We start from the raw sequence: 288,358 nt of genomic DNA on the forward strand, positions 1-288,358 counted from the left end.
ATCTTCCATTTTTCTTAGCCAAAAACAAAGGTTCTTGTACAGACTGGAAGTACAAGAAGTATTACACTAAACATCATTTACACATTTCTTGAGCTTAGGGCAGTAGAAGGCTATTCATCAGTCTTTATATATCACAGACTCTGTATTTTCAGCAAATCTAAGATGATTCAGGAGCAACAAAATTATACATCCTTGATACCATTTTAACACAAAAAGATCTTGTGGATCTTGATAAAAATTAAAATGATTATTCAAATCCAATGATATTCTTTGATGCAATAATATACAATTTAATACTCAATAATATTTTATGAAATGGCCACTTTCATAGGAAAGAAAAACTGTGCCAGAGTGCTTTACAACTCTCTTTACAACTTGGTAAACAGAGGCAAAAAAGGTGTTAAGAAATTTGCTCCAAATCACACAACAACAAATCATAATCAAGTCATTTAAAAAACTCAAAAACTAATTTATATGGGATGTGCACAGCCTTAAAAATCAGAGTAGTCTCCTTCACTTGTGCTAGAAGTAGCTTCTCATGGTGACTTGTGAGTGATGAAGACACACTTTGTGCTGAGGACATGTGAATGCTTTACTGTCTCTAAATGTTTCTTATGTCCTAGAGACCAAGTCGTACCGACCACTCAGTCCCTCATAAAACATTGCTTCTACTTAAAGTCCACACACCTGTCTACTCTTCCACAAATGTCAGAATGATTCTATATAAAGTAGTGTATTTATGTAGACTACAGGAGAAATGAGCATGGTCCTAAAGGATACCTTAAGGAATTAATTTGAATGCCTTAGATGCTTGATTTTTTTTTCTACTGGGACTTCAGACCTAGCTGTGAGTAAGGGTGTTCCTTTCATTCTTTGGGTTCTGTGATTCTCATTTACTGAGGCTTCAGTTGAGACTTGCCTTAAAACTTAGTTAAAGTTGCATGACCTGTGAGATGTCTGAGTTGTAGATTCCTTGTTATGTATTTTTTGCAATTCATTATCAATGTATAATATAATATGACAGAAAAAAAACACTCTTGAGTTTATTTGAAAAAAAAAAAAAAGAAAAAAAACAAATTAACAACAACAACAACAAAAATCTGTGTGGATTCCCTGCTGGCTAAGGCTCAGGAAATCCTATGAGTTTGACTCCTTTTTCTGCCACAGAATTCACACCAGATGTTGTGAATTCATCTGTGGGCACATTCAAAATATGAATGAGGACTTTTTTTCACTGTGATACAAATCACACTCTTTACATAAGAGGCACACAGAAAAGTTACCCAGAAATGTAAGGGCTTGCAACCCACCTTTTAAGAACTTCTGCAGCTAAAAAATGAGGACAAGCTAGCAAGGACAATACAGTTATCTGGAAGATATGAGATGATATGAGAGGGGCACTGCGAAGGGCTTTAATCAGGATGGTTCTGGTCACTATACAGTCTGCAGGGAAAAGACTTGAATGCAATGGCTCATTTTCCTGCCAGGGAAGACAGCTGGCTCACTCAGGAGTAGAATCTGAACATCAGCTGACATATCAGAATATGGGCGACTGGGGCTTGGGTCTGAAGGAAAACTGGAACCCACGTTAGTATAAACATGTAGCAGCTGTGCAATCAGCTCTAGCGTAGGTTAAATTCTCCATAAAATTTGCAATTGTGTAAGTTTCTGCAGTTGAATCGTTTTGACTGTGAATTTCTTCTCACTCCTTTTCATTCTGAAAGAAGAGAAGGTCTGAAGATTGCACAAAATGTGAACTCCTAAAGCAATTGCCTAAAGCAATTCACTGGGTAAAAAATGCAAATAATTTGGCTATGTGACTAGAGCTTTTAACACAAATTACAGAGACTTTCATTGAAGAGAAAAAAACCTAAAAGAACAATATTGAAATAACATTAATGAGAGTAAGTGCCTGAAACAACAAAGGCATTCACAATGATATCGAATAAAAGTTTAGCTGTGATCAATGAGAGAAAAAGATCTTATATTTCTACACCTTGGAGCAGGCTCTATTTAATTGAGTAAATTAGAAAGTATGTCTTTTTGCCTTAGAAACAAAGCAGAAATTTGGGGAGAGTGTGCAAAACCAGATTACCTTTGGTTACTTAATCGAAAAAATACTTAAAAACAATCATTCTTCAAACTTCACATAAGCACTTCAAACACATGCACAAACATTCCTAAATACTAAAGATAGTGAAAATGACACAGAAAAAGCTCTCTTATGCTCTCAGTTCAACAATATTTTTGGGAAGCTATCAGGAAATTAACCTATTAAAGGCTAAAACATTATTCATAGAGCCTCATCAGAAAAAGATATTTCTGTCATCTCCCTAGTCACAAGCCCTGTTACATGGCAAATTTCATGCTAGGAGTATCAATTCCCTCAGAACTTAGTTTCTTACATTCACAAGATTTCCCTGCTTTAAATGTAGGTAAAGTATCGGTGCGTTACATATGAAATGTTATTTATGGATTAGGATGTTGGACAATGTAATGAAAACTGCATTATTGAGACCAATCATACCATGGCAGAGGTGTGGTATGGAAATATTGCAGTAGTACTGAATGGCTCTTTTCCATAGCTGAAATTTTGCAGATGTGAAGAATAAATTTACAGGCAGAAATGCAGAGAGAAAACACACATACTCTTCTAATGTAAATGAATATTGTTGACAGCTCACTTGAAATTGTTACCAGTTAAAGAGTTTCCACCATAAAGGAGTCATTCTCTAGAGAGGTGTCAGTTCAGAAGAGAAAGAAAGAAAGAAATAGTAAATGGATTATAATGGGATGCTCTGGCAAGGTAATTCCTTATACTTTGTGAGCTGCAAGCCAAATGAAATTATTTAGCACCATTCAGTATTAGTAGCTGTGATAACCTCACTCTAAATTTGTCAGTGGTGAAATAAACCTTTTTGCATCCTAATCTTCCTCCTCTGTTTTTTTTTTTTTTTTGTTTGGTTTCGGTGGTTATGTTTTTGGGGTTTTTGTCTAATACTAATACTAATGTTTAATCCTCCACCTCTAACAAAAGGATATCTCTACAAACAAAGCACAAGCTCTGACTAAGCCTAGTAAGACTGTCAGTGAAAGTGGCTCATCTCTAAAATTGGCTTCAAAAAAGAGCAATAGGACTCTTTAAAACTCAAAGTAATATGATTATATTGCAACAGATTAGAGTAAATGCATGGTTGACTATTCTCTGACATCATTACTAGCTGTTCCAGGGAAGACTGTGGTCCATGCTCACTGTGTTAGTATTGACAATTCCTTAGTATTTCTTCCCTCCAGACTGACTAGAGTTGCTCTTGTAAGTAGCAATTCACTGCTATGAAGCCATAGCCCCTTTTAAAATAATTTAACACTATTGAAAAATACTACCATCCATCACAAATGGAATAATTACTGTTCTTAAGTTTCTTTCTCTTTTACAGTGTTGTAAAATAACACCTTAATATTTTCTTATCTTTGTCTGCCAGGAGAGGTGTGTTTACTATGAACTGACTTCACAGTAGTTATTTACCAAACTCAACCTTCATTCCAGAAAGCTGGAAGATCCACTTCATACACTGAGAATTAATGCAATGCAAGGGTGTGAAAGTTCAGTACTTTACCTATAAAGAACAACAGAAAATATTTTACAGGTGCTTTGTCTTTCAGTCTGTGGTAACTGAAGGGCCAAAAGGAAACGTAGCACTGTGGATCTCAGATTCTTGCAAAGGTTTCCAAACATCATCTGCTGACACTGATGAATGACAGCACAACTGCTGCCTTTTAGGTGTGGTTCAGTAGACTTCTTGAGTTCACTGACATGGTCCAGCTGCATAAATATGTGTACAGTTCACTTATAGTATGGCACTCCACCACATTAAAACTTGCCTCCATTTGCATTGCTCCCAAAGCACCATCATTTGAAAGGATGGATACAGCTCCAAAGGATGGATAAAGCTGCTGGATACAGATCATGTACTGTTTGAAGGTACAGGTGTTGTTTCTGACTCTGACATATGGGATGATAAAGGACAGGTCACTACATTGCAACTGCACTTCCCATCTCCAAATATACAGAAAGACAATAGCTTCCTCTCTAAATGAGCAAACAATGGCGAGTGTAATGACTTTGAGAAACTGTCTTGAGTTATGTCCACAAGATCAGAACATCCAAAACAAATTAAAACTCTGCTCTAATAGGGAGCTATAAGGATTGCACTGTCAGGTTTAGGAGATTTTGATCTTTTTCTTGTTGTAGTAGTAAAGCCCAAGAAAGTATTTTGCCTTCAAAAATCGCTACAGTCTCACTGCCTGCTGTTGGCTAGAAAACAACATTTCTGTCCCTAGAGAAGACCCTACCTGCAGTGTTATATATTGCAGAGTGCAGAGCGCACTGTTGGAAATGAGCAATCATAATAAAGGCATTTGACTTCTGAATGTGGCAGCTAAATGTGTAAAAGACTGACTCTAGTGGGAAAAGGAGAATAGGCAATTTCCAAAATGTTCTGTTCCTGATGCATGTTAAGCTTTCTGGCTGCGTAGGTTGAGTGGACCAGAGCCCCCACATAGACTTGTGCCTGAAGCACTGATGAATGAAATTTTGGGAGCAAACTTCAGGGAAAAAGAATGATGCGTTTGCAAAAGTATTCCAGATGACTGAGGATCTACATGACAACTCCTTTTGAAAGTTACGGCGGTAGTCAGCTGAAAACACCCCACAAACTTAAAACTGCTGGAGATATAGATATACATGCATATATACACAGTCACTCCATCTTGAGCATTGCTGCTAATTGTTCTCATTGAAAAGCATATTTTTTCTTAGTTTTATGCATATTCACAGATTGAAACAAAGCTATGTTAAAGGGTGAATTTTGATTTAAAAACTGACAGCTGTGCTTTTCTGAGACAATGCAAATTCTAGAGTCAAGAGAAAAAGATATGATGTCAGGATGAAAAAAAAGAAAGGTGCCAAAAAACTGGAGAGCAGATTGCAGTCTGATTCACTTTATATGCACCTTTCTAGGAATTTCTAGCCATAGGCAGAACAATATTTGCAACACTGATACCTCACCCCTCCTCTTCAAGTTACCTGCAAGACAAATTTTAAAATTATAAATAAAATTAAATGCTAAAAAACAAATAAAATTATAGGTGAAATCCATGACACTCAAGCATCTTAAAGATGGATATAAGGGAATAGGATGTCTTGATTTCCGTGATAATTTGAAGTGGGAGTTAGATAACAGTAGATAATAGAATTACATGCCTTTTCTTAAAATAAAATTAATGAAATGTGCAGCAATATAGTGTAATGCTGTGTAGGTAGTTGTTTTTTTGAATTGCTGATAAAAAGAGTCTGTAGAACCAACCAAGACATCCATCTCAGTCTGGGGCAGCCAAACACGGTAAGATGAATCCCACCACTCATCTTTAAAATCATGTGAAGAAAAAGACCTCAGTTTACTGAAGCAGCAGTGAGCAAAAAAGCTGAAAGCCTTTGAACATGAAGCAAAGCAGAAGGCATAAACTGGAATGAAATAGATAGTATGGGGAGTATGCAAACAAGAAATCAGTGAATGTCAAGAAAATTATTTGAAACATGGAAAATTTAGGTTTAATGTATAGTTAGTTGTATTTCTTGCTGTTGCATATAGAAGTTTCTCTTAGTGCTTTTGAATTTTTTGTTTTCACATTTGAGACATGTGTTAACCGAATTTTTGTGTCCAGGTTTGAAATGAGGTGAAGTTTTGCCATTTTCTGTGCTAACTTCCCTGCTTTTTCTGAGATACTACCACTATTCAATCTCAGTTCTGCAGAGGACCTCCCTACGGTCCTGAAGTGGAAGGAAAGATCACAGGTGGATAAAACCAAATAAGTGTAAGGAAAAGAATAGATAACCTTCAAATGTAAGAATAAGCATAACAAAAATCTATTCATAATCAAAGCATCATAGGAAAGGGATTTTAGCAATGCATTTTAAAGAAATTATTCATTTGAGATGAAATTAAATCAACTGAGAGATATGGCAAGGCAACTATTTACACGGAAATTTAAATTTTATTTTTATTTGATACGCTGTTATTGTGATATTTCCATGGAGGGACTATTTTTCAAAGGTTAAATTGAAAAGTGCACAACAGAAAGCAGAACAGTGCTTGGGAGAAAACTGCATTAGCTCAGAAAGCTCTCTACCTCAGCTGGAGAGCAGAGACAAGAGCATTAACAGGCACATGTTTGTAAGAGTTGGTTTATGTAAAAGTTTGAAAGGGAAGTATAATCCAGGAGTGGATATGCCCTACTAAATCCCATATTCAATTTCTCAGGTATACCAAACTTAATATTTTACATGAGCATTTACCTCTTCAGATTCATGCAGAGAAACAGGCTCTCCTGTGACCCATCACCTGTTTTAATCCCTGTCCATGTGATGATAAATTGCTCTCACCAAAAGGGCCTCTATTGTTGATTAAATATGTGATGTGCATATTCCAGCAGTTTGTATTATTTAAAGGCTGAAGTTTTTTATGTTTTCTTCCCTCATTCTCTTTAGAAATACTTAAAATGTTTTGAGGTAACTCTTTTTACCTTCATTTTGAATCCTCAAAGATACTGTGCCAGCTTTTCTAGTCAGCTGCCTTATAGTATCAAATTGAGGTTGCTGTCACAGTGACACAGAGAACAGAAATCTTGTAAAGAGTAGGAACCTATCTTTCAAAAGTCAGAAGGTCCTGTGATTTGTAGCAATATGAGATATGCCCTTACAAAAACTAACTTTGCTTTTCAGGTACCTTTTTATAAAAAGATGAGGCTAAAAAATGTAAAGGTGAAAATGAGTTAAAAATGAATTCTTTATGCAAATATCACATTTTACTTTCAAATTTCTAAGTACAATTATCCATCATGTTCCAGAAAGATGGTGATAACTAAAAAAAGAAGATAACGGTTAAGTACTGTGGCAGACCAGTTATAGTGAATGCTAAAAATTACTTCTTTACAAATTCATTCTCAACCCCTTCTGTTCTTTTGATTTATGTGTCATATGACTTCTTAATCTCTAGATTTTATCTGGTTTTTTTGAGATACCCCACTAAGCAGCTTACATTTAAGGGAGAGTGGGAAATAAAATTGGCTTTATTTCTGTACAAGGCAGATTGTATCTTCCCCAAAGACTTTTTATGGTAGTTCTTTGCAAAAGATATTACTTTTTCTCTGTGTATACCTGCAGTGTTCATCCAAATTAGTCTTCATGTTATACAAGAAGTTTCTCATTAAAGGTATAGGCAATAACTGTTCACTTTTTCCTCCAAAGATTATTTCAGCAACACAACAAATTAAAATTATCTAGCAGAATTGTGAAATGAGAAGGAAAGAGATGAAGGAAAGTTGAGAGCATGAATACTATCTCTCAAATCTTTCTGGAAAAAACAAACAACTTATTTTAGCACAGAAACATATCAGGTTATCACTGCATACAAAGATCCAATACTGAGATCACAAGGCTGTGCTACAAACAAATTTGAAAGAGATGACCATATAAAACACAAAAACCACACATCTTTGCAAATTTCTATATCCATAGTACTTGTAAAAACATCTTAAAAAGTTCTAAAATATTTATTTTTCTCTAAGATACATGGATAGATAGATGATAAATAGATTTTTTTAAAAATAGAAATAGCACTTACAGCATAGACATTTAATTTGATTCCTATTGAAAAGCAAAAAACTCACCATTAAGTAATGGGTAAAAGGATTTTCATCATATAACTTAATCAGCATTTGTAAGAATTTCTTTGCATGTCTATACTTTACAACTACCTGTAACACTTCCTAAGTGTAGAGAACTTAAAAAGAGCAGGCTTCACATTAAGGTTTTCTGGGTTATTTGTCAATTCCTTATAATTGCAGACAGATACCAGTTTCTCAAGATCTCATTCCTGTGAGTGCACCAGCGCTTATAACTGAAGCAGCCATTAGAGCTTGCTTAATTCATGAAGCTACCAGATTCACTATGTGAGGATTCACCATGAGGATTCACCAAGAGATGTTTCACATGAAAAAAATTGAAAAACTGTAACTATCTCCTGTGACAATGTTTTCATTGTGATCATCAGCAAAGGCTACTATATGAACAAAAAAAAAAAACCAAAAACCAAAAAAAAAAAAACCCCAAGAATTATTTTATTGATTCTGCCTTTCCATTCATGAATGGAAACCACATAACCAAAAATATCAAAACATTTTCATCAAGAAAAACAAAACCAGTACATTTCAGTGATTACAGCTTTGGTGAGAATTGAAACAACTGCAGTTTTCACCAGTCAAAATTTAAGACAAATATTTGCTAGCAACTCAGGAGTCTTAAAAAACACCAAAACAATCCTCCCATAATATCTTGACTAAGCAGGATTAATTTGTGACTAAGTGATGATGAGGAACGCTGGCTTGTTGACATTCCAGATGTACAAAGCAAAGTGAAGCAGTCCCCAGGCAGGTGTAAAGGAAAGCCTTCTACTGCAAAACCCAGGCCTTTTTAAGCAGTTAGCCCATTATCAGTTACATTCCATTTAAGTATAACAAATACAATTCAACCAACCACCACACACCACGATGTGAGCACATAATGGTTACATAACTTGTTTTTCTACCTCCAATCAGCGGAGTCACTTTCCCATAGCCCTTCTTTGCTCAGCCAAAGTAGCAGGCCTGAGCCATGAATTTACAAGGGTAACAAGGCCCTTATTTTATAAGGTTCTACCTATATGCAACATCCAGTGAGAACTTTCTAATTATCCAAAAGAAGGATATTATCTAGGCCAAGTCCAAATCACACAATTGGCATGATATCACTATAGCACTCAGCCTTTCTGTCATAGTACCATCTCTCCATTTCTTGAAATTATCTTCTTTCCCTTCACTATTTCTCATGAAATATTATGCAGATACAGATGGCACCTGAAATAAATAAATAAATAAATAAATAAATAAATAAATAAATAAATAAATTGTCAGTGCTATTTCAGCTGTATTTTTAGTAGTGGTTTTAAACGGACAATTTGTAATCCAGAGAAAAAAAATATAAGTCAAACCCAGAACAGGAAAGCCGTAGCTAGAGAGAAAACATACCACATACTCATTTGCTGCAATATTGTGCATATTCAGTGCAATATTTATGCATATTTTCAGTGTAGAAAAGTATTATCCTCACTGCTAGAGTTTCTCCTTCATATAATATGGGAGGACAGTACATACTGAGAAAACTTGGTGCAAAGAAACCCATTTGCTTTATAGCTAAAATATTTTGAATGCTGGACAACAGTACCATAAGAACAGGGATATCAGTAATTATACTATAACTACCTTTTTTCTTCTTAGGTATTACTCTGATCAGTTCTTTCATATTTAAATAATTTACGGAAGCCAACAACAAAATTATGCAACTATTTTTTAAAATCGTGCAGAAATCTATATTATGTCATCTAAAAATTTGATTTTCAGCACAGGTAGTCCTTCTTATCTTGCTTTTTCTCCATTTTATTACTGAAATTGTAATGAGAAAGGGTGAGGAAGGAAAAATTAAAATCAATAAAGCAGATATTAATACATGACTCTTTCACTCTTCTGTTTCTTAGTGAGATAAGATTTCAGAATTAAGAACATTTATATAATTTAATTGGTTCATTAAATGTCTTCTACAGCTCTGTTACTTAAATAACACTGTATCCTGCTTTCCAGAAATATAAATAGGACAGGTCCTTTGGTCAAAAAGCTCAAATTCAGGCAGATATTGAATGTACAGCAGCTGTTTCACCTGCACAAGATTCCACTAACTAGGAAGACAAGACGTAAGGCTGCAATGATGTTGGGAGAAGTCAGAAATAATCTCTGCCATCTGACTTGATTAGAAACTCCATTACAATTCTCCCACTGGGAATCACACTTACCTACACCTGGGTCTCTGTTGTGGATATGCATGAAGAGTGGCTCTGTGAAGCTGTAGGGGCTTGGCTGAGTCAGGACTCCCTGGGAGACCCACCAGGGATCTATTAAACCACAAACTAACCCAGAAGGAGTTGTGAGGAAAATGCAGGTAAATTAATTTTTTTCCCCATTTTTTTTAGTTTTGCTTTTTAGCCCTCAACATATTTATTTCAGAAGTCTTTTCAGGTAATGCCATCTTGTATATACTATATTGAAGCAGAACAAAAGAAAGGGAGAAATAAAGCTTCAGAGAAGTGGATTCTGATCTCTTCCCATCATTTAGTGCTGCTGCAAATAAAAAGGTCAAAAGAGAGAAAGAAATGCATCCTACTGTTCTCTTATACTAAAGCATTTTTTTTTTCAAAGAATCAACAAGGAACTGAACTCAAATTATTCTTTTTTTCAGTAAGTATCAAAAGCCCTGTAAGAAAGAGGTGCAGTGTGGAGATGGATCACTTGTCAATCACTGTCTGAATAGCAGCCATTGAGTAAACCTGTTACCTTGGTTGCTAACGGTTGATAAGTCAATTCCATGGACCTTGCAAAAGACAAATAGAAAGCGGCTATATCACTTCTGACCCCACCCTTTTTATCTTAGCTCATGAAAAGAAGGCTGAGTTTTAAAGACAAATTTTGAAGGTTTGCTTGTTTGTTCTGTCAGATACAGTACAAAAGGAGGGGGGGGCGGGGAGAGGAAACATGCAAAAAATCTAAATTAAGGAATCCGCCCTTCTAAAACTGTGTTCTTTGGAGCATTGTGTCTTGAAGCATTGATTGGCAAAGGCTGGCATGAATTTATACATGTGTTTTGTTGTAGGCTAAACTGTCATCCTCTTTGTAATATAGATTATGCTTGGATGCTATCAAAGAGTCTTAGAGTTTCCCCTATTTAATATTGAGAACTGCCCCTACATCCTTTTACTTGGCCTGTCCCTCCTAAAGTTATGTTTATAGCACTGGGATTTATGGGGATATTTTTCACATTATTTATATGTAAATAGTTCTGCATTTTCTTCCATCTTTGTAAGCTGTGCAGGTCTAGACTAATATTAATTTGCAATGTGATTCTGAAAACAGAGGTTGATTTGGTTTAAGTAGTCTGAACCCTCTTGCCAATCACACTGAGTGATACTCAGCTTAAACTCCAATGCCTTGTTTCTACAAATAGCTACAAACAGCTACAAACATTTATACCAACTAACTTTCAAAATAATATATAAACACACAGTACTTAGCTTTCACACTGTGAAAAATGTGCTTCACTCAAACTCAGGTAGATAGAGAGCCAAATGTAAAATGCCAACCAGCTTGGTTCTACCACCCAGATTACCCAGAGAATGATGATCTGGGCAATTACAGCCAAACACCAGCCTCACCCCAGGGCAGTGCCTGAGCTGGGGCTGTCTGCCCTTCAGGGCTGCTGGGGAAATCCCCCATCCACTTTCCCTTATTACATCTTTAATCTGCTTCCTAAGTAGGACAAGCATAAATATGCTTCCCTAAGAACTGATAAGAAATTCACCTCAATTAACATTTATCACTGCTTCAAATGGCAGTGCAGGGGGAGGGAAAGATTATGCATCTTAAAGCTCACAGCTCTTAGTTTTGAGGATAACAGTGATAAACACCTAACAGAAAAGTTGGCTGCAAGTTTATCCCCAGCAAAAAATGCATGATTATGTTAGCTATCATAAAATTTTTTGAGTATTTATTAGTGATTGTAAACAGACAAGTTCACAAACAAGTAAGAACTTGTAAAACATGCATTATAGCATTATTATGTCACTGTAAAGAGTTGGACTTCAGGGTTTTTATGTACCTCTATGTCACATAGCCCTGACCCCAAATGGACTTCAACCAAACCTCTGCTTCACTCTATAACAGATTCTGAATTACGATGCTAAAATTTCTCTTCTTTGAGCAAGGTTCAGCCTGTACTTATGTTGCAAGGTTCCATGTTGTGTCCCCGAGGGCAGCCTGGACTGTCCCGGACCCCTCGGGGGCTCCGCACAGCCCTGCCCTGCCTCGGTCCTGCTGAGCCAGGAGCACTCCCAGGACACAGCCCAGCCCGTCCCTGTGCCCATTGTGGTGCCTGGCGCCCGGTGACATGAACACGGGCAGGAGAGCTTTCTCCTTCTTTAAGCCTTTATTAAAAGCGATCAGTTCGGGGGGAGAACTAACGGGTCCGCGCTCACACCACGGCCGCTCCCAGGAAGGGCTCGGAGGAGGAGGAAGAGCGCAGCTTTGTCCACTCGTCTGTGGGCAGAGCTGGAGCTTCCGTCCTCATAAAAGCATGGGAAGATTCCCCCATTCCCCTTCATCATTCGCGGTCCCCTGTCTAGCCGGCATTCTTTAGGTTAGGGTGAGGGATAAAAAGGGTCTTAGCAGATACTAGATTCTGTTCCTCACATCTAGACATCAGTTTGACTTGTCCATTTCATGTTGGCACTCATATTGGCTCCATTTCATGTTGTTTTTAGGGGTTTTTGGCTCGGTTTGGTGAGGGGCTTCTCCCATTGCATGCTAGTTCCGAGGTCTCCTCCCCTTCGTCTGGGTGCCATCCTCCGGGAAGCAGCAGGGTGCCACTGGACAAAAGGGGGAATTCTTAACCATCAACAACAGGTAGTTAACAAAAACGACAGGTGATTACAATAACAAACAGTTAGAATTCCACCCCGGCAGCAACTGGCCCAACCTGTTAGCTCTGCAACCTTTTAAAAAATGGGCAGCTTTTCTACTCCTAACACCTGGGGCTGCCCCGGTGTCCCCATGCTCTACCCTGACTCACAGGGAACCCCAGGGAGCCCCTGGGGGCTGCTGGCAGAGAAGTGTGGCTATTTTGGGTATGTCCAGTACACAGGATGAATCACCTGAAATTAGCAGAAAATTTCAGAGCTACTTTCTGCATGATTCAAAGAAAAGAGGTAATTTTCTTCCATTTGCTAGCAACCTTCCCAAATGAATAGATAAAGACATTTTTTTTCAGTGTTTTTTTAAAGAATACTGTGACCTCCAGGAAAACTTCCATCCCTCTGAATAGCCACATGCCCAAGTAAGGCACAAGTGTAAGTTTCCTTAGTTTTTAATTCTGCCCCTAGCAGATTCCATAAGCTTATTGTTTGATTCTAGTTGACATTTTTTGCTGCAATCACACTTTTTTTTAAACATAACTATACAGATCACTTGGACCATGCAAATTATTGTGCATAATCCAAGAGAAGTCCATATTTGAGAAAAGATATTCACCATATTCATCACTTTGAAAGACCAGGACTTTACAGTAAATCAAGTCTCCCACCCTAAAACAACCAAAAAAATCAAGAGCCAATGAAAGGATTTATAGGAGAACAATTATTTCACTTCAGTCTTCTTTTGCTTTATTTCACTCCAGTCTTCTTTTTCTTTTAACATAATTAATTTCTCATTCCTTAAAACTGTCTCCTGAATGAATTACTTCATAGACGCAGTGGTACTTGAAAAGTCCCCTATTATTTCCAACATTCCTAATGAGCAGAATTTTCTGCATTAACCTTCCCCGTCACTGGCTGAAAAATCTAAACAAAACTAGGCCAGGGCAAGACATATAGAGGTTGGCAGTCTTCAAATCTCTGGTGAACTGTCTCTGGGAGTGCTAATTACGATGCAATAGTGAGAGCAGGAGCTGCTGAAGCACAAGTCAGCATTTGTAAATGGTTCACCCTGACAGCTGTCTGCTATCTGCACTCCAAAGAGTCCCTTTTAATGTACTCAAACTATCCAATAGGAAATCTTTTTCCCTTTTCCCACCTTAACACTTAAATGCATTAGTCTTGCCTGCTCTGCCCACACAACTAGTTAATATGGTACTTACACTTCCCAAAACTGCGTGGATGTTTAACTCATTCATCAACAAACAAGGGAAATACAAAAACAAATGTTCCAACAGGCACCTAGGAATCCATCCTTACAGCATCCTTAACCATATTGTTGGACTGGTTCATATTGCTGTTTCCTTTCTTTCTGTTCCATGATTTTTATCTCTCTCACATATATTGTGGATACATGTTAAAAGAAAAATTAAAATTCTTTTTCTAATATATATTATGTACCCTCAGGAAAGAAAAATACTTTTTTTTTTTTAGCTAGATTAAAAACTTAGCAGCAGAGTCACAGTTGAATCAAGTTTAGTTAAAAAGACAACTGACTATTGAAGACAACAGTAAATAGTGATAATATGAAAGGTGTCACTCTAGAGGAGTTGCAAAAGAAAAAAATACGCTGATCTTAAGCAGTTTCAGTCAATGACTGAGTGGTATTTGATATTCATTAAAGAGGGAGGTAGCTCATAGTATTTAACTGATGAATGATTAAACTAACAATGAAGTGTTAGATTGAAATTTCTGTGATTGGAAAAACTTTTAACTGGAGGCAAACCAATTTACTATACAGTAAATTGAATGTTCTAAGGGGAAAATTAATTTCTTCAGCGGTCATTATATAAGGGATTTCATTAATCTTTTTGTTCTTGTTTTTTTTCTGAATAAATAGCTTATTTTTCTGACAAAGTCTGATATACCGAATAAGAGACTGTCCTGCCATCTGTAAAATAAATATTATGAAAAATAAGCAGGAATTTCAAGTTTATTCTACCATTGCCTTTGCAGAGTCACAGTCACTATTAAACAGAAATGAACAATGTCTGTTGTCTTGAAAATCATTGGCCACTGCAGATACTAAAATAAACTTTGTTTTTCTTTTATATATCACACAAGTTACCTAAGAAACATGGAGTTCTTTACAAGAAGGAATGACTGCAGAGCTTTGATTGTCATGGTTATTGTGTTTTCAGTGCAACCTTCTCCTGGGAAATGGAAGAAGAGGTCCCTGGCTGTATCTGCCAAACTTCAATATATATTTACAGTATGCAGCATAACAAAATTTGCCACAATAAAGAAGAAAAAATAGAGGTGAAGATATTGTGCGAGATGTCAAATGAAAAAGAAGTTTGAAGATATACATCCTTTAAAAGAGGGAAGATAAAAAAAACAAGCAATAAAACTGAGACTTCAGAAAATCCTGAATTTGACCTAGCTCTAATGCCATCAAATCCTCTGCTGGTAGTCTCAATGAAAATAGAAGTAAACAAATAATGAGCACTTAGAAATAATAAGCACTTAGCCTGGTGACTCGCATGAAGAAAACATAGATCAACAGGGATCAATGGTTCTCCGTCTTTTCTAATTAAAAATACTTAAATATCAAATTAAGCCATTTTACTTCAGGTTAAAAAAAACTGAAAAGGTATTATTTCTTCATACAATTAATAGCTAAGTTATATTTTTACTACAGGATGCTGAAGAAGCAAATCATTATGTCTGGACAACATCACAGCAGAAAGTATATCAGGACTATTAGGCACAAAAATAACAACTTTCACTTCAAGCACTCACTCTCACCCCTATTATAAATTATGGAAGTCTGGGAAAATATTTCAGTAAAATATTATAATCTTATTGCCTGTATTTTTTATCACTCACTATTATCACCCACTGTTCCTTCAATATTTAGTATTTGTCAGTGCAGAAGCCTAAGAAAGGAATTTCAGCCTGATTTATGTAACTGTCATGTGTTTCTAAAAATAAATAAATATGTGTACCTGAAGATGATGCCTTTCTCAGATGACATTTTTTTTAAAATCAAAAGTTATCAGACATTTAGAAAATAACATATCTTCAATTAAAAAAAAATAGTGTTTGAACAACACAAAACACTTAATGATTACTACTCAAATGATATTCAACCATATTCTTACAGACTGTAAACTGAGAATCAGAAACACTTTGTGTTTGTAGTCAGAAATAAGAAGGAACTGCAATGTTATGCACCAATAATGTCACTGGCTGCTTGAAGAATTAGAAAAAAAAGAAAAAGGAACACCTTATTCATCAACTTCAGGACAATCTATTCTAGAATGCAATGGACTTCTCTGGCCTGGAGAGCAAAACTTTCCCTTTGTTTTAAGGGTACCTATCACTAGATAAATTGTTCTATTCCAGACATGTAGCAATAATGTAATTGAAATGGCTAGTGCCCTTGTAATACACATCAACTAATTCACTTGTTTTTACTTTATGATCCACAGTTTTGTCTGAAGTAAGGTGGCAAAAATAATAGAATTATGCTGTAAAGCCATTACCAACAAAGTATTTGGACTTGCAACATGGAGAATACCTTAGCTGTGCTCTTATCAAGAGATGGAATTAAAAGTAGTTTGGTACAAGGTCAGATCAATTTTAGAAATGCATGCTTTGAGAAGCTATACTGTGCTGATGTAATGATAGATAAACAACTAATTTCAGGTTTCAATGAAGTCCTACATAAAAATTTCAACTGGCCTGAATTTTCTGATACTTCTGATTGTTTTACTTTAAAATATTTCAGCAAAGCAACATCAATTTTGAAAATCTTCTAAAGGAGTACAGGCAGAATATATCTAAGTTTGTCCTTGTTTCATGACAGCTCAAGTGCCACACCACCAAAGAACTAAACTTAGTCAATTCTGCTAAATAGAGGATGACCAAGCCATGATCCTGGAATCAAGTGGCAAGAACTGATTCCCGTCCGTGCTTGTTAAAGTTGGTCTTGTGTAAGGCAAATTGCCCATGTGTGTCCTGAAAAGCACTCTGTCTTCAATCTCCCCTGGGTCCTTTGTGCTCTATTTGACAAAATTAGTAATTTTTTCTGGAAATGTGGGACGTGAGGTTTTATGGGTTACTTGAGTATACAATGCTGTTGAGAGAGAGCTGGAGGGCTGCCTAAGGGAGAAAAAGCCAAGACTGGTGGCATTTTCTCAGTACGCGCCTGGGTGACCTGGGATCAAACTGCTGGGATGGAGACCTTGACAAACCTGCTCTGACTTACCAACTTGATATACTTTAGCCTTGGACTTGTCATGTCACTACAGATCTGTTCAGCTGTGTGGGCTGACCCTGCCTGGATGCCAGACACCCACCAAGGCTTCTTTATCTCTCCCCTCCTCAGCTGGATAGGGGACAGAAACTATAATAATAATAATATATATAAAATATATGAGGGGTTCATGAGTTGAGGCAAGGGCAGGGAGAGATCACTCACCAAATACCATCACGGGCAAATCAGATTTCGAAAGTTCTGTCCGTAAATCACATCACATTTATAAATTTATTACTCTCAATCATCATTCACAGAAGCCATTGACTCAGTGTATAAAACCCCTATATTTTAAAGCATTGAATACCAAGTCAATATTCACTGAAGGCAACAGTGATGAATTCCATAAACTTCTACAGATTTTGCTGTTTTTTTCAGAATGGGAGCTTTCATGTAAAAATAAATTCTCACACACTTTGGCTGTGAAAATAGCCTTCCTTCCCTAAATCAATAGATTTCTGTCTTGTTCATTCTGCAGTCAAGACAGACTGAGGAATGTAACACCTGCAGAAGTGTAGATGTCTTTCATCTAGATAGGATTTTAACTTCAAGGTCAGTATCTGACTCTTCAGATTGTTAAGGCCCAGTTTTCAGTTTGTAACAAAGTACAGAGATTTTGTAACCAAAATTACAGTTTAGTTTCCAGTTATTCCTGCTTCAGCAGAGGTAAATATGATATTGCCTCCTTCCCAAAGCAACTGCAGGGAATAAGACTCTCACCGCCCCGAGCAGCATCCCAGGGAGCAGCTTTTGGCACAGCTCATGCTGCTCCTGCATTAGGGCCAGTCTGGCAGAGAGAGACCAAGTTCCTTCAGCCTTTTTGCTGCCCAGGTCTGACAAGGGAATTACAGCCTTGTCCCAAGCTTAACAAGACAATTTAACAAACATATTCCAGATGGCCAAACCTGTATTTTTACACACAGCATCTGACACCTGTGTGGGATGTTATGCAATCCCCCTTTGACCAGATAACAAAATGTTCTCTTTTTTTGTTTTGTTTTTTTTTTTTTTTGGGGGGGGGGTTTTTGGTTTTTTGTTTGTTTGTTTGTTTGTTTTTTGTTTTGTTTTTTTGTTTTGGTTTGGTTTTTTGTTTTTTGTTGGTTGTTCTACACAGGTAAATGAAAACCAAATCAAACTGAACTGCATGATATTAATTTTGCCCTTAATTCTATGCAGTCCTTGAGTCTCAGCCACAGCTGTCACTGGTTTTACAGTGTTAAAAACTCACTGACTTCTCATGGAAAATATTGACTAACATTCAATAGTGGCAAAGAATATGTCCCCTCATGAATTATAATGACAAACAGCTTCCACTGTACACTGGTGGAAACATTGATTATTACAATTTTGCTTATGTTTCACATTTGGGACAAAAATCTTTTGTATAGATTTTCTTATAAAAGAAGAGAGGCTATAGTGACAAAGGTGAATATCAAATATTATTGGAAGACATCTCTGATCTCTGAAAGCACTTAAAGTAGAAAACATTTGAGAAAAAAAATAAATAGGCTAATAAATTTGTAGAGGAACTTTCTGAGAACACTGTAAATTCAAATAATGCTGAGATTGTCTCTTGGATTCCAAGTGCTGCAGGCAAGTATCTGAAGTGTGGAGCAGCACCTACAAAATTTGTGTGTGCTTATGCTGTGTGAGTGCCCAGGCCCCATTTATTTCCATTTTCCAGGACTGTTACTGTGGATCTTAATTTTTTTAGGCACCACAAATTTTCCTAAATTTCTATGGACCAGTGATGCAGATAGATTTCAGCAAATGATCCTGGTCTACAGTGAAAAGCATTTACCCCCAGATTACTTACACAGATAAGTCAGTTTTGCTGAAAGCTGTGAGAGATGCCAGAGGGATCACTGTGATAGAAAAAGCACTTGTACACTTAAAAATTTGAACAGGCTGAGTTTTCAGACATAAAAATTCATATAAAGTATTCTATCCCATAATAATAATAATAATAATAATAATAATAATAATAATAATAATAATAATAATAGAACTCCTTTTTTTGCATAAATTTATGCTTTCAAGTAAAAGAAGGTCTTTTTCTTGAAAGAATTTCATAACATAGTTTTGATAAACCGTTTTGTCACTGTGTTGGGTTGACCCTGGTCAATGGCCATGCACCCACACAGCCACAATTTCACTCCTCTTCAACAGGACAGGGGGAGAAAAGAGGATAAAAAAGCTCATGGTTTTGAGGCAAAGACAGAGAGATCCTGTAGCAATTAGTGTCACAGATAAAACAGACTTGACCTGAGAAAATTAATTTAATTTATTTAAAAGTAAAATAGATATGGATGGTGAGATACAAAGAAAAATTCCCTCTACCCTTTATTGTCAGTCTTTACTTCACTCCTTCATCCATCAATCTCTGACCTTGTCCCTTCCTGAGCAGCACAAGGGGAATAGGGAATGGTAGTTATGGTCTGCTCATAGCAGTTTCACCTCAGCCCTTCCTCACACTCCCTGCTCCAGTGAGGCCTCTCCACTGAGCTGCAGCTTCCTTCAGGGAATATCCATCTGCCACAGTGTGGGGTCCTCCCCAGGCTGCAGTGGGGTATCTGATTCTCCATATCCTCCATGGGCCATGGGGGAACAGTTTGCTTCCCTTCAGCCTCTCCATGGGCTGCAGGAACATCTCAGCTCTGGCGCCTGAACCCCTTCCCTCCCTCTTTCTGCACTGATGCTGGTGTCTGTGGGGTGACTTCTCACGCTTTCATGTTTTTCCTCACTCCATTCTCTCACAGACTCTGCCATGAGGCATTTTCCCTTTATTCAGTATGTTTCCTGAAGGCATCACCAGCAGCATTGCTGGAACTGCTGGCAGTGTCCATAGGGCAGCCCCTGGCCTTTCCTCACAGAGACCAGCACTGCCCTTCCCCCTCTACTGCCAACTCCTGGACACCAATGCCCAATACAAAACTGACACCTCCTTCCCAAAAAATGTAAAATAGTTCTCAATTAGTGTTTTTTTCCACTTTTTCAGTTAAAAATTCCCAGAAAGGAGTGAGCTGCTTTTATATCATGTTATAACTGCCTTCCTTGCATTTTAATGTTCAAAAGATTGCTTTTTTCTTTTCCCATTTGCCAAATGAAAAAGCAGATTTTTCCTCTCTGTGATTAAAAGGATCATATAGTTATGGCTTAAACCCCCCAATGCATTCTATTCTGTATTCTGCAAATGTTTCTAATTAGCTCACTGGCTGAAGCGGCAAAATGCATTAAAAACCTGGGATTCTTGATGTTTTGTTTTCTTAATTGGAGGTCAAAATTCCTTGGAATTGTAACAAACAGAAATAGATGCAGAACGTACCTAAAAGGCACAAGAAGTACACAGCTCATAGCCTTTGGAATGTGCAGATGGAAAAAAAAAATAAAATGTATTTTTAAAAGTAAGAGCCATTAGAGGCTGTTAGAGACAAGGATTTCACTCTGGCTTAATCAGCAAATAGCATAATTCTAATAGCACATAAGTGATTTTTTCTAAGTAGAAGAATAATTAATAGGCTAGGACTGAGCAGAAAATAAGGATTACCTGCAGTTCTGTTTATTTTTGTGACATTAATAACTATAAAAGAGCTCAATTTTGTAAGACTTAACTCACATACACACTGTTTTACCATTTATGCAATTAAGAAAATTAATTTCAGTAGAGAATAACCCACAAAATAACTCTTCTCAGGAATAAAAAGGAGGAAATATCTATAAATAAGGATAGATATTTTCTAATATCTAATGGAGAGACTAATGGAGGAAGTTTGAAAATTATGAATAAAAAAGAATTAATGTTTCTGTCTCCTGTGCTTGATGTTGCATTTCAGACTGATTTTAGAGGCAAAGATCTGCAGTAATTGACCTTGAAAACCTAAAGAAAAGTTGTATCAGTTTTCCTTTTAACCATGTGTCAAATAGAATCAGTTCCTAATTACAGACCAGGTAAGGAAGTTGCTTTTGCTACAGTATATGCAGAGTCATTAATTTGGGAAGAGATGGTAGCATTTTTTCTGTACTTTTAGTGTGTCTGGAAGATTGCACAGAGGAACTATAGCCTATAACTACAGCTTCTGCTGTAATAATGCAGCTAATTAATAGCAATCCATTATGTCATTTATACTATATTAAACTTAACTTTTCTTTCAGGAGCCAGATGCACTGTTCAATAATCACTCAGAGCAAAAGAGTTTTACACTTTTAAACCTTAGTGCCTAAGTTCTAGCTGATCAGCATTGTATGACTTCAACATCTGTGCACTCCAACTGGTTCCAAATGCCTTTTTTAAAAAGTTGAGGTATTTTAACAGAATTTATTTAATTGGAGTTGTAAAGGCAATTTAACAGCCACCTTACACTGCTATTTTAGTCTCACTTTAGATTAAAACTAACCTTCTTATTCATTCAAGCAAATCCACACCACTGGATTGATTATAAATTGGATTAGTGACAGTAGCTACAGCTTCACTGGCAATGATGAAGGACTAGAAAGGTACAAAGGGCAATATTTGCAAAGCAGGCTTGGATGTGTATTTTTCTTGTTATGTGCCACTAGCAATTTAACAATCCAACTTATTTACCCACTACAATCCCAAATTTCTCTTTGTGCAGGGAACAACTGAGCAGATTTTTTCCTTAGTCTGCAATTAAGTTTTTGACTTATTTGGAAAATTATTTCACTTACCCACATGCTCTGGTTCAGCAGGCATGCTCAGAGCTCCTGAATCTGCATAAATAATCTTAATAAACTACTTGTCAATAAATAATTAGGGTTTGTATAAGAAATATGGAAGATCAGATGAAATTCCTTTCTTTGATCTGGAGTATGAATTTGTACTTTAGTTTCTCACATTCTCCTTCCTTTTAGGCAGCACAGGCAGAAAATTATTTATTCTTTCTCTGCTTTATGCATGCTAAAACACTGGGTTTGCCAGAAAATAACAATGACTCTGTGGACAGATGATTAGCACAATCACCAGGGCTCCAGATCCCCATTAACATCCTTCTTGCTGCAGAGAAGTTTAATAAGAGAGAGTTTGCCACACCATAATACACCTCAAAGAGACATGACAGAATCAACTCATGCATAAAAGCACGTTTCATACTGCTGAAATAAAGATTAAAATTAATAGAATATAGAAAATAAAATTTTAATTAGGAGAAATGTCTGTCAAGACTATCCAGTGACCAGAGTGGGAATACTGACTGCTGTGCAGCCAGAAAGACTTCTTTCTAAAAGTTAGGTGCCAATCTGTTGGATTAATCAGTTCAATTGTGGTTGAAGTGGTCCATGATATTGCCTAGTAGCTGGCCTCAGACAGATGACTTTCTTGTGATCATACAGATTTACCTGAGCCTTACACCTAGGTCTGCCTCCTTCTCTGTTTGTAAGGCAAGTACCCCCATACATTTATGGGCCTTACACACATCCGTACAGATGCATCACCAGGTCACTGAGGGCACTGCCAGGGCTTACTGTCCCTGCCAGCTCCACATGCTCCCCACACCACCCATGGTCCCAGGAGCCCCCTTTCAGCCCACATGGGGATGGATCATCAGTCCCTGCCCCAGCTGGGGTGTCATTCTCCAGTCCTCTCTCTGGCCCTGCCACTCAGAGGAGCCTTGAGTTTTCTCTGCACATAATTCATCTAGTGGAGGAACCCTCAGTTGCCCACCTCCTTTTGCCCCTTTCTGGTGCCCCTGGCTGGTCTCTTGCCCTAGCTCTTCATTTTCTGCGCCTGAGGTTGTTGATGATCCTGTTACTGGTACCCGGTGTTGTCCCACCTATGGGCCTGTCCTCCTTGGAGAAGGCACAGCCTGTGGTATGGTCACCCTTGGCCCTCAGGGACCAGCTGTCCCTTGCTGCACTCTTACATATGTATCTTATGGGCTAAATTAGAGCTGTGTAATTCACTAGGCACATTCGCATTATCTTGTGACCCTTAGTAATCTTGGACTAAATTCCTGTTAGAATTATAGATTCAGCTGTTTGCTGATCAATAAGACCATCAAAGTTCCTCAGGAAGGTCGAAAGAAACCAAACTGAACCTAGGTCTGGTCAAAGACAATAGCTGGAAGCAGACTGGAATTAGACTCTTCATTAGGGAAACAATTCACCTGTATGTCAGCAAATCCTTGTTTGGAGAAAAAAATGACAGAGAAAACTCCTTACTCTTGAACTGACAGCATCCAGGCTTAGTATCCCAGGAAAATTGTTTGCGTGTTTGTGACATACTTCTAAAAGGCAGAAGGCTGTAGGCTTCTTTCCAGGCTATGTAGCAATGTCTGTTATATTCCCTCACTTAGTTGTCTGTGTGAAGCCATGTGTTTCAAAAGTAAACTGACAACACACAACTTCTTATTTTCTTCAATTTTCTACTGAAAAGAGCACTTAAACTCAAAACCTGTGCAAACATTTATCCTGAGCAGCATTTGGGATGTGTGACCAGCTAACCATGCCCTGGGCTTCAGAACTTATGAACACTGCTAACATGAACAACAGCAGTGAAGTTCCTTGTCTTTGGATAGCTGTCCCTGAAGCTTTGCAGTCAGCTCTGAAAGTATTTTGTTTTTCACTCAGGTATTGGTAGTCGATAATAGTTACTTCACACTACATTTAACTTCTCTTCTCTTCTCTTCTCTCCCTTGTAAAAACAAGGAAAGATTCTGCCTAACCAGAGTTAGTCAAATGATGGAATTCTTCTTTCTCTTCAGTTCAACACTGGCTTGGGTATGGCAACTGCCTCCTGAAAAATCTTGGCTAATGTATGTACCTTGTGGCAACAAGACATCTAGGTCATGGCAAAGAAGCCAGGATGCCTTCAAAGACTTGGACCTACAATATTATTTCCCCTATATTTTTCTATCCTTCAGGTACATGTTTCACTTGATTTCTGAGCTTCACTTGGGAGCACAGAAAATTATCACATCCATTGAAGTTTCTGAAGCTTGAGACCTTTGTTACAATATACTCCAAAATTTGGTTCAGAATTATGTTTTCTGACCTCCATTGATAATAAATTGCATTCTGACTGACAAATGAAGCAGCTGCTGTTATGGCTTTAACCCAGCCAGAAAGTAACCCCATGACACCACTCATTCCCTCCAACAACACTGAGATGGGGGAGAGAATCGATGAAGTGAGAAAACTCATGGGATGAGGTAAAGACAGTTTGACAGGTCAAGCAAAAGCCACACATGCCAGCACAGAAAAACAAGGAATTCATCCACCACCACTTAATTTTTCCTCACACAGATTTATATGCTGAGCATGATACCATATGGTATGGAATATCCCTTTAGTCTTTTGGGGCTGGCTGTCCTGATTGTGTCCCCTCCCAGCTTCTTGTGCACCCCCAGCCCTCACTGGTGGGGTGAGGTGAGAGATAGAAAAGGCTTTGATATTTTGTAAGTGCTGCTCAGCAATAACAAAAGCACTCCTTTGTTATCAAGGTTCTGAAAACAGATCCCCATACTAGCTAGCACAGTTACTTATGTTAAATGTTTCAAAAGTCTCTGTCATTCCATTTAGTTTTTGCAGTAAAAGTGGGTCTGCAGATCTTCTGGTTCTCCTCTACTCAAATATAAAATGTGTACATTCTTATGCTGCAGGCTGTTGTGGCACTCCAGTTAGGTGAACAGAACACAGTGGCCCTTATTGTCACTTATGGTGTTTCTTTGAAACTTTCCTGGAATTTTACAGACAATTGAGAAAGTAATGAAACTTATTTTCTGGCAGATCTGTAGTTTTAGGGGATTTTTTGTTTAAAAGAAATGGTTGTCCTTTGTAAAATAAATTATAATCATACATCTCTTCTACTCTACTTTGACTATTAGTTTCAACATAGACGATGAAGAATACAGATGTGACAGCAACTTGTAAGTTACCGAAATTTTTCTTTTCATTTAAAACTTGACTTTTTATATATCAGTCCTTAATGAAACTCAGGAACTGCTGGTCAATTAATAGATGCATCATATCAAGAACAAAACATTTTAAGGAATGTCGTACAGTTAGAAAGTCATGGGTTGCATAAGTTTCCAGAAAAGGTTTGAATCAGAAGAAAATGCTGTTCTGGAAGCAAGTCTTAAAATAGTCTTAACTTACCAGATGTCCTCCATGAATTGAGGATATTTAAAACTCTTTTAGAAATCTAGGGTTTTTTTTTCATCTAGGAACTCAGTAAATTACAGAGTAGAATACTCTCAATTTACTAAATAGCTGATAATTGCATCTCATCTGATTAAGCACCATTGTTTCATGGGTTTGTGTCCCATTTTCAATGTATAATACAATCAATGAATTCCTTTTTAAAAATTATTTAATACATTGAGAAAAAAATGAAAAAAATACCTTGCTTTAAAACTGGGTGATAATATATAGGTTTAAAGAAACAGAGAATATCAGAAGAGAGGGTGGAGGACTGGCAAAGTTAATAAAGCACAGTTTGGTTATTGTTATTGCTGCTGTGTCTAGTAGCTCTCTAAGCTATTACATTCTGACAGCAAAAGATTCTGCCTCTAAGTCAGTCATGATTTTTAACATGAAAAAAAATAAACAGGACAAAGTCTAAGTTCAAAAGTAGGACAGTGCTATTTACCTGGAGGTGGCAGAAAATGGTATCATAAATCTTAGACTTTAGTTGACTTAGCATGATGACTTTCTTTGTGTTGAAATGTAATGAGTTTTGTAAGCTACTTGGATTTTAAAGTATTTGTACGTAAGCTTTGTTTCCCTATTTTTGTTTTGTCCTCAGAAAAAGTTTTATTGTGTGTGTAAGTGTCTCCATACGAATGAAGTCAGGCAGAAAGTACAAACCAGTGACTTTGAAACAGCAGCAGTCTCTCCTGAAAAGAACAGGACCTGGGGACATATAAGTCTCTAAAGACACACAATCATCTTCAAGCACAGCACAGAATTCTTTGGTCCTTGTTCACTGCAGTTATACACATCATAGGATGACTCAAAAGAATGATTTGGTGAATGGAGATGTAGGCTCACTAAATAGACTGGCAATGTCAGAAAATTTAAGTTCTTATAGACTTGTAAGGTCAGAAAATTGCAAGTTCTTAGGAAGAATATATAAAATTGACTTGAAAGTTATTTGGCATGCTTCCTAGTACCATACACTCCTGTAGGATACTAAAGAAATTAAAACAAAGTCATTAATAAAATAGATTGCGAATTTTAAAAAATAAACCCAGAATGGTCATTATTCTAGACACTATGCAATCAATGTAAACTATTCCAACACAAACCTGCCCTAAACCTTTCAAACTCAGAGTGTTTTGTGTGTGTTCCCAGAGCATCCACTGAGACTTTACCTTCTCAATAAATTAAAGCATTATTAAAGCTGCACTAATTATCTGTGTGCTTTCTGTTGCATATCAAGAGATTATGCTCCTTAAAGCAAAATAGCAAAAAGGACACTTTGCTGTGTCAGGATAATAAAGTCTTCATTACATTCTAGCCCATTTTTTTCTCTCTGTCTCTCTCTTTTTTTTTTTTTTTTAATGGGGAAGATATAGCAATTTTTGCTAAAGTTAATAGGCAGTGGAGAGACTTAAAATAAGCATTTACCCTAAGGACATGGATTAAAGAACAAGCTCATGCATTTTTTACCCTGGAGGAAGTGTTCGGTTTATGGGTCACTGATTCAGCTAAACTGAGACAGAAAGAGGTGACCTGAACATCACATCTTTCAGTAGGTAGAGAGAGAGGTTAAAGGTGAGCTGTAGCCCTTTACAACACTAGCTCCTATACACAAATTCATTAAAAAAACTTCTTCCTGAAGCTGATGCCACTCTGTGTCTTTGCCATATCAGCTCATTCTCCTTCCAAAATAGCTGGAATTTTGATCTCAAGTTTTTCTCTGGACTTTCAGTTTGGAGTTTTTTTCTGCCGAAAGGATGGTTTAAAAGGCTAACAAGAGGGAACAGTTGCCACATTGCTGCCAAGAATATTAATTTACTATAGCTGAAGTGAACACTGGGACCTTCATGTCCTGGGCATGCTTCCCACAGCTCCCTTCCTGGAGCAAGAGTAGGGTTTTACTCACAAGTGTCTTAAAGACTTCTATGGACTGCAGCAAGGATAAAGTTTAAAGCTTTTCTTTTTGCCACCTTTTAGTTGAGCTTTTTTCCACCTTGGGAAAGCAGCCTTTCTTGCCTTGTCCATTAATGTCCTCAGGTTTCTGAAAAGCTGCTTGTGAAAATATGACCACAAGCTCTCCTCTTCTTCCCTTATGGCCTCATGTGATGTAAGAGAAAGTCTGTGAATGGTCTTGTGAGATATTCCTTCCTTAATAACACTGCTTTGGGAGCAGAAAAGCAATAAATGAAACTGAAATTTACCTATAGTTATTTTAGATTTCTGTAGCTTCTAAATCAAGACACACAACCATCTTTTTAAGAAAAATTGATAATTTATTCACTGTCATCTTTATTTTTTCAGAGGAGAAAGATGACTGGATAACAAGGGGAGCCAAATCACAGAATCACATAAGCAGAAAATATTCTCACTTGGAAGGAACCCACAAGGATCATCAATGTCTAACTCCTGGCCCTGAACAGGACCATTCCCAAGAATTGCACCATGTGTCCAACAGTATTGTCCAAATGTGTTCTGAACTCTGTCAGGCTTGGTGCTGTGACCACTTCCCTGAGGAGCCTGTTCCAGTGCCCAACCACCCTCTGGGTGAAGAAACTTTTTCTAATGTCCAACCTAAACATTTTTTGACACAACTTCATGCCGTGCCCTGATCACCCAAGAGAAGAGATCAGTGTCTGCCCCTCCCTCTTGTCCTTATGGAGAAGCTGTAACTGCAATGAAGTCTCTCAGTCTCCTCCAGGCTGAACAAACCAAGTGACCTCAGCTGCTCCTCATACAGCTTCACCTCCAGACCCTTCACCATCTTTGTTGCCCTCCTCTGGATTCTCTCTAATAGTTTAATGTGTTCCTTATTGTGGCACCCAAAACTGCCCCCAGCACTGGAGGTGAGACCACCCCAGTGCAGAGCAGAACAGGACCACCCCTCCCTTGCCCAGCTGACCATGCTGTGCCTGATGCCCCCAGGACAGGGTTGGCCCTCCTGGCTGCCAGGGCATTACTAATTCATATTTTTCTGTTGACCAGGGCCCCCAAGTCCCTTTCTGCAGCACTGCTCTCCAACCTCTCATTCCCCTGGGAATGAACCATTCTCAACCCAAGGTTACCCCATCCCAGGTGCAGAATCCAGCACCAGTTAAACTTTATACAGCTGGTGATGGCCCATCTCTCTAATATGTTGAGGTTCTCTCTGCAGGGAGAGAACTGTCTTTTCCTGGTCTTGACATCATAATACTAGGAGTACTAACTTATCTCTTCCCCAGTAGAAAACAGTGGTTCATTTAGCATTTTGGAAGTGATTACCTCAGCAATATTGGAGATCTCTCTCCAGAACCATGACAACTGAGACTCTAAAGCCCCTTGAGTACAGTCATCAGCAAATTAGTGGTTGACAGAGCTTTTACTGGAACACTGGTCAGAAAGACCCAAACCAAAGCACAACACCCTGCTGGTTAAGAGGAATTCAAGCAATAGTTTTTGGGTACTAAAAGATAAAAGAATAAAAAATGAAATATTTTTTTGGTTGGTAGCTGCTGTAAGGAAGAAGTTGGTAGGTCCTGTATGGAAGGAAAATGCTTCAGAGACAAGACAAAGGTAATCTTTATAATGGGTCTCCATCATCCTGTTCTAGTAGGATAACAACTAAGTTGGAAGTGGAAGGAGCAATCAGCTTCATATTTCTGGTGTGGCATAGAGTCTATAGCATTAAAACTTAATTTTGTAGACCTAAACTTTTGCTTTTGCGAGATATGCCCAGAGAGAAGAAAAAAAAGTGTCATAGGCCATTAGATTTTAAATGATTTAATGACCAAGAAACAAAGTTTAGAGTAAAGCAGAACTTACTTGTTTCTTTCATTCTTTCCAGGTCTTCTTGGATATATTTTTTACACAAACCTAACTTATATTGTTAGTAGTCATCATTCTGATTTTTCAGAAGGGGAAAAAAATCCATTATTTTTCTATATTAAATTGACATTTATAAAATCTGGTCTTTTAAGGTCAATTTTTCTTAAATATTTATATAGTTTCAACCTTTTTTATAAGAAACCTCTAAGTACTGTGCTTCACAATTGGATTAGAAAGTGATGAATATTATGGTCTCCAATCAATGAATTCCATTATTTTATTTTATTCTCCAAATATGTGATTACTTACCTGCTTTCTCATGAAGTTAGGTAGTTAAATTCTGAAGGTCAGAGTAACTATGACCCTGCTTAGTCAACAACTGGAAGACACTAGATGAAACATTAAATGTGACTCAGTGTTCTTCCTATAAGGAGCTGTTGCCAAGAGCACAACTGTGGGTGTAGGTATTTATTGTGTTCAGGCTTCAGTAAGCTTCATCATGATAATTAATTCATGAGATAAAGTATACATGATTAAGGTCATTTCATCACCAAACAAAAAGTGAGAAGCTGTCTCTTAGTCCTGGCGCTCGTGCTATTTATAAGTCCAAGTTCAGAGGGGAGTCTAGAAACCAAAGGCTGCTTTGATGATTTGTGTGACATGTCTTCAAATGAAGAAGCAAATATGATGGAAAGCTCCCTAGGGGGTTTCTTCTGCCTGCAGGCATAACCTCTTTTTCCTTGGATTTAGTTTCAATTAACTCCTCATCAGCTATGTGCTGAGCTCAGCGAGGCACCAGACCAGTCAACAGTCTTCATAAATTGTGACAAAAAATATTTTTGAATACAATCGGAATTGTTTATCAGAGTCCATTATATCCTAGCCCTTCTTCCATGTTGTTTTGTTAACCATGGATATGATGATTCAGTATTACTTTGCATTTTTGTATGCTTATTTATGATCCCACACAGTGTCTGCAAAAGATACTTTCTCTAATGTGATCATATTTTGCATTCCTTTTTTCTGTCACAGTGAATGCATCTCTAGATATTTGGTTTATATTTTTTTATGGTCTACATTGTTTCACTTTCTACCTTTCTTTAGGTTTTCTAAGTAACATCTAAATCAGTGTATCCCCAAGACAAGATGTAAATCACTTATTACAGGTAGAGTCTGCAACTATATCTATCTTTATTATTATAAAGGGGTTTGAACCAGATGACTAATTTAAATGCAGCTATAAAAAATGTTTATCCAGAACAAGGTACATTTTAGAATGCATTTGAAAGCTGTCTGGAGCTGACAACAAAAGGGACATCTTTAAATGTTACTTCTAGCAATGACTTGATATTAAAACAAGTTTTATGTACTATAATTTGAAAGCCAGCCTCTATTCTGCTTTCATGTTGCTTTTCGCTATGTCAGAAACTGTGACAAATGACACTGCCTGGGTTGGAGATTTCCACAAAAAAATTAACATTTCATCCAAGAACATGATGATGAGACAAACTTTTAATAAACAAGCCCAAAACTATTCAGAAGGATGTGGGGGTACCTGGTGATCTGACTTTATCCTAACTGCTTAATGGAGTGAGAATTTAAATGTACTATAGGAAAGATAGCCACCTGAAAAATTACTTCAGAAGTCCTTTTATGGACCTGTCATGTTCCTAGAGGCAGTGGCCACTCATAAATTTTGCGTGAATCTTCTAGAAATCTGGTAGAAATCATTATGGAATTCTTTGGTAAGTGTAGGTTTGGTTTTCTTTCACTGGTTAACACTTGGGAAGGTCCTAAGGAACCTAAGTGGTTTTCAGCTTCTGCTTACATACCAGCAGGATATAGGGAAGTCATTGAGCTAATTGTAGAGGTATATTATACAGATAGTCCTACTCAAAAAGATCAAAATGGAAGATGGGAACAACATCTCTCCATTCAACAGCACTTCATTTTAGTAAGCAGACTAAAATACCACTTCCCTCTAAATATTCTTTTCATTATACTCACTGTACATGTTACTAAAAACTTAATAGAGTAATAAGATTAATAATTTCCAAGCATGTTTGTTTCTATGTGTGCTTGTTACTGTTCAAAAGGTTGAAGGTTTTCCTCCATTTTAAGTATTACAGAAGAATGAAAACAAATACAAACTGAATTTTTTACTGGTGGTGTGATTTAAGCCCAGCCAGAAATTAGGCACCATGTGGACTCTCCTTCAACTCTCCTCTCTTCCCCCCACCCCAGTGGAATGAGGAGGAGAATCAAAAGTAAAACTTAGAGGTTCAGATAAGAATAGCTTAATAATTAAAAATAAAGTAAAAAAAAAAAATAATAATAATAATAATGATAGATACAAACAAACAAGTCATGTGCCATACAATCACTCACCATCCCCTGACCAATGCCAGGCCCCTTTTCCTGAACTCAGATCAGTCCCCAGTTCTGGGTAACTCACCCCAATTTATCTAATGGCTATGACATTCTGTGATGTGGAGTATCCCTTTGGCCAGTTCAGATCACTTGTCCCAGCTGTGCTTCATCTCGGTTTCTTTTGTGTATCTTCTCACTGGAAGGGCATGAGACACACACACACATAAAAACATCCTTGACTTAGGATAAACACAAATCAGCAAAACTCAAAAGGTCAGTGTGTTATCAACATTATTCTCATTCTGAATCTGAAACACAGAACTGTATCAGCTACTGGGAAGAAATTATCTCAGCCAAGACCAAGGCAACTGGCTTTCATCTAACATGGCAGTGAGGATATTGTGTGATGAAATGTGGCCTAAAAAAAGCTTAAAGCAAGCACTGAATGTTACAGCTTGTCTTTGAGAATTTCTGCAGAGCTGGTAACATCTCAGATGCCCGCAGAAGGTTCTTCGAGGATGATGCCCATTGATTTCCTGTTAAAGGGTCATTTTCTAAGAGATGTGTAGCTACTCAGTGCATTTGGTATGCATATGATAAGGGGAGGGAAAGCAGCAGTAAAGATTCAATGTACTAGTACTATAAAGATTCAATATACTAGTAGTAGTAGTAGTAGCAGTAGCAGCAGCAGCAGCAGCAGCAAGGGGGAAAATAGACTAAATTGGCTAAGACCAAGTACAGCATCTACTAAAAGTGATAAATATTGGCAGCCAAGTGACAGAGCAGGATCTAGCTATTGCAGGACTATGGATATACTTTTCTTTGTAAGTCTGGTAGTACTCAGTATTTTCATTAGAAACCTGGATAATGGAGAAAATTATGAGAAAATGTTAAAATCACATTGGTCAGAAAGGGAACTCAGGCTCTTTGGAAGACAGCCTGAGAGTTCAGAATAGTCCTATGCGAGTCACCATAATCATCAATTGTCTTGATACTAATGACACCACCAAACAGACAGTACTTACTAGGTAGGCAAGCAAAGGGGAACAGTATTTCTAGTAGAGGTTGATAATAAGCACTACTAGCAATAGAAAATCCTTTGATCCATATAAGACATTATTTTCACAAGGCATTTATGAAAAGTTTAGACTGAAAATGACATCATCAAAATGAAACCAAACACACTTTGAAAATTTGCATGTCATGACAGGTTAAAGGAATTTGTCTCTGACTAGAAAAGACTGAATTTTCCAGTAAAAGAAGTTGCTATTAATGAGCATGATCAATTGTTCATCATGTCCTATGAATGCAGTACATTAAGTATTCAGCTTAACTTACAGCAAAGAAATTTTGGATAGATCAGGGAAATGTCCTTCTTAATATAAGACTTGCTAGAATGGGCTGTTTAATAGGCTACATAGAAACAGTATAATCTCAAGATTTGAAAGAAGTCACACAAGTTTCTGACATGGACAGGCTGGGTATGCTCGAATTGCCTCCAAACAAGAAACTAAATAATCTTTCGAGGGGAGGCTGTTTGCTTTCATTTTGAATTCCCACCCCCCACTATATTTCTATGATTTTTGTTTGTAAAATTTTGTACTTAAAAGATAAAGCTTACTTTTCTGCCTAACATTGTGTATTCCACAAGCCCATGAAAATTTTTCATGTTCAAAACATCACATCCAGTTTATCAAACAATCTGGGAACTATTAGGCTTATAGAAAATTCTCACTATCTTGCTTAACTGCTCTTGACACAGCAGTAATAATGAAGCCAATATGCTAAACCAAGTTTCTGCTAGATCAGCTACATGCAATCACTAACACATAGAAAGATTCTAAACAAAATTATGAAAATAAATCTTACAGATGATCAATTGTAGAAATGGGACAAAAAATTACATTACTAGTATATTAAACTTATTAATAAGGACCTTAGAGAAAAGGTGATGTAGAACTATGTGAAAAATCTTTAGAAAAATATTTTGAAACCCCATAAAAACTAAAGCATAAATGGCATCAGCCTTTGAAACAATACCTGAGGAGGAGTTATGTAGCCTGAACATCATGTTGCCAGATGGTTATTGACAAAATCTGAAGGACATTCAGGAAGGAAATAAGCAAGCTTTAGAGCTACATACAACTCTTATTTAAACCATGGGTCATGGTAAAGCTCTTGGAGGAAGAAAATGCGGACATAGAAACTATGAGTCTTCCATAATGAAAGGAAGAAAATTATTCAGCTTCTGAAAAAAACCCCAGAGTGAAGGCTTTGGGTCAGAGACAATGACTTAGAAAGATTGCCTGAGATGAAGTATTAGAACAGATCATACTGATTACACGAAAAAAGCATGTCATATCCACCTGTAAATCTTTAGCTGAATAGGAGCTGACCAATAAAACTGGCTGTATCAGCTTAGTCATATAATAACTCAGCTGATCTTACTAGCTAAGATGATCTATTACTGTTTTGTCCAAGAAAATACTGGTGCTGCCTCTTTTTTAAGTTTATATGAATCAAAGAGGAAAAAAGATCAGATACCTTACTAATACTTATATATCCTATTGAGATTACAATGTTGTTTTAGCCAGATTCCAATATATTTGTAATGTGAGGGCAATAAAATGTTTGCAACCTACTCTTCTGATGTATATAAGGCTAACTTATTCCCAAGGACCTATACTACAACTCATGTTGATAATATTAATTGCATAAAAATAGGCTGATGAATGAGAAGATAGTTGGAAAGACTATGAGAAGGCAAAAGCTGAAAGAAATAATCATTAATTCAGGGAAAACAATTAAAAAATTGCAAAATCTAAGTAGTAAAGAGGTCTCAGGAGAATGCTATACTGACTATGTAAGACTCATCTCATTTTTCCAGCAAAGTTCCTTCAGGAATGAGTATTCAGAAGTGTAATCAAATGTAATGAAAGAAAGAAATGATACTCAGGTAATATTGCTAAATATGAGGCCTATGGAAGTTAGCATTACAATAATTATCTATATATAAATTGATCTCATAGTTTTTTCACACAAGTTTTTCCTATTAATACAAACTGTAATCCTCCTCTATTCTCAATCTTTTAAGTTTATCATTTAACATCACTGAAATTCAATATGTAAATGAAAAGTTTTAGCCACAGGAGAAAAGATGAAGCCAACCAAACATGGACTTAGACCTTGAGGGAAAGAACTGGAAATTTTGAGCTTCATCCTTCTATAGGGCCTTACATGTTCAAACTGCTGTATGAGCAGTCATTAGTGAAAAATGTCTCCTTTCATCATCTCATGCTAATTACTGAGAGAAAAAGCAAAAAGTTAGTAGCACCAATGGACACTGCACAAGATAGTACCCTGCCATGTATTAATTAGCATGAGAGTAGGAAAGAAAACTGTCTTTAGGAAACATCTCAGAAGTGCAAAAGGAACAGGAAGGGATAATCCTGTTTCAAAGTACTTGAATGTAACAAGAAAAAAAGCCAAACAAAATAAGCAAATCTTAAGAAAGAGCTGGCTACAATGTTTTGCTGTTTTTTCTTTTTCAGATTGTTATTGTGAAAGGGGAAGTGTCTTTTAAATGTTTAATCTTCATTTATTCTCATTTAGCTTGTTGCCTGTATTCAGATAAAATAGTAACCGTCTGCACCTCAATTAAGTATTATTACTAAGTAATCTTTGATTATAACCCTTTTTGTTTCCCACAGTGAGCTTGTAAATGATTCAAGTTGAGCACTGTGCCTTCCTCAGATGCCCTGCAGGGTGAAGACTGATTTCCCAAACATTTCTTGGAATCAGTCCCTTCCTTTAGGCATTCTCTTACTGGAATTTTAATGTGATTTTACACTGGTTTGTTCTGTTTTAGAAGTCTGTGGCAAAATATCCTTTTTGTTTTAATCAATTTTCCCAACAATTTTCTGTTTCAATGAGAAATGCAAAACTTTGCAATACTTTGAAGAACAACATCTGTTCATTTGCATGGAGAAAATTTTATTTTGTCTGTTATTTTTCATTCCACTAGTAATTGACAAGCGAGGAAAATTGAAGTATCTCCTGGCAGAAGGAAGGGAAATAAGAATTATTTTTTCTCATATATATATAAAGTGAAAGCTATACAGTTGTTTAAAATTATACCAAAGATGCTGTATTTAAAAACTTTGAAGCAAACAACTAAAGCCTAGATATGATGACTGCTCAAAACTAATTTTCTCCAGAACAGGTGTTTTCATTAAATAAAAATAGGCATTTCTGTATGTCAGACTTGCATCCCTCATGTGGCCACATGTGGAAAGTGCTGTTAAATTTTTCAATGGCATGAAAGTCTAGTCCAGCAGGAAGTGGCTTTTCTCCTATTACCTCTTTGGGATCTGAAGTCTTTATGGTATGGGATACTCCTTAAAAATGTAATTCACATCTGGCTTCTGAAGTTTTTAGGCACATGAGGAAAGACAGAATATCCTAGCAAAATTCCGAGTTGATTAGGAGAAGACTGCAGCCATGTGGAAAATCATATCACCACATGTGATTTAAAAACATAGATGAGGACATAAACAAATAGAGTAATAATTTGATGTTGATTTACCTTCAGAGTCAAGGATATCCTTGAACACTGCAAACTAATTCAAGGGACTAACACTGTATGTATTGAATAATAGTGTATATATTAGTTATGCACATTCCTTCCTAACAGATTAGTCAGAAAGCTTCTTCCTTAGTAAAGAAACTTCTTTTTTTTTTTCAAGAGTCTATTACAGCCTCCTTCATATCTTTATTAGCAAAAGGGTAAATTTGATGCCAGTTGCTTTGACACATTTTTTTTTCCACAAGTATTTCATAATCTGTCATATAAGGGCTTCCTAAAACAAATATTTTGAAAACCAAAGCAAAAGCAAACACAGAGAGTTCTCTGTAAAGCCATAATACATATCTATGATATTACACAACAAATGATGAAAAGCAGATATCATTAATAAATGGTGTTGATCAATATCTCCATGCATTTCAAATAACTGGAGTTTGGATTAATGTCTCTGTGTTTTACAATAAGTCTACAGAGTATGGAAATAGCCATGGTAATTTTTTTCGCACTGTTAATTGTATTTTTTTCCCAGGACAACCAAAAAATCATCTCCACCCTAGAAAAAATATGAGATTACATGAAATAAAATTACAATGGATTTAGAATTCAATATTCAGCTTTTAAGTTTACTTTATTGCACAAACCTTACACATTTTGACTTGACTAATTAAAGAGGAAAAAAAGGAATTCTAGTAGGGATACTTTTCTTATTTCAGGTAGCAAATATTAAATCATATTTGAATGCAGAAGTAAAATCTCAATAAAAGCAACAACAAAAACTTCAATTTGCAAGTATTTTTTTCCATGTAAGTAATTGAAATTGTGAATATTTTGTGAATATATTTTGTTTTGATATATTGAGAACTAATAATAAATGTCTAAAATCTTATTTTTGTAAGTTTCAGTTTTCTGCCCATAAAATATACTGGTATACTGCTCTGAGTCCTCCTACTACTGTAGCTAAGTCATATTTTGCATGCAGGTAAAAATACTTATTTTTCAATACTTCAGTCACTTTTTCAACAGTGAAATTTAGAGCTTGGAAGGTGGCAAAAGAAGCAAGTGAATGTATATATTTAGAGAACATAATCTTCTTTGTTTACATCATATATAGCAGCCTTGCTTGTATCTTATAGATACTGATGGTATGGCAAAGCTCCAAATCATTTTCTTACCTGAAAGTGGACATAAAAATGTGTCAGTTGTAAATCAAGTTTACTTGAAACACTCAAGACTTTCATTGCTCATATATTCAAAGAACTGTGCAATTTAACTGCCTTGTGGAGGTGTTGTTGTTGTTTGTTGGATAAAATAGATTTTTTTTTCCTCTGGAATCTTCAGATTTGGTTATTTAAATAAATATCTATATATATGTGCTATGAGGATATGGGTACTATTTTAAGAAGATTCAAGAGACATATTTAGGACTTCCTGTGACCATCAGTCTTACTGTCTGGAGTATTAAAAATTGGTACTTTTATATTTTGAACTTGATTTTCTTTCATTATTTCCACATTGACTTTCTTGGAATACAGCACTTATTCTATATGGAAAATTTAAAAAAAATATCAGCTTAAAATAAATGCTAGGCATTGATAAACAGACACAACAGAAACCATCTGAAACAACCATCACCCATAAGAAGCTGTCAGAGAGAGTTTAGCCATAGGAAGGTAATATCATAAAAATCCACAACATTTTTTCACAAAGCCATTGCGATTTTGCATACATCATCCTTGGTATTCCATTATCTGAAATAAAGCCAGCAGAAAAATCCACAGACTTGGAAATCTTCCATGTATTTTCCCTCACTGGAGACAGTAGCTAGCAGTGACTTTGCTCCAGTTCTGTGCTGTGCATTGTGTCAGGGTTTCTTTGCTCTGTTTATTAAGCTGGCAACACAGGCAATGCAAACTCTGGCATTGCAATTCTGTTCACAATCAAAATTGGTTGTTTCAATCAGAAAAGCCCAGCTGAGAAAGTGGCAGCATACTGATCATCTCTCAATAACTTTTCATTCAAATTTCCTCAGGGAATGTGAGGGAGGATGGGACTTTGATCAGAAAGCCAGTTCCTGAACAGTTGAACCTGAAAGTAAGTTTTCACTCAGCTCATCCGTGTAATCTCCTTTTAATCTGGGTGTGTGGTGGATTCAATATGCTGGACTAAAAAGCAGTGGCAAAGGAAAACTGCATGTGAGGATGCTCAAAAGAACGAGATCCTTGTTGCAATTGGGTTTCTGTGTCCTGCTACACCATATGCAATTATGCAGAGAATTAAGACATATCCCAAGATCCACTCAAGCTAGTCTAGGCAGGAGCAGTAATTTAGATTTATAGAAAACATATTAATAAAGATATCTGGATGTCAACTAGTCCATTTCCTGGCCCAAAGGCAGGGTCCATTGAGAGGATGCAACAGGTGGAGCTGGTGTAGCAGTACTGAGCTGCAGTCTGCCCAGCATGTCAACATCTGCTCTGATGTGAATAGCTGAGACATAAAAGCCTAAAAAAAAAAATCTTTCCTGCTGTTCCTACATTTTGTTCTTTCTTGAGAAGTACAGTCCCTCATCATATTGGTAAACCTTACTGTCACTGCAGTTCATTGTTAGTTACATCTATCCTAGGAAATTAAATCTGGCAGAAGCATGGTCTGAAGTAGAGGCATGAAAGCATTTCATGCAGAGGTCAGCTGGCTTTCAGGCATGGCTGCAGCTTGTGCCAAAATAACCTCTGCCTGGCTCCTGTTCAAAAGATAGCACAAGCCAGAGATGCTTCCCTGTGTGCAAACAGTAAAACCCAAGGAAACACAAGGGTTTAGTCACACAGACAAACTCTGCTGTGCCAGGGCCACAGAACAGGATCTGAAAGGTGTTCTTACATTAATACAGTTATAGTCACTTAGGAACTGAGCCAGAAATCTAATTTTCCATCAACTTTTCCCATCTTTAATGATCTGGGATTGATCACTTCTTACTTTTGGATCAGATTTCCATATTTACTGTTGAAGAAACGGGGATACATCCTTGTCCCTCTACCAACACATATTTCTGGCATCACAGAATTCAGCAGTCACAAATTTTCAATACTTAGACCAGAAGAAAAGGAGGTTTATAGAAGAACCTGAAGCTGGGTCCATTTTTTTTTAAATTCTGTACCAATAACTGAATCTCAGGACTGTCCTTTGTGTTACCTAAAAAGTGTTTACTGCTTGATTCTGTCTTCATGGCATTTTATTACAAAGGTGAAGTTGCATTCTTATCCCAAATCCCTGATGTCAAATCAGTCATGTTTCCACATTCATAGCATGTTACAAACAATGCAGGCCAGTTCAATGCATGAATTACATGCCAAAAAGGCACATTGGAGTCACCATAACATGAACATAACATTGCTCCCTGGCTGTAAACTGGATGCAAGCATAGGGAGATGTTTATTTGTTTTTCAGGAGAAAAGAAAATTATGCACTGGGATAAGGAGATTGCGCATTACATATATTATGTGTAAGAATTACGTTACCATTGGAATCTGTTCCAAGGAATTCCATTTTACACTTGAAAAAGTCCTTTAAGTCTGCCATAGCCCCTCTGAATTCTTTATAATGTTGACTTCTTTCTACTCAATAATACACACCATAAGACACACCACCATCAAAATACAATTATATAACATTCCTATGGCAAATGAAACAACTACTTACATGGAAAATTAATATTATGATAGTAACACAATTTTTGCCATCTTCTAATGCAATTTTGCTGCTGGAAATCTCCTGGAAAAGGTGCACTGGTGCAGCTCCTTGTGGCACAGAAAGAACTGCTCCTTGAAACAGAAGGCTGCTATGTTAAGTGGCCACTAGGAGCCTAATTAACATTTTCACTCAGTACTGCTTTCTTAATCTGAGAGCCAAATCAGATTTCTCTTCCAAGGCATTGCATCTAAAACAACAAATCAAACTGAAAGATTGCTTGGCCATCCTCCAATGGACTGCTAAATGCTAGTTCCTCCAAAAACTAGAGATCAGAATCACTATCAATGCAAGAAAAAGTATAAGCTTTGATCTGTGAGTATATTGTCTCTACCTATCTGCATTTTATTGTCTCTACCTATCTGCATTTTCCATTCTTTCTTACTGTCGTAGCCATTTTCAAATGTCTTGAAGCACTGCTGAAGAACAAGCAACAGATAAATATCCTGAGTAATCTTAAGCTAAAACAAAAATATCATTATTTTTCAGTGACTTCAAGACATTAGTCCTCGCACAAAACCCTCTAGCAGTAACCAGCCAGACTTTGTGTGTGCTGATTTGGCAGCTTTGTGCCAATTTGCACTGACATCTAATGCATTACACTTGGCAAAATTTGGGGTGCATGCCAGCTCTGATGTTGAGTAGGCAAGTATACATCCCATACAACAAACTGTTGTCAGTATTTTTGTAGGTTTTTATTACCTAGTAGCTAGGCAGCTCAGAAACTCAAACATTTACTTTATCATTTAGGAACAGCTTTTAGATTTGCTACAGTCCCTAGAGGATTTGGGGTCTTCTAAATGAATCAAGTACTTATGATAGATAAATAAATAGTGTATTATGTCTATGATAGATGAATTTTTCTCCCCACTAATGGTCTTCTGGCCAGTCTAGGAACTGAGGATTGCTGTTGGATGAAAAATAGATATTGCAATATCTTGCCTGAAGGGGATTATACCAGAGAATGAAATGAGAGAGGACCATTTCCAGGGGTATTGATAAAACCATAATTTTTTCTTTTTCATATTCTAATTGTGGGAGCTTATTTGGTTTTGATTTTATTTGGATTTGAATACTAAGAACATTTTTTCTTCTTCATAGCTTTCTTACTTGCACAAAATTCTACATTCTGTAGAATATCTAAGGAAAATATTAAAATCTTTAATTAATATAATAAAGCTCCACTGCTATGGATGAAGTCACACTAGTTGACATCAACTGAGAATCTATCACAGAAATGAGATGTGCCTAATGGTTGTGAAGTGCACTTCTTTTTGCAAATTGTGGAAGACAAAAATGTGATATTTTTAGAAGCGATATTGTAAGAGACAACTTATGCATGCATGATATTAATGGCATAAGACATTAAGCTCTGAATGATTACTTTTCCTTGCTTGCATACCAATGCATTATTTTATACTTTACTGATATCTCAGATGGCTATCTCTTCTTTCACTCCTTTATTTATGTAAGATGTTTTCTCCTTTTTCTCTTTTGCACATTTTGTTTGTCTTGTTATTTTTAGGGTCTGAACATTTATTCTGGGAATAGGTTTTGTCTGTTAGAATGAGTCATGCCCTACCTCCTTCTCTCATCCATACAAGCACACAGGCGGAACTGAAATGTCCCTTATGTCTTCAGAGCAGGAAGAGTGTCTCTTGGTAGCATGAAATTTATTTCATATAATAGAGCTTTTGTCACAGGTGTGCAGTGAACAACAGCTACTTTTGCTTTGTTTACAGATGAGTTTACAGATTTCTTTTAAATCCCAATGGAGATAATCTCTACTAGATTCCCACTTATGACCTGCAGACTCATACAAAACTGTTGGGTTCCTTACTGTTTAGTAAAACACATTCGTATTTATTCTAATATAGTTTTCCCCTGTTTCTCATATTGTGATGTCAACATTCAGGGCATGGCTATACATTATTTTATAGACAGTGTGTTTTATGTCTCCAGTGAGAACTTCTTTTTCAGTTTTGTTATAACAGTGAAGTTTTTGGTATCATTGTTCATTTCCTTAGTAGGCAAGTAGCATTTCATTCAGGTACATCTTTGTATCCCTTTAAGCTGATATGTGCTCATGATGGCCATCAGATATGGTAATTACATTACCTGTTGCAATTAGGATAGTGATCCTTTTGCTTCCTTGACACACACTCACACATGTGATGCATACATGCATCATACATACAGGGAAGTGGCAATTCCAAAAGAAATTTATTGGAATATATTGGATATATTTTATAAGTAAATGTAGCTATTTTAATCAGAAATGTTGCCTTTTTTAGACATTTATTTATGGATAAAACCTTCCATTAAAACTGGAGCTATTAAGAAGAATTAGAAAGTTGGTTTCTTTGGATTATTACATCAGCATAACCACTGTAAGCATAACTCACACTTTTTTAAAAATTTCAGTCATGGCCACAACATGTAAGATAATCTTTTTTGTTCCTCTTTCAACTCCCACACTTCACTCAATTTTTCTTCTTAAATTGGATTAGAATCTCTTGAGTAGAAGCAATTACCTTGATTCCTTAAATTCTCTGTCAAAGAAAGAAGGTCTCTGAAACACAAAGAAGGAACAATCTTCAGGATTGTTTTTCCTTTGTTGTAAAATCTGCCAATCACTTTCCAGGGAGGAACTGAAAAGAAGAGGAGGAGATGAGGAGGAAAATGAAAAAACATGTCAGAAACAGTGCATGCACTTCTGTTTATATTTTACATTTTTAACTTTATGGTCAAATGTCCAAAACTATAATTATTTTAAATCAGAATAATTGTAATCTTGTAGTCCTTTTACTTTGTCTGCACAGATCTTTGTGAAATAGACTCTTGAGAACATTATTCTCAGCCTGTGTAAATTGTAACTGTTCCACAGTGGGTGTATGAAGTTTGTAAACAATTATATTTTTGGAACTTAGAGTCACAGACATACACTGAAATAACAGGCATGTAGGGAATACAGCTTGTAGACTTCTCAAATATACAGATTTGTCCAGTGATTCTAACTGAACTTGAGACTAAGTCTGCATGAATTGCATACAGAAGGATCAAGAGAGAGATGTAGAAGGCAAAGCAAATGTATAATGCATATGCAGCAGTTCAATGCACATAAGGAATCTGATGAATACTTTATAAGCCTAATTTATAAGTGCATCCTGACTCCCTCAGTGTGCACTGTTTAAATTAAAAGTTTGTACATCTTGTATGGCATTCTCAGATTGTATCAACACCTCAGAGTGCTTTGTCTCATTCCTAGTAATGGAACATGGGTTTTGTGCACATTTTGCAGAGTAAAATGAGTCCCAATAATAAGATACACAAAGAGAATGTGGCTATGCACTTTGAAAGTGTGTTGGCTCATTTCCTTCAATTCTTCTAATTGCTTAAAAATCTAATACATATGAGAATTTTTGTCAGCTTAGTTATAATGCTACTGCTAAACACTTGATGAATAGATTGCAGATGTCACACACAGCTAATGTAGGCCAAGACAGAGTAGTTGAGTTAAAAGGACTACATCAGTGGATGTATGATAATTTAGACCTACACACACTGCCTTCTCTAATTGTTCTGCAAAGTAAGGAGAAAGATAAAGATGATTTGCTTACTCTAAGAAGTGACAAGATGAACATCTGTCTTTATGGAGGAGTGATACTTCCAAAAGCTTAGCTTTAGAACACCTCCATTAGAAATGGCATGTTCTAAACTCAGAGTAAGTGAATTTTAAACTCCTCCTGCAACAAAAAAAGCTTAAGTAGTGCCTGGAAACTTATAGGTACAAAGCCTTTAGCAGATATGATAGTAAATTAATCAGTCACATAACTCATGTATTGAGAAGGATTCTTGTCTTCTCAAGCTGAATCATTAATTACTGTCTTCACAAATGCATAAAATGCACCAAGGTAAGGATACACAGTATTATGGGCAAGTCTATAAATCTGTACATTCATCAAATGCCCGACTTAAGATCCAGACCTGTGATGAAGGAAAAAAGGACCGTGAAAACTATGGACTATCACTGAAGATAACTAGTGTATTTACTAAAGCACATAACCCCATCTGTTTTACTAAGAAAATATTGTGTCAGCAAGAACAACCAACAGAAGTTATCCCTTTTATGTGTTGAAGAATGTATTTTCCCAGTTATTTTCCAACTGCAACATACTATTATAATTATTTTTAGATTTAATTTCTCTAAACTTGGGCATACCAAAACGCAATTTATTTTAGCTTTCCAGTCAAATTACTTTTTAAAGCTTTCATACCTAGTTTTTTTGCTGTAAATTCTATAAATAAATTTTTATCCTGAGAAAATTTCAAACCCTGTTTATCTTTTTTGCATTATTAAAACGATTTCATAGAGGGTTGTTTTATCCTGTTTTCTAGTGTCTACATCTTCAACCAAATTTGGCAATATAGCCTCTTTTCTAAGGAAACACTGAAGAATTAAATGCTTCATGGGCATGATACTATAAACTCAAGTTCATCTAATTCAAATGAAATATATTTGATTGTGAATCTGTATTATTTCAGTTATATAAATCAGCAATAACAATGACCTTTTTTCTCTTTCTTCACTTTTAAAAAATAAACAGCATTGCATTAAATGAGGGTGTGTTTACTTAGGAGATGTAATAATGGGAGCAGATCTAGTTCTTTCAATAGCTGAAACATTGTCTGGCTAGTAGAAATTTAGCTGAAGCTTTGGGCAAATCTGGGTTATCTGTCACCAGGAAGGGAAAGTCTAGTGCCTCTAGAATGCTCTAAAAGAATGAGCAAAGTAATGCCTGTAGGCAAAGGGAATAGCAAACAAGGGGCAAACATACAGAGATTTGATGCCAAGCAAGCGCTGTGTATTATAACCCTCTAAAGAGAGATATTTGACAGTAGTCTGTGATCATTTTTTGTATAACACATTGATTAAAATAATCCCAGAGCAGTGAGGTGATAAAGCTCCTACAGAGCAAAGGTGCAGCCGGGGTCTTCACACCTATGAAAACTAACTCACATGACTCTGAAAGCACAGATTCAGATCTCAAATCTCTCAGCTTAGGGAGCTGCCAGCAATGAGGATTCTGTAACTAGTTTTGGACCTATGAATATTTAAGCTGCCAATTCAAGCACCTCAAAAACTGTCGATCTTAGAAGATCCACTAGAGAAAGTTATATTTTATGTTTCTACTACTGAGAGTAAAACCAATAATTTCTATTTCATCAAAATGTGGAGAAACACCTCTCAGCTGAATGTTTCTGAGTCCATAGCCCTTTGGAGGAAGATGACATTTTGTATGGAAATATGTGCTACACTATTAGATTAAAATACATGAGGCAGGTACATACTGAAGGACATAATATATGCATGATGGAATAAAAGAGAAATGTCACTGTAGCACAAAGAGGTTACCAGAGGTTATTCTCTTAAAATCTTTCAATCTGGGGGAGGTGGAGAGGGAGGCAACTTTTATATCAAAAGGTCATTTTGATCTAGCAGTCTAAAGCTATTCAGCTAGACAATCTGTTTTCCTCTCTGTGTTTGTTCCATTCTTTCAAGTCTATGTCTTTAGCACTCAAAACCATCTGGAATGAAGTGTTTACTTTTGAATGTCAAATAATTGCTTTTTCCCTCTTTAATAAATATGGAGATTTATACATATATAGATATACGTATATATGTATGTATATTTGCAAAAATGGGTATATTATGAAAACATGCATGTATATAATGCATTAATATATACATTGAATCACTGAGTTGGAAAAGACCCTTGAAATCATTGAGTAAATCCAGAAATGCAAGTCCACCACTAAGTCATGTCCCTAAGTCCCACATGTCTTTGAAACACCTCCAGGGGTGGCAATTCTACCACTGCCCTGGGCAGCCTGTTCCAGGGCTTGACAACCCTTTCAGTGAAGAAATTTTTCCCAATATACAATCTAGAGCTCTTCTGGCTCTAATGGAGTTTGTTTCTCTTGTGTTATCACTTATTACCTGGGACAGAGACTGACCCCCCACTTTGATATGTCCTCCTTTTATGTGGTTGCAGGGAGCAATAAGGTCTCCCCTGAGCCTTCTTTTCTCTAGCCTAAAAAAGACCCAGCTTCCTCAGCTGCTCCTCTTAAGATTTGTGCTCCAGACTCTTCTCCACCTCCACTACACTTTTCTTCACATGGTCCAGAGCCTCAGTATCCTTCTTGTAGGGAGGGGCCCAAAACTGAACACAGTACTGGAGGTGTGGCCTCAGCAGTACTGAGTACAAGGGGACAATTAGTGCCCTGGTCATGACAACCACACTATTTCTGACACAGGCCAGGCTGCCTTTTGCCTTCTTGTCCACCTGGGCACATCTGGGTCATGTTCAGCCACTGTCAAACAGCACCCACAGCTCCTTTTTCACTGAGCACCTTTCCAGCCACTCTTGCCCAACCTGTAGAGCTGCATGGGGTTGTTGTGACTTGGTGGAAGGACTTGGCTCTTGGCCTTGTTGAACCTCATGCAACTGGCCTCAGCCCATTGACTCATCCAGTCCAGATCCCTCTACAGAGTCTTCCTTCCCTTCAGCAGAACAACAAACATCTTGTCCAGCTTGGCGTTATCTTCAAACTGGCAGAGGGCTCACTCAACCCCCTCATCCAGATTACTGATGAAGATGTTAGACAGAACTGGCCCCAACACTGAGCCCTGGAGAACATTCACCACCACTCTCTGGGCCTGAGCATCCAGCCAGTATTTTACCCAGCAAAAAGCCTGTCTAATCCGTGGGCCACCAGCTTTTCTAGCACCGTGCTGTGGGAAAGTGTCAAATGCTCTACTAAGTCTGTGTAGATGACATTTACAGCCTTCCCCTCATCTATTAAGCACATCACCCTGTTGTAGAAGGAGATCCGGTTGGTCAAGCAGGACTTGCATGTCTTAAACCCATGCTGACTGGGCCTGATCTCCTGGTTGTCCTGTACATGCCACGTGATGACACTCATGAGAATGATCTCTTCCATGACCTTCCCTGGCACCAAGGTCAGGGCCTTTAGCTCCCAGAATCCTCCTTTCAACCCTTATTGGAGGTTGGTGTCACAGTTTTCAATGTCCACTCAACTGAACCTCCCTGATCAAACGGGACTCCTGGTAAATAATGGAAAATGGCTCAGTGGCACTTACACCAGCTTCCTCAGTACCTCAGGGTGGGTGGATCCCATCCAGACCCACAGATTTCTTCGATTACGGGGGTTTCATGCTGATCCCCATCCACCTCGTTCCAGCTCAGGGGCAGGGTAACCTAAGAACAAACGCTCTTACTGTTAAAGATTGAGGTAAAGAAGGCATGAATTAAATCAAGCCTTTTCCTCATTCTTTGTCACTATGTTTTCCTCCACAATAATAAAAGAGGGAGATTTTCCTAAGCCCTTCTTTTTTTTTTTTTTCTGATGCATTTATAGAAATGTTTTTTATTTTTTGGCCTTTTATGCCAATAGTGAGATTAAGTTGTAGTTAAGCTTGGACCCTTTTAATTTTCTCCCTGCATAGCCTCTCAATATCCTTGTAGTCCTTTCAAGTTGCCTGCCCCTTCTTCTAAAGATCATAAAATCCCATTTTTTCCCCTAAGTACATAGATATTATTTATGTTGAGCTATTAATTATTATTTAATTGATGAATTATTATTTAATGTTATATTAACCTGACTAATGTGAATAAAATACTGAATTTGATAATTGAGAAACAGGAGTCCACATTCATCGAGATTTTAAATATCATTATAGATGTGCTAGACAAAATATTTTCCTTTTCTCAACAACCATTTTATGACCTTCTAATGCATTTTTAAACTATATCTACTGTAATAGAAATAAATAAGGGGTTTTGGAGATTTTTGCTTTTAAGCAAATAAGACAATTATCCCTGGAGTCTTTGCCTTCCCTCCCTCTGGTCACACTTTTCAGATTTTGTTAATATACTATTAAAAGCAACAGCAAAAGGATTAATATTTTCGTAGTGCATTTATGTTACTGCTTGCATGAGATCACTATGGGGGCAACCCTTTCATTTACCTTTTTGTTTCTTTCTCTGAACTGAGAAAATAATGATTTGTTTTTCTCTAGGAAGGCAAAGTTGATGGTTACATTGCCACCACAGTTCTCAGCATTCTAGTGAGAAGGGGGTGTGTCTGAAATTACTATTTAGACAAAGAAACCCCACAAAACACAAAACTATGAAAATTCATTTGCAAGGCATTTCCCAAGAGAATATGTTTGACATATTATACCTTTCTACCTTAGGAGATTTAAAACTGAATCAAATTTGGAAAAGTGAGGTTGTATTTTATAGTGAAAATTTCACAATAGAGCCATGTGTCCCTAAAGTCCTTAAAGAATGATGGTTGTCCTGATCGCTATCTTATGGTTTCTAAAAATGATGAATTGCTTTTGAGATTTATACATCTGGTACTAAAAATGCATGAAATGTTATGTCTGGCTGTTTTTTGTTAGAAGAAAACCCTTCACTTAGCAGACCTGGACACGATGTAAAAGGATATTGCAACTCAATGTTTCAATGGCATGAAAAATTGGAAGCATTTTGCAACGAAGACCTAACAGCTCCTAAAGCTTGTCTTCACAAAGCATAAGACAATGTAAAAATTACTATGGTCTTCACATCCAAACTATTTTTTGACAGACAACGAAATATTTCCCTGAATAAGGTTTCACATGAATTAGGCATTAATTAAAAACAACAACAACTACTACACAAAAAAACCCCAACCCAAAACCAGCCACTGATCACCAGAGAGAAGAGATCGGTACTGCTCCTCTGCTTCCCCTCTTGAGGAAGATATAGACTACTACAATGGCAAGGTTCCTAGTTCTGGCTCAAAAATTAACATGTCTAAAATTAACATGTCCAGCCTGAGGATATTGTCTGGGTGTGTGATAAAAGCTCTTGTGCTCAACCTGGCTGTCTAAGTGCAGCTGTGGGAAAGGGCCTCAATGCTGACATGTATTTCTATATTCTCAGTAGCCAACACTCACCTTGCTCAGGCAGAGCGGGACAGGAAGGATGAGTCCCCTGGCACTGCCTGTGTTTGTGTGAGACCTCTTTGTGTCTGTCTGCATTACCTGTGCAACTGGCAGTTTACTGAACAATAATGTACTGGACAATGTGGTGTGCATGTGAGGTCTGCAGGCACGCTCACTGCTGGCTGGAATAGGGGACATGCCTCCTGTCTGCATGATTTGCCAATTCCAAACAAATATTGTTTGCTTCTGCACTGGAAACTCATGTCCTGTGGACCCATCCTGTATGAATACAAATGTTTTCAAAGCTATGGCTTGCCAGGACATTTCATTCTGTGTGAAAGGACTTCTTATGCTTAGGTGACACTTAAATGGCTCTAGTCACTTCTTTTACTGATTGGTGCAAATTCACTCACCTTTCTCTCTAAGATACGGTCAATAAAATATAAAGTGCATGCCCAGGGAGGGGTGGTCATAACTTGGATGGGGGTATCTTTGGGATGGAGGTGTGCCTTGATCTTACAATTGGGTTACAATGAACCAAGCTCATTAGAGGAGAGTGATTTCATCACAGCTGCAGGCTCAGGAGCAGGACATCTCCCCTGCCTGCCCTGGCTGACAGGTGCTGGGTCATTTCTCAGCTGCAAAGCACCATCGAGCTGCCCTCCCTGCAAGGATTTCAACAGGGCCTGGCCACGGTGTCTCCACGCTGCTCCTCTCTCTGTTCCATTCCCCTTGGCAGGTGCTATGGATGCAGATCGTGGGTGTGAGGAATTATCATGGCAGCTTTTGAGCATGCCAACTGCATTCCATCCAGGGAGCAGCGACTGGATTTTACCCTATAATTCCTGTACAGTTACAAATTTTAAGTTGGTTAAGATGCAAATATAACTTCTCAGTTTCCTCTAATTTTATCCCCAGTCCCACAGTACTAATTTAATTTTTTTTCTAAGTCTGATTTTATTATGACAAGCTTATAATAAAGAGGTTATTCTATTTCATCTTTTTTATATATTGGCACAACATTAATTTTTGTTCCAGATGTTTTCTGAATATCCTCCACGTTTCAATACATTTGAAAATCAACCTTGACGGTGTAGAGAACTCCTCTGACACTTCTGTTATAATTCCTTGATGCAAATTACACAGACATGCTGATGGTACATCCAAGTGAGAGGGAGAGGGAGAGTTTAACATCCTTCAGAGTAACTTTAGTAATGGAAATTTCTTTATTGTGAACCATGAAGGCACAATATTATCTGAATGTTTCCCAAAAGAGAACAGAGATACTGAAGGGAACCTTTTACTTTGTCCACTGATAACCATTGTGGATTCATCATATTTTATTTTATTCCATGTTCAAACACAAAGAAGCCATGCCTCAACCAGAAAAACTAACACCATATTTTCCTTGCTTATTTGATACCCTGGAAGCTTTGGATCCATAACTTGGTCAGTGTGTTGAAACAGCTTTGCCATGATGGGCATGGATGGGAGAATTCCCAGGAGTCCTCCTGATGCTCTACAGCCACATTAACCCTAGAAAACAAATAGCAGGAAAAGGCACAGAGATATTAATTTCATTAAGTAGCTGAAGGGTTGCAATTACATATTACATTTTACTATGTCCTTACTTTTACATGGTGATTGGTCACATTTACACTAGAGTAAAAGTGAAAAAGAAGAGGAATCCGCAATCCAAACAAAATCTACTTGAGGGATATCTTAACCTTACTCCATACAGCTTAGACCTGATGTAGCTATTGCTCCCATCCGCAGTGTGGAAAGATAGCTCAAAAGCACTGTTTCCGCTTACCCTGGCTTAATGTAAGGAATTTTTTTTTTTTCTCAGTGTGTAATACTTGTTTATAATTCTGAGATGCTAATTTCTTACTGTGTTGATCAGAGGGAGTACACTTAGTAATCCTGAGTTATTAAGTTCCATATTTGAAGGGATAAAAGCAAACGAGAGAAAAAGAGGGATAAAAGTGCGGTCTCTTCTCTTTGTAGACAGAATGGACAGCTGTTGTGGTTTGTGTTTGGTTTGTTCCGTTCCCCCCTCTCCTAGCTTGGCAAGTTGGTCTGGCTCAAACCCCCAGTTATGTCAATCACGGTTTTCCCCTCCTCATTTTCCCTCATTATCCCTTATTTGTCCTTGTATCCCCTCCCCAGGCCTTCTGCCAATCACCAGCACCCCGCCCCAAGTTCCAGAATCTTCCAGCTAGGGTGTCGAGTGATTGGCTGGTAGGCCTGGGCTCCTCCCCTGACCTATCCCCATTGATCCACACCACCCATCAGTCTTCAATGTATGCAAATTTTCGTTCTGTGATTGGTTTCTTGTGTACCCACCCCTTCCCTGTAAAACCTGGTCCCCGGAGGGGCCCAGGGCTCCTCCTCCGTTCGCGACCTTTGGGTGGCCACCCTGCACTTCCCCTACCCTGGATTAAACCAAGTTAATTCACCCAGCAGAGGAGGGCCGTCTCTTTTCTTCACTCCTGCGGCGTGGTTGCTTCAATATCGGTGACTGTTTCCTCTCACCCCACCCACGGTCGGCACATGCCACTGGCTTCGTGCCAGGGGAGTGCCGGTGTAACTGAAGGTGGCTGGACTCTAAATCCCTTCAGCCGGGCCCCCCTTAAAAACAGCCACAGCTTCAGACAGCTAGGGCTTTGTTTGTATTCTACTTAGGATCCACTTTTTTGTTTGCCATTACAGGTTTGTTTTACTCCATTTTGTCTTAATTTTAGATAGTAAACAGAAATTTTTATTTGCAAAATTTACAGCCATAATTGTAGAATTAAATAGACAAAATACTGCATTTTGGTAGAACTGACATCTTCTTTTCAATGGTCATTAAGCTGTGGAACTACAGGTATAATATTCCTGACACTAGTGGTCTTATAAAAATAATTACAAACCCTTTACTTAAAATATAATATAATAATATTAAAGAAAATTTCCTTTAAAAAGCAGAAATACATCACTGATACGTTTCCAATATTTCAAATGCCGTTTGCACTCTGGCTTGTAAGTTTTTAACTTTTCACAATTATACTTTTTGTTTGTGTTTTGTGATTAATTCCATCTGCAAAGCTCACGTCTGCTGATTGTTTATGTCTGTAATCAGCTGTGCAATCAGACATCTAAAGGAGTTGAATAACTCAACTAGTTTGCATGCATTTCCAAAATCCCCAGCAGGTATGGGGCGGGGGGAAGTACCATCCTATCATCAGTGAATGATAATTGAAGACTTCTCAGCTCTGTGTTGTACTCTAGAAAGGCGTAAGGCTTTGCAGTGGTGATGAGTCTTACTCCAAGCACTTTGCATACACAGACAGTTCTGCATTGCTGGTGCAAGGCGCTCTGGGCACTGAAGGTGGCTCCTGACACCAAAGGGGATTCAGTGAGCTCTGAATTGCCATCTGGCCACCCTACAACAGTCACATGGTCACTGTTCATATGCACATTTTGCTCATGGTCATTGATACCTTTTTCCTCTCTTTCCCTTGGGATAACATGATTAATGTCAGCTACTTTATGTCATAGAAGCTCTCCTAGCCTACAACACTTTAGTTTTTAGATAAACGTGGTCCATGCAATGCTTTACATTTCAGGAATCCCAGTGAATTAACTTTAATCTTTAATATCAAAAGGGATTTTTGTTCAAATCACTAGTAATAACTGCCAGCATGGTGGTCTGTAAACTAAGAAATATGAGGATAAGATTCATTGTAAAACAAATATCTAGGTGGTGTTTCCCCATCAAAATCCTTGATGAGGTGATAAATTTTACATTTTGGCAAATAAATCTCAGGTTGTTTTTAATTTAATTAGTAGAATGCACATTTTCCCTCTTCACATTTGAAGTAGCTTGTGTTTTCCCTGTGTATCTTTTAAGTCAGAGTCTGTTATCAAAGATGAGGACTCTGCCTAATAAGTCCAAACAGCCATGGGAACTTGGAGTTCTTGAACTTTTTGGTTTTAAATGGATTATATAAAATTTTATCAGACATTTCTTCATATATTTTACTCTTAAGAAGAAAAGTTACTGAGCAAAACAGATAAGAACCACAAATTTTTGCTTTTTCTATGGGTAAAAACCGCAACTATTAAAATAATATTAATTTGGCAAGAACAGTTGAAATCTTTCGGTTATCAAGGCAAACGACATTAATTCAGATATATAGCCATACATTTGAAGACAGCATTTATATTATTTCTTTTTATGTAAACCTAACAGAACTTAAAAATACCATTCCAACAATGACACCTCAGCCATGAAACCCAGCAAGGAAGATGGTATTTAATCACCAGTATTAAAGTCATGTAAAGTATATGCATTGATGAATTCTTCAAAAATGAACTCATATGAAGCATAGTGTTCAATCTTGCCAAACATATCAATCTATTGTTAGGAATTTAAACATATATTAATCCTTGCATTTAACTTGAAACACATTCTAAGACCAAATGTTTATACCTGGCAGGGGGATGGGAAGAGGAAGGTAACAGGGGAGAGAGAGATGGGCTAAAAGGAGATTGCCTGCCTATACTTGTGTGATGTATAGCCCATTTAACAGAGGATTTTATGAGCTGCAATTACCCATGCCTCTCATGAGAGATATTTTTCCCTTCATTCTAGCCATCCTACTCAAAGAAAAAATGTGTGGCACACTTTTAGTCTTACCACTGCCACCAAAACAGGTAGGAAGATGCTATCGTAATTTGTTATAAATCATTATAGTCTGCAGTATTTTTTAAAATTTTCTATAGAATTGTTCACATCAATTAATTGCTGATGAACATTGCTTAGCCTGATGGCACAAAGTGGATTGGCTATTCAGCTATATGACAAATTCACTGCACAGAACTAATGGAAGTCTTCCAGCAAGTCACAACCCTCCTAAAGCCAGATTTTTTTCTAGTCTCCAATGGTAATTTGTCCTTATCAAGGTCTTAGAAACAGCACATCTGGGAAAATACTTTTATTCTGTCCTGATTCTAAACAAGACAGGGTTAATTTTTGCAGTAGCCAGGAGGGGGCATGGCTAAGATCCACCTCCTGTTACTGCTGGGGGCAGGAGGAAGGAATTCTCTCTTCCAGGGAGAAGGCCTTTTCTTCTGGTCAGAAAATGTGGCAGAGGGACACATCCAATATGTCTATTATCAGGGAGTTTTTCTGTGTGAATAATTCATTTTCTTATACCATTTTTTTTATTAATATTGTTGCTGTTCCTGTTTGTTTTCTTGTCTCATTGCTGTTTCCAGGAAATTTTTCTTATCTCAACACATGATCTTTACTCTCTGTGCCTCTAGTTCTTGGCTCCCAGCATCTGAAGGAGAAGAGGAGGGAAAAATTGGGTGGAGTAGTAGTAGTAGTATGAGTTTAGTGGGAGCACTAAATTGCAGAATACCATTCCTAAACCATGACCACTTTCACATATGTGACAGTTTGGTTACTGGCCACTAGAGCTGCTTCCCTTTTGGAACTTCCTCTCTGAGTCTTCAGTTCATGCATCCGTTGTGCCAGACCAGCAGTAGGTTTTCTGTGCCATCTCCCCATGTTTTCTCCACAATCACGCAGGTAGAACCACAGCTTAGCTCGTGGGGTGTACCTTCTCTCACCATCTGGGCAACGTCTGCCTTGGATACCAGAACCTCTGATCTGTACTGTCGAGATTTGGAGAAAGCCCTCTTTAATCTCCTCCCTCAGTTTCTTGTGACCCTCCTCCATCTTGTCTTCTAATTTTTGCAGACGTGTTTCCACTGCTGCAATTCTGGCATGTGTTGGACCATGTACAGCATCTGCATATGCTCGGAGCTTGTTTGCCATATCAAGCACAGTCTCCTCACCATCATCCCGCTTCATTATTGCTAAAGCAGAAGTATATTCTCGTGGCCCAAGTCGTACAAGTTTTCTCCACATCACAGATGTGCATTGTACCAAGTCTGGATTTACAGTGTTTACATCATCTGAGAAGACAATCTCTGCCACTGCCATTTCCCTCAAGCGTTGAATCCCTTGTTCTATGGTTTTCCACTGGGTTTGCTGCATATGGAGATTGTCTGCGCACAGGTATCTTTGTGCTATGCTTCCTAGAACCCGCACCCAGAGGCTGTGTGGATTAGCCCCTGTCATCATTCCTTGGTCAATGACAGGATCCTGTGACAGGGATCTCAAATGCCTCGCTTCAGTGCCATCCAGAATTGTAGCCTTGCCTGCAGCATCCCAGAGACAGACTAACCAACTATTTATGGATTCATCAGGTCATCGAGTGTAATCCTTCCTTAGGCCACGAAGGTCCTTCAGGGAATAAGACTCAATATTGGCTTCTGATGCTGCGTTAGTTGCGTTAACTTTGGCTTTTGTATCAGTTGGTGTTGAGGGTCCTTCCCTTGGATCATCATCGTCAGTCACTGGCCAATTGGTTTTGCTTGTGTGCTTTTTTCCTGCAGCAACTGCCAGTGGCTTAGGCTCACTATCTGGTTTAGCTGTTGGCTTTGAGCCTGGGGTGACTGTGGTAGCTGCTGCTTTATCTCCCTGCCCCCCTGCCTCTGTCTGCTGCCCTACAGTATCTAACAGAGTGCGATAAGCATAGGCCAGGGCCCAGCTTATTGCAATTAGCCTTTTCTCCTTAGAATTGTCATGGCACTTCTCTTTTAGGTATTTCCCCACCTCAGCTGGGTTCTGAATTTGTTCCTGTGGAAAATCCCAGTCTACAGGATCAGAAAATTCCTTCAGGGTTTGGCCTATATTTTCCCATTCTCCACACCACTCAGGATTTTTCACGCCTGCATCTGCTTCTGGGTCAGGGGTCTCACCAACTCCTCTGGATATCTCAGCCCTCATTTTAGAGAAGATGCAGACCATATAGAGGAAGCTTACTAGATTAAATACCAGAAAGATGGTCTCTTTAACATTCAGGGGAAACTGAACGTTCTCAAAAAGTGACATAACAGATCCAAAGGAGATGAAGGAAAGGAAAGGAAAGGAAAGGCTGGAAGGCCTTATTCCCAGCTCCTCCTCTAACAGACTGGGTGCCATTACTAATAAATTCCCAAAACATACTACTGGAATTGGGATGCAGGGTAGGATGAAGAAACCATAAACCATAAATATCATAAACAGACACCAGTATCTTTGTAAACGTTTTATAAATCATTATCACCAAGGCCAGCACAACAGCTATTCCAATCCGTACCCCTCGACTGTAAAAATTACCTGTTATGGACAATAATCCTAGTGACCAGAAAGGTATTGAAACCTCAAAAAGGTCTAGAGCCCGGAGCCACATGAAGGCCTCCACCCCAAGAGACATTACAAATTCAAGCAGCATGGCTACTGACTGCTTTAACTCACTAAAGAGCGAGCACAACCAACACACAATCAATAGAACTTTTTTCCACCTTTTTGAGCCACGCGTTGGGTGCCAAAAGATGTATTTGACCAGGTTTAGAGCAAATTTGGGAGAGAATCCCCCAAAGGAGCTCCGGTAGGAAAGCAGATCCAATCGGCCCCTCCCCCAACTGGTCCAGAAGAAAATACCTCCTTGGAGAAAGGTGGAAAAAAACTGTTTATTAAAAAATAAAACCTAAACAATATCAAACAATAAAATCCCTTGCCACTCCAAAAGAGATGACAAACTGAGAAAGTCCCTCCCCGGGTTGCGGCTCAGCTCACTCAGTCTCTGGTCAGTCCCTCTGGTGCTGGAAATGTCGCAGGCCAGGCCCGGCCTGGTGGGCCACAGGTGCAGCTGCTGGCGCTCCCCTGGGTGTTCAGTCCAGAGCAGGTTTCAAGAGGTCCAAGGAAAAGGGAAAAAACCAAAAGTCCAGGGAACTTCTTTGCCTCAGCTAGCTAAAACTAGCTAAAAGCAAAAGAGAGCTCTGTCCCGCTGTCTGTCCATCCGCAGACAACAACAGTCCAGGAGCAGAAATGTGGAGGAGTGAGTGCAGTGTCTGAAAAAAAACTGCCGCTTCTTCTCTCCCCCCCCTTCACTCTCTGGAACACTCTTAAAGGTGCAAAACTTATTATTCAACATAAACAGAATGAGACTGTTTGGGGATAAAAGCATCATATAGTCAACCCAGGACAACATCTCTGAAGTGACTATTTTGTTTGGCAGTTACTTAACTCTGATAATCAAACACCAAAAATGAACCAAACAACAGCAACAAAAACCAAAAACAAACAAAACCAAACCACCCACAGAACCAAACAAACCAACTAATATTTCTATAAAAAAGACATTTTAATAACAACAGGTTTAAGGGGAAGAAAAATATAAGCAAAAACATCCATAAATTAATGAATTAAGAATGCAGGGTATTGTGTAAAAATAACAGGCAGACTAGAATCAGTAACTGTGAGAGCTCCCAAAGGATGGTCTCATCACCTTTGTAAGAACACATCTCAGAAACCCAGTATGCAATTCCTCTCATATAGGCAGTCTTAAATATGCAATTCAGTTTTTGGTATGCTAAATAGATCAATTAGAAGCACATACAATAGAATTATAGATTATTTACAGATTAGTTATATTGAGTACTGATACTACCACAGCAGATTAGAGGTAGAGGTACCTGTAAATCTTAGTCCACGACTGAGGTAAATGTTAATGCAGTCAGCTTGCTCTGAAAAGGATGCTTCATGTTGGGTGCTGTCATTTGCTAAACATCAGTCCAGGTAGTCTACACCTGGAAGTGTCACCTACACTATCACTGGAAAAGGAAATGCAAACCTCCCCATGGGGTATTCATACTAAGTGTTTAGTCCTTTTAGCACTGTCTCTTTAAAGCAGAGTTTATTGTGATAATTCCATTTTCTGGGGAAGGTTAGTAACCTAAGTATCACAGAATCACAGAATGACTAGGTTGGAAGAGACCTTCAAGGTCATCGAGTCCAACCCATGCCCTAACACCTCAACTAAACCATGGCACCAAGTGCCACATCCAGGCTTCTTTAAACACACCCAGGGATGGTGATTCCACTACCTGCCTGAGCAGACAATTCTAAAGAATACTTTATCACTCTTTCCATAAAAAAAATTTTCATAATATCCAACCTATATTTCCCTTGGCGCAGCTTAAGACTGTGTCCTCTGGTTCTGTCAGTTGCTGCCTGGAGAAAGAGACCAACCCCCGCCTGACTACAACCACATTTCAAGAAGCTGAAGAGAGTGATAAGGTCACCTCTGGGTCTCCTTTTCTCCAGACTAAACACCCCCAGCTCCCTCAGTTGTTCCTCACAGGACTTGTGTTCCAAGCCCCTCTCCAGCCTCGTTGCCTCCTCTGGACACGCTCGAGCGTCTCAAGGTCCTTCCCAAACTGAGGGGCCAGAACTGGACACAGCACTCAAGGTGTGGCCTCACCAGTGCCGAGTACAGGGGAAGAATGACCTCCCTGCTCCTGCTGGCCACACTATTCCTGACACAGGCCAGGGTGCCCTTGGCCTTCTTGGCCACCAGGGCACACTGCTGGCTCATGTTCAGCCCGCTGTCAACCAGTGCCCCCAGGTCCCTTTCTGCCTGGGCACTGTCCAGCCACACCGTCCCCAGCCTGTAGCATTGCAGGGGGTTATTGTGGCCAAAATGCAGTAAATAGTAAAAGTAAATATCATTGAGAAATATCCAGGTTTTTTAAAGCTTAGATGGAGAAGAGCCAAACAGATCTTAAAATCCAAAATGTCTTCCACATCAATGCAGTGAACAGGCTAGCCTCAGGGTCCCTCCCTTCCTTCCTTCCTTCCTTCCTTCCTTCCTTCCTTCCTTCCTTCCTTCCTTCCTTCCTTCCTTCCTTCCTTCCTTCCTTCCTTCCTTCCTTCCTATCAGTTATCTAATATGTTTGGTCTGAAAAAAACAAATTTTTACAATGTTTCAGATACAACCATCTGAAATAAGAACAATGTTGAGGGCTATAATGGATCAGTTTACAAGGCTGCAGTCATAGGCCTCCAGGAAATCCATTTTGACTTAATCAGCTTTCCAATTTTTCAGGTAAAATGTAGCAGTTCTGGATCATATCCAAGAATGAGGACACAGTAATAAAAAAGATTCAATACATTTTGCATAGTCGTCACAATTTTAAATCAAGATGGTATTTTAGCAAGCATTAACACTTGTTTTCCCTCATGTTCCCCATTCCTCCCCAACTTTTGGGTACTGTAATGAAAACTTTTCCCTCCCTACTTAAAAACTGCTTATGATATCCTTGTCTCTGCAGATATTATGCAGCAAGTTAAATACATGAAATATTTCTATGTCACAAAACTTAGTGTTTGCTGAAATTAGATTCTGCTACAGCAAAAAGACACTTGCCAAGGCACAGCCCTATTGAACCCCTTTCAGCATTTTCTGAAAAGGAAAAACATTCCCTAGTGTAGCACTTACCTTCTCTTTCTTCAGCACCATTACCACGGTCCAGTGCTTGACCATGTCTCAGCTGATTAACTCAGGAGCATGAGAAGCAGCAGCTGAGATAACCACTGAGAACAGCAGCTGTTCTGGTATGTCACAAAGTCACTTCTCTGTACTTCTGGCAAAGTGTACAGAGATTTTTCTGCAAGTTAAGCCTAACTGCATTTCACATATTTTTGTTTACCTCTAAAGTTAATGTACAATAGGTAAAACTGAGAACAGAGTTAAAACTTGTGCATTTCTGAATTTATTTGGTTAACAGCTAGTATGACTCTCATATCATGGTCTCAGGCAGTGAATCAGAGGCTCAGAATGATTGATCTGTGTGTGTCTTCCTCTTTCCCTACATGTTTCTACCTACACTCCCTTTGGATAAAGTAATTGGAAATAAAACTATTTTGTAGAAATACCATATTTGCATTCTTCCTCAAACAAGCTGCATTATTTTGTGAGGAGCTGGTGGCAAGCATATTTTTCTATCAGTTGTAGGTCTGTGTAATCTCCTAGCAAACACTTCCTTTTCACAAAAAGTAAGATGGTTATCTGGGCAAAGAACCTCTAGTTTGAAATTCCAATGTTTTTTATTTTATCACATTGGAGTGTAAGATAGCAGTTATAGCTGCAGCCATACAGTGATTTGGATTGCATACTGTTACTATTAGACACATTGCCCACACTCTAGGTATGTAGGTAGAAGTAATTAATTAAATTACTAGCAAGACATCGAGATGAGACAGTGGGAACTGCATTGTCAAATTTACAGAAAACTTTATTAACCTTGGTTATCCAGCTTCCAAAGTTCTCTAAATGCAGAAAAGTTGTCTGTCAAAGAGTAGTCAGTAAGACCACCATAACAGACTTTACTCAAGTAACCATGATAGCATGGATGAAATGCAGTCAAAATCAATATCCCCTCCTATGGGCAAATTGATCTAGTTGCCATAGGGGCTGACTCTTATCTGTAGAAACCTGAGTTTCATAACAGAGTGCCTTTGCATTTGTTTTTGAGATGAGTTTTCCTTCCATTAACACAAAACATTTTCCTGTCATAGTTACTGTTTTTACAGTTTTGCTAAGGACAAGTGGAAGGCTTTACCGTTTCTCTTCTTTCATTTCATTGGAGTGCTAGGTCCTAGATGGTTTATACCATGGGTCATGTCCTGGTCTCCAGCTCCCTTCTTCTACCATTCTGTTTCTCTCCACTAAATAATGCCCTTTCTGCTACTTTCTGAATCACAGGAACTTTGGATATTAACAATGATCCTGTTAATGTTTTATTTCATATTCCAGTTTCATATTGGAGATATTCTGGGGAAAGAGCCATAAAGAGAGAAGTGATAGCTGGAGTGCTCTCTCTTTCTGTGGAAGCTTGTTTTAAACACCAGAGTGAGCCAGCACCGAACATTTTGAATATGATGGCTTAGAGCCCATAAATCAAAGGGCTGAAGAGCAGAAGAGACCAAAAAACTTTCTTATGCTGCCCCCTGCCCTCTAGTATATACATATATTTTTTTTTTACTCTGAGCTACCTGGTGTAAACACAGCCGCTGGCACGTGCAGTGAGCCCTCCTGCTGGAATTGGCTTCCTTGGCTCTTGAAGTTCCGGAAGGGGTTTAGTTTGATCCTTGCCCTTCTTCTGTCCTTCATTGTAATATGGTAATTAGACCCAGAACTTAGACTTATTGGCCAAAGGGAAAATTAACATAAAGTGTTGATGAGTGTCATGTTTCCCTTGGGGCAGAGAAGTGTTCTCAGAGAACTTCTTTTCCTCCATTCCACTATTTCCATTTATTTCCATTAGTTTTACAAAAAAAAGCAGTCCTACTTTCTCAGTGCCAGTAAATTCGGCAAAGATAGAAATTGGTTAAACTAGGAACAAACGTATGGAAACAAATTAATTGGGAAAAAAGGAGTTGATGTATTTTTGTTGTTTAAAATTATTCTAATATTAAAAAAAAATAGTAACAAATTTTTGAAATGGCCCATGGAATTGTGCAATTTATTTCCTGGCTAGTGTTTTTGTGTGTCTAAATTTATCTAGATTTAAAAAAAAATAAATCAGATTTCTGTATGGATAACCAGTATCTAGAGCTAGCAAGAAAGCACAAATTTCAAGCTTCATTCTTTGTTTGTTAAAGACAAATAAGAATTTTAAAGTTGTAGAAAATAATTGCATTTTTTCTTCTTATGAGTTTTCTTACAATTTTTTTTTTCTAATTTGGATTCTACTGAAGACATTTTTTGGAATATATGCAACATGATTGATTCTGGGCAGAGGTTTCTTTGGTTTAAGTATAACATTCTTTAGAAAGATACCCAATCCAAATGAGGAATGAATATCTGAGCTTTTCCTGATCTTTATTTGTAGAAGGCAAATGCCAAGCTTCATAGAAGTCAGACTGCATTTTAAAATTAATCCTGTTCCAAGGCAATGAATTTTTATTTGAATATATTCAATGAAACCCCATTTATGTAGATCTTTTCAACCTGGAAATTCTACCAAAATTAATCCTGTTAAAGTTCCAGTAAAATGTAAATCCTAAGTCACTTGTGAGGTAGAAAGGAGTTTAAGTTTCAGTACAATAGTTTGTAAATCACAAAATTGTCTTTTTTATTTTTTTTCTTTTTTAAATTATTTTCATGACTGAATTTAGCTCCATCTTGCTGCACTGATCCTATTTTCCAATGGCAAAAACTTGGTCACGAATTTTCACATTTATTTTCTGGAGGCTGGAGTCCTTCTCAGGATATGCCTGAAGCACATGTTCTATATTAAGACAAATAAAATTAAATGTATCCTTAAAATTAAGCTGGTGCTTATTCTTTGCTTAATAAAAATTAATTAAGCATGTGTTAATTATTTACTGGGATTGAAGTCTGCTAGCTGATTTAGAGGATAGACTTTTTGGATTAGTTTTTAACAGTTCTCTTCATAAAAACACAGATGGAGCATTCAAATGTCCTGATTGCTCACATGTTCTCATGATCTGTAGCCAGGATCTGGTATGGATTTTTTCAGTTCAGTCAGAACAGGACTTCATCTGGAAAGCAGCAGATGGAATGAAGGGAGGGGATCCAAGTTTTTAATCCTTTTTCCCTTTTTTTATTTTCTGAACAGATGTTGTTGAGATGATCGAGCTACAGAGCCACAAATCCAACCAAAAACTGGGTAAAGAAATATATACAAACATATGTTGATACTTGGTACATGGTTAATCAGGTAGGCTACAGTCATCTACTGCTGACATGAATATCTCCCTCCCATGTAATGGAGAGGACAGGATTTTTAGGGATACTGTAGAAGAAGGATTTAATTTCGTGTGCCGTTTTGATTTTTCATTCAGTCAAGAGAAAAGCTAACAATAACTGTCAAAATTACTTTAGTAACAGTTAAATGGTTCAGCACAGGACCAGGAAGTTGGTAAACAACAAGCTGAAAATTATGTGGAAGAAATTTTACCAGAATGATGGGAAGGTTATGGCATATGGCTCAGGTTCACAGACTTCAGTTTGGGGCCACAATTTCACTGATAACTGTCAGGTGGGATACTAAATAAATGGAAAAATAATTGTATACAATATGATTTACTGATGAGTTAAGGAGCAGTATTTTTCTGATTAGTAATTTTCATAAAGATAAGGCTTTTACATTAGAACTATGCTGATCTTGCCATGGTGGTTTTGATGAAATAAATTTGATTTTGTCAGTGATATATTTATTGCATCTACATCTTTAAAACCAAAATTCATTACTTCAATGGCAATTCCTTCAAAGTAAAGTATAAATGAGACGTCTCACTTTATTTTTTTGCAAAACTCACCAGTTAAATTAAATATATGCAAAACTTTGAAAAAGTTACTAATTACAGCTTATTAAAGCTTCTTCTATATAGTAACTTCCTTGTTGAAATTCAGTAATTATTAATGAAGGGGATCCCAACAGGCATTTGTTTTACACTTGAAAGCTCAGAATTATTACTCTACAGTAAAACATTGTGCTGTGTAACATAAGTCAAAGGAGGAATAGTACAGCAATAGTTCTGTTATCTTGTCTGGGAAGATCAGAAATGGAGTTCAAGTTGGATGGGACAAGTTGTTGTCACTACACAAACAGTTATGACTGCAATATCCATGGCCAAAAGAAATGACGTAATATGGAGAACACTTACACTAAATTAATATTTACTCTTTTTTGAAAAAATGCCTCCAGATCCTTAGAATGGAAAGCATTTAACTGCAAAGAATTATACTGTATGTATAAAAAGATGCTGGTATAATCTAGGTCATACCTGACTGACCTTATAGAATAAAATGTCCTTAATTTCCTGAGGTATAAACAGACAACTATAAAAGAAAATAATAACAGTCTACATAAAATACATAAAATTTTGACGTTTTTATAAATACAGAAGGAAGAAAATCACCATGAATACTAAAGAGTCCATAACTCATTAATTTCTGTTCCTGACAAAACACCCTTAAAGCTAAAACAGTTAAACATCAGAAATGCCTAGAAAATAGTTTTGGGAGGAAGATCATCTATAAACATATAATATTAAAAAAACCCAAGATCAGAGCAGCCTTCTCATAATACATGCAAATTATCAGATTTGACATATTTCAGGCCTCTTGTCTTTATGGAGTTTGGTATTTTACCAAGACTGTGAAGTAACTCATGGATACTCATTAGAAATGAGGGATTTAAGTGTTGAATACAATAATTAATTTTTTAAAACTGTCATAAAGGTACATGAATACTACAGCTTTCTTTAGACAAGGTAAAAGACATTGCTTCCATCATGTCATCCATGAAATTGTGGACTCCACCAAAACCTGTCTATGTATCTAGCATTTTATAAAGAGGCCCTTACCCTTGTATTGACAAGATACCAGAAAGAGACAGAAGCAAGAAGGACAGCTGACAACATAAATTTTTAATGGAAACTATGGTAGCCAGAAAAAGACATTTTAAGTATTTATCTAAGCCAAATCTGCAATTCCTGCATTTTAAAAATATATAGTAAAACTCTGTAGGGAAATTGGTGAAAAAGAAGGACTCAAGGACAAGGGAAGAATGGAAACTAAGGACAGCCTACTGAAAGCTATTAGCATAAAGGAGTTAGGGCCATAACTTTATCAGAATTGAAGCACAGAGATACACTTATTTCACAAGACTGAAACAGAAGGTGATACGATAAATGGACTATAAGAAGGATATAAGGAAATGAAAGAAACAAGATGCAAAGCAATTTTGCTCAATTCTAAGATCATATAAAGTTGTTATCTCCTAGCAGGTGATCAAAATATCAGAAAAGATAATGACAGAATTACAGAATAATGGAGGTTTTGAGGGATGTCTGGAAGTCATCTCATTCAATCTCTAAGAAGAAAACAAAAAAACACAGAATGTGCAACAGAATCCCTGTTGCAAAGAAGTGGGGGAAAAAAAGAAAAAAGGCAACACAATACAAGTGGAATAGATGGGCAAGAATGGTGATGCTTTAAGATTTTAGCCTTTACATTTTTCAAATCCTGTGCTGCATTACATTAGTGCATAACTCTAAACTTCATATAAAGCGTTAACTACTGTCTTCACAGTGTGGTCAGACAAAACGATTCCTCTGGGCCTGGAACCCAATGACACCCGACAGCCAGAGGCCCCAAAAAGTATAAACAAAAGTGAGTAGGGCGGGGAGGGGGAGAGTTAGCAGGGGGAATATGACTTCATTACCTGAAGCTGGAATTGGACAATTAACCTCTGATATGCAAATAGACCAAACTTATATCTGTCTGAAAAACCTGTGACCATTGTCCATCTTGGGTGTAGCCTCTGTCAGGCTTTTGACTGCCCAAGGTTTATCTATTGAAGGCCTTTAATAAATACCCACTTTATTCTCTTAACTTTGTCTAGCCTCTGTTCTAGGTAGCCACTCCAAGGCATCAATGGCATGAGGAAAAGAATAAACATAGTGATAGCAATAATGGTGTTAAAAATGTTTTAATGGGATAAAAGGCAATCCAGAACAGGTTTCTGATTAAGATGTAAACAGTAAGTAATTCAAGTGTTAACAGAACAAGAAGCTTCCAATGCAGTTACAATAAATTGTCTAAATAGTTCCATAATATTCTCAGAAAACATTATGATGTGAATAGAACAAGGCTGGATTCACTTAACAGAAAGATGCTGCTTTAATATTGTGTTTATCAAAAGGACAAATCATAAACATTCCAGACAATTTATCAAAGGTAATGTGTAAAAGACTGAATGTTAACAGGATTTTTGCGCTCTAGTCTTGAGGAAGAAAGTAGAAGATGAAAAACAATCATGAAACTGAAAAAAAATTTCATTTAGCTTTAAATTCATCTCCAGCCAAGCACATGTTCATAGGCATTAGGCATCAATCATATGCTGGTAAACCAAACAGTTCTGGCTTGAAATCTTCCATGGACTTCAGCACCAGTGTTGCCTCCTTTTTAAAATCTGGACCTAAATTTTCATCTGGAATCATAACCACTTGCATTCCTGCTGCCCGGGCTCCTTTGACTCCCTGTGGTGAATCTTCAAACACAAGACACTGAAAAACAAGAAGGTGAGGAGAAAAAAATGATTATAATGTTACTATGAACTTCTAAAAGCTTGTTTTAAAAGAGAGAATGATCTTGAATGAAACTTAGTAGGAAAATGAAATTTCATTCTTGTCTTAGACACCCCTAATTGGAAGAAGAGCAAACCTCTCAGTTTGAACATCTGCATGGTAATTAACCTTTAATTAATTTCAATTCAAAAAACATCAATACACTTACTTAAATCCCAGAAAGTGGTTATCCAGATGTTCCTAAGTGCTTTAATAGGGACGTGTTTAATCACAAGCTTAAAGCAAAATTAAGCAAGTGCCTAAATAAGCAGGCAATTTAACTTTTCCACACCAACTTTAAAACCTGCAAATGGCAAAAGCAGTGCTTTCACTCACAGGTATGGCATTTCCTACACACAGAAGGTATGGGGACCACTAAACTACCTAGGTCAACCATAGAACTTCAAATGAGTGGAGATAGACACTAATCAGAAGAGTGCTGTCGAAGTCATATTCTATTTACTTAATTCTTCCAATTCAACAATGAGAAAGAAAACTAGCAATTATATCAGAAAGTTACATTTAGAAAAGAAAGTGTTTAGTCAGGTAGAACTTCCATGCCTTACAATAGTCACAATCATTCCAGATTGCAGTTTGGAAGCAAAGCTAAAATTTTTAAAAACAATCACACATTATTTATGTGGATTTTGTAATTTAATGTTGGAATATTGAATAATAAACAAATAAGATAAACATATAAAAATCATATGATGTGAAATTTTATATAATGAAAGATAATGTTTCTGGAGATTATCCCAGAATTTATATAATGAAGCATCTCTTCCTGCCTCTTTCTGTCCATGACCTGCAAATTCAGTGTGGATTTTTGGGCATGGATAACCCAAAGCAACTTTTGGCATCCAAAGACCTGAAAAATTCTGACCGATACCAACACATGGTTTCTAACACTTCTCCAATTCATACTGTATTTATTATCAATATTAGCACTGCTACTATTACTAATGCCAAAATCACTGCGACAAGTAATTTTAGTAATTGAAAACAGATGTTGGGATGGTTAGGGCAATTTTCCTCACATCTAGTAATCAATGCTCTCAGGCACATGGTATGATTCCTGAGCCTGTCCTGTGCAGGGCCAGGAGCTGAACTTTGATGATCCTTGTGAGTCCTTTCAAACTCAGAATATTCTATGATTCTATGAACATACAACATCATACTGCACCTTTTAGGTTCTGAAACACACAACTATTTCACTGCAGAACATAAAGGATGCACAGTGTTTGCTCTGGCTTTGCTCTAAGGAAACCAAGTTGCAACTTGCAAAAGCTTTAATACATTCAAAGAAAAAAATTTTGCAAGATGTATCAAATGTCTGCCCTATATACACCTATCTATGGTATATATGGGACTGTGGAAGGAGAAAAATGAAAGAACCCTCTCCTGATTTCCTATCTTTTTAAAATATTGATTCTTGCCTTTCAACATATCAGCAACAACTTGGAGTTTGTGAAGTGAAAAGTAAAAGGTGCTTTCTACCTTGCATGTAATAAAGTAAAACCTAATTAATAATTTTTTGGTGTGATTCCTTTTTGCCAAAGGAATCACCCCAATGTCTTTTGTGCTCATTTCCTTCATACAGTCACTGCATTCCTGTTTGAACAATGTGATACTTTCAAAAGTTGATCATTATAACTATTACTAACTACAAATATGTAACCAGCTCATCCTGGAAAGCTTCATACAATTGCTATTAGAATAGCAATGACTCTGCCTGTAGGTTTTTTTCTTAACAATAACTTAGTTCGTGACCTTAAGCACTCTAAGGACAACAAATCAAACTCTGAAAGGCTTTGCTTTTTGAAGAATAAGCTTAAATGTTGCACAGAAGAGCATTATCAAGGCCTTTCAGAAACCTTTTCTGATCCAGCTCATACAAAATAATGTACTTCACTGCTCTGCCGTGAAAGACCTAACTGGCTTCCATGATGTCACTATACTTACTGTATGAGAGGAGCCAATGATTATGGAAGGCAACATGCATAACGAAAAGCTTAACTAATTCCCTGGAACTAGACACAATTAAAACTCTTAATTACCAAAGAAACCAGGCAAATGACCCATAATTACAGTCTTGCATGTTACAGGAAATAAGTGTACTTATTTCTTGTATATATAAGGTCTTCCATAAGTCTTTCTTTTTACTGAAACTTATTGTCAACAGCACAGTCACATTTTTAATGGATGACAAAAGGTTTACAGAGGTTCACACATGAAATGGATTTATTAATACACAGAGATGTTATAAACTCTTCACTGTCCTGGACCACCCACACACTAAATTTAGAGATATGAAAGCAGCCAAGTTCTTTTCCATTTTGCATAAGTATTGCAACATCAGCATAATTCCAACTGAGAGACAGATGAGATTTATACAGACTTCAGCTGAGATTCTGGCTGCTTCTGTGCATTATTTCTAAAACTTGTGTCATTGATCAATACTACTCCTATGAGATCTCTCAAAAGGTCATACTAATATAGGACAGTTCTCACTTTGGAATGAACTAAATGCTTAAAAAAGTATAGCAAAGTATATTAATTTATATTTCACTCTATGAATCTAGAAAAAAAAAATTAATCACATAACCAAAGGAAGAAGTAATATTACTGCAGCACCTCATTACCTCATCCTCCTACATTAAATACAAGAATATAAGAGAAGAGTGTTAGTTAGGCTCTTGGTATGTACAGCAGGCCCTCTCTACCCTATATACTGCAAAAGCCTGTATGGAATAATTATGTGACTAACAGGGATATCTATAAGTGTTACTGCAGTTAGTGATAACCAAGAAGGCTGTAAGGATAAAAGATTAAAATAAGTTTTAAAATTAAGATTTAGGAAGACCTGTGAATAAAATATATTTGCATAGGGATTGCTTATCTAACAAGTATCCTTGACCACATATGACACTACTATATCAGCTCTAAAACAGACTGAAGGATGAGACTAAAGATGCCATGACTTATACATACAGAATTCATCTGCAAGTTTAACACTACCATCTATTGTTCTATTTCTTCAGGAAAGAATGAAAATAAAGTTTTCATCACTTGTCCACAAATGACACAGAAACATTTGGTAAAAGAATGTGACATATTGTGTTTTGGGCTTCTTATGGATTACATCTCATACTCTGTAACTTCTTCATTTTTAATTGATGTTTTTCTCCTTCCTAATCTAATCAACTGGTCAAAAGCATGATGGGTGATTTGGAAAATTTGCACAGTAGAAATATGTGGTACCCGTATACATTAATTTATGTATATATGCACAATAATGTCTTGTATAAATGTTTAAGGCCTAATTTAAATTTCATTCTATCTCTAAAAAAAGCCCCAAGACAGGCTGCAGGAAGAAACTCACCAAGTACAGCCAGATCACATGGCTATCAGAATGACAGGTGATTTCTGTAAACCAAGAGGTGCTCTGGTCTTCTATTTCTACAGATAACTTGCTGACTGTTCATTGCCAGAAATGTTTTTCCTATTTTCTTTGTGAAAAACTAGCCCATTCTACATGGTTAAAATTCAAAACTAAATAGCATCTAAGAAGTAACTTAACAGTCTGAAAGGTATTACTGCTGCAATCATGGTTTGTGGTTTGTTCAACAACTTCTGTAATATTTTCTTGCTCAAATTTTTTAGATTTTTAAAATAATTCCAGTACTAACCGACTGTGTTAGTCATGTGAGTGACCCAGAAATTTTTAAGAACCATAATATAATTCAGAATACAGCACAGATCCATCCATATCCTATACAAAATATTGAGATGCTCACAAGGGGCTGTTTATCATTTACGGGAGAAGGTGGAAACTCACAAAAAGAGAGAGGAAACAACAATTTTAACATCATAACACAGATGCTGGGCAATTTTTTAGCTCAACTTATATTTTCTTTTTTTTATGTTTACACTGTCCAGATACCTGGGAACAAGAGGTAAATATATTTCTGGGTGACCCATTTACCATCAGAGTTACTTAAACATTATTGAATTAATCCATTTTAAGCAGCTGCAATATTTGCAGTCTTGGTGTCCTACGGTGTTAATTCTCTGATGAATTAAGAAAAAAACAATAATGAAATAATGTACTTAATGTTTCTCTCCTAATATTTGGACTTGCACTCCTTCCAGAAATAGTTGGGAAAAATTCCAGTAGTGAATACAATAATAAATTACATTTCATTTTATTTTAAGGATGTGCCAATTTGACCAGCCAGGGATAACAGAATCATAATAAATATGCTGTTAAGAAAGTAAAGCAGCTTACAGCCTCACAACTTAGTTCCATTAAGGAAAATGAGGAGTAAGCCAAGATGTTTTTAAATGCTATAACAAATGAATAAACTGGAAACTAAAAATCAACGTAATTAAGCACCAGAATATTCAGAATACTAACTACAGCCACCATTCTTTATGAGTCAATGATTCATATTAAGAAGTGTTTGGAAATTACATGCACATATGCTTTTTAATTCAGATTTTTATTAACTCACTACTAAGAGTATGTTGCAGACCATTATAAGAATCAAATTATTTACCATAAAACATACAAAATAAAAAAAATCATTAGCATAATTTCAAAAAGGAAAAAAGGAAAAAAATGTGTTACATCTGCACATAATTAGATCACTCTGGGTTTCTAGCTCTCACATAAAAGCCACTTTACATTTCAGACCAGAGCAGCAGTTCCTCTCTCACAAATCAGTTCATGGAACATTATCTCAAGGAAGGCCAGAAGGAATAAAATAGTTTGGATGGAGAAGAAGGAAGAGAAATTTCATATTTCTTGCTTGTTTTCAAGACTTGATCAAATGAAAGAAAGTGTTTCTGTGAGTGACAGTCAGGCCCAGACACAGAGGCTCTGTGAGGCAGGGAGAAGGTCACATTTACATGCAGGGTTACTCTGATCATTCCAGATGGCTGGAGCACTCTTTTCACAGAGCACTGTGTGTTTAGAGGACAGCACACTGGGAACTTTGTATGGTAACTTGTGTTAAAGGCCTCAAGAAATTCTCAGGCGTTTCTGAAACAGTGTCCAATTATCCCAGCAGCAGAAATCTAACTCAATCAACTGCAGCTTGGATTAGCCATAGAAGGGTATTGTTCCTTTATGGAGAACACAAGGCAAATACTCAAGATGTTCTCTACTGAGGCTACTCATATTGCATAACATGCTTGAGTTTTATGTCACTTATCTCTAAAACTGGCCTAAAAAGTAATTCTGTACAATGAAACAGTTAATTCGTGCTGCCTTCCCTTCCACAGAGAACTATCTTTATCACACCCACTGACTTCCTTGACATGTAATACACAACACATTCAAGGAATGCACCTTGCATGCGGAGCTCAGAACTGGTAGGACAAAATACGCTGAGTGAGTGCCTGAAGGCCATTTGGAAACACCCTATTCAACACATGTCCAGCCAAAGTAGGCTGCTCAGGTCCTTGGCCAGGTGACTTCTGAGCATTTTCAAGTATGCAGATTCCTCATACCTCCTGGATACCTGTTCCCATATGGTGAAATCATATGGTGAAACTTGCCCTATGGTGGAAATGGTTTTCCAAGAATCGAGGAATTTCTTGTGTTCCACCTTCTGTCTGTTGCCTACTGCATGATCACTCTGCATCTTGGACAAGAGGCTGGGCCCATTTTGTGAGCAAACACATCACAAATACAAGCCAGGTACACCCAAAGGAGGAAGTTTTGATGCATCCAGATTCTAAGTCTTGAACTGAAACTGGAAGTAGGCACCAAGAGTATTTCCTGAATAAAAGCAGTGAACTTTTTGCCACAGGGAATGTGGACAAACCCACAGGTGCAGGCTGCCAGAGCAGGTACCCTTCCTGCTTGTTTTGCGTAACTGGACCCCATCACTTGCCTACAACTGCCTCAGTAGGTGCTGCAGAAGGCGCTTGATTCTCGTGGAGCAAGCTAATTTTTCTAAAATCTATTTTGGCAATAGTTTGTTTTTGTTCTATAGTGCCTCCTTGACCAGTGTTATTTTCTCACACAGAAAGATCAGCTTGCATAGTGAAACTTACATGAATTTGATCTAAACATTATTTAATGATTGTATAATCTTTCATGGAAGTGTTAATAACAGCCTACATAAGCTTCGGACATAAGGTCATTTCTTAACTTCTTCAATAAAGAGAGAAAGGGTCAGAAAAGGCATTAACCTTTTAATGTTTTTTTTCTTGTGTTCCACCTTTAAACAGGTTTTTATTGGGAGTGCAAAAACATCATGCAAAAGGTCCTTTTTTTTCTATTCAGTACAAGCTTCTCACTGAACTGTACAAAAGAGTGTCACCAGTCTGGAGTGACTTGGAGAGATATAGCTGCATTACACTTTAACTCTTCCTGATCAGGAAGAAAAGAGCCTTTCTTTCAAAATTCAAAGCTGAAAATTATTGTAGAAAATATTTAAGATTATTAGCATAAAGCTCCAAGCACAAAGTCAGAAACTACCACCTTTAAATAAAACAAACAAAACACTAACAAAATTCGAATAAGTATTTTCTATGTATTTCAACTACAGAAAAAAAATCAAACCCAAACCACATTAAAAATGGCAATTCTCTCTTCTCAATATAGATTTTCAGAGGAAAGTGTAGAAGAATGTACAAAACTAAGTTTGAAAAAATATTGACTCCTAAAGTTAAGAGGAATATAAATGTTCCTGTTGGGCAGGATCTGAATCATACAGGCTCATCTCTTCAACCCATCTTATACCTGGCATGCCTAAAGCTGATTGTACATGTAAACCCACAAAACAGCTGTGCCAGTGTTTATGAACCTGCTCCTTCAACAGTAGCCCACCTGTGGCCATTGGGTTATGGTAAAGAAAGTCATAATTCCATAATTTATTTTGCAACAGCAATCTGCAAAATATCACATTTGAAATGAAAAGCCTCATTACATCAGTAACCAGATCTTAAATCTGAGAAATAATTAATTCAATGGACCCATTCTCCTAACCTTGAATGAGGGATAAACTGTAAGTGCACTCAAGTTCTACAAGATCAATAAAATTATTATTGGTAAAGTCAAAATTTTTAATAAGAACTATGTATTAAGAGGAAAGTTTTAAAAAAAAGTCATCATTATTTTTTTTAGATTCCAGTAGAACAGTTGTGTTTTTCACATTAATCCCTAGCTTGTTTTTTATCAGCTTCCTTTGTTTATTTTAGGGTAGCAATAGTTACCTAGGTATTTTGATCTATGAAAAATGCAGAGAAGAAAAGTCAGTGAATATCAAACAGTTTTAAGTGAATCAACCATTACAACAGGCTGCTCCTCTAGAAAATTTCTTTCTATTGTAAACTGCAAGCCCAAATATTTATGTAAATAAGAAAATTAATATACTCTTAAAAAATGAATTCACATGTAGAAAGTTATTTAAGTCTTAATCTCAAAATATTTCAATATGCTTCTGTTTGAATTCCCCTAATATGATCTAGCTATTTTATATACCACATGCATTTTAAAATGCATTGATGAGACACAGTTATCAAGCTGTCCCTATTTTTCTATTACACCAGCTCTACCAGATAAGAGAATGCTAACAGTCACTTCAACCAAGGGCTCTCAGTTCTTATTTTTGACTCAGGTGTGCTTACAGGAAGAGTAACAGGTCATTTTCCATGAAAGGAATAAGGTGTGCATATAAATGAATGCATAAGAGTAAACAATGAACAAAAATAGAAAAGCATGTTTATTCAACTCTGTGTATGTATGCATATGGATAAATACATGGTGTATATGGTCTCCATACAGACAGTCTCCCTCTCTGTGACATAAGGCTTATTGAGTTTAAGAGATATGTTAGATCAGTAACTAACAGAGCCATGACACTGGCTTAACAGAACATTATTTTGGGAATATTAGCCATGGTATTAGCAACTTGTTACTATGCTTGTCACACAACTTCTGCCCTAACTTCTTTTGGGTACTCAATTCTTCAAAGAAACAAGTTTATCAGTACCTGGGTTCTCATTAGCTTTTCTTAATATAATTTTTTATCTAAAACCCCCTCCCATTCTGTATATTTCAACCACAAATAATGTTCAGATTCAACAGGGTATAAAGCTGACAGATGGCAGACTAATTCAAAAGGAAAACTACCACATATTTGCCTGTAAAACAACCTCTCATGGGCAAAGTCCTCAAAACACTTCATCAGGCCATATGCTTAAGTGAAAACTACTTGCTCATCCAACACAATCATAACTTTATAAAAGTAAGAATCACTTAATGAATCCGCTGATCTGAAGTATCCTGCATTTGCTGACCTTCAATAGTTTGAGTGAGTCTTTAGAAAAGGGAAGAGGGTGGCTAATTTCCCATTTAAGCTGTGACCATGACTCTGAAACTTTTTGAATTGTTACTCTAAAGCTTGTTGCCACATTATTTTGCTATGCAATTATTAACTAATTATTGCTTTTTAATGGACCCCACATAATATACATATATACACAGAAAATGTGCAAATGATACATAAGTATTGTATGGGCTCAGAGTCGCATGATTCCAGAATGGCTGGTTATAGTGTGGTGTTATAATGCTAAGGTTGTGCGTTTGATCCCTGTATGGGCCATTCACTTAGGAGGTAGACTCATGCTCCTTGTGGATCCCTTCCAACTCAGAATATTCTGTGATTCTGTGATTCCATGACTGAGATTGGAAGCAACCTCTGAAGATTGGGCCAACCTCCTGGTCAAGCAAGGACACCTACAGCCCAGGACAAGATCTAGACAGTGTTCGAGTATCTCCAAGGAACGAGACTCGGCCACCTCTCTGGGTAATCTGCAACAGCGCTCAGTCAACCTTACGGGGAAAAGGTGTTTCCTGATGTTCAGAGGGAACCTCCTGTCTTTCACTTTGTGTCCATTGCCTCCGACCACTAAAGAGTGGTCAGAGAGTGTCTGGCTCTTTCCATTCTCCCTTCAGGTATTTACTTGCATTAATATTTCCCTGAGCCTTCTATTCTCCAAGCACACTTTGCCTTTCCTCAAATGCGATATGCTGAAATCCCTTAATTATCTTGGTGTCCCTTTGCAGGACTCCCTCCAGCAGCTCAATGTCTCTTGTACTGGGAAGTGCAGAACTGCTCCCAGTGTTTTCCTGGTGTGGTCTTACCAGTGCTGAGTAGAGGGGCAGGATCAATTCCCTCAATCTGCTGGCAAGACTCCCCATCAGCCACCTTTGCTGCAATGGCACATTGCTGGCTGAGGGCCAACTCAGTGTCCACCAGACATTGGTGTAATTACCTTTTTTCCTGACCACAGGAAATAAATCAATTGGGTTTTCTTTCCTGTTCAAAAGGGTGCAGCTAGATTCATTGCAGAGACAGATGGCACTGTAATGGAACTTGTAAATTTAAAGGTCTGAATGAAAAATGTACAAAAAATACAGACAAAACTTAATGCTAAGTGACCATTAGAAAACTTATGATGAGAATATAAAGCACTCCATTAGGAAGTGTCTCAGTCACCCCAATACTGATATAAACACATTTCTTCATAGTTAAATCAAAGACAAATTGCCTTCTCTGCAAATGCCTGCAGTCAAATTACAGAGAAGCACCTTAATGAGAGTTAATGTGCTTATAAGACACACTCGTTTGGAAAAAAAAATCTGAGTTTTCTCTGTGTAAACACAGTCCATTCTGCTTTTCTTCTATTTAAAAACAAATTATGTGTTATATATTAGTTAAATTACCATGGCATACTGGAAAGAGTGATTTTACATTGCTCTAACCATCACAACACATGACCTGAAAGAAAGTACCTCAAATACAGTAATACAATCAGTTCAGAAAGAGATGCCGAGCTATTGACAAGAATCTGGATAAACTGACAAGCAACTGAGTGCTACAAGCAGCATTTTACTGGAAGCTTGGAACTTGGAAGCTTCAGCATCCAGACATTATATAAAGATTCCCTAGGGAAACCAGACTGCAGCAGGTGTGTCAAGGTGAAAAAGTATCACTGCCATACAGTCCACTGAATTATATGTTCTGGCTACCAGGTAAAATATGCTGTGACCATTAAAAAATATAAAATACGACAGGCTGCCTGTTAGATGAACAGGCAAAAGTGAATCTTAAACTTTGTGATTCAGCACACAGAAAATGGTGCAGGTGATTTTTTTTCTACTTTAAGAAGTTGTAGTGATCTATTATATTCTATTTCTATTTTATTTCAAGTCTTTGCTAATTGACTCCAGCTGTCTCTAGCGAGCTTATAGGTAAGATTCATCATTGAATGGAAAAAATTGATAAATCAAATAGCAAATATGTCTAAAGATTGAGGACTAAAAATCTCATCCACACAATAAAGACTGACTCTGGGATCTATGTTCTGGGCCTGCAGATCTTGGGAGTGTGGCTAAAAATAACTGTTTTATAGTCTTCAAATGTTTGTAAGTTCTAGTCTTAGAAAGCAAAACAGTGTGAGAAAAGACACTAAAAATTCTTTTTTCTCCATTGACCCTGCATCTGCAGAAAAAAAGCCACTTCAATACTTTTAAAGCCATAGAGAACAGCCTCTTCACCGAAACAAAACTAGGAATTTAACAGGTAGTTCTCCTGGATATCAAGATGATGGAATAAAGCTGAAAAGAAACAATTACTCTGTCTAGAAACACTTATTCTATGCTCAACTAGGTCATATTTAACTTTGTTACAAAAAGTAATAAGAAGGAAATCTTACAAAATCAAGTGACAATTACCCTTTTGAGCTAGTTCACATAGATACCCAGTATCTTACACCTTGATGAACAGCAAAGATGTTCTCATGACACTCAAAATGTTTTTCCTAACCAGATGTTCTTGTGCTTTGCAGTGGTAGTGCTGCAGGCTTCCAGTCTAGGTTCTCTTCATGTTTTTCTACTTTCCCTATCAACTAAAAAAGTTTTCTCTCTGCTTTGGCTGCCTTCCTGACTACCTTCCTTGAGGAAAAGGAACACAGTTCAGGTAGGCTGATCTTAATTAATAAGAATCTCTCCTTCCAAGCCATAAAAAATGTGGAAGACCCATAGATAAAGACTTTGCAAATAAAATGAGCACCATGGTCAATCTAAATAATACTGATCCCTTTGCTGTATTTATAAAGAAATGCAAAAAGATGGTTGGCTTGTTTGGTTTTGTCAGACAACACAAGCTTTTAATATCTCTAGTCATTTAGACCTTTGACTAAGATTTATTAACCCATCAAACAAAAGCAATTTTACAACATACACAACTGCAGTTCATTTCAGAACATTTATTGCTCTGTAAACAGAAAATCCAGATTCTGCTTAAACAATCTATTCCTTTTCTTCCTCTTGAAGCAAGAAGGAAGACACAGTAATAAGAAAAATTCTAAGTGAAAAATAAAGAAGTATTTACAAACTTATTTTCACAAATACATAAAAAGCATAAAGTTAGAAATTAAAATAGACTTTTATGGTGACTACCTCAACTGAGAAAACATCCCCCACCTTTGGATAGCATGGGGAGGGGAAGGGCAAACAGAATAGGGGCACAGTTCCATGTATACTTTGCATATTTTCTGCTATGCAGTGCAGCTCAAATGGCTGTGAGAGATGTTTAGAAAGGAGGCAGTTCATTAGGAGATTGAAACAGAAGGATCATGATACTTGCCTGGAACATGACCAGGTTATCCAATCTCCCTTTATAGAGAGAAACATGTGATGCTAGGGAATGGGTTACTGCTGTTTGGGGATAGAGCCTCCTCTAACTGCCTGATAAAAGGGAGGCAGCCACAGCTCCCTGCTCCCAGCCCAAACAGTAGCAAGGCTGAGTACATATCTCCCAGCAGGCACCACAAAACACATAAATAAATAAATAAATAAATAAATAAATAAATAAATAAATAAATTTACATAAGGCTAGACACACAGATCAATGCAGTTATACTCAGCACTGCCAAAGACCCACAGGGTCATTCAGCTGCCTCTTCTCTAGTGCTCACAGGATTGCACTTCAGCCTGGCCGCTGTGGGCTGGCACCTCATTTTGCCTAGTTGCCAGCATCCAGATCCCTGCTCACTCCAGATGCTGGCACCATGAACACATGGGCTTCTGCCTGGGTGTGGTTGCTGGCCACACACACAGAGGCCCTTCAGCCAGGAAGAGTTAGAAGTGGAATTTGCTAACACAGGACACACTACACTCGTAAGGAGCTGTGCATGGCCAGACAAATGAATGCGTCACCTATTTACACATCCAATGCTTTTTATCCTCTTATCTCTCTATTTCCCTGTAATAAATCCTGATCAAACCCCAAATTCTCTTCCTCTGCACCCCATACTTAGTGTGACACCCTAGGCTGAATCTTTCCTCAGTCCAAAAGGGTTGGTCCAGCATTGATTTACCTTGATAGCACTTCTGGGACAGTCCTGGGAGGGCCTGTACAGGCTGTCCCTCCCTTTGAGTTCTTAATCTGAGCTTCTATCTACCTTTGGGACTCTGTGCTGCCCTGACCGTAAGGAGATGGGCACCTGATGGATGATGACTTCTGTGACAGATGTGGGAACTGTTGGGAAGGTGCGACTTGGGATCCCCCACCTGCTGTCATCTCTCTCGGCTCTTTTGTGCGTCTGCAAAGAAGCTTTTAACACAAACCCCAACATCTGCATTTCGTAGAGGATCTTCTTAGGATCCATCCAACTCTGTGCAAGTTTAAGCATCACATGCTGCTTGATTCCTAACATGCAAGACCAGGAATCCAAGTACTTTCTTTTACAGGTCTTTATAACCAGGGCCTGACATGCCATACACTATGCTAAATATAGAAATCAGTAGAAGAAAAAACGATGCTCAAATCAAACATCCTATTTTTCCTTTCTTCTCAATGCTGCTATTATTCCAATGTTCAGTTTGATCCTAAAGCAATACACCACAGCATGTCACACGCATTATTATGTCTTTATATTGCCAAGTAACTGAAATCCTTTTATTAAAATACAGCATTCTGTGATGGATTTCTTCATCCTTGGACTGACATTGAGCCTGAAGCTCTTACTAGTAATCACTTTACACAAAGCCAGATCACATACTCAACTCAGACAGAGAAGCTAAGGACTCAATTGGCAGATTTTTAAAAATGGTGTGAAAGCTGGTGAGACTGAATTGTTCTAGAAAATAATAGACACATTTCAAAATTTCTGAGAAAAACTACACTGAAGGCCTTTTCTAAGTATTCTACTAACAGAACATTTTATTCACCATTCATTAGCACTGTATTATTTAAACAAAATCAGAGAAACAAGAAAGTTACTGCACCAAATATTAATCATCTTTAAGAAAATTAAGGCTGTAACTTACTAATATCAGCTGTAAAGAGGACCTGTAAATATGAAGATATTGAAACAGTCTTCCACCAGCCTACTCAAAGTCAACAATCATCCTTCAAGCATACTTGCTCTTCAACTAAGATTGCTAAGATGACAGGGGAAAAAAAAATCAATTGAAAGGAGAAAGGGACAGTAATAAATTGTCCAAACACTTTATAATTACTAGTTAACACAATACTAGGTTAGAAGATGAAAGTCTGTCATCAGTGTTCCTAAAGAAAACTTCTTTACTTTGAGAGAAATGCCAAAGTGCAAATTTGTAGCTGATTCTTCTTTCCACTATCTTCATGAGGCTTTAAATTTAGACATGTAGCATCTTAAATATTTGAAGAGTTTTTGCTGTAATGTTAGGTCTGTCACATCATCTACCAATCCTCATGAGACAGAATGTTTAGCCTCAAAGAAGTAAATGCCTTTACTATTTCAGTATACACATCATTATCTTATAGACTATTTCCTCACACTTCATCTATACTCCCTAAAAAATGCTTGAGAAAGCCATAAGGACAAATGGGCTACTGCACACTTTTAACTCTTTATTATTTATAATGAAGGTATATAGATTACTTAGTGCAGTTACAAATTAAAGTTTTCATTTTCACCTTCAAGGCCCTATATTATCTTACCCACAATTACTTATGTCTTGCTTTTATTTCCTTCTACTCCCTAGACATCTTCTATTCTTTCACTTAATTGCATTCTTTATCTCTTTCTCCCACTTCCAGCTGTATGTCTTATATCATGCTGACCTCTGTGCCTTGTACAATCTTCATGCCTACATTCTTCATCCTTCTCCAGCAGTATATTTAAGAATACAGTCTTTCTGGAATCATTGGTACATGCTCTTCGTCCTCCCTTTCTTATTGCTGGGCTATTAACTAAAATTTGTCTTGCTTAAATCACTTTTGCTACTTGTTGGACCTGGGCAGCAGAGAACACAGCTGAAAGCAGATTTGTCTGATTTACTTCTTATTTTTATTAGGAATGACCTGTGTTAACTCTGAGGAGAATTGAGGGACTTGCTTGCCATCTAAAACAAGAAATTGGAATCTTGTTCACTAAAAAAGCCACAATGTTCATTAAATAAATTGAACTGTGTGCTTATAGTGGTTAGTTTGTACAAGCTACATCTGTACTTATAGTCTTAGATGTTTACATTTATTTCATAGTGCTCCAAAAATTGTCCAGAGCAGACTCCATGCCTGTGATCCAGCATACATGAATATGATGCTTTTTATCCCGTCATAGTTTAATGCGTACTTAAATGTAAATATGATGACCACACTGAGCAGCACACAAACATCAGGAAAACAGGGAAACATTCCCAGATGCTGTATTGGTCATAGTATGGTAGAGTCATAGCATCATTCCTGACTTCTAGAACACCTGACTACAGCAAGTCCACCTTTCCAAACTTCAAACACCTACTCTACACAATATAACTCTTCACAGAATTATCATACGACCATTGTACTAGTTATCACTACAACTGAAAAAATATTATCTTCTGAGGAACATCTTAAAAAAACTGCAAACATTTTTTGCTGAAATAAAACAAAATCCTCTCAATGAAATTTTTTGGGCTGAAAATTTAAAAAATCACAACTGATATCAGTCTTCAAATGATACATTGTAATCTAAAGCTTGCAAATGCCTTCTACCTCAGATACATGATCATTCTTTCTAAAATGAAAGGTTCTGGTTTCGTTTGCTTGGGATAACTGCATTATTGAAAGTGAAAAGCAGTAAGATAGGTTACATACTGTTATGCTAAAAGTGCTCATGGCACTTTTTGAATCAGTAGTATTTTGAGTCTTTAATAGCTCTGAAGTTCAGGACAATGGGCAATCTCTAATGTCTCCACACTGAGCTACAGGATGCAATAATATGTTCTGGAGACAAATTGAATAGATCACTGTGACCAGGTGTCTGTTCAGGAGAAAGAAGACAATTTCCTAATGGAGGAAAACATGTTCTGTAATAGAGGATATTTTCAGCAATGGATGAAATCTCATCAACTGCTCTTTGCTACTCAGCAAAACCTTGAGGCTTTGAAGCAACTAACCTATGAAGGAGTTACTAACATCAAAAGACATTTCCATTACCATGCCACTATATAAGAAAATAGTTGCAGTTGTATTTTAAAATAATTCTGGTGCTATTCAGGGAAGTTTTGACAAGAATCCTTACCTCTATATTTAGTAAAATCTGCTGATAGCAGAAAGTTTTGTAGGTCATCTGGGATAACATCTGTAAGAACTTTGGAGTGACAAAGTAGCCTACTGGGCAGTCAAGTGTCAAATTAAATGAAATGGTCAAGAAATGTGGCAGTACACATTAGCTGGAAGAAAATGAATGACATATACATTTTCTAATATTTTGTTTAAATACTGGACATCATTGTAAACAGCTCAGAGAAAACTCAGAACTTGGGAGACCAGCTCAGTGAAAACTTAGAGCTTGGGTGATATCATTTATATTCACAGACATATATAAAATTGTCTCATCTGGAATGCTCTATGTACTATGTCCCACAGACATTAATCTATGTTAAAATGGTTTTGATAGGAAGAGTCTGAAGAAATGCAATCAGAATGCTTATGAAGAGAAAAAAAAAAAAACAAACAACCATATCACTGCCCTCACCCCCACAAAAAATCCCAAACACAACCCTTTGAGATGGTGAGGTTTTAAACAGACTCTAAAGAGCTTAATTTATGGAGCAAAAAATAAAAAGGGATGTGACAAACAGCATTTACAATACTGAGTGGCAGATCAATTACTTCTTATCTTTCTCACTCATAACATATAAAAACTGACACTGGAACATATGCAACATATACAGAATTCATTGTCCCAGGCACACATCAGTATAAAGAAAAACCACAGATCCTGTGGAAGAGTTACTATAGCCTATTTTTTGTCTGTTTTTGTTAAAAGCAACTTGATATGGGAGCAATAGAATTTAAGTGGATAAATTAACCCTCTCTAACTAAAAGGTGATTATTAAGCTGTGATTATTAGCTGTCACCAGAGATGGTACCAAATAAGCTGGACACTGAATCTGAGCATAAACAGCAATTCCTGTATTTAGCATTATTTAGACAAAAATGAAAAGGTTCTTTGTTTTTTTTTGGTTTTTTTTTTTTTGGTTTTTTTTTGTTTGTTTGGTTTGTTTTTTTTTATGGAACAGAAGGGCAGAATTTCTACCATTGCTTGGAATTGTATTCTACTTTAAAAATCAGAATCACTCCAGTCTTACTGAAGTTAAACATGAACCATTTTCATCTTGGCTTTGAATTATGCTATTATTCTAAAAAAAAAGGTGCTGAAATGGAAATGCTAAGCATCCTTTTTTAGCAGACCAGCCTTCATATCTTCAATTCTTTTGTATACTACAAGGTCTTTTACCTTTATAACACCTATCACAATAATAATGAAAAAAATCTCCAGTACTCCTTTATGGAGTACACTTTGTAATCACCTTCTAAGTGCACTTATTTCGTGATGCAGCAATCAGTCTGAGCAAAAAGCTTTGCCCTGTTTAGACTATAAATAATTTACCAGTGTTAATTGATGGCTCCATATGTAGGTTTTCTGCAATCATGCCAAAAAGACAGACTCTTACAAATTCTTTATCACACAACAGAATAAGAAGAACCCTAACATGTAATACCAGCTCTCTGAAAATTGCCTACAACCACATCTCCACAAAGAACAAATAATTTAAAAAAACTAAGAGCAAAAAAAAACCAACCAAAACTCATCATTCCCTACCCTTAGTGTATTAAAACAATACATAGCTGACTGTAGTCTTTCATAGGTTTCCAGAGATTTCCTCATGACATTAATTTACAAAGAAGCAACCAAAAAATAAAGCCAACAACACAATTCCTTCTTTCAGTCTTCGTTTTTTGTCCTGAAATTGTTGAAAGCCACTGTTACAACAAGCTCTGGGTGATTACAAAGGTAACTCCAGATACAGAGAGAATCAGTGCACTAGATCTTATTGAAAGAGGATTTATTCATGCTTGCTATAACTCAGAAGACATTAAAAACATTTTTTGTGAAAATTCTTGTTAATTAAAATCTAATTATTCAATGATTACTGTTTGGCATCTCTAAGAAAACGCTCAAGGTCTTGAAAGAAAGAAAAGATAAATCAGTGAGCAAGTTATCATAAAACAAGGATTTCCCCCCTCTTTTTTCCTAGTTGCCATGCATAATTAATATGTGATAATACTCATAATGAGTTCCCTAAAACAATTAGCAACACATCTCCAGCGACCTGCTAATCTGAATGTAATTCTTTTTGAATTTGGAGGTGCACTAGTCTCTTTGTGCTTACACACTCACCTCACGTAGAAGCAAAGAAGGCTGCAGAGCATAATTTATTATTCTGCATCACATTTCATCAAGTCCCTTAGCAGCTACTTGATACATTATCAAGACAAATGCAAGAAAAAAAAAAGTATTCCTACCTCTCCACCTTCCCAAGTAGAGTACCCCAAAGACTAAGAACTAATTATAATCCTTCTTTCCCCTTCCAATCATCAAGATACCTTCAGTGAAAGCAAACCTTGACCAGGTTACTTTTTGCATGGAATTTCAATGACTTTTTTCATCTCCGTAAGACAAATACATCCATAAATAAACATGCACTGCAGTAACAAGGGCAATGTCTGGAACACTTAAAAGTTAAATTACTTGCAAGCCATACAACATCTCATTTTTCTTCTACAAATATATAATAAAGACTGCCAGCATGGGGAGGAGTAGGTTGGGAGAGTGGGTGAGTGCACGTGTGAACACACAAGTACACATGCTTTAGAAGAAAAGGGAGGAGTAAATCAACCATAGGAACTGAGAGCATGACAATTGAAAAAAAACTGAAAATGAACAAACAAAAAGTACCCTTCCTTTAATTATCTTTTAAGTATAAAATAGTGGCTTATTATGAATTTAGGGAAAAGATGCCTGTGTATAGTAGTGTAAAGGACCAGACCTAAGCCTGTTTTGTCTCAAATATTCACAGTATTGCTACAGGAAACGTGATGAAAGGAGAGGGTCCCATGGAGGTGGGGCAGTGCTGTCCTGAGCCAACTTTCTGAAAAAAAAGATTAAATTCTGCTTTCTATCTCAAAATGCACCTTCAGCCAGAAAGAGCTGTGGAGCAACATTGATGGCTTTTCATAATAAGCAGCCACTGGCCTGTGCTGTATCTGCCTCTGTCAGACTACACCGTCTGAGAACAACACCGATCATCTACAAACTCTTTGTCATCTCTCTCTCTGAATGCAGCCTAGCACTTTAAACTTCATACTCTGACCATTACCATCACAAGTTATATCCACTGGAAAAAATCCAATATCTAACAATATGCCAAAATAGCTGGTAAGAACTGTGAGTCCAAGGAAATAAGACAGCAGGGCTTGGGTAAATCAGAATGGTTCATACCTATTTAGAAGGTTGTTTCAGATGAGAAAAAAATTGGCAATCTAGACCTAGGCAAAGAAAAACTAGAGCCAAGTTTGAAAAAAACCCCATTGATGTATATTTGAATTAAGCTGAAAAATGTCAGTGGTTTTACATTTAATGCCTTTATTTCCAAAATAAAAAATTTGTGAATTGTAAACATTCAGGAAAGAGTATAAGCCAATAAAATTGAAAGGAACAGATTTATGGTGACTAAAACATTTGATTTGAACAGCAGGGATTCCAATTTACAGCTCAGTGCACCACTTAGAATGGTTGTTCATGTCTGTAATTTCTGTACTTCAAATAAAGTGCTTCTAATACATTCAACCTCCAGGTATACACAAGGAATAACAGCAACATCACTAATTAAATACCTGCTTATCTGAAAACCATAGTGAGTAAAATATATACATTACATGTGTTCAGTCAAAATGGAAGAGTTGAGTGGGGGAAGAAAACTAGAAAAGGTTTAAAAATGAAGTGGATAATACAAAAAAACAGTTTTAGCATTCTTTTTTACAAAAGCTCACAATATCAATGGTCACATTAAGTGCTAAATTAGCCTTCTTTATCCAGTTTTAGTTGTACAATATAGAATAAAATTACAAAATATTTGAATGTCATAATGTTCTGAATCTACTGTTCTTCCCTTATATCTTCTAGAGCAAAAAAGTCACAGAAAATTTCTCTTTGAACTTCTCCATTCTATGACAAAATGCCCACTGAGATTCATAAATCCTAATGCCATTTAATCAGTCTGAAAAAATTTTAATGAGCTCTCTCTAGATTTGGTACAGAGATTATTTGTAACTATGGAATCAATTAATTAATTAGAAATGGAAGAAACTGCAAAGAAATAGTCTTTTAAATTAAGGCAATGATTTACATCACTTGGAACTTTTTAAATAGAACAGATTGATTCTTCATAAGAGTTATGACCATTTGTATTACTACAGTCTATCCCTCTGTTTAAAAAGTTAATATAAATGGATTTATTTACTTTTAAACTACTACTAAGGTCCTTTATTTTACAGAAAAGCTATAAGCAAATCTACCAAAATACTGGAAAGAAATGCCTTAGCCTTCAATGCCCTTAAGCAGGATGTTAATTAATCTGTGTGGTGTTGATGACAGAAACATATTGGAAATATGTATAAATGCTGGCATGCGGATGTCAGAAACCCTCTGATTCAGAGCCATACTTAAAATAAATTTATTTGCATGCCATTTTTGTTATTATGAAACAAAACTTCTTCAAGATAGCATTGAGAAGTTATAGTTGATATATAAATATATATATGCATAAAGTATAAAAATACACAAAAATGGCTTGGTAACTATAACTCGTTTAAATCAAAATTTAATATTCTGGTATTTCAAATCCCAAAAGCATTATTTTAAATAATGTGAGCTCTGTATATTATAGAGGAACAGAAAAATATTGTTCAGCAAAAGCTATTTTTTTCCCCTTATTTTTTTTCTCCCCAGATCAAATCTGTGAAGTTAATCACTGAATCACAGGATGAGTGAGATTGGAAGGGCCCTCCAGAGCTCATATGGTCCAACCCCTCCATTGCACAAGACTGTGTCCAGACACACTTTGTGTATCTCACAACCTCCTGAACAACCTTTGCAAGTGCTTGGCCATCCTCACAGTAAAAAAAAAAAAAAAAAAAAAAAATGTTTCCTTGAGCTCAGTCTCCTGTGTGTGTCTGTGTCCATTGCCTCAGGTTGCATCACTGGGCATTGCTGAAAAAAGTCTGTCTCCTTTTTCATTACAGTCTTTCTTCAGGTATTCATATGCATTAATAAGATCCTCTTGAGCATTCTCTCAATTCATCCACACCACTAAAGATGTTATTAAACAGGGCTGCACCCAGTATTCACCCCCAGAGCACACCACTAATCACTGGTACCCAGCTAGACTTGTGCCACTGATCACAACCCTCTGGGCCTGGCCACTGAGTCACTTTTCAAACCACCTCACTGTCTGCCCATCCACATCATGTGGGTGAGAGTGTCACAGGCACCACTGTAGCTCAGGCAGAAAACAGCCACTGCTCTCACCATGTCCACCGGGACAGTCACTTCATCAAAGTAGTTAATCAGGTTGTCAAGCATGACTTTCCCTTGGTGTAGCCATACTGACTAGTCCTGATGGTTTGCTTATCCTTACTGTGCCTGGAAATGATTTTCAGGATAAGTTGTTCCATCGTCTTTTTCTAGGGATCGGGATGAGGCTGAGAAGCCTGCAGCTCCATGGGTCATCCTTTTTGCCTGGCTTCAACACAGGAGTGACATTTGCTATCTCCAGCCTTCAAGCACCTCTCCCAATGGCCATGATAGATCAAAGATTATGGAAAATGGTCTTTCAATGACATCTTCCAGATCTCTCAGCGCTTGAGAGTGCCTCCCATTAGGATCCCTGGATTTATTAATGTTCAGTTTGTTAAAGTATTCCCTGACCAGAATCCAAACAGAAATAACACTATGAAAAGTGTTTTTCAATCATCTAAATAAAATGTATGAAAAAGAACACAGTTTTGAACATTGTGGCCTGAAAGTTCTATAATATTCAAGAACACACCATTTCTACACATATAGTTTTCATACAAGTTGCATCTGTACATTTGGAATATATTTAAAAATAAATTTTATTAAAATACAAAATTTCTAGTATTTAATTTCTAGATCATATTTTGATTATCTGGCTAATTTACTTCCATGATTACTTATATGACTGGGCATTGTGACTAGCATTGGAAGTTCATATGATGCTTCATGTAGCACAAGATAGGAGACCTAGGCTGAACTTGCAGGCTGTATCTTTTTTTAAATTTCTGTGCTATCATTTTATCATTATGCTTAAGTTCCTAGTTAAGCAAAGACTGCAAATCAAAAGATCAACATCTAAGAAATTTCAAGATGGATATTTATGACATCCTTCAATGACAGTATAGCAGATATCATATCCATTTATATACCAACTAAATACTGGTCTACTTGCAGAAGTATGCCTGCACAGCAATTGCCACTGGGTGATATGACACTACAGCTAAATTTTGGGTTTGGTTTTCTCTATGCCTACATTGTATTTTTTGCTTACAGCAGCAACAAAGTTTGGAAGCAAACTTGAAAGTTCTCACTTTCTCCCTGATAGTTGGTTTCACTGGGTAGTTTTGGTATGTACTAGGTTGCTCTAGCCAGCATCTCCAGTGAAAGTTCTCTGCAGGCACTCATCAAGCAACCTCCAATGTTTAAGAGTACATAAAGCTCCAAAGAACCTTATCTCAGCCTGGGATCACAGTAAATCCAATCCAATTGAAAACATTCAAATAATATATAGCATAGATGCCCAAGCACTGCCTATGATGCTCTAACAATCTGTTTTGCTTAAATCCAATTATTTGCTTATGTAGACATTAGCTTTACCTCCTGATACTTGGCTGCAGCCTTGCATGTTAATGATTGCTGGCATGAAATCCAAACCTGTAGCTCTATTAGTTCACTGCTTGGGACAAAACACTGCAGATGACACTATTACACTGCAACTGGTCACAAATGTTTTGGATAGTTTCACATGCACTATTTTCACTTCCTTCCTCTTGGGAATTCGGTGCATTTGTAAATTTCCCACACTTTAACATTTGTGACTTTTGTAGATGGAACAAAAAAAAAATCTGCACTAAGGGAATTTGATGCTGTAAATTTGTTACAAAGGAAAAAGTTGGATTCAAACATCTATGCCCTTCTTCAATGAAAAGTTAACAAAATTAAAAATACACAACTACTATTAATGATCTGTGACTCTGAATGTCTAACATACCTTTAAAGTTTAAAAATATTTAGTGTAATACAGATGCTACTATTTCTTCATGTCTTTTTTTCAATGCTAACATAACTAAAGAATACAAGTATCTACACTCTGTCACTGGTTCACTGGTTTTGTTGCTTCCTTTTGGTTTGTTTTCAAACTTTTTGATCGTTTTAAGTATTACCATCTTGTGGGTTTTCTGAAATAGAACCACAAAAACTAAGAGTTTTGGAAAAGCTGTCCTGCTCCTTCCATGAAATTATAGTTTAATTTGCCAATAACACAGCTGACATTCAATGTCTTTGGTTATGTACATTTGGTGTATCATTTCTGAAAATGCAAGCTTATAAATGAAGTAGATTCACACATCAAGAGAAATTGCAACAGAAAAAAAAATCAATCCAAACCAAAACCCAAACCCAGTTTGGTTAACTCTGTTCAAAAGTAAACCACACTGCACCAAACTTAATTCACTTTGTATTCCCAGGCAATGAAAATACCATTTAGACTCTGGGTGAGAACTTGAAGTATGAAAGGTGAGGAATCTTACCTAATCATTCCATATGTATTTGTGTAGCCTTTTTTTTTCCCAATAATTTTACTGAGAGAACAGTAATCACAGTCTAATCTACCTAAATTTCTTCCTTAAAATTATCATGCAACATATTTTTTGCAGTAATGAAAATAACTCCAAAACTTACGTTCAACTTGCGGCAGAGAAGAAGTGAGAAAAATATTCTAAGGATAAAGGCAATTTAATTTAAAATAAAAATTAAGACATTGTTTTAACTAACTCTCAGTTGATGTGAAATTTTCTTCCTACAGATTTCTACTTCAGAATAGTTTGTAAAGTTATATATAAGACAGGAAAAATTAACACATCTACTATTTGAGAAAGAGTGCTCAAACTGATAGTTTTAAATCGGAAACAAGGACTATGATCTCAGAGATTTAGACTGCTCGTGGAAAGATACAGCTTCAGAAAAATATATGTCCTCATCACAAAGAACTATATTTAATGTTTTGACACTTAAGAGGTAAAGCAGCCATGAATGTTTCTAAACTCTGAATAGTGAAGTTAAGCTTGTAGATTTATATATACAGCAGAAAATCATTACACTTTCCTATTAGTGCATGCTACCATGTAGCAAATCAGAGAAATCTGCATAACAAACTCCAAATCCGTCTCTTGGACAGCACAAACATCTTTGAAAATGGGGGTTGCTGATTTTAATAATGTTTATATTAATCTAAGTCTTTATCACATTAAAAAAATATTTCCAAATATAGCCCAAACAGAAAACTCCTAAATTTAATTTATGCCGTAAATTAATTTAAGTAACAGAAAATTCCTAAGTTTTATTTGTGCCCGCCCCCTCTTACCTTCTCTGGTGGTGCAGGAGGTTCAAATCTCTTTGCACAAAGCAAAAATGGATCAGGATGCGGCTTGCCACGCTTCAACTCAGGATCCTCTCCCAACACAATATGATGAAAAAGACTGAACAAGTCTTTGTGTCTGCTGGTTTTTAGCTCAAATGATGATACACTCGAGCTGGTGGCAACACCTATGGGTATCTTATGTTTGTGTAAATGATGGATCAGCTTACTGACTCCTGCAAGACAAATATACACATTTTAGTTTTTATAAATATGCGTATAAGTTGGTATATGTAGTAATGTTTACACCCTATTACAAAGCATTTAGCAATACTTCAACAATGCTGTCTTAATGAATGTGATAAACCTATTTCAAACAGTCAGTGTAAAAGAAGATTCTTGCTATAACTGAAATGTTCCTTCTACACTCAAAAATCATGGAACATTCTGTTAGCTATATACTTACTTTTTCTGTTATCAAACAATGCTTTTCTCAAAATCTGTCAAAAATGTGATTAATATCACTACATAATGAGACCCACTAGAAACTCATTAAGCAATGTCCCCACATCATGTAAGTTTTAACTAATAAACTCTAAGAGTTTGAGAGAACATTTTATTTCATATACAGTTATGCTCCTGGAAAAAAAAAAAAAAAACAACCAAAGAAGTATACTCTTCTCACTGGATTGCAGAGTTTTAATTCCTGAAGTAGGTATCCAGCTGGCTTAAACCAGCCCATAAGAGAGCTCAGTTTCTCTCTCTTGTGATACTAAAGCAAGTAACACTGGGCAGAGGAGAGCAGCTGTCAGTCACAGTTGTTAATACCAGAGCTTTATCTATTGATGCTGTGAACCCAGAGTAATGAACACCTCAAGCCTAATGGGTAGAAACTTCAATCTGATCCAGTCTTCTAAGGAAGGTTAATGCAGTGAACAGTGAAAACACAACCAGTCTGTCTAAGAGGGAAACATACTTTGTTATTCAGTGCAAGTTTTGAGTTTTCTCTGAAGGGTTTTTAATGCTCCTTTGCTGAAGTATTCTAAATGCTGGATACCTTTCCCAGACAAAACAATTAGCATTAGCTAATAAAGAACAAGTGTGGGTGTCTGGTCTTTATCAATTCCCAAATGAAAATCCTGCATACCTGTAAAATCATTTCAGCTGTGCTTTCTGGCATTAATCCCAACTGTACTGGACATAGGATATTAGTTTCAGGTACTTTAGGTTCAAGTAGAGTCCAGTAGACTTTTGGCTCCTTGAAACAACTTGAGCACAATTCTATTTTCATGTTACAACTACATTAATTCTTATCCTATTTTCCATGCCTGGTTATACAAAAATAATCTTATTCCCTTCCTCCTGATTCACTGTCATCATTAGGTCTGGTCTCCACTCCCTTAAACCATTCCTACTCTCTTAAACCATTCCACTCCCTTAAACCATTAAATCATTCCTACTCCTCCTTTGCCACCTCAGCACCTCTGATTTGTATTTCCCTTGTGATCCAGCCATTCAATTCCATAAACAACCACGTTATCTGCCATACATTTTTCCCAGGTATAGTCATATGCCCAACTTTGAGAAGCTGTAAGTTCTACTGATAACAAAGTGTGTAGATTAGTGAATAGGTGCAGTAACTAATCTATCTATCTGGAAATAGGACTTGTAGGTATGACTCTCTGCAGATTTCTCATTTATTCTCCAAAATTGAACCAAACAATTAATAACTGAGATTTCCAGCTCCATGCTTGTATTTGAAGATGGCCTTCAAACTTTAAATACATGCACTTCTCTAATGTTAGATTTTGAGATGGACAGATATAACAAGCACTACTCTTCCTCTAAGGTCAATACATCAGCTATTTAAAAGCCTTCTTACGCTCCGTTAAGTGGTTATAATAAGAAAGTGCACTTTTTCTCAAATGATGCTACTATGTCCTCTAACTAAAATACAATGTTAAAAACAAGACAGCTTTTTATGCCAGATAGTTTATATCTTCATTCTGAATCATGCCAAGTAAGTCTGTATTAAATTAATGGAAGCACTGATTCCTTAATGTAAAGCAGTAGTATAAGTGTCTCTTCCCTAAAATAAAATGCATTCATTCTAAAGAATTTAATAAACTGGAATGTTTAGCAAGGCTAGCATACATAAGTGCTGTAACATAAAGCAGTCCAAAGATTACACAAGCAGAAGACTCTTCCTATCTCCTACGCCCTTTCTATGATATCGTTAGTTTTCTCTAAAGTTGTGCTCTTTTCAAATAGCTAATTTTCTTCAGTCCCACTGTATCACAGCTTCAGTTCATCTCTCACTGGGTATGCTTATTTTGTTTCTATTGGAGGTAGCAAGCCAGAGAGAAGCACTGTTGCAGAAAGGTTATTTCTCCAGGGTTCTCTCTTGTATTCCTCAAGCACATCATGATTTCAGTGTGTAAATGTGTCTGCATGTGTGTTTGATTTCTCTTTTTGGCTTCCCTCACAATAAGGGAGCTAAAATGCAGTTTTAGCTAATATCTCCAGAGAGAAAATATTTACATTATTCAGAGAACATGCCCCTTAAAAATTATTATTTGCACACATGTAAATAGAGCAAGATAGAAAAAAAAATGCAAGGGGCAAATCAGCTGCCCACAAAAAAAAATTAAACTGTATTTGGACGAATAGCTAGCACAACTTGACAAGCTCAGAACAAGAGCAGCTGAAAAATATTTTAATTTCAGGTTTGCTTCCCTCTTTGTAAAAGCTATAGATCAGGAAAATCCATTTTTGTTTGCATCAATTACCACCAGTTTAGTTCTAGACGCTTTGCCACCACATCAAATTACTGACAATTATTTTACTAATTCAGCATATAGTTCTTCATTAAGAATATAATATCTTCCTTAGTATCTTTCTCATTGTTTTTTTTAAGAAAGCATCAACAGAAGGGGAATTGAGGAACTGCTTTAAAGATCTGTAAGAAACTTCCCCTGGCAAATACCGTGTCATTATATCTACTTTAGCTACAAAGATTTTTCAATGTAATGACAATCAAAACCAACCAATTGAAAACTCAATGGCTATGAAGAAGTATACTGAAAATTCCCGTGATCTCCCTAACTTCTAACTTATTTGTGGCACCATGTAAGGGATCATGGCCCACCCATCCCAGAGGGACCCCTCTGCTAGACTTCTGGGGACTACCCTCCACTTCTCCTACTGTTCTATACTCTAAGTAGTATAGAACAACAATAAAAATTCAAGAAATGCCAAAAGAAATAAGGATCTCTGTTTTTCCAGCAGAAGAATACACCCCAAATGCAGGCAATAAATATGGCCACAGGCAATAAATATCTTATGCAGAACAGCATAAATTCTTCAAGTAGTTATAAAAAAATTAGGAAAAAATATCCCACATTGCTATGATTTATTTCCAAATGTACTCTTGTTTTTAGATAGTAAAAGAGGTAAATACTGTAACTGTACACTATCTCTTTAAATAACAAGTTTTAGATCGACACAGAACCTTAATATATTATAACTACAACAGTTAAGTATTAGTGACTATTGCACAGAAAAATAGCTGAAAAGAATTGTAAGCAGAGTTTTGTTACAGAAACTGCAAAGAAGGTGGATCAACTTTAAATGTCAGCATCTTTAAAACCCAATTAATCACAAATGTCAATGAAGTTATCAACTTTGAGGGAAAGAAGAAAACAAATCAAACAAACAGAAAGGACCTATTTCTTCTGAGACCACAGACACATTTAAAAGAAAGAGATCGGCTCTTTTGTTCTGAAACTTGCAGAAAAGTATGTGCATTATTTTATTTTTTTTTGAAAAATGAACTTTTATCCCTCCATTAGACTCCGGATGTGGTGTTGTTCTCCTTAGATTCAGCTGATATCATGGTGACTAATACACTGGATCAACTGACAAACTAAAAATAAGACTTATACTGAACAACAAAACCCTTGGGCTAACTGTCACATTTTCCTTCTAATTGACTAATGCATACATGTACACCAAGAGTTCAGGAAACCAAATAATGTTACACTAAAATGATCTAATAAGAATCCCTATCTAATTATTTACATGCTATTACAACACTGTTTTCTATATTATTCCTTTTAAGCTATCACATTTTATAATAAATGACATTATTGATCATGAAGTGAAAATTAACAAGATGAAACTCCTGAAAGCTAAGTCAAATTGATTGAAAGCAAAGGGAATTTTTATTTTCCTTTTAGCTTTATATAAATATAATCTCTGTGTCATGCACAATAGTTTAGAACAGTGAACAGCACATACATTTTTGCTACATTTTATTTTATATAATTTCAAATTTTTATACAATCCCTTTTCTTGTATTTGTCTATCCATGAACAAAACACTGTTCTTGTACCACTTCTGTATATGCAGGTTCAGATCTATTTCTTTTAAAATGCTTTCAGATAAAGAAGGAAAAATTATAAAGCTCTTCTGTTTTTTTCAAATATTAATCTCCAACCAAACTTCCATCTATGAACATGTTACAGTAGTATATAAGAATGTTTTTCAAGATAAGCAAGAAAGTCATCTCCATGGTAAACTGGGAAAACATGTGAAATGAGGAAGAGAATTATAGACACCACTTCAGGGCAGAACCCTAATTTCAGTTTCTTCTGTTCCCCAACTGAATGTCTCTTGCGTTGCATATCAGTAAAACCTTACAAAAGGAAGGCCTTACAAAATCATGGCTCAGGCCTGTTACTTTAGTTAACGAGAAAAGAACTGTGGGAAAGAGACTGAGCTGAATCAGGGGTAGAAAAATAAGTTATGCAACCATGGTGTGTTCACATCATGGTGTATGGTGGCTGAATTATGTTTGTTATGATTTAAAAGTATGTAGCTGATAACTGCTAACTGGGCTAACTGCTCAAAAAGGCCTGGTTTTTGCAATAAAGCAGCTCTCCTTTGCACCTGGCCTGGGGACTCTGCATCACTATGGACCCTCACTCACCCACACTGGTGTTTACATTTCTGCTTGCAGTTGATTTATTTGAAGGCATAAGACCATCATACAGACAATCACACAGCAAGCTCTGACAGTACCTTAGTCTGAAAATTCACTGTTTGATGTCTTATACACAGAGCTGAAGTCCTACAGTCTTCCAGCTTCAGGAAAACAGCTGGTTTGTGTACTGTCAGCACAGAGTGCTGGAACACATAAATACTCAGACCTACACAGACAGCCCCCCTGTCTCCTCTAATGTCTCAATCCTAAAGAGATGAATATAAGTTATGTAAGGAAAATGCCCTTAGAATGAACTTCACAGGACCTTTTCTCAAGAAAGCATATATTGCAAGTAGGACCATAATAAGTTAAACACCTAGAATTTATTAGAAATTCTGTGAAACCTAAGCTTCAAAATTACATTACAGGATGTCCTACATGGCTGAGAAGGCCTCAAATAAACAAGAAGTGTCATTTTCAGTGGCATATGCTTTCACAAACACCACATGTATTATACCCCTCTTGCCACTGCTTAGTTCTTCCCTCATTGGCACCTAGGTAACAATTACATCTTATTTCTGATAAATAGTATTTTATCCACAATGCAATCCCAGAAAGAAAACAAAGAAATCAATAGGAAATCGAGAAATATCAAATATGTGTGTGTGTGTTGCTGCTCTTAATTTATCTGAAAGCTGGCATTCTCTGCTAGGAAGGACATATAGTAGACATATCCACATTTTCCCACCCTTAAACAAAATCCAAACAGCTCACAAGGCTTTCAGATCTGCTCCAACCATCATACATAATATTTCTTTATAGTTTACAAGTAATTTAGCTAAGGTGTTAATCAACTGAAAAACATTTTGAGCAGGCTGGAAGAGAGAACCATCATATACAATAATACCTCATGTTCTTCTAAATGATCGCTGTCCTTATTACAAGGCCAGACATCTAATAATCTAAGAAACAATATAATGTAGGATTGCTTTAGTTCAAGACAGTAAACAAACAAACAAACAAAATTATTAATAAAAATAATACCATACAAACAAAACACCATAAATACAGTATATTTCTTAACCTAATTAAATGCAAGCACCAAGTAGTCAATGAAATCAGGTTATATTGTGAAGTTTCCATAGATTCTGTGTTTCCTTCAGATTCAAGTGGAAGTTCATATTAATTATTACAGAAAGGAAAAGGCTACATGTATGGAAATAATAAAAAATATTAGCTAGGCTTAGGGTGATTATTCTGTATCTTTCTTCATTAGTTGCTTTTTTTAGAAAGTAAATACATGTGAACTCTGAAAACTCAAAATAGAAAATGTGTATTTTAAAAGTGATATGAAGATGACTTACTATGTTCAAAAGCTTCTCTACACTTTAATTAGTTTAATAAAAATACTACTTCTCATTTCACAGAATCACAGAATAAGCTGATTTGGAGGAGTTCCACAAGGATCGAGTCCAACAATCTTTACTCACACAGGCCTTGAACAGTTATGATTGAAATAACAACTTTAGTGCTACCCACTGCTACTAGGTATCCTTTGACATAGTTTTGGGGACTACAAAAATACTTCAGAAAAAGTGAGGTATTTAGGAAATTTTAAAGATAGCCCAAATTCTGTCTTCAGCCAATTATGTCTCAGAGGTGTTGTACACTAAGTGGTATGCCTGTCATACAGCCTGTGCCATGGTTTAACCCCATCAGGACACTAAGTACCACACAGCTTCTCACTTTGTGTGCGTTCCTACCTGGTGGGTCAGGAAGAAGAATCAGGAAAAAAACTAACTTGTGGGTTGAGATAAGAACAGATTAATAATAAAAGCAAAGTAATAATGATAATATTAATACTACCAGTTGTAAAATGAAAGGGAGAGGAGGAGAGACAGATAAAATCTAAGAAGAGTGATGTACGATACAATTGCTCACCACCTGCTGACTGATGCCCAGACCATCCTCAAGCCACAGTAGGTCCCTCTCCTGGGTACCAACCCCAGTTTACACATGGGCATGATGTGCTATGGTATGGAATATCCCTTTGGCCAGTTCAGATAAACTGTCTTGGCCATGCTCCCTCCTGGCTTATTGTGCACCTATTCACTGGCAGAGCAGCAGAAAATGAAAAATCCTTGATTTGGGACAAGCACTACTTAAACATCAGTGTGTTATCAACTTTATTATTGTACTAAATCCAAAACATAGCACTGCACCTGGTACTAAGAAGGAAATAAACTCTATCTCAGTCAGAACCAGGACAAGTTTCTAACTTGTCAGTTGAAGACCTGCTTTGCCAATTAAATTTTTATACAACTTCCACACTATCCTCAGCCATCATTGACATCCCTTTACATGATTTAGGAATTTATAGCGCTATCATCTTTGGCAAGATCATGTCCGTAGCTCATCCAGAAACAAGTGCCATTTTGTTTGAGCCACTTTTTCAAACATCGTTGGCCACTGTTTAGCAGTGCTTTCCACCAAATCAAATTTCAATCCAATTTTTTTTCACAACTTTTAGAAACAGTTTGAAAAATAGAATGTAATCTGTCTATTAACTGTCAAAGATGACCAGAGACACAGCACTTTAGAGGACTATTACACCATTAGTATGACAATTAACTTTCACTTTCCTGTATTTACCTGTAACCATCTGAAAGATCAGTTTATTCAGAGAAGAATGGTAAACTCAAAGCATTACCACAATCTTACATCTTGCACAACACATTCAAGAAGCTCATTCTTAATTCAACAACATTAAGTGACTATAGAATAAATCCACAATCTATTAATAAACATCCTCAGAAGATACAAAAAGACAGAATTGGCTTAAAAAATCTGGTTAACTGGAGAAAAGTTCTTAAAGAAACTGAATAGTAAGTAGCTGGAGACATTTTCCCCTAGCTTATCAGCTGTCATCATCCTGTTTTCCCAAAATTCATGGCAATTCAGCTTGCATCCTAGTTCACATCAATTCTACTTTAGAATATGGACTGAAAAAAGTTATTGCATACTGAAAAGATAATCAGTTGAAAAATTTTGGTGATGAAAATGTTTACTTGTTTCTCCTCATACGAATTTTGCTTGTTTCATCCATAATAGCCCAGCTTCAGTGAGGACAAAATTCACTTCTTGAAGGCAGGAACAGTAGAAAACGTCATGTTTCCTTTGGCTAATCTGTTCCATCACCTTTCTAACTCTGTTTAAGCCAGCTCAGCCACATTATCACAGTCCTCAGCAGTCATGGAATATCTCCTCTGTGCTACTCAACATTTTACCTAGTCTGTTCATCTGGCATTTTCTAAACCCATGCAAGTTTTTTTTGTTTGGCTTGCAAAAGATATATTTGAAAAGTCAGTCCCAGAAGCTTGAGGTAAAAAACAAAAAAACACATCAATCCAACTTTCTTGTTTTCTGGAAAGTTTAACTAGGCTTACAGTCTCAGGTGGATGTATAAGTGAGAGAGATGCAATTTGAAAAATCTTGCCTATAAAAGACATTAGAGACATAACTAAGAGTAAGAACTAAGTTGGACACAAAATATACTAAAGCTTTTTAAGCTGCTGAAAAAATCACACTTTTTTTTTTGCTACTTGTTACTTATTCCTAATATATCACATATTTTTAACTTCCATCTTCTTAATGCATTATGAAACTAGGTATAAAAAATTTGCTCTAAAAATTAAAATATTAATGCGCTGTAGAAATTGTCAGAACAAATGAGCACACATTTAAAAGAGAAAAAATGATAACTGTTAAACACATACAGTGACATGCAGTTATTTCACTTCTAATACCTTTTCTATAGTCCTTCTGATTTTGTTTTTTTTTTTTATCATAAATTATTGATACTTGCTCCATAAAGTTTAACATTGTACATAAAGTTAGCAGTAATCCTAGCTTTAGGTGCTGATAGTGTTGCATGGCTGATGATTTCTCTCTAAGCATTTCAAATCTAAATCTAACTCAATACAAAAGAATGCATTTACATTACAGGCAAGATTGGTCCTCTTGCTTATCTTGAGTTACCTCATTGAAGTTACTCACTTGAGCATCCTACATAATCACTGGTAAAGGACGTATCTTCAGAAGGTAAAGAAATTCCCCTGTTTTAGAATAACCTGAAAAACCCTCCTTCTCCATTGACACACCCAGACACAGTATTTGAATTACAATTTTCGGGTTAGGTGAGAATAATTCCAACATAAAGAACCCATGGGCACACATACTTTTGTATGTGCAGGCAAATGCATCTGTGCTTAACAAAGTCAGACTGTGCTCATAGCCACGTAAAACACAGCTGCCAAAAAAAGTTACAAAAAATGTCTAGTTTACCAAACAGAATTCATGCACATGTATCTAGTCTTTTTTGTTCTTTTAAAACATGAAAAAAAGCTTTTCTCCAAGTAAACAGGAAAAAAAAAAAATTAGTCTACTTTAATAGGAAAAATATCCTTTTTTAAACAGGTAAATAAACAGTAGATTTAGTAAATTTTCTAAAACAAGAGCAATGAAATATAATCTGTAAGAGTGACTGCTTTATGGAAGGCAGATTACAGATTTCTACCTTGATTAGCATTTAAATTATTCCATAAAGACCTTATAAATGCTGCAAAGAAACATACCTGGCATCAGCCCAGAAGTATGGAATATCTTCTCCAGCATCGATTGACTTTCCTTGAATAACTCTTCTTTGGTTATTGGAAGATTGAGATGATCTCGAATAATCCCTGCTGCTTCTGGGGCTTGTCTACCTAGAACCAAGGATTTCACATCCCAGGTATAGCTCTTTCCATAACGCCTGCAGATCTCGTCATACACTTTTGTATAGAGAATCTCAGTATCTGAAAAAAAAAAAAAAAGAAATTTAAACCTATGTACAAACAAGTAGGCAGCTGGTCTTGCTAAGAGACCACATAAAAGGTCAGAGCATGAACTGCCAGGAGCCAGAGGGCATGGAGCAGAGTGGATAAAATGCCTCCCTTTATTTGCAGGAGGGAACCAAGGCTTCTCCCATCACCTCAAAGCTACCCAGATTTTTCAAACTGTCATTTCTGCATTAAGGAAATGTATCTTAGGGTCTGAACAAATAACTTTCTGGATCTGCTCTTTCATCACCTTTCTTCACTATCCAAGTTGGCAAGCAGTGTCTTAATTTAAGTACTCTATGTATGCTTTTCATGGGGAAGGGGAGGGGAAGGGAAGGGGAGGGGAAGGGGAGGGGAAGGGAAGGGGAGGGGAAGGGAAGGGGAGGGGAAGGGAAGGGGAAGGGAAGGGAAGGGAAGGGAAGGGAAGGGAAGGGAAGGGAAGGGAAGGGAAGGGAAGGGAAGGGAAGGGAAGGGAAGGGAAGGGAAGGGAAGGGAAGGGAAGGGAAGGGAAGGGAAGGGAAGGGAAGGGAAGGGAAGGGAAGGGAAGGGAAGGGAAGGGAAGGGAAGGGAAGGGAAGAAATCTGGTACTTTAGGGGAATGCCATTACACATTCTATATATATTGAAAAAAGAAAAAAAGATTTTATTATTTAAGAGTATCTTTGAGAGGAAGCTTCTAAGTGCCTTCAAAGACATTATGGTCATTATTACAGAGCTGCTGGCACCACTGCATTTACAAGAGATTACTCAAGCAAAACACACTCACTTGTATTTCCAGTGGATTTCAGACAAGATTAAACTTCAGATTGAATTTTGGCAGTGATACTATCAGCTTATATCTCAAAGGTAGTTTTAGGATTAAAGCTATTTTTTTAAACACAAACAAACAATTCATCCTTTCCTTCCCTCCTCCCCCTACAAATTTTTGAAAAAGAAGGTCTTTAACATTGAATTTAACACTAATATGGGGATGACATGTTCTTCCAACTCTTGTCTTCATGTCAGCAAAGATCTCAAACACTGGCTTTTCTACCAGTGTGTTTACCTTTTTAGGAAGTCTCCTCTGTAAAGTCAGCTACTTCTGTTAACCTTTCACTTCCTTCTCATGCTTGTCTCTGCCTTCTGTATCTCTACAGATGTGTCTATTATCATCATTTTAGAAATAAAAGGCAAAAGCAAGCAAAGAAACAAGTTGCTCTTATGAGATTTATTTACAGAAACTAGGGACTTCACTTATCAACATGTCCTTTGCCAAGTAAAATATTTTTAATGGAGATAATAAAATAGTGAAATTATTCATGTGGATATTGTGTCAATTTCTGAATTCATACTAGTTATGTAGGAGTGATTAAACGTTAAGCTTTAACTAAGATACTAAGGAGAACACTGTCTGAAGAAAGAAGCACAGAGCCCATGACTACAACAGATGCCAAGTCCTTCCCTGCAGTCTGACAAACACTCCCTACTTCACCACAGTGATGTCATCCTGAGATCAGCAGACGAGTCTCATCTGAAAGCAAATGAGAAACACAGGGGCCATTTCACCACCGTGTGAACCCACAGCAGTGCAGAATAGATTCTCTGCCACCTGTCAGAGTGCTCTAGTCCATGTCTCCTCTCAGTAACTAGAGGGGATGCTGGGCTGAAAGATCAGATGAAGACCCAACATACTTATCTGGAATGTTTAACAGAGCACCAAGGGGTTCACAGAAACCTCTTACCTTAAAAATAGAGGCAAAAGCCCCTGTACTACTCTTTGTAAATGCTCCTCAAACAACTACAAATAAGGGAAAAAAAATACGAGGGATCTTGGAGATCCCTCAAACACACAGGAAAGGTATCACAACAGAAACACAGGCAAATGGGCTCTGAAAAGTGATAAGCTGGCTGACACAAGAAAAGAGAAAAGAAAAGAGAACAATAACAAAAATTCCTCAATTTTGCTTGAAAATGCCAGCTGGTACTCTCTGCAAGCTAGGAATGTAAATTAAGAATACAATTTTTTAAATTCAGAGCTCTCACTTTCCTTTTTTTTTTTATAAACTACTTTTTCTCCCTTATCTCAGACTCACCAGGTGAAGGACATAAAATTCTTATCCTAAGTTTAAATTTGAAACTGAAAATCAATCCTCATCCTATTAAATAGTACAAGCTAAGCAGAATTAAAACAAAGCAAGGAAAGAAAAAATTCTAGAACATGAAAATTTTCCGATGGGTCTCTACAATAATTACACGTTAATCTATTTGAACTGAAAGGTTCAACTTAATTGCTAAATATACTACTTTAATAGTGTCCTGCATTTTTAAAATTACATAGCTGACTTGTGAATGAAATTTTATTTATTTTCCTTAAAAAAATCAAAATTATTTTAATTTTCATGAGTAGATGACAAAAGCATGGATGTTGGCATTTTACTTGCTGAAATAGATATGTTTCACTACAGCACACAAATCAAATCTGAAATCTGAGGGAAAAAATTATGTATACGTACTGTGTAAAATCCAGCTGGAATCTGAGAAAATCACTGCTGATAAAGCTGAATTTCTACATGCATGATTAACAGAAAAGGACATGTTTCTTTTGATTGAAGACAAAGGAAGATCTACATGTCTCCCTAATAATTAAAGAGCATTACACGAATACTAAATAATGATATAGCTTCAAGATTTCTTATTCCTATTGGAAAGGAGCAATCTCAAAAAAAAAAAAGGCAGGCTAGGTTTTTCACCATTGTAACAAGAAGGAAACCACACACAGTTCAAAGGATTGATCAGAGTTTAAATATATCAGTGAAGCATAATTTCATACTGCTATAAACCTACTATACAAAACAAACTATATCTAGCTCCCACACATAAATAAAACCCATTGATGAAATGACACAAGCAAGAAGAATTAGAAGTTCAACTCAAGTGCCTAATTACAAGCACCTACTGGTATTTACGCTGGTATGTCCAAGACATCCACACACATCTAATGTTAAAAAGGTAATTTGGGCACAACTCACAGCTCATGGCATAAGCAGCCAGATGATGCCCTACAGCCTCCCAAGTGTTTCACACTCACACATTTCAGCAAGTGAATCCAGCCCCAGCTGCTAACCTCCATCAGGAATACAAACTGAGAACACAACAGGACATATGTGGCAGTGGCCTGTTCTAATAGTGGAAAGGAAAAGTAAGAATTCTTAACTCCTGCAATTTTGAGTAAATGCATAAGTTTTCAAAATACTCTTTTTATCTTTAGCTCTCATCTCTTGAAATATCTTTTATGTGGACATTATCAGCACAATGTACTGTCCATCTGCTTGCTAGATTTCACTGGGAATGAGTAATATTCATTCCCTAGTCACATATCATCTTCTAGTCATTTTTATAGTGACCCTTCTTCAACATAAAAGCACAGTCAGCTCCACTGGTGTTGTTTAGAGTGCGTAAAAGCCAGCCACAATAAATACAAATAAAGTGACCAAAATGACAGAGGCACTGGATTACTCAGTTTCTGATCTGGCACAAAAATATGCTGACATGTATTCAGGAAGACCTGCAGGTCACTTGGAAACACACCACAGTGAATATATGGAGTGCATGATCTGCTCGAATCACTGCAGAGTCACAATTAGATGTGCAGATCTACCTAGGCTGGGGGTACAGCAAACATCAAAACAGTATGTAAGCCTCATGTTTATCACTTACACATAAAGACAGTTTAAGGCAGAAAATTATGACTTCATGAATACAGAACTTATTTTTTTAGAAGGTTATACATCTTCTAATTGAATATTATGTTATTGTTATTCTAAAATAATCTCTAGTTTATCAAGTAGATGAGATTAGTAGGCATGAAACCTCCTTTTAGCCATAGCTCATCTTAATCACTAGTTTTGAGTTCTTTGTTTGAACAACCCATTTTTCTAAATAAACCATCTATAGCAGACAGCTGTCTTACAGTTTGTGTCAAAAGGTCAGTTTTTCACTTCCCCCTCAACATTCTTCCATTCACACTTTCATTACTATGAAAGCTAGTTTAAAAATGCCTGACTATGGTCACCCATGATGGCTAAAAGGAAAAAAAAACCCAGCAGTTTTACAGTTGACCTCAAAATCACTTAGAGCAGCCCAGCAAAAGTAGGGATGAGGAAGGCAGGCAACAGAAATTACCTTTTGCATAATAGCCTCACTGTTAGAGCACTAGCTCAGAAAACAAAACTCAGTCCTTCAATCCATCCTAAGGCTGTTTTTCTAACATAACCTGACATTTTTTATGCTATTATGTTATGTGCATATATACACTTGTATACAGATAAACCATTTATATGCTTGTACATATATATATATATATATATATAGCATACAGGCATTTATTTTCATGTATTTACTTTTATATGGTGTATGTATAGAACTGTGTTTTACAGGCAAAAGTGTCCTTTAAAGAATGAAACTCAGGATAAGTACTAGCCAATGAATACAAATCAACCTGGAGCCTCTTGACTTAAGGGCTCATTAAAGGAATGTGCTTCAAAATGCTTAGCACTGAAAGTACAGAAGGAAAAGGAATGTTCCATTCTTTACTGTAGTATTCCTCCATTCCTTCCATGAACTTGTTTAGGAAGAAAAATGAAATATAAATTTATCATCTTAGACATTCCCACTTCACTGCCACAGGAGGAAACAAGCAGTGGTTTCACACATGCTCAAGTGAAAAATTTGAGCCATGCCTAAATGTCAAGGCTGATGTACCCAACCAGGCAAGCTGAACCTAAAGGCAGTCTGGACCACCAAACCAAGGGAAATGCTGCTGTCATATTCATGTCTTGTACCTTTCCACTCTCATAACCAGTACCATTTAAATTCATCTTACTGCTCCCTGGAAGTTAAAGGAAGGTGAAGTATCTATTAAAATAAACATCAAGCACCAAATAATGGCTACTTCAAAATAATAAGCTACTTACAAAGAACAAGTTATTTAGTAAACCATTTTACATGATTGATAAACCATAACTTCTAAAGATACAGGAAAAAAAATAATTGCTGAAAATTAAAATTACTGCTTCCAATTTAACTGAGTAATGATTTGTAAACCATTACATTTTTGATTAGCACTTAGAAAAACTCACCGAAAATATCCATTATTCATTTTAGTAAGGAGCAGGTATAAGACTGTTCTGGAGCTTTAATTTTTGCAAACCTACTTCTTATTTTCCCTTGTACCTGAATGTTAATATAAGTACACTCCAAGGTAGACAAACATGTTGCATTGTGATTACTTTACTAGGTCCACAGAAACAGAAATTGCTACTGGCTAATTCAGTGCTGTCAGTCTGTTTGCCCTTCTCTGATAGATCCTACCATGAATTCAAGTTACTGCTAACAGGTTTAAAAAGGAAGTAAATTTGATTCTCAAACAACAGCAGCTGTATGAAACTGTTCCCAAATGAGTATCACGTATTTCCCCCTGTGGGCTTATATTACTAGGAGAATTTTTCAATGGCAGCTACAGAGGAAGCCAATTTCTCATTTTATATGCAGAGAAACATGGTACTTCTATGGGGAGAAGAAGAAACTTCTGAACAAATTCAGAAGGCTTTTAGTTTACATTAATACAGCAGATATATCTTAATGCTATCTTGTATTCATATATACACCTTATCCTTCTTTTTTAATGCCACAGTGAAGTGAAAGAAATAGTTCACAAATAAAGCATGCAAACTTTTTCGATGTGGAGCTGTAAACAATACTCTGGCACCAATGCAAAACAACACATGAAAATGTAAAGAAAGTCTGTATTTCAATTCCAGAGCATGAGGGAATCAAACGTTGAAATACAAAGGCAATATACATGACTTAATACAAAACATCCTAAAAATGTACTTATTAAGCATCATCTATGTGACAGCATCTCATTAGTTTAAAAATAGAAAAGCTATTGATTCATAGAAACTGCCTGATATGCTTTCTTAGGCTCTTAACCATTAAAGACTAAACTATGCAAACATCAGTTGATATGATGCCTGCAAAACCCTGTCTGTTGGGTGGAAATCTACAGTTTACAGAGACACAGCTTCTTAAAATGTGTATGGGGAAACTCAAGTCAGGCAACAGTTACACTATCATTATTATATGAGCTACTATACCATGGAAATTTATACAAGCAATGTTCTCAACCAGAGAAGCAATTACCAGCTCTGAGCACCCTATCAGCTTACAGCATATTCACAAGGAAGTTAGCCTTTCACCAAGGGGGTACCTCCTCTTCTCAAGATGTTGCTGAAAACACAGAGCAGCAGTTCACTAGCCAAAGGAGTGCAAAACAAGGTTTAAAAAGTTGTTTTGAAATTAGATGCTCCAAGGAACTTGTGAAACCAGAAGGGTCACTGTGTTATCAAAGTCAGCAGAAGAATAACTAATTGTATCTTCTTAATTAAGAGAAGTACCTGGTTGGGCCAGGTACTCAGCCAAGTCCCAAGCTACTCTGTCATTCTCCTCCTCCTCAGTTGGACAAGGGAACGAAAATATAACAAAAGATTCACGGGTTGAGATGAGGGCAGGGAGTGATGACCCACCAGTTACCATCACAGGCTAAACAGACACAATTTGAGGAAATTATACTGAGCAGGGGAATAAGAAATAACACCAAATTTTAAAAAACCTTCCTTTACACCTGTCCCATCTTCCTGGGCTTAGTTTTAGTCCTAGCTTCTCTACCTCCTCTCCTGCAGCAGCACAGGTGAAAGAGAAGAAGGGTTGTGGTCAGTTCATCACACATCTCTGCTGCTCCTTCCTCTGCAGGAGTAGGACTCCTCCAGCACCTGGAGCATGTCCTCCCCCTCCTTCTTCACCAACCTCGATGCCTGCAGGCCTGTTTCTCTCACATATTCTATCTCTTCTGCCCTGGCTGCTGTTGTTCAGCAGGTGTTCTTCACCTTCTTAAATCTGTTATCCCAGAAGTGCTCTCACTGTCACTAATGAGCTCAGCCTTGGCCAGAGGCAGGTCTTGGATCTGGCTGGCATTGGTTCTGTTGGACATCAGGGAAGCTTCTGGCATCTTCTCACAGAAGCCATCCCTGTAGCCCACCCTTCCACACAATTCCTCTGCTACCAAAACCTTGCCACACAAAGCCAAATACAAATACATACTTTCTCTGGGAAGAGCTATCTATAGGAAACATAACCTTCCTTAAACAGATATCCCAGAGCTGTTCTGTTTAACCCACAACCTAAAAGAGCAGAAATGGAAAAAAAAAAAAAAAAAAGTTGTGAAAGGGGAAAAAAGGGTCAGGAAACTTTATTCCTTCCTCAAAAAGAAACATAACATGAGGCCATAGGGAAAATTCTCTTCAGCATATCAGAGGTCTCTCCTAATACCAATTTCCTTATTCTCAAAACAGTTTCATCTTTCTAAGAATATATGCATATATTCTCAAAGAGATTATATATACATACATATATATGTATATAAAGACTTGATCAAGCTGCAAATTCAAGATGTTTGACTTTCAGTGCTACATGTTTCTAAATCACTTTCTGTAATACTGTCAAAACGTCTGTTTCCTCAATAGTGAAAACATTTTAAAAGACAGAGTGACTTCAATAGGAAAAAAAAACCCATTACATTTCTACTGTGGCCTTGGACAACGTTCTAAATTTAATGGTGGCAATGTGTCAAACATTATTACCACAGAGAAAACGCAGAGAACTACAGATTAATAAAGACAATTTCTTCTGTCCACTCAAGAGTGCCTAAAATTTTTGAGGTAAATCTGTGGATGGAGTGATTTCTCTGCAGTGATAACACCAAGAGCAGAAAACCAAACATCATCACATAGCTTGGTTTTCCAAGAGCAAGGACATTTCATCATGGCTGACTATTGTAGCAAGCTGAATTGCTGCTAGCATAGTCCAGGGTAAGGAAGCAAAAAGGATTTTTGCCTAATATCCACAGATGTTTATTCAGCCACACAGTGAGATGTTCAAGTCCCAGACAGACACACAAGGTGGATGCAGCTTTCTCTCTCCAGGGGCCTGGGGGCTGACCCTAGTCTCAGGGCAGTACAAAGATGAGGGCCAATTAGGGAATGGGGGGGAGTGGCTCAGGGACACAGGAACAGACATAGGAACAAGGGAAGGGCCAATGGGGTCTAGCAGCTTTTTGAGGGAAGCTTCCTGTGTCTCCCCAGACCAGGGAATGCCCCCTCAGGGTCTCCACAGACTATCTACATACAGGAGCAAAGAGACAGAAATACTGCAGAAGACCTGGTCACAATAATTATTTAATAGTTGTATACCAGGCACTTCTTATACTAACTATAGTAACTAAACTAACTAAAATACATAAAAAAGATTCAGACCTTTGAGATTCATGAGGCAAGTATGATACAGTGAACTGAAAATTATGTTTTATGAGCTGCAATGACTGTTTGTTGGAAACCTGTAGAAGAAAATTCAAAACTGTAATAATATAGATACCCATAAAAGGAACTTCAACACAACATAACAGGGAACTTCCACACAGGTGAGCCATAGGCTTCTCTGAAGATGCGTGACCAGAGCCCTCACCTCCCATGTGGGACTGAGGACCAGAATAGAGGGCTAGTTTCACAGAGTACTCAAAGGCCTCACGCAACAGCAACAGTTGTCCTGCCTCCAGACTTGGCAGTAAACCAGAGGCAAGTTCTAACTGAGTCTTAGATCAAATACAGCCTGTAGCCCAGAGAAAGACTACCCAACGTTACAACTGTCACAAATGGTGGTTTTTTTGTTTCCCAACCCCATTGGTAAAAGCACAGAAATACTGGAAGAGTGCAATTTGCTTTAGAATATAATCAGCTTGCTTAAGATTTCAGGATGAAACAAAACTTATACTTGGCCATAGAAACTTTTAACTAAGCCCTATTGAACCCAGTGAGAGATAGGTACATAAACCATAGAATGGAGTGGATTGAAACCATAAAATGGATTGAAAAGGACCCTTCAAATACAACCTATTCCAATCCCCCTGACAGGGGCAGGGACCTTCCACTAGATCAGGTTGCTCATAGCCCCACCCAACATAAAACACCTTTGTGCTTCTGCGCTAAAACACCATTTGTACTCCAGAACCTGAACCACAGGCTGGCAGATGCAGAGGCACTGAGAAAACCTCATATGGCAAAAAGAATGTCTATTCACAGGAAATGAGGCCAGTCACTCAAGTGCAGTCATACTCTATCAATACGAGGTCTTTGTAACAATATTCCCCAACAAACTGCCACTTACAGAGTTTAGTACACAATAACAGATTTTTAACAGCATTCATTTTCTTCATGAGTATTTACACACTAATTCTCAGTCCTGATGCTGAAGAGCTGCATAGTTTTCCTCCCAGTATGTATCTGAAATTTTGCTAAAAAGCTTTAGCCTCTCTGCTTACGTGTTTTAATCTACATAGTAATACTAGTATAGAACCTACACTAGTTATTTATTAATATTAATAATAGCTACAGTTCTATAGATAGAACTACAACTAATTTAGTTATTATATAACTAAAAACAGACTGAGGTAACTTTCATTAACTGGAAAATCTTACCAGAATACTTTAAGTTAGCCTTCTGTCATGAAAAATATTGCCCAAAATTTCTACCTCTGATCATATAAAATCTCTACTTAATATGGCAGATGCAGATTAATTAGGAAGGCTGAAAAACAATAGCAAATAGCATCAACTACAGTTCAAGTAAGATATGGAAGAAACATTTCAAAATTAAATATCTGATGCAAAATACCTGTGAAAGGATTTCAAATCACCTCAGTTTGAAACCACCCCAGGGACATTCATCTGCAAAAATCTTCATCAACCTCTATGCTGCTGTAAGGATTTAAAAATTATGGTTGCCTGCCTCAAACATTGTTACCACTGAAGGACTTTGCCCATTGTGGCAAACTGTGTAAAGAAGCAAACGCTCATCTGCAACCACTGAAGGTGTCTCCCCCAAATATACCTGCATTGATTCCTGGGACTTGGACAGTAAATTAAGCCACCTGACAGGAACTTGGGAAAAGATAAAGGTGGTACTGTTGTCTAAATGCTATCTCAAGCTAGAGAGAGGTAAAAAAAGCTGGGGGACAAGAATGTATCACTGATTATGGACAAGGAAAACCAACTGAGCAACACTGCTAAAATCAGCTCAGACTAAATTTGGCAGGGGGAGATCAGAACCCACTGACTCAAGAAACCCCCTGACTCAAAACTCAGAAAGACTGGGCACGGGATTAAGTAGCATTAGAAGTGAGGGAATTATTTAACCAAAAGAGTAAGAGAACTATGTAGCCAATGTAGCCAAACACCAATTCCTTTGTTTGCTAAAATGTATAAATAGTGAAAATTTTTCAACAACTTCGGGACCCTCACCACTAAGAAGCCCAGGGTGAAGAAGGACCAATGGGATGCTGCTGGACCCATGGGTGGTGACTATATTCTGCTTAATTTGTCTGTTGGTCTGTCTGTCTCTCCCTCCTCTCTTTTTTTAATCTTTCTACCTCACATTTTACTGTTAAACAAAATCCATACTATTAATTTGGGTGTATGATCCTGCTTGTACCTTAATTCGGATAGAGGCATCTCTCAATAATGAGATCTTAACAACTGCACGCAATTATTTTATTGTAGTAGAAGTGACACAGAAAACATTTAAAAGTTTGGCACATGTCAAGTACCTAAAGGCTGTAAGTACTGGATCCAGTGCTCACTTTCAAGTAAAGTATTTCAGCTTTTGAAGCTTTTTTGAGAGTGTCCCTTTCTTGGCAAAGAGGAGATGATCAAGAAATCTTAACTCCCATGCTTGAGTCAAACTGACCTTGTATTATTTTAGCACATTATGAAAACTTTAAAGAAGCATAAGGTCTTTGAACATCAAAATGCATTAACCTAAATACTACCATCTCTTGTTTAAAATGGGAAAAATAATAAAACAGTATCAGAGATGTTTTATAAGAAGACATAAAACTTATATACAGTACAATCCTGAAAGAATACTGTAATTACAAAAAGGTTCAGAGAGAGAATCTCACCAACATGTCAGTGAACCCAATTCACATGAGGAGTACAAGAGAAATGGAAACCTGGAAGGAGACTCTCTGACAGTAGCTATTAGGGTTATATTTTTAGGTATCTCAAAGGGGAGAGGCTGAATCTTCTTTTGCTAGAGAGTGGTTCTGGGCATAATGGAAATATTACCTTATGACTCTCTTTTGAGTGTGACAGCTTAGAGTTACAAGAAACACTGCTGTGTATCCTACTAAATGAAAAAAATGTGTTCAGAGACTCAAAGAGTGCAAGAAATTTCAGTCCATCATTTCATTCTTCCATATGAGTAATGTGATAAAAATAAAAAGAGATACTGAGAATTGAACTAGAAGTCATTCCACTTTCCCTCAATCTTTCTTTCCTTCTGCCTCAGTTCTGCAAGCTAAGGTCAAAGTTTACATCTTGAGACACAAACAGCTTCACTCTCCAGTGGCTGAAATTTAATAAGCCTGACACAGGAGTTACTACGCTGGGGTGTTCTTAGTTTTACTGTACCATTGCTTGCAAAAGACAGGCTGGTGATTTATATGCTCAATAGGCAGATAAAAGAGATTTGTTTACTTTATTTACAAAAATAACCTAAACTTCCTTCACTCTATCTAAAAAACAAAGAAGGAAAAAATCCAGTACCCTTCCTCCCGCAATCAGCAAAAGGAAAAGCGTCTGATTTATTTGCTGAATACATTCAACTGAGCCACTGAACTAATGACTTTTAGATTAAAAGTCCTATACTTTTTGACCCATTATGTTTTTAAACTGTTAGAATACTTCCTAGGCATATAGTTAGAGCTGCATAACCAGTTAAACAGGGTAACTTACATGTTTTCTAAATGTAAGGAAAAAATAACTATGAGGTGTGCAAGTTCACAGCTGGTCACCCAAAGACCCTTCTTTTCTGCAAGAGCTGCACACACTCTAGGCCACATCTTTCTAACAACCTCTGAGAAGTAGTTTTCAAAGAGATTAAAAAATTTGCACAAAATTGCAAACCTGGTAATCAACAAGCAGAAATACCTTTTTTCTTCTATTTTCTGAAAAGCAAATCTAAATATTAGTAAGAGAATCCAATTGTATAGAACATTGCAATCAGAGAAAAGAGAACTACACACTGCTGACTACAGCTACTGTCTACACCTTCTAATACAAAGGGTTGCTTTAGTCATTGACCTTGTCATAAGCAAAGAGATTGCAGATTTTGTCCTTGTGTTAGGTTGACATAGACCATGGTGGTATTGCTACGGGGCTGTCAGGCTCTCATAATTTCTGTTATGAACTCGTATTCTATACAACTTAAATTTTTTTTCCACTAACAAATAAAATTGAAATTACACAAAAAAAAAAAAACAACCTGTTTTCTTTAGGAGAGGGATTTTTCTCCTCACTACTCTCTATCCTAATTATTAATTACAGAAAACCTAGCATATCTCTTGAGCTTTTAACTCCCTACACTGGACTCACAGAGGAGCTTAAGTAGCTCTTGAACTGGAAATAGGAAGCATTTACACTGTCAGTACTAAAGCAATTAAATTGCATCATCATCATCATTATTCTGTGAAAAAATAATTTCTTTGTTAGTCTGCAATTGTTTCCAAGGCTCCACTATAGACAATTAAAGTGGGTAATACATTTTCCATAATTAGACTGCCATTAAGTACAGTTATACAATAGCTGCAATCATAGATAATTGTAAATTATTTTTTTGAATATATGATTTACGCTTCTGGGCTTACATTATCAATGCCACTTCTTTATGGATTGAAGGAAGGGAGTAGCTACTGTTATATAAACAGAACTACAGCACATTGTAACCAATTCCTTTACTTTTACCCATGGAAAGTCCAGTACCTGTAAGTACTCAATATTACACATTTGATATCCTACATCACCTAGGTATTGGGCACTTTGTAACCAGTCATAATACAATCTTTCTGAATTATGTACTTATATGATGCTCTCCTCTAAGAAAAAGAATGGCAAAAAGAACAGGGGATTTGGGAAAAGTTATTTATATGCACTATCAAATCAGCTGCCAAGTCAAGATGACTCAGATAAAATGAGAATTTCAAGATGGTAGTGAGAATAATTTCTAGGAAAATCAGATCAAATCTCAGGGTTTTTTTGTAACCTAACAACTTAGAATTTTATCTTGTTACTGTTAAATCCATATACTCACTAACTACTCTTTAAAACAAGCTGCAAAATAAAGGGGAATAGTTCATTTCTATTTTGGAAAAGACAAAGCCATGATAAACAGTAAACTATGCAAAATGAACTCTGAATCAAACATTCCAAGAAATTAAATTTTGCAATACTCTAAAATTTGCAATAAACTGACACATAAAACATTTGACATTTTAGAACACACAAAACCAGAACAGCAACACTACTTCTTGCTCTTTACTCCTAGATACCTTCATCCATGAAAAACGAAAACATTTAAATTAAAAATGGTAAAAGGGTAAATATAATAAAAATATGATCTACAACAATAATAAGAGTGAAAGTTATTAGGCAGCAGAATAGCAATTAGATAGACTACAATACCTTAGTGGCCCAAATACTTTCATTTTCCTGAGACATGTTCCCCATGAAACACTGTTTTTAATTTTTAAAGACTAGAAATTTATTACATTGTGATAAGCTCTTTATGGCTCCATCTCCCCTGAGCCATAAAGCAAAGAACATTTTGTTAGTCCAGTAATAATATAATGCTATAGAGAAGACTCAGTCCTAGCATGAAAAGATCCACCATTTTACATGGTGCAATTTTTTGTAATAATGATCTTGTAGCAGAACACTGACTGTATCTAAGGTTATGTCACTTTACAGGCATGCATGAGCATACTCTTCTTCCCTGGAGAGACAGGTCAAAGGAGGTTCCTATATGTAAATTACAAAACAAGCAAAGAAAAATATCTTTACCATAGAACAATTTATTCAAAAGAAATATGTCTCAGTATACTTATGCTCCACCTTAAACCATTAATTTCTCGTACTTCAAACCTTCTGATACACTATAATCCTATTTTTTTTTCATTAAACACACATCGTCTTTTACTTCATTCTTCTAGTACTAGTACAATTTTTTTCCTCTTGCTTAGAAATGTTCCCAAATGACCAGTACCAGTGTCAAAACTCATAAAACATCCCAATCCATAAAATATAATCCCACTTATTACTGGTCAGTAATCAAATAAAGGTATATTCTATTAGTTTGAATAGGTACTCTGTTTAAGCTTACATTGCACACAAATGGAGCAATTAAAGCAGAGGATAATTTTGAAGACACAATGTTTCAAAAGATGCCCTGACATAAACAGGCTATTTTATGTATACAGTGACACTGGTACTGTGAGAAGAGAGCCTGAGTGAACTCCTATCTATGCACAGCTGACAGTCCATGCCCAGGGCTGAGCAGCCTGGCAGCAAAGCCAGTGAATGCAGCACGTGCGAGCACAGGGCTGCTGCAAAGGGCGAGCACGAGCCCGTCCTGTGGAGAGCAAAGGTGACACGGGGCCCTATTACAGCAGGTCAGAGAGCACACATTAATGAGCTGGAAGAATGAGACACTCTAACACTGCCCATATTATATAATGACAAAGGTCATGAGCACATTCACATAGATGTTAGACAGAAAGACTGGACTGACAAATACTAAGTAAAGTGGGCTTTCCTCTTAAATGCCTTGCATTACCCTGAGGCAAACTGCATGTGAAACTTATCCAAAAGAACCACACACAGGCAGAGGCAATCCAAAAACAAGCAGCAGAGAAAAAAGCAATGTTTGTAATGCTAACCCATAAGTGGTGCCCTGCAATGACTGAAGCATGGACTCAGACTGGGAGGGAATCTGAATGCTTTATTCAAGAAAATGAGCTGGTTTTATACACTTTTTCGAGGCACAGCATTCCCTTACATGGTAGTTCTCACTACCATGATGTGGCAACATGGGACAGGTGACTTATCCCATGTTGCCACATCAGCAACACTTTCTAAATGTCCTTCTATGGAGTGATCATGTGCAGTTCACCTGTCAGCTTCTGCCAGGCTCCTCTCTGTAGGGCTCTGCTGCGTGGCACCTCCTCCACCAAGGTCAGGTGGAGACAGCCTCTCTGTGCCCCCCTGTGCTCCTTTGTGCCCCCCTGGGCTCCTTTGTGCCACCATGGCATTCTGCGGGCATGTGCCACAGCCTATGGCACAGCCTATGCACTCAGTTCTATCCTATCTCTTCCCACCATGCCCAAATGAAATCATTCAAGAGCTAGAAATAAATTTGCTTCATGAGACACAGTCTATTAGTAGTTATTTGATGACTTTTATAAAAATATGTCACATGTCATATGTCATACTTTTCTTCCTCTTTCTCTAAAGAGAGAGAGGAAGTAAAGTAAGAATACATTTTAACAAGAAACCAACTATTATATATAACAATAGCCTGGAAAAGTACATGAGAAAGAGCAATGTATGCTTAGATGAAAGTTTTTCCAAAATGCAGCATCATATATACTACCAAACTACTACTGAATATGGTATTCATTATAAGAAAAATAAAAAGATTATTAAAAGCTGCACAAGAACAGAAAACATAAATGGAGACAGCAACAACTGACACTGTCAACAGGTATGCAACCCTTCAAGGAACAAAATACTGATTAAAAAAGAAAGTTCAAAAAAGTTTTCAGCCATCAAAAAAACCAGAACCACAAAAGATACATTCTTCACCAGTTATTGAAGCAAAGGAAGCAAAAAACAGTGATTAAAAATAGAGGATGGTTTTCCCCTAAGTACCAAAAAAAATCTTGATGAAGGTTAGCACTACCTCAACAAACCTTAAGTCAGAACAATGATTTTCTTCTTATTCTTCTTATCAAAGGGGGCAAAACGGGAAAAGTCAAGGTCAGGAGCCTCTGAGAGAACCATTCTAAGCCACAGAAAATTTTTGGTTATATAATTCTCAGTAGTCTTGCGAAAGAAATTAGTATCGATACAAAGATGTACATAAACACATAATAGGAGCAGCAACAATCATTAGCAGTATCTACTTCATGCCAGAGATGTCCATAATGAATGCAATAGAGTTTGAGAGGAGAAGATATTTGGCTTAATTGCTTCTGTATTTTTAGTTAACATAGTTCTTGGTCTTAAAAAGAGCAATAGACATAGTGTGAAAATTATCATCTCCATTAAGGTCTGTTGCCAATAAAAAAAGAAAAAAAGTTAAAAATAATAGCAACCACAATCACCCTTCCTCTTCCTCCATTAGAAGTGTAAATGCCAGTATTCAAGAGCAGGATTGTGTCTCAGAGATAATACACCAGCAGAATTCAGAGATCAGAAACTGCCCTGCCCAAATTAAGATGTTCTGAAAAATTCCACTCTCAAGAGCTCAATTAGGCAACTCACAACAAGGCTACATGAATGAATTACAGCTACTCAGAACAAGAGCTGCAGAACTGGGTCCAAGATGGTACAGAGTGTAACTATTGCCAGTATGTAGAATAATAAAACCAGGGATGTTAATGCTGTTTTTCTTCTTAAGTATGAAGAAAATTGGAATACAGCAGCTAGAAATTGTGTTATTATAATGGAAAATTCTATGCACCTTTTCTTTGTGTGAAATTCTATTCCATTTATGACACCTTATTATTTACATTCAAAGCAAAATAATTGGAACTTTATACACATGCCAGTTTACGTATGCAACAAATCCTTATCATCTACAAACAGATTTGAAAATCCTCTTTTAGGCATAGGAAGAGACTAATTTTTATAAATGGTCTAACTGCTGTATGCACCTCTATAATCACTAAACAGAACCTCTACATTCCCAGCATTTTCAAAACATACCTCTCCACTTACTACAGGATCTCTATGCAATTGCAAGTGTGTAACAGTCAGAAAACAAAAGCCACATGGGAAATTGGAAAACTCTATGGATTAACTGTTTGGCATGTGATTTCTCTGGTTTTTTTTCCTTACTTTATAACCAAATGTTTTGGGTCTGGGGCAACTTATAAATAAGCACCAAAAATACACTGCATTTGTGTGTAATTCCTGTACAACACTAAAATCAAATCATGGATCTTTCAGCTTGGGAGCATTCCTTGGTTAATTTCTCAAGGAAAAAAAAAATCATTGTTAATGCTGCCCATGGAATTTTGAAATGTGGTAGCCACTACAGAAATCAAAACCAAAACTCACAAAAAAACCCCCTGCTGAACTGAAATTACTCTGATTCTGGATTATTCTAACCACAAACAACAAGCAACCATGTGGATAGGCAATTCACAAATCAATCAAGGGAATAACAGAAGTAAGGCTCTGGGTTAGTATGTTTGTTATGTTCTTGCCAAAATTTTTCTTGCTGTTAAATTAAAATGTTAGCTTTCAAGCATATGACAAATCTTATTTACTGTATTTATGGTTAGTTAATTCTCAATGAGGAGCTATTTTACTTAAGTCCAAGTTTTGCTCATGAAGCATCTATAGGGTATTCTAATCCAATAATATCCTTAATCTCTTTAGTTTTGCAATAAATTTCAAATACTGAACACAGGGGCAAGAGAGTATTTTCCCTTCCCTCTTTGTTCCCAAAATCAGATGGAAAGTGAGAATGACAAGAAAGTAAGTTTCCACTACACAGAAGCAGAAAATAGGCTTACAAAGATTGCCAGGTTATAGCCTAAGAAGATTAATTCCTGCACTTAAGGCATAACATAGACCAATCTAGAGAGGACTGATGTTTAATGGAATTGGTGTTATTTGCTTGGATGCACAAGAAATAGGAAGCTGTTTTAAATAAGAGACAGCATGCACATAAGCAAACTCCAGCATGGAACTCTCATCAGTTTTCTTGTAACAGCCATCTCCTAGGCAACGTGCAATAAAATGAAAGTAAGAGTACATTTTTGACTTCTGACCTTTTGAGGATGAGTAGGTAACAATGGGGAGAAAGAAAATATGCTGAAATTCTTGTGAATCTCACAACACTACAACAAATTTAACTGCAAGCTAATTTCTTCTATATTTTAGACCAGAGATGACCTGTCTGGCCAGCCATGCAGAAGTGTCTTAGAAGTGGCACAAAACACAGAGGTCTTCACACAAAGGAGACAGTGGCTATAAAAACAGCAACTTCTGATCCCAATTGCCTTAACTAGTTTTCATCCCTCTGGAAATGGTCACAAGCTGGCATACCTGTGCCTGTGCAGTCGAACATGACTTTGAGTTATGGTGAAGGTATCTTGTAAAACTAAGCTGCTCCAGGAACCATCTCTCATATTTGAACACACTGATTTATCTCATATAATGATACTCTTTTCCAACACTAAGGGGCACTGACAAGAATAATAATTTACATAAAACAATCCCTACTCCTAGGAGAAATTTAAACAAAAATAAATACATGACTAAACTTCCTATACTAAAGTGTCATGGTCTTTGCACATTAGTTTAGCTCTAGTTCAGCTTTAAGCACAACGCTAAGAAATATCTTATCTTTGCAGCCATTTTCCTAAGTTCATTTGTCAGTTGGGAAAGGTTAGTATTACATGTTATTGATACATATTATAATATTGGCTTTTTGCAAATATTAAAATAGGTTTTATATGTGTGGTATTAAAGCAACTTTTTTATAAAGATACAGTTTGTATTTCTGTTGTTAATTAAGCTTAGACATAGTAGTGAAATAGCTATGTTTGTGTTAAAATGCCTGCTTGGATGGGATAACATCCAATGAACACAGGATAAGGACACCTGCTACAGATATGCCAACTATCAGCACTCACCATTTGAAGAAAGTATGGACCAAGGCCCAAACTAGAAGTGATAAAGGAGCCAGAACCACAGCCATGAAAAATACATGCTCTAAAAAGGCAGACCCAAGGAGAAGCCATGTAAAATAGTTCCTGGAAAATGTCAACTAGTTTATGGATATGCATAGGGGTCTATGAACATGCAACAAGCTGATGTAAGGGAAAAGGTATTTAAGGGGTATCCCTGAAGGTGACGGTGTGGTCTTATATGAGTGCCAAGATGCACCTGGCCGTAATAACCTTTGCTTTATGGTCCTTATCTCCTATCGTCCTTTAATAAACTTTTTAATTTTTACAAGAGAGTGAACGTGTTTTTCACATTACACATGTAGCTTGTAGAGAATTTTAAATGTTTTCAGCCCAAGTTTAAGCACAGATCATCAAAGGCAACATTCAATCCTATTTATGCTTTAGTAGTAGGGTAGCTATTGGCTACAATTATATAACAAAACTACTTGTCATCGTTTAAAAAGAAACCTATGCAGTAAGTTTATACGATAGATCCTGGGGGGCATTACTCTAGTTTTATATTTTGCACAAGTTAAATAGATTTTTCCTTCTCTATCTTTAGCATTGATTTTTTATGTTCTACAATATGCTAAAATGTCAAGATCCAAACTGCACAACTGTAACAACAGAATTTATTTAGGGATCAAATATCTCAAGTTTCTGTTGTTGTTATTCTTATTATCTGTTAACCCTGTACTATGTGTTGGATAAGTGCATAACTAGGTTTAATATTTTTAATGTTATTAAATATTTAATTAAATATATTAAATTAATTTATTAGTATGATTAATTAATTAATTAATATTTGAAATAGTTTAACGTTTTTAACTAGACCACACACTAGCAGTTAGAACAGTAGTCTTCTGTAGGAACAGGTTACCGTATTTCAAGAGAAAGCAATCCAGTATTCTGAGCATTTAAAGTCATTACTTGTGGGAAATCAAATAGAAATTTAGCTTAAGAAATGTAATGCCTTAATTGAAGTGCTGGGAGGTTTTGTTGTGGTTTTTTTTGTTGTTGTTTCGGGTGTTTTTTTTGAGAAAGTACAGCAGTACAACAAAAATTAAGATGTAGTTATTCCTTTTCCTCTGGCTTCTACTACACAGTGCACCACTAAGCAACTATGATAATTAATGAAGCTACATGAGAGGATGATCAGTCACTGGAACCGGCTTCCCCAAGCAGTCATCATGGCACCAAGGCTGTCAAGAGTTCAAGGAGCATTTGGACAAGGCTCTTAGTCCTCTGTTCTAGTTTTTAGAAGTCCTGCAAGGAGCTGGACTCAATGATCCTTATGCTTTGGGAAGAGATGGGTGGAGCTGAGCTGCAGGCTGTGGCACGCACCTGCAGAAGCACATGGCAGCACAGAGCTGACCTGACCTTGGGAGGAGGCATCACACGACAGACCCCTATGGAGAGGAGCCTGCTGGAAGCTGACAGACGGGTGAACAGCGCGTGATCACCCCTAAGATTTGATCCAAGAGCTCAAAGGGAAAGATTAGGCAATAAAAAAAAGGAAGGGTAGATTGCATTGATTAGAAATGCAGAAAAAGGAGGCTGACAGACGAGTGAACAGTGCGTGATCACCCCTAAGATTCCATCCAAGAGCTCAAAGGGAAAGATTAGGTAATAAAAAAAAAAAGGAAGAGTAGATTGCATTGATTAGAAATGCAAAAAAACCCTGGTGTTAGATAACCTTTGAAACAATGATACAGAAGGACTCTGAATGAAAGGGTTGAAGGACTTCCACAGGCAGCTCAGAGGCAGTAACTTCTGCATTGAAAGTAAGCTGATACATCAAGGTGCAACTCAAGGACAACTTAATCAGCCTCAATTATGTTAGAGGGAGGGGGAAGATAAAATATCAGTTGATCAGACTTAGCAACACTTCCACACAGACAAGGATTCGCAGTAAAGTATAGGCTGCAGGTTTTATAGGGTAACACTTGGATTGTTTCCAAAGTCAAGAACCTTTTGAACGCCTCCGACCTCATTTAAGGACTTTATACTCACAAAGATTTTTGGAAATCTTTCTATCAGAAGATAGAAAGATTATCTTCCTTAATTCAGAAGCAAGTATGTCAATTACAGAAAGCAAGTTCATGGCACGTTACATCTGATGAATTTAATGCTCAATTTTTCTCATCATTTATACATCAATTTATATTTGTTCTATAAAATCAGTAGGGTTTAGGTGAAAACATCTAAAAGTAGTCATGTACATTTGCAGACACTACTTTATTCAGAAAAAGTTTTGCAAAACCTGAAGCTTCAGATTCTAAAAATTGCAATTAAATTTTTAATTTTTATTCTAAACTATGCAATCACCCAGCCACTCAAAAAAGTTAGCAATAATAGATATTAAATACCAAAACTCTTATTTGTACTCTTTGAAAGGAAGTACATTTGGGCCATTTCTGTAGCTTCTTGAAATATGTATGTTAATCATTTTATCACCTCCAATGAACATTATGCGGCACATTAAAAATTTCATAAGAAAACTACGGGGTTCTTATGTAGGTTAACATCAATATGAACATTTGTCTCATTCAGAAAATTTACAGTAGGCATGTTGGGCAGAGGGAATCTAATTTGCGTATGCCTTTTATCACTCTTTCCCCCAAATTATTCCAAATTTCTTGAAACATTTAGAAACCTTGGGAAAGTCCAAGCAGCCTCCTGACTGCCTTTTTGCCTCCCAAGGGTCACTGCTCATCATGAAACAAACAGGCTCACCAAGAATGTTAAACGTTTCATAGAATTCAGAGGCTGAAACATACTGAAGTCCTCTGAAATGAAGTGCACATAATGAAAATCACCAAGGTAGAGTCACTTTTACTACTTAGTACTGGAAGATACTTGAAGAGTATTTTCAGTCTATTTCCTTGAAGCTGAAAGATTTCTGAAATACAATACATACTTTATGTGTAACTTTTTAAAATAGAAGAAATCACATACATGTATCATTACCAATACTGTCCTGTTAAGGTGACTATTGTTTGTGTGAAGGAGATTTCCAGCTTCTGACAAAGAGCAGTAGTAACTAAAAAAAGCTTTCCTGAAACTTCTAAGAACAAAATTAAAATAGTTGGTTCTAGATAATAGGATTAAACACACACACACAGAGACACACACACACATATATATATATAGGTGTGTGTGTGTGTGTGTGTATCCCCAGGCTATTTGAGACTCCAGTGATGAAGTTGAAAATGCAGCTAAAATCTAAATGCAACTCGATCACTGTTTTACATAGCATAGTCATTTTTGTTTTAGAAGGTAAATGTGGATCACATTCACCTCTTACAGCCCTGAGGGAGGGAAAAGTGCACATTTCTTGGAAATACAGTGTAATTCAACAGACTTCAGAGCAGTTTTCTCAGAAACTGCAACAATTCATGTTTTGCAGAAAGAAGGCACACACCTCCAGTTGACACCTTTTAGGAATTCACCTATATCCAGAACTGCTTCCTATGTGATAACTTACAATATTTCAATAACTAAGTCACATGCCAAAATATCCCATTATTCCTCACCAGAGGGTCCTGATACAGTGAATAGTTAAGAGCAGACTTAAAAACTATCCTAGTTATAGCAACTGTTCAAACACCAAGATCTAACCAAGCTGCAGCACGGGAAGCATCAAGCTATAGAGTAACCCTGCAAAGCAGAAAGTCTACTGATACCAAAGCTAAGGGAAAACTATCAGAGTGCTCTCCAGGCTCATCAGTTGGAGAAGGTAGCCCTAAACGCTGCCGAGCGCTGTCCAGCTCTCCGAGACCCGCTGCTCCCGGCCTTCGGCAGGGCACAGCCCGGGGGGTCCCTGAGCCCCAGGCCGCCTGCCCGTCCTGCTCCCTACCCACTTTCCCTGGCTGCCAGCCCCAGCCTGCCCCTCACCGCTCTCCCCACAGCCACCCCAGCCTCGCTCAGCCCTCCGCCAGCCAGAGCGAGTACCCCGCTCACGCTCAGCCCCTGGTCTGTTACTTCAAGGCGAAATCTGCCCCCGAAAGGCAGCAAATAGCGGAAGCAGGAGAAGGAATCAACTCGTTTCCTGTTGCTTTAATCCCTTCATTCTCGTTTTAGCAGCGCTGCCCGGGGCGTTCTGGCTGCTCGCCCGGAGCGAGGCCGTGAACCAGCAGCCACAGCCTGGGCTGCTCCGACCGCGGGAGGCGGAGGGGAGGGGAAAGGGAAGGGAAGGGAAAGAGGCTGCCCGCCGCCAGCCACGGCCCCTCGCAGTCGGGGCGGGCGGGCCGGGCCCGGCGGCACGGTGGAACCCACCGCCGCGGGGCGGAGCGGAGCGGGGACCTGGCCGTGCAGGGGAGAGGGGTTCAGGCTACGCACCCAGCAGCAGCCCGTCCATGTCAAAGATCAGGTGAGTGACCGGGCGCAGCGCGGCCGCCGAGGAGGAAGCGGCCATGGCGAGGCAGAGCAGCCGGAGTGCAGCAGGAGCAGAGGCAGATGGGGCCCGCGCGGTGCGAGACTGGCCAGGCCGGAAACCTAACGGGGAGGTCGGAGTAGGGCGGCGGTTTATAGCGGCACCCGAGGCGGGCCGGGCCGGGCTGGGCCTGCTGGACCTTTGTTCTGTCTTGTTCTACTTTTTAAACAAAGTCCATTTCTCTTCTTGGGGCCTCTTATCTTGCAGAATAGCACTTCTTGCCCAGAGAGGTTGTGAAGTCTCCCTCTCTGGAAACATTCAACAACCATCTGGATGCAGTTGTGTTCAGTGTGCTCTGGGATGACCCTGCAGGGAGGTTGGCCCAGACGACCCATGGTGGTCCCTTGCAACCAGACTTATTTTGTGATTCCTAAATCCTGTTTGGTGCTGCTGGCGGGAAATACAGAACATGACATCAAGTTGACATGTTAGCCAGTGTCTCTTCTGCATGCCTGTGTAGAGATTTACAGGGGTACTATTCCACTAGACTATAGTTGAAACAAAAAGATGTAAATCTCTATGAAACTGTGAGGAAGGAGTAAATCTATCTCTTACAGGTTGCTGAGTGCAAGAATGGTTAATTGAAAGCTGGTTTGGGTGTTGTAAGTTTTTTTCTGAAACATTCAAGAAGTTCTGAAGTTCAAGAAACAAGACTGTTCTTAAGTTGAAACAAAATCTTCCTTCATGGACACATCATCCGATTTTTGCTGGGCAGCTGGGAGGGAAAGAGGGCACCTACCTCATCAGTTTTCCTTTTGTATTTTTTCATGCAGGTAACTCTCCACTGGGCATCAAGATCACTGAGGCACCGGTTGCAGAGGCAGACATGAAAAGAGCTGTAACAGGCTCCCAAGGTGACATACTGGCTGGAAGATGTGTACTGCTATGCCATTCTGTGTGAGGACACTGGTTAGTTGCAGCTTCACGTAGGGGGAGTCCTGTCTCATTTGTAGGTAGGCCTTGCAGCAATTCCTTTTTCCTAACAGTGCCTTCATTTGAATTGGCAATGTTTCACCATTTTAGCAAGTTAGTGGGGGCTTTTAAAGCCTTAACTTAATACCTATAGCTAGGTGTCACATAGCTATATTTGAATTTTAATTTAGGGCTTGTTAAGCATCTTACCTAGCCCCAAAGCCTATCCCTTGCAAGTACATTCACCTGACATATATGTGAAATGTAGACACAGAATTCTCCTGACACCTTCTCCTATTCGTGAAATAAGACAAATAAAACATCCTTGGCCTTTACTTGTACCTTTTGAATAATAAAACTTGACTTTCAAACAACAGTTTTTGAGTTTTGGGTTGGTTTTCTCTTTTTTATCTTGTCTCATTCTGTAATGATAATGCTGCTTAAGCCCTGTCTGTGTAGGCTAGGAAAAGGATTGTGTGCAGTACCTTCAATGTCTTTTAAAAATTCCGTGCATAGTTGTGAAATTGATTTCTGTGTAGGTTTAAGAAAATGGCTCCTGAGCTTTGAGGAGGTTTTTTTGTAACCTTACAATATATGAGTATTAAAAATGCCCATGGCTGTTTTGTTTCTGCAATAAACACTGTGCAACAAGTCAATATTCCAGTTTTGTTTTCAGCAAACATTTATAGTTTCTTTTGTAGCACACTTAGGTGGGAGCATAGCTAGAATCAATAGGGGTAAAATCATAAATACAGTAGGTCAAAAAAGGTGTTAACCTCTTAAAGAGAATTAAAAAAATAGTAATTTCAATAGTTATAATGGTAGTGTTATGCTGTCTTAAGAAAGAATGTGAGATTGTCTGCTGTAAGAGACAAATATTTAAAGAGGATGGGTAATGATGTTGTATGACAGTGTTACCTGAGGTACATTTATTAACTTTCTAATTAGCAAATATTATAAAAATCTGTTCTTTAATTGTATGTATGGTGAGGGAGTAAAACCTTTATTTGTTACTCAACAGATGTAGCTTTTTCTTGTTACCTTGATTTATTGTTCTAATTAGAAAAAAGTGTTTGATCATAACTTCCATTGCTTCTAGCTCCTAAAAAGAGGAAAAATTACTATTTTTAGCATGTAAATTCCCAATTTGTATGAGAAAATGAGGGTTTTGCAAAACTTGTGAGTATTTAAAGTGGAAATAAGTCATTGGCAATCTGTGAAAATAGCCTAAAGATTAAAGTGTAATACAGAAGCTGAACATTTTTAGGGTTAAATGGTCTGGGTTGCAAATCCTATGGTACACGTTTCAAGACTGTCACATTGCTGACGGGCTGATGACCTCAATTTGCTTTGCTTTGCTATGGCTCATCAGTGATAATCAGTGTGATGTTAGCTTACTTGATTCTTCAAAGCTGCGCTCAAACACAGGAAAATCTTCCCAAGATAGAAAACTGTTTAGGTTTATTCTGTGTAATTAAGTCTTTTTACTAACAGAATGAAATTAAGTAAAAGTCCAAGCAGCATGGTGGAGCATAATTTTCTAGATACATAAGTAAGAAATTGTGCTGATCTAAGTTTTTTTTGAGCTGTCTTAAATATCTGTATCTAATGACTCACCAGTAATATTTGGTTTTGTTGTTGGGTTATTTTTTTCTTGAAAGGGAGTGAAAATTTGATTTTGAGAATTTGATACTAAGAATTGTGGAATTTATTTTTTGTTTGCTTCTATTTTTTATTACTTACTTGAAGCTGGCTTTGAGTTATAAGGATTTCAGTGACTTCAGAGTTGTGGGAAGCATATTGTAGTTGAAGCACAGTAATTATGAACACCAATAATTAATTATATTCCTACAAACCTGATGTATGCATATTGAGAAGAATGAAGTTGGATGTAATAATTAAGATGTAATTCTGTAACTGGACTTGAATCCTGGAAAGTCTGAAAAACACAATTCTAACTTCATGTACATTTTAAAAATTATGTTGCTATCTGGGCATACACCAAAGCAGATATATGGTGTTGTAAGGTACATATATATCTGGATGTCCAGGTTTTTAAACACCTGTAAATTAGCTGCCTGTAGGTAGCCCTACTTAATGCCAAGCAAATCTATTTTCTCTGGTTTTGTAATAATATGTTAAAATCTTATTGGTTTTATTGTTCTTGAATGTGAGATAAAGTGAAAATACTCAGGTGCTGTGGGGTCAATAAGTATGCAACACAATGTTTTATGTACTAGGTCCTCTTAACCTTTTTTAAACTTCTATATTGTTTGAGTTTACTTTGAGGCTGGAAATTTTGTACTTCACTGAAAAGTATGTGAGTGAGTTCTTTCTTGTAGAGTAAAAGCTTCAGAATATGTTTAAGTGTTTTCATAGGTAATACATCTGATTATCAAATCAATTATTTGATTCAATAATTGCAGTTTCCTATTTCACTATTTCCTATTGTGCTCGAAGCACTGATTCACTTACCTGTTTTTTATGCCATTCATAGAAGCATCATGCACTATGTGTTTCACACAGAAATGACTGACTTTATTTTTCTTTTTCTGCAGGCACCTTGACAAAGGATAAACAGGTTATAATCTGTTTTGGTTTGAATATTAAAAAAGAATCAAAAGACTTGAATAAATCCAGTAGTTTAAATTATTTACATAAACAGCTGTTAAAACCACTATTAGTAACAAATTATTTGGAATGATTTATAATTAAATGTAAATTCATGTATCAGCTGAGATTCTCAGCAGTTGCTATAGTTAAGCCTATAAGCTTTCAGAAAATAAAACCCCTCTCAGTGCTGGATATCACCAAACATGAGCTTTTCACCTTAAGATTATGAATTAGGTGAATTGTATTGTTTCAGTTCATGTTTTTATAGGTACAAAATGGAAGATGACCATATGTCTGAAAAATTAAATAGTACCATGGAACTCCTGATCTAGGTCATGTTTTATTGATTACATAGGTTTAAAGGAGGTATATGCTCTTTTAATCAACCACATGTGTCTTCTCTCAGCCAAGCAAGCAGGGATAGGAAAGCCATGTGTTTTCTAGATTTTGGTATTGACAACCAGTTACAAGTGAGATAGTTACAAAGGCAAGGAAGATGATGTGTTGCGCTGTAGGAGAATGAAGATATGTGTTACTCACATGTGTTCATCTCAGTAAATTTAGATGAGGCACTATAGAAGGGTTGATTTTTAGATGTCAATTGCTGTATTTATTGGTGGAATTGTACAACTACAAAGTTTCTGAAGCTGGGAAAGGAAGCCTTAATATCATGCTCTAGGGCCGTTATTGCTTTTGTTAAAGTCACTGAGAACCATTTACTCTCCTTTATGGATTGTGACTTAGCTTGTTGACATACTTTTTGGTCTTCTAATAAAATATTGGCTGCACACAGGCAAACTGTTCAGGTAATTAGCAGTGTCATTGTAATGAAAATCCTGGTGTGCCTAATGGCTGGGTCCTGCTTAGCCTTCAACTATCAGGAAGATTAGAACAGAGGGGATTGCATACCCAGAAATGATATGAAGTATGGTATCCTGCTTTATTTTTTCTGTGATATGGGTTTGCTGTAACTTATTTTTTATTATGTTATAACTTTCATTATAACATATATATGTTTTAACTTTCATTATTTCATTTATAACTTCCCATTGTTACTGGAACCTAAAATATTTGTTATTATATTGGTTTTATGTCTTGTCTGCATGTGGATTTAATGCTTTTTTGTTCATTTTACTACAGTTTGATTGTTACAGATTAATCAAAATGTTTTGTATTTCTACTGTCATGGGGAATGCACATTCTGTGAACCTTTCTGAGCAAATCATCTGTAACTTGGTTGCTGGAAGTAAAGGTGAAACTGAATGCAGTCACCCTTCCAGTGTGGGTTCCAAAGCTCAAACTTTTCAAAGGCTGTGGTAATTAGATCTTCAGATGGAGAAGAGAGAGAAGGAATTGTGATTCTCAGGGTCACAAGGTCTCTAAGCTACTGATCTGAAATGCTACTTCATGTTCAGGTTTTATATGCATGTTCCCTGCTTGGGATGCAACAAGCTGGGGAGTTGAATCTCCAGAGCTCAGACATTCTGCCTACTCTGTGGCTGTGTGCCCTTAAAAGTTTGTATCTATCCAGAAGAGTTGAATAGAAATAAATGAACTGGCTGACACTCAGCCCAGAATGGCTGCATGATCAGGAGGAACATGCTGACAGCCTGGCAAGTGCAGGGAGGCAGCTGGAGGCCAGCTATCATACAGTACTGTGACCTTTCTTTCTTTCTTTGCAGTGATTCTCAGCTTCTAGAATTATCTAGGCAGAAAAGCAATAGTACTGTACCGATACATATAAAAAATAGCAACTCTGATTGGGAAGCAGAAATGGTGCAGAGAGGAGAAGGGACAATGCCTATAAGAGCTAGCCAGCTTCTTGAGTCCCCATTGCAATGCCTAACAGAGCTAGCCAGCTTCTTGAGTCCCCATTGCAGCAGAGTTGTATTAGACATCCAGGCTGTTCCTTACTGTGGGAAGTGGCACTTTTCCTTGGCTGCCAGAGTTAGTGTGCCTCCCAACCAAGTCATAATTCAATTTTTTGAATTCTCTTGCCCCAGAAGTTACTGCCCTGTTCTCCTTCTGCCATGTACAGACAAACATACTGGTAGTATACCTCAGAACATGCTCTTATGTACAGGCAATGGCAAATAGGCTTTGTGACTGCTACCATGTAAGGCACTGAATAATCTTTGGGTGAGGAAATAGTTCCAAAACTAGGCTGTCCACTTACTTTAAGTTCATCTTATGTTTACCTATTTTAAGGAATTAGGTTCTGTGTATTGTAACAAAACAGATGTTGCTTTATTTCTTATTTTAGATATTTCAGTTGAAATGTTCTTTGTAGAAGATAAGTAACAGACACTTGTTTTCATAAAACTTTTATAAAGCAAGGAACACCACTTGTAAATACTAGTACAGTTAGATGGTTAGATACTAGAGATACCTAGAAGAATGCAATGAAGTTCAAGTGTTGTCAAGCCAGTCAGGCCCTGACTTTTTTCCCTAAGACAGCTAGCTCCACTTAATCAGGTAATCTCAAACATTTTCACATTGAGTTCAGTGAGGTGAATGATTGCTTACAGTGACACTGCAGGTTTGAAATAGTCCTATATTTCCATTTCATGTACTTACATATAGGTAAGACCACAAGAGACGTTCAAGATCTAAAAGAATTCTCTGCAATAGAATTGTATAGGCTTAAAATATGTGTCCAGACATTATGCTTAAAATTTTCTGAATCTTTCAGTGAAACTTTTGCTTTGCTAGGATATTCTGTGTTTTTCCTCTACTCTTATTTTTTTTCTTTTATTTTACAATTTAATTTCTTTCATCTACTATTGTAACTTATGCTTTCTGAAGCTTTTCGTATTTTGATTGCTCTTCAGCATTTTAGGTTTTCTTAGAGAAGTCCACCACACAAGTACATTTACTGTAGCTGTGGGGTTTATAAATGACAAATAGAAAGTTATTTTTTGCCTTCTTAGTCCCAGATAGATCAACACGTTTGAATTAACATAAGAGCTGAATTACTGTCTTTGCCATAGTTTGGTTTTTACTGCTGATTAGTCAGGTTGTTCCCCATATTGTGCCAAGCTCAAAACTTTTGTTGCTATTTGTCCCATTTAAAATTTTCTTTATGGTTCACTTCTATATGTAGTTTCACTAATTAAGAGGAGTCAGTATCATGCTTCAGTGAAAGAGATCAGGGACAGTATCTCTAGCCCATTAAGAGCTTATTACCTCATACAGTTCAAAATCTCTTTACGCATTTTTAAGTATGAAAAACTACTATCTTGCAAGGCTAATGAGGCAGATATCTGCAAGAATCTGTGCTACAGAATGAATTGTAGCATTCTTTCAGAAATGTTGTATGTGTCATTTAGACCAGTGACTGCTACAAGCAGAAGGGAATAAGTATTATATTAATGACTGTGTTTGACAGCCTGGCTTCATAATCTGTTTTTCACTGACTTTTCCTTTTTATGCTAATAGTTATGCTCTCGTCTGGAAAAATTAGACTAATACAACTTTCCAAAAGCTATTAACAAGACTTTTAATATTAAGATGGCTATATATCCTAATGTGCCATGCCAAAACTAAGCTTTTGTTGTGGTCATGAAATGGGGCATGGTTAAGGGTGTATTCTGGAGCTGCAGATCATGGAGGAAAGCGTACAGGCTTCAGAGGGCATAGAGCTTCACTCAGGATGTGGCATTCTTGTCACCAAGCATCAACTAGGTGAACTTTCTGAAGTTGGTGGAAATAAAGTAAAACACTGTCTGATCTCAATTTTTCAGTATTTGGATGATTGTTGATTCTTGGAGGACCTGCCAACATGTGGGGACATGAATATCCATATGCTTTTTCTGACTTCATCACATCCAGGAAATAAAATTAATGATCTTGTAGATAAAATGAAAAATATTTTCCTGCCTGTTCAAGCCTATCTTTGTTTAAAAGTCATGTTCTGTTTATGACTCGCAGTAGCTTAGACCAGTATTATTTGATAGTCAGAAACTATGGTTATAGCAACTACAAAACCTGAATCTTTCTTCTTGCATGGCATAGCCAACACGTTCTTCCAGCTGAACTCCCATGTGTAAGTCTTAACAAAAGTTAATCACAATCATTAAAAAAACCTTTAGACCAAAACCTTTAGACAGTGTTTTAGAGTTCTATGTACAAAAGCTTTTGCGACTTCCTCAGACCTGTATAAAGTCCTCTGCAATCCACAGATTTTACAAGTTCATGTACTGACTTTCTATCAAGATACGTACATGACTACACAATTTTCAGAGGGAAACTTGCCAATGTTGTTTTGGACTAAGCTGAAGAATGAAGTTAAAGCATCTTTTCTCACTGAGGATTTTTTAATATTCTCTAGAATCCAATAACCCAATTTGTACATAGTCCCTAGAACAGCAAAACTTTTATCTTTAAATTCTGTGTAAATGTCTTTCAAAAATATCCTTTGAAATTAGCTATATTCCTTGGGTTTCACTATGATAAGAGAAGTTAACAAATACCCTGTGTTTCATCTTACCTCTGTTGCTGCTATGTTTCATTTGAATCTAAGTAAAATACAAGTTTGTATTAGGAGATTTATGTGGAAGCAAAAGAATTTACATGTGCACCAACATCCAGGCAGGCCAAGATAGCAGTGTATCATGTTTTGTTTTTACGAAGACACTGTACCATACATGGTAGATGAACATTTAGTTGTGTGGTAAAGTTGGATCCTAAACTTCTGAAACTTTAGCAGAGATGTTTTGATGAACTGAAACAAAGGGCCTGACTTGCTGCAGCTCTGCCTTACCACTAAAATCCAGTGAAAATTGAGAAAATTGAGTCATGCATCCTTCTTCCTCCTTTTCATCCCAAACACTAATTAAAACCATAATTTCCTTTACCAGTTCAATGAATTGAACTCTTTTATACATATGAACATTCATAAATAAATCGGTAGGTACTAACTCCCAATTTGTGACCAAAAGTCCAAAGTACCTTAAAAAATAATGTTTCTAATATATTATGAAAGAAAAGAAATGGACTGTGTGTTCATATCTGACTCTGCGTTTCCGTGTGGAAAAAGAAACCCAAACCACAAAAGCACCTGTTGGCCAAAATGGAGAATATAATCCATTAAGTAACATGGATCATTGGAGAATACATTACTGGGTGGCATAGTACTCTATTGGCCATGCTTAAATGCAGCCTCCCTGTTGGCATTTCAGTTTTCACTCCTGCTTAAGCTTTGAACTCAGCAAGTAATTGTCACTTTAGCACCCCTTAGTGATGTTTAATCAAACATGGAAAAGAAACCCAAACAAACAAACCCCCTCTATTCAGTCTTCATTCAGTACTCAGATATGAAAGGATGTTTATTTTTACACTCATTACCTCATTGTAATTTTTTGCATACTGTTACAGTTGGAATGAATAGATCTTTATACACTGCATTTTGGTTTTCCATATCAAATGCCTTAAATTGTCATGCTAATTTGCATAGACAAGTCTGCTTTTTATCTATATTTTGTCATACATATCCTTGTTTTTATCATTACTTTCTTCTAATTTACATAATCATAAGGTTTTGAATGAATGTCAATAATAATTTGTTTTAATAAAATTTACTGGAAGTAGTTATTATTCATTTAAGAGCTGCTGTGTATGTACACAAGAAATGTGTTTTGTCAGTGGATGTTGCTTCTCATCTGTTGTATCTCTAGTACTTCTTTTGTCCATATACAGGGGGTTTTTTTTATACATTCTAAAATATTGTTAATCTAAAGTATAATTAGTCAAAGGGATTAAAAAGTAATTTTTAATTACTTTTAATTACTTTAATTACTTTTATTTTAGAGAGATTGACAAGATCTTTTTAAAATGCTTTTTATATTCACTTACTAAAGCTTTGAATAAATGCAAAACAATAGTGCAGGTTTTTTTTTTAAGATAGGGCTAGCATTTCCCATCAGCATTTGAGATAGAGAAAAGGCTGGTAATTTAAAATTCTTTCAAAGTTGTTAAAGTGGAATGTTATTTTAAAATAGACAGAGGAGAAATGCAGAAGAAAGCTCAGGACAAGCTGTACTGATTTCCTGAACCACAGAAAAATGTAATTTAAGCTTTGCATTTAGGCAGCTCTTCAAAAATCTTGGTTCAATTTGATTTCTCACAGTCATTGTGAGCTCTTAGGTTTTGCCTGGAAAAAAAGTAAAATTTCATACTTAGGTTTTAAGGCTTGGATTCTGTTAAGTTTCATCAGCAGTGGTTGTCACAAATCTTTGGACATCCATCTTTCTCTTCCTGATCAAATTTCCTCGTGAGAAATACATAAATTGGGGTGAGGAGGACAATAGCTAAGAAGGAAGGTAATATGTCAACTAGCTAGGACTTTTTGAAGTTTAATGATGATTTTTCATGTTAGGGTCCTTGGGCTTTCTGGAAGCAGTCATTTTCTGGGAGCTTAGAAACATATAGTTTCTAAGACAATTCATATTAAAGAAACCAGGATGGGATATAGTGTATGGTATTTATAAAAAGAGAATCTCAAAATATCCTGTGCCTCCAATGGAAAAGTTTGAAAAACGCTGATCTGAAATTATATTTTAAAAGGTGTTTCAGTGTGGTTTGTGTAGAATTGCTGTGTAGATATTCTGTAGGAATGCTTCCCATGTATACAGAAGGCAGAAATGTACTTGAAATTCTGGCATAGCCCTTGTTTTCGAAAAATACAGTGCAAATTCATGAAAAAGTCTTAACAGAAGATCTTCAGTAACAAACTAAAATAAGCATCTTGATTAGGCATATCTATATATCCATTATGAGGACATGCTGAAATTGTTTCGTAGTAGTGAAGCAGTGTCTTATCAAGAAATCCTGTCAGTCTTGTATAAATTATCTTTTTCAATGTTGTCCTTCTTCCCCTCCATTCTTCTGTTTCACTTCACATGACTGGACTTTGTACCCACATACTGATATGTGTACAGCCATTTTGTTTGCATAGGAGAGGCAAAAACTGAAACAATTCTGTGCTGCAAGGTAAAACACCCTTTCTGCCCCAAAGTCTTTCCCTTATATGTAGTTTATATTGTAAATATTGGTGTAATGTGTAGTTAGAGTTCATATTCTTTCACAGCTCAAAGAAATTCCTCATGACAGGAAGTTAGCAATTATGAGAAATAATAACATTCAATGTTGTCTTTTCTGCATTAGCTTAATACAATGTATTTTTTACAATGAAGAAGAGATTACTGAAACCTTACACTCATATCTATAAGATAATATCAAATATAGTGGCAAACTATTTTGTAACAGAATGCACTTTGTTATCAGGTATTGCAATGGAGTAGAATATTCCCTGCTTTGAACAGATTATAAAGAGTATAAGCATTACTTTAATTGTGAGAACATTTTGAAGAAAATAGAAAGCAGGGTCTTTATGAACTAGAAGATTTTCCGTCTGTGCCACAGCAGTTTTTTCTTAGCACTTCAGTTCTGGTTGTTTAAAAAGTAATGTTGAAAGTGTATGTAATTTTGATTATGGAGCCTGTTTCAAGGATCAAATGGAAATGAATTGTTAAATAGTTTTGGAGGGGGGTAGGTTCTGAAATAAGCTTGTAGTTTTGAAGTGACTGGTTCATGGTGCAGTGTATGTAATCTGAAAAAGTCCATTCAGTTCAAAGGTGGAAGTAACTTTTAAAAAGATATTAAATAAATCTAATCTTTTCCTTTGTAACCTCATACACATTCAACTTGCAAACTGGGAGTAAACACAGCTACTGAGGGGAGAGTATCCGTAAGAGGAATCTCTGAGATAGAGGAGAATGGCAAAGAGTAACAGAGAAAGGGAAAATGTAAGAAAAAATCATCACTTCTGGGTAGGTTGTATCTGCCAGGCTTAAACAAAAAGATTGCATTGCAGCAACCATACTGAGACAAGAAGAAGGAAGATGAAAGAGAAGCCTATATAACCAAAACAAGTGTTGGAACAGAATCTGACCATACATATTGCTTGTTATGCAGTTTTGTAATGACTCATTAATAATATGTATTCCATTCATCCTGTTTTTTTACAAACATGTCTTTTGCTTTTGCCCTCAGGATGCTGTGTAGGTGGATTTTAGTAAATCCGTGTTAAAGCCCCATCAGTCCAACGGCTGAGGCTGCGCTAGCGCAGAGGAGAGCCCCAGTCCCCAGTAGGGAGCACTGTGTGCTGCTGGCCCGTGGAAGAGCCCATGTCGAGGGAAGTCATGGAGGAGGCAGGCAGCGAGGCACAGCAGCACTGAGAGCAGTGACTAGTGCTAGAGAGGCAGTGACAATAGCAGCGCCTGGGCAAGCAGAATCGGAGGAGTCGAGCCACTGCATCCGAAAGGTATTTAGCCTCAGTTTACATCGATGGCACACTGATACGGGATTCTTGAGTAACAAGGGATTGGAAATAGGGTAGAGCAGGGTTTAGAAAGATAAGGATTGCAGAAGAATTTGTGGGGCGGTTTCTTGATTGTAGGAGCGGAAGTTTGGGAATGAAGATGAATGAAATAAAAGTAGTTCAGGTGAGAAGTTAACTTGAGAGCAGGACTACAGGACAACTGAGATGGCTTTTTAAGATGTGCTTAACAAGAATTGTGACTATGGCACTCTAGGCTTTGAACACACAAGTTTGAACAGTTTCAGGTATGCACTGATTTTGGATTTTTTTGCATCGTGGACCAAATTTTCAAATTTTGTGCAAAAATGGCCTTTTTGTTTACCGTGCTAAAGAATCAGATGACTAGCCATACTCATAAGGAAATCTTAGGGTACAGATCTCAGATCTGTTTTTCTCTGTTATTGTTTATATTCTGCACTACTGACAGAACTGACTATTATGATGAAGAAAACTAGAAGCTATTGACATGGATTAGTCACTTACAAGAGTAACTCCTAGCATCCAGGTCCTCTATTATTGTAATAAATAACTGGGTATGTTCTCTACTATAGCAGTTGTCTAATAATAGCAGTATTGTCCTGAAAAAGGCATTTTGGACAGAGGAATTGATAGGTTCTTTCTCATTGATTAACAGAATCCATCCTTTAAAAACATAAGGTTGTGTTGTACATAAAGGCACAAAGCAAAGAAAAACATAGTTTTTAAAAAACTTATTTAAAAACATTCTCATACAGTTGGAAAAGTGTGTTATTTGCTTCAGAAATACTGGCAGCATGCTCTAGACCAAGCCAAAAGATAATGAGACCCCTGGAGCTATTACTGAGAAACTTTCAAATGTTAATGGAAAAGTTAATGCTGGTGTACCACAAGAAAAGGTGTGCCATAAGAAAATAGAAAAATGCCTTTTCTGAGTACCTTTTAGTTTATTTATGATCTTATAATGTTGTACAAAATGAGGTGAAAATGAAAGAAATTCCTCTAGTTTTGAGCTACTGATAACTTTCATTTTGTCATGTTGGAATTTTTCGTCAACAAAAAAGAATGCTGTTTTGTTTTAACAGCAAGAATTTACAAGTTTCATAGAGTTCCTATGTAAGCAAGGAGTAAATAACCAGAGAAAAAGAAGGGGAGGAAGGAAGGGAAAGAGCAAGAGTTTCCTACTTACACAGGGCAGAACAAGATACCTCTGGCTTAAATTGCTGTTTTTCCTGTATTGTTGTAATACAATATTTGCATTTTTACAGTTTATTCAGGTATTTTTATTTTCTGTCTGTCTCTAAGAATACACTTAGCCTCTTCTTGTATTGTAGACATATATTTTTTGTCTTAGAATTATTTGCTGTTTCAGTGTCCTTCATTTTAAGAAATTAATTTTATTTTTTACTTAATCCTATGATGTTTAAAGTCTATCCCTCAAATATTTTTCAAGCTATGTATAGACACTTTTTTATTGATGGGAAAGTCAGTTATTCTTTTGTAGAATTAGTGAAATTGGTAAATAATCAAATCATTGGAATTGGGATACAGATTTGGTTAATGTGTATATATTTTGTAAATGTCTTTTCGTTTTGTCTTCCACATTTTTAGCAGACTCTTGGTCTACGTAGTTTGCAACTGACTACAAACTACTACTGATTGAAGTCTGAACTGCTATATAGCCACTATGCAGCTCATAATCCTTTTCTTAATTGTTTAAATGTTCTTTCTAGGGTAAACATTTTCATGGTTTGTAAGACCTCCTAATTTCATTATCCTTACGTGTTGTTTTCAATTCTGTTTTGCAGTGATTGTATTTTATTTTTAAGCTGTTTTGTACTTATATTTTTTAGTGAATAATGCTAGTAGAGTATCTCCATTAAAGGTGGTTAGAAAATTATTACCATCTTACTCCCCCCTCTCCCCTTTTCTAAAGCCCTTTTTTCATTATGGTATTTGAGGGGAAAATAGAAATGGTGAATGGATAAAGCTATTATGTTTGTTTTAATTTTGTATTAGGTGCTAAAAATTGGGTAATTTGAGAGTTAATCTTTTAACTCAAGTCAAAATAATGCAGTAAAAATATCTCCCAGCCTAAAAGAACAAGAAAAGTGGTTTGTGGTTTTCTTTCTCCTTGCAAGTGCTAAACAGGCTATTTTTTGTGTTTAAAAGTAAGGGAGAGTAATTTCTTTTTTAAATTGCCTCATTTAAAAAAGAAAATACTTTTTTTGGTTTTAACCTGCTTTTCTTTCCTGCTAGAATGACTTTTGTCAAAAAAATTCCAAACAATTCCATTCATAACTATTTGCAGAATGAGGACAACATTCCATGGATGTTAGTTGTAGCACAAAAGTAAAATAAACCAGATTTTCCAGTTTTAGAAACTGTAGGGAAGGAGCTTGGTCTTTAATAAGCCACTACTTGTCTATTTTTAATGTCTCTTACCCATGCAAATTAAGAGGAAGGAGAAGATGTTTGTTTATGTCCTGTGAGCCTCCTGCTTATAGCAGTAACATCATAAGTCAGTTGGTCTCAAGTGATTTTTTTTTTTTTTTGCTTAATAAGTTTTACCATTTCTCTCCCTGGTAAAAAGCTCACTTTTAGATCTAGATGGATTCAGTAACAGCAAAGAAATTTTTGGCTCCTGGTAATCAATGAAATTAATTTTCCATTGGATCCATTTATTCCTTTTCATTTTAAATGAGGTGGGTTGGCCCTGGCTAACAGCCAAGAACTCACAGAGCTGTTCACTCCCTGCCTTCCCCAGGGATATGGGGAAAAATCAGTAGGGATGCAAGTGAAAAAATTGGTGGTGAAATGAAGACAGGAAAATCCCTGTAAATTGGCAAAACCATTTGGGGCATACAAGTTAATTTATTAATAGGTAGCATAAATATTTAATTAGTGGGAGTATTGGGAAACAAAACAAAACAAAAAAAAGACAAACATTTAATTTTACAGGAAAAACAGTTTTCTTCCCACTCTCCCGGGTTCAGCTTCAGATTCCTCTCTTTCACTTTCCTAGTCTCCACACCTTCACTCCAGACATGTCCTCCTGTGTTACTGCTGCAGGTTGTGCACAGTCCCTTCAGGGAGGCACTGGGTGGCACACCAGGCTGTAGTCAGTGCTTGGCAGTTTCCTTATGCTACTTGTTGTTGCTCCACAGACCACAGTGCCTTTGGGCACGTTCCTGATCCAGTGTGAGACACTTCCTTCTACTCTGGCCTTTTTGTTCTTCTTCTTCCTCCTCTCCCACTGCTCCTCACTCACAGCCTTCTCTCTCTGTTCCTCCCACCTCCAGTATTTTTGTCCTTTCTTAAATATGTTTTTTTAAGGGCTCACCTGTGATCAGCAGTGGGTCCATTGCAGAGCTGGCCAGAACTGATTATATTCAGCACAGAGCAGCTCCTGGTCTGTCCTCAGAGGCATCCCCTGGAGTGCCCCTCCACTGTCAAAACAATCTACCTCTTCTTCTGCCTCTCATGTGACAGGACAAACATTTGCATCACTGTTTCATGATTGGAATGAATGAATTTCCCATGGTGTGATGGGAGTCAGGAGAACACGGAAGATACTTGTACATGAGTGGTGTAATGACCATAATGTTCACTGTCCATGTGACTTGCTGAACAGTGCCCATGGACAGTGACAGACTTTCTCTTACCATGTATCAGGAACTGAAGTGTTTTTTCTTCTGTGACAAGGACCTCATGAAGGAAAGTAACAGGATCTGGTAATCACCAGGCTGTTTTGGTTGCCTTGTGAGTGTCGCTTGTAGGAAAGTGGGCAGGGAGTAGATGGGCTGAGCTCACAGTCTGTTTTCTGGTCGCCTCTGACAAGAGCTTCTTGATATCTTGATATCCTGCTTGAATAAATTCTGTTCTTTTAGAACTATGTCAAAATAAAGTTTATTTTTCTAATCAGATTTGTGACTGCAACCTAAACACATTGGCTATAGCTGACTTCAATTAGAGAATTACCAATATTCCTGTAAAATAATCATTGCTGTTGGTTTGATCACTCTGGTCTCTTTTGTTTTAGAGTAATGAAAGAATAAAATATTTAAAATGGAATATTCATCATATTGCTATACAGTCTGGAAAGGAAGAATACTTAAATGAATCCCTTGGAGGAAAATTTTGCTACTGATACTCCTGAGGAATTGTCCCCAGTTCTTAGATTTCTAGTAGGAATTACTACTCACAGAAAAAGAAATTGTTACACCAGTAAGGTTGGGAGAGTGCATCATACTAATTGAAATCTCCATGTTTGTTTATTACAAAGAGGGATTTTTTTCCATATTTCATGCTGAGAGCCTACAGACAACCAACAGGGTGGAATTTATTTCATGTAACTATTACTTTTGTATAAATCTAGTCTAAACTAAGTTTTAAGGCTTTCTAGTCTGTGGAAAGAGGTCATGAGCATTCCTTCCAAAATTTCTTTATACCAGTCTTAAGAAAAAAATTAAGGTGCCTGTATCTTCCTATTGATTAAAAAGAAAGCTTAGGTAATTAGCTCAGACTAAATGCCTTACTTGAAGATTAATAAATTCACATGGATTTTCACTCATGGTTTGTACCATGAGTGTTTACTTGCTGTGGGCCATATAGGTACTTAAATTCTACATGGGTAAAATCACTATTGGTAGAATTTAGCTTTGTCTTAATTTTTCTATCTGGTACAATCAGCAACATTGAGAGTCCTTAAGTGTTACCATAATGACAGTATAAATAACAATAGAGCTCATATAAAAATAATAACTCCTTGAGAACACACTAATTCAAATGCCTTTTTTCTTTAAATGAAGTATTATTTTGGAAATGACAGCATATTGGGTAATTTTCTTGCTGTGCTACTTGTTAACCTTATGTAGCAAAGAAAATTAACTTGCCATTTCCCTGCAATTTTCTCTGGTAAATCCCTCTGTCTAGTAAAGTGATTGTAGGTAGAGGAATATGGTGTTATAAAATCCAAAGCTTTGATCGTGACAGACTCCAGAGGATTCCATTAAGTAATTCAGGGGAGAGAGGTGGGTTTTGTTGGGGTTGTTTGGGTTGTTGGTTTTGGTTTTTTTTTTGTTTGGTTTCATGTTTTCTTTTGATAGACATTCAAAGGCTACCATTTCAGTGAAAAGGGTTTAGAATCTGCTTTCAGATTAAAGGAAGATAAAATTCAGTGCTCAGTGGTTGGTTGTGCTACTGTCCCTTCAGTGACTTAGAGCAGGACCTAAATTCCAACCTTCAGATCACAGATTCCAACCTGTGCACTGTACCTATGAAGGCATGTGTTGTTGAAGTTGAGTGTTTTAATCCAATACTATTTGTTAAAAGAACTTCATTTAAATTTTTTTAAACATTTCAATGAATATGAATGGAAACTCAAAGGAGACTAGTTTGGCTGCAGTTAGGCAAAGGTGAAGAGTTTGTAACCAGTCAGTGAGATGAAGCTGTGGTTTAATCAAATTAACATCAAATTAACAGTTTGGTTACATCCAGTTCAAATGGATGTAACCAAACTGTTAATTTGATGTGTAAGAGTCACAGTCTTGCAGAGCTTTAGATTCCTTATCTCCTTGCATAACTCCAAAGTGCAAGATTTGAGGCACGTAAGTTCTTCTACATGTCCATTTGACACTCTTGAAGAAGGCGTTCTCAAAAATAGTCTTTTCACTCAACATCTGTGTATATTAAAAAAACCCTGACTCAACATCTTTCAAAATTGTAAAGTAAGCTAAATATAATGGCTGAGTTTAGCTAAGCCCTCAAAGTATGTAAGAAAAATTTATTTCAATTGGTTTGGATACTTACATCTAGTCTCCAGTGAGTGACATGACATAGTTGCTAGTAATTAATTACTCGCGATTGGCTTTTTTTTTTGTTTTAAAAGATTTTTCATTCTGAGGATGGTGCATAACTGGCAAATAAGATTACTACCTGTTTTATCTCGAGGATTTTCTTACGTTGCTGACCAGAGCCCATAACCAAAATCAACTTTTTAATAAGCATTTGGCTAACGGACAATTTTGTGAAACAGTAGAAGGGTAAAAATGTATGTGCTCTAATATGTGCATCTAATTATATAGGATTTTTTATTACAAATAAAATAATTACATTATATCACAAAAAATTATATTTTACTCCATTCAGGCTATAATTTGCTACCAGAAAGAATGTTTATTATTTACTAATGCTCCTTTTAAGTTCTGTAATTTAGTTGAGACAAAAGTAGAAAATTCTTGAGAGACCATTTTAAAAAGATACCTAAATTAAGCTTAGATCTGCTAGGGGCTCTGTGGCTTTATCTCTGTTTCATTCAGATTCAATAATTATTCACACTTAAGAAACATGATTATTTGTTTTAATGTTTTTCTCAGCTTATAAAGTGAAATTTCTTTCTTGCAATGAGAAAACTTTTAGTTGATTAAATACAGATTTTCATATATGTATATAGTTAGGATGCATACTGAAACATAATGAAAAGTTTCAGAAAAACAGTTATATTACATCAAAGATTCAACAGATATTACCGACTTGTAAGAGAATTAATTGAATCTAGCGAATCTTAAACTGCTACCATAAAATAATTATACATAATATAACTTTGCCATTTCTTAAAATTTAAAAGCTTATTCTTTTTTTTTTTTTTTTTTGTCACTAAGCTGAAGAATTTTCTCTGCAGAATCTTATGGAGGGCAGGGCTTTCTCTAGTTTGTTTACATTGTGATTTTTTTATGACTTTATAGAAATTTTTGGAGTTTGAGCATTCAGTTAAGCAAGGTAATTTTTTTTTCTTTTTCTGCATACTGCTTAAGGATAACACAGCATTTTTTAATGAGGTCAATATCTTTAAGTGTTGCTTATTTCATCAGAAAATACCGTACCTTCAAGGATAAACTATATTAAGCATTTTCTCAAAGGGTTCTGTTACATTAAAAGAGTAGTTTGCAGATAAATTGCTTAATCAAAGTTAATAAAAATGCTGAGGTGATTCAGTTGGGAAGAGATCTTTCAAAGACTTTCATTTAATTGTTCCTGTAAAAATGCATGTGTCTGTAGTAGTCAGATGATTATCCAGCACACAGCTGGATAAACGCATCATGTGACGGGTGAGCAGCTGGCTCGTGGGTCAGGTGCAAGGGGTTACAGGGAACAGATTGACTGGTGACTTGTCACTAGTGAGGTTCCACAGGGCTCCATTGTAGGCCCAGTACTCTTCAACATCTTCATAAACAATGCAGGACTGGAAAGTATACTAACTAAACCAGCCAATGATGCTAAACTGGGAGGAGCTGTGCACTTCTTTGAAGGCAGAGAAACCCTGCAGGGACCTCAACAAATGAGAGGACAGGGCAATCACCAGCCATTTGAAGTTCAATAAGGGCAGGTGGAAGATCCTGCACCTGGGATGGTGCAATCCTGGATGTATAGACAGACTGGGGACGGAGAGGCTGAAAAGCAGTGCCAGGAAAGGGGCCTGGGGCTCCTGGTTGATGGCAACTTGAACATGAGTCAGCAGTGCCCTGGCAGCCAGGAGAGCCAACCCTGTCCTGGGGGCATCAGGCACAGCATGGCCAGCTGGGCAAGGGAGGGGATTGTCCTGCTCTGCTCTGCACTGGGGCAACCTCACCTTGAGTGCTGGGGGCAGTTTTGGGTGCTGCAATACAAGGAACACATTAAACTATTAGAGAGCATCCAGAGGAGGGCCACAAAGATGGTGAAGGGCTTTGAGGAGAAGCTATATGAGGGGTGACTGAGATCATTTGGTTTGTTCATCCTGGAGATGGGAGACCAAGGGCAAACCACGTTGCAGTTACAACTTCCTCATGAGGGTAGGACGAGGAGCACACATTGATGTCTCTGGTGATCAGTGACAAGACGCGAGAGAATGGCCTGAAGCTGTACCAGGGAAGGTTTATATTGGATATTAGAGAAAGGTTCTTCACAAAGAGGGTGGTTGGACACTGGAACAGGCTCCCTAGGGAAGTGGTCACAGCATCAAGCCTGACAGAGTTCAGGAAGTATTTGGATAATACTCATGGGCAAATGGTGTGACTCTTGGGGATGTCCTGTGCGGGGCAAGAAGTTGAACTTTGGTGACCTTTTTAGGTCCCCGACTTAGGTTATTCTATAATTCTATGACAGCCATATCTTGAGTCAGTTATTCTGATGGAAAAAAACAAAAACAAAAACAAACAAACAAACAAACAAACAAACAAACAAAAAACCAAAACTAAACAAGAACCCCCCCCCAAAAAAAAAAAAAACAAAAAAACATCCCCAAACCTCTTTAGCCAGCATTTTTTAATGAAGAAAATAAAAACCTAAAAGAAGTGGTTGGTGAAATAGTGGGTTGTGGATCTGTTTGGGGCTTTTCTTTCGTTCATTTATTCTTACATATTTATACTTTGGGTTTTTTTAATGCTAATAGAAAATATGTATTAGAATCCCAAAAATACAATTTGGAGATATGTAGAAAAAGTAGGACATGTGTATATGCCCCCACATACACATGTATATGTGCATATGGATACATCTGTGTGTATATGTGTTCGTGTCTATAGGTTCCTATACAGTGATTTAAGTATTGTAGGTTGGAATAGGATATGTGAAATACAGATTCTTATGTGGCTATTGTTGTAGGAGATTAGGCACCTCTTGAATCTATTCAACTTATCAGCCACCTTGGAATGGAAGAAGCTACTTTCAGTTCTATTATATCATGGGGAAAGTGAAGCAGAGGTTAAAACTTGCACTTACGTGCCCCATATGCAAAAAAGAAGGAAAAAAGTTGCCAGATGAATGTGAAACACAAGCCTTCAAAGCTGATGCCTACTGAAAGGCCATCTAAAAAGTGTTACAGAAGTAAAAAAACTAAAATCAAATTGTTTCAATGCAAGAAACCAAACCACAAGTTAATCAATTAAAAATAAACAGTAACAAATCCATGAAGGTTAAGAGATCCATGGAGAGATATTCATTACAATGTTCTCCTCTCGAAAATGCCTTTAATGCTGGCTGCCAAAAGCTAAAAGGCTGTGCTAGTAAAAGATTTTTTTGCCAGGCTTTTTTTAAAATCTTTTCTTAAGCATTTGAATTGGCTCTGGACAGAGAGGAAACGTTAGCTGGAAGCTTCATCTGATTTTGTGTTTTCATTTTTCTGTTAGGTCTACATATGCCTGTGTTTTCACCAGGAGAAACCCTGGTGTAATACAGAGAGCCCTCAGCATTCTCAGAGCTTCATTCTTCTCACGTCTTTCCCTTTTAGCTCCTTTGAATTTCTTTGCTGTTGTCTGTTCCACTCAATTTCATCCATCTGATTCTTCTTGCTTTCTATGCACATCCTTTCAAGACATATGAAAATCTGTTGCAGAAGGAGTACACCAGAGAAATCATAGTTGTTTGGATTATTTTTTCCCTGTTTCCTTGTTGATTTCACTTCAGGGACATGAAATCAGGTGAAGGCAAATAGCTCAATGTGTGAATATCTACAGATATTCCTTCAGTGTAGAGAGGTATCCAGCAGTAATGTATCAGAGACAACATTCAATAACCTTTTGGCTGATTTACAAAATGACAAATGGAGTTATTAAATGAGGCTATCTTCTGTGGGTCTTGCAAGCATCCATGCAACTCTACATAATGTCACCCTTTTTCAACATGCCCATTGCCATTGTCCTTTGAGACCTTTGTAGTCTGAACATAAGAGTAGGAACATAAGATCTGGCTGCAGTTTATTCCTGTCCTCTTGGGTCAATTTGGGAGTTAGTTGTTCTCTTGGAATGCATGGGAAACAAATAATTTTTGTTTATCCTTTCAGGGAAGAAAGGCAAGTGTGCACCATAGTAGGGGCTATACAGCTTCGTTAGTATGGTTGTTTGATGAAGGATGAAGTGGATGTATCCTATGCAGAAATGCATTTACTCTCTTAAACTTAGAGCTTATGTGTTTTATTTTCCATGTCTGAAATGAAGTAGATTGCTTTCCATGGGATAAGCAAGAGAACAATATACTGCAGTGATAAGGCTGGGATCTTTAGAGGCTCCTGGTTGAAGTCTAAGCCAGAACTATGATCACCAAAGTGTTTATAAAATATACCTTAAGAAGTGAAACATAGTTAATATAGTAATTGAGTTAAAGCCCTCTTTGTACCTATACTTCCTGACAGAACAACAATAATGAATTTGGGAATCAGAAGTCCCAGTCTGTTTTGGTTGATCCCTACTATTTTGATCTCTTCTCACTTATGTTAGTCCCAAATCTTATCTTCCCAGATTCTTTCCAATCAGTTCTCTTCATTGACCATAATCATAACTCCTCAGCTCTTTCCTCCCAGACATTCCCTGTTCTCTCTTGCCTCTGTTCCTCAGTTTTGTTTTCCTGTTCACTGTCATCCCTTCCAGTTTCTTTATTACTGTGCCATTTCTCCTCATTTCTGCCTGCAGTTCTCATTCCAGCTGGTTATCAACTCCCATTCTTGCTATTAATGTCAGAGTAAACTCTTCTAGTTCTGCCTATTTTGTCTCCTCTACAAATAGTTTTGCCCATCTCCTTTCTTTGTGAATCTGTCTCCCTTAATGTCTAGTCTCTTTGTACCAGGTCTTTCAGTTTTGACTTCTTTATCTTCTCTCCAGTTACATTATCTACCATAATTCATTGATTTATAAGATTTTTCTTTCTTGACCAGCTATCCACATTCTCTCTGGAAATTATTGTCTCTCCTTTTTTTACCTTTTCACTTACAAATTTATACCTTAGTTCTGGTTTCTTCCACTTGTTGTCCAAGAATAATGCAGAGTGCAGGTGTGACTCATGCCTCACCTGCATTTTAAAAAGGCTGCCTGCATCCAGAAAAGATGGGAATCTTACTAAGAGACGGAACAGAGTCTCTGTTCTTTTTGATGTGTGTGCCTGGCACAGTCCATTCCAGCCTGAAGGCACTCAGTTTCAGCCAGGACATTGTCAGTGCAGTTTAACACAGAGATTCAACAAGTTCTGATTAAGGTAAAACAGCATTCATATCTTGCACGTCTGCAAATGCTCTGCTTTTACTATAAAAGCGTATAATGGTATATTGTGCTGTGTACAATACATCCTTCTTCCTGTTTTAGGTTGGATATGGCATGGGAATTGTTTATAGAACATTGTGATATGATATAAAATATTTTTAATTGATTTTGCTATGACCCTGGTATTTGTAATGTTTGTGAAGAGCCTTTTCTTAAACGTTCCTTACAATAATTTTATAGTGCATCTCTTCACTCTCTTTTCCATAATATTTATAATTTTCCAGAAACTTCAGCTGGTTTTCTTTCCCCATTGTTGAAGAGAAATCAGTAATTTACTTCGTTAGTGGAATTGATTAACTTTTTTTTTTGCAGTGAACCTTGGAGGTTTAGGTCCTAAATGATTTCAGATTCTGTATTACTTAAATAACATTTGTAGCTGGGAAGAAAAAAAAAACCAACCAACCAAAAAAAAAAAAAAAAAACAAAAACCAAAAGAAAACAAAAAAAAGCAAACATGCACACAAAAGATAAAAAAATCCCCAAGCTTGGTAGCTCTTATGATTTATTGCTTTATAGTAGTGCATATGTATATGCAAAATTGCCACTGAGGTTGTACCTGGTTCTTTATTTGTCTTTATTTAAAGGCCTCATCTGTGTAAAGGAGTAGAAGGAAAAAATACCCATATACTAAAATATGCATTTTTATTTTTAAGAAGTGTGAGAGAAAAAAATGCTTTAAAAAACTTCCAAGAAAAAAAGCACCATCTAAAAGCGTTCAATCTTTCTTTTTCTCTTTTACTATGCAAAGTGTAATGATAAGAATAAATTATATTAACAATCTATTTATTATATTTTCCACGTGTTCTTACACACCAGGAGGAAGATGGGGCTCCTTTTTCTTCTAATAATTTGCCAGTGTGCCATAAACAGCATCAAAACACACAGTGTTTCAAAGCCCAATATAATTTTACTGATGGCTGATGATCTTGGTATTGGAGACCTGGGATGTTACGGGAACAGAACCTTAAGGTAGGATGATAATTTAGTGGAGTCATAGCTTTATATTTAGTTTTCAATGGATTTTTAAAACTAAAAATGCTAGAATATTCAGAGTTTGATTAGGTTTCTTTATGAGTAACCAAATTTATTAACTTTTCCAGAGATTTGAATATTCAATCCTTATTTTCTTTTTTTGACCAAAGTCTTAGCTAATGCATTTATCCTGCTGAAAAGTTGCATTATAAACAGAGGATTGAGCAATCAACCAAATAAGGGTAGCTCTAGAGAGCTAAACTATAATCAACAATTTTCTTCTAGAATATACATGACACAAGTAGTATGCATTAAAAGTATTTTGAAACACTCATGATTTGGGACAAGCTTGTTGTTAACTAACTGGAAATAAAGAGCTGATATTTGCCCTTAATTTATCTTCATACAGTAGTCAATGTATTAATTAAAGCAAATGTTAATATACTTGAATAATACATTAGTGTGCCCTGGGATGTTTCTTGCTACCAGCTTAGATGTGATGGTTGTGTAAACAGAGCAAGTGATATCAAGCCATTGTGTTTCAGTGGTGCAAAGTTAAATAAAACATTCAGACTAAAAGCACTGTCTGTCAAATGTTAAATGCCCTTTTTCCTACTGATAGTTAGTTAGAAGTAAAATCTTCTCATAACTCAGAAAAAAATACAAATCAAGTTACAGCTTCAGGTTTTAAACAAGGAAAAATACATAGAACATTGATGCTTGGATCACTCCCCTCACAGGCACCAGAACAACCTCAAGATCTATATTCTCTGCTGAGAGAATTCAGAATTAGATTTTTGGAATATGATGAATTTTCATCCTAGTGATTGTTATCAGTAGGTGACTTTACAGATAGAAAATAATTCCATTGGAAAATTAATGTTTCTGACTATTCAGACTTAGATGATGGGAGCACTAGTGTGCCTTGAGGTCATGGTCATTAATCTCCAGGGTCAGAGAGCTATTAGAGCATGCTGCAGCTGCTGGCCAGGCTGCATTAGTAATTTTTATCTGTAGAACCAAGGACACAGGATTTCTTCCTGCAGGACCCAGTTTTAATCTGCATGATGAGCCAGGTCACAGACAAGTTTCCCATACAGATATGGAAGCTAGGTTGTGCCCCTGGGTCTAATATAGCAGACATAATCATGTCAGACATGTAGATATTGTTAATATAGAGCATAACACAGACTCATAATCATTTGAATCTCTTCTAATAGCTTATAGCACCACACAACATTATCCCAACCCCAAAAAGCCTGTGCTGGAGAGAAACTGAAGAGGCATCAAGTAGGGAGCAAGGAAGCACAACCTTTCTCTAGTCTCTCTTACCCTCATTACTGAAGCAAAAATGTTGTAGAAATTACAGTTCTGGTCAAGGAACACATTAAAAAGGGTTGCAATACTATAGGTCCAGGTGTTGCAGTTTAACACTGGCCATGAAGAATAGAAGAAAGTGGAGAAAAAGATTTTTGCTGCAATGTTACAGTGTCTCTGTTCAGATGCCCCTTTTAAAAATATCTGACATGATAGTATTTGGAATTGCAACCCCACCATCCATTTGATAATTTACATATGGTAAATTTTTACTGGATTTTCCTGATAGTTCTTGCCTCAGATGCCTTGTTCTTACCATGCCTGTATCCAAATAACCATCTTTGGTTTTTTTTTCATCTGCTTGTGTTTTTCCAGAACCCCTAATATTGACAGGCTAGCAGAGGAAGGAGTGACACTTACTCAGCATATAGCAGCATCCCCACTTTGTACTCCAAGCAGGGCAGCTTTCCTGACAGGGAGATATCCTATAAGATCAGGTAAAATGCCATTACTTTATTTATATATAAATAATTTATCTTATTTACAGTAAACTATATGCAGGTATTTTGTCTGGCCTTCCTTGATTTGTTTATTATTATGAGATTAAGTAATGGTAAATGATCAGTCCTTTCAGTGACTGATCAAGCTCAGCAGAGTTGGTCTACATTAAAAATATTTCACATCTATGGGGAATTTTCACGTTTCAGAAGAGTTGACCCAAAGATAAAGTTTATTTAGTGAGTAAATTTTTTTTGTTTAAATAGCAACAAAGCAATCTAACTGTGGTTATTTAATGCCAACATTTAATCTAATGTTCTGGACTGCATCAGGCACAACATCACCAGCCAGGCAACGGAGGGGATTGTTGAGGGCAAGAGAGCTGCTCTGTGCTAGGGTGGCCTCACGTCAAGTGCTGTGGGCACCAAACCTGACAGAGTTCAAGAAGTGTTTGGACAGTACTCTGGGGCACATAGTGTGACTCCTGAGGATGCCCTGTGAAGGGCTGGATGTTGAATTCATAGATCCCTGTAGGTCCCTTCCAATTAAGCATCTCTTGTGATTCTGTGTGATTGTGTGTAGTTCCTCCACTATGCAATGACCCCAGGCTCTTTGCCTGCCTCCGCAGTTGCTTTTAGGCTGCTCCCACTGTGTTGGTGGGCAGCCCAAGTATTGAACACCACAGAGATGCATCTAGAAAGACTCAGTGGAAGAACCTAGTGTAAATACTTCTTCTCAGACATTTCAATTTCTGCTAAACCTTTTTGTTTAGACTGATGCCTCAGGTTTTAGCTTTTATATTTTTCAGATTCTATTCTGCTTTAGCGTGTAAGTCTAGGCTTCATATTAGGGGATAGTAAGCTCTCTTCACAGAATAGGTAGACAAAACAATTCCTTCTCTAGCTGGGGGCCCAAGGACAGCCAATCCAGATCTCAGGCCCAAGAGCATAAACAACAGTGGACCGAAGAGAGAAAAAACAGAGAAAACAAGAAGGGTGGGACTTCATGGTCTAAAGATGTAATTGGACAATTAGCTCCAATATGCTAATGGACCAAAACTTATAAAAATGTAAGACCCCATGACCTGTTGCCCATTTTGTGGCCATTTTGGGTTGTGCTACCCAAGGTGGATCTATTTGAGGCCTCTTAATGAATACCTACTTTACTCTTTAGCTCTGTCTAGTCTCTGTTCTAGGTCAGCCTTCACAAGACATCAAGACAAATTGTTGGGTTTGTGTTTTGGTTTTCTTTTTTTTTTTTGTAGGGGGGAGGTAGGGGCAGGACAGTTCATTAAAGTACTCAAGTTGCCCTGAAAACTGGGAAGAAGAGAGTAAAAAATATCTCATCTATTTGAAGTATTATTTTTGTTCCATATCTACCCATACACGGCATTAAGTATCCTGTGAATACATCATGCATTTAATTTTTCTTACTTTCAAAGTACCTGATCCAAAGCCTATTTGAGTCCACGAAGATCTAGTCTGTTTATTTTAGTGTGCTGGGACTGAGCCTCTCAGTGCTTAGCCATGCAACTTTAACATTCCCTTAACATCATTTTTAGCAAGGATCATTATACATTAATCAGATCACTTGTTCATTAGTGGTAAAACATCCTGTCCTTGCTTCTGGGAATGAAAGCAAAGCAAGACTCTGGAGCCTACTTGATACGTTCGTGCTCACTCAAATCAAGTAACAAGCTTCTGCAAAAGTGCCAGCTAATATAACTTGCTAAATTTTCCATTAAATTCATCGGCAAAGGAAAATTTTATATACCTGTTACAGATACATTGCTATTAATATTATTGTAGGTAAAGTCACAGGTCATTTTCCATTTTGTTGCTTGTTCTTATTTCTGAAAAATTAAGACTTGAACTAATTTTTTTCTTCACTGATCAGCTCTCAGACATACTTAATCATTTCCATGTAGGTACAAAAATTGAACTTTGTCTTACTTAAGTTACAAAATTTCTAAATATGGACTGCTTCCCAATATCAGTGAAGAACTAGTAAAGGCTTATTATAGAAGACACTAGAATCATGATGTGGAAAAAATGTTAGAAATATAAATCTCCCGCTAATAGAGCTAAAGAAAAAGATTCCAAAATGCTGTACTGGATGAGACACAAGCTCACAAGAGAAAGGTAATGATGAAAAAAAATAAAAATCATGCTTCTGTACTTTCATTCTGGTAGCTTAACAGAATTACACTGATTTCAGTTACAAGAGCTTGAAATATGTAAAAAAATATAAATAAGTAAAATATAGATAAATATATGACTGAAGCTATCTGAAGCATTGATGAGCAAAACTATCTGGGGTGAAAAACTGAAGTCAGCATTTGAAGGGTAGGTTGAGCTCTCTTTAATAAACCAGTCTAATGAGTCATTTTCTCATGTAACCACAAGGGATACCTGAGGGAGGATTCTGGTTATCTACATCAGTCATGTAACTTGGGCACTGTAATCATCCAGTTGCATAATTTAGACTTCCTGAAGATACATCTGCACAGATTTGCATAGATATTCTCTGTTCCTACTGTCTATTTTCAGTGCCAGTTCTCATCTGGAATCCTAGTAATCTAATTTTCATGAACCTGAGCTCTCAAGTTCCTCATCCTGAGTGCACTTTGTAAGCTCATTTGTGTTTCTCATACTCTTAGCATATAGAAATTACTGTGCCTTATTTAGATGTTGTCTTGTTAGCCGGTACCTGATGCTCCTTTAGTGCACTCCTTCAGTGTGCAATGTGTCTTTATGCCACTGGAGCACCCCATCAATGCTGACAGCTCAAACCACTCTATTTACAGGATCAGATTCCCTCTTGCTCTTTCTGACCTCATGATATTTACATGCCTAGAAGTAAGACTGCCCTATTTCAATATGACTTCTCTCAAAAAACCTTAAAGGCTTGTAGAAAACCACATATGAGGACAGGGGAAATTCTCAAAGTAGAACTTGGGAATGATCTCACTTAGTCCTCATCTTCCTTCCTTCCCTGTGTACAGGAAAAATAAATTATGCAAGATCAACTTCTTAAAATTTTGCTATACCTTAGAAAATCTACAAAAGAGGCTACAGCTGTTTATGTGATGGCTGGTCCCATGGTTATAAGCTCAGAATTTTTTTCTCCATGTCTGTTTCTGGTGTCAATACAGGAAATACCTCACTCATCTAAATGGATGATTGTACCTTCCACTTGCAACACGTAGTGTCCGATTGTAATATGTCATTTAAGTGATACCGCCTATGGCAAAAAGGTGCATGCAGGACTAATGAATGGAAATTCTTTGTATTATCCTGGTCTCATTCATTTTTATTGTATTTAGGAATGGCTGCCTTCTCACGAGTTGGTGTCTTCTTATTTTCTGCCTCTTCTGGGGGACTTTCTTCTGAAGAAATAACTTTTTCCAAACTCCTGAAGCAGAAAGGTTATGCGACAGCTCTAATAGGTAAAATTGCAGGCATGCACAGCTCTGTTTTCTTTCATTTCAATGAAAAGAACATTAACTTCCTGTATAGGCTTTTAAGGGCCTGCATTAAGCTTTTCTGCCCCACAGCATAATGAATTTATTTTTCTGGAACAAAGCTGAGCACATCCCCATGCCTATGTGAAACACTAGTCAGGTAAGTATGTCTAATTCACTTGTGTAGTTATAGTCTCATTTTGCATGGTACTGAAGAAACGTGACAAACAAACTGAAAATTATTCAAGCTCTTTAAAAGTTTTCAGTATAAATAGGAGTTTGATTACATCAGAGAGACAATGAGGAGTTGATCACAGGGCTGCAAGTCAGCAGTGTGCTTGTTTTTCACCAGTGTTCCCATACAGTAAATAACGCTGTACCTGGGTTACCATCTAAGTCATCAGACAAAAATGGAGATGTTTCTAGGAAATTTCTCATATTATTTGGTAGATATTTCATATAAAAAGGTATTTCTCTCTCATTATAAAGATAGTTCAGAAAACTGATAGCAGCATAAATATCCAGTGATGGGCAAAAGGAATCATACTAGGTTAATATTAAATAGAATTGGAATTAATGTCATAAAAGTATAACATTAAAGGTTTCTGAGTTTTTTTTCTTAATTTGGCCACTGACTTATTCCACACTGCTTATATTTTAGAAGATTCTTGAGAAATTTAATTTGTGTTACATAATGTGTTTCTGTATTGGAATTGCCAGGGAATAGTTGTGCAGAGAATATCATACTGGAATATTACTAAATTGATTTAGATGAAGGATGCATGCAATTTGTTTTTTAAATGAAACAGAAACTTGCAATTTTGAGAGTAATTTCTGTTTAAAAACCCAGGGTGTTTAGCAAGGATAACAATTCATGCCAGTGTTCAAAAAAAGTCTGTATTATGTAGATAAACCAGTGTCAGCGTTCTAACTAAAAATCCTACTTAGCTATACCTCAGTCTTATAAAGCATAAAATACCATGATGTCCTGAAAGAATGAAAGTAGAAAACCATAAATTCTTATCAGAAATGTATTTAATGTAGGTATACTTGAAGCATAGTTCAAATAGTTCATAGTTTGAAAAAAAAAGCCGTTCATAATTTCTCATGTTCCTTGTGGACTTGATTTCTATTTCTCTGTATTCAATTAAAGACTGTGTTTTTTCTGTTTGTAACAAGCACAGTAATACAACTCATTTTCTGGGGCTGACCCAGTTAATGTTCTTTTTTTAACTAATTTTGCTGCAGCATGACAGCTTGCCACTTAGATCTCCAGAAGTTCTCTCCATGATGCTTAATGAAAAATTCTTCCAAGTGGCCTGAGTGATAGCTATGAGACCATAAAATGTAATATTACCATATCCTTGGAGTATAATGAAGGTTTCCAAAAATCAAGAAGTACATTAAAATTAGGGATAAAGCATATGTAAATGACAAAAAGAAAAATTATGTAGATTTGAAGACTAGATAGACAGTCTGATTCACAGCCAGCATATTTTCTGCTTTTGCTGGTGTTCTTATCACATCATATTGGTCTAGGTCAGGGAGTCTTTGCTTGTTTCAATCTAATTCAGCAGTTCCCAAAAAATTAATTGTCATATCCTGCACCAGTGATGGATTGGTATAAGGTTAATTTGAAGCCTTTCTGATCCTCAAGCCTGTAGTGTCATTTCTATATTTTTGGTCAATCTCCTCTCTGAGGACAGTATTTTTCTTCCCTAGGTGCATTTTTGTTTCTTTTTAAATTTTTTTTTCTCCTCTGAATATGTGCTTTCTTTTGTTTGATATGTCCCAAAATATATTTTATCTATAAATCTACTTTATGTATACACTTTTCTACCTCATTGTTTTCCCCTGTGACATAAAGAAGGTGACAACCAATAGCTCTGTCAGGAAAGCACACAATCAGATCTGCAACACAACAAAGTTCTATCAAAAAAAGCAGATGCATAGAATGCATAATATTTCACCAGTAGGAAGAAATGCTGGTGTTTTGTTGGAAATAGCAACTCATAATACAAAAATTCCCCTTAAATTTGATAGATAGTATTTTAACTACTGCTATACTCAATTACAGTAGAGTAAAGGTTAATTTCATCACTGTTGCTATCCAGTGTGTTGTCCAGCATCCAGAGAAGTTTAAAATCCACCTATGTAGCTTATATCCAAAGCTAAAATACTAATTGATAACTGGTACTTATTTCTTTCAGAATGAAGTATTTTAATGTTTGGGCACATCACAGTAGTAAGGTGTCCAAGATTGACTGAGTCTATGGAGTGGAGTTAATACCACAGTTATTCATAAAACAGCCTAAAATCTGTCCATGTTAATACCATATGTACATACACTTCTTATAAATTTTGCTATGTACTTCAAATAAATATATTTCCTAAGAACATAAAATATTTCTGTTTGCATCTTGCTCCACATCTTGTACCTTGCCATTTGTCCGAAAAACACAAAATTATTCCAAAACATATTTTTCATTACATAAAAATCAGTCTTTGTACCAAAACCACTACAGTATTTCTCCTTTTTCCACTATCTGAGGGAAAAATACGGGGGAAACATGGATTTCTGTAGTGTCCTTAAGGTTCTGCATTTTGAAAAATGGAGTTTCAAGTGAAATTTCTTGGCTGAATAGGACTTGCTTCTCACTTCCACTTGCCTTTCATTGCATTGCTTTCATTCTGCAGAAGTCTTAATTGTGGTTGATGGAGAGGGAAAAAAGCCTAGGTCTGAAATTATTATGGTACTCATAATTTACAATTCACTCAAAAGCTTGGTAGAATCTGTTGAAATGCTTATGATGCTTATGTGAAGTGTCCATTCTATGAAGCATCACTTGGCAAAGAGATGAGAGCATTTTGCATTGCTCTCAGATTCAGAAGGGCCCCAGAATCTAAAGCACATTACAGTAATCTGTTCAAGCACTAGCTCAAGGCAGGGGTTATTGTCACAAGGAGTGAAGCAAAACATGTATTGTGCACCCAGCCATCACTTGCTTTTTCAGAGTAATGCAGGATCTATCAAAACCTTCTACATCCCCAGCCATTTGAGAATGGCAGTTGTGTCATTCCGTCACAGCTCCCAATATAATTTGAGTGGGGGCTTCTGTTGTTTCTCCTGTTAACCTGATCTCTGCTTTGCTTGGCTTAAGTTGCTTCTCAACAAATCTTTTTCTGAGGCCCAAGTTTGTCTTGACATTGAACAATTTGTTGTGCTTGCTAAAGAAGGTCTTTAGATAAAAATAGGACTTATATTTCTCCCTGCCCTAATTTGTTATTGCAAGGTTTTTCTATCCTGGATTGTAGTTGAGATCCAGTTAAAAAATCCACTACGTATCATAAGAAGTGACCTTGAAGGTATACTTAATTTGTTTGAGTTTCTTTTTCATATTTTCTTACTGAATTATAGGTGCTTTGAGATTAACCTATAATAGCAAAAAAAAAAAAAAAAAAAAAAAAAATTAAGCCAGAAGAGCATTTATGTTCATGATTGTAAGCCTCTACCTTTAAATCACTTATCTAACTTGATGACAGTTGTTTCATGCTCACTGTGTTACACATCTGATTTATGATTATTCCATTAAGAGACTCATTCAAACATAAGAGAAAAATTGAAGCATTTCTTTTCAAAAATCTGTGTCTTTGGGTGCTGGGAATGAAAATCAGAGTTCCAGCCTTACCTAGCCCTTTATAGCACCATTATAACTTCTGAAATTTCAATAAAATGGTATGTATTGCTTGTTTTTTTACTGACCACAATAATTTTTACTGGACCGTATCAAAAGTAGTGACCAGAACCATTCTCTGCAGAATACCACCAGGAGAATACCACTTCAGGTGAGGGGCCATCTGACAGGGAAAAGTTCTCATGAAATGAGAAATGTGTAGAGGCCTTAATTTCACTGGCACATAAGCAGACTTGAAAATGTTTTATACTTGCTTTGATGATATACAGAAGTTACTTTTAACTTAAGACCATCAAGATACATATGAGGACAATTGGACTCAACTAAGCACTCAGATTCAAGATTTCTGCTTTTTCTCCACCTTTGCTGACAGACAAACTTAGGCATATGACATTCTCATCCTATAACTCAGTTCTGTTATTAGTAGAAGAGAAATAAGTACATCCACCTAATTTGCTAAATTTTAAAAAAGCAGAACTGATCCCCATGTTCACCCTCTTTGGTACTGCAGTACCTGTCACAGCCAAAGGAAAAAGTGCAGGATGAATACATTGTTCTGGAGACCCAGAAGGAGATGTTCAGGACTGTTTGCATCAGGACTCTCTTACAGTTGTGTAAAAGCTGGCTTGGTTTGAAAAAGGGGAAAATTCTGTATATGCTTTTTTTTTTTCTGTTTTACATTTACTGCCATGAATATTTTGAATTCTCTGAAACAAGTATTTCAGATTTCTTTGGGGTAAATTATGGGAATGAAGACTTACTGGATTTGTAGTTTTTCTTGTTTATTTCTTTTGCAATCACAATCCCTGAATTATGCTGGTCATGTTTAGGTGTTTGATTCAGAAAAATAAATAAAGTTTGGCCCAGCAGTATATAGTGTTATCTGTTTTGTCAAGGCCAGCATGCTTTTTTAAATTATTCAGCATGTTTTTGTGCTGAGAGCAAAGGCATAGCTCTAGCCATAAGCTAACTCAATAAGCTTAACTGAATTTGATTTTTTTTTATAATTATGCATTTTATTCAAATAGCAGCTACCAGTTAGGTCTGTTGTGCTAAGCAATGCATAAGCATGTGGTAAGAGGTTGTACCTGAGTCATAGAATGAATTATCTAGATACTTACCATAATCAACATGAATATAGATTGTATTAGTATAATGCAAATCAGACTCAGTGGTCAGACAGGGTCCAACATTACTGCAGAATTAGAGTGATTTCCTAGTGGTACAAAATGCTGTGAGAGAGAGTATTTGACAGCAATTTACTTGTTACTGTTGTTTTAATTTATATATATGAAATATAAATACAAAATAATCAGCCTTGTATATATATGTGTATTTTGAAGGATGTTGGCAATTTCAGAGATTTCACAATCATTTAAATAATAAATGCTTTAATAATTTTCCTATTCTTGATTTATTTTCTATTTGTTGCTGTTTTTTTATTATTCTTTTGTCTCTTTTTAACTAGTCAAATTATTTGCCAGAAAAACTTCAGAAAAGATATTTTGTACTTCCATATTTGTTCTTCCTCTTCAATCAGTAGCTGCTACAAAACAGTATTATCTTATGACAACTACACATGCTTAATTTCCAAAGGTATCTGTCTGCTAGGGCTCTGTTGCTCTTCAGTGATCTACTAGCCCACTCAGAATTTAATGTTCTTCAGCAGCAGCCATAATCTGTTTCTAACTGAGATGAAGAGAGAGACAAGAAAAAAAAATCTTTGATGGAGGCACAAAGAAACTTTCAATAGAAAATAGTGATCCACACAATAAATGCTGGGAGCAGGGGGATATCAGCCAGATAGTGACAGCTTTATGTTTTAAATAATGCACATTAAAAGTAAGTTTGATGATTTAACTACAAAAATACTCCCTGTCCTTCTCTCTTTGTAGGAAAGTGGCATCTTGGGATGAACTGTGAAAGCAATAATGACTTCTGTCACCACCCCCTCAGTCATGGATTTGATTACTTTTATGGCCTTCCCGTGACCAATTTTAGAGACTGCAAACCTGGCCAAGGCAGTGTATTTTTAAAAGGTGTTCAGAAAGACCTTGTCATCCCAGTCCAAATCACTGGAATCGCCCTTGTGTCTTTGGCAGTAGTGCAGTACATTGGCCTTCTCAAAGTACCCTTCCAAGCTCTGAGTTACTTCTTGTTAATAATCACAATTTCACTTGTGGTTTTGATTTCTTTCTTCTATCAATTTCGACAACTAAACTGCTTTTTAATGAGGGACCATCAGATTATCCAGCAGCCACTGTCCTATGAGAACCTTACTCAGAGACTGACAAAAGAAGCCATGAAGTTTATTGAAAGGTAGGTTTCTAACTGTGTTGTAAGTTAACATTGGCATCTCATGATGACAGTGCTTCTGAAAATTAGGAAAAAAAGTAAGCTGGTGGGCACAGGGAATATGTCATTATATATGATTGTAATTTTTTCCTTTAAAAGATGACGTTAATCTTGTTGGTAGGAATGACTGTTTGGTTTCCTCCTGTCAGGTATGTAGCTAATTTCTCTATAAAAAGGGAAATGTTTTATTCTTAAGAATTTCATGTAAATTGAAATATGACAAATATTTTGTGGTGTGACTTAATTCTGTGAAAGCACAATGCAGAGTCATAATTCATGACTTTTCTGGAATGGGGAGATGTTCTTCATCACTGAGTTGATGCATCCATTAAAAGGCATTCATATGGCTAATTTTTTAAGATACTGGCATTTTAGATGACTCCACTTTTATAACCATAATTTTGAAAATATTTGATTTTCCAAAATTAGGGTGCTAGCTTCTGCACCTGGGACAGAATAACCCCAGGCACCAGGACAGGCAGGGAGTGACCTGCTGGAAAGCAGCTCTGTGGGGAAGGACCTGGGGGTGCCGGTGGACAACCATCTGTCCATGAGCCAGCAGTGGGTGCTGGGGGCTAGGAAGGCCAATGGGATCATAGGGGGCATTAGGGAGAGCATTGCCAGCAGGAAGGTGATCCTGCCCTCTGCTCAGCCCTGGTTGAGGCCACATCTGAAAAGTTGTATCCAGCTCTGGGATCCTGAGGACAAGAGAGACACAGAGCTCCTGGAGGAGGTCCAGCAGAGGGCAATAAAGTTGATTAAGGGATTAGAGCATCTCTCTTACAAGAAAGGCTGAGATATCTGGGCCTGTTCAGCCTCAAGAAGAGACAACTTAGAGAGAACCTTATCACTGTACATAAGTATCTGCAGGGAGGTGTCAAGAGGACAGAGCCAGGCTCTGCTTGGTGGTGCCAAGCAATAGGACAAGAGGCAATGGGCAAAAGCTGATGTACAGGGAGTTCCAGCTGAATATGAGGAATAACTTCTTTCTTGTGCAGGTGACAGTGCCCTGGAACAGTTAACCAGAGGGGTTTTGTAGTCTCCCTTGCTGGAGATATTAAAGAGCTGTCTGGACATAATCCTGGGCCATGTTCTCTGGTTTGACCCTGAGGGAGGTTGGGCCAGAGGATTCCACTGTTGTCCCTTCCAACTTTACCCATTCTGTATTCTGTGATTCTGTGAAAAAAAAGGGTGTTTTTAAAACTGTGGTTTTAATATTGGGCCACCTAAATATTGGGTTACAAAACCATCCTAAATCATGGTTCATTTTTGCTAGGTCAGTTACTTCATAATTGTCACCAAAGAGCTCTTAATGGGATTAAGTCAAAAAAGTATACATTTGTATATTCTAAAATAGAAATCAATGTATTTACAGAAAAAAATATTTATTCAATTTAAATTCTGGAAAAATATGTGTATGTATTTTTCTCCACCACTTTTGACACAAATTGCAGCATTTTTAAAAATACTAAATCAAGATAAAATCATATTTTAACATATAGAATTACTATTATCCTGAATTTCTATTCAACACCCCTGAACTACTATTCTTTAAAGTATGTAGCATTAGTTTCTGTGAACACATGCAAATGGTGTCATTGCTGGATGAAAACACATACCGGGAATCTGCAGCTAAATTTTGTAGACTTAATGACTTTACAGAGCAGCTGCTTCTAGCTGTTAGCAAGAAAAAATGTTTATTTAAAATCTTGATCTCATACTGCAATTTTTTATCATTTCCATCCTTATGAATATTTGATGTGGCTGTTTTTACATATTATACCGAAAAAATGGTTTTTATAACAAATTTCCTTAAATAATTAAGTGTTCCCAACGATCAACATTTTCATAAGTATTTATAAATTAACTCAACCATCTGTATTTCCTCTTGGTGATGGGGATAGATATAAAGATGCCTTCTCAGATACATTGTAGATAATTTAACAGTGAAGTACTTTGTTCTTACAAACACATGAACAAACACATTTGAAAATTGTTAAAAGATTACTTGCTTAGTGACCAAGCGTTTGGTGATTTCAAAAGACTCAAGTACATGAACTATTTGTTGGTATATTCTTCCACTATTTGCAAGTATATAAAGTGCCTGTAGTGATACTGTTAGGTGTATCTATTAATGTTTCACTAGTTTCAATGCCATGACAATGGAATGGTTGCCTCAAAATAGGTGAGTTCAAGATGGAAATTGATGGTGGAAAGCTAGTAACTCTTTTAACTGTATTAATATGTGTAATGTGCACAGTTTCACCCTGTAGATTAGTGCTGCTGTTTGACCCCAGTGTTTAGAGCTGGCAAAATAATGTATAATCTAAGTTAGCATAGCTTTGTTGACCCAGCTAGAGGTAAGTGACTTTACATCATTTAGGCACTTGGCCTCAAATGTCAGTGTAGGTTTCAGACAACACTGATGTTAAATTGAAGTCAAGGTTAATAGCACATATTCATAATTTACAACAAACTTTGTAACAGGAGTGCTGTAATTACAGTGAGAATTATAACCCAGACTCTTCATAGTCAGTGTTATATTAGAGGATATCCAAACATGTTAAAGTATTGAGAAGCAATTAGTGCATTTGAGCAATCTTAACTGTGCCCTTTAATGAATGCACATGCAAACTATATGACCATAAACCTTACTCTTGGGGAAATGAGTAATTGGATTAATGTTCACTGAACTGATCTGCCCCATGCGTTAGTGTGAGCAACAAAACCAATATTTGCTTTGACACACTACTTCTGACATGATAGAGTTCATACCTGTTAAATCCAGCGCTCCAGTAGACCATTGCTTTCATGAATAATCCACTGACTTTGGCCATTTGTAGGCGACTGGCCACCAAGAGGTAACCAGGTTGCAGAAGTGAAGGGCCACAAGTATTTTGAAAGTCACAGTGCTTAGCAGCATTCTTGTCATTCCAATTCTTTCAGCCCTTTAGCCACATGTTTGAACACTGAACTTGTCACACAGTCTCCTTTTCTTCAGCTGACACATTAAGTAGCAAACTCAGTCATGTACGCTGTTAATCCTTGTGTACAATTATACCTGAGAGCAAACAATCCTGAAGTTAAAGAATTCAAGCTTTCACCCTACCTGGTTCTAAATACACATTTCATCATCAAATTAAAATTATCAGATATCATGTGTCTTTTAGTTGGTTAAGTAACTTTACAATAAATATATGATGAAGCTCCAGTCTTCACCAGCACTGATATTTCCTGTAAAGCTTTTTTTATGCTATATTTATATGCAATGTATATGAACATATTAATTTTCCAATGTTTTATCTATGTAAGTTTGTTTGCTTATTGCCTTTATTGCCTCTAGAAGTTCTTCAGAGTTCAGGTGATGGACTTCCAGACATTCTCTTTCCTAATTGTTTCTCAGTAATTTTCAGTTTTGTGACTTGTATAAGCATCAGATTCTTCAGAAGGAATAGGCAAAGTAGGAGAGGCAGTGGGGTAGACCTTTATGTTAAGGAGTGTTTTGATTATCCAGAGCTTAATGATAGTAGTGATAGGTTTGAGTGCTTATGGGTAAGAATCAGGGGATAGGCCAACAAGGTAGATACCAAGGTGGGAGTATGTCATGGACCACCCAGAAAGGATGAAGAGGAAGACAAAATATTCTGTAAGCAGCTGGGAGAAGTCTCACAATTCCTGGCCTTTGTTCATGTGGGGGACTTCAGCTTACCAGAGCTGGAAATGCATTGCAGTGGATAGGAAACTGTGTAAGTGGTTCTTGGAGTGTATGGAAGACAACTTCCTGACATAGCAGGTGAGTGAACTGACCTAGGGAGGAGCCCTGCTGGACCTGCTCTCTGTGAACAGGGAAAGACTGGTGGGGGCTGTGGTGCCTGGAGGCTGTTTGGGCATAGAGACCACAAAATGAGAGTTTGTGATTCCTAGCAAAATAAGGAGAGAGGTCTTCCAGAACTACTACCTCAGACTGCTGGATGGCCGATTTTGGCCTGTGATTCTATACAATCATTAGAATTTGTATTTTTAAAGTTTTATAATGTCTTCATAGTGTACAGCTATGTGCTATTGTGCTTATTTTGGTCTGATCTTTGGAAAGGTGGTATTGTATTTTATCTTCCTTAGTCCAGTGTTTGCATATTACAATTTTTGTTTGTTCCTTAATAGACTGAAAGAGACCAAATACAAAATTCAATGCCCAAAAATGGCACTGGAGAAGAATGTATGCAATTACAAGTGTCAGATCTGGTGTGTGAAAACAGGTAGTAGTTTAGTTGCTTACCCTAATTGTAAGTGGGCAGGTCAGCTCTGTGTATGTTAATTCTAATTGCTTTTTCCTGAGAGGAAGTGTTTACATGTCCTAAACCTAATAGAATGCTCTCTTGGTATTACAATGTATTTGAAAGTCAAATGGGTGCTACTTATTTCATGTTAAATTCAATGTGGTTGTCACTCATACATCTTCAGCATGCCTTTCAATACCAGCTGCACAGAAAATCCAATTTTGCAAAGTGCCGGGGTCTGTTTTCTAGCGTATCAGAAATTAACAACACAAAAATACCACTCTGTGATACAGAATACCTCTCTGAGAAATTTCTATACCTGATCACAAGTAATAATAATATTTTTTAAAAGTCTAATGAAATCTAGTTTTTTGAAAACAGTATTTAAATACTAACATGAGTATATTTAAAAACTGTGGTGAAGGTGAATTTGAATCTTCTTGCCTAGTTTGACCAGTCATAGGTTGCATAAGCATAATGTTCAACATTTTGTAACAGTTAATAAATTGTAAATTTTCTCTTTATCTATTCTATTTTAGTTCTTGAAACGCTGTTGCAACAACTGTTCAAATTTTTTGTTAGCTACTGTTGCAGACTGTGGTTTAGAGTTTTTCCATGTATCATTAGGTCTCAAGATCTAGCAGTTGTCATGTTGCACTGAAGTTGCAGTTCTCAAATCCAGTGTTTTTTTGAATCCTACAAGAATATTCCTTATATTTTACAGCTAAAAAAAAATATAGAGAAGAATTTGTGTATCTCTGTATACATATAATGTATATGTGCACATATATTAAAAAATGTAGTAACTTATAAGCTCTAGCAACTCTACTAGATCTTCATGTGTTTTCTCCCAGACCTCTGATTATGCCTTTTGAACAAGAAGGTAACAGGAAGAAAGTGTGGGTTCATATAGGACTTTACCAAATCTTTAGATCATTTAAGAATTATTAGGGTCCTCACTAGTTCTGCAGTGATTGGCAGACTGAATGGTCAATGGAACACTTCTAAAACAGAGGTAGATCTGTATACTGGACTCCAAAGCTTTGTGAATGAGAGGGTTTAGTAAGGAGTTTTATTTGTACTAGATGATTTTTTTTTCTCCATGCTTACAAAATTTTCTTTCAGAGCGGGAGAAAAAGGTTGTATAGAAAGGAAATAAAAACATATGTGTTTACCTTAAGTATTTTAAGGAAGCAATGAAGACATGAAATTGGAAAAGTAGAAGCATCTTATCTATTGGCATAGAAGAATTATTTAAAAAATCCAGATATAGTGGTAAAAAATTCTACTTTTAATATCTGCTAGAAAGAGTCAGATTTTCTATATATTTGCATTTTTCCTTCTCTTTCTGTTACATTTTCAACACCTTTTATGGTTCTTATAAGTTATCCCCCAATAGTCTGGAGTTCTTTTTCTGATTTTGAAAAAAATTGAAAATATGACATCTGTGTTTGAAGGTGTATATTTTAAAAGAGCAGGACAGAAACATTCATTCATAAATTCATTCAGACTAACAAGAATTTTAGCACTGTTAGCAGTCAGAACAAAACAAAATCCAGCATATAGAAACAGTCCTGCTTTCGTACAACTGAGCCAAAATTTGGCTTTTCCTCCTGCAGGAACAAGATTAATGAAGTGTATTCATCCACTGCTATCACAAAGAGCACTGTCTTACTGGTGATCTAATCTGGAAGTAGTGGAGGCATCTGTGGGGAATAAGCACTAATTAATTTATCCACTGGGGGCATACTGAATAAGAATAATTTTTTTTAGTAGAAAGAAAATGACAGGAAAGGAAATGTAATGTTTCTATCTGCTTGAGTTGACACAGTGGTGATTCACCTAGAGTACTGCGTCTAGGTGTGAGGTGCTCAGCACAAGAAAGATGTGGACCTCTTACAGTGGATCCAGAGGAGGATCAAGATGATCAGTGGGATGAAACTCCTTTCCTATGGCTGAAAAAGCTGAAGTTGTTTAGCATGGAGAAGAGAAGGCTCAAGAGAGACCTCACTGTGGCCTTCAGTACCTTGAGGGGGCTTATAAAAGGAGGGAGAGAGAATTTTTATAAGGACAGATAGTGGCAGGTGATAGTTTTAAACTGAAAGGGGGCAGGTTTAGATGAGATGTTATGAAGAAATTCATTACTCTGAGAGTGATGAAGCACTGGAACAGGTAGAGCAGTTGCAGATGCCCCATCCCTGGAATTGTTCAAGGATTACCTGCTGGTCATGCTGGTTTTATTGAGGCCCAGGATACAGTTGGCTTTATGGGCTGCAAGCGCATATTTTGTCAGCCAATATGGAGCTTCTTGTCAACCAACACCCCCAGGTCCTTCTCAGATCTGTTCCCATTCCATTCTTCATCCAGCCTGAATTTGTGCTTGGGATTGACATAACTGTGGTGCAGGCCTTTTCACTTGGCTTTGTTGACTTCATTAAATTTTCATGGGCCGAAATCTCAAGCTTGTCCAGGCACCTCTGGGTGGTGTTCCTTCCCTGAAATGTGTCAACTGTGCCACTTAAGTGCACAGAAAAGCCAACAATTGCCCAAGGAGTTTTCAGAGCAGCAAGCATTTAGGCAGATTTGCAGGAAAAACGTTAAAAGACTTGGGTTCGAAGCACGAAGTCAGATTAGTTTTAATTGCTCTCTCACACACTTTAAAGCTGTTTTTTATAGCTCAGGCCTGAGCTGAATCCTTGAGTAATACAAAGACACCTCACTATACAAAAGAAGAACCCGGTACTTTGCAATGCAGACGAGTCACCAGCAATGTGATGCTTTAAGATGTTTTCAAGTTCCATTAAAAGCACCCCGAAGAATATCTTATGTCAGATGTGTGTAATCTCTCTAGCTACTCAATAAATTGAAAAAACTGTGTGACTCATGTGAGGATAAAAGATCTCAAATTTTTTGATAAGGAGATTCTCTGTGTTTGGACTGTGTAAAAGATAGTGGAAATACATTTTTGAAAGAGCTGTTTTTTGAAGTGGTTAAGGAGTTAAGCTGTTATTGTCAAATTTTTCTCCCGCCTACTAGCTGGTATTGTCATTCCATTTTCAAGGTCAGAGTAAAGGTATTTAGTCATGATTCTCCTCAAAGTGTTTTGGCAGGAGATAAATAGCTGCCTCTGATCTTTTAGAGGATATTAATAGGTGAGACACCTCTCCACCCGACAGCAAGCTGTCAATCAAAAGCTGTCAATTGTAGTTGGAAAAAAGAGAATGATGTAGTGCCCTTCCATATCAATCATTGATTTGATGACTCTTCATGAAAGTTAGATCTTTCTGTGAGTTCAACAAACAAAACAAACTTGAATTGTTACATCTTGAAAATAACATTTGTAATGGAACCTATTGATACTTTTAGCAAAGCAAGAAGGCAGTTATGAGAATGCAGTGTTTCTATGGCATTAGAACAAGGTAGTTTATATGAAAACTAAATGTAGCCTGCCGTGTTAAAGTACAAAATAATTCGTTGTGGTGTTTTACCCTAGAATTTGTATATTAATCTCAATTCAGTGAATTGTGTTTAAGGAAAAAGTCAACAATAATCCCACAAATTAAAAAATGCAAGTTGTAAAACAAAAATGATCTGCCTTGAAGTAAAGTTCTCTAGTGAAAGGTCAGTATTACATTTATGTATATATTAAATAAGTAACTTTTAAGTATATGTCTTTTTTTACTTCAATTGGTGATATTTTCAGCCTTTTTCATTGACTCAGGGATCTCTTGTTATTTGTTTCTAAAATTGTGAAAAGTTCTCACATATATGACCTTTCAAATAGCAACAAACAACTTAATGGAAAGTATATCTTTTATGAAAAACATGTCTTAAATGTTTTGGATCAGTACTTTATATAATAAAGTAATACAGGATTTATGCACAAATGTTTGTGAGAGAATTAAAATATTTTTTATTCATCTTCCACATGAAGAATGTTTTTTTCTTCTGAGTTTCCTAAAAAATGAGAACTTTTTTATGAAGAAAAAATCCCCATCAGAAACACACTTATCAAGTGAGTAATATGGATAAAAATTTCCCATTCTGTGTTTATCTACTACTGTATATGCCAGTAGAAAAAAAAACTTTAATCATCCAACTTGTGAAAAAAACAGATCCAACCAAGGAGAGAGGAAAATGGATCATAAATATAGTAGATTAAACTTAATTTTTTTTCTTTAGGAGGAAACTATTGATATCAGATTAATCTCTTCTTCTACTTGTTTTCAAGTTCTAAGTGTTAGGATTTTTTTGTTCATTTTAAAGAAGTGTTTTTTATGAGCATGCCTGTATTGGGACTACTCTCTTAAAAAGGTGGATGAACCAACTGCTTGAGGAAATACATGGTCTCCCTTTGATGTTGATGTGAATCACAGGTATTATCCACCACAGCTTGGTGGGGGAAAATATGATAAATAAAACTAAAAGTAGTCTTCAATTAGCTGTGTGCTTTAAGATGAGATCCAGACAAGTGTTGTGGGTAGTGCTTTTGTGGTTCAGCTGATATTTACAATATGCATAATGTACTGCAAGTGCTGTTAGAGCATATAGCAGTAAATTTGGCTAGTACGGCACAATTTTAAATAAAGTAGTATAAATAATGCATAAGGAGAAGTACTTGTTTGAGCTGTGCTTTCACAGCCTGCTGGAATTGATCATAAATATCCTGTTGACAGATCACATGAAGAGCAAAATTTACAGAGAGTCTATTTATTGCACTCTTTCTCTTGTATCTGTTTAGGAAATAGACAGAAGACAATGGAGACTGTTCGTTACTCTGAGAACAAAAAGTTTTATATTGGTATGACTTTGAGGTTATGTAGAGTCACATGCATACACATACAGAGCTTTAAAAGGAAAGAGGTTTGGTCATATACCTTAGCCCATAATAAAGACCCAGGTCCCCATAACAGTTTAGTTGATCAGCTTCCACATGACTTTGTGAGGAAGGAATTGTGTTTCACATGGATATGTAGTGCTGAGGGTATATTTTTGAACAGAAATTGTATTCAGGTTTTTAAAAATATACATGTAAATTGTTGAGACGTGTTTGTATTCAGAAATTGCTAGATTCCTGCCTTTGAACAACAAGTCCTTTTTCAATATATATCACAAATAGTATTTAGATAGATTTTGTCATTTATTTTTCCTTTCAATTCAGTAAAAGAGTGGCATTTTTACTGGGTGTGTGTTTATTCAGAATTATCCTGTAATCAATTACATTTTTCCTTTTCACCTTTCTTTTTGTTTTGGTGTTTGTTTTTTTGAGGGGGTACAGGGAGCCTTTTTTAAAAAACTCTATTGAAGAAAGATTTATTTGTAGAAAACTTACTATAAAATACTGTAAGAGTATTTTGTGTAAGAGTTTGTGGTTTTGTTTTGTTTTCCAGGAACACTGATAGACCATTTCTTCTTTTCCTGTCTTATCTTCATGTCCATACTGCTCTATATGCTTCAGAAAATTTCCAAGGAAAGAGCAAGCATGGTTTATATGGTGATGCAGTGGAGGAAATGGACTGGAGTGTAGGTATGTTACACATGCTTCTAACAGCGGTGGAAGGGATTCATGATGAGTTGTGTTCATGTTCACCAAATTGAGAACAGCAATTTGTGTCTATAGTATATCTGTCATACTTGTTCTTTATACTTAGGAGAAAGAAACAGTCTTTTAGAAAGCACAATAATCTGAGCTTTTGTGATATCTACTTTATTGTCAAATTTATTGTGTCCTAAAAAAGCAATTCCCTTTGACTGTGAAAGTGGTCAATGCAGCATGGACTTAGCAGAGATGTGGACATCTAACTGTGGGCTTCTGAAGCTGAGTAGTTAAATCCAACCCTCTGAGCTTCTGAGTGCATCTTGCATATTCAAATGATCCTTATAAAACAATCTACTATTTTAAAAAGTGACCATATGATATCAGAATCAAAATATTTTCAAATTAAGTATATAATATGCACTCTTGGCAAAACTAGTTTGCTAATTATTTCAGTGAGTTCTCTGAATTACTGAAATCACCAAGATGAGATCCACTTCTGTTTATGAAGAATAGCCCAAAAAAATCAATTTGCCTTTCAGAGCCTTCCATTCTGTCTGAGGCTGGAGAGGAATTGGTCCTTAAATCTTTCAGCAGGCTTCCTGTTTATCTAGATGTATAGAAGTGTTTCTCTGATTCCAGAGATAATCACCTGTGAAAACAAGTAACAGTTCATATTTGTAAATAATCATATGGTAGAATAGCAGTATTGTAGGCACTAAATATGACTTTATGGTCCTCCTTCCTCTATACCTCAAGTTGATTCTCTTCTCAGTACAAGTCAATGCAAATTGGCTTTCTTCAAGAAAGCTTTCTGACAAAATTTCTATTAACAGATATTTAGCTTTGGTGCATGCATAAATCATGCCAGTATGAGCAGTTAAACATGTATTCTTTGCATATTTTGTATCAGGAAGTCTAGTTGCAGAAACAATGGGCAAAAGGCAGTGATTTGTAATGTGCTTATTGCAGTGTTTACAGGAATGGGGAGAACTGTTGTGGGAAACTGTAATGTGCTTAGGAAGGGTTTTCAATGTAGGAGATAACAGAACAACACTCTTTTGTAAAACATGTTTTGTAAAGAGAGAGCAGTTTTTTTTTTATTCCAGTTCTATCAACCCTGAATCTTTACCATGTCTATCAGTGGCCACCAGCATTTGATCAAATGGGTACTTGCATTAGATAAAAGAATGCATGTGTTATAATTTGTTTGCATCCACATTGTAGCAGTCCACTGGGCATTAGCTCGTTTTACTGTCTGTGTTTGATTTCCTGGGGTTTTTTTTTTTCTGTTGTGCAATATTTACTTTATTCCAGCCTAATTGGTTTTTTTTGCTGCTGCCATTACATTTTTCTGTTTTCTTGTCCCCCAGAGAGTGTCTCTAGGGTTTAAACAGCAAGTTGGAAAGCCGGGTAGCTGACATGCTGCTGTTTCAGGCTATTTAGTGATACAGAGGTGGTAACAGGTTGAAAACCACTGCCCTTTTCCAGAATGACCACAAGCTCTTAGGAGATGTGTCAAATAAACCAACTGTAGGACAGAAGCATGCTATTTAAAAAGCAGGGCTTTTAAAATCTCTGGGCTAAATCAGAGATTCAAGTTTAATGGTGATAATATAAGAAATTAGAACAAATTTAGAGAAGATACATAAGTTTCCTCAGGTATTGTCCTTTTCTGGTCATTACATCAGGGACAGTAGAGCTAGCTTAATCAGGAAACAGATCCACAGATCCACAACTGTCATTTACTAGTATAAAAGCAACAATTTTTTTTTTTTGGTTGATCTCAGTTTTGGTTGTGTCTTGTAAAAATCTTCTTGAGATGAAGAGAGAGATGGCATATTTGCTCCAGGACGTAGAAAACGTGTTTAGTTCCTCTGCTACTTTCTCCTCCATTATTAGCATGATGAAAAAAAAAAAAAGCCATGGCTGTCATTTCCAAATGAATCTGGAAGAATAATATACTTTTTTTTTTCAGTTGAAGGGAGTACTTATTTCCATTAACTTCCACTGAAAAGTCCAGTTTTAATGCATCAGCTATGTCAGAGAAAGTAGATTGATTCACTGTACTGCTGATGTCAGTAACCAGTATGCTCTTGAAAATGCCTCTGAAGATGAGGCAGTAGAAAAAGTTTTTAAAAAATTGTCTAGAAAAGATGAAAAAGTGAATACTGTGAGCTTTTCAGAAATGGAGGTTTTATCATTCATTTGACAAAAATTAGTATTTATGCATAGATGAATGTAACTTGCAAGAGCAGTAAGAACAAGATAGCCCAGATATAACACTATGCTGCAAGATTTTCTAAGTAAAGACAACACAGCATATGAAGAAAACATGAGTGTATTGAAATCTACATTATAGAACAACATCAGAAATCTTTGACCTTTGGTAGGAAAAATACACCAACTTTCATTGAGTTCTAAAAGAAATTTACAGTGGTTTCTGCTGACTGAGTCATGGTGTGGAAGGCCCTTGTGGATGACTTAAGAAAAAAAAGTAGAAAAGTAGTAGAAGTTGCAAGTAGAAGTACTACCAGGTACCAGTGATGACATAAAGACATAAAGATTGAACAATCGAATGCAACAGAAATATTATTCCTTATTTGAGAGATCAGATGGAATCAGAAAGATTTTAGGTGCCATTTCCAAGAGAGAAAGCAGAAGCTTTTCTTGTAAGATGGAAAAGTCCACTCAAGACTCAAAATTCTAATTACAAAACAGTTCCATTTTCATTTTTTATTTATTGAGAATCAATACCAAATTGGACAATTATTCAATTGTAAGGCCATCATCATGCTAGGAGGAAAAAAGCCCAAAGTACATGTGAATAAAATACTTCTTTGAATATTTCATGTTTGTGACTTGTTAAACCAATACTGAAGATTATGATTACAATCCATGTCAAAAATCCAAAATACAAAGCCTCTTGATAAACTTTGGGACCATGTATGTCTATTGCTTTTTCATACTGATGTGTGTATAACAGAATTCAATGTTGAAAGCATTCAGTTATAATGTCACTGCATGTGACATGCCTTAGAGAATTTTTCTCTGGCTAATAACATTAATTTTCTTTCAATGTAGGCTAAGCACCTTATTAATGCTATTAATTATAATTCATATGAGAGCAGATGAAATAATCTTACAGTCTAAAAATGGAAAAAGAAATGATGAATGAATCAATGAATGCACTATCATCCTTTTCTTCCTTCCTCTATTCCCTTCTTTCATTCCTTCATCCTGATTGAGTATAGGAAGAAAAATGGATATGCTCAGAAATTGTTTTTGATGTAATTGCATTACACTAATTTAATCCAAAACAGATCACTGCAAAGAGTTTTGGAGCCCCCTGTAGACTTGCAAGCTGTGTGAAGACATTAATCCCACACCACTTTTGCAAATGGCTGGTTGTTATTTTGTTAGCAGCAGCTGAACTACATATCAGGTGTTCTTCCTTTGTAGGTCAATCCCAGCTGAAAGGTTTAGATGTAAAAGTCTCAGAAATTGTAGTTTGTCACATCCTAGGTAACTGTAAAGAGGGGGCCTTGTCTGGATGTCTTTGTTAAATGAATGTCCTGAAAGCTGAAAAACCTTAACTGCCTCTCTCCCATGATCTTTTGACCTGTCTTAGGATCAAGTTAATATTACAAGAAAATATTATAAGTCATCTGATATTAGTTATTTAGAAGGAAAGGAAAGGAAAGGAAAGGAAAGGAAAGGAAAGGAAAGGAAAGGAAAGGAAAGGAAAGGAAAAAGGAAAGGGAAAGGAAAAATCCCAAAGCATCTTAAATTTGACTGTTATTTTAAATAAAATAGAATTTTATAGGAAGTGTGTTTTTTGTAGGAATATGTTCCCAGTACCACTGAACAGTGTCCTGAAAAGGGTTATAAGAAAGACTCGAGCTTTTTTTAATAGAAAAACCTGGGAGAGCTGGGACTGAAGCCCTACTCAGCCTGCAGAAGAGTATCTTATTGACCTGAAGGAAGAGTGTAAAGAGAATGGGCCCAGGCTCTTCTCATTTGTGCCCAGTGGCGAGAAGAAATGGGCACAAATTGAAACATGTGAGGTTTCCTCTGAACATCAGGGAAAACTTTTTTACTCTGAGGATGATCACATGCTAACCCAGGTTGCCATTGGGGTGGTGAAGTCTGGAGATGGTCCAGGGCTCCAAGTCACCCTGTTTAAGGAGCAAGCTTGGGCAAGGTAGCCTCCAGAGGTCCCTTCCAACATCAGTCATTCTGTGATTCTGTGAGATGCTGGAGAAAACAAAAAAATCTGTTCACTAAAGTCAAATCATATTTGAAACAAAATCAAATACAGCCTTTAAAAGTCAGTGTAGAGAAACAAAGAAACTCTGAAGCAAACAGAAGCAAGATACTGTCATGATACTCTCCTCCTCTGCTGTTCTCTAGTGTGACCCCACCTGGAGCAATGCATCCAGGTCCAGAGGAAAGCCACAGAAATGGTCAGAGGTCTGGAAACATTCTTCTCTGAAGAAAGGCTGGAAGAGCTAAGGTTCTTTACCTTGGGGAGCTGAGATTGTTTAGCCTGGGGAGGGAAAAGGTTCCAGGGTTATTGCTGCCTTTCAATATATAGAGGGGGCCTATAAAAAAGGTGGAGAGGGACTTGCCAATGACTGTATAGACAAGACAAGGGGCAGTTTTAAACTGAAAGAGAACAGGTTTAGGTTAGCTTTTAGAAAGTAATTGTTTGTGATGAGGGCAGTGAGACACTGGACCAAGTGGCCCAGAGAAGCTGTGGGTCTCAGATCACTGGCAGTATTCAGGTTCAGGTTGTACAGGGCTTGGAGTAATGTGGTAGGGAGATTGGACTGTATGATCTTTGAAGGTCCCTTCCAATACAAGCCATTTTTTGATTCTCCATTACTATAGTGATTGACAAGTTTTGAGGATGCTAAAGACATCTTAAGTAGATTTTCCTTACAAGGAAATATTATCCCATATTTTTTTTTTAAGTAAAAGTAACTATGCAATTAAACCGTAGGTATCTGAAGAAATTGAACCTCACATGAGGAACATTTATGAACTTGTTGAAGCATTTGCAATACTCTGCAACATAACTCTCTGGGGTGACATATAGCCTGCACTGAAATGCAGCATGACAGATGTAAAGCATACTTTCTTCACTGAGGAAGGACAGCTGGGGTATAATCTAGTAGGACTATCTGAAAGTCAGACCACTTTTCAACTGTTTTTTTATTATTATTCCACTGCTATCTTTATTAAGAATTTTCTATAAATACATATCTTCACAAAGCACTTTCAAAGACGAAGAGAAAGGCAGAAGCTCCACCAAGCCAACACCAGACTTTTGTGAAAAACATCTAATTTACTTATTCCCTAATGAGATTTCCTAGTGTTATAAAAGAGATTATATCAGTAATATGATATGTGCAGGATTAAGCTGTGGTTCCTAAAGTTGATTCCACCCAATTGTGAGATGATGAAAACTAAATTCTTACATACCTTTATCTGATAAATTTTTGCATGATTAAATAGTTAATATGCTAAGTATGTGAACTTGATCACATCCTTTCCTTTAATCTTTATTCTGTTCTGGAATGATGTAAATGAAAGGTCTAAGAGAAAACCATTCCAATTTAATATAAACTATTTTTAATGACCCCTGTGGCATCTTTCTCTCTTTTTAGTAATAGATGTAACACCAAGTAAATGAAAATAATGGTTTCAGACACAAAACAAAAGTTACTTTGGAAAATGTAATATATTTAGGATACAGAAAACTGAACTATGCCCAAAAGACTCATAAGAATTCTTGCTCTGTTGAAAGTAACATAGTCTAATGCATTCACAAAGCAAAGAGAAAAAAGGGTAATTTTTTTTCACTTTTAAAATTCATTGTTTTAAACTTACAATCCTTTAAACTCTTAAAGTTGACTTATTATTTTTAATTACAAACTAATTAAAATTTAATTTTAATAATTATTTCAGGCTATTCTGGCCTGAACTTACATTCTTAGGGGTTGGATGTTTGGGGTTTTGTGGGGGTTTTGTGGGCTTTTTTAATGTTCTTTCAAATACTGTACAGTAACTACCTTCCTTCTGGTAAACAGCATAGTATTATTAAATTTTATCAGAAATCAATATTTCTTCTTTTACATAAAATTGTTAGTGGTTGTTATTTTGAATTCTCATGTCTCTGAATCACTTTGCAATGTTTGTATACTTTGAACCTTTATTTAAAAACCTCTTCTATAAGGGACAACCTAAAAATGTATCACAAATCTTCTGAGAATTCTGAATTGTATTAAAAATCAAAATAAACATTATTAATAATATGAGAAGAAAAATATGGACAAATTCCTATTGCTTTGAGAAAAAAAATGAATGAGCTATCCTTTTTTTTTCCCCGAGAAAAAATCCTGCACACCAAGATAAGCCTAATTTATCATGGCTTTTCACCTCATGTAGTCATTTGTAACAGTGCAACATCGATTAAAAAGATAAGCAAAACAGAATGATGCCACATGATCAGAAGCAGCAGATAAGCACTGATCTTATCCAGCTACTGTGAATGTGACATAATGTTGGCTGAGCCTCAAAACCAAAAAATAGAATTAAAAATCTGGAGATGGATGCCTAATGCTAATAGTGCATTCCTTGACCCTGCTTTTCTGAATACATACTGGTGTACATCTCAAATCTGTAAGGTTTAATATTAGGCTGGATTTCTTATCATAAAAGATGTTCAGCCAGCACCCTGAGGAAGAAGGTATTCAGCCAATACAGGTACTCTGTGACTAGGATAGAATTTTCCCACCCTGTCTTGCTGATCTGCTCTTATCCAAGCATTAAGAGACTGTTTTCTCTGGTAAGACAGTAGTTAAGCTCTTGAAGCACATTCACTCTTTAGGTCACATCTGGGAAAATTGTCAGTGTGGGTGCAGATTAAAAACATTTGTGGTTCTGCCTTTTATGATATGGATGTGTTCCAGTTAAAATCTGCTCTAAAACCCAAACCCATTTCATAAGTCACTAAGCACCAATGACTTTCAGTCACTACTGAATGGGACCAAATTTAAGAGGTGACTAGGTGATGAAGGACTCCTGTTTCCACTATGATAAGACTCCTGATATACCTAATCCTCTTTAAGTATAGTTTCTTTTTATATATCACATCTTTTTATACAGCAAAGCTCCTTCTCAGAACACTATTTACAAGATTACAAGGCACATCTTAAGTCACCATTTCTGTAGCACTTTTTAATCAGTCATGTTCAAATAATGTCTTAGTACTCCATGATGGAAAAATTGAGTGTAATGTAGTTTGTGGTAATAGTGCTGTGTGGTTCAAAATTTGCTGCCAGCTGCTTAAGAGGTTTCATTTGCATCTGATACTGCAGAAGTTAAATTGTCAGAACAACGTGTGCTAGGGCACTGTGCATTTTTCTTTACAAAAATGTAATCATGTAATGTTCAAAAATGTAAAGGCTTTCTGTTAATTATGAAGCTCTTAAAATTCGGTCTATTGCAAAAACAGTGACTTGACATCTAATGTTTTGTTAGATCAAAATGCTGTAATTGGTGAAAGAAAATTTGCATTACTCTTAGACAAGTTAATTTCTATTAGTAAGAGAAAGCTCAAAGCCTCTTTTAGATAAACTAGAAATAAGAATCCTGATGACTCCAAGCAATGATAAATCCAGGTAAGGAGGATAGGAAGTTCTCTAATGAAATGCGCAACCAACCTTTTGTTTCACCTTTGCCTCTGAAGTTTAATTTTACAAATTAATGGTATGGTTGGATTTTGCTCCTAACTTAAGGTGGGTAGGGAAAACCATTATCAGTGAGATTAAGAACACAGCAAGATTAAGAACAATTCATAACAATTAAGAGCACAGATTTAAGCCAAAATTGACCTGCAGGACTTCAAGTCAATATGGACAAAGGTCTGAGTATGAATATTCAGATAAAAGTTGCAATAAGGAAACAAAATGGGGCTAACTTTATTCAAATTGTAGATAATCTCCAAAATACAGATTGGAAAAACAGTTTTAAGGAAGCTGCTAAAGGTTTTGCTCATTGAGGGCCTTTGCATAGCAACCTTTTTTAGCACAGATACTGTGAAGCTTTAAAAAAAATTACATTTGCACTGTGCTAGAAAAACTCCACAGGAATTTAGTAAGACAGTCATCCAGAGCAAGGGATCAGGATGACAGACTTTACTCACTTTGGTGGAAGTGTTACTGTTGTCAGCCTTAACCTTCAGCTCTAAATTAGGAATATGACTTTTGCCATCCTTTTTCTTCAGTAGTTGGACACTGAAAGCATATCTGTATAGGTATTTATGGAGCTTGTTATCATGGTTTTATAAAGAATGTGACTATACTAGAGAAGGAGAAGGATGTTGCTGGTGGTAGTTGCATGTCTGTGAAAGAAGCCTTGACATGAAACTAAGGAACAAAGAGACTGAAAATGTCAAGGATTTTTAATCTGTGTGTTAAAACTTTCTTATTCATGCCTCTTCCTTGTACCTTCAGACAGTTCTGTAGTGGATTACCCAGTACCTTACCATAGCTGATACAGCCCATAAATGCATACAAATATGCAGAAGGCATAAGTGAAGATTGTAACATTATGAAGTCAAGTACTCAAAGATAGAAAAAAATCATTCTTCCTATGCTTGTGTCTCGTGGTACAGTTTTCTAACATATGTTTACATGCCATTTCTTTTCCCATTGGAATCCTATCTCCTTATCAGAGTGCCTTCTTAATGAGCAGCTTCTCAACAGTAGGTGTATTCCTTATTGTTAAATATGAGTTCTAATGTTTTATTTAACACATGCTATTGAAGTTCTGTTTTGAAGACAGATACTTTGACATGTCTCATCTCTTCTGTGTCAGTATTTTGCTGCAGTGTATTACAGATTTGCAAATAAGGATTTTCACAAAGCCTTTGTAAGATAGGGGAATCTCATTAATCTGTTTCCCAGAAGAAAAACTGAGACACAGAGATGATGTTCAGTTTTAACTCCTGAGATATAACTTTGTTGCTAGTTACCCACTAATCCACATCTGGATCTATAGTAAAGCATTAGGACTTTAATTCAGTTGGCATGGGATTTGGGAAGGAGAAAAGTAATTTTTTTCACGGTCTTGATCCATGTTGGAGGCTGGAAATGGTTAGAATGTGCACCTGGACTCAGGAACTCATGTTTTCTTCTGGTCCTGAGGACTAAATAGTCCTTTTTAAGGATAATTAAATATCTTTTTCAATATATGAACTATAATGATATGAACAGTTTCTGTGATGACTCAGGGAATAACTTCCAGCCTTTTACCATTTTTTCATACCTGGCTGCATATCAATTAGCTGTAGAAAAAACCCTAAAACTCATCATGTGCATTTCAGTTTCAGTGATGATATTGAGAATACTATAGATTCTTTTAAAATAATATACAATGGCTTTTTTGAAGAGAGATATGAAACTTTTTCATGCTTTTTTGGAAATGTATGTTAATTTTTTGAGACTGTGCTGCTTAAAAAAGGTGATCTAATTCAGAGTGAAAGCAGTAATCATACAATAAAGCTTATGACAATATTGATTCTGTATTCTTCATCAACAGACTGGTTCCAATTAGTGAATTTTCATGCAGAATTTCATACTGTTGAATCACAAGGTTTAAATTCCAGGTGGTAATAAGCTCTTATTGATGAGGTTTATAGGACTGGGTTTTTATTGACTCTGGCTGGTAATCTTTCAATGGTACATTTGACTTAGTGCTAAAACAACCACACTATATAATAGGCTGGGTGGTAATACTGCTAAAGATCATTATTTTTATAAAAACAGTTGCTTATATTGCATTAAAGAAAGATTTTTATTGCTTTATGTATAATAACAAAATATAATAATGAGATAAATAATAAATTTTTTAGGGCTAGGAAAAGCAGTAGAGTAATGATGCAGTGATTAGTGAAAGGCAGTCTGGTAAAATGGTAATTTTGCTCTGGAGCTTTTCCCCTAACCACTTGATTGTATAAAAAGGCATTTCTATTTCAATTTAAGATGCTGTTTAAGAAAAACTGAAACTGATTCTTTATTTTTCTTTTCTATCATTCTTTTTTAATACTGATGTTTGTGGGGCAAGGGTTCGTAGTGTACTCAGGGTACTAGTTTGAACTCTTTCTTTTTGTTTTTGCTTTCTTTTGACTTTGTATACACACTTCTATTTTTAAATCATTCTCTCTCCCTACCCATGAAACTTTGTTTATAACATTTCCTCATGAAGAGCGTATTTCAGTAACCCTGAGAAGACTGAACTGATTTTGTATTACAGTAGTAAGCTCAATATCCAAAGGAACACCTGACCCCTAAGGGCTAAGTTGCTTACTTGGGATGAGCAAAAAAAGACTCCATGATAATCAAATTCTTGCCTTAGACCAGCATGAAGTTATATTCTACAGCTTTAGTGGATCTTGCAGCCTTATGATTCCACAAGAGGGGAGGCAGAGCACCCTTCTCTCCCTTACCTCCTTTTTTTCTAACCAGCTTCCAGAGAAAATAGAAAGAAGGAGAAAGAGAGGAAGAAGAGAGGAGTCTTCCTTTTTCAGCAAGTGTCCTTTTAGCAAACTACTGGATGGACTCGTCTATAATGTCACACTTACACTGCCTACAATTAAGTATGACTAACTTAGGTCCTTCAGTTTACATGGTTTTATAGTACTGCTGCCATTTCACTGTTGTGAAGGTAAAGGATTTTGGGTCTTTAGGCTCTTTTATCTCAGTGGTTGAGATAGTTGTGGGTTAGAAATCAAATTTACTTTCATTTCTTAATCAGACTTGCATCAAAAAACAAAGCAGGAAACAAGAAATAATAAAAATGTATTATTTATATTAATACAAATGTATTATTTGCATTTTAATCCTAAAGAAAAGAATGGCCTAGCCCAAAAAAAGCAGTACAAACTTTGTCTTCCCATGAATCCAAAGATAACTTAATGCCAGATGTTTGAAAGAAATTAATAGTTCGGGATGCCTCATTATTTCTAGTAAAGTCAAGAAAGATACTAGTTGTGCTAATGTGAAAAGTATAGCCAATATAGAGTATTTCAGTGTATAGTGTATCACTGTGTAAAAGGTAGCAAAGTGCTTCTAATCCAGAGTTCCCTTGATTTTGACATCACAAAATCACAGAGCATACATTAAGCAAGAAATAAATTAATACATATTTTTATTTGCTTATAATTCAAACACATATAATTTATCCTTTCCATTTGCCAGATTAAAAATTGGACATGAGCCAACAGTGTGAATTTGCAGCCCAGAAAGCCAGCTATGTCCTGGGCTGCATCTAAAGCAGTGTGGCCAGCAGGATGAGGGTGGTGAATCTGCCCCACTGCTCTGCACTTGCTAGATCCTACCTGGAGTGCTGCATCCAGCTCTGGGGTCCTCAGCACAGGAAAGGTGGGGGCCTCTCAGGACTGGCCTAGAGGAGATTGGTGAAGATGAGCAGAGGGCTGGAGGAGCTCTCCTGTGAAGACAGACTGAGAGAGCTGGGCTGAGAGAGAGCCTGGAGAAGAGAAAGCTCTAGGGAGAATAATATTTAAAGGAAAATAAATTATAAGAAAGACTTGATACCAGTACTTGTAGTGATAGGGCAAGGGACAAAAGTTTTAAACAGCAAAATGGTAGATTTAAATTGGACATTGGGAAGAAATATTGGACAAGGAGGGTGGTAAGACATGGAACAGGTTGTCCAGAAAAGTTGTGAATGCTACATCATTGGAAGTGTTCAAAGCCAGATTTTAAGTAACCTGATCTAGTGACAGATGTCCCTTCCTAAGGCAGGGAGGTTGGACTAGATGGTCTTTGAAGGCCCGTTCCAAACCAACATCAGGACAGAGTGAAACACAATGTACCCAGCACATCCTACAGAACAATGTTTGAACACCTAGCAGGGTGTTTATGAGCAAAGTGCTGCTATGATGGCTTTTTTTATCAGCATTTTTTTAAGAGGCACAAAATTGGCATTTGTCCTTAAAAAAAAAAAAAAAGCCTAAAACCTTTCTACAGGACATATCCTAAATATTTTGCCTATTTAGAGCTGAAGTAGTCAAGCTCCATATCCTCAATTTCTCAGTCCAACTTTTGTGTGATTCTGCTGCAGTTTGCCAATCTTGTGCAATAACCCCCAGGTGCGGCTTGTAAAAAAATAGGTAGCCTAGTTAAAGGGAGCTTTGAGGACTTTCTTGGCAAAAAATACTAGACAATAATATCACATTTACCTCTCAGAATGTAAACTGGTTTTTGATGAGACATTTAATTACTTCCCTGGTTATATATTAACTTTAGGAATTCATGGTAAAATAGTTGAAAATAACTGTTTTAAAAAAGGGGAACTGGTATATTAAATATATCATCAGGAAATGAATGTAAATACTCTATCCTACTGTTACCATATTTACTTATTGAATCTTGGTAGTAATAGTCAGTTCCTGTGTATAGCCAGCCATACTTTTCCAGTGCCTTCTAGAGCAGAAATTTATTTGCTGGATTGTACTTACTTCTCTCTGCATGTGGTACTGAAACACCAGTGTGTTACAGAGCTATTCATGTGAAATGTGAAGATCCCAAACATTTCCTGTTGAAAGACATCTGTTTATATACAAATTCTTAAATTTGATTTTATAAGTTCAGAAATTATTAGTTTATTTTAAAAATACATTAATAGGGAGGAACTAACCCTCTACTTGCCTGTCTATCCATAGGAATAGTGCTATTCCCATAAGCAACAAATGTGCTGCCTGGGGTCTTCAAGTGGTTATTTGCCATCTGTTCTTTGCAGAGTTTACCTTGGCAATAACTCCTCTCTTCCCCAAATAGTGTCTAATTACAGTTAGACTAATTTTTTCCATGTATCTATGTAAATATTTCAGCTGATCTGTGGTGTTTTTGTCAATAATCCTTCCTCATTTCACATTTAGCCTTCAGATTTATCCTAAAAAACACATCTCACTGTCATCCTTACATGCAAGGCAGAACCCTTTCAGAATTTTGACTTCACACAGGAAAAATATAATTGTCCATTTTTGTAACTTCTCATTACAAACAAAAGGACACATGGCATTCACAGTGTTAAACCTTGGCAAACTCAGATTAATTATCACTTAATTATCATTAATTTCACATGTAACATACTCATTTTTGTTTTATTATTATATGAGTGAAAATCAGAGAAAAGGCAAAGAAAGGAGCCTAATGGTCTCAGGGCCCTCTCTGATCTCATGACTCCACCATGTCTTAGGGGCGTCAAACACATCTTGGTCTAAGCAGAGTCCTCAAGTATTTCCAAACCAATTTAAAACAAGAATGGCATATTTTTCTTTCCAGGCCTCAGACCAGAAAAAGGCAGATTTTCTTCCTCATAGGCATCTGCTGTGCTACTGAATACTACTCTGAAACTTCAACAAAAACTCTTTTTGAATAGGCTGTGAATATTTTTCAAGAGCACTTAGATGAATTAAGGAATCAAAGTGCCATTTCATGAGATAGTGAGTAATGTTTTTGAGCTAGTAATCTATCATCAGTGAGGATGACCTGAAAAATGATTTGCCTTCCCTTCAGACAGGATCCTCTGGAATGGAAGTCGGCATAAATATGTCATGTTTAACACACATACATATACCAGGGGGAAAAGGTGCCAAATCATAATTTGTGTCTCTCAGTATATTTATTTGTATCTTTTTTCTAAATTCTGAATGTCATCTAGAGAAGACAGAGTAGAGTCTACATCATTAGTGGAAAAGTCCCTTGAGACAATTTTCATAGTCAGGTTTGCTTTCTTATTGGTAGTAACAGTGTCTATACAGAGATTCATTATCAAGTAACATGTTTTGGAGATGGTGATTTCACAGTAGGCTTTGAGTGTCTAATAGCACTTAGGCACAAAAGTTAGAGAAGTAGGTGAATTAACAAATGTGCATGGTGATCCTCGTGTCAAGGAGAAAAAAATGTGTATTGGGAGTGAATTAATGCACACCTACTTTCATGTTAGATTAGATTTGCACAATTAAAATCAGAAAACCAGGAAATTAAATTTATTGAGATTTCATGATGAATATCATTCACTCTTGATAAAACTCCTCTTAACTGTATGGCATGTAATTTATAGCAAGTCTTTAAAACCTGCTTCCAAATTCAGCAAAGATTAAAAAAATTTGGCTGCTGAAAGATGATAAATGTTTATGCTCTAATGTCAGCCAGTTTTTTACAGTTTGAATTTTACTTAATAAAAATGAAATAAACAACTCCAAATGCTTTGAAGTTTTCTAGAAAAGTGCAGAGGATTTAAATGGGGTGTTAATTTTTTTCCCTGCTTTACATTCTTCATAATTCTTCATACATTAATCTGGCAAAATGTTGTCATTATGCATTTGGTTCTAGGACCGTATACATATTCAGTTTAAAACTTAGTCTGATATTAGTAAATGTTTAAACCTTTGAAGACATAGGGAAGAGTTTCTTTTATCACTCCCCATTTATGCAATCAATCACAATCAGCATATATTGGAATGGTCAAATACCTGAAGCCTTAAATTCACCTGACAGTCTAATTCAAAATTGAACAGTACCCCTCAGCTGTCACTGCAGTTTGCCAAGGTCACACCTAAAGAAATCCCTTTCATAATTTGGAAGAGAACATGGGAGACCTCAAAGTGGGAAATGAGGCAATGTCTTTTTCATTATTCATCTTAGTTGTATGTGTGAAATGGCATCTTAGATATGTGCAGAATGAAGGTGCAAATTTACCCAAAAAGTTATCACAGCTGTCATGCAAAATGAAAATGCAGTGGACCCTCCTAAAATTGTATGACCATTTCTCATATTTTAGCATTTTAAGCAGGCTAAAAATCAAGATTACTTTAGAAATACATTGACTTATGTTCAACAGATGTAAGGTCTAAAAGTGAATTTCAAGCAATGCATTTATTAGCTAATTTAAATACTAATAAGGAAATAGCTACTGATTAGTTATACTTTTTGACCTGTAATAATCCATCATTAGTGCTGCAGTACAGGAAGCTTTTCCATCCTGCATGGTCTCTATTGCTGCTATACTTACAGGTCTTCAGACACTAAACTGTGCTTCATTATGCTCATGTATTTATACATATCTAAAATATCATTCCAACTTTCATACTTAAAAAATAATTTGAACTTATATGCATACGAAAAATAAGAGCTGTGGTACTCATCTCTAGGAAAAACCTTATGCATAAGTCAAAATTTGGTTGATTTATTCAAAGCTGCTAAGAAGTGTGCGTACCTAATCTGCTGTGCACTGTGCTGAAAATTTATCCTGAGGGTCTGAAAGACACATTATACTTATAAAACTGTATAAACAGTCACAAGTGATTTGGAAGTTTACAGCTACATGGCAGTCCAAATCCAAACAAAAAGCAAGTTCACACTGATAGCTGAGCTGACCACACCAAAGCTGCCTTGTTCTCTGATTAAAAGACTGCCCTTTTCTGAGCGCTTCTGCTTATTTACTTGTCTCACTCTGAGTCTAGAGGAATCTAACAGAGAACTGTTGTTCTACAGACTATCTGGACCTAAGAACTTCTTACTTGATTTCTAGTGGGAGTTAGTTACATCTGGGGCAATTGCCTTACTTTACTTCATTTTGAAAAGAATTGAGAATTTTTGGGGCCACATCCTTAAGATAGGTGAGCTGCATATGAAAATCCATACTTTGTGCTTTGTGTACACTGTATGTAAATCCCACTTTCAATGTATCTACAGCATATACAGCTGGAGCTGGATTGTGCCTGCTCTAGACTTCCATTGGAGGATTCCTCAATCCTACAATGTTTAAAATTGCCGACAGTGGCAGGTCTGAACTGTCTTCTGAGCTGGAAAAAGACAGCCAGCATACCAGAAGACACTAGAAATCCACTTCAGCTCTACTGTGGTCCCTGACTGAATGCCCATTAGTAGTGTGAGTGCCTCAGTTGCATTCCCAGGATTTGGCCTTGAAATAAGACTTTGAAAGAAATCCAGGTCCCAAAATCCAAGAGGGCTTTGCTATGGAAACATAAATATGTTAACTGCCCATGATTGGATTTACTGTAAATATGCATTCCTGTTACAAATCAAAACACTAATATAGATGTATTTTTTCAGAACCAGATGCTACTTTTTGGCAGAATTTCCTGTTGACATTGAAGATCCCACTAACCTATCATAGCAGGAGCTTAGCACATTTGAGACTCCAGCTATGTACTTTTGGAGAAGATTTTGTCGTATGGATTGTTTCCATTGTGTAACTTTAGAAATAGTAGTGCAGTGGTGCTGATTCAAGGCTTTATACTGAATGTGCACTCTACTTTCTTTCTGCAGGAAGAACCTTATACCTTTTGTGATTAGTTATGCATCTATTTTCTGGTCTAGTCAGAGTTGTACTACCTAGTATTCACTCTCACCTTTGAGGTTCATATGCTGATGTCCTCCTTATGGGAATCAGTTGTCTTCGAAGGTGGATATGTTCTGTTGCCTGGCTAGATAATGTGCCATAGCACATTCTAATGCTTTGTCCCAGAATTTCCACTCTGCACTGGTTGTGTTGTAGTTCTGAATGTTAAACAAGTTGTGTGTAGAGTTTATGTACTGTTCATCATATGTGCAGCCACTTCTTGTGTTGCTTGCAATGGTTTTATTATTTTTCATCTTTACCTCAAGTGTTGTACTCAATGACTAGGTCTGAAAGTGATAATTACTTCCCCACTGCAGAGACAAGCTGATTTACATATTTATCAAAGGAAACTGGATGGCTCTGAGCATACTATGGGAACATTTGCATATTTATAACCTGAAATGTACAAAAGCTAAAATTAAAATAGGGGTGTCTTGATCTTAGTTATAAGTTTGTTTTAATACAAAGGTTTTAGTCAGTAGATTTTGTAATCAGATCAGTACATTAAAGTGAAGAAACTTTTCTTCATCACAGAAAATCAACATAGAGATTAAAGTGATTGTTAGCTTGTGAATGATGATATGCAGAAGCTGCAACATTAAGTTTTCATAAGGTGAAAATCTTAGCCTTTGAGCCCTGAAGAGATGATTAACTGTGGCAAAACCTTAAACTGCTGTAGCAGAAAGGGGCTCCCAAGAGGTTTACTATGTGGTAAACCTATGGGTATATAGTTGAAAGGCATCAATATATTTTCTGGGGGAAATGTGGGCTTCCAAATACTTATGCATGTAGCATTAATTTTTAGGATTTTATGCATTTATTCAAAGGCTTGCCACTCACAGAGGTGAATGCCTGGAGCTGACTGTAAGTTGTGATTCTGGCTAATGATGCTATTCAAAACCAAACATGAGCAGCAGTAGCAAATTCTAAACAGCAAAAAAAACCAATAAAACACCAACACAATCAAATTGCCTCTTCTAGGCAGTGATGTGATGGCTTATTTTCCCAGTCTGATCTATTGGAATCTTTGTTCAATAATTGTCTCAGTCTTGCTGTAAATTTCTGGATACAAGAGAGGCATGTGAAAGTTTACTGGAGTTGGAAAATAGTGTTACATTATTAGGAATTTCCTTTACTGTCAGCTGTCTCTTCCTGAGACAGATCCTTAACCCTCCTTCTGAAACATGTTTTTTCTTTGAATCTGGCAGACTGCTTTAAAGCTTTCATCACAAGTAGAAGCTATTTTTTCTAATGCCTAGATTACACAGAGGTATTCTATTTCCTCTAGCTTCTTATTCACAATTTCAGCAATACTCTAAATTATTTTGTATTAATACAAATAATATTTCTTTCCCATTGACTTGAAATGTCAGTAAACTAATTTTTGAATAAAATGCATTTGTTCATATGCTTGCTTGACTAAATACTTTTCCAAATCAGTAGCAAGTTTGTAAACACATTATTTTTTTTCAGTGTTTGTACCTTGTTTACAAATGAATAGTGATTTTTTATAAACCCTATCTCTTCTTGTAGATGCATACATTAGGAGCTTTACATGAGTCAAAACTCAGTAATTATGGTCATCATTAGCAAGGCTGGTTCAGCTACCATTCAGGCTGTGCTGGAGAACTTGAAAAGCGGCATGGCGCTGTGTTTCCTTCTGAAGAACAGAGTCAATTGCTCTTCTCTCTTTCACATGGCTATCACTCCACTGAAATTGGCATTTTCATATTCAGAATGAAACAATTCTTTATAATTTTACACAGCTTGAAACAAGAATGGAGAGTAGAATACAGAGAGCACTCCTCAGTATATTTCACAAGAAGTTTAATTTAAATTTTGGAACACTGATGTACTAATTAAAACAAGTAACATCTTAACACAGCCCTCAATCTGTTTTGTATCTTAAAATATATAAATGGAAGCAAAATATCCAATGATCTAACACCTTTGTCTGCTACAATGCTAGTCACCTACATTGCAGAATACATTCCTATAATGGCAGTGGTAGGAGTAGCTTGATCTGAAATTCTAGTTGCTAAATAGCTGCAGAAATTATGGAGCTCCATCAGCTAGATTGACTTGGATATGTTGTCTTTCCAAATATGTTCTGTTCAAATCAGAAAAAAAATAACTGGTACCATCCACACAGATCAGTACAGCAGTTAATTTTTCAGAATGTGACTTTTGAGCAAGGTATTTTAATTTAAAGTCTTTCTTGTGTTAACGGGAGTCACATCATTCAAATACACTTAAATTTGTCTTATCTCCTGGTAACACACACTTTGCTGTTTATTTACAATTTTCATTCTAGTAGGTGCTAGTGTTCAGGATCAAAATAGAAATGGAAGGTTTGCTTATGAGTGTGTTGTGACTGCCATACTCTGGCAATACTGTTTTTTGAATTACCACTATTAGTCCATCTGTACTGAAAAATGTTGCTGCTAAGATACATTGTCATTTTAGCATTTGTTAGTTAAACCTTATGTAGGCAATCCTCTGTGTTTCAAAATCCTTTTGAAGGAAATGGAAGTTTTACCATTGAGTTTAACAATGGATGAGAATTTCTATGCATTTTATATGGCTGGGTTTTTTTCTAAAATGGGACATGTTTGAGTGTCAGTATTTAATATTTTTTTCAGAGAAAGACTAGTTACTCAACCTCATTAAAAATCTTTATAATGTCTTACATTTAATTTTAATACTAATTTTTAATTTTAAGTTTAATTATTTGTGATAGTGAGACAATTTTCATTGCTTCTCATGTCTTCCCAAATTAGTTGGGAAATCAAAGTGGTCATTATTGAATGATTGCCAATGCCTTTGATCACCAGAGATCATGTTATATACTGAGTGCCAGTCTCTCTTTATTTTTATTTTGGTTTATATACAAGATTAATTTGAAAGCTCAATTTCATCATGAACATGAGGTCTGTAAAAAAAATATTGCTGGGCACATCACTGCACATATATTTCTTTGCACAATACTATTTATTGTCATTGTATCATAAAATCATAACTTGATGTAGGTTGGAAGGGAACTCTGAAGGTCATGTGGCTGAATACCTACATATAATTTACTAATTTATCTTTGTACTCTACATTTTTATCATCATTGACACATTTCCAAGAGATATTGTAATCACTTAACAAGAACATTCTCCAAACAGCTCCAGAAGCCAATGGGAAATTGCCTCGTTCTTTTCTGGCACTAAGTCCATCCACCTCATGCAGCAAGCGCATGGCTTGTCAGAAGGATCTGTGTGATTTTCCCTCAACCCACCAGCTTTAAAATGTCAGCCTTTGTAACAGATTTTCTCAGCTCTGTTGGGAAATTTCAACTCCCACGAGGCTTCAAAATTTACATAAACAAATTCTCCTACTCTTACATTTCTTCTTTGCTCCTACTTTACAAACAAGACCAACAGGTATTTACTTAAATTTAGCAGCTGATGTTCCTTTATTCTTGACCCAGTCATTTGAAAAATTATGACAGTCAACCATTTTAAAAAGACAGTTTTAAAATGATATAGCATTAAGAGGCAACTAGAAATAGTAGCAATAAAGTAAGGTAATTATTCCTTATCCAGAAAAAGAGCATAGCAGCAGAAACAGTGATCTGAAAACCATTTAGAAGGCTCTGTATTTCAAAGTTCTTATCCTCTTTGACACAATAATTGGGCATCAGATGATGAATTAATTCTTAGTGGTCAGGTTAGCAAATCAAAATTAACATTCAAATTGGACCATTCTTGGATGCTTAAGTAAAAGAATAAAGATAAAATAGTTGTGAAGACAGAATTATCTTTATATGTTCTGAGATCCCTAAAGGACAGGTTCATTGTCAGGCTGATGTGAAGAATTAAATTCTTAAGCTTTGGTGATTTTCCAGGACCAATAATTTTAGATTCCTAATCAGTATAAAACCCACTGGAGCAAGTTACAAAGAGAAGCTTCACTTTCATTCATACAGAAACACACTTTAAAGAATTCAGTCTAAATAGGTTTCAGTGCAATTTATATAACTGCAAGCCCCTCCACAGTGCCAAAGTAGTGTGAAGAGCCCTTTGTGAAAATGAAACATGAGCCTGTGGTGCCTAAGAGGTACAAGACATATCCCTGTGGGTATTTCTTTTAAATGTGTGCACCTGGGTGTGTTTATTACCTTGCATATTTTGAGTTTAGTTGATGTTTTTCCGTATGTTGAGATATTAAGGGCTAATTATTAGGTTTGATAATGAAAACACATACTTTAAAGGTGTGACATGCATTCTCTTACTTTTTTTTTTTGTCTTACTCTAACACTAGCACTGAGATTTTTGCCATGCTGCCTCTATGGGTTGCTAGGCAGCAAGGCTTTACCCCCAAACTGCGAGATCTACTCTGCGTGCTGAGACTCTTTCCTCAGTGTTACTAAATATCCTCAGTGGCTTGAATCTTCTTGCTAAGAGATTTCCTTGATTGAGAGCAACTGCTTCCAAAAGTCACTTGCTCTCTGTGGATTAGCCCTTTTCTCTGATGTGCACAAATCCTCTCATACTGTACTTCAAGAAACCCTGCAGCAACTGAGTCATGGTCCTGATTGCTACAAGCCCTGTTGGTTGTGCCCTAGTATGCTGCATGTGCCTATTGCTGAGTATAAGAGAGTTTATGTGAAAAGTGGTCTCAAAAAGGCAAAGGGACACAAATATTTATATGTGCCAAGGCTAATGAAAAAGTCATTTAGTCTCTAGCATCTAGAGGAAGGCAACAAGGCTGATGAAGGGCTTGGAACACAAGCCCTGTGAAGAATGGCTAGGGCAGCTGGGGATGTTTAGCCTGGAAAACAGGAGACACAGGGGTGACCTCATCACTCTCTACAACTCCCTGAAAGGTGGTTTTAGTCAGGTGGGCGTGGGTCTCTTTTTCCAGGAAACAGCTGACAGAACGAGAGGACACAGTCTTAAGCTGTGCCAGGGCAGGTTTTGGTTAGATGTCAGAAAAAAATTTTCACTGAAAGAATGATTGGGCACTGGAATTGTCTGGCCAGGGAGATGGTGGAATCACCATCCTTGGACGTGTTTTATAAACAGACTGGACATGGTACTCAGGGCCATGGTTTAGTTGATTAGGAAGTGTTTGGTTAGGTCATAGGTTGGACTTGATGATCTCAAAGGTCTTTTCCAACCTAGTTCATTCTGTGGTTCTTAAAGCTGTCCTTTGTTTCTTTTTTTTTTTTTTTTTTTCTCCTAGGGCAAGTTCTCGATGTGCTGGAGAAGCATAATCTGAATGACAAAACTCTTGTATACTTTACGTCTGACCAAGGGGCTCATGTTGAAGAAATCTCCAGTGCTGGAGAAGTCCATGGAGGATACAATGGCATATATAAAGGTGAATATTCTCTGTTCTTGAAAAATGCAAGAAAAAGCATCTCCTTGGGTTTGCACCAAAACTGTAATGTACTATGTGGCCCAGGTCAAAATCTTTGATCTATTTGAAATAAAGTAAGAATGTTTGCTTTTTATTCTTTTTAATGAAATTCAATTAGTCTTCTTGTTTCTTTATGAGAGATTAATTTCTTTTCATTCTTTCACTAGGTAGAGGCTGTGTAATTTGTTTTCCACTCATATTTCAGGGGTCAAGATCAAAGAAATCCAGCAATCTCATAGTAGTTGAGCCTGGAAGGTATCTCCCAAGGTCTGCAGTCCCAGCCCCTGCAGAGCAGGGTCAGCTGTAGCACATTGCTCAGGATTGTATCCAGTCAAGTTATGAAAATGATGGAACTTCATAGCCTCCTTGGGCAACTTGGGCAAATCTCTAGTATTTGATCACACTCACCATAAAAAAAACCTTTTTCTTATGTTTAAATGGAGTTTTCTGTGGTTTAGTTTGTGCCCATTGCCTCTTGTCCTGTCATTGGCTCCCCACTGAAAAGAGTCTATCTCTGTCCTCTTTACTCATATAAATCCATGTAATCCCTACCAATGGATAAGATCCTGGTAAGCATTTTCTTCTCCAGGATGAACATCTCTCTCAGCCTCTCCTCATATACTGAATGCTCCAGTTGCTTCACCTTCATTCAAACTCGTTCCAGTATGCCCATGTACCTTGTACTGGGGAGTTCTGCACTTGGACCCAGTGCTCTAGGTACATCTCACCAGTGCTGAGCAGAGAGCAGGACTGGCTGGAAGAGTTCTTCCTAATGCAGCGCAGAGTGATGTTGTCTTTCATTGCCAGAAGGGCACATTGCTGCCTCACGTTCAGCTGGTTGCTCCTTAGAACCTTCCAGTCCCTCTCTGCAGAGCTGCTTTCCAGCCAGTTACTCCCCAGCCTTTGCTTTGCTAGAGGTTGCTGCTGTGAAGATTCAGGACTTGATATTTCCTTTGCTGAACTTAACGGGGTTTCTTTTGGTCCATTTCTCCAAGCCTATCAAAGTCTCTTTGAAAGCTAACACAATCTTCCACTCTTGCCAGATTTATATCAAGTGCAAAACTTCAAAAAGCAAAAAATTCAGACATATAAAGTAAGGTTTTCAAGCAGGAGGACCCCACAGTTTTTAGTCAGTAGGTATCTGTCTGAGAAATGACCCTTACATTTTAAGAGAGCTTCAAAGAAAATGGTACACAAGAAAAACAAGGAATGCCAAAGTGATGATGTCTATCAGATGGGTCCCCGTGGGCTAACACCAGAGTGAAATGTATCTTGAATGTTAGCACATAGGCCTTGCATAGTGATTTAAGTAATTAAGGAACCATATGGTTACATATCTGTAGCCGTAGGCTCAGCCTGAGGTGTTTTAGAAGCTCTAAAAAATATTTGCCTTCTATAGTGCCAGACATAAGGTACAGGATAAATTATAAGGAAGGAAAAAATACACTTGGGAATATGTCTTCTTGAAGAACTTTGATTAAATGGAGTCTTTCTCTCAGCCTTGCAAAATTTTTTATTCATACTTACAGTGCGGAGAAAAACTTGAAATATATCTTACCTGTATTAAGAAAAAAATCTGATGGATAGGTTTAGTTGGGTAGTAATGGGGCTTCTTTTTAAAAAGAAGGAAAAATTGTGTAGTTTGCAATTAACACCTCTGCTGTGCTGACAAATGGGTTAGAAAATAATCATAATGTAAGAAACAAAATTATTATTTGATAAGAAACATTCTTAATAAAATAAAAAGAAGTTAAAAGACCCATGCCATTAGTTGAATATATTTTTAACATTTTAAAATACAATTAATTCTGCTTTACATTCCACTTCCTCCATCTCAAAATCAGTCCTTAATTTAACACGTATATTATGTGTCATTTTCAGAAGGACTGAGGTAAAAATTATCAATTAATTGCATAACTAGCAATTTTCATACATAGGAATTTATTAATATTAAAAGTCATGTGTGGTGAAAAGCATCTGTAGATATTTGTCAGAGTTAATGAGAAACAGACCTGTGAAGCCCCAAGACTAGCAATGTGCCTAAAAACGCAGGACAATCTTGATGCTGCTTGTGCTTATGTGTCCACACACCAGGAATTTCCTTTATTTGGTGTGTAGTTTAAAAACCTGTGAGAGACGCACATACTTTCTCTCTCCCTGTCTCAGCTAGTCAATCTGCACTACTTATCTTTTTGTCTCTTGGTGCTGTATGAATGCAAACATGAATCAAGGCACTTAACCCTCTTGTCAGAGCTGGAAAAATATACTCATCAATAATTGGTTCTGCCCTAAAATCAAAAGCTCTTAAGCGATCTCCGCAATTCTAACTCACTAATTTCTCTTGATACCCAGCCAAATAAGCACCAATAATAAAATTTAAGAGGGGGTTGGATAGTTAAGCTAGTGCTGCAAAACACAATGCAAAAAGGGGAAATTGCTGTTTGAAGGTTTTATTACTCTGGATCCTAACTACAGAACAGTCCACCAAAAATTTGGATAGTTAGAAACCAGAACTAACCAATTGCTGTCATACACAGTCTGGTTTATTTCTGCAGTATTCCTTTTTAGAAGACATTATATAGTAATACTGAAGTGATGGATCTGATGGTTGGTTATCAGGATCTGTGTAGTAAATAAAATCCCTAAGAAGATCCTAATCCTAGACAGTATGACCTTGGTTTAAGATGTGAATCCAGACAATTTAGATTCTACAAAGATTCTTAACATTAATTATATAAATTTTTATCATGTAAAGATGAATTCCCACTTTGAGTCTTTCTAAAATCTGAGCATAACCTCTATCACTTATCCATGAGAGCACAGTGCTTTCATTTACTATTATGAAATGGGACAGTTGCAAATTTCATGGAACATCTTGAAGTTTAATAACATGTTCTCACTAATATAGCATAAAGGAGGGGAAATTTTAAATTTTTCATAACTTAGATTTGTTTTGTATACTTTTACTATGGCTCTTGGCAGTGGCCAAATTCAGAAAATAATTGTCTCTTCCATCTCTCTTATGATTTTTAATTGTTGAGTTTTTACTCATCCCTAATTTCTTGTTATTTTCCTGTGTGAATTACTTCACTTTCAAAACTGAAGAAAATATACTAAAACAGTCAGGGGCTTAACACAGTGTAGCTTCAAGGTACCTTACTATTGTTTTTTGGGTATTTTTGCAAAGGGTCACAGACTGTTCTCTCTTTTTGTTTCCTCTTTTTGTTTTCTAGTCAGAATTTGATTCATAGAAATTCTTTGTCTCCTAAGCCATGATTAATGTTCCAGTAACTTTTCCTGAAGGTCTTTGTCAAAGATCTTTCTAAGGTTTAAATCTAGATACAGATTCTAAAACAAAAAATAGTGGCTATTTTAGTAAGAATTTCTTCGCAACTGAAGGACTTCATACCTGAACCATGAAGTACTCCTGGGATTTGTACAAGACACTATTAATATTTTAATTAAATTAAAAATAATAACAATTTAATTAATACATTAATAGTAACAATTTTATATTGAAATATGGAAATTAATAGGTGTAACTGAAGTATCTTATTAAAATTTTCTATGTAGTTTTTCCAGCTTTTTTTTTTCCAGTTCTGTAATATTTGTCTGTTGAAAGTCAGACACTAGAACATTAAGGTATTGCTTGTATATATGATTTCCAGGATACCTGCACTGACTTCTCCTTAGGTGTTTTTCACTTTCTGCCTCACTGGAGCATGTCCATTTGATGTAGTCACCATAGCTTTCCTTTAGGAGCAGAAATAAGGTTAGTTTTTCCAAATACTTTGGATTTGTACTTTCAAATAAGATGAGCAGAATAAATAAATGAAGAGAATTTCCTCTATATTAACAAGATGTGCAAGGTGACTGATTTAAAGGAAGCCAATATATTCTTCTTTGGTACTCTGAGATTTTGAATCGAAATATTTTGTTGTAATTTCTATTTAGTTTCTTAGTAATTTCTTGAATTAGCCTTAGTGTGCTATCATATATATAAATACATAATTTATATCAATAAACAATGAAGGCAATAAAAACTTTTCTCTACACTTTTTCTCACCATAGTATTTCACTGGCACATATACAGACAGTACATGTCCTCCCTCGCTGTCACTTGTTGACATCTTTCCCACTTTGTCACATACTGGATTTTCTGTTTAATCTCCTTACATCTTACTGTCTTTTGGTTATGTACATTTTGCCTGTACCTCAGATCTGCATCAGAAACAGTTTTTCTTTGTACTTATGGAGCACTTAGGACAATACAGACACTTGGCTACTGTCATGCTGCCATAGTGGGTCAGAAGTGGGTGCAGAGTAGGTCTGTTGATAATGGAAGTGAAGCTAAACACTGATAAAGTCAAACTGTGTGAACAACATTCATTTTAAGTGTTTTATGCCTTAGAAATAGGTATAATCATAGTTATTTTTTAATATCCATAAAAAACAATAATGTCTCATAAGGACTTAGGCCCTGATTTGTATTTTAAAATCTGCTACAGATCTGTGAGATCAAAACAAGAAATTAATATCTATTTTTTTTTTAAATGTATTACTGTAGAACAAATATATATATACTGCAGTGATAAGTTAGTTCAGCAGGGTTTCTTGAGGCTGTTAGTAAATCTCTTCCTTTCTCTAAGCCACAGAGAAATCAAGCTGACAATTACTTTGACCCCAGGAATCATGCTATGGCATATCTAGTGATATTTGTTGGAGTTTACTTTTCACTTGAAAGAAAGCAGTAGTTGACTTTTTTCAAATGTACTGTATTTTTATAGTCTCTCTGAAGTGATCCAGATTTTCAAATAATCAACCCATCTTTTAATTTTGACTGAAATAAAAATTATCCTCAGAGATCATTTTGTTTGATTGAAGGAAATGTTAGATGAAAACGTCCAAATGAGACATGTCTATTCCATTCACCTGTACAAGAATAGCTCAGATTAATATAAAAAAAAAACAAAAACAGTACAAGAAACAAGATAAAAATCAGTAAGAGTAAACTTGTCATTGAAAATAAATTTTTGTTCAACTAATTTATGAAGTAAGCAATAGTAACCAGTCTTGATTGTTCATATTTGTGGCATTAAGTCCAGTAGAGATGGGTGGAATAATAAATGTTGTGTTTATAATTCAAGAGAATAAATTGGGTTTGGAAGCTTTGTTTTTAGAAGAATATATGAAGGAAAGTGTAGTGTGGTTATAATCCAGGTGATTTAAGAAAGTTGTTTCAAATAGTCTTCATCATTCATCATTCATAATGTTAATGGTGATTTACTGCCACGTTCCCCTTTATACATCATCCTTTGTAGAGCTCTATTGCCAGAGTTAGGTAATAGCAGTCAATTTAAACCAGAGGGGGAAAAAAATATATATTCTGTTAGCTAAGATTTGAAATGAGGTTAAAATGGAAATTTGACATCATGTTGTGGATGACTGCAGAGAGTTATGTCTGTATTTTGCCTGCTCCTGCAGATTTTTCAGGAAAGGTGAATGCAGGCTATTGTTCAATGTAACACTGAAAGGTGCAACTACTCAGAAAGCATAAATGGCGAAGCAGGAAAATACAGCCTCATGTGTTTTGTGCTGCTTTAAAAACATTTTTAAAAGACTTTAAGAGAACAAAAATAACAAAAAGGTAAGTTGTCTAGATTTTGCAAGGCATACAGGCTACTAGGTTTCAGTCTTTTCTCTGTTTCAATGTTGTCAAGTCTGAGCAAAACACAAAACTAATGAGCCATGTCATTAAATATCAAGAGATTTTGTTTCACAATAATGATATTTTCTGGATTTTTAAAAATTTTATTTTATTAGCCATTTAGATGTTTCTATGTTTCAAGCATCAGTAGTAAAACCTTGATTTTTTTTAAGGGAAAAAGAATGCAGATATCTTGAACAGAGTTTAACAGCTAGAGTTTTAAAGATGATAAATGTCCAGGGATTTGTAATCATGTAATGGCATTAAGCACCTGCAGTCACTAAGCACAATTCTAATAAAAATGAACACCATGTAAGCAGAGATAATAGAAGACGGTCTTCTGCAATGACCTGTAATTCCTGCCCTGATTCCCTGTTATTCCCAGTCTCCAGAGATGTGAAAAAAAAATTATGCTCCAATTAGCCTTTTGAAAGGAAAACAGCAGTCACTTCTTCATAGATGTAAGTAAGGAGAAAGCCCTGCTGTGGAATCCATTTTGCTTTTTCTACCTTACAGCAGGGCATCAGAGTTTGTGTAGTGTTCCTTTGTACTTGGGTAATGTGCAATTTTTCTGTTCTTTTCTGCTGATTCAAGAAAATTGTACTGTGAACCTAAGAGCTGTGAAAGTGACCCAATATCTAAGTTTTAAGAATTGCAACATGTGTGAGAATCAGATTTACCACTTTGAAATTTCTGTCTTCAGAATATACAGGAGACAACAGTGTAACAAGACTTTATTTAAACATCCAGTCCAGTAAAACAAGTCTTTATTTAAATATCCATCTAGTCTCTTACTTGGTTCAGACAGGCATACAGAAATAGAAGGAACATCATAACTAAAGCTATCAAAGATATAGATCAACTCTTAGTGTTGTCTGTCTGTTGGTACCCTTCAGCCATAAAGCTGCTTTTGTGTATACACAGAATTAGGATCTGGCTCATGAACTAAATCATCTCCCTGGTGTATCTGTTCACTAAAAGTATGTTCATTTGAGGATATCTGTAATTTGAAGGCCTTATGCAGGATTTTCAATGTATCATAGCTCAGTCAGGTTATTAATCTTTCCTGTTGTGTAACACCTAATTCCCACCAAGCTTTGAAAAGCATAATGGCTGTTGTACAGGGGTAGAGTCATCTTTTCTACAGGAGATAGACACAAGATATTGACATCTACACTGGTCTTGGCCCAACAACATGAACAAGCAATCAGCATACTTTTGGGTGAACATTTTCTTTGGGTGACAGGTGTTCTATGTCCCACCAAATAGCACTTTTTGAATTTAAATCTACATTTTCTTTAGAGTTGTGTTTTAAAAATAATATTTTACTAGAATTTAAACATAAATAGGACATGCATCTCATTCTTGAGTAGGTAGCCACACACTTCATTGTGAGAATGAAATTACATTTAACTCAGCAATGACAGTAAACTTTTAAGAGTGTTCTGGAAGACAGACAATCCAGTATAGATCTGATCTTGGCCCCATAAAAAAAAAACTTAAGCAAATATTGTTGCTTGACATAAGGCTGAATATTAAAAAGTTGTAACTTTTCTGATGTCAGACTAGATATGTCCCTTACTATTCAATATTATGAGTTCTGATAAAGCCTGTGAAAAAAAATTAAGCAAAAATGTGGTATAATAAGGAATCATGAGCTAATGGTCCTTCAGTTACAAGAAAAGAAAAAGGTAAATTTATACAAAAAAGAGTTGTCTGTCTTGAAGTTAGTACTTACCTTTACAAAGAGTGAAAATCCTGTAGAAAACCAGGTAGATTCTGAACCCCCTTTGCTGAAATGGAAAGGATCATCAAGAAGTCAATAAAATAGACAGCATGTATAACAAGGCCTGGGGTCAATACCAAAAGTATTGACATCTATGAGGTGTTTTGGGTGTTTAAGATGCTGAGGAAGCAGAACTTTTGAAATACTTTGTTGTAATAATTTTTCTTTTTGTTGTTGTTGTTTGTTTTGTTTGGGTTTTTTGTTTGTTTTGGTTTGGTTTTTTTTTTTTTTTTTTTTAACTTGAAAAAGAGAGATACAGGAAAAAAATAGTCCTGTAGTAGTTTGGCCTGACCCATCAATTGCTATTTGGTTCATTTAATGGCAGAAGTCCAACCAATACCTTTCTGTTTTTCCAGACGTATTAATTGTATAAAATCTCAGTTCATTTCCAAATGGTCCTGACTGTGTTTAACCATATTCAAAACCCATCTGCTTAACAGAGGTTTCTTTTTCAAGTGATATATTAATTTCAAAGGTCATCCTGAAGTGTTCTGCATAGTCACAACTGTGTAGGACATCGGTAATAGCATTTGTGATTCCTCTTCATACAGAGCCAGGTCAGGTCAATTATTTATTCAGTAATGGTGAACATGGTCTCAGAGAATAAACCCATTGCCCTTCTACAAAAGATGTTGGGAGGACTCAGCAGTGATGGATCTTGTAGAAACAGTAAATGACTGCAAGTCACTGTTGAATGCAATCAGTTGATAGTGCATTTGATGCAACTGTGTTGGTTTAGAACTTTACAGCATCCTGAAAGGTACCATCACTGAAGTGAATTTCTTTATAATGCATTGAATTGGAGAATTAAGTAACATACTTAAATTAGTACTTTCTTTATATAAAGTCATTAAGCACCATTTTTAATAAAAAGTCATGTACCTTCTCTGGATTCAAAAAGAGTATAGCTCTTTTTTTATTTTTGGATTCCTGTGTTTTGGTTATAGGTTCACATATCTATAGGCTACACAATCTAGGCCTATATGAAGATTCCAGTGAAATGTTCTTTAATCTCTACAACTACTTTTTTTGGTGCAATTTAAATGCACTTTATAAGCTCTGTCTAATACATATTAGTAAATTTACAGAGAGAAAGTACTACAGAAGGTAGAAAATTGAGAAAATTAAGACTAGGACAAATTTGTCTAATGGAAAGATTCTAGTTAGACAGAATGTTTAATATTTGGAAATTGAATCTAATGGGGTGGAGTTATCAAAGAAGAAATTGATTTCTCAGCAAAAAAACTAAATTTTTCAGGTGGAAAATCAACAAACTGGGAAGGAGGCATTCGTGTGCCAGGTCTTCTCCGTTGGCCTGGCGTGGTACAGGCTGGTGCCTATATTGATGAGCCAACCAGTAACATGGATATATTTCCTACCATTGTTAAACTTGCCGATGCACAGCTACCCTCTGACAGGTATACTCTGTAGTCATCTCTGTTTTACAGCAAGTGCCATGAGTGTTTTATTCATTCTGGTGATATCTATTAAGGTAGAGGTGAGAATGTAAATAAGAAACTAGGTTTTCTACTTGCAATATCATGTTGTCTCTTTTCATATTGATAATATTTTACAGAAATGTTGTATGTAAATACAGCTTAACTCACCGTACAAGCACCAAAAAGACAACAGAATACCATCAGATCAATGTACTGTCAAATCAAACTTGGAATTACTTACTAAAAGCAAAAATGAATGTAACAAAAAAGGTTCTGTTCTGCATGAGTGAATTTGGTGGAAAAAGAAACTTTAAGTGTAAATTACTTTAAACTTCATGAGCTTAGCGGTGACCTGCTTAATATCACAAAACACATCAAAACACCAGCTACATTTTTCTCACAGTTTGTTTGGAGTTTTTTGTTTTGTTTGTTTGGTTTTTTTTCCTCTGTACCTAGTAGTCAAAATAATCCCATACAGGGTTTTGCAGCCTGATAAGAAAAGCCACTGGACTTCCACAATTCATAAGATGCCTTCCTGACACTGCTACATCCCCAGGCTTTATCTTGTTTGTGAGATACACAGTCTCAGTGGCAAGGTGCCTCTGCCTAAATGCTGTTGCTCTCCAAATCCAGTGAGTGGAGAAACCTGTTGATATGCATGTGCTTTGAACCCATTGATGACTCACAAACAGCTTTTGAGAACAAAGCATCAAGAATCCACATTGGGAAGCCCACTGGTGAGCAGAGTCACTCTGCTAATGATAATTCATTGAGTGTTTGAAGGAAATGGCAGGGCAGGACAAGTCCAAGACATTAAAAATTAGTCAGGTTGGTCCTGAGAGATGCTCTACAAGCAGTAATTCTGTCAAACCTCAGAAGTTCTGATTGTTCTTTATGTGGCAGATCTATTGCATTTTGTTTTCATATTGCTTGAGTGAATACTAAGTACTGATGTTTTCTTTGATCCCCTTTATAGAAATTCAAATATAGTTGTGTTACTTCCACTTGTAGGTTGTTCCACTGTGATTCTTCTGTGCTAGACTGATGCCATAAGTACTGTTTCATCTTAGGTCATAGAATAGCTTGAAGTATTTTTGTTCCAGCAGCTGGGTTCTTTTAGCTCCACTGAATTCTTCCTGAGAAATAAGAGAACAATATAATTAATGCTTTGTCACTATGAGAAAGCAGGTTGAAAAGGAATGGATGTTCCTAGTTAAAGAAGAGAAATTAGTAATTGAAAAGAAAAGTCTCATATATTCCTCTGAATCCAGCAGCTGAAGCAATGCTAGAGTACTGGAGACATTTTTCTGGAGATGCCTTTTTCCCCAGCAACAGGCTCTAGAACAGAAAGTGTTCAATAGACATGCATCTGTTAATGAGCCAGCTTGCAAGACGAGCCTGTTACTCAGGCAAGAGAACATGCAAAACTGAAAGTGGGAAAGATTCTGTTTTAACAGACCCCCACAGACAGGAATTCACCCAGATGGCAGTTATCAGACAAGATAGCTTTCAAAATTCCAGGAAGTTTTCCTGCCCATCCTTTGAGAAAAGCGCTATTCTGAATGGCTTTGTTGCATACAGTTGCTGGCAAGAATTCAATTATCACATGCGACTTTAAAAAGTACACTTAGGACCTGTCTTGTAGTAGTTACACCAACGTGAAAAATATTTTTTATGTAATGGTAATGAAATGATCATCTAGGTAAAGGTAATGAAAATCAACATAGACCTTTTAAAACTTTTTCTAAGTTTCAAAACAATTTTATGGGATGTAGCTCAAAATGCTTGAGAAAGAATTACATGCTGATTTTTATATCAGCAAAAAGTAATTTCCGATAAGACTTATTGAAAAATTTGTAATTCATACAAGGTCAAAAATGCAGACTATGATTTCTCCCCAGCTGATGTCAGCAATTCAAAGGTTTAATATAGGGAAACAGCTAAAAGTCTTGCTTATTTTATAACTCAGTTTTTATGTAAATTGACTGACTCCTTCAAAGCATGATCAAATTGTCTAGCAGCATTTAGAGAATTTATATATATTTATGTGTATGTGTGTGTGTGTGTGTGTAGTTGATAAATGCATATTTAAACCGTTAATATTCAAATTTGAAATTACAACTTCTGTCTTAAATTCTGGCATACAGAAAATACTGAACAGAGATATTACCACTACTTCTAGGGAGGCTAGCACAGAACAACATATTTTCTCTAGTTTTAGGGTTACTTCAGCCAGACTACTCCTAAAACTTGAATGTGAAGGACTGTGTTGTGGCAATTTATTCACTTATGTCTGTTCACTTTCTCAGAAGTGAAAAAAAAGAATTGAGGGAACTATTCATAATGGCAAAATGTAAAATTGTTTCCGTAGGTAATGTAAACATCAAAGGGAAGAGCACCTGAAGGTTTTGTCCAAATTGACCAATTGGAGGTGGCCATTCAGATTTGGGTTTTTTTAAGCAGCAGCTGAGCAGAATTATCATATCTTCTAGGAAGGTGAGGTTTGAGTTATTTTTCTGATTTTGAAATGCTTTCTTACTCAGGATTATTGATGGACATGATCTGCTACCTTTACTTCAAGGAGAAGTTACTCAATCTAAGCATGAATTTCTCTTCCATTACTGCAATGCATATTTAAATGCAGTACGCTGGCATCCAGGAAACAGTAAGTAAACTTGCCTGTTCACATTTTAAATATTTAATATAATTTTTATTGCAGCTTGAAAAGAACCAGGAGGAAGCCTTAGGCTATAGTAACAAAAAAGTTGTTTAAAATATCTAGCCTTTTTCCATCTCTTTCACTTTTGTCTTTGCTGTGACATTCCTATTCACCCTTTTACTGTTTGACATTATTTTGTTGTTATGTATTAATATTGAACATGAATGCAATAATGAGATCTGTGGTATCGAAAATGTCCTTTTTTTAAAACCTTCATGAGAGAGAGTCTGTGCAACAGAATGAAGTAGTCAAGGTTGACTCTTACACAGTCCTTAAAATGCACAAGTAATAGGATGGTTTGCTGAATAACAGCAAAAGTATGATGTCAGCCTGGCCATTTTTGTTAGTCAGATAAAAAAACATAGAGGAATCCCTGAGTCAAAGTCATAATTATCCAATAAATGAATATAGCATTATAGAGTCCCTTTTTATGCTTTTTTTGAATGACATAATTCTACTTTGTAGGCCAAGAAAAAAAGCATTTCTCACTGATTTGCTCTTTTTAAACTAACAGCTCACTGTTTCTAGTAGCACCTTCCACATTAACCAAGGCATATATTCCTCTCTGTAAAAATCTCTGTGCTGAATGAAGTTAAACACACATTTTGTCCCATCTCAGTTGACATTGAAAGTGATGACTTGTGTTACAGCTTCAAAATAATGATCCGAAACAAGCTTTGGCTTAGATTTTTTTTTTTTAATTTAAGTGTGGTGGAAGGGACTTGTTTAATAGTTAATATGCAAACTTAAAGTATTTGGAAACTCTGTCTTCTTGGTCATCTGTAGGCTGACTCTCTACCTGTCTTGGACTTTAAACTAGGGAAAAGGAAATATTAAGTATAATATTTATTTACTATTACTGTGCCTCTATGTCTTGCATTTGATAAATAATCATAACGAAGAACCAATCAGATCTAGAACCATTTTGTATCTACTGTTGGATTAAGTTATTCTGCATCATGAGAGAAGGGGGCAGAGAAGCAGTTTTTTCTCAAACATATACCTTTGCAAGATGATATAACCCTTGTCTGAGAAAAGGGTCATCTTTATTATTCACTGAAGGGGAATGTGATGGGAAATGAGCAACAGTGGGGGACTAGTCTACTGCATTTACTTGATGAGTAATAGCAATGTAGAGAGTGATTCATCCTTTCTCCAAGGCATTCAAATGATAAAGCCTACTCAGAACCTGGTGATAACATCTTCATACCATGGGCTGGCTTTTGTACAGAAGGTTGTTGTGGTTTAATTCCAGACAGTAGCTAAGACTGACAGAGCCATTCTGTGTCTCTTTCTGTGATGGGGAAGAGAAGTGGAAGGGTAGAAGTGAGAAGACTCATTAGCTTAGATAAAGACATTTTAACAGATAAAGCAAAAGCCACACTTGCCAGCTAAGCAAAACAAGGAATTCATTTCTTATTTCCCATTACCAGGCAGGTGTTCAACCATCTCCAGGAAAGCTGGGCTCCACACATAGTGGTGACTTGGGAAAACAAATGTCATCCCTGAATATCTTCCCTTCCTTCTTATTTCTGCAGCTTTCAAAGCTGAACATGATGTCATTTGGTCTTGGATATGCCTTGGGTCAGTTGGGGTCAGCTGTCCCAGCAGTGCTCCCACCAAGTGCTCCTTGTGCACCCCCAGCCTACTCACTGGTGGGGTAGGGGGAGAGGCAGAAGAGCCTTGTCTGCACAGTAATAAATAAAACATCCCTGTTACCAACGGTGTTTTCAGCACAAATGTGAAACACAGCCCTATATTAGCTACTGTGAGGTAAATTGCCTCTATTCCATACAAAAAAAGGACAAAGGTCTTTTGATATTCTGCCTTGTCAGCTTACATTGTAGTGAGAGTAGACAAGAGCCAGGTATTCTTCTCTATTGTCTTATGTACCAGCCCTCTGTGAGGGCTTCACACCCTTCAGCACCTTCTGCACTTCTCTGGTAATGGGCCCTAACCCAAATGTCCAACTAGGCTGCTCATTCCTTCATTAAACATGTAATTTATATTAATTTCAAAGATGTACTTTTTGAAGAATAAAGCAACAACAGCTTAGAAGAGAAAGCTTACAACAGTTAAGGAAAATGTGATGTATGTGTTTATTGATTACGGTACAAGGTAATGGTACATATACTGTGTGTATGCACTTATTAATGCATCTATCATGAGATTTCTTACTATATTTATTTTCTGGGAAGTCTCACTTTGCATATCAGTGACAGCTTGCTTATTCCACTGTTTTTTCTAGATGCTCAAAGTGTAGTATTAGCTTTGATCCTCAGGAAATCCTCAGCTAAATTCTGCTTAACTATTTGGTCCCTTTTTAATTCCATCACCCCACACTTCCCTTAGTAACTCCATCTTTGTCACTGTTAGATTTTCACCATGCTTCAGTCCAGACCCCCTTTTTTTGGTTTAATTTTTGACTCTTATGTATATATATGAAACAGGAAAATGTAGTGTGATTTAAATTTTTGGTAGTTGCACATCTTTCCCTTGCTTGCAAGATTCTAGTCTGAGTTAAGCAGGCAGGTTTCTCACATCATTCAGGGAAGGTCAGAAACTTCAGAGTGAACAATTACCATTTTGCATTTATACATTTAGAGGCTAAGAGTTCCTCATAACCAAATCAATACACATCTTCATTAAGTTATATTAGTTAGGTCAGTTATTGCATTCACAATGTACTTTCCCCTTGATAAGTCCTTTGAAGGAGCTTTTAGAGGATGTGTACTATGCAATGATCTTCTCAAAAAAGTCTGCAGAATTTAAACCTTGTGCTTTCTAGAGAGTCGTGAGGAAAATAATCTCTTGGGTTTTTTTCTCTTTTCCTTTCTCAGCCACAGAAATAAGCTAACACCATTTTTTCTTCATGTCACTTTGACTCACATTTTACCTCATGCTAGAAAATAATGCACATAATTCTTCAGATTCTGAATTTTAAAAAATGAATGAAATACCAAGCAATTTTTTTTGCTCTCACAGACTTGTGCATGCTCATACTTCACAGAATCACAGAGTTACAGAATAAGCTGAGTTGGAAGGGACCCACATCCTTCCACTCAATGGAAGGATCATTGAGTCCAACTTGCTGTAATTGCCTCAGAAGCAGCCAAGATATATAGTCCTAGACCTTGAAGGATGATTTTCTGTTGTCTTGAAAGCTTATAAATATTTGTAATTTAATGGATCTGTCAAAAATACAGAGGGAAAGACATGTAAAAAAGTAAAGTGATTTCCTATTATCAATACTTTTTCTGCACAGCTGCCCGGTATACCACAGAAGTACCAATATATGAAAGCAACACCTTTAGGAAAAAACCACTACATTTTCTTTCTTTGTAGTAAGATGTAATCATAATCACCTTGTTTTTTTAAAGCATTGAGTATTTTTTTAATCATTAAGCATTTATATTGAAAATAAAACAGATGTAGGATCTGCCTTAACTTTCTTGAGCTGAGCCACCCAAAATTTTGTGTTGCTTTCTGTGATGTATGCCAGATGATACTTTTGCCTGTTTTAAGTCTGATCACATGTTCTTCTGCTTGGGAAAGTTGACCAGTACTTTTGTATTTGCTAACTTTATAATTTAGCATAACTGAGTACTAAAAAACTACCAAGAGCACTGTCTCCAGAATATTACTGGCATATGAATCAGTACTACTAAAAATGCATTGCTATGACAACTTAATTATAAGGAGAGGATTAATCAGATACACAGCCAATCTATAGTTGAATGAAACTTCATCTTTCAGGTTGCACTGCTTGTGTGCAAAATTTTGATTTGATAAGGAGAAAATTTATTGTAATGCTGTGTAATAAATATTGAGAAATATAATGCAATGCAGTCTGCATTATAAAGAAATAATGATCTTCACAGTATTTTCCTACTACTGATAAAAATATAATAATGTTTCTGATGAAAGCTAGAGTGACTTTACTAGCAGCACTTCACTTTTTCTTTTTCAAAATGGATTTAGCTCTTCAGTGGAATATGTCATTCAGTTAACAAAAGACAAGGAGATTTTCTATGGGAAGTTCAATTGAAGCAGACTACACTGCAATGCCAAACTACCTTATTGTGCAAATATAATGACTTTTAAAGACAGTAGAAATTCACTGAAAAGCTTAATATAGAAATTTCCCACTTTGCTTCAATTAACAAATAAGATACATTTCAATTAGTGTTTATATTGACTTTCTTGAATGTTGTGAACTACCTCAATTTCTGAAATTATTTCAGTCAAATTCACCAGTGAGGGATTCTCTCTGTAGTATCACAGAATTCAAACCTATTCTGATTCCTGGCTGTTGCAATATTCTCCAGCATCCAACAGTATTTCATGAGACATATTTTGTTTTATGGCTAGGGGTTATAGGCGCTTCCTAGTCATGAATTTTTCTACATTTTCAGCTGTAAAAATTGAAGGTGAAAAACAAATAAAAACTAAATGAGAGAGAAATATTTTGGCTTGCAATTTTCAGACTGAATATATAGGATAAATTTGCCAGAATAGTGTTTTGGGTTTTTTAAGAGGTTCCTCCAGATTTAGTTTGACTAAAAACATTGGAGTCATAATAAAGAGAGAAAAAAACATAAAAAATCTTCTCAGAAGGGTCATTTTGTAACAACTTCTGGTTTGGAAAAGCACAACCTTTCCTGTGAAATTGAGTTAAAATGGACCTGGTTTTGAAGAAATTAGACACGAGGAATACCTTCCACTGTTCCTTACCTCTCAAAAGCCCAATGTTATAAGCCTTAAAGGGTAGTAAGAGTTACCTTATAAATTTAGGGGGCTCACATTATTTATAGTGCCATTCTTAGCTTAATTTTTTGTAACATCACATTCAGTGTTAATAGTTAAAAGCTGTAAAATGAATTCATATGCTTAAAACACTGTCTTGTGAGCACAATATTATACTGTGAGAAAAAACACACGAGTTGGAGTTTGGACTAGTAACAGAAACTGGAAAACTTCTAAAAAGCTCTGGAACCAGCTTGAAATGTTTTTTTTTTCCAGTCAGGTTCTCAGTGTGAGGGTAGGTGAATCTAGTGGTTGTCTCTAGCAAACAGTGTGTACATAATGTGTATATAAGGGGAATTTTAGAGTGTTATGTGGTGCAAAAACACTTGAAAATGCCTGTCCTTCCTTGTTTGGTCCTCTTAGTGCAGCTAAGAAAAATAATTATGCAGACATCCACAAAGTAAATTAACACCTCTTTTTGCTCTGAATTGGAAAGTATTAGAGTTTTTCCTAAGTACTTGATGTTTAAAAGATCTGTCTTAATATTGCTTCCACTTTCTGAATATAAACAAGAAATTTCAAATCATTCAAATAATTCTTTAAAGCCTCATAAGCTTTTTTACTACTTTCTTAGTAATAACAGAGGAAAATTTTCAGTGTGTTCTTTACCATAGTGTGAACAAATGCTACAGCAGCTTCATTTGTGAGATGTGGGATGTGCTTGTCATACACAGAAGACCCACTGGCAGAACCCATACCCTTGCCTAACTTCTTCCTATTCTTTTTGCTTGCTTCTCTGAGGAGCTTTTTCCATTCATGGTTTATTTGCCTTCTCTGTGGGGAACGAAGGACTTAGAAGATGTTATTGCAGATTAGTAAAGACTCACATTGACCCTGAGAATGCCAACAGTTGCAGTTGCTTGCATTGCTTAATAGTACAAATGAAGGTAAATTTAATAGAAGCTTGATCCAGAAATTTCTTCTTTTGCAAAACATCTTCAAGGAGAGATACTACCATGTGACTTCCACTGCTGTCAAGGAAACATTTTGTTTCCTTACAAAGAAACATCTTTTTTTTTAATCCAATCTTTTATCACACCAACCTTGTGTCTTTTCTCAGAAGATAACAGATGAGAAAGGATAAAATAGAAAGAATAAACATTTAAAGGAGTAAAACTTTCCTATTGCCACAAAAATTCTAGATTTCCAGCTAGAAAGAACAGACTTTTTCTTTAATTGTAGTAAAATTGATTCCAAGACATTTTTGTCTTAGAGGGCCGTTCCCCCAGTGAAGGACCATGGCAAATGTCCCCTGACAGTGGCATTATACACACAGATTTTCAGTGATCATATCAGAATGCTTTTTCTTCATATAAAAATAGAAACTGTAACATACTGGTCTATTGAGTTCAAAATATCTTGACCTAAATTAGTAATGTTTTTAGTGAACACTAAAAGAGGCTGACAGGTTTCAGTGATCATATAATGGCAAAGGTATTTAAAGTAGATAATTCAGTGCTATTTAAACCTCAGCTTTAATGGTTTGCTGTCAGATATTTTGTCATGCATTTGTGATGTGTACAAAAGATAAATTTTAACGGATTTTTTCTGTATACTCCACAGCTAACACTTAAATACAAAAAGGTATCTGAGTTAGAGCAACTGTCTGATATATTTTTATTTATTTATAAATTTAGCAGTAGTGAAAACAACAACCACATAAAAGACTAGGTAAAAATGCTCTGCAACTTTCAAAAACTAATTTCAGCATTCCAAGTAACATTAAAAGTGAGTCTTTAACAATATCTGGAGCATTACACTTCCAAAAATATCTTTAGCTCAATGTTGGATTTTAGCCTGCAGCATTTTGCATGTTACATTCAGAACATAGCGCTGATTCATCCTAATTTTAAAGTCGGATTCAAATGGCATATGTTGTCTTAGGCAATGTTCTTCAAGGGAAGTAGTTAATGCATGCACAGCCCACGTGGAGTATTCTGTGTGCCACAGCCTCTAACCACATGTTATTACTCCTAGAAAATAAAACAAACCATATGTTTATTAGAGAAATTCCCTGGAAACTTGACTGTCAATAGTGAGGTGACTTCTCAGTATGGCATGAGAAGACCCTGCCATGAAAGACAGAAGGAATAAACGTAGAAGAAAGCAGTGAATGTTTGCAGGCTAGGTGCACTTGGGCAATACTATGGTGGAGGCCAGTGTGCAATCTGTGGATGATGTGCACTCTGTACCATGTAATTGCTTCTAAATTTAAGTTCTGCTCAGTACTTTGGACAGAAAACAGAAAGCAGAATTACTCAGTAATCAGTGAAACTGTTATCAGCCTGAGAAAAGCTCACATCTCAGTACAAAGAGTGGTCTTTTTGTTGCTTTCAGACCATTTTATGTGGTCTCAAAATATCAGAGGGTATGTAACACATTGAATTTTTCAAGTATCTTTTCTTAAGGCATTTATAGTTTCTTAAAACTAAAAGTAAGGGAAAAAAAACCCCACAGTAAAACATTGAACAGATTTCTATAACTTGTTACTTGTTGTGTCATCCTTAGTACACAAATTTTGTAGTGGATTTGTATGAAAGATTTTTGAAACTGAAAGAGACTACATTTCACTTGTAGTTTTTTATCATAGTTCTTTCAATTATCTCCTAGTAGAAAAGCAAATTAGGTGAAATAGTATAAAATAGGTTCCTGCACACTGTGACATTTTTCACATTTATTCAAAATTTTAACCCCAAATTTATTGAAAATAATTCTTCAGATGCAGTGCACTCATATTCAGGAGAATTTTATGGTCTCATGGTTGTAGGTCTGTAAGGTGAACATTTCTGAGACTCAATTACTCAGTCCTCTTCAAGACTGACACTTTAAAGCAAAGTAGGTTTCTAGCATTCACAGTACAAGGAGGAAGTTAGAAATCATGGTTCACTCACAACATTAAAAGTCAACAAGACTATAAAACCTCAATAAAGATAATGAAAATTTAGTACTTAGAATTAGCACTAATGCAATAAAGAAAGGGTGACCCTTTTAGTATTAAGAAATATTAGTCATCCTTAAGATAATTTTGTCATTACCAAGTGTGTGCTAATTTTTCATGTACAACCTGTTACCTGTCTGTTGAACATTAATTTTTAAATGGTATTATATCACAGAAGCAAGATACTCAATCATCTCAGTTGCTCAGTGAGTAGAGTCTTCAAGACTCCATAGAATCTTCAAGATTAACTTAATTATATTATCTGGGCTCTCTTCAATGCCATGGGATATTTACAGGCAGTTATTCAGTCTGAAAGTCTTATCTTTCTGTATGGTCCGGTTTGGTGACGAATGGAGACTGAATCTCAGTCCTAAAAGCTTATAGTTACCTTAGCATTAGTTCATATCCTTGACAGCAAAACTACTTAGCCACAAAGTTTTATAGTGTGGACTCAAAACCAATGTCTTGATTACTGTGTTGTTGATAATTACGCTTTGAATTCTCTACTCTAGCTCTTTACAGAATTGAAATTTTGGAAGATTTCAGTTGATTCACATGGATTTTGGTTTTTTGTTTGTTTGTTTTTTGGTTTTTTTGTTGTTGTTGTTGGTTAGTTGGTTGGTAGTTTTTTTAACAAAAGTCCCCTCCCATTCCTATCCAATGCCTAGCTCCAAATACTTTATTATCTTCCAAAAGCCAACATTGTTAATGAATCACTTGGTGAAGCTGCTAAAACAGTACCATGATACATGAACATAAAGCTAATTAGAGAGAGGTAATAACAAAGTATAAATGATTTAATAAAGATTTTGACTTTAGCGGTATGAAAGTATAAGACTGAAATATTAGACAAGAAACTGTGAGTAAATAAATCTACCTCAATGAAAAAATTACTTATTCTCTGAAAATGTTGTCTCAAAACTCTGTAATTTCTTTTGAATGCACTTTTAGAGCATTCTAGGATGCTCTGGGAAACATTTAAATTAGGATTCATTAGTTCTTCATGACCATGGTGCCTTAGAACTGCAAAAATCCTTAAGTTCCATCAGGGTCTAAGTCCACTTTATGCCACAGCTGGTCATGGATGCACTTTCATGCACTTTCTCTCCTTCTTCATCTCTCAAATTATCCTAGTCAAGCAGATGGGATTTTATTGCAACTACATTGCTGTTTGCTTTTGATCAGCTGTTACCTTTCTGTCTCAGACGTTGTTTTATGGAAAAATTCAATTCCTATCTACTGTAGGTAGACTGTGGGTTTTAAAGCATTGATAAAAAAATGGAGTTTGCTGTGCTATAAGATATCCCTCTCTGTTTTATGCAACATATCTAAATTAGAAGCTAAAACAATTATTTTATTAATATATATATGCATCAGGTGCTCTATATGAGATCATAGTTTTAGTATCTGATTTCTCAAAGCCTAATACTCAAACATAATTATGATTCATAAATATTATATAAAAGTTTAAAATTTTTGACTTTCACTCCCAGAGGATGACAGTGATAGCTCTATAATACTGAATGGTGGATTGCTTGCAGTATTTTTAGTTGACAATGGTTTTTTGACTCTGAAAAACAATGTAATTGTTACTAAAACCAATTTTCAGCTGTAGCGAGAGGCTCTAAGACCACATACCTTTATGATTCAGAAAAACTAGAGCTCTCGAACATTCAGGTCACTTTTCAAAAAGCAACTTACAAGAAATCCAGAGATTAAATAAAACTTATCATTTTTTCTAGACAAAATCAGTTTCATCAGTGAGGACTATTTGTATGTATGCTGTAAAGGCATGAGCTTATGTGAAAGTATGAGGACAAATACAGGTTTCACAGAAGTGAAGATGAATTATGCTGTGAGAGGGAAGTTTTGCCTTAAAGTTGGAAATTTCCTAAAAAACTTTAATATCATATGGAAGCTTTTATCCTAATACAGATAATCAGAATAAGAAGACCAAAGGTAGAATCAAGAAAATGAGGGAGAGAGAAAAATGTAGCTATTATGTCATGCTGAAACTGAGGTTTTATATAGCTGACTTTTTTTCAAAACAAATACAGAGACATCTAAATTTTTTTTGAATCCTGTTTGCAATGGTCAGTATTAAACTTTGAAGGAAAACTTCAGAACTTCATACATTTTATTTTTCATTCTCTAATTTTATGTTTTGAGTAAGGAAAATATTAGTAATCTGATGCATTCTTTAGTGGCAGAAAATACATTATGTGACTTTAAATAGGGATTATAATAAAATTAAATCCATTTAAAAAATGAATTATGATACTTGAAATATTTGGATTATGACATTTGAATTTTTCAAAATTAGCAAAAATTACCAGTTCTTTTACATCTAAATTCTATTAGATATTATACTTTGATAGTTTTCAGGTTTTTCCTGAAAATATTGCAAAGTTCATTAATGAGCTTATCTTAGCACAAGAGTAAGTACTGAACACAAATGTCTCAGTTCAGTTTCATGGTCAATGGAAACGTAATCAGTCTGTGGGTAGAAGAGCAACTGGGAATTGCAAAAAATTGTACAAGAATACAGGTTGTTTCTTTATATGCTTCAGTTCATTCAGCTCTGCTCTAGTGGTGCTGTTGGGTCATTTAAAGGTTCTGGTGATTTCAAGAATGCTGAGTAGCACCAAATACCAGGGCTGTGTTGTGGCAACAGGAGGCTGGCTTAGAAAACCATGCTGATATTTACAGAGACACTGTAATAATAACGAGAAGGTGCTGAGAAATGCTTTAACTGGGTTTGGGAACATGGTACTAAATAGATAATACTAAGCCTCCTGATAATTATCAAAGGCCTCATTTCCCCCTCGCCTTCTATATTGCCAAAATATTTGAGGTCTCCATATTGAAAGTGTTTAATATCTACCAATGGTTTTAAATGGTGATGACATACTGATTTTTGAAAAAAATTAGCCAAGCCAAACCAAAACAATAACCCTCAACTAAGGTCAGAGAAGTACATTTGAATGTTTAGCAACCAGCAGGTGGAACTAAAAAAAGTAAACGTGCCACTTGTACTTCAGAAAAAAATTCTTATTACATATCTTTCAAAGCATTTAATCCATGAGAAGTGTTCGTATTTGGAAGATAGAAAATATGAAAAAATCAACATTACTCTCTTTAACACAGCTTAAATGTGAAAAAGTTCCAGATTTTTATCTCTAAATCAAGAAAATTAAGTATAAATTATTAGAATGGTTTAAAGTATTGTTATTCCATTAGTGAGTATTCGTCAAACTAAGGTGTTGGCAAGTGATTACAAGGACAATGTCTACGTGTCAAGCTTGATAAATCTGTGTTATTGCCATGGCATGGAGAAGTCAGAAACAGGTTTCTACTCCATTAACATGTGAACCTTGAGAGCTTGGCTGAGCCTGGCAATGCAATCTCTGCCTGGACACAGAAGAACAGTGATATTTGGTCTTTTCTAACTAATTTCAGGCAATTTGTTCTCTTTGCAGACCAAATTGACCTCAGATTTTTTTTTGCCACGCTGCATTGTTAGATTTTGCATTTCAATTGCTACATACTTGAAAAAGCTGTGTGAGGACACATTGTGTCTCAGGGATGTAGAGGAGAAGCTTTAGGAAGGCTTAAACTGTCTGCGTTCTTGGACATCGGTACAGCTGTGTAATATGTCCATATATGGGTGTCTTACTCCTCCTGTAAATTTTCATCTGCTTTTGCAGAGCTAGTTGTGAACAAAGATGATCTTTTTATGCTTAAAGTTTTGGTCTTTTTATATTTGATAGGTGAGTAGTGATCCAAAGTTCTGAAGTTAAAACTAGACAGATCTATGAGGTTCAGCAGGACAGGCAAAGCTTTCAAAGTGAGGGTGAAGATCTGGATGACAGCTAAATTGTTTAGCAGGTCCATCTGCCTGGTCTGACTATCACTTGAGTGCATTTTGGTTGGTAGATTTCCTATTCTATAATCATAACTGACTTTCAGGTTTCTTTTTTGTCTTCAGAGTCCAAGTGCCAAGACCTCAGTTAGGAACTCCCTCTGAGTATCAGTAAAAAGTTTAAGAGAGACTTTAATCTTGGACATGTGCAGGGTAAATGACAGCTAGTTAGAGATTTCTTTGGAAATGTTATAGAAAGTGTGTTTTAACTAATCACAAGATGAACTAGGGGTAAATGTCTGTCAGTGTGCAGTGCGCTATAGTATGAAGGAAGGATTACTGCAAACCACTGCTGAATGCTAAACTATACTTGGTTTACAGCTAAAAATAATTAATGTAATCCATTTCTTTTTCCATTGCAATGGATGAGGAATATGTGTAAGATTATTTGCTTTGTGAAGAACAACATAAAAATGCTTAGAAGGAGCCAGGGTAGTGAATAAAATAGAAAGACATTTCCTAGTCTTTCCTGTTGCCATTATTATTGTCACAGATTTTATAAGGAGTATTTTGACAAAGAAACCAGCTAAAATTGAGAGATGGAGGCTGAGTTTGCAGAACTATGAATTAAAAATTTGATGTAAGATTCAACAGTCCAGAACAACTACCAGTATGCAGATGTTTCTATTTCACAATATCATGCCATTACTCTTAACTGCAGTGAGGAGGGAGGGATATATAAAATTTATATCTGTCATGTAGTGCCAAAAGCACTTTGAGTTGTTCTGAGAAGGTACAATGTGTAACTGAATGACTTCAGACTGCAAACAGTTTTATATTCTATTTATTTTTATCACTTCTTAAAATAAGAGGTTAGAGTCCTTAAAGAAAACCATAATGTATGGCAACATACTCTTACACCAGTAAAAAGGTGTATTTTATGCTCAAGGATAAAGCTTTCTTTGTTTAACTTGTCTTTGTAATTGTCTTATATCTTGAACCTCATTGTGCTGCAAGAAGTAATAATAGGTGTTGGATTGAGTTTATGAGGTAAGTACCCTCTTCAAAGATACTTTGGGGCTTGTTAGAATTATTAAATTGAATTGTATAGCTAATAAAAAATAAAAGATCAAGCCAAAGGCAACAAACATGTTTTCTACCCCCTCATTCACAGCAGTAGTCTACCTACTGTGCTCCAGAAACTGGAGGAAAAAAACTCCACCAGTATTCCTTTTGCCACTCATGTATCATCAAAACCCCTGGCCCTTTGTGACACTGACTGAAGTTCTAGCACTCTTGTATTTCTCACACAACAATCTGTAAGAAAATATAGCACAGAGAATGAAGAACAGTGGCTGGAGTTCCCGAGGTCCATTGCTGCATTCTTCTGGTTTGAGATCAACTCACTCCATAGCTGATTACATCTCAGCTCAGCACTGTGGGCATTGTGTAGGATTATCCTATGCTGATGAATCTCTTCAGAAGGCCCAAGAGCTGGGAAGGGCTTTGTTCAAATGTTGCACCCAGGTCCATGCATCACACAGGTCAAAAACACCTGTATTTACCTGGCTATATTAAGTAGTATGCCACATGTAGGTGTATATGCCATAAGAAGAAAAGCCAACAAGATGTTACCACTGAGATGCTGAGTAACTGAGGAATGTATGTTTGGAGGGAGAGGATGTTGCTAAGCAGACATGGGTTTAATCTTCAGGGAGGTAAACTGAACACTGATTTTTCTACAAGGCAGAGTTAGTTGTCCAGTGAACAGGACAGTTAGAGCTGGTAAAACTTGATTCAGGTAGCTTCTTCCTATAGGCCTTGAGACAACATTAAATTAATTCCTCACAGTATATCCAATAATATATATCAGTGTTGCAAAGAAATAAAACAGTTTTTATTAACTGTTTTATTAAGCAATAGCACAGGTGGCCAAAAAATAATTTACTCATTATTTTTCATAAATTGTTTGAAGTAGGAGATTTGATGGAAGTTGAGCAGCATATGCAGATCCTTGCTTAAGCAATTAGTTAAGCACACAGCAGCTTCAGTCATAGAATACATTGTACTTTGCTAAATTTAAGCATGGAGTTATTATTTTAAGCTAATGTAGGACTACTTCGTTGAACTGAAGGCAAACAAGATTAAATAATCAGTAAATTCACAGGGATTTTAACATTCACTTCAGTGCACCACAACTCTACAAAAGGTGTGGAAATGGAATTTAGAATAGACAATGCAAAAGGTAATTGAGGGATGGGGCAGACCAAATGAACTGTGAGACAGTCATCTGTACCAAAATCCTTATTTAAACTCCAGAAAAAGTTTGTGAAGGATTTGTATTTGAAAAAGTTAGTAGATAAAACACCAAGTGAAAGGAGTATGCCAATAAAATGTCTTTGTCTTCTGCAATAAAGGAAATGAATGATAGTAGCACAAAAGTTACAACAGAAGACACCATACATCAAGAGAGCTCTTAGAAAATACATTGTGGAGAACAATTGTGCAGTGGCAGGGGTATGAATTAGATGACAAAAAGAAAATTCACTTGAAATACCTGAAATGAGATTTTGTTCTTATTTTCTACAGCTGGAAGCTAAGAAACTGTACATTTATATGAGCAAGACACAGCATCTCATAAGCAGTGTTGATGTAGATGTGCTGTAGTTAGTGACTGCATTTCAAAGGTCATTGAATGACCATTAAGGATAAGTAAGGTTCATTTTAAAAAAGTATGCAGAAGTAACATATATGAGCAAGGAAGGCAAACCTCTCTATTTTCTGGCCATGTCAGTGATATTTATGGGTTTTACATGTGCTTGAGAGGAAATTTTTAACATCCTATGGATGAACTGTGGGATTTTCATAAGCAGCAGCACCTTGTAGATAGGTATTTGGTCTTAAAAACAAAATTGAGGGTAGACAAGAGAATACTGGAGAGACAAGTTCAGCTTTCTAAGCAGGGTGACACTTCATCCTGAAGGGGAGTCCAACAGAACTGAGTGACCCCTGCACTGATAGGGACTTTACTGACAGAGAAATGTCTTCCAGCACCTGAGCAGAATGAGCAGAGCTGGGTGCTGGTAACAGACTCCACAGTAGCCCCAGTCCTGGAAAGGTGGTAAGTCAAGTTCAAGGTCTACCCAGGGAGTGCAGTAAGGAGCAGGAGGAGATGAGAGCACAGACAGAGCTGGAAGGAAGGCTATAGCCTAGAGACATCCAGAGACAGGGCTGGGAACTGGCACTGCTGCACCACTCAGGCAGGGACTGATGGCCTTGGGCTGAGCTGAAATGGGAATCCTGGTCCATGGGCAAGGTGTACAGATGAGGGTCCCCCTGAGGGCTGGGCAGGGCCAGTGAGGCTTTTTGGTGCCTTCAAGACTCATAACACCTTGGTTTTTTAGCAAACTCTGAAGATAGTGATGACAACATGTACATGTATACTATACTGTGTAGATGCCTACAGCTGAGCTAACCTCAGCGAGTCGCTCTCATCAAAAGAGAAACAAGCATAACTCTTCTCATCCTAAACACCTCTAACAAAGTTAAGAAGCAGATAAGTATAGGCTGGTAACTAGCTTACATAAAGACCAGCACATTGGTTGCAGTGATCCAAAATTAAGTGAGGTGAACCAGATTGTCAGATTGAATGCTAAGTAGCAGCAAAGTGATGAGCAATAAATCCTATTTTAGTAACATGAATTTAAAAGTGGAGATGCCTTGCTACCTTTTTCACATTCTGAAAAATAGTATATTGTGATAAGTGACAGGAAGAATACTCTAGGAGACTTTTGAAGTTGACTGGGAATTTTAGACTCAGGGAATTTATTTAGTGTATTTTTTTCTTTTAAATCACCAGAGATTCAAAAAAGGACCTGTCTACAAATATAGATAAATAAGATAGTCATTAAAATGTGCAATAAAATGCAAAGAGTTAACTGGTTTTGGAACAAAAAGCAGCATCTTATTCATTCATTAGTGTCATGAAAGAACTGGCAAGAATGGTCAGAAAGATATTGAAATGCAAATCCTGACTTGAGTGGCAGTGTCATAAATATCTTTAAAATCTAATTAAGAAAGCGCCACTCACTATGCTTGTTCAATTTTCCTTTTAACACAAGACTGAAATTGTCATTTACTTTACCTGTCAGCTATCAGCTCTCTAGTAATCTTTTTACTTTTTCCTACAGGTGGTGTTGGTGATGGGGCAGCTCTTATTGTGGAAGCATAGGTGTCCTTCCACAAAATCACTTTAAAAAACATCATTAGTGTCACTTAAACCTCATTCCTTGTCACCAGATTTTGTCTTATTAGCAACACACAGTGCAAAGTAACGTATCAAAGAAATTGCACAAAATCTTGTAGCAAAAAGTAGCAAGCTTCCATATATACACAGAAATATGTTTCACTGATATTAGATATTTGCATGCTAGAGTTTACAGCAAAGTTGTTTCTTGAGGTTTCCTCAAGAGTAGAAGACAAATGCTGCAGGCCACTTTTCTGGATTTGAGTACTGCCATTCATGAAAAACATTGAAGTGTCAGTGTGACATGGATTAGTGTTTGTTCTCCAGTGAAGGACTTAAATAGCATCAAGTATCTGATTCATAATATGTAGGTCATGGGAGAAAATTCACTTTTCCTTCAGTAATAACTCAGGAGTCTTCACGTTACTTACAGCACATTTTTGTTGGACAGAGAGCAGCCCCTTTCTCCCCTCTGAACTGTGTCCTTTTACAGTGTTTTTCATCTTTTTCCTGTCTGTTTATTCATCTTGCTCCCTTTATTTCTCCTCTCACTGATAGTGAATCCTCTTTTGATCCTCTTAATTGATCCAACCCTTGTGTGACTCTCCCTTCTGTGACTGCAGAAACTGTAATGAACTCTGACCATCAAGAGGGTTTTTCTGTCATTTGCCTTTTGTTTTTCAATCTCACAAGTTCCTTGACTTCCAGTGTTCTCTCTAGAGAAGCCTCCTATTTTAGAAGTGGGTTTGGAATTAGTTTTTTTGTTGTTGATGATGATTTCTCAAAGATCTTTATGGTTTCTTTCTTTACTCATTTTATTTTTGATTATATCAAAAATAAATATCTTTTTGCTCTGCATGAAACATCGAATCACTTACTACTGTTTCTTGCTCTAGTTCATTGCAACCTTTTAATATACTTGATTATTGAAGATATTTTGTTTCCCTGCTTCCTAACTTGCTTTATGAGCATCATCTTCACTCCATGTTTGCCCCCATTGTTTTTTTTCCCCTATCTCTACCTGATCTTCCCCATGTCATGGATGCACCACAATCAAGGAAAGCTTCCAAAAATCTCAAATCATCTCCCAGATCCCTTCTTCGTGTTCTGTGTTTCAACCACAGCACTGGAGGGAGCAAAACAAGCATCAAATGTCATTTACCTAAACTATCTCATTAAGAATTTTAATATGCTATCTTGAGCCTCATATCAGAGCAGCTGCAGTTGAATTTGGGTGACACAGTTATGGACATATTATTTGATAAGTGTGAAATAACATGACTGTCAAAAGAGAGAAGAGCATGAAGAGCATGAAGAGACACCAGGAAACAGTTTGTATCAAGCTCAAGAAAATTGACCTAATCATCTGATACAAATTTCTGCTCACAATTTTTTAGGTAGGAAAGTGTTCCCCCTGACAAGCATGACAAATACTGTTAAAGTATTTTCTTGCCTTTTCTCTGCTCTGTGTTGGTGGCAGCAGAGTTATTGTTAGGCTCAGGCAGAGCTATTTATACCCTGGGATTTGCAGTGCTCCATTCCCTACCATCATTCCCCTACTTATTCTGGGAGAAAGAGAGAGAGAGAGAGAGAGAGAGAGAGAGAGAGAGAGAGAGAGAGAGAGATATGAATAAAGGGAATGAAAAGAAATTAAATACCATCCTTTAAAAAATACTAACTCTACTCCTAATCATAGCAAGAGCATGAAACAAACTTATTATCATAGTTATTTAAGCTGAAATGGAGACCTTTTTTTATTCCCTTTCTGCTTCTTGTCTTATTTTCACATCCCTTTATCCTGGTTTAGAGTGCAAGCTAAGAGGCAGGAATATGGCTGTAGTATGGAAGGCACAAGCCAGACTTCCTGTAAAACCCAAAAAAACAGCAACATAAACCAAAAAAAAACCAAAAAAACAATGCCCCCCCAAACCCCACCCCCCAAAAAAAAAAAAACAAACCAAAAAGCCCCTGTAAAACTCCCCCAAAAAACCCAACAACAAAACACTGAAAATTCCAAAATTATTTTGTATTAATTGACAGACCTAAGTAACCGTTTATGAAAATGATGCTTGTATTTCCATCTAAATCCTCTATAAGGAACAGTTAAAACCAATTTTTCTCATCTGCATCCACTGAACATGTTTCTCTGTTCTTGATTCTCAGAGGAAGGAGATTTTAGCAGGTTATTGCACTTCTGAAAGGTAAAGCCTATTTTTCACTGCACATTGTACATGCATTTTTAACCTCAAAATTATAAGAGAGAGTCAGGATTCTTTCCTTTTTCCATTACTTGCTGTCATCTGGAGAATAGCTGGAGATTTCTACATCCACTTTGTATTCAACCAAAACAAGAAAATATTCCCATTACTTTACTAAAACTCTCCAAAGTCAGACATTTTTGCTGCCTGGAACTGTGAAATCAAGTTTGGCTTTTGCATAAAGGTCCAAACTAAAGAACTGTTGGATTTCTCTGAAATACCATTACCTCAAACAAGTCAATGTGAAAGAGAAAATACACTTCTAGAAATGTTCTTAGGAACAAATTTGTAATTCGTACCAGAGTCCTTGTTGATCATCTGTAAGAGAACCTCCTGTGCTATGTCCTTTTCATGCTAAGGTTTTTAATTCAGGATTTTGAAGGATTTTTGCATTGTTTTCTCAGTATCAGGAAAATTTCAAATTTATGGTTTAACATTGCTTGTAATCTTTTACTAGTTTCATATTCTGGAAAATACATGCATTTTCTAACACTGGGATAAAAACTGCTGTCTCATATTTCAGATGCTAAACTGGACATACATCTTTACAATAAAACCAAATTTCAGCTATTGGTTTTTTTTTTTTTAATATTTAGGACTGCCTGATACTGATATTTTTTGCATCAAATTACTTGCAAATGTTTTCTTTCTTCAACTCAATTTTTTTTGTCTCAAAAAAGAAACTCCTTTGCTCTGTTGTCTTCTATGCTTAACTGAATGAATCTTAATTTTTTTTTTCAAAAGGTTGCCTAAGCGACCTAGTAACTTTATAAAAATAAAAGAAAAATTAAATCATTCAACTAGCTAGGACACTTGTAAGGAAGAGTAATTCACCATTTTCTTTGACTTTTTAAAGTAAAGAAAATTATTATTCCATGTTCTTTGGCACAGCACAAAATTTCAGGCAACTGCAGTTACAAAATTTCTATTTTTCATTTTTAAAGTAACTTTGAACAATTATTTATTTGGCTTTAGATGTACATCTGGTAACTTAAATGTTAGGCATGATAGTAATTTTCATATTAATTATTTTGAATACTTCATTATCATTTCATGTGTCAACAGCTTATTTTTTGACATCTAAATTTTGAAAACTTTCTGAAGATAATAATTTATTTTAAAAAATTCCTGGGGATGGGTTTGGCTTTGGCTGACTCCAACTTATCTAAAAATATTTGCAGAAATTTCTTAGGACTTCAATGGCATCTTTCTCCCATATGTTTGACTAGTATCAGAAAAATTGCTGTCTGAATCTTCCATATCTGTTCTTTTCACTCAGAAAAATTGCATCCACCTTATGAAAGAGGGAAATGATTGTACCAAATTTATTTTCTGTTCGTAAAATGCAATTCTGAAGGACAGGAAAAATAATCCAAATACAAAACACAGTTCTGAATAGGTTTCTCTTTTGGTTTTGCTATCTTTGGCAAAGTGTTTCTGCTTTGTTCCTAAGGGTGTTCTTAACTGATAAATTGATTACTGAAAGGGTGTTCTTAATCTCTTACTGACTCCCATGGAAAACAACTACCTGAAAATCAAGACTATTTTTTTCATAAGCAAAAAAATAAGGCTTTTCTGTTTTCAAGGGCTTCTTATATAGATTGAAAATGAGCAGGTTTTTTTGGGTGGTTTTTTTCTGGTTTGGTTTGGTTGAGGTTGCTTTTTTTTGTGTGTGTGCCAACATTATCTTCTTTCTTCAGCATGCCATCAGCTGCTCCTCAGATGAACTGAAAATTACATGGACCATTCAGCAGATAAATATTCTTCAAACAAATCTTTAGCAGGTGTCTGGATTATTTACATGAAATTGCTACAGATGGAATTTTTCTTCCAGAGCAATATGTATTCTTCCATGTTGCTATCACCTAAGACATCTCAATATGAGGCATAACATTGCATTATAGCACTTCCTACTTTAGCAGCATAATTTCTATACCCACAGATTCTTCTCTTTTAGGACTTTCTTCAACAAGAAAACACTGCAAATGATCAATCAATTCTTTTTGAAGGTGATGATGAAGAATTCAGGAAAATAATTCTTTTTGATCTACTACAATTCAACAAGATAATCTTGACTTTTGAGCAGAATTCAGTGGAAGTTTCTCATACCACAGCACTTACTCTAGATAATGAGCTCAGTCATGAGATTTCTGTCTTCAGCAGTCTGAGCATGGTTTCAGTGTGTCTTGTATTTTTCCTGCAGCAGTTGTTCAGTAAGATTATTAGATATTCAAGAATGTGCAATCCTTTCTGGTTTACTGGATACTTAGCACTGTAGGATTTTTTCTAAATATTTTAAAATCACTGCTACTGCTGTTTTTTTTTCATGGGATTCACTCAAATACTGTAAGTTCTGCACAGTTCTTTATGCAAGTCTCTTCTAGCAACAACTGATTGTTGTAAACCAACATTGTGTCTTTGTATATCACTCAGTTGTTCTCCACCTACACTGGGGCATCATGTGCTGTCTTTTGACTGGTGCAACAAAATAACACTAGAAGATACCCAGACACTTAAAACTATCTAAAAAAAAAAAATAAGTAGTTTTCATTGTAAGAACAATAAAGTTACAAATTTTTAAATTCAAATTGAGTATTTTTATTAGCTGTTAGAGAAATGCACATAGTCATAAAAATAATGTGTCATTTCATTACAGTAACCAAATAGTGTTGTCTTTGCTATAAAGAGCTATATATAGTTCTACAAGAATTTCACAACTGAAGCCTTTTCTGCATAGTTAAATGATCGAAGAGCTGAATATATGTGTTATCTGCTATGAATAAGATAGGCAGAGAACCTAAAAATTCTGAATGAACTTAGAGGAAGCAGGAAGAAAGGATTCAATCTAATAGCAAGAGTTATCTGAAGAAAGTAATTTTCAAGTAAGTTTCAGTTTTCATCTGCTACTGTTTAGAAACATTGAAAAGCATGAGTTAGAGCGTGGGAGTTGACAATGGCTACAGAGCACACCTGAGACACAGAAAAGTCTGTCTCAGTTTATGTTGGTCTGCTACACCCAAATGGCTCCCCTCAGAGACATCTGAGTTCAAGCAGGGACTAGCTCCCCAATGTACAGTGGAGAACAGCCCTGTTTAACTTGTTCTTCTACAGAAAGAAGCAACACAATAATATAAGCAAAGGAAATGACAGTAGCTGCAAACCTATAAACCTACTGTCATAGATTAAATGCAGTGAAAATGAACTCCAGGCAATAAGACAACAATAGCTTCTATGCACGTCAAGAACTGCTTATCAGAAAACCCTCACTTGCCATCAATGATTAAGAAGGGTGTTTTTATAACAGAAATGGCATCCCTATCCAGTGTGTCACTTCATCTTGAATATATTAATATATCTTACTGAGAGACTTTTATTTAATCTCAAGGTGTCTACCAGTCTGTTGGAGCAACTATTGTCTGTATGAGAGGATAAATAGCTGGGTAAAGGATAATAAAAGGAGTCTTCTAGGGAGATTGAACACTGAACAACTATGTTCATAGCAGATTTACTTGGAATAATGACAACCCCTTTAATTTGAAATTATTTAGAAGTACAACTTCTTTAATTTTTGTTTTTCTTAACATGTAAAGGAAAGAGGTATTCTGAGAGCAAACTTACTGGACAACTCAGAGAACTGGAGAATTGCAGGAAAATAGAACTGAAATTATTTGTGAAGCACTGGGGCGGGACCTTTAAGGGTGCTGCAGGCTTAGAGCCTGCCTGCTGTTTCAGAAGGGGTTTGATATACTTGGCTTTGGGGAAGCCCTGACAATTTTACAACTAACTTCACTGTGGAAGAGACATACAGTTATCTTTATATAACAAGGGTTTACTATCCAAATGCTTTGGAGAACACAGGTACCGTTAATTACTGGGAGATCAATTTGATCCTTGTAGTTAGCTTTCTGACAGAATGAGATTTTATGTCAGTGGAGAGACTGGGAGAGAGCTCTCTCTTTTTAATATCATGCCTTATACAATTCATCAGCTTTACTGATTGGAAGTCTGACAGTTCTTAATGTCTCCTGGTATACTGGCTGCTCCTCAGCCACAGACACTGACAGATAGGCTTTAGTTTTTATCATGCTTAGAAAAGAGGTGTTTAAATTCTGCTGCTGCTTCTCCAGCAAAACATGCAGCTCCAGAAACACTGCTGCAGTGCAACAGATAAACATTGCACAGGAACAGGCTTTGTACTCCCAGAGCTCAGTGTTTTGTGACATTCTGTAGCTGCTTATCTGATAAAGTACCATCAGCTTTTCAGAACACTAGCAGTGTCACTTAGACACAAGATGATGTCACGGATGCCTTGTCCCCAAACCCACACATGATTTTGAAACATTCTGTATGCTCAGCATTTAACAAAACCTAAACAAGTCTTTCTTTTGTGTGGGGAAAAAAAAATCATGGTGCAACTTCCTTATTTCTTTCTTTCCCCATATCTTACCTATATCGGCTGCTTGTACTGGCTTCCATTAATTCAGAATTCCCAATTTTGTATTGCTGTCTGTAAGCCCTTCAGCAGACCTGGTACTACAATGCCCAACACTAAAAAAAGTGGCTGAAAATTTTCTTTTCAATGTCATTCATGTCACCCTGAAAGACCAATGTGTGGGAAGACAGCTTAACCACAAATTCTCTTGTGCGTGGCCTAATTGGGATTTCTTTTAACTGACATTTTGGTAGCCATATAATTTTTTTTCTGCTGATCTTCTGTCAAGTTGTTATAGCATTGTGAATCAAATTCTCAGGCTGGCAAGTGTTGCATAGTCTATGATAGCACACAGTGCACTGAATAATCAAGACCTTTGGCTTTTTTATGTTTTTTATCATCCATCTTGCCAATTAAACATGTCTGAGGAGCCTGAACCAATGCTTAGTACAGAGTGACATGCCTTCTCAGAATAAAAATTCTACAACTCAGCAAACAAGAGATAAATTTCTTGGAAATGTTTTGCACAAAAGTTCAAAGAAATTTAAGAGGCAGTATTTGATTTTGTTTATTTTAATTCTAAGAAAACAAGAGATTTAAGTGCTAGACCAACCTTTCAAAATGTTACTGGAGGCAGATGAAGGAATGCCATCTTATGCTACCTGACCTTATCTTGCTTTGCCTTCCTTTAAATTTCCTTTCATTTTTTCCCAGTAAGACTGTGCCATTGCGGCTGTCACAGCCGGAGCCTTTTAAAACCTGCCACGTCCCATTGTCTGTGCCAGCAAGTCACTCAGCCTTTAAAAGTCCTTCCCCTTTGCTGACTTCCAAGAAGCATTTAGAGTCTTCTCCCAGTCTAATGTGTATAATAGCCATCACCTATCTGACCCTGATTTAAGTGGAGACCAAGTGAACTGGTAGTCCCCAGGCTCTGTCATTGAATTGGTTCCTAAAGGAAAAATCGCTTCTAATGTGAAAAATGCTGTGGAATGGAAGAAGCTGTAAAGAATCTTAATGTCACCTACTGTCCTTTAAATCCATCCTATAGTCTCAAACTGCAGTCTGTGACCCTTAAGTCTGGTGAAACATTTCTCTTTAAATCTGTTTTGATTCTTTAAAAGCTGAGTGTGATGTAGTTACAGCATGGCGTATACCAGTTTATCTCTGCTCTTCCCATCTCACATTTCTAGTGCCTTCCACTCTGTTGTACCAATGAATTGATTAACAAATATTAACTACTGTAGCACACATAAATCTTTGAAAGTCTCTTACTAGGTTAACAGGCTTTCTGTGACCTTAACAAAATTCAACAAAATACCAAAAAGACATTTTTCACTCAGTATTTAAAAACTTGAGATGATAAAAAAATCACAGTAGTGTGCTGAGAAATGTAAATTACTGATGACTACAGTTTTCCAATGTTTTTATAGTCTCAAGTGGACAGTTAATCTGACATTATAGATCTCAGTTGTTTAGTAACCTGTTTTTATTAAGAATAAAATACAGATTTTTCTTACTCTAATTAATTATTCTTTGTTCCATTTCTGAAGAACTGTATACTTCATTGGCTGTAGGAGCATGGTGTGCTTCCCTGGAAGTTCTGTTCTGTCTGTTTCTGCCTTTCCTATTTGTTCTCTGATACTTGAGGGAAATAGTAACAAGTTTCTTGGTCACAGCTTTCTTGTTAAGTGTTTTCTGATCCTCCTCTTTGAGGGTGCTTCTTGAAAGAACCAACTGATATTTGCCTATTCTTATTCCAAGAAATAGCTAGGATTTTCAAGCAGTGAAAGCACCAACTGAATTTACATAAGGATGGGCAGTTCCATTTTCTGTATACAGAAAATTAAACTAAGAATGACCAGTCTATAAATTAAGAACTTTTGTCCTCATTTTGCAAAGCAGAACATCACCTAAGAGTTGTGCTACTGTAACTGTTATTTTAATTTATATTTGGAAAAATCATATAGAAGCATAAGACAGGAATTTAGCATCTGTTATGACTTTCCATGTCATCCTGTTATCCCATTTAATAAAATGAATATCCAGGTGTTTGCAATGAAAAAATGGGGCAGAAGACAATGGGTTAATACAACAAAGAGAGGAAAAGAGGGAAAAGGTAACAATGAAATTATTTAGATAAGCAAAATGAGAAGCAGACAGAGCCCAGCAGTGGGTAAATATAGTCAAGGGGCAAAAATACATTTTAATAAGCCTTGAAGAAGACTTAGTATTTCTGCAAATCTTAGCACTGTTTATATAAAACTCAATGTTATTTAAAGTATTCTATAATTTGGTTAATCAGAATTCTTCCAAGGGAATGAAATTATCATAGTTGCTTCATAAATACGTGTAGTGTGAAAATCATGATGTTTTGCTTATTTTTGCTTTGCTCAATCTTGTTTTAGTCTTTCAGTATGCTGCAGTTTTTGTTACAGAGTGTCTGTACTTTTTACCAAAAGACTGACTTCCCATGTTGGTGGAATTTCCTAGGACCAAGGAACTTCCATTTTGTTATTTTATCACTTTATCACCAACTGTTTTGTGGCTGTAAATTGCAGGTGAATCTATCTGGAAGGTCTTCTTCTTCACTCCCAACTTCAGTCCTGAGGACTCCAATGGTTGCTATGATTCTCACGTTTGCTTCTGCCATGGAGGATTCATTACACGACATGATCCTCCACTGCTCTTCGATCTGTCCAGAGACCCTGAAGAGAGAGTGCCACTGACTCCAGAAACTGAGAGCCGTTTCTATGAAATCATCAGGGTCATACAACAAGCAGTAGACAACCACACCAAATCCCTGCATGCTGTTCCTAACCAGCTGTCATGGGACAACCTTCTCTGGAAGCCATGGCTCCAGCTCTGCTGCTCATCTCTCTTTCAGTCTTGTTACTGTGACTATGAATCAGGAGGGGGTCCGCTGCAGGTGCATTTGGGATAAATAAGCTGCAATTCCCTTTCAGAAACTGGACCAGCTGAGTGTGAGTGTCTGACTTGAACTTAGGGTACAAGCCTTCAGAAGGTTTTGTTGTGTTGGTGGAGGACCAATCTTCAAATACATATTGCAGTGGAAGAGAATTTCAGTCAAGAAAACGTGCCAGGAGAGGGAAGGCAAGACACACCTTCTCTGTCCTTATCGCACAGCATGAAGGACACATTGCCGTCCTCATATACACATGGGTAGAATTGTAGGCACTTTCTATGGGAGATAATTTTCTAGACCTTCAGTTTGGGCTTTTGTCTTACACAGCAAAGAATTTACCTATCAGTTCTGTCAATCACAACTACTAAATGCACACTTTCCTGTCCTTTTTACTAAGTGTTATCCATTAGTAGGACATAGCACTGAGTAATTGAAAACAGAGAGATAATAGTGGAGAGGTCCTCCTGTGACAGTCATTTGGTAACTGATAGATAGGTTAAGAGCAGACTTGCAACAGATCTCTGTTAACAACCATGATAAATATGAAAAAACTGACAGCTTGCCAACAGTCTAACTTTGAATGTGCCATAAAAATGCACAGAGCTATGGTAGTAGAAGACCTTGTGTCTGTACTAAAATGATGCTCCCCAGCATCCCTGCTGTCCTTCCTATTGCATGGCAGCAACCTTTGTTTCAAAAGGACACCACTTCAATTGCACCAGCTTCATGTTTGAAGGTACTTGTGTGTACCACAAGTCTCCATATATACATACATATATATATATATATATATATATATATATATATATATATATATGTATATATGTATATGCATATGTGTGTGTGTGCATAAATCCTTCAATCCCTGATACAGGCACACCCTTATGATCATATTCCAACTGATAAAAGAAAATATTTGGTCCATACTTGATATATGAGTTCCAAATTTACAAATTTACATGATACTACAAATTTGTCTTTCACTTATTTGTCATACCTATTCTTCCATTGATGAAAGTAATCACAAATAAATAAAATTTGGTCTTCCTTTAAATATCTTTGCCATCTTTTAAGCTCTCTGAATAGGATCTATCATTTTCTGAAAATAAGCTTGGGCTTGAGTACTTAAAGCCAAATATAACTGTCTCTGAGTTCTCAGCAAGGTCTTGGGAAATCTACTGTCCTCAAGGGCTAATTTTTGTATCCATTTTTATCTCTGTCTTATTCAGGCACATTTTCTTTCCCCTCTACAGGCAGACAAACTATTTTCTTTGGCATATTGCAGATGAAAAGAAGATATCAGCAAAATACTAAAATGATTTGATGCCTGATAATAGAAGGTGACTTACTCCTTATCAGAAAGCAGCAGTTAATTCCCACATTACAATGTATTAAAAGCTGTTTGGGGCAAAAGTGATCTGTGATGATAGTAATGCAGTAGCTTCAGTCAGCCAGCTTTAGGGTTGTGACCCAGTTCTTGTAAGCTATTGAAGCCTTTCCTTTAAAAATATATTGTGATAAATGGTATATTTCTCTATCTGTAAAACCTAGGCTTTATTTGATTTTTCCATTGCAGTTTCATTCAAAATTTCATTCTCCACAATACCCAGAAGCCTCTCCTGGGAAATGTACTTTTTCCTTGAAGTCCTATTTTTGATGTTTCACCTTGTGTTCATGATCTTAATTATACCCTCAGCAAATTCTCTGTAGGAGGCAAAGCCCCGTGACCAATATTTATCACTGAATGTACTACATAACCTTAGGAAGAAAAATGCCTCTCATTTGAATACAAATATTCTTCCATGAGAGTGGCTGCCTTTCAATGTCATGGCAGGATCTGTACATCCCAAATTTTTGGTCCTCACCATGTGGCCTTAGAACCCCTTGGGGCATGGCATTGGTGCCAGCATGTCCCTCCTTGCAGACAAAGGGCAGCACTCAGGCCTAGCTGTGGCCAGAGTGCAGAAACACCACGGTGTGGAGGGATGCTCTTTCCAACTCCCACAGCTCTGCCACAGCTTACACGAAAGCTTTTCAAACAAGTACTCCTGAAGAAAATGGAAAAAAAAAAGTGTGTTCAGTGTACAGTGCTAACTCAGACAAGGGGTTTGGTGTCATTAGTTCTACTTTGTTTCCACAGTTTCTGGTCTGTGACCTTTAGGGAGTACTAAATGTATATTCTCAAGGACACCCGCGCTGACTTTTTTTTAATCAGGAAGACACTGTGTTGCTATTATTTCTTTTTCTTTCTTTTTGCAGGTGCAAGAATTCTTTGTTCTGCTAGGCACAACAGCTGTTCTGTGCTGCTTGATCAAATATCAAAAATGATGACTTTTCTACTGCTCTGATTTCTTCTTGCCTGAATATGATGTTTCTATCATACCCCCCTTGGCTTTTGATGCCATCTTTCTAATCTCCGTTCTTAAAACATCCACACCCCTGAAATATTTTTCCATCTATTTCTTTGCCACTCAGTCCTTCTGTTTGCTTGTCATATTGATTGTAATGGCTATTTTGCCTTAATCAATCAGAAAATGCAAAGTTGTCTTTGTCAAAAAATTTGACTCATAAGGCTCCTTGATTCTGCTAACCTCCTGGTTATTTAAGGTCCAACAGGAATTAACTTTGCATTATGAAATATAAGGAATTAAAACATTCCTGAGATGTTGTTTAATATAAATAATATAAAATATTTCTTGTTTGTGGCACAAACAATATTTTACAAAATATAATTTAGTACAATGTTTAATACTTTGACATAAGCAATAAAATCTGAAATCCATTCTCAAAATTGTTCCTTCAAGAAAGATTCTGTGAAGAACAGGGAAGTATTTTTCGTATTCTTTGTTAATACCATTTCATTTAATACCTAAAATAAACCTTCCTTGTATTGCTAATGTATTATATTTTTCAGTACTATACCTTCTGTTCTGGAGATGGCGTGTCAGATCAGTGTAATTAAAGTAGTCTTGTTTATCTGCAAAATAAAATGTGAAGGACAATATAACATTTTTGTAATGGCACCGCCTGATCTAACAAGGAAAAGTTTTAACAACAGGTTATTGATGGCATATACCTGTTTCACAATTTACTAACAAGGAAGGCTCAAGGAGAGTGTGCTGCTCTGATACTTGGAAACTGACTTTCAATCTATCATTTAATGAGCACTGCTCTTGTAACATGGTGCCTGTTTATAGGATATGTCATTTTAAACAGGGAGTTCAGCTTCAGAGGGTAGTGTATTCCTCTACAGTATTGTTTAACAGTATCATGTCCTAATTTGTGACAGAGTCCCTGTACAGCCCAGAGCAAGTCATTTAACTCATTTCTCAGCTCCTCTGCTGCACTCAGAAGAGGAAAACAGTATTTCTCTAACTGCTCGGAATACTGAAAGAACAGAAAATGCTGAATGTGGTAAGCTGGTAAAGGTGAACTTTCTAGTACCTTCTCTATAGAACACAGAATTTAAAAGCTGGAAAAATAGGATGTAGAAGATCCCCCTATATGAGACGGTAGGTGATACCCTTAACTTGAGGTTTGCAGGTGGGTTCTGTGTGTTATTTAATGGGATTGTGATCTGGAGGAGAAAGAATAGATGGCTAAAAAAGATACACACTTAGGATTCAGAGAAAGTTTTAAGTCCCATTTTTATAATTATATTTATTCTCTTTTTTAGCAGTCAGGAAACTATGTGGGATAATAAATAATGTTTTTCCCTCAGGGACTGGATGTCACAGGTTCTCAGCTCTTAAAAATAGAGATGTCCCGACTTGCCTCCAATTATGGTCAGAAAAATCAAAAGTTAAAAAAAAAAAAAAGGGAAATAGGAGCTTTGGAGAGAGGTGTCAGCTTGCTTAAATCCAACTGAAAGTTTGCACAGAACTAAGAGAATCTGTTCTGTATACTTCACAGGTCAGTGAGAATCATCACTTGCCAGCAATCATTTATTTCACACTGTAGTAATGGGAAATCTGGATATTCAGATATGTGGACAATGTAAAAAATTTCACTTAAAATATCACTTGATATAGGCAAAAAGGGAAAAAGAAGAAGAGTGCAAGCATAGCTACAAAAATCATATGTTCTGTTGAAGTGTGTTTATTAAAAAGTGTTTTAATTTATGTTTTTGGCATCCATTACTACAATAATTTTTACTTACATTAGAACATATAGCTCTGTGCTTAAGACATATCTTTTCATCTTCTCTCTCATTTCCCTTTCCTCTGGCATTGCCTGTGCAGTATCCAAAATATGCAGTAAGGAGCAAGAGGCGGCCACCCTGCCCACTACAAGCAGTGTGGTCAGACATGTGGGCAGGAGGAAAGGCTTGGGCAAAACTCTGCATGGGAACCACCAGGAAGCAAAGAGTGTCTGGGGCTTATCTCCAATCTAAAGACAGAGATCTGGAAATTGACCCTGAGATTAGGTAACTGGTTAAACTGGTTAAGCTGGTTAGAGAGCAGAACTAATAACACCAGAGTTCAGGGTTGGATCCCCATGGGGGCCATTCACTGAAGAGCTGGACTTGATGATCATTCTGGGTCCCTTCAAACTAAGAATATTCTGTGATTCTGTGAAATTTCTGCTTCCTCTGGGTCTGTCAGAGACTGCAGGTGACCAGGAGGAATGAGGTCCCCACTGTGTCCAACGGGACTGTCATGTGTTCTGCAACAGGGTCCTTCTGTGTCAGGATGTCAGGTGGAAATAAGTTTGGAACCCACAGGATGCAGGACCTCTTGCCTCTGAATAATTATACCAAGCAGACTGCTCCTGAATCATCATACATGAGGTGACAGATCTTAGTCTGACACTCTAAGGCAGCAACAGTCTCATATGTTTTTTTGCTGGAGGACCAGAAGACCTGAGGCAGGCTCTAGGGACTCCCAGTTTACAGGCTGCTAAAACTGCAAATCATTCAAAGAGTCCTGGAAATACCCTGGCAGGTAAGGCTGACAGATATGGCTTTTCCATGCTCCTCTTCGTAGCTTTTATTTACATCAAACTAATAAGAATCTGCTTAGAACTTCACATGTACAGAAAACAAAGGATTGTGCAGATTTTTCTTAAAATCCACCCCTCCTTAATTTTATCCTGTGAGTTTGGTACTGAGAACAATGAGATTGTGCCAATGCAAGACACAGCAACTGAAGATTTCTTATATATGTGGAAGATGCTGAATTTCAGACTTCCACTGGAGTTTGTGCTATACTGGTTAGTGAGATAAAGACTGGCTTGATTATCTGTGCATCTCTAATTGCACTGTCAAGGTTATGAAACATTTCTGAACTTGGGAGATGTGAATTATAGGTTTTGCGATGTTTATGCAGCATCTCCTGAATGCCTAAAAAACATTGCTTTAATATAAATCAGGTTAGGTTCCCTATGTAGACTAATGTTAGTCTTATCTATTAGAAAATGGTGTTGCAGGTACTTTCCTTAGAAAAGAAAGCTATATTAGAAGATAATAAATTCGGCATGTGGGGGTCAGCTCAGTTATAAAAACCCTCCAACGCTTTTTATTCTACCTTTATCCAATAATAAAGCCTTTTTATGCAGATAATACTTCATTGTACCTGATTTATGTGAAAAATACTGTGAAATAGTTTAAATTATAAGGCAGAGCTCTTCATTGTGACACTTATTTTAAGAGAATTTGATACAAAGTTGCTTTGGGTAGCAATATTTATTACAGAGGATTAGATACAAAGCATCTCAAAAGCCTTATGGACTCAAGTTGGGCTGCAAGAGAATAACTGTGGTTTAATATGGTCTTTCTTGCTCACAAATTAAAAACGAAGTAATGAAGAAAAAACTTTAAGAATAGTTTGCCTGTGCTGTTAATGATAAAAAGAATACCTGAAATTTGTGCTATGTGCGAGAATTTTTTTCATTTTTTTTCCTCATTGTTATCTTTTATGTTATAGCTCCTCCTGCCAAGCTGACAGTATTTATACTCAGATGTAGGAAAATGTGCTGATTGGTTTGTAAGTGTCAACCTTGCATTGTCATATGCAATGCATTGGGAAGTAACTGATTAATGCCACTCTCCTGGTGACTATTTAAACTTCAGGGAGATTGTTAGGATGAGAGTTTTAGATCCTAACATTTCCCTGTCTGATACCCATGAGAAACAGAGTAATTCAGAGATCTGTCATCACAGACCAAGCTTTCAAAAAGCATAATATTCTGCAAAATTAGCTGCCTCATACCCTATCCTTCTCCTCTATGAAATTTACCAAAAATAAATGGAAATCCTCTCTGATACTAAGCTTTATGCTACCAAATCACAACCCTCTTTTATTATTTATATTATTATATTTATTTATAAGAAAATTCAGCCACAAAAGACCAACCCCAGCAGATAAGCACTCTGCCCTTTCTGGATTAATGACAATAATGAATGCTAGAGCTCCAGCAGCTGCAGCAATGTGTACTAAAGGAATGCTGCTGACACTCAGTTTTTATGCACTCCATTCCAGGCTATGTAGAGAGTCTCCATCTTCACATATTAAACCTATGGTTGGTTTCAGCTATCTCCTGTGTTTTTCCTTTTGCTCTCCAGATCCATTTTTGGGGAATGTAGAAATCATGATGTAGGAAAGTGTATGGGCTGCCAATGAAAAAAAATAGCTCTTCATCATCTGACTGTTACACTGCATGGCCAAAAATTTTAAATCCAGCAAACTAAGAGGGCAAAATTCCCTAGCAGTAAGGACACTCACCTGGGCTGTGATGACAGCTTTACTATGAAACTTCAAGACTGATTAAGTGTTTTTAATCACATGAGGTACACATATTGCCTCTGGAGCAGAGAAGGATATATCTTATGGCTATGAAGTCACTTTCTGTCTCCATTACTCACTACCTGACCTGGTGAGGGTAGCAGTCTTTGCTTCAGAGCAGCAAAGTTCTTACAAAAAAGGCAGAAAGTACAGTGTACTTATCCTTGCCCACCTTTTTTTCACACCCAGACACAGATGCTTAGGAATGCTTTGTTTTAACTGCACATCCCATCTAGAAAAATGTCAAGGAGAGGAGGCTTGGAAGTATTATCTGTCTTCTTTGATCCCAGGCTTAGAAATACTGTGCTTGTGCAGAAAGGACCTCATTCTCACACTGCCAGGAGTGCTCTGAAAGTAGGATCAAAGTACTTAGATGACATAGGGAGGATGTATTCCCTGCCCACAGAAGAATTTAGAAACCACTCTAGGTAGAAATAGAGTTCTAGGTCTGAGATTTATTTAAGTTAGATGATGAAGATACCTGAGTTTGTCTCCATTTCTACCCAGGACAGACAAAACCAAGATGGGTCAATGCTATTTTGTGTGGCTGTGTGAAGATTTTATTAGTCATGTCTAATAATGAGCCTTTTTTTTTTTTATTAGGCAAAAAAAAAGACATGGGATACAGTTTAAACAGCTTAAACATTTAAACATTAAACAGTTTAAACATTTAATAAAATCCCACAACACCTGTTTTTAGGGAGTAGAATCCTACTTCTTTCTCCTGCAATCTCTGAATTTAAGTAGGAAAGTACTTATGAAATTTAAAATGGATCATCATAGTCAGAATTTTGCAACCAAATGTCTATTTTTCACTGAAAGCCCCTTTTCTAAAGGACACATGTCTTTGTTTATTTGTTTGTTTCCTTGGGGTTTATTTGCATGGATCTTCCATTCTTTTTGTCTCTACCATTATCTGCAAGTAAGAGAAGAAATATCCTATTGGAAGTACTTAAAAGAAGTGTCATCATTACAGAGGTCAGACAATTTGTTTTTAAGATCATACTAGTCATTTTTATGCTGCTTTAATTATTTTACTGTGGTGAAATATTTCAATTATAATAGAGTTTTGCTAACAGTAACTGAAGATATTTTCCAATTTACATTTTCTTTTAACATCAGTTTTGATTGTTTTGAAAGGACTTGAATTGAAGAATACTGCTGAACTTCTAGAAAAAATGTCATGAAATTTAAAATACAGCTTTCAACCTCTACTATGGTGGATGTTAAAGTGTTAAAAAATTTACATTGTTATATACATATGACACATTTTCTATCTTCTTGTATCTTCAGAAATACTTTGCAGCCAAGCAAACATATAAACTGCACTGAATTATGCATGAAAAAATATTTTAGGGCTCCATCTGCTAGGCATTTTTTTGCAGTTTGTTTCTTAAGTTAAAAATGTTTACGCTTCTTTATATTAAGTATAAAACTAGTTGCAGCACCTTAATGGTTTTTATTTCAGAGTATTCTATATTATCACATGACTTGTAAGAACACAAGGAGAAAGATCCTAGTTCAGCAGGACATTTAAACAAGGTTTGCAATTTCTACTGCATCCAGTAATTTTGCTGATTGAGACCATTGAAGAGAAGATTAAGCAATGCATAATATTTTGCTTATACTATCAATATATTTAATTTACTCTAAACCAAAACATTTTGCATGTTTTATTTGCCAGGTGTTTCCAACCTTTCCAATTCCATACTTTTAGGCAATGTCCATCAGACATTTGTAAGCTTGCCTCCAGCCTTGCTTTTTTTTTGAAAATGCAATGCAAGTTAATATTTTTTTTCTGAGGTCTACAGCCAATTACTTCTGTTACTAGGATACTGTTTACCATAAAGATCATGATGTAGGATGTACTGGATAAAAAGGAATAAAAACTAACAGAACAATAAAAAGCTTTCTGAGAGAATAAATCCAAAGGAATTGATGATCATCTACTATCCAGCTATAATATGTACCTTTTTACATGGGTCACAAGAAGCAACACTAAATCTGTTAGATTCCATTGTTAAAACAGAAGACAAAAATATTTAAATGAGAGGTGAAAGAAGCATTTTACACATGGAGACAGAAAAGAGCTAAGCCCAGCATTAGCAACTGTTGCATTGGCTTACGACTCCACAGATAAAATGCTGTTGAAAGAATTTCAAATAAACTAACATCCAGGGAAAATGGATTCAAGTATTAAATATATGAATTTTTCAAGTAACCACAGAAAGATATAAAAAAAAATGTACACCAGCTCTGCTATACTTGGATGTATATTGTATATTGATGTATACTTGGAAGTGTGTTTGAGAAGTTGTGCCAGTCTTGTGAAGTTTCCACTGATTGGAAAAGGGGGAACATAACCCCCGTTTTTAAAAAGGGTAAGAAGGAAGACACAGAGAGCTACAGGTCACCCAGTCTCACCTCTGTGCCTAGCAAGTTTATGGAGCAGATCCTCCTGGAAACTATGCTAAAGCACATGGAAAATAAGGAGGTGATTGGTGGCAGCTGATATCTTCACTAAGGGCAAATCCTGTCTGACAGGTTTGGTGGTTGTCTGGGACAGGGTTACATCATTGGTGGTTGAGGGAGTAGTGACTGATCTCATCTGCCTGGACTTGTGCAAAACATTTGGCACTGTCCCACACAACATCCTGGTCTCCATACTGGAGAGATGTGGATTTGATAGATGGATCCCTTGGCAGACAAGGGACTGGCCTGGGATTGAGTACACTCTCAGCAAGTCTGCCAAAAAAGAGCAAGCAGGTGGGGTCAACATGCTGGAGAGAAGAGGTGCCATCCAGAGGGACCTGGACAGGCTTGAGAGGAGAAAATCTTATGAAGTTCAACAAGGCCAAGTGCAAGGTCCTGCCTGTGGGTTGGGGCAATCTCAAGCACAAATACAGGTGGAAAATGGATTGAAAGCAGCTCAAGAGAGACTTGGTTGTGTTGGTTGACAAGAAGTTCAACATGACTGATCAATGTGTGCTTGCAGCCCAGAGAGCTAACTGTGTCCTGGGCTGCATCCAAAGCAGTGTGGGCAGCAGGGCAAGGTACTGCAGTGTGGCCAGGAGGGAAGGAATCTTCCCCACTGCTCTTCTCTGGTGACACCCCACCTGTAGTACTGAGTCCTGGGGCCTCCAGCATAAGTAGGATATGGACATGTTGGGGTGGGTCCAGAGAAGGGTCATGAAGATGATAAGAGGGCTGGAGCAGCTCTCCTGTGAAGACAGAGAGTGAGATTTGATGCTGTTGATCCTGGAGAATGCTCTATGCAGACCTTTGAGCAGCCTTCCAGTCCCTAGAGGGCATTAAAAGAAAGCTGGAGAGAGACATTTTACCAGGGCATGTAGTGATGGGAAAGGGGTAATGGCTTTAAACAAAAAGAGAGCAGGTTTAGATGAGATACTAAAATTCTTTACTGTGAAGATGCTGAGACACTGGAACAGTTTGCTCAGAGAAGTTGTTGATACCTCAGCCCTGAAAGGCCAGGTTGGATGGGGCTTCAAGCAACCTGGTCAAGTGGAAGGTGTCCCTGCCTATGGCAAGAAGCTTGGAACTAGATGTCTCTAAGGTCCCCTCCAAGCCAAAAACTCCTGTCATCCTATAAAAAGATCTGTTTGACTTGGACAACTATGAAGCCCTGTAATTGGTGGAGGGATTCCCTCTAAATGCCTACTTTTTTGTACATAAATTTAATGCAAAAATTACTTTGAGGTTTGCCAGAGGTATATATTTATGGTAATCGTAAACAATAAAATTAAACACATAGGTTTCCTTCTGCAAATGTGTTGAAAGAGAAATTCTCAAAGCTAATTGTAGAGGAAGAAGCAATCCAGAAGCAGTGGTTTTGAAGTTGTTGATCTAGGACAGGATTGCCAGCAGCTTTTATGGTTAGTCTATTCTTATTCCCTGAATAAAATGAAATAAATACTTAAGTGTGATTTCACCAGACTATTTTGGTCAATGTTACAATAATATAATGTTACCAAATACTTAGACAAAGTAAATGTTGGGCCAGATAAGACATATTAATTTAAGAAACATGATGAGTGCCTCTAGCGATGAAGAAATTATTCTTTACTTAACCTACTTTTAAATATGTTTGGACAAGCATCCATGTTTTATTTGTGCCTTTTTTTTTCTTTTTTTTTTTTTTGGTGGAGGAGGGTTTTGTTCTTTTTCTGGTTTTTTGTTTGTTTGGTTTTTTTTAATGAAATACATTAATAGAAACTAATTCAGGTTTGTTGGAATAGATGCTATGATCCTAGATCCATATAATATATGTTATACATGTTTCTAATTCTGTTCAAAACACATTTGTGCTTAGGGACATGTAAGTTTGTTTTTGGTATGAATCTCTAAGACAATAATTGTGCATTCTCATTTCTCTTCCTCATTGTAACTCTGCTCTTTACCTACTTCCATTACAAGGTAACATCATGATCCTAAGTACTGTCAAATAACATGTCAAATATAATGCCAAATTGCTGCTACTACTAAATAAAACTCTAAAGCCTATTAAAATTTAGCTTCCAAAGGAATAACATCACTTAGAATCATAAATTAATCCTTGTTCAGTTTTGTGCTTACAAGGTTAAACTGCAAAGCAGCAGCTGGATAAGCTCATTAAAAAAGTCTCATTCTATCTACATTAGCTGCACCAAAATATTAAGTACAGCCATATTTAAAACTGAAGTAATTTGACATTAGCAAAATACCAGGCTTGGACTCATACACTTCTCTTACCTTTCTGCATTAATATTATAAGCATACATTTCCTTGCACTTCTTAATGAATTATTGGCACTGGCTTCCTCAGACGGTGCAACAAGATACAATCTATCCAAGAAACAATATAACCAAAGGTGATGATTTCCTCTGGACAGATAAATGGGCTGTGGTCCTGATTGCTTGTTTCTGTTTCTAGCAATTCATAATTCATAGAAGAACACAATATAGACGTTAGTAATGAACCCTCCAAAAAAACAAGGAAAGAAAGAGATATTTCTAAAGATTTTAGTGTGTCAATCTTTCTGGAACAAAAAATAGTGAAAAAAAGAAAAGTTCAGAGTTGAAGCAGAAGACTCTCCAATCTTACACATTGTTAACTGCCTTAACAAAAGTGGCATGTACTTGTCAACATTAATTAGAAAATTCAAAGGATATGAATCTGTTTAAGGAGTATCATATTAGGAAGCCTACCCAATGTAACTGATCACTTAGAAGAGATAATATGCAATTTTTAGTGGACCATCTAGAACTTTTACTAAATCACCTTAGATGAAAATCAAGCCTAGTGATGATAGAAGAGCATGGTTTCTTTATCCATGTTTCAATATTAATTTGCATTTAGTTTTGCATAATTGAAATGAATTAGAATAAATGTGCATCAAATACTTAAGGAGTCAGTAACCTGATTTCAGCAGAAAGTTAAATTTCAGTTTCACAGAAATGTTTTCTGTATTTTTGTTCTATTTCTGTCTGTCAAATTTATGTACTCTTTATTCCATTGCAATTTTCCTCATTTTCATCATCAAAGAGAAGCAGCATTTTCTAAAGAAGAGATGAACTCTGTTGCTAACTTTAAGTGATTAACACAAGATATTCAGGGTGAAAATTCAATGAAGCGGGGGAATGAGGTTTAGGAAAAAGGTTTAATCACTACTTCAGAAGATACACCATTGCAAATAAGTGAATCTGCAGCTAAGTTTCCTTAACTGGTGGATGCCTCTAATAAAACACCCTTAAATAATTTAATTTCTTGCAAGGCTCCTCCACTTGCCTCACCTTGCCCCTTTATTCAACAATTCTTTAATTAGGGGAAGTCCTGGTAAACTTACAGCTGTGTAGTGATACTGATAATTTTTAAGTCTTTCACTACCCTGGCATTGGCAGCAGGGACAGCTGAAGTGGAGGCAGGAAAGGACACATGTGCAGAGGAAGGGATGGTATAGGCATGGCTGGAGAGGTAGCCCAAAAGCTGCATGAGGAGAAGACCTACCAGCAGAAATGTTGCTGGTGAGGCAAAGGAAGAGTTGGAGGTATGATCAAAACACCATAAAAAAATAACAAATGCACCAGAGGAACAAAGCAGTAGTATCAACAAAGGTACTCCTTTCATCAAAGTAGAGAAGAGAGTAATGTCTCAACCCTAAAAAGTAAACTGAAAATTTTGATTGGTCCTCTGAAGGTCAGTTTTTGTGAATAGACTTGGACTTCATGGTTTCCCTGCCTGCCTAGGCTTCTTATCCCTCAAGGGTAAATGATGAAAATATAAATGGTTCATGATTAATGCATTCAATGGTAGTCATTAAACACTAAAGATTTTATAGGAAAGATTCTAGAGCCTTCCATGCAAAAAGAATTATCTAATTTATTTAAATTAATGTATTGTTAGGAGGCCTTTGAAAGCAGGTACTGAAGCCACTGTGTGTTTCTACATGTTTAACTACATTGTCTGTCCTCAGCTTTTTCTCAGTATTCTTGTATTAATAAGATTAAGTAACATTGACAGTTAAAAAGCCTTGATTTAACTTGCATAGATATATCTGGAGATCCATGCCAGACCTGAGTTCATTTAAGATGTTGCTTGACAACCTGATCCTTTGAACTCAATCTGTACTTGATCTTGCACCTCTATGTTTCCATGGCTCCCAGATTAAATAACTAACTATCTTGCCCTAAAGGCACACCAACAGCTTACATATCTGCAAAGAGGTCTTCCTGGTTGTGCTTTCAGGTCTGGAATACTGATCCACAAAATCTCATAATGCACAAGCATGCACATCATTAAGTCTCCTTTATAAACCTTCAGAATACTCTTTGGAAAAAAAATAGAAAAGGATGTAAGTAATTTGTAATGTAACTAAGGAATTTCTAAAACTCCATTAAAATAATTGTTATGGTCGCCAAACTGTTAACCTTTATGATAATATATTCTACAGTAGCTGTTAAAATGCTTCCTGAAATATGCCAGAAGAGGTGACATTGGCACTGTCTTCTTCATTTTGCCACATCTTCAATGGGCAACAGTGATTCTAATAAGTCTTCACCAATAATTATGATCCCCTAAGAAAATATTGCCCCTATCTTTCTGTAAGATATAAGAATTGGTAGAGGGCATACCATTGTCACACCACATGAAGTGCACTTTAGAATATCATAAAAAAAATACAACATCAAATAACAATACATGTCATGTGTTAGGAATCTAGGTGCATAAATGTATTCCTAATGTAAGAAGCTTTTCTTCACAGAAAAGCATGGTAATTTAAAGAGTAGCAGCAAAACATTTCTCTATGAAAGGCTGGAGCTGCAGGAGGTGATGGAAAGCTTTGTGATGTAGTACTTGAAAAGTCATGATTGTTAGCTACAGAATATACATTTTAAATTATTTTTCAAATTTTTGCCACATTAGTTTAGATTCAAACTGTGTGATATGCAGTCATGGTGGCAAACAGTTCCCAGCAATCACAATATTTTCAAAGAACTATCTGTAATGAAGCAAAATATTCATCTGAAATGGGGCATTTTGGTTTTTTTATTATGAAACTTTGAGTTGCATAATTAGAGAGGAAAACCAGATGATATAAATTTAACTGGATTTTATTTCAAATATTAACTATTTTGAAAAAATATTTTTCTTGATCAATTCCTTTTTCTTTCTTCATTTGTGTTCTTCCTCTTTTTATTTAGAATTTTCTTTTAAGATTATGAAAATTTGGACTTTTTTCACTTTTTTTAAATAAAAAACATGAATGTGTTTTAATGAAAACCTTAAATTTTGACAAAAAAACTCACTATCTTTCGTAAGTGGAAGATACAAGAACAATTTTACTGCTAGGTCAGTGCTGTCATTCGTCTGTTTGCTGTGGGTTAATGGTCTTGTGTATGCCCTGAAAACATTATTGCAGGGTAAAAGGAATGTAGTCTGATGCCTACAATCAGGGATATGAATCCATATATCAACTCATAACTAGAAGGGGATAGTTTTTCAATTACCAAGTACTCCCAGCTATCTGTGACTTAACTCTGAGAGCTAGGTACCTTATGTTTTGCCATAAAATATGGCATTCTGCTGTAGTTCAACATTGCTTAAGAAGACATGTTTCAGCCAGTTTAGATTTTTCTTTTCTGAGGAACACAAAGTTTTGTCTAAACTAAAGGGTGACCTTCTTTAGTGATATTTATTAATGCTCTGTGAGTATTCCCTGCCCTCTGCCACCGTGAAGTCTTTTTTTTAAAAAAAGGTTTTGGAGCGCGCATTATTTCAGTGTTCAAGACACGTTATTGTTCCAGTGAATGTTTCAGTAGGGTGCTCTGATACTGCCAGAGAACAGATAGCTCCCATTCAGCTCAGTGTTAGATAACACAGATTCTGGAACCAGATTACAAAAACAGAGAAAAACCATATGGCTGAGAAATTAGTCTCTATCATATGTAGTACTTTTACCACATTCATATCTTTGAATTTATAGGGTGTGCAAAGGCCTCTCACATAAAAGGTCCAAGACAGGGAGCAACCATATTCTTCATGCTGGAGGAGTCCATCAGATATAGTACTGATTCCTAATGATGAGAAAGAAGGGACTCTGGTAGAAGTGTTTCCCTGTGTTTCTGGTGGTTTTATCCGTGCCTTGAAAAACAAGATAGTACTGAAATAATACTGAATAACACTGAAACAATGAAGATGAATTCCAAATTAAAATCCAACTATTCTGCATTACTATGATACATGTGATCTTTTAAAGAACATCTGAAATTCCATTGTTGATCAGACTGTGTGAGTTCCTTGCATCCACATTTTTTTTGGCTGTTGATACTGTTTAAAACAGTTTATTAAGTGTAATCTACTGCCCACATCAATACTAATATACTTAGCATTAATCTTCTGTGTTGTGTTGCAAGAGCTCTGATTCTCCTGCCTCCTCACTAGAAACTTGTTTGCCATCAATCAAGTCATCATGACATGCCACATTTTTTTCCTTTAATTCAAACATGATGCACAGAATCCCCTTATAAATGCAGCAGCAGGAACTCTGGAACTGTCAACCCCAGTAACAGGGTTTCCCCAAAAGGAGAGATCCTTTTTCAACACAGCCATAAAGCCTTAACAAAACAGATAAATAAGACAAAGTTGTAGATTAGGGCTTGGTTGTTGTTGGTTTGTGGTTTTTTTTTTTTTTTTGTTGGCTTTTTTTGGTTGATTTTTTTGTCTTGGTTTGTTTTTTTTTTTTTTTTAAATAGAATAACCTGCCAGCCCTGTTCTACCTGGGACAACCGGTCTTGCCAGCTCTGTCTCTTTGGTAATCAGTAAATGGAGGCAAGGCTGCTTTTTCAGCCCAAAAGTCAATCTTCAGTCTTGTGATTTCTAGTCCTTCAAACCATCACAGCCTTCCTCTGTGTGCTTCTTTTCTTTACTTCCTAGGACTAGGCCACTTTTGGACACATCCCCCAGCAAAGCAGTATTTAGGGGCAAGGGCTGGGGGCTGCCACCATTATACTGAAGCAGGCAGCTCCAGGAATATCTTGTCTCTTCCCCTTCCCAAAGTTTCAGTGTTCTCTGTTTCACCCATTCCTCACATGTTTCAAGAGATACTCCATGTGACAGAGCAGAGGGATGGAAGGGAGGAAGGGGAAGGAGAAGGTAGCTTTAAGGTGATGGGATTTTTGTGGTTTGCCCTACCAACTGTTTGGAAAATGTTCAGCTGATACCTCTGACCCTCTCCCATGTCCATGCCTGTTTGCCACCTCCTCAGTGGAGGAGGAATACTTTGCCAGAGACCTTTCATTGACTATGTATTGCTTACAGACTGGAGAGAGACCAAAATATTTCTCACTGGCAGAGTTTTAAAGTAGAGGAGGTTGGCATTTTCCCATCACAAGGAGCAAGCAGGTTAGCAGGAGATAGCCAAATGGTGTTATTTCTTGTAGTCACACCCCGAGAGTTGGCAACTTTTAAGTGCCATGTTATACTAAACTGACCTGGCATATATTCCAGGGGATGTTTGCATTGCTTTATTAAACTTTGATAGTATGTTTGAAGGAATATCAATCAAGTTAATCAAAGTATGAAAGAAACCTGAAAAATGAGGATGTGAGGAATAGGAATTGGCTTAAATATAACCAGGAGGGAATAAAAAAAAAACCTACTTGCTAAGGAAGACATCCCAAAATGCCTTCTGAAAGGTAAGAGTTTAAAATGCCAGCTTTAGTTTCATCCCAAAAGAAGAAAATTAATTCAGACAGTAAGGGAGGCAACCCAGGCACTGGTGGGTCATAACCCCTATACAGCAGTTCAGGCTCGTATTTAACTCCCTTTTCCTCAAAAAGACAGGATGGAATGGAATCTGTGTGAATGGGAACTGTAATTACTTTTTGTTTCTTATTTTAGTGGGGTGCACTGAGCCTACTACTCTGGGACAACTGTGTTGTGACAGCCATAATTGCACTGGTGCTAACCCTAACATAGAGGGAAACTGGATTTTCTGATAAAAGATGCCAGACAGAGAAGGATAATTTCCCAGGTGTCTGAGAGGAGGCCATTACCCATGGAATGCAAATTTTATTTTAAGTTTGATCTCAGTAGGAAGGATGCATTTGTATGACAAATTGAGGAAGCAGCAAGTAAAGAGGATTAAACATATACAGAATATTAAGAAACTTTCAAATAGATGGAGGCATGGAGCTTTAACTTTTAGTTGCATGGTTTGTCATTGGAAGTGCCCCGACTAGACAACTGAGTGTTCAACAGCCACTGGGATATGTGTATGCTCAAGGAGGTAGTTTTCATACAAAACCAGAGCAAAATGAGAAGACTTTAAAACTCAGATTCTTGAATGGTAGCCTAGGAATGGATGGCAGAATGCAGATGGGAGAGTGTGCTGAAACAGAATGCTTGGATATTGGTAGGGCTTCCAATACTTTAGTCCAATTTGAACAACTGTGTCATCTGTTTGCTGAACAGTAGGAATTGCCTGTGATGTTACAGCACAGATTTCCAATGGATCCTATGGCTTCTGGAGGTGACCAGAAAATTCACTCCAGAGACATGATTTTCCTGCATTGCCATGTTTCCTTCTCACTACAAAATCAGTTGGGTTTTTTTTACAAGAGACCTTTCTAAGGATCTCCAAATAAGAAAATGGATTTTTATAATAGTGAAGATGTGTTGGAATGAGCAAAAAAGAAAACTGGGGCCATGTGATGTTGGTTGACATAGTTTTAGCTGAGGAGGATGTGGGCTGACATCAAAAGTTAGTGATGGCTATAATGAATGGTTGTATGCATGCTGTGGTGGCTTAATGTCTGCCAATCACCACCATGTTACTAAACAAGGGACAAAAATCTGGGGTTAGTGTTGCTCAAAATAGAAATTAACGTATTTCAATTTCCCTCCTGAAGACATTCTGTCCTGTGTGTAAAATGTGGGTTTTCTTGCGGGTATGTGTATTGGGGGATATTGTTTCTTTTTCATTGCTGCTGGGGTTTTTTTCAGTCAAGGAAGCACTCATCTGCAATGAATATGGTTTTTGACTTGTGCTTGAATTGCAAATAACAAGACTTAGATTATGAGATGTCTCTGTTTTTTCCATGCCATCCAAACCTCTATCTCCTTACTTACTTCACACAGCAAATTAATACTGAATCCTATAATAGGTATGCATAACTCAAATAACCTTGATGTGAGAAAAGTCCTCTATATCCAGTATTCCAAACTAGGTGATAAGATGCAGTATGCTAACTTGTAATAAAAAATCAAGGAAAGCTTCTGATGAATGGATATCGACTGCAAATGTGTGTAGATGACTTTAAAAGCACTGATTAAATATGTTTTATCAATTTTTCAATATTAATAATATTGGTCTTCATGGAACTGCTCATCTAACCATGGTAACACAATAGCCCATACCATATAATATTTACAAGACACCAGAAGAGTCCCAGAATCCTGTGGCCTTTTGGAGACAGATGCAGTAAAAAAACAATAGTTTGCTGTTTTACATTTTTAGCTCTCACCTCTCAATAATCTTCCTTGGTTTTTGTGCTAATATAACACATTTTCTGGCATAGCATCTCTGGCTTTGTGTTTACAGCACTCATAGAAAGTTATAATGGAGTTACCTTATTTGAAGGAGAAGGAAAATATGAATGTAAAACTGTATATACATTGACTGCAGCACCTCAATTTTGAGTTATTATTTTGGTAATATTTGTATACATTTTAAAATGGTAATAAGAAGAGAAAACTCCATTAAAAATCAGTTTTCATTTTGGCAATTTTACAGAGCACAATGTCAGTCGTATAGCTCAAGAAGAGCAGTACCAAGGCAACTATGTAGTGGTGGAAGTCTCCTGTTTGACATGTTTTTCTGTTGAAGAGAGAGGACCAAATACCTTGGAGAGTTTTAGGCACTGAGAAGTCAGTTAATTTCAATTTAATCATAATTTCATAAATTTCAGTCTGTGGAACTTTAACATCTAAATGGCTTTGGGGATGTGAGTGAAAAAGACTCAACATATTTAATAACTATGTTCAGCCACACAGATTAACACCTATAAAATGTCTCTGGGCTAAACTTACTCAGCTGCAAAGAAATCATAATTTTGCTTTATGGCATTACTTTAGAAGTTACTTTTCTTAATTAAACAGACAACTTCATTAAGTCATAGATTTTTTTTAATCATGTATGATTTAATGATGCTATCACAGAATAGCTGAGATGGGAAGGAACCTCCAGAGTTCATCTGATCCGAGCCCCTGATCAAGCCAAGCCACACAGAGCCAGTTGCTAAGAACCAGGTACTGAGGTATTTGAGTATCTCCAAGGATGGAGAGTGCACAATCTCCCTGGGCAATCTGTGCCAATGCTCAGTCACACTCACAGGAAAAAAAAAAAACCTGTTTCCTGATGCTCGGAGGGAACCTCATGTGTTTCACTTTGTGCCTGCTGACATGATTTCTGTCACTGGGTATCACTGAAGGAAGCCTGTATGCCTTACACTTATAGTCTTATACACAGAAATGTACATTTAAAAGACAAATATATTCTCATAATTATTAATCCCAGATTTATGCTGCCTATTTTGTTTGGTGTATCATGGAATTGATACAATTGTCATACACGGATATTTTGAAGTTTTTGTTATGGGAAGTATATATAAAAAGTAGTTCTGACTTTTTTGTCCTTTTATGTTTCATATTTCCTCTTTTCTCTAAGTAATTACTGCAGTAAAATAATAATTTTGGTTCTGCAGATGTTTCCTCGAATTTGAGGTGTTTTCCCACAAATAAAAAATATATATACTTCTATTCCAGAGCTGAGAGTGCCAAAATAGGTTCCAGCTGAAGTAAGGTATCACTTGTACTCTAGGACTTCTGTTTGGTTCCTGGATAAGAAAGTGTAAACCTGGATGTTTAATGCAGCTTTTTAATTCCTGCAGACAGTGGAATGAGAGAGAGTCAGATGCTTCTAAAGGACTGCACATAAAGTTTCCCTTCCTTGAATACCAAATCTGTTAAACTTTTGCTACAACTAGATTCAATCTCTTGATAGTTTTTGCTTGTTCATGTAGCTATACCAGTTTGATTCTGTCTAGGAAATAACTATAGGTATTTTTTCTTCCTTTACCATGTCCTAATCTCTATAGGCATTTGTACCTCTTTTTATGATGATGGTTCCTGCATGCACTTTTGTCCATGCTGGATTTGATGGAACAAATTGTTGGTTGGAACACACACAGCAGAATTTCCATACAGTGTCAATTTCCATGTAGCATGTTTGTCATTAGCATCCTTCATCCTCTGGATCAATTTGTGCATTGCACCTTAGACTTTAGGATGATAGATTTAAAATTGCCCTTCAGATTTCTCTTCTGCTTTTCATCGGTCGCATGTTGGAAGAAAGGACTGCAGCACATAGTAAACAGCAGCAGCTGCAATAGCAACAGCAGCAGCAACAATGCAATTTTCCTGTCCATGCCTATGATGATATATAAGATTGCTACTTGCAAAGTGCCAGCTGCTGGCACTGCTTTTCTTCTTGCCTAAAAGTGAAAGAAAAAGGGATTGAACAGATTATTTCTGTGACACACCACTTACTTCATAGATATTTCAGCAAATGTAAGGGCACATTCCATAGCTGAATATATTTTACCCTTGGATACATTCAATTTGTATTCATTTTAGAATTTACTCTGTTAATTAGAAAAGGTTATAAGATTAATAAGTAGTCATTGCTAATATATGCAATGGAATATAAGTTTCAGTTGATTTTTTTTTCCCAAAGAGCCATTAGAGATTAGTTCATACAAATCACAGTGAGCAGTATATCCTATCTTTCAAAGCTAGTCTTTATGTTGATTAGTAATCTCTGAATAATTTCTAAAATCTCTACTAGAAAAGCCAACACAAATCCAGCAAACCTTACCCTACCAACAAAAAATGATACATTGAAATTTCATACACTCTTCTTCTTGTAGAGTTAATTTTCACGGAATTCTTTGTAGATATATAATGACAGATAGCTTAGAAAAACACAGAGAATACTATAGCCTGTGAAATTACTCTTATTTGTTAAGAAAATGCAATATTAACTACAGTCTGGGTTTTTTTTCCAGTTTCAGGGTATTAGAATGACCCTTGGCATGTGTTCCAGCCCCAGCCTACATCATGTTTGAGATTCATGATGATGACAATGACCCAGAAGGGCAAGGTGCTCTCTGTAGTTCAGCGAGATCAACATGCCCAAATTTCAGCTGACAAAAAAGAAGGTCAGGCATTGTCCTCTTCTTTGTGGCCACCCAGAGTGGGGTTCACTACAGAATGGTGTCAGGATGGCCTCAAGATAGGTGATTTCCTGATCAGATCACTCAGCTATATAAAAAGGCTCTTAAGATTCAGAGTTTTTGAAGCTGGGAGGTGAATCATCCACTACAGATGATCTCATCTTCACTGCAGGTGAAGAAGAGAGAATAAAATTTAATCAACCAACCTCTTACTTTTGCTATGTATGGAAGAGACAGGTCAGATTTTAGGTAGAGCTGGAATCTTCTCACATGTCAGTTGTAGTTCAGTCACTTTAATTTACCATGACATTTTCTTTGGCTGACACTGTGGGGAAAAAATTGCAGCTTTTCTAGATGTTTATGAACACAGGCCCTGAAAAGAGCTCAGAAGCTCATCAGCTCTCTCTGCTACCTGTAAATTATCTAGAGATTTCCTTTGACAATTTTTTAAAGAGAAAAAAATTATCGAAACCTATCCTTTCCCACCAAACATGTTTGTTTCAATATATAGACATCTTTTAGATTAATAAAACCCCAAAAACCAAACAAAAAGCAAACAAAACAAAACAAAACAAGAAAGGAAATATCCCTATGCAGAGACCTAATTGTAGGTGTCAGCAATCTGAATACCTACAAACAGGTCAGCTCTTTCAGAAAATAAAACACATATTGGTATATCCTTTTGTACTCTCCCACATAGTTTTGGAAAAATTGTTCTTTTTGAGAGGGAGTCTAAAGGGCATGTCAAGGACTGGGAGTTTCATAAAACTGAAAAGTAAATTTTAGATGAATTTTAAATTTTTTTTTAGTGGTTGCAATACATAACTTGCAAAAATTATGCAAACTACGATTTTAGCTGCAAAAAATGCATTATGTTATTTGAAAAGACAGTCTGTGGGACTCTTAATAAATTATATTCAAACAAAAAATTCACTCCTGATCCTTTAAATGCTTTGATATCATAGAGTTAACTTGATTAAGGAAATTAACATTAAAAATAACAAAGACAAACAAATATTTATGTAATAAATGGAATTTGATAAATAATTTAGCTCCTGTAATTGGTATACCCCATATTTCATTAGTAAATATAAGGAATATTGAAGGCAAGGGAAAAATTCTGCCTGAGGCAATTGAAACATTCAGTGGCACGATAATTAAATTAATATTAGAAAACAATTTTAATTGCCCATTGAGTTACACTTTATTCTGTTTATTGACTTTTTCTTCCCTGATAATAAAATCTGTCTTTTTTCTCTTTACTTTTTGGTGCAAATTATTGTGGTGAAATATAAGCTCAGAAATGTATGAACACATTTTCAGGAATTCAGTCAATGATCCATATATAGATCCTTTTAAACAAAACACTGTCCATCTTTTGAAGGAATGAAAATCTATGTGCATTGTGATCCTTTAAGTGTGCCCACAACTTCATGTGTAAAAATAGTCTTTATTAAAAACATATCACAGTTCTTTATTATACTGTAGCTTCTTACTGCTTTATATAAATACAGATCATAGAAATGTTATATTAGAAATTAAATATTAATACACATTGGGCTTTCAAAACACAAGCTTCAAAATGCAGTTCATATTTTACTTTTAGTGCTCAGCTGAAAATCCTTGTGACTTTTCAAAACAAATCTGAACAACCACTGGATAGTTTCATTTATGAGTAGAGGCTCTCTACATTATTCTGTGATGACATAACAATTATAGACACATTTTGCAATATAGTTTTAAAGCACCCAAACCTACTGGGACCTGGTTTATCCGTCTGCAATGCTGTGTCACTGAGTATATTCAATGATCAAGGAAAAGGGGCTTTTTAACTGGGGACTAAACTTCCACAGATTTCAGTGGACACTTACAAAAATAATCAGTTTAAAGAGCTTTTGGGCCATGTTTAAAGGTTTATACGTGTATTGATTGCAATGTGGTTACACAGTCATTTAAATAAAAACTTTCCGTTTAGTACTGAACCTGTATTAAATAACTGGAGCATCAGCTTGTTTGTAGTGGGCACAAGATAAACTAAGACTATGAATTATTTCTTCTGCTTCTAACTTATATTGGTTTTACTCTAAAATTCCATTTGAAAAAGAAGACATTGAGATCTCATGCAGGTTTTAGGAGGACACTAGAGAATATACATCTGCTTAGTCATCAGGTTTAATCAGAGTGTCTGGTCAGGTGAGCACTGTTTTCACTGCAGTGATTGACGCACCTTGTCTTTCACAAATAGCTATGCAGAACAGCATTTTCAGATGTCCATTTCTCCAGATGCTAAAGGTAAGGATCACCACAACATGCAGTTAAAAGGATTAAATTACCATCCCATATTATTAAATAAAAAAACAGCAAGCCAACAATAGCTTCCTAAATGGCCATGCCTGAAAATAAGCATGTTTTACAAAAGCTCTGATATTAGAGTTCTGAAAACAGAGGTTTAAGTTAATGGAGAACTGCCTGTACCTACACAGGAATGTGCTGATCATTTTCAGTACTTAAGAAGCACAGACAAAGGAATTCAATCCTCACATTATAATCCTTCTTTTCGGAGATTATGCAAGTTGTGTCATCCAAAGAAGCCACTTTCTCTCGGGTTCGAAAAACATTTTTTTAATACATCTCTGGGGAAGAACAACCAATCTGAGACATTACAAAGAGCAAATGAACTTATTTCCCTTCTTCCATTGCCAGGCAAAAGGGAACAATACAGCAGAAACTAGGATTATGAGACTTGTTCCTCTATCATCTGTCTGTCTGACAGCAATAGGAGAGATCATTAACAACCCAGGCCCCTAATAAGTGCTCAAATAGAGGGACTCTAAGAAATCAGAGTGAGAAATGAGACACAGAGCAGCATTTCAGCTTTAGGAAGGATGTTAAGGAATCCCAGATGCTACATGAGAAACAGTTAAGGGAGGAACAGAGTTACTGGGTTCACTCAGAAAAGAGCAATGTTGATTGAGAGGCTTAGGGGCAGAATTAACTGTTGGGCTAGGAGTGAAGACCTGTGTGTTCATTGAAGGTTTCTGTCTCTCTTGGTCACATGCACATACACACTTTTTCAATTTAGGTAAAAATTATTTCTGTTTCATCTTGCTGTTTGTTTTGCTGTTTTCCCAGCAGATATTTAAAATTATCAAACATGGGAAATTGGTCTTTTTTATTCTTATTTTTCATAGTCTCATTTTTTACTCTCACATTTTCATGTGATTACAGAAGGGTTCTGATTGAGGAGAGTTCATCTCTGGCAAAGATATAAAAACAAAAAAAAAAGCATTACCTCTCCTTTTATAGCAGAAAACCACTGCATATGCATTTACATGTATAAAATGTTTCTCCCAGAGGCACTTAAAATTATATTAATTCTTCTCTTTAATTTCATAAAATCTTCCCATGACTACTCTTTACAGCCTTGTAAGTAGAAGCTGACAGTGAAGGTGTGACCTGGTCCACCATGAAGCAGTATGGTCTAGTGAGTGTACTTCTTCTAGAGAATCTATAAATGTCAAGACTGTTAACTATTTCACTGTTCATCAAAGCATGTCAGGAAAGTGAGAGAGTTTGTTCTCTGAAGAGGTGCTCCATCAGCTGTGACTGACAGCTCCTTTTTATACCACGAATTTATAGCTTTGGGGAGTGTATTTATTTACCTTTTTTTTCTTTCCCCACAATTCCAGAGCCCAGCAGGACTCTGCAAGGCATCTGGCAGGACATGCCTCTGTTGTTATGAGACCAGGTTTTAGACACCCTCAACCAAGTTGTTTCCCACTTGAGTTTGGTCACAGACATGTGGTGCCCCTGGGAGGACACAGATCTGGAGCCGTTTGCTGTTCAGCTGGGGCAGCCCTCAGATGGCTGGGGAGCTGGAGCCCACCCTTGCAGTTTTTGACATAGCTACACCTCTTTTGGGGAAAGCCCTGCCAGGTGGGAAGGTATCAGTGTCAGGTATTTCAGCTTAGGACAAGTCAAGTCTGAACAGCCAAAATAGGGCTTATAAACATGTTTCAGATACTGCTGCTGTCCTTATCCAGAAATTTCTGATAAGGGTAGTCTTTGAAGAAATAATGTCCTGTTGCCCTCATTTAAAGATTGTGCTAAATCAAAGTGCTAATATCTGAAAAATACTTTAAAATGTGACTCTTAAATTAAGATCATCTAAGGACTAGAAAAGCTCTACAAAAGACTCTTATGATGCTTTATGGAGGAAAAAGTTCAAATGTGCCATCAAAAGACACATAATGTGTTCTGAATAGAGTGCTACTAATGATGTGCATACTGTTGTGTATGCACATACCCACCATGCAAAAAGCTTAGTTCTCTAGTTAGAAAATGCATGTTGGAAGAAGGCAATCTTTTGTAAAGAGGAATTGTGGGTTTGATTCTTACATTGGACTGCTGACCAAGGAGGTCCAGTTTTGTGCTGTTTGATCACAATGCTAATGTATAGGTTTGTTTACCACAGAAAGCATCCTCAGATTGAGAAATCTGATTGACAAAAGAAATATCAAGCTGGTCAAGCATTAAATTAATGTGTTTCCATAAGAAGAGAGTGTTAGATGTAAACTCTGAACCAGACAGCTGTGGCCAATGCAAAACATCTGCAGCTGGTATGACATAAATAGGGCAGAGGTGCTGAAATGTCTCGGAGATGAGATAGTGGCCAGTGGAGCAGGGCAACATCACATGGCAGAAGAAGGGAGACTGTAAGGACTGATCAGTGATAATAGCAATTACATATGTTCTGTTCCTTTTGTTAAATGTTTTGATACTCCCCCAGCCATTCCTTTGCTCATGAGCAAACAGCCCATTCTTATACCAAGAGGTCAGAGCTGTACCCACAGATGAAGGAGCAAAGTCATTCTGTCTCTGTCCATACTGCTGCAAGTGCCCTGTTGTTCCTTCCAGCACTGGATCAGGAAACTGCACCATTCTGTTTTAAATGGAGCAAATGCCTGCACTTTTTTTGGAGAGTTCTTCACAGCCTTCTTTGAATTTTATCCAGGTGATTTCACAGTGACCAGAATTCCCATGATGTCTTTTCTCCACCCACCCCCACAATGATTCCAGTGACACACCTTTTGCATAGTACCACCCAGGAAAAACAACTCCCTTATGCAATTGGAAGTATTGTTTCATCTTCAGTTTCTTGCTTTGCCAGAGGCCATGAGAGCTTATTATGAGCAGGTGCTGGTAGCCAAAGTCCTGGACTTTGCTTTATTATTTGTGTGCATTTACAACCTTCCTATGTGACAGTCTCATTTAGTAAGTGCTACAGGCAATCTCTGTCTGTACTTAAAATATCTTTAACAGCTACATGTAGGGAACAATCACAGGGGAAGGAAAAAAAGCATACAAAAGCAAAAGGCAACTTAGAAAGGAATTGGAGCCAGAGGAATTCATGGCTGGGGTTCTTTTATTACCTTAAAGGACACATATTTTGTGGAACATGCAGAGTCTGCTTTTACTGATTCTATTTTTGTTGATATTTTGTCCATTGCCATTGTTTGCTTAAAATAATTTCTCAGGAGATACCTGGTTTCAACTGGCAGCAAATTTTAGCAAAGTAGCTCTGAAATTGAAAAATTGGATTATTCTCTACAGAAGACAACTACTTTATAAAGCACATGAAATATCTGTGAATCATGGCATTATATACTGGGGAGTATGACAAGTTCCTATAAACTCGCAGACACAACCAAGAAATAGTGCTAAGAAAATATTTTGCTCTCTTTTCAAACCTTCAGCTGGAAAGACTGGGGGGTAGTATCTTTTATGTCTTTTTCTGGTACTCACTAGAATGTTCACATTCAAAAGTTCTTTTATGTCCTTTCTTCCCAAAGTCCTTGTTGCACTTATTATCTCACAAAGTTTGCCTTATCCCCTTCCTGCCACCCTGTTACCACTTCAAAAATTGCTAAGCTAGGGCTGAGAAAAATAATTTGCTCTATGTAATCCCAAAGTGAAGACCTTAAACTGGCAAACAGAAACCAATTTATAACCTCTTTACAAACTATTCCTCCCTCTGTTTCCATTATTTTCTGTAGATTTTCTGTGCTATAGGTGCTTATAAGTATTTTGACTCAGTGATTAGGTAGAAAGTGCAGTATAGTCCAGGATTTCATTGGGCACCCATTGGACTGTCTAACCTGCCTGTTTCTGATACTGATCTAAATCCCAATTCATTCCCTCCTTTCACCACATCCATGCTGCAGCTTTGAGATCATAATAGAAACAAGTTTCAGGATGTCCTAGTTTCATGAGGGATAAAATTTAGTATTTTCTTCATCCCAGAAGTGTAGGATGGTGAGTAGATTGTAAGATTTGTGTTGTAGCCTTTTTCAAGGTGTTTTTATTTGTTCAACATATTGGCTCCCTAAGGAACTTTAAGTGTATTAGAAAGGAATGTAGAAAATAATGTGGTGTTCCTCATACCCAGTATTAGAAAGTATTTAATTGTATCCAATGTACAAAGAGATGATCATCATTTTCCCAGTCTTTTTACTCTCATGTTACAAGGCAAGAATAGCAGAAGTATGTGCATCTTGCCCCTTGTATCCCTGCAAGAGTGCCCACACATGCCCACATACTTTTTCTCATCTTTCCCTTATATATCTTATCTGAATTATAAGAGGTTTTTCCTTTCTCTGTCCCTCAATTTATTCTGAACAAATATTTTCTATCCTGTCATGAAATCCACCAGTAACTGGGATGTTATAACCTGCCTAAGTACTCTTTTCTGGTGCTTCACTAAATAGTCTTAACTCAAATAATTTCCCTCTAATTCCAAAGATAATTTTAAAATTAAAAAAAGCACCCACACAGACTGCATTCCTTCCAAGTAATTTTTACCTTACTCATCTCTGGCAAGATTCTTCTAACCTACATTTAGATGTCCATAAAAAAAATATAAAAAAAAATTAAAGTTGTGCTGACTCTCATTGGCTCCTTCTACACTCAATGGAGAAAATGAGACATTTCTAGACTTCTATTCATCTGGCCTATTTTAGCTAATCAGTAAGATTAATCACGACCTGGAATTTCCTACTTCACTTGCTTAGCTAGAGAGGGACCTCAAGTAAATTAAGACATAGAGCTAGAGCTTTACATTTACTCTGGCAAGTTCTACCTAGAAGAGAACACAAAGAGCAATGTTACTACTTAGGACTTCCTAATTTCTGAATTAAAACCAATCTTACCTATGGTATCCAGAATCAGCCCATAGCATCACAATAGCTGCTCAAACATACAAGATTAATCTGGTATCTCACAGTCAGTTCAAGTATTTAAAAAACCCCGAAAATGAAGAAGAGTAAAAAATAAATGGACAGAAATTAAAGATACCCAAGGTTTTTAGTAAAAAAATATTTCAGGACATTAACTATGATGAGGATGGAGTGTAAATGCATGAAAATGGGGAAAAGTAAATGAAAATTCTCCTGATTCCTCTAATAAATGAAATAATGATCTGCTTTTGAAGAACCTAGAATTTAAGAAAAAAATGAATTTAACTAAATAAATGGACTTCTAGCTGTTAAAATAATTTTGGAGTAAACTTTCTAAATATTAATGTTTTTAGAGATGCAGTAGAGATGTGAGTGCCTCTAAAGTGATTGTCTGCACCCTTGGATTTGCCCTTTGTCTCTACTCATCTTACTGTGCAGCAGTGGCACAAGCAGTTCAAGCCATCAGAAAGTAATGTAAAGACTTTGACCAAAAAATCCCTTGGGCAACATTCAAGCCAATGACTGAAAGAAATAAGGAAAAAGAAAATACTTGCTTGTAAGTTTCCCTTTCATGCTGAGATAAATTTGCTCACATTTTTGCAAGAACACAAAATAAATTTAAAAACAGTCGTAGTTGTCAGTCATGAAGTTAGGCATCCAGAGTTTTTTTTTTTTAATGCAAAAATTCATGGAGTTTATACCTGTTTTTTCAAATCTATCTTTTTCCCAGAAGCCTACCTTATTCAATACAAAAGAGACAAATTATGCAAAGAATTAGCAAATTTTCAATGTTTTTCCTTTATGCTTTGAACAAAAGGTTCCACTATCTGAGGAAGAGGCTAGAGGCTGCTTCCAGCCAACATTTCTGTAACCATTTTCAATACACACCTTGTAACAAGGTTTGAGAATAAGTGGAAAGCCTATTCAAGCATCTTCAGAAAATATTAGAAGAACACATTTTTTCACAGAATAAAATTTAAAATGAAAAGCCCTAATCAAGATAAATAGTCAAATTCTTGCAAAACATTACATGCATACATCTGACTCAGGCTAACTCTACTTTTTCCTTTTTGTGGATACGAGGTTTGAGTGAAAGATATCTGGGGAGCTCTGGGCTAGGATAATTTTTGTCTGAATTAAAAATATGTAAACACAAACAGGACAGAAGGTAAATACTAGATACACTTTAGCAGAACTTGCTGTTTATTATTTCTTTTAGAGTTACTAAAACTAGGGACTTTTTAAAGTAAAAGCCTGGCTTGCATATTTTTGCAGCTCACTTTGCTGAGAGGCACTGAGGCATCCTTGAGGCTGACTACTGGGAGTTCTGGAATATAAAAATAACTAGAGAAGTGTGCATTTGATTAACAAAAATAAACACCTCAGTAACTTCTGAACTGTGAATCAACAAATGAACACTACTTAGCTGTAAAAGATTGAGTTCTAAACGAAAAAAAATATTTGCTGAATTTGTGATCACCCAGAAGAAATTTGCATTGCAGATAAGTGACACTTTGAAAGGGTCATATCAATTCTTGTGTATGTTTCAACACTGCTGAAGCTTAATTTATGTACTGTCATTGGAAAGAGAGAAGTATAATGGATTTTTAATTATTCCAAGTTTCAAAGAGCAAATGGGAGGTAGTCCAGTTTCCAGACAAAGCAGGAAGAGAATTAAGAGTTATAAAGAGCAAATTACACAGTCATGCACTATTAAAATTTTCTTGGGAATGTAGCATTCCTATTTTTTTTAAATGTTTACATTAATTTCTTGATTCATTCCCAGGGTACAATGCTTTATCACATTTTTTTAAATGGTTAACAAGGTTGCATGCACCAAATTAACTCTGGTTCATTTATGTTCCCACATACCTCCTCACTTTTGGATAAGTAGGTTGATGTACCCTACAAAGGCAACAAAGTTTTGCTATTAAATTTAATATTTTGGGATTTTTTCTGAGTTCCTTGACTAAAGAAAGTAGAAAATTATTCACATGCTTTAAAAATTCTCCGTTCTCAGGTCATGAAATAAGGTACATCATTAATGGGATTTTCAAGCTTAAGTTCTTTCAGCAGCTGCCAGCACTTAGGATGAGAATTTAAAGAGCCAGATTGATAGTCTGGTTCTGGAAAATGATTGCATTGCTGTGGTTTTGAATCTTAAACATTTTTGTTCAGTAATAGTTGATTGATTATAAGGTAGATAGCAGTACTTTTCTATACCTCTTTTTATTTCTTTCTGTTCCCTAATAACATGATCCAGCACCTAAAAAAGTCACAAAAAATCTTAATAATTTTGATTTGCACTGAAACCATCACATTGCACAGAACATTTTTCCTTCCTAAACCTACCAGAGCTTTATCATTAAAACTAATATTTAGCATATTCACTGCTCCCCCAATGCTGATCTTTCCAAGTCTTTTCTCTTTTCATCCTGGTTGCCACTGAAAGCAAATTTGACATGGGCTTTCATTAAAATAGGTAAACTTCTATCTGTTCCTTTTTTAATTCCATTCACCTAAATATAGAAAATTTTGGTGATTAGACAGAGTTGGGTTGACATCTTTGAATAGTTTGAGCTTTAGAAGATATCTATCTGGAGATCTTACAAGAAAATATTTTCTTGGAAAATTTAGAGCTGTTCTGTTTTTGGTTCTGAAATGCTGCTACAAACCCAGTTGACCTTTCATCATTTCCAGTTCCATCTGGAACCCATAAGGCAAATTTGCATACATAAAAATAAAATGTTATTTGAATATTTCAGACCTTCATTAAAGGCTTGGTCTAATATCAGGTCTAATCATAGAGGAAACTCTAGTGGTGTTGGGGGACACTTAGATTTGGACCAGTTCATATCTAATTTTCATCATCAAGAAGACTGTGTTCTCTTGGGAAAAGACAGTAATTAAAACTCTGCTACTTTTTCTCAAGATTATTGGAAAGTGAAACTAGAAGTAAATCAATTGGATTCAAATACTTGTTAAGCCTTTTAATAGGCTTTGAAGGACTACAAGTAAGGGAAGGTAAGAATTCAAAGTCAGAAAGTTTGCATGCACCTATTGCTGATAATTCATATGATTTAGTGCAGAAACTTCTCCAGCAGAGCATAAGACTGGTTATGGACTCTCCAAATGAGTCTCTATATGGCAGTGACAGCTATGCTTCTATCATAAAGGAAATAAAATATGTTTTTATTACTGTGTTAAAATTTTTGAAATAGATTGGTTTCATTGTTTTTTAGAACATTTGTTCATTGTGTTTCACAGTAGAAAAATTCACACTGGGACCTTTTGATCACCCCTGGTGTCTGGAGAGCTTGGGCACAATTTAGAGGGCTTGCAATTGAGCTGTCTTGGAATCCACAGAAGGAAACCCACTACTTCCATTATTTTGAGTTATTAGGTTTGGTTTCTTTATTTTTCTAATACATACACAGTGTGTAACAGTTGATTTCTTTTCTCAAATTAGATTTAACAGTAAATGATAGCAGTTTCACCAGAAATGTTCATATACCACAGAGACCATGGCCACATCTGCTATCAATAACATAAAGTAATATCTGGGACACTCCAGAGGCTACTAAAAGTGGAAACAACATCTACAGCATCGAGTTCTCAAACCAGAAAATTATGAAATGGCAACATCATAAAATCCACCTCTGTGAGTAATGGCAGTCATGGATACAAGTCTCAGGCTCAGCCTTAAATATAATCTATTACTTCTGCTCCTGCCATTCCCTGGTGACTGCTGCTGCACTCTGCAGGATGGAGAATGCAAGCTACCACAAATGTGTGTTTGCTACTGCTGGTAGACTGTCTGTGAGAACAACAAATAAAATGGAAAATCAGACACGTGCCACCCTTCCTGGGGAAGTTTTCCAGGAGGTATTTCAACCTGCTTTGAGGGAAAAGTGTGAGATGACGTCTCTCTATTTAGGAAATAGTGCTAGAGGTTGGGCCTGATGAAGTTCTTTGGGAATAGAAAATAGAAAAAAGAAAAAAGTTAGCTTCTTCTAGGGTTCAAAATTATAGCAGATAAGTGTGGTGAAGAGTTACTAAAAATAACATATTTCAAAAATTAACTTTTAATCAAAAGAAATATTTTTTATCAAGCAAAACCACAGAATCTGAAGGTGAATGTATTTATCCTTCCTTCTGAATATTTATGTAATTTTCTGCAACATCTCAGGTAAAAAAGATACTTTGTGTGGTTGGTGATTGCCCAACCCTGTCAGCTGAAGTCCTACTCTTACCAAATGCATCAAGAATTTACCTTGCAGATGCATAGAGTCTAAAAAAATAAGGACCAGAATAATGCAGTCGGTATGGGCTATTAAAAACAGTAGCATCTCCCACCACGTTACAGCTAACCCAGCCTCAGAGAGGTGAAAATTGTTTCCTTATACAAATACTTGTTGCTACAGAAATAAAGCTGGGAGAGATGTGTGAATTACATTACCATCGTGCACAACTTTTAAAATAAAAGCACTCATGAATAATGAGCAAGCTCTCTCAAGTCCTGACTTGAAAACCCTGAACTTCTGGGATGCAAAAAATAAAAATGACAGGCATTTAAAAATGATGCTACAACAGTGTAGAGAGAGATACCATAGGTGCTGAATACTGTTCCCAGTGCAGCGACTGAACTGTCCTGCAAACATGCAGTTATCCTATAATGAGTTGGCAGTGAGAATGAGTGATGAGAACAAGTCATGAGAATGAGCAATGGAGAATTTAATCAAGATTAAGCTGTTTTTTTGAGCTACATAAGTGTGGTGGACATACATTTTCACCTGATTCCAGTGTGCTTTTCTGATCTGGTGTTTTTCAGGCAATATGTGACCACTTGGGTATTGTTCTATCAGGAGTAAGGTTCTCCTTCTTATACATTTTGATGGGAAAAAGGCCTTTGGCATGGGTCTTCCACACCCTTTATATATGCTTGGTTTACTGGATGATGTGTCCTGACTATTTGCCAATTATCTTCAGAAATCTTCCAGTCCAATCCTGATAATCTCTCCTTTGGAAGCCAGTGCAGTTCCACTAACAGGCGTAGTTGTGGAAAATCCCTGCATCTCCTCTGGTTACATCACTGCCATGACAAGTGCAATTCTTTCTTTTCAGGAGATTGACATGGTTCATTCTCCTTTAACTAGTCACAACCTAGTTATAGTACTTTAACTAATAACTGAGGGTTTTCTTACTGACACCAAGAAAATTGATGAGAGTTAAAGATAAATTAAATTGCAGATGAAACCCTAGTGCCTCCACAGGTTTGCTATCAATCACAGTAGGATTGAGACTTCCTAAATGAAAAGAAAAAAAAAAAAGGAGAAAAAAAAAGAAAGACAATAAAAGCTTGTGGAAATATGTCAAGTAAAAAATATGTTTTAATTTTCCGTTTGTCATCACTGGGATATTGTCATCACCAAAGGCACCAAAGATCTTTATGACATATGATTGACAAAGTTATTGTCTTTCTGCCTGCACTCAGAAAAAAATCCCAAACACCACAACTGAATTTGTTAAGTCTGATTTTTAGCAAAATTTAAAACATGAACTGAAAGAGCATTTATTAAAAAAGAAAAAAAAAAAATTTCTTACCAAGGTTGATATCCCTGCCTGGATTTCTTTGTTTTTCTGATCAGGACATAGGAACAGACATCAGGATCAAGAAGCTATCACATCAAAGCTGTTTTCAGTGTGTTGCAATTAGAAATTCAAAGAGTGATGCTATTACAGCAGAATACATTTAATCATTTCTATATCACGGTATGAACAGAGAACAAAATTTAAAAATCACTTAACTAAAAACCTAGAAGATCTGGCAATCTACACAAATATTTACAAACAAAAATACAGACATTAAAACTTTTAATCAAAATCTCATGAACAGAAATTTGTAGGAAATTGTTTAACGCCACAAATATGGTAAAGCATGAAGAAAGGTGGGATTGAATTAATGAAGCATATTAGAGACTATTTTGTTTTTTCTCTGCTTCACTGGGGTGAACTTACTTTGTACCACATCTGTAAGATGTTCAGCTCTTACATTTTACATCACTGTATGTGTGAAGCTGGTGTAGGAAGAGAGAATGCAAGAAGATGACCCTCCCTGCAGCTCAGAAAGCAGAGAGGGTCCCACTCTGTGGTGGTGTAGAAGCCCCAAAACCTGCAATCTCTGCGGGTGTCCACACGGAAGGCTGATGACCCTTCTGTCAGTAAGACCTGTTTCTGTTTCCTCCAAGAAAACTTCATAATCTGGGGAAAACAAAAAGAGCCATAGAGTAAATTTCCATGTGTTCTGACTTTTCTGTCTGTGGAGTGGTACTCTCAGTGGATTGGATTTAGATCCTGGTTTATTGAGATTACAGTGTAGCACTAACCAAAGGATCACCTAGAGGTGGCAACAGCATTCTTTCCATGAGAAACACATGGGTCTTGTATAATAACAGTGAAATAGATTTAATGCAGAAGGTCTCTAAAAACTTTCTTAGAATTAGGAAGCAACACATTTCCATTGCTTTAACATAATCTGACAATAACATTTTGTATTAAACTGAAAATTAGACAAATTTAATCAGAAGATAACAGAAATCTGAAAGTCAGTTGTGATTGAATTGATGTTAGGGAGCCAAGTCTTTGACAAATACCTCTGACAGCTAATTATTATGTTGCTTAAAAGTTTCTTCTTTCAAAGCAAGGTCAGTGCAGGAGGATATGTGAAAATGAATAAAAAGAGTGAGTTGTCATTTGACATTCTTTGCTATAAAATTAACAATATGCATTTATGTCAAGGTTATAACAGCACAAATGTAGTACATTATATAAGCATCTTGGTTCATTTCATGATAAACTTTGCAGCAAAAGTGTCCACCCCCTAGACCATAAACTGCAATCATGAGTAACATTTATGTTTTTTTAGATTGTGGAATAAATAGGAATATGGGGTAATGTGTAGCCTAATCTACAGGCTAAAGTAGTTAGACAGTGGTTATTTATGTTGTTGACATTGCATAAGTTAAAAACAATTAAAATTTGTCATCACCCTAATGTGTACTCAAGTGATACAAAGAAAAGGAGTAAGCATTTTACTTTACCATAGGTTCTCTTGAGAATTATATAGGCACATATTCATGAACATATGTGATTCCTTCTAAATGCATAGATTGAATTCTTTATTCTGTGAAATCATTGAATCATAGAATTATTAGGACTGGAAGGAACATTAAAGATCTTTTAGTTTCAATTCAGCTGCTGTGGGGAGGGAACCACTAAGACTGGGTTGCTCAGGTCACAACTTGCCTGGCCTTGAACACCTCCAGGAATGGGGTATCCATAACCTCACTGGGCCACTTGCTCCAGTGCCTCACTCCCGAAGTAAAGCATTTCTTCCCTATATCTAATCTAAGTCTGCTCTCCTTCAGCTTAAGACCATTCCCTCTTGTTCTATCCCTGCATGCCCTTGTGAAAAGCCCCTCTCCTAAAATCATTAACTGTTTTTCAATTTTAACTCTGTGTATATATGAATGAATAAATCAGGTCAACTTTTATAGACTTCATCAGCACCCTGAAGAAAAAGAAAATTGCTCTTAATATGCAGAATTGGAATTATGCATTTTTGGATTATGCATTTTACTGGAAATTCTGTAAAGAGTAACGTAATTATTAGTTCTATTAACATTAAAAAAAATTGAATGAATGCCAGCAAACAAGAATTGGCAAGAATTCTCCTTCTCATGGATTGAAGCAGTTTCTCTTTGTCTCATTAACTCTGTTGATTGAACAAGTGAAGATGTGATATGTTTTCTGACAGTATCATGCAAAAGGATTCATTTCATTCCATCACGGGTAAATAGGTTGTTACCTTCAATTTTTTCTATTTTTTTTTAATAATGAAAAAATAGCAAATAAGTAATTTGAATCCTTTGTATGCCTGACAAATACATCTTTATCTGGTGCAAAACAAAATTATAAGTAATTTATTTCACTAAATATTATGGCATCATATTATACAGAAAATGTCAGAATGAATAGTTAAATACATGCTACTAATGAATAAAGATATAAGCTGCTGACCCACTGAAGTAGCACACCCACAAAGTTGTGAAATCTTTTGGCATTGAAATTTTGTCACATTCAGAGTGGCATCACTTCACCCCAACGTGTCTCCAGTATAGGTTTATTCAAAGATATCTAGACCTTAAATTTATTCAGTTGAGACTTTCTCAAAGGCATCTGTGGCCTCCATTCATTGCACAGTAAAGCTGAATGTACATTTGATCAGATAACTGCATCCTAACCTCACGTGCCCAGTTAGCCCGCTGTGAAGGAGACCCACACATGTTACTGGCATGTAAAGGTCTGTTTTCTAAATGGACCTCCCACTCCTACTGCAGGAATCACACAATCTTCTAAGAAAGTAAAAGGGGAAGGCAGAGAACACCATATTTCTTTTTGTTAGCTTTTTGACAGTAGCCAAGCACCATTTCATACTATTAGTCATCTTGAGAGTGACAGTTGAAGAAAAATGGAAATACATGTCTCTTTGCTTTAGCACTAGTATACATCGATGTATTAAAGTAGGTCAACACCAGAACTCACACTCCAGACTGATGAATATATGGAAGAGACTAAAATGAACTCTGGAACTTGAATGACTGAGAAAAAATAGTTTCAACAGAGAGAATAAAGAGAAGTTTTAATGTAAGGGTGTATAAAAGAACTATAATGTAAAACTCTTTTAAAGTACTTTTTTTTGGACAGCTTTAATGGCGAACTTTCTTTTGTCTTAGGTACTGACAATATAAGATTTAGGAGAATCCTTCACATCTCACACCAGGCACAACAGATCTTGTCAACCAAAGCCACGTGAGGCCAGGAGTATAAAGGTCTGTCTCATAAATAGCAAGCAATTAGCTTTTGCTGCCTTGTGCTTAAAATAAAAGATAATGTTAGAACATTACATTGTTAAACAAATACAAAAAATAACCAGCTTAAAAGGAAGATAAATATAATGGATTTATCAAATGAATGGTTATCCTGCAGGAAGTATTTTACTGAAATTTGTGTAGTATTTCTCTCTTTAAATATCCTTTTTCTGAGAATGTAAAGAAACTTAACAATTTAAATGTAAAGAAATCAGTAAGAAAGTAAAAATAATATGAAAAAAAGAAAAAATTTTCAAAAATAATTACTAACATATCTAGGACACAAGATATTTAATACTGGAACACAATCACATATTGTATGTATTTTATGTGAAATTTAATAGAGGTATGTGTGTTTCTGTGTATGCTTACTTATTCTTCCTTGGATGAGCCACACAAATTTCATCCTTTTATCTGTATGAAAGACAGATAATGGAAACAAGAAAGGAAATATATACATTCATGGAAGTAAATGAAGCAATGACTAGAACATAACGAGGCACTCAGTCATAACTCTTTTTGCTGAGACAAAACTTTTCCCAAAGGAGAGAAAACATCTGGTCCTTAAGAGGCAGGGTTCTTGATTTTAGCATCTCTTCAGACACTCAGAGATCTTTTGGCATCTCTAAATGACAGAAAATGATCAGGAGTGACAGATTGACTATCCAGAATCAATATATACTGTGAGCAGTGAAAACAACCACAAGTGAAATAGAAGCATCCCTGCTTACAGAGAAACCAAAGAAAACTAGATTGAAGAAATAATATTTGCATTTACTTTATGATCACATCTGCATTTTGTCCACTCATACAAAATACGTTCCTGGCATCCTGTTCAGACTCTATAAAAGAGAGTAAAGCATGGATTATTTTGGGTTAGAAGCTAGGTTTCATATTTTGAAAGAAAAATTTGCCTTCTGACAACTCATTGTAAGTGTAACTACACAGGACAGATCTACAGTTTGGTTCTCATCTCTAGTTTAAACAGAGCATCAGAGAGAAGAGGGAAAAGAAGATTTCTTAGTCCAAAAGTTGTCTCCAGTTATTATTATTAAAGATTGTTTATGAACAGTCATTTGTCAACTGTATGGTTATGTCTACATCATTTAATTACAAAATAAGATTGTCGTGCTATTTTTCTGTTTGGTTGTCTCCTATTATAGGAACAGTATCAAAATAGGGAGAGCTTTTTCTTTATCTGAGATGGTTATGAAAGGGAAAAAATCCCAGTATAGTGAAATGATGCAACTCCTTCACAGCTGTGGGCTAGAGATAGTCTAGGAAACTGCAAGTCATTCAGACTGTTGAGAGCTGATCCAATGATCCATGAAATAGTCCAAATCTATGCTAGTAAGACCCTGTATTGCCCAAAAGTAGGTAGACATAACCAAGCTATGAGTGGGCTGTGGTCCATTCTCATTAGGAACCACAACTGGAAATTGTTTAGGAGAACATTAGTGGACAGTGCCTTGCACAAACCAGAATGGATCCAGATTCCTGGGCTTGGGGAGGAAACTGTTCCAGGGACTGTTCACACAGACATACCTGGGGGCAGCTTTCAAGACTTATGAGTCTGCTCTGTTTGCTTTCTCAAAGTCCCCCAATATGCTGCTGATGTCTTTTTTTTACCTTCCTCCCATCATCTGGCTTGAATCTTTGTGGATCTCTTCTCCATTTCTTCAGCTCTTCTGCAAGTTTTTGTACTATTCCTGTTGCCTTCCCACCCTCTCAATGCGTAACATTGCCTCTTCTGCTACTGCTTATCATCATTTGCCACTGATTTTTGGGTTCCATTGTTAGCACAACTCCACCACCACATTGGGACTCTGGATGATACAGAGACACTCCAGTCTCTACACAATTAGACAGTAGCCTAAAGCTGCCTCTGGCCTTGTATGCAACAATTTACTTTTAATCTATTAACTGAAACTATTTGGTGCAGTTTTATGCTGCATCACACTTCATGTCAAGACTAGCAAGGAATGACCTGACTGAAAACCTCTGTCCTAGGAGAGTATTAAAAACTTAACATTGTGATTTGAAGTAGTCTAAATAATTTGGATATCTGAGCAAGTGTAACAAGCTGAGTGCCTTAACAGTCCTTGGAAAACAAAAATAGGAATAACCCCCTCCTGTGTCACGTGTTTTTTGGCAGGAGATATGCCCCTAAGTCAGCTCAGCCATAAACACTGGGTTGATGAGCTTTAGATCTTATTTATGGGCTTTCCCAGCAGTGTGACTCATCAGGATCTAAGTTGTTCTTTTTGATCTCAATAGATTTGCTCTGTCTTTAAACTGTTAGATTGCCATTTTATGATATGTACTTATATGAGTTAGAAACAGTAGCAGGGAAAAACAACCAAATCTTATAAAAAAGCCTATCAGATTGTACCAGTGAACCTAAACTATCCTGGGGATGCTGTTGAAATAAACTGGCATCTTTACTCTGCCTTCTGCAAAATTGAAGGCTTAAAATGAAAGTGTCTTCTGCAAATAACACACAAAATAATTTACATGAAATGACATGGTTTTTCTTATCCACATAAGCCCATCTGTGCAATACAGAATATGACAGAAATAGAAATTGTAAGGCAAGAGGGTAAAGCTATCTATCCACCACATCAATGTTCATGTAGTAGGCCAACTGAAGTAGCACATGAGCAATATAAAGCTTTGCCTATTCACTTGGTGAGTGTGGTGGAACATATTCTGTGCCTTGGCTGGTCCATTTCTGTATTGATTTTGAAATAGTGTCACAGCTGATTTATAGTCTTGGTTAACCTGTACTGTAGATTGTGCCTCTGGTTAACATAGTTTATCCCACAGCATGCCAATATGGACATAAACAAATAAAGGTAGAGAGGACCCTTCAAAGCAGCTTTCTTAAACTAATTGTAATTAATTCCTATACAGCCATCAGAAATCTGTCCACTGAGCTTTTTATAGCATAGACTGGCAGAAGGCTGTCATGTTTGTGGTTATCCAGGCTCATATCCGTAGAGAAGCTTGAGGAACTCTCTTTTGTTAAATCATAATTTGTGGAATCATTTTGTACATGGCAAACTCCGTAGATCCAATACTTCCCTTTCCTTTGATATCTAGGTTTTGAGCCTGTTATGGAACAAGTCTCTGGCTTTCACTCCTTTCAGGACTAGCACAAGAATCTCTTCAAATGTGTTCTACAAGTGGCTGAAATTGGCAGAAGGGCAGACCAAATGGCAAATTTGCATTAAAGCTTTTGGCTCCAATTGTCCATTTGGTTCTGCAGATCAAAATAAAATAATTTTTTCCCTCTGTGTTACAAAATGTTCTTTGACCTGTAGGGGAACCAGAATTGCAGTTCCAGAAGTAATACTGTATGGCAGTAGACATTTACCAATTCATAGCACAGACCATAGAGTTGTTAGGACTGGGTGTTCTGATAAAATTGATGATCTGCTTGTTGAAGTCTCTTCATCACACACACAGTATGTATGATAACTGTTTAGACACACAGACAGAGTTGCTAAATCTCTTCCTACTGTAGTAAAGGCTTATACTTTGAATTTTACTTGAAATAAACAGTTCCTTTTGAGTTTGAAAATGGAATGAAATGCTGTACCTTTTTTTTGTCCTGCTCTGCAGTTACTATGCCAAACATCTAGTCACAATCCCCTGTACTTCACTATAACAACAGAGGGAGACCTTCCATTTAAAAGATGTGATTTCCTAGGAAACTTGTTTCATCTCATAATTTGAGTGCCTTCAAACCCCATGAAAGATCTACAGTTTGTACAATTCAGCTTTTTGAAGAGTCTTGTGACCTTGAGGCAGATCTTCAATGCTATGTGTTATGCTGGAATTGCAATCAATTTTAAATGCCTTAAATTCTATGGATAAAAACAAGTATTATATTTTAGTAGCGCTGTAATAGTTCAGATATTTATAATTAAGTATAATGAGCAGAGATTGGGTTTTTTTAACCAGGTAACTGAATATTTGTTTGTTTAACTTAATTGATGTTCCTATCAACTCTTGTTTTAGCAAAACAAATGTAACATGATAAATGAACAAAACAATGGTGAGATGATAATGTGGAATTTTTTGCCATTTTCTGAGTAATGAATTACATTCCTCAATGCAAGAGCAATATACAGTCTAAAAATCAAGAGTGTATTTTTCTTCTATAAACCTCACAGAATCCAGAGACCTAATGTGAAATACCAAAGAGTAATCTATATGTTTTGCTTGTATCTATGTCCATATCTTTTTAAATAGCAGATGTGCTCACATTGAATAATACCTTGTGCCTGAGAAAACCATCTATGAATCTATTTATGGATGAATATGCTTACCTACCTATCATTCAATTCCTTCCTTATTAACTATTACATGATAACACTTTCCATTTATTTCACTACTAATTAAAGTACCCATAAGTTTATAATCTCATTCTGAAAAAAATTCAGAAATGCATTTTTGTATAATCACAGAATAAGCTGAATTGGAAGAAACCCTCAAGGCTCGTGGAGTCCAACTCCTGGCCCTGCACAAGAGAATCCCCAAGAATTGCATTGTGTGCTCCAGACCTTTGTTCAAATGATTCTTGAACTCTCTCAGTTTTGGTGCTGTTACTGTTTCCCTGGGGAGCCCTTTCCAGGGCTCAACTGCCCTCTGGGTGAAACCCCTTTTCTCTAATGTCCAACCTAAACCCCCCGACACAGCTTCAGGCCATTCCCTCAGGCCCTGTCACTGATCACCAGAGAGAAGAGATCAGTGCCTGCCCTTTCTCTTCCCCTTATGGGGAAGTTGTAACTGCAGTGAGGTCTCCCCTCAATCTCCTCTTCTCCACCTTGAATAGACCAGCTGCTCCTCCTATAAGCTTTCTTAAGGCACATGGAGTACTGGGATGTGATTTGAGACAGCCAGCACTGTGTCACCATGTGTCATGGTTTGACACTGGCACAATGCCAGTGCCCCCATGAAGATACTTTCTCCCTGGTTTCTGCTGTGAGATGTGACCAGGAATAAGCAAAGCAGGCTCTTACTTAGGAAAGAAAAGAACCAGAACTTTATTAACTACTCTACAACTACGAATAAAAAGGAACACACACATACAGGGAAAATGAAAACTTCACAAATGCATTTCCTCTTCCCCCCACCAAATTTCCAACACAATACATTTGGTTCCTCAAATCACCAACTCTCGGTCCAGTACCACCTTTTAGACAATCAATCTTCAGTTCATCAAGAGGAGAGGAGTCTTTCTTGTACCATGGGCTTCCCCTGGAAACACAGCTGAAGCCTCGTGTGTTTCTGTGTCACTCGTGGCACCGCCCGGAGTACATCTGCCGTCGTGACTTTTCCTTTCCATGTCCAGTGCTCTCACCACTGAACACGGACCAGAACTGCTTCTAGGGTTGTCTTTTAAGGATGCTCTGTCCTGATCCAAAAAAGGCACAGTCTCTCCTTTGGGACACCTGTCCCCACAATCTCTCCTTTTGGGACACCTGTCCCCCCCATATTTTTTCACCCCCTGGGGCCGAGGGGCACCAACACTGAACCCTCTTGGTTCTGAGGCCATTGCCTCCCCCTAGAATGCAGTCTCTGTATCACAAGGAACATGGTTCTGTCCATGGCTATACAAAAAGAGTCCAGCAAAAGCCACTCCATCATCTCTTCCCACTAGGATTCTTCTCTATTCTTCTACTATCTCTCACTCGCCCAGGCCTCTCTCACACTGGCCCATTTCTTTCCTCATCTTCCACTCTATCTTCTAGGAGAGGTCAATGATCTGTAAAGTTCTCATTCTCTAAAAAGGGGTTAAAAGCTCCTACAAGCGGCCGGCTGAACCCCCCCCTCTTCTCCGTCCCAGCCGTGCTGCCGGCACAGGCCCATGTTTATCAAGCTTCAAGGTTACAGTCTCAGGCAGCGGCTCTCTTTCTTTCCCTCAGGGGGGGCTGCCCGATGGCTCCCGGTGTCTCTCTCTCTTTCTCTCTCTTCCACCCTTCCACCCCGGGGCTCAGGCCTACCTCTCTCGGGCACATGGCTTTCCCCTCCCCCTGCCCAGCCAGCAGCAGGGCCGGGGGAGAGACCCGAACTCTTTCCCGCCGGAAACCCAAGAGGACCCTCCCAGGGGAGAGCTCTGCTTTTAACCCCGTGTTCTCAGAGGCGTGTCCATGTCTCAATGGTCAGGTTAAATGCCAATATTAAAGTCTGAATATCCATTGGCCCAAAACACAGCATCCCAAAAAACACATTTCCTGTCAAACCACCACACCATGGACAAGTCCTGTCTGAGCAATCTAGTGGCCTTCTGTGATGGGGTGACTGCATCTGTGGACTAGGGAAGGGCTACATATATCATTTATTTGGACTTCTGAAAAGCCTTTGACACAGCCCCCCAGAACATCTTGCTCTCAAAATTGCTTGCTTTCTGTGTAAGACTCTTCTGAATTCAGTTGATTTTAAATGTCTATCTGAAAGACATATTTATTTTCTAGAATTTCAGATCCTGCTGAAGAGTTAAAACTCCAGTTCCAAGATATAATTTTTATCATAGTGTTCTCTTGCATTTCAAGCTAAATTTGCCTTGGCCAGAGGCTTTTTGTCTCTCCTAAAGTGAACTTCACATTGTAACCTGGATAGCATTTTACATCAACCTTTTACACATATAGACAAAAATAAAAACATGAACTGAGTGACCTCAAAACTTCCCAAAATTCTTTCACCAACCCATTTGTTCACTGCACAAAGGTACATTAAGCATCTCCTATTCTTGTCTCAATGAACTCAGAGGAGGAGAGTAGCTACTCTTTTTTGGAACAAAAATATTTCTTTTTGTCATTTAGGCCTCTTTTTGTAATTAGTGGTGAGTACTTTTGGAAGATATGTCACTTCTGAGCCTCACTGCTGTTGATATAAATGTTTCTGCCCCTTGGCTGCCACTGGAAGCAGATGGTAGGCTGACAAGATCTATTTAGGTTCTGAGTGCCTTCAAGGAAGTAAAAGCAGTAAAGGAAGGTAATTTGAAGCATGGGGAGTATAAATCATACCTTCATCAGCATAATTGTAAAACTAGGCTTTGATCCTGGAAGCAAAACTTCTCACACAGGAATCTGTACCTGATACCATCATATGTGGTGGTACTCTGTCAAAAAATCTCCAGTGCAGATCCTTTCCAAAAAACCCCAAACGTTCCAAGCCTTTATCCTTCCTGAGATAAAGGACTGTGTGTGTGTTAGCATCAACACTCCCTTCAGCCCAGTATGACAGTTTTGACAATGATCATAAGCTGATGATTAGAGAATAGCATAAAAACAGGGGAATAATATATAGGGACTTTCCCCTGAGTGCTTCACCAATAATCATTTATTTTCATGGATTCCACCAATTCTTTAGGTATTTATTAATACTGGCAGATTTCTATTCCATGGTTCTGATAGGAACCACTGCAATCTGCTGTTGCAATCATACACCTCTTAGAAGACCACCTTTATCATTTATTTTTAGGGCTGTTGGACAGACAGTGATCACCACATGTCAATGAAATGCAATTGTCTGTGAGATGCCCAGGTATCTCCTTTGGATACAAGCAGAAACCAGCTTTGGCTGGGTTTCAAGCACAGGTACTTCAATTAGTTATCTGAGATTATGAATTTTGTAACTGACATTTTCTTTTAGAAGACAGAGTACTGCCAAGTGTTGAGTTGTCTGTCAGGGCAATATATAGAAGAGATAGGAATAATATTATTTAGTGTTATAATAGTTGGGTATATGCCCCAGAAACACTTTTACCAAGATATGCAAATTTTCCCAAGGTTATGACAAGCAGCAATAAAACCCATTTTCACTTTTGAAGTTGTCACTACTTACAGGCTAGCTCAAGTCTGATATCAGAAATCCAGAACAATTAACCTGAATTTTCCAGCATTCAATGAACAGCTTTTTGTCTTTTTGAGAAATTATTTAATTAGCTTAGAAACTAGCATATTCATCAACAGGAGAACTATCCAAAAATATAAACAATATAATACTACGTAATTCTTCATGCAATTATGAATTTATAAAATTTCACTCAAAGTCACTATTGTCAGTTCATGCTGGGTAGCAAAGCCCAGTTTGAGCCAAACTGCTGTTACAGAAAGAGTTACTTCTGCCCATAGTTTCTTACACATGCTTCAGTCATGCTGTTCCTTTAGCCATTCCTTGTTCTGCTCCTGCATGCTGACCATGTGAGATAACCCAGCAGAGACACAAAGAGATTTTTATTTTGTGCCTGACCAAATGTGGAATTCTTCTGAATACAAAATACAGTCTGTTGCCTTATCTAATATCCTGGTTTAGATCAAATGAAACACACATTAAGACAAGATTCTTGATTTCTTTCAAAATTCTCACCACTGAACCTTAGTTCCACAGACTATTACTTGAAGGTACATGGCCACTTATCCCATATATTTAGAAATTGTTGATGGACTGGATTTCTCCATGAAAATGTAATTAGAAATTTTCCATCATATCATGATAAGACTCTCTTTAATTTTTTTTTAATTATAACATTGAGTGTTAATCATAATAGAAATCAAAATATATAAAACAGAAACTTTTACTATCTATTGTTTCCCTCACCTTTCTTCTCTAGTCAGAAACAGGGGTAGTGGCGGGAAAAACCATGCAGGTCCCTCCATCTTGAGCTCCCTGGGGGCCATCTTGTGGAGGGAGACAAAACTTAACAGAGGGTCTTTGAACTGGGGATTTATGAACTGGGATAGAGGAAGAAGGAAAGGGATCCCTAAGAGTCTGGCCAGGACTCCTAGGGTGGGGGGATTGGGAGCTTTGAGGGGAGCCAGGGGAATGGGGACACCCTGCGCTTTGCTGGAGTGAGCTGCTCCTCTCAAAATCCCTGCTTTAGGGTAAGCAGGGGAGGGAAAAGGGCTAGGAGCAGGGGAGCAGAAAGAACTGGGGAATAAACTTGAAACTGAGGACTGTTTTCCCAATCCCGAGCCAGGTTTTAATATCAATCTAATTTGTGATGTCCAATAAATGATTTTTGTCAGGGAGGAATACCCCAATCTAACCAAATCTTAATTTGCGATTGACAAATTCCCAAAAACTGGGATCATAATTTTGCTCAGGAGAAACCTCAGGGAATTGGGAAAACAGCCACTTTATTAACAATCTTAATTCTTTTTTATGAACCTTAAACTCCCCCCAGCAAGGATTCCCGCAACTTGGGTTAGGGCCCTCTTTTGAGCCGCAGAGAAACGAGCACCCATTTCAAAGATCTTAAGTGGTGCGGCTCAAGCACCCCACCATCCCAGAGAAAAATTTAAAGAAAACAAGAAAGAGCCCCACACCTGTCCCTGTCAAGCAAGGAAAGGGCTGCGCAGGAAAAAGAAACCACTCTAGCACCACCCGCGATGCAGAGGGAAAAACAGACTAAAAAGACAGGGCAAAAAGAAGAAATACTTATCAAATCCAGCAAGAGCCCAAAGAAATCCAGGTGTGGTGGTTCCTGCCATGAGAACGACTCCTTGGGTGAAAGCAGCTGCCGTTCCCGGTCCCCCGGACCACCGCCCACCAAAAAGGGGTCTGCTCCCACGGGGGTAGTCTGACTGCCAAGGAGACTTTCAGTCTCGTCCGCGGGGTCTGGAGATGGCCTCAGGCCCCACTTTGTGCGCCAGGAACTGAAGCAGTGTCGGCTAGAGGGGGTAGGCTCGACCTTCCCAAACATCCCGGCAAGCTGGCCAGCACCGCTTGCAGCTCAGGGAGCACTACCCCAATAGCAGCGCTTTGGGGCAGTGCCTAAGAACAGCACCCTGCGTTATAGCAGCGGCGCCTCCTTGGGCAGGACATGGCCACGTCAAAGCTTCAGCCAGCAGGAAATAAAGAGGGCGCTCCCCAGCTGGGGCACAGTCCAGGTTCATCGGAGTCCCAGGGGAAAGCCAGCAGCAGAAGAGAGCGAGTGGGGGGTTGTTACAACTTATAAAAGGTGAGGGACACAAGGGAGGAGCCCGTCCTTGGGCGAATAGGGATTCAGGGGGGAGTGGGGTACAAAAGACTGACTTGAGGGAAACACCAATGGGAACAACATAAAGCAGGGGCCCTGGCTCCGGAGCCAATCACCCACTGCTCCAGCTGGAAGATTCTAGAGAAAAAGGTGCGAGCAGAGAGTGACAGGCACCAGGGAGGGATACAAAAAAGATACATCAGTTGCTAGGGTAACTGGGGAGGAGTTGGGATGACATACAAGGGCAGGGACGGGAGGGGGAGCCAGGGCAGAACCATTACAGAACAGGGGGGAACGGAACAATCCAACACAACATTTCGGATTGTCTCTGGAATTCTTAATGAAGAGAACAGAGGAAGCCTGTAAGTTTTGTTCTCATATTAGATCGCAGCTATGAGCCTATACAAGATACTCTTCTTTGATGCTATTTACTCATTACCCTCCAGTTGAGAACACAAACATATTTTGTTAGTTCATTTTTAGACAGTTTCAAAACTAGGAACACTTATTATTATCAAGAAAAAGTGGAAATAATATTTGGGGAAAATTAATAAGTATTATCACTAATAGTTACTAATAAATTGAGAAAAAAGAGCAACTTGCTTACATTGCACTATGTCTATTTTTCAATTTTTGCCCTAAAAAAATCAAAACCTAACCTGAGACAAAACATATCCTGGCAAAGTAAACCATGTAAATCTCTGACAAAAATAGAGAAGGAAGCTGTTCCTTGATTTTTATATAAAAATGTTTTCTACCTATACATATAATTCAAGATAGTTATTAAAGAGATGAAAGTATTATTTTTTTGCAATTGTCTTTTAAGCATGAAATAAGAAAAATTTATTTTAATGATGATTTTAATAAGACAATATTCAAAAATTACTCAAAAGAGAGATTGAAGGAGAAACAATCTAAACTTTTATAAAAGATAAAATAGTATGAAGTTTCAGAAGATTAAAAAAAATATTTTAAAAATATTTAACAGGTACATAACTTTTTATTATGTAAGTATGCCCATACATCTGTAAGCCAATTTTATGGTACTTGCCAGCTTGACCAGTTACCTGGAGATCTTGCTAAAAGAGGGAAGAAACCTGGGTCAAAAAACTTGTTCAATTACTGCAATAGTTTCATTTCCTGAGGAAGAAAAATATTTTACATGCTTTTAATTAAGTTAAAAGGCCAAAATTCTAAGATTACATCTAAGATCATTTGATAAAGGTCAAAAATGTGTAACATCAAGGTACATGCACACATATAAGACAAAAGTTTGTTCTACTGTAGTAAAATGCCTGGAAGTGGTGCCTCTGACACGTCTGTACTCTGCAAAGGGAAGAGAGCAGTTAGAAGGAGCCTTCTCCTCATCAAGGTGTCCCTATGATTCCAAGTAGGAAGGACCTCCACATACAGCTCCAGACAGACTCCCTCAGATGGGCACGTTTCATACTCCACTGCTCACTGCAAGAATGATGTGGAGTAATTTTTGAAGTGTAGGTTGTATGGCTTTGTTCAAGGAAGGAAAAACCTCTGCTTTTTGTTTTTGGATTAAGGAAGTAGGATAAAAAGGCATAAGGAAGTCAAAATGTGGTTTTAACTGAGCTCTCAAATATAAATTTGTCCTGGTGAATCTAGCCTTTTATAGTGACCTGGATGTAACTGGACTAAAACAAATATTTGTTTGAGGAGGATTCTCACTTGAAAGTAATTTTCTTTTGTCGTAGTCATTACATGAGTTAACCATTGAAGAGCTCAAATTAACCATGAAAAATTTAGGAATACATTATAGAAAAAAAAATTGAGTGACCCAGTGCATTGCTTCACCTGGTCAAAGTGTTGTTTAGTTGAATAGAACTTGACAGTCTGGGGAAAATATATTGAGAATGAGATAAAGTTCTTGAGACTGAAAAGAGCTAGTTTGGTTAGTAAAATTTTATGTGATTATAAATGTGTTCAGAATTAATTTTCATATAGTTTTTGTTGAGAAAAATTTATTGGAAAGGCTCAGTAAAGAATCATGCAAATTTTTGGTTTGAACTGCAAATTTTGACTGCATTGAAAACAGGAGTAAAAATAAAAACTAGTGGTTAGAACTACTTGCATCTCCAGCTGTCAGTTAGACTGGTAAATTGTATCTTATTATAATCCTAGTTTTAGGGTCAGAAGGCTACATGACCATCTACTTAGAACACTTAAAATCATCATTTATTAAAACTATCTTGACTCATACACTTTTTAAATGTTTTTTAAGTCTAAATAGCTTCCACTGTATGCTTATAACTCCTTAAATACATCTTCCCATCATATGCACTACAATCCTGTACATCTTGGGAAGATTTTATGATACTGTATCCCCTACTTTTCCTTCATCTCCATTTGTTAGGGGTGTTAATACAGATGAGATTTTTGCAGTTTCCAAGTCTCATTATATTATTTTTTAAAATATCGGCCAGAACCATACTTATTGCAAAATAAACATCTGACATATAATTAGGAGACTATTCCAAAGCTCTCCCCTACTCATTGTCGTGGTTGATTATCTTAAAGGAAAAATTGTCTGGATAGAAGGATTGGCTTAAATGAAGTCAACAGCACACATCCTTTTGACAGGATTATGACCAAAATTTCCACAGACTAAGCTTCATTGAGGTAAAATGAGAGTTTTTTTAAGCAACCAAGACCCCCAAACTGCTTGCTTTTGACTAATCACCAAACCGGTTCTGACAACTTTGAAAATCACATCTGACACACAAACCTGGCAAACTTATATAATCACATTTAAGTGAATTTCTTTCAGTGAGGAAAAATCCAAACCCAAGTTAAAAAGTAATAAAAATCTGTCATGGCCCAGTGCTGTCCAGTTTCAGGGCCACTCTCTAGTTTTGAGGCCTAGACATCTCCAGGTGCTGTCATGAAAATTTGTCCCAGATAGGTAAACTAGAGTTAAGGTAAAGAAAAGGAAAATGTTGTCAAATAAACACCCCTTCCTTGCACCTCAGCATGTTATTGATCAACAGAAAGCCTCCTTTGCACTCAAGGATTATAGTCTGGAATTTCATAGAGGTTTTCTTTGGAAAATGTAGACAGATGAAGCCTGGGAATCTTCTACACCTCTAAGTATAAGATATTCACTATAAGCAAAAGTGTATTCACTAGATTTGAATACAGGGAAAAACATGTGAAACTCCTTTTACCAGATCTTAGCTTTCCCTTCACTGAAGAGTACTGAAATCACAAGCTGGACTCTATTCAGAGTGCAAGGATGCTATTAATTCTACATCCTTCCTTTGAAGGCATTCTACTCTCCAAGAAAGCACAAGATATTGAACCTGCCAGAGATCAAGAGCATGTGCAAGACTGACTAGACCAACAGTTAGGGCATTTATCTGTCAAGGGAAATTCAAAGGTTCTGGTTTATAGTTTCAGACTTTTATCATTCATCTGTACAGTCTTTCAGAACTAGAGATAATAGAGCAGGACTTGCTTAACCCAGGAGAAAGTATAGCAATTTTACAGTCCCTAGCAAGTTAACACCAGCAAACTGTGAGCACAGAAAATGTTTATGAGATTAAATACATGGTTCAGTTAATGATCTTTGTTGGCAGCAGACCCAGAATGAAGAATGCTTAATGGGTGTGTGTAACTCCTGCTGACCAGCTCTGTGAAAGATCTGTGGTGATGACAGCCCTTAAGTGAAAATAGACATATGCATAATTTTCAGGACCTAAAATGCCTAATAGGAAACCACACCAGGGAGGATAATTCTCATAATTATAAACCTGTTATCTGAACTTTGCATAATTAAACCTGAGAGACATAAAATACTTATTAGGAAGATTCTGTGAATAAACAGTAGCAATAGTTATGGTTAAATATCTCCCTCTCTTTTTTTATTCCCTTATTCTGACAGAAGATACCTAATGATGTATATTTTACATATTTTGCTAAGACACTTCACAGTATAATTGCTGCTCTATGTTTCAACATTACAATAATTGGCACCAGTCTTAAAATCAGGGTTCTTTATGGGTGTCCTAAATGTCCTACTATTTAAAATGCCATACTAAATCAATTTCGTAAAATCAGAATAGATTCACAGATTCACAGAGTGGTTTGTATTGGAAAGGACCTTCAAAGATCACCTATTTCAAGTCCCCTGACATGAGAAGGGACATTTTTCACTAGATCAGATGGTTTGAAGGCCATATCTAACCTGGCCTTAAGAACGTCTATGGAGGATACATCCATAACTTCTCTAGGCAAAATGGCCTGATATCTCACCATCTTTACCATAAAAAGTTTTTTTCTTACATCCTATCTTTCAGATTAAAACCCTTGCCCCTTGTCCTGTACTAGAGATCCTGATAAAAAGACTATCTCCACCTTTCTTATAAGCTGTCATTTAGAAATCAAGCATGTCACTTAGGTCTCCCTGAGCCTCCTCTTTTTCCAGGCTAAACAAACCGACTTCTCTCAGCCTTTCTTCAGGGGCCTCCTCTGGACCTGCTTTAACAAGCCCACATCTTTCCTGTGCTGAGGACTTGGAGCTGAATGCAGAAGTCCAGGGGGAATCTCACCAGAGCAAAGTGCAGAAGGTCTGTCACCCTGCTGGCCATGCTGCTTTTGATGCAGCCCAGGCTACAGCTGACTTTCTGGGCTGCATCACACATTGTTGTCTCATGACCCAGTTTTCATCCACCAATATCTCCAAGTCCTTGTCTGTAGGGCTGCTCACAATCCATTTACCTCCCAGCTCATATTAATAGGGGGAAATGCTCCATTGAGGTGTAGATCTTTGAACTTGGTCTTGTTGAAGTTCATGATGTTCACATGGACCTGCTCCTCAAGCCTTTCAAAGTGTCTCTGGGTGGCATCTCATCCTTCAAGTGTGTCAGTTGCCCATGCAGCCATCTGCTAACATGCTGAGGGTGCTCTCAATCCCACTCTCATGTCATTAATAAAGATACTGATTCACATAAATCCTAATACTGCTCCCTGAGGGACACCACTTCTTACTGATAACTGTTTGGACACTGAGCCATTGATTGAAACTTTTTGATGTGGTCATCCATCCAATTCCTTATTCTTAACCTCTGTTTCTGATAAAGACTTTGAGTGACTTTGGAACCTGGTTATGGAGAGGGAAATCCATGTCATCAAGATTAGTAAACCTTATATTTGAATATTCAAGTTCAAAATGTAATTTTCACTCAAATATTTGCAGAAAGTTATCACAAAATTGAGATGCATCCATAGATGTGACATTTTGAAAGAAATGTGTCAGCATTGCCATTCAAATGCATATTTAAAATTAAATGGCTTTTTACATTTTTATAATGCTTGTACATATGTCTGCATTTTGTGGTTTTCATCTTTATGTATGTCCTGGTTTCAGATAGGGTAGAGTTCATTTCTTCTCAGTAGATGTTATAAATGCAGTGTTTGGAATTCAGAATGAGAAGTGTTGATAAAACACTGATGTTTTGGTCTTTTGCTAAAATAAGTCAAGAACTACTTTATTTCTTCATGCTCTGCCACTGAGAAGACAGCAAAAGAACCTGGGAGGGACCCTTGCTGGGACAGGTGACCCAAACTAACCACAGGGATATTCCACACCATGAACGTCATACTCGGTATATAAACGGGGGGGATTACTCAGAAGTGGGACTGATTTCCCAAGGGTTTGGGTAAGTGGGTCTGTCATCAGTCAGCAGGTGATAAACAATTGTATTGTACATCACTTGCTTTTCCCCTTATTATTATTATTAATAGCATTATTACTGTATATTTATTTTAGATTATTAAACTGCTCTTATCTCAATCTACAAGTTTAACATTTGTTCTCCTCTCCATTATCACTGTGTTGGATGGGGGAGAGGCAGGATGAGCAAGTGGCTGTGTGGTGCCTTATTTCCAGCTGGCCTTGAACCACAAAAATGTACAATAGTCAAGATTTCATATAATAGGATCTTGAACTTAAGATGCATTATTGATGTTTAGGCTCTTAAGGATAAGACTTGGTTTTCAAGGAGCATTCATTAAACACAAACCAGTAAGATATGCTGGCTCCTCACACCAAAAAATGTAGCAATCTAATAAGCATTTCATGTAAAATAAGTTTTAGAAAATTGTCTCTAGAACTCCAAAATGAGTTGTGTACTGAAATCAACCTTTCATGCCTAAATTTTAGAACCACCGAGCTAAGAAAATCAAAGTTAGGTAATGCCTTTGTAAGGATGCTTGTACACTGTGAAAAAAAGTTGTATTAACAAGATCATATGCTATATTTATAGTGGAATGTCTTTATTTTCCACCCTTTATAATCAGCTTATGCTTCTATCCCTTATTTTATGGCTCCCTAACCAAAGATTGCTTCTTGGTTTTTCTTTAGCATTCATTGCTACTGGATTTGGGAATGTAAACCTTTTTTAACATATTACCCTAACTCTTCTGTCAAAGCAGTTCCACTTTGGACTGAAAGAGAAGAACAGGTAAGATAACTGAAAATGTTGTGCAAGATCAGGTCCATAATTTGACATCTCTGGTGTCTGTTATTAGCAGAACACTTATCACTGAATAGCACTTATGTCCAAAAGGTAGCTCTTACTCATTGCTGCTTATTAGTTACTGAGTAGCAGGTCCATCAATTAGATACCAGATCATCAAGCTGAGCATTCAGAAAATAAGAAACACATAATAGTGATCATCTGTGAAGAGGCAGATTAACTGACTTGACATAGGAATTTTCCATAGAATCATTTGTTTGCTTTGACTAATGAGACCTTTTCTCTCTGCTTGCAATCACATTAGTCACTCAGTATGCTCTTTCTAAATTCAGCAACAAGAAAGAATTCTGCAATCAATGGCTTTCTTTACAACAAATGCTGACTTTTTGACACAGAAGATCTACTCTGCACATCCAATGAAGGAAAAAGAGAATAAAAAGTAGAAGGCAGTAGCATACAGGGAGGTCATGTAGAGGAAATCTCTATTCTGTTATACTTGGGAGATTATAATGTCCTAACAGATTTTAACAGGATGATGGCTGAAATCTCCACTCTGATATGCTTTGCATGAGTAAACAAAGTTTCTTAATATACCTAAAAAGCAAGCTGGAAAAACATAGATGTGATCAAAATTATACCCATTTTTAGGCAGAGAACTTAGGAGATATGAGTCACCTTTCACAGGTTTCTATAGTCTCTTTTTTTAGTCATACTGGAGAAATTGGAATCTAGACAAAATGCCTTTGTTAAGTCCTTGAAGAGAAAGAAAAATTTTTTAAAAACTGATCCTTTATTTTGATAATGCCATTGTTATAAAACATTATAAGGAATATGTCTTTTGATTTTTTTCAATTATGCTATTATTTCTGCTGTTGGGCAAACTTTTAAACTTCAGTATATTGATAATTGATAACATTTTGCTCATAAGTATAATTTTCTTAATATCTTTCTTGTTTTCACTTCCTTACCTTCCTTAGTGCATACTGCAAGAAAATTCATAGACCTCCTTTGATACTTTTCATTTCTGAAAATCTGATACATTAGTACACTCTTCAGTTGCAGAACTGATGGCTCTAAACATATCTAAAAATGAGACATCTAAATAATATAGGACATTCTAGCACATACTTGTCTCCCACAGAGCACCTCTAATCTTAGTTGCCAAAAGCTCTCACACTCTTGTCCAAATGATGAGCACTGTCTGAGAGCTTGGTCTCACCAGGCAAAAATACAGGGCAGAGAAGGAAAAGGGAAGAGGTCTGATATGAAATGTGAGGATTCTCAGAGGAAAAATAGATAATGAGATCTTGGCAAACTATGGCAAATATCCCATGGAAAAATCTTGCATTGCAAGGAGACAATTCTTTTCTTGCAATTATTTATCTTTATGTATGTTTAGACAGGCTTTTGCAGGTGAAAAGGAGCCCATCCTACTTAAATCTTGAGCAGAGTGGAAGTGGTGTGGATGCATTTCCACATAGCCAAGCCTGAACAGACTCATTGTCTTTTCAGCAGGACTTAGCACTACACTGAACCAGGTGCCATGGTAACTGCATGGTGTAAACACCTGTCTGGACTAAGCAAGCATTTTACAGAGCAACCCAGGGAATCAGTTACTGCAAATTTGAATATATAGCTCACATTTATCTTCTCATAAATTTATTTGTGTTGTTAGTATTTTATCTACTGGTGGGAATCACCTACACCAGTGTAGTCAGTCATGTAAGGTTCATGGGTATTAATTTCAATGTTTTCCTACATCACTGATTTTTGAAGTGGTCTTGGTCAATTCACCATGTTTGTGTTCCTCTGGAAAATAGAGAAAATAATTTTATTCTGCAACTCAAAGTAGGAAGAACATTGAGGGTTTGTGAAGGTTTCAGATACTAAAAATAGAATTCTTCAAATAATTTAATAATTTTTTATACATTTTTCTTAGTATCCTTCTGAAGAATATGTATTTTAGGATGCCAAAAGTAATGGAAAGGAACAGACAAGAAACTAATGTTAAACAAATCTTTAGGAGAAAATGGGTGGTCATGATAATAGCCTGTGTGATGATGTCTCAGTGGTGGATTCCATCCCCATATCCAGCAAGGAGCAGCCACATGGCCAAGGCAGCATGATGTGATACAAATGTGATGCATCAGACAAAGGCTGAAATTCCTTGGCTCCTTTCAGTTAGTACTGTAAATGAAATCCTCCTTCTGAGGGGGTGAAGCTTAGGGAAAAATGCTCATCTGGCACAACTTTATCACTTTTTTGTACTATATTGCTTAACATCATTGTGTTGTATACATCACTGGAATTTTTTTGTTTGTTTTGTTTGTTTGCTTGGTTGGAGTGGGGTTTTTTTGATTTTTTTTTAAATTCAAATCATTAATTTTCTTTTTCCCTAGTGGTCAACTGTTTAATTCTCATTCTATGTTAATTTGAAAACATTCCCACTTAATCCATTCTCTATGTTGTTTGCAAATACATGAAAAATTCTCACATATGGAAATTATTTCTTAAGGATAATGCTCTAATCCAGACACTCCTTGGAAGTACAACCTTTTAATAGTTGCAATATGCTGTGGTTTGGGTTTTTTATTTTGCTTCCTAGAAAAGAGTAGAATCCAGGGTTTTTTTGTGGGTAATGTAAAAGTTAGATGCAGTATCTTACTAAATTGAATATAATTGGTGCACATCTGTCCTTTTAAGACTCTCAAAAGAACATTGTGCCTGTCAGACACAGTCTGTGATTTGTCAACTGAACTTATTTTATTTCTTATTAATGGATTTTTTTCAGTCGTTAAGTTAAATTCCCTAATTGTTATCTTCATTTTTTTCTCAGGGAAAGAACAATATTAAAATAACCTTGGTCATTTCCTTTGAAAATTTTTTATTGGCAAATAAAAAAATAATGAGGCTTTCTTTTCATCTACTCATTTGACAATGCCTTTTTTTCTTCTACACATCCATTTTCTTCCATTTGTCACTTCCCCTTTTACCCTATGTTTTATTCTCTATACATGCACTCCTGCTAAGACTTCTTCATCTTTGTTACTAGGTTATCCATCACAGCTGCCAGTGATTCCACCTTTTCTTGGCAGTTGGCCTCCATCCCTTCATTCTATTATGAGATACTTTTGCCTTCTCAAGTACTAGGCACTCTCCATATCTAATAAACACTAATGTACTTAGCAAAAGAATACATTATTATGGCTGAGATTATTTTCATGCAAAACAGAATAATTATCATAAAATCCAGAAATTCCCATGGCTGAATGTCTCCCCTAGTATTATATTTGTATATATATATATAAAATAAGTTATATTATTTATTGTATTATAATATTATATATTATATATTATATAATATTATATAGATATATATATATATAATAATTGGAGTATACTTTTTGAGAAAATTCAAAATATCAAAGCATAAGAACAGAGCAAACAGAACAGCCTGCAGCCATACAGGCACAGTTACCTTTGGACAAATAGTTACTTGCAATCCCTCATGAAGAATAACTATTCTCTTTGTCATCCACTCTGACCTTGTCATTAAATACTCAACACAAAATCAAACTCTTCAATAGGATTCATAGAAGAAAGTTTTTCTAGAACAAGGTGGAGAAATTGAGGTTTTTTTTTTTGACAGCCAGACACTCAAATCCAAAACTCAAATTGTAATCGTTTGACAGTGTAGCACCATTCAGAAGCTGTGATAACTCAGAATCTGCTTTGCTGCCTGTGGGTACCTGTCTGTTATTACTTTGCATCACAGATTAAAACTCTACTTTCACCAATTCTGCCTCCCTTGGAAAAAGCCTCTAATATAAAGAGCGGTTCCATTCACTTCAAATCCTTTTGGCTATCAGCCTCAAGAAGCTGGCATCTCTAACAAAGTGCATCCAACCTAATAAATGAAATGTACACTCTATCACCTGCCAGCAGACCTCAGACCTTTGTTACTCATCCATATACATCAGGACAAAATGGGGAAAAAAGTCCAGCTGCCTGGAGAAATCCATCTTGGGTGACGATTTTGTTCTCTAGATAAGGAGAGATAAAGAAAGGGATATGAAGAGTTTTTTAAGAGAAAAATATTATTAAGTTCTAATAATGTATAGGGTCTAGTTGTTCACTCAGATAATCTAAGAAAATGGGTGTCAAAGATCTTATTTCCATAATTTATGTATCTTCAGCATTTCTTTCTAGCTTCCCATAATTTCTTATCATCAGTTTTAGTTCAAGTCTGGCTTTGTTCAGGATACTACTGCTTAAACAGATGAAAATTCCTTTGGTACTTCTGCAAGATTTTCTTGTCCACCAGTGAAACATCAGGGTAGATATGATTGCATTGCTAGTATTTAGTGTTCTGCCTCTGATTTACTTAACTGCATCCATTTGTTCATTAACTTTATGAATATTTTTAAAAAGCAAACAAGGAAAGAAAAACTGCCAAGAGTGTGGCCAGTATGGCTTACCTTTTTCATCAATATAATTTTTTTCTCATTCTTTTATGAATTTCTCATTCTTTTATGAATTTAGGGACCCCAAGAAATATATTATCCAACTATGGGGACCAAGAACTTTTTTTTCTTCAGCATAGCCTGACATAAATTTGCTTATAAGAAGAAATAAAAGGAAGTGCATGTATTCTCAAAAAATAACTGCATAATCTTAAATATGAGAAAAGTTAAAATGGAAACAAAACTTTAGAGTCATTCATGGGGATCTCTACTCCTTACTATCTTCTAACACCACTAATACATGTGGGCTGCTTCATCATATTGATTATCTGACGTATTTACAAGAATTCAGGTTAAGACACAGTTTCAAGTTCATCCAGGACTACAGAAGGATTCCTCAATAAATTATTATTGGAATATGATCAATATTTCTCAGTTTAGACATAGGTGTTTAAGCAATTTATTGAATTAATATACTACCTGTCTTCTCCCTTCCTGCATCATCTGATTTGTATCAAGAAATGTTTCTTGGTTTCATAAAAATTCACAAACTACATCTTATTTAAAAATCAATGAGATAAAATAGCTGATCATATTACAATTTACATAACTGTAGATAAAGTAGTAAATGACTGATAATATTACAATATTAAAGTAACTTGATGAGATTACTTTAAAGAATGCTTTCCAATGTTGATTGATTTAGAATTTGGAGCATCCATTTTGCTTCATATCTCTTTCAGATTTATAGGGTCAGTCTGTCACAGAGTGCTGTAAGAGCAAAGAGATTCAGAGCCAGTCATTTCCAAAAGGATTTTTAGATTGCAGTGTCTGGGTGTCTGTGAAAGTTTAGCCTCATAAGACCTAAAGCTTAGCTTTATATCATACTTTTCTGTTAAAATAACCTTTGGGATGCTGAGAAGTTGGCCATCTCTGTGCAGTAAAGCTGCCGACACATGGTCATTATAGCTGTTAGAATATATTTCAATGGTACTTCATTGCTAAGGAAAAGTTTGTTTTTATGAACAGTAATAGAAAACAGTCACAAGGCACCCCATCAAACTGGTTAAAATCAATCATGCATGAAGCAATCCTCCAGATTCCATGTGTTCCTTGTATATTGTATACAAGTATACTTGTATAATGTACCAACATTATTATAAAGGTTTCCCAGATCCAATGAAAGGAAATCAATAATTCATTAAACTTGCAATCTGGTATTTGGAACAATGAGCAACACTTCTCTCACATTTCTTTGAAGAGAAAAGAAAATGCTGGTTCAGGCACCTTCGTACTGGGTCAGCACAGAGCACTAGTGCATGGGCTGAAGAAGTTCTGAGGAGAAGGACATGTGTGCATATTGTATGTGAAAATGAAGGTTCATTCTCTTCATTTGCAGCACTTGTCTGTGTAACAGATTTTTCTGAATGCTTTCAGAGAAATAAATAAATGGGTTTGTGTTTCATTTGATGTAGTATCCATACAGACAACATCATTTACATTCAGACAGTTCATGAACTGTCCTTTAAGACTCATGAAGAAGTGTTTTACCCCCTCTCTGCTTCTTTGACATGTTTGGCATCCCAAAATAATGTATATCTTAGCTATTTAAGGTTTTACTATAGGAATGTAAATCTCCTTGGTAACAAATAAATGCAACTGCTTGATTGTCTCATTCAGGAATTCTTTAAGAAACAGCCATAAGTTAAACTAGAAGCTAAAATCTATAAATAACTTGTACAATTCTGTGGTACAGAAAAATTAGCATTGCCACTGTCCTTGGTAATTTTCTGAGACCTCTCACTGTGCCATTTTTATAGAGTTCTAAATTGCTCATCAATTCTTTTTACGGTACGTTTTTGAAGTAGTACTGTACGTTTTTTCACTCTCTGTTAAAGCAGACAGATTGGAGCATGTGGACATTTTTATTTTAATCTGGTAAGTCATACAAGGAAAGGAAATTCTTGCATGTGACCTACTGCCATGATTTGCCCTGATGATGAGACCTTCTGGTGAATGGATGAAAGCAAATTGTTCTTTAGTCCCATTCTGTCCTTTTTTTTTTTGTACTGAGAAAGCTAACAAAAATTTTAAAAAATCGAAACTGCTAAAGTATTTTCTATTATTTTTTTACTCATTTTCTGATGTGGGAAATTAGGCCAATAGAAAGCAGACTGAGATCAATGCATTTCATATACAGCATGAAGCAACCTTCTGAAATTAATATCTCTTATTTAATAATTTGAGCTCAGCAGTGGAAAGCTGATGTCTACTTTTAGAAGTCTTACTACTACCCCTGAAGCAGTTATGCAATCTCTGATTTAAAACATAAAAACATTTCCAGACATAAAGATTACTGAGAAGTAGTCTAACCCTTTGTGAGGCAGCCTTTGAACACTGGTGCTGTGTCTCTGACCACTATTTAGAAGAGTTACATTTTAAAGTGTAAAAGTTTACCTCTTAAAAGAGGCAGCTAGTGAAAGGACATTTTTTCCCCCAGCTTATAAGGTTTATTCTTGTCCTTCACTGAAAAATTAGATAAGAATTAATTAAATATTATTAAACACTACCCCACTTCTAGATAGCCTGTTGCAAATTGTTTATCCATTCCAGATGTGAGGCAGAAAGCAAACATTGCTTTCTTATTAGACTGACATAGCCTACAAGGATTGATTTTTTTTTTTTTTAATCTGTCTTTTTTTGCAGTGATAGATTTCCTAGAGTCAGCTAAGGACCTGAC

General features: G+C 36.6%; 2 protein-coding genes across 5 annotated transcripts; one reads left to right on the forward strand and one right to left on the reverse strand.

The window, feature by feature from the left end:
• Positions 1-64,990: 64,990 nt before the first annotated feature.
• Positions 64,991-122,912, reverse strand: PUDP (pseudouridine 5'-phosphatase). The gene is made up of 4 exons (XM_066545342.1): positions 122,780-122,912; positions 99,311-99,529; positions 89,699-89,928; positions 64,991-65,583 (listed from the first exon to the last, which is right to left on the reverse strand). Exons 1-4 carry the CDS (start codon positions 122,853-122,855, stop codon positions 65,407-65,409), a joined length of 702 nt encoding a protein of 233 aa, XP_066401439.1. The 5' UTR covers positions 122,856-122,912; the 3' UTR covers positions 64,991-65,406.
• STS (steroid sulfatase) lies at positions 122,669-229,929 on the forward strand. 4 transcript variants are annotated; one of them, XM_066545337.1, is made up of 12 exons: positions 122,669-122,810; positions 123,647-123,826; positions 146,640-146,792; positions 148,488-148,609; positions 151,936-152,058; positions 157,664-158,087; positions 167,791-167,927; positions 189,630-189,767; positions 198,558-198,717; positions 201,282-201,403; positions 226,558-226,980; positions 229,182-229,929. In XM_066545337.1, exons 3-11 carry the CDS (start codon positions 146,647-146,649, stop codon positions 226,938-226,940), a joined length of 1,755 nt encoding a protein of 584 aa, XP_066401434.1. In that variant the 5' UTR covers positions 122,669-122,810; positions 123,647-123,826; positions 146,640-146,646; the 3' UTR covers positions 226,941-226,980; positions 229,182-229,929. The 4 variants fall into 4 exon arrangements, with proteins under 4 accessions (XP_066401434.1, XP_066401435.1, XP_066401437.1 ...); XM_066545338.1 differs by having other exon boundaries at positions 123,647-123,782; XM_066545340.1 differs by having other exon boundaries at positions 123,647-123,727.
• The last annotated feature ends 58,429 nt before the right edge of the window (positions 229,930-288,358 follow it).

The sequence above is a fragment of the Molothrus aeneus genome, chromosome 2 (genome assembly GCF_037042795.1).
Source record: "Molothrus aeneus isolate 106 chromosome 2, BPBGC_Maene_1.0, whole genome shotgun sequence".
NCBI classification, from domain to species: domain Eukaryota; kingdom Metazoa; phylum Chordata; class Aves; order Passeriformes; family Icteridae; genus Molothrus; species Molothrus aeneus.

Excerpts from the sequence above, each read along its gene's own strand:
- PUDP (XM_066545342.1), bottom strand. The coding sequence starts at position 122,855 with ATGGCCGCTTCCTCCTCGGCGGCCGCGCTGCGCCCGGTCACTCACCTG. Across the intron at positions 99,530-122,779 it reads CATGGACGGGCTGCTGCTGG|ATACTGAGATTCTCTATACA; the intron begins GTGCGTAGCCTG and ends TTTTTTTTTCAG. Across the intron at positions 65,584-89,698 it reads CTCCTGCACCACCAGAGAAG|TGTCTTGTGTTTGAAGATTC; the intron begins GTAAGAGGGGGC and ends CTTGTTTTTCAG.
- STS (XM_066545337.1), top strand. The coding sequence starts at position 146,647 with ATGGGGCTCCTTTTTCTTCTAATAATTTGCCAGTGTGCCATAAACAGC. Across the intron at positions 148,610-151,935 it reads GAGATATCCTATAAGATCAG|GAATGGCTGCCTTCTCACGA; the intron begins GTAAAATGCCAT and ends TATTGTATTTAG. Across the intron at positions 198,718-201,281 it reads GCACAGCTACCCTCTGACAG|GATTATTGATGGACATGATC; the intron begins GTATACTCTGTA and ends TTTCTTACTCAG.